Below are 288,358 nucleotides of genomic sequence, written 5' to 3' on the forward strand. Positions count from 1 at the left end.
TTTAGTCCATTCAGTCCCATGTAGTTAATTTTGGTTCACTGTAATTCTGGACCAGCAGCACTATGTAACTGGTTGTTTTCTACACAAGAGTTCTAGAAATCTTAATTCAGTCTAGTAGTATCCACATTCAAACTATAGTAGTCTTTTTTATAAGGCTGAGAGATGGAATTACAAAAGTAATGCAAAGTTAAATAAAATCAATACAAAAATATAACCCAACTGAGGGAGCAGAAGAGCAGTGGGATGCAGACCCCAAATTCTCGTAGAAAGGCCAGACTTAACGGTCAGTCTGGGACTGGAGGGACCCCGGAGGCCATGGACCCCAGACCTTCTGTTACTCGAGGGCAAGAACCATTCCCAAAGCCAACTCTTCAGACAGGGATTGGACTGGACTATGGGATAGAAAATGATACTGGTGAAGAGGGAGCTTCTTGGAGCAAGTGGTCACATAAGACTATGTGGGCATTTCCTGTCTGGAGGGGAGATGAGAGGGCAGAGGGGGCCAGAAGCTACCCGAATGGACACAAGGAGAGAGAGTGGAGAGAAGTACTGTGCTATCTCATCAGAAGGAGAGCAATTAGGGGTGCATAGCAAGGTGTATGTAAATTTTTGTATGAGAGACTGAACTGATTTGTAAACTTTCACTTAAAGCGCAATAAAAATTAATTTAATATATATATATATAACCCAAACATATCTCTAACAATGACTTTCTTTTCAAGTGCTTTTTCACATATAATAGATAGTAATCTTGAGATGCAATAATGTATAGTGAGAATACCACATTTTTGCTAAAATAATGCACACCGTCTACACATTTGTTAACCAACCACGGCCTATCCTAGACCAGCTAGCATCCAGTTAAGCCCGAGCTTGGGGGAAAATCCAGCCTGGATTAGCAGCTGCCTTTCTGACCCACAGCTGATGCAAAGGCATCCAAGGGCCTGCCAGGAATAGAAACCTGTTATGTGGACCCAAAAAGAACAGCTTCTTTTTCTAACTCCCTGAGTTTTTACACAGCCATAGCAACTTAACGATTTTCATATACATAATTTAGTAACTTCAATTACATTAATCATGTCGTTCAACCATCACCAATATCTGCTGTCAAATTTTCCATCACCATAAACAAAAGAAACTCAATGCCTGCCACAAGTCTGAGTTGACTGGAAAGCAACTTTTTTTAGGTAGCATAGGTTGGTAGAGGGGAAAGTCTGGGTGATTCAGGATCTGACAATCACATCAGCATTGGCCAGGGATAAGGGCAGAGCCTGATGACATAATCATCCTGGGCTTTCTACTAGGTGAGTCCCACTAGCACAAAAGCAGCTGCACGTGATTTGGTCTATGAATTTTACACTGTCTTCTTTGAGTTCCTGGTCCCTATATCTCAATCTACTGTGTAAGTCCGGGCTCAACACACTACACAACCCCAGGCCAATTCTGCCCCAACAACTGCATTTATAAATAGCATTTCCTTGGAACATGGCCACGACAATTCAGGGAAATACTGCCTATAGCTGCTTTCAAGATACACTGACAGAGCCAAGGCTTTGCAAAGCTAAATATCTGGGCTGCAAAGTCTAAAGTGTTTACTATGTAGTCCTTTACAAAAGTGTTTGCTGGACCCTGCTCTAAGTCATGGTACAGAACACATTTCACTTTCAAAGTAAACTTTCTTACTAGAAAGGAAATGAACACCCTACCCGTGTATGTAACTTAAAACCTGTCACATCACTTGAAATATGTGAATGTGTACCCAAGCTACACCCATCAAATGACAGGATCAGAGGGAACATGTACCATAAAAACACTTTGTCCAAAATAAGCCGTGCTTTCCCCCGCCCTTCCAGTTCTTCTAGAATCTGCAAGATTCAAAACAGAAATAAGTAGCAGGAGGATCAAGATGGTGGCACAGATACGGCAGAAGTTGGAGGTCAGGCTTCCCAATAGTGGGAGCCATATCATTATATCACAGAGACTACATGGCCTGGCTGTGATTCATCCAAAAGGGAATACTGAGCTCTGAATGATCTAAGGTTTCTGAGATTGGTAACAGTAACTCCAAACACCAGTCTTGGCAAAAAAAAAAAAAAAAAAAAGCTCTTTGGAAAAAGAAAAATTATATCTTCAATTATGTCCTTAGTTGAAATATCTAACATATTGACAACCATTAAGCCTTGATAACAAATATATGAACAACTCTTATTCTTTTAGTATACCTTAAACATGATTCCAAATAATAAAAAAAATCTAAAAAATATGACATCACAGAACCACAAAATTATCAGACACACAGGAAATGAACCAAATAGACAACAGGAATAGATACGAGAAACTAAACATACTCATAAATTCTATACTGAAACACATGATTACAAAATTAGAAGAGGTAGATAGGTTTCATATCATTAGATACACAGCAGGAAGTAGGTTTAGTGAACTTAAAGATTGTTGTTTTTACATGCAATTGCGTCAATTCCGAATCACTGCGATCCCATGTACAACAGAACACTTTTAGGTCCTACGCCATCCTAACAATACTTGCTATGCTTAGGCCAACTGTTAGAACTTCTGTGTAAATCCATCTCTTTGAAGGTCTTCCTCTTTTTTGCTGAACCTCTGCTTTACCGAGCGTGATGTCCTTCTCCAGGGACTCATTCCTCCTGACTACACGACGAAAGTATGTGAGACGCAGTCTTGACATTCTTCCTTCCAAGGAGCATTCTGGTTGCACTTCTTCCAAGACAGATTTGTTCGTTCCTTCGGTAATCCGTGGTATAGTCAATATTCTTCCCCCAGCACCATAATTTGAAGGCCTCAATTCTTCGCTCTTCTTTATTCACTGCTCAGCTTTAAAATGCAAATTAGGCAATTGAAAACAGCCTGGCTTGAGTCAGGTGCACCTAAGTCCTCAGGGTGACATCTTTGCTTTTTAACACTTTAAGGAGATCTCTTGAAGCCCATTTGCCCAAGATAATGTGTCTTTTGATTTCCTCACTACTGCTTTCATAGGTGTTGATTGTGGAACCAAATAAAGTGAACTTAAAGATAGGTACAAAAATCAACAGAATAAAGCAGAGCTATAAAAGTTGGAAAACACTGATGGAATGGAAGGAAAAAGAGGACAAAAAAACTCATGAGAAGGAAAGTAGAGGTGGGTTAAAGTGGGCAAACCTTTCTTCCTGTAATACCCAGAGATCTTGTTTGTGGATATTCTGCTTTTTGTGAAAAAGCCTCTTTTCTCGAGATTCCTTCTGGGTTTTTAAAAATCAATTCAATGCTTTCAATTTAATCTCATACCCTTTGTACCTCTCATTCCAGGAGTGAGGTCAGAATTAGTCTCAATCCCTAGTACCACTTGGGAGTTGATCTTCTTCCACTCTCAAGTAAAATCCCTTGTCCTTTTACTGTCTTTTGTCTATACCAGCTTCTTTCCATCTTCACTGTTCTATGCCCATGTCCCAGTCTTTTAGTGGACTGATCCATGACTTTTGAATCTGGCTCATCCTATTACAAAGATGCCCCCTTGCAGGAACTCAAGTCCTGGATCCATTGCCCACTAGGGATACAGTGTTTCCGTGTTGCTCGTTCTTACTGTTTGCAGCTGGGCAGAGGCCAACATCCCCTGTAAGTTCAGGTAAGGAGTTGTGCAGGGGCAGGGTCCATGCTCTGCATTTCCCTCCCCCACCACCTGATGAAGGGGGCTCACATGTGCGGTGCCTAGGAGGGCAGCCTCCTAGCCTCCCAAACTCAGAGGTGAGAGAAACGTATCAAGACAGAATCCAATAAAGTGGCAGAGGTTCGTAATAACACACGGTTACAACTTTGTAATGCACATCAAAATGTCATTACTGTTATCACTGTACTATCATGTTGAAAATATTGTATTGAAACTACAAGTGTTTTCTTAGACCTTTTTTATGCATAGAAAGGTACCCTGTACAGTATGTTCTAAGGAAAACATCCGACTAAATGACATTACATACAAATAATCGTACCTAAGCGTTCCGGCGTGCAAATTCAACTAAAAAACGCACTTAGGAATGGAACTCCATCATAATCTGCACTGCCTATACTATTATGAATAATCAAAAACAAATATCAGAGTGAAAGAAAATCTATTTCTTTCAGAATGCCAAGTTATAGATATATTTTATTGGATATCGGAACAAAAAATATCATCCGGTAAAGACCACAGTAATAATAATACATAATTATATGCAAATACTAACATAGGTAGGCCAAAGTACAATGAAAACCAGAGTATTTACACAGTCTCAAACTATCACTATATGACAGTTATTAATTATAACAGACAAAACAGTTTACGATAAGAATGGAAGGAATGTTTCAAATATGAAAACAAAACAGTCTGATCCAAATATGAGTGTATTTTATTGTTTGCAAAATAACATCAAGGATATAACATTAAATAATATAAAACCTCATTTGCTCAATGCTATTCCCTGCAGCCTCATTGGTAATAGCAAAGACTTTAACAAAGGTAAAATTTAGCTTAGACTGAGAAAGTAACAAACACTTAAGAGGACAGTCCCAGTTACAATGAAACTGGCATTTCTCCCAAAGGCATAAATTATGTTTGAGGATCCTTTGAGTTAGTATTAATTTCTTACTAAAAGTCTTTGTTCTTTATTTATAAACTTTCAGAAATTTGTTGTTCAAAAGCATAACTGTAAGGATGAAATATCTCACTTTTGATCTAAGAGTAATCAATCAACTCGCTGTGAGTTCTTCTATGTGAAGTGAGGTGCGAGGAACAAATAAAGGCCTTCCCACATTGCTTATATTCATAAGGTTTCTCTCCACTGTGAGTTCTTTTATGCATAGTAAGGGCTGAGCAATAAATAAAAGCTTTTCCACATTCCGTACATTCATAAGGCCTTACTCCATTGTGAGTTTTTTTATGTCTACTGAGAGCTGGGGAACAACTGAAGGTTTTCCCACATTGTGTACATTCATAAGGTTTCTCTCCACTGTGAGTTTTTTATGTGAAGTGAGGGGGGAGGAACGAATAAAGGCTTTGCCACATTCCTTACATTCATGAGGCCTCTCTCCACTGTGAGTTCTTATATGTGAAGTGAGGTGGGAGGAACAAATAAAGGCTTTCCCACATTGTTTACATTCATAAGGTTTCTCTCCACTGTGAGCTCTTTTATGCATAGTAAGGCATGAGGAATATATGAAGGCTTTCCCACATTCTGTACATTCATAAGGCCTCACTCCATTGTGTGTTTTTTTATGCCTAATGAGGGCTGTGGAACAACTAAAGGCTTTCCCACATGGTATACATTCATAAGGTTTCTCTCCACTGTGAGTTCTTTTAGGTGAAGTGAGGTGGGAGAAACGAATAAAGGCTTTCCCACATTCCTTACATTCATGAGGCCTCTCTCCACTGTGAGTTCTTATATGTGAATTGATGTGTGAGGGACAAATAAAGGCTTTCCCACACTGTTTACATTCATAAGGCCTTTCTCCACTGTGAGTCCTTTTATGCACACTGAGGGATGAAGAACTACTAAAGGATTTCCCACACTGATTACATTCAAAAGGTTTCTGTCCACTGTGAGTTCTTTTATGCATACTAAGGGCTGAGGAATAACAAAAGGCTTTCCCACATTCCTCACATTCATAAGGCTTATCTCTGTTAGGACATTTTTTAGGTAAAATGAGGGATAAAGGACTACAGATTTTACAACATTCTTTATATGAATGCTTATGGCCACTCACGTGTGTACAAAGGGATGACAAACTACAAAATCCTTTCCCACATTTGTTGCATTTGCAGCATTTCTCACCAGTGAGTGCTGTCACAGGATTCTTAAGGGTTCACATACAAATCATATCCTTCCCAGACACCTTACATTTATGGCATCTATTTCCATGAAGAACTCTCAAAGGAGTGGTTAGGTGAGAGGAACACCTGCAGGATTCTCCACATTCCTTACCCTGAAAGGCACTGCATCTGGTGGAAGATCTGATATGATGGTTATATGCTGAGTGATCCATGAAGACCTTTCCACAATCAGAGTATTCAAAAGAGTTTACTCCTGGAGGGTTTCTTTTGAGTGCAGTAAGATCTGGAATCCAGCTGAACGTTTTCCAAGACTGAGTGCCCTCATTACTTTCATGGAAGTTCTCTACTGTATGACTGCTGTTAAAAATAGGGAACATGGTGTTGGAAATTAATGTGTTCCCATTTCACCATTACCAAATATTCAGAACATGCTTGCTTTCTTCCTGACTTGTCCCATGTTTCCTAGGTTAAATCCCCTAGTACAGATACGACCATTACTCTCACAGAGTATCCTTAAAATAAGAGGCTTTCTGATAACCGCGTCCAGGTGAAATACGTTTCAAATACTCTGTATCTCACTCATCTATTTTAATATGCTGTAATATACAAATTTCCAAAGCGCATACTTTTCCATATATATTCATATACATAGACGTCTACGTGTGTGTGTTGTGTACACCTTCTCCTCATTTATCAACATGGTTAAGTTCCAAAGACCAGCTCGTTATACAATTTTGGCATTATGTGAAAATGGAGGATGACATTAGATCAGAAAATAAAGGATGACAACATGATTCCATAATCACCAAGTTATATCATTACATAAGTGATAAACCAGTGAGAATCATGGCTCCGCCATGTTGACACAATTTTAACCATCACAGCCGGCATTACTTAGTTTTCATCTCAACATTCATTACCGCCAAATATCCATCATTAACGCTGAAAATAGTCGGATACTAGATTTTTTTTATCATAATCATACATGCAAAATAGATACAGAGACAGTCAAAAGTGAGAACGTATACGTTTGTAGGTATCAAGATTTGAAAATGGTTCGTAATGCTTCAGGAACTGCCTACAGAAACAAAGGCAGCAAATACTTTGCATAGAAACTAAATATTTTGCCCATTCAATTTTGACGTCAGTAGGTAAAAAACAGCTGTGCCCCGCTCAAAGATAGCAGTCAAGTGTGTGTCAATTTGAATGTATGTCGTTCTTCAGGGTCCTGTCAATAATCTACTCTCCCACATGGACACCAAAACTCTCAGGAGCCTGATGCAGGAAACTGGATTACCGGCAGGACTGCAGAGAGTGACACATACTCAAAGTAGCACAAATAGTTGCCATTCTTGAGCAGGGCACCACTGGTTATTTCCTACTTGGGTCCAAACCTGACAGGGAACAGATTTGTTTTCTATGCAATGCATACACTGCCCTCGTTTACCTTGGCAAGTACTAAACATTTACAATACTGGCTGAAAGTGCTTATATACATAGATAAATATATATGGGTGTACATTACTGTCAGGACACTTTTGGTCTTCCTCCTGAGGCACTGTTTTCTTCTTTGAATGACACTCACTTCAAATATTTCCCCTGGGTTTCAGAGTGATCTACATTGCCACGCCATCTGTAGACTTCTCCTAACATGGACAACTGGGGGGTTATTCTTTATGTATTGCAGCATTGTATCTTCACCGGATAACTTTCCTCCATCAATAAGGTTCTGGGAGACTGACCCAAATATTCAAGTTGAGGTTCAAAATACGAAATAAAAAACAGAGGAGTTATTGAGAAAAAGGCTGCTGTGAACAAAGATAGACTTAACCACATTTCATTGAGCACATTCACAATGGTTAAAAAGCAATTTCTACGAAATAATTCCATAAGGACTGAGAGTGATGGTGACATAAATAAGTGTAGTTAGGAGAACGAAGAAGAAAAATACTGGACACGATACACAATATAACATTAAAGAAGAAAAGGCTCTCCTCTCCGTGACCACGGTTTTGACGACACTGCTAAAGTCAGAAAAGTAAGTTCAGGTATCTGTGACGTAGTTTCCACAACCCAAAAGGGAGTTTTTTTAGCTGACTAATTCAAATATAATTCCATTCACACAGGGCTTGCCCTTCCAAAAATTCCTGCTTTCCTGCTGCTTCCTGACACAGGGGTCCTGGATGGGTCCTATCCTCACTGTACTCAGATCTTTCCTTTTTTCTCTGAGAAATCAAATGGGTATAGCTCACATGGTCCTATTGGAGAAATGCACATCATGACAGAAGACGGTGAAGAGCAATGAACATTTTCCTGACAGTGAGCCAATATTTTCCTCTTCAGGATCTCTGACGATAGACAGGTGTGACTTTATATACAGCAAAATAATCATGTTGAACTTGTAATAAATAATGTAAAACTCTCCACAAGGTCCTAAACCACCTACATCTCAATGTCCCATAGTGACCCTGAAGCCAACGCTTACACTTACAACACTTAGAAAGCCTCAGGGCTTTTCATCACAGGAGAAATGAAAACTCACTTTAATATAAGAAGAGCTTTATGCTCATCCAGAATCCAGGATATGTCAGCTCCATGGACCAAGGGAGCACACCTGATTTAGTTAACCATTTATTCCCATTCCTAAGCCCAGATTCTGGAGTAAAGTCAATGAGTCAAATATTTTTGTTTGCTAAAGAAAGAAGTAAAAAAAGAAAAGATGCCCTTCTTACCTACTGAGGTCAGGTTTCTGAAGGTTTCCATCATCACATCTCTGTAGAGTTTCCTCTCAGCAACATCCAGCAATGCCCACTCTTCCTGGCTAAAGACCACAGCCACGTCCTCAATGACCACTGAGTCCTAAAACATTCCATACATGATGAATCAGCAAGGTTCCATGGACTTCAGTGTCTACAAGAAGGAAGGGTAGGGCTCACAGCCCAGGGGAACTAAGAATTCAAAGGGATTTGACACAAAGTTCTGCATTTTACCAAGGTTTACCTTTGGCTAGTCATCAGTCTCTTCCCTTCACTAACTACATTCACTGCCTCATCGATTCCATCCTGTCTCATACACTTTCAACAAGCACAAATAAGCTTTCCACAGTTTGACTGAGACCCACAGAGCAGAAATTAGAGAAATACTCTCATTCAGACTATCACTTCCTTGTTACAAAACAATTCCACTTCCTTCCATAGGACCCACCAGAACACTCAACAGAACAAAAAGCAAAGGGAAAAGGTAGGCTGAGGTATTACCAAGTGGAAAACACTGCAGAAGGACAGTGTTTCCTTTTGCCCCTCACAGCCATGGCAGGACCAAGGTCCTACACAAACTGGCAAACCAGGACCCTGAGCTGATCATATGTTCTCGAACTCGAAGACATCAGAAGGTGACAGATTCACCTGCTGAATTCTTTTGGAGAATTAGGAATTTTTACAAGTCAATCACCTATTCCTCAAAAACTCAGTTCTTCTGTCATCTTCTGCCCTTTTCAGAAACATGCAAAGGGAATACAATTTTAAGAGCTTAGATAAGACAGGAAACAGGAGAATCCAGACTGCCACACAATCCTCACATTTCAAGATGTGATGTAACTGTACATTAATTATTAGTGACTGCTCCCCTCAACAAACATGAATTCATACATCCTCAAATAAAAAGAATCTAATGTTACCCTATGCCAAAGAGCAAAACCTTCGCAGACACAAGAACGGCACACCCTTGCGTTTGCCGAACGAGAAGAGGTTAGGATTTCCATTTCATAATGACGGCACAATGTGAGGAACGTAATCAATGTCATCAAGTCATACACGGTAAACTTTGTTGAATTGGCGAATATTACAGTATATGTAATATCTGCAACAATAGACACCATTTTTTAAGTAACGTGAAGTGCAGTTTATCTGTTAAATTGCCTGTGAGGCCTAGGAAACAGTTACACACCAGCCCTCTAGAGACTCCACTCCAAAATTCCCTCACATTTGCAGCCCCTGGAAGGCACACAACCACGACTATCTGAACCCTGACCACTGGAATCCCTGGGTCTGTAAGAGTGACCTCTGTGAAAGAACACCAATCCATTGGCTTCCTCCTGTCATGAGGAAAGAAAAGGCTCCTAAACCAGTGCAGCTTTACAGTAAAAAGACTCCTCATCTTAGGGAAGGGGTGAAATGAGCAGTCTATGTCATTTCTAATCAATCCTGGTATGACGAGATCACGACAACATATTGGAGTGGCGATACATTCTACATAAAATGCAGGCCAGTAAGGGGATAAGCAGCCAAGTAACAGAAGTATATTTCCCTTTAGTAAATTAGTGAAGGGAGCAAAATGATTATTTCACAAAACATTAACTAGCGAAACTTGGCTTGGCAAGAGAAAAAGGGATAGCACTTTCAGTTCTAAAAAATTAGAAGCAGACTGTAAACATTCTGCAAACACTCATATATGTTTAACATGCTTTTTGATGTCAACAAGTCCCAGAGCAGAGGTACAGGAGCCAAAGGGCTCCACGAAACTTCATGCCCAGTAAAGGAAACATATACTGCTTAAACCCAGGGAAAGAAAAAAGTCATTAGCAGTAGGTCAACCATGTAAAGTTAGGAAATGGGAAAAACAAAAGCAGAATAAAGGAATATTATGAACAAAGTAACAAGAAAATAAAGACCACGATAATGACACAAAACACAAATGAAGGCTTCCAGTTTCTGGTCTGATATAGAAGGAGCTTGAAAGCTGTCACTTCCATCCTCACAAGAAAAAACGAAATATCCTGAACTCAGAAAATTGACGTAACATGGGCAAACGGGTGTCCTAAAACTGGAGGGACACATAAGCAGCTATGGAGAATCATACCAGAGCAAAAACCTCCTCTAGGATCAGTATCAGGGAAGGAAAACTTAAAATACAGTTGATGAATTGCTGGAGAGTGGATGTGGACCAACTTCCAAGTTAAAAATGCAAGGGGGCCAAACTTAGGTGAATCCAGAGTTTTCTGAGTTTTACCTACAGGAACCCGATCAGGTCCTCAGTGAGACCATCAGGGAAAAATCTTATGATTCCTTCTAGTAGGGGGAAGAGGAAAAGAAGCCATTTCAAAAATTTCCCAGAGGGTTTCGTTCTACCTGATAAAGCCTCCCTCAAGGGAACCTATTTTACAGAGTGTAACTGATCTGCAATAGTAAAACATCCAACTGCAGCCTCATCTAGGCTTCCTGTCTCACCAAAGTGGGTGAGGGGGAGCAGAGGAGCACCTGTAGGGTCACTGCCCAGGGCACAGGCTCACTAAGACTGAGAATTAATCACTGGGCTGTCTCAGGCCTCCCTTTTGTCCCTACCTTACAGCCTCATCTATAGGGCTCCTACGTAATAACAGCATTCCAACAGAATTGCAAGCCTCAGGCCTGATATAAGAAGTATCTAGGAAGCCCAGACACAATAGGTAAGAAAAAAACAAGCACATCAGAGCAACTGAGAACTACAGTATACACAGCCTAATGACTAGCCAGGAAAAAATAAATCTCCTAAGAAAGGCCTATTTATTTACCTCATTTCTTTTACTTAATACATAATCCCTGTCTTTCAACAAAAATCTACCAGGCATACTAAAGACAAAACCACAGCTTGAAGAGACAGTGCAAGCATCAAGATCAGCCTGAGGTAGAGCCAACATTTTGTAATCATCAGACCAAAAATTTCGACTAACACACTTTGAGTTATTCTAACACTAAAAATGCTAATAATAAAGGACAGAACATGTAACAACACAAGGTAAAGTTACCAGAGAAGGAAACCGTAACAAGGAAACCAAAGGAAATGGCACAAATCCATTGCTAGTAACAACAATGAAAACCACCTTTAACTAATTCCTCAAATGACAGGAGAAAGCCAAGAAGACATTAGTGAGCTTGAAAATATGTTAATGAACTCAAAACTGATATGAAAAAGATGGAACAGAATATGCAAAATCTCTCAGACAATTACTAGAAGAGGGTTATCCACATATTTAGGATGCCAGAAGGGAAAGAAAATAGAAACAAAAAGAAATATTTCAGGTAATAATGACTGAGAAACTTAGAAAAGCTAAGAGACACACGAAACCAAAGATTTAGGAAGCTCAGAGAATACCAAGGAGAACAAATAGCAAAAAACTATACCTGGTGATGTCACATTCAAAATGCACAAAATCAAAAAGAAAATATGGAAAGAAGCCAGAGGAGAAAAAAAATCAACTTTTTACTGAAAAGAACGGTTAGAATTAGAGTATATTTGTCTTAAGAAATCATGCAAACAAGGAGAATGAAACATTTAGCATTTTGTTGAGAGAGAGAGACAAAAAAAAAGACTACACTAGAATTCTGTACCTAGCAAAACTAGCCTTTAAAGGGAAGGAGGAACATAGAAAATAACAAGCGTTGGCAAGGATGTGGAGAAACTGGAACCATCATCTATTGCTCTTGGGAATGGAAAACGGCACACCTCCTGTGGAAAGCTTGGCAGTTCCTCAAAAAGTTCACCCCACAGCTACGATATGACCCAGTAATCCCACTCCTGTGCAAATAAACAGAAGAATTAAAGACAGAAAATCTGTATGCCAATATTCCTTGCAGGATTATTCACAAGAGCTAAAATACGGAAGCAACCTAAATGCCCATCAACACATGAATGGATGAACAGAATAAGAGTCTATCCACGCAACGGAATACTGATTAGCTACAAAGAGAAATAAGTCCTGATAGATGCTACACTACAGATGAACTTTTAAAATGTTATGTTGAGTGAAATTAATTCAGTCAAAAAAGGACAAATACCATAGGATCTAACATCTAGGAAACAGGCAAATGTAGAGTGAACAAATTTATTAGTCATCAGCAGGGATGGGAAAGAGGGGAAAAGGAGGTTCACTGCAGAGAGGGCACTGAGATTCTACTACTGGTGGTGCAGTAAGGAAGAAAAAGATAGCGGCAAAAGTGGCAAAACAAATGAACTTAAACAACTTTGCTACATTATCGTTGTTCTTAAGTTGTCATCTAGGTGGTCCCAGACAGAGCAGGAGAAAAAAGTAGAACAAATCTCAAATTCAAAAAAAGGGGACAGATTTAGTGGTCTAACAGAGACTGGAAGAACCCCCGAGATGATGGCCCCCAGACACTCTTCTAACTCAGAACTAAAGCCACTCCCAAAGTCCACCTTTCAACCAAAGATTAGACAGGCCTATTAAAAAAAGCAGTAACACACGTGACCAAAGTGCTTCTTAGTTCAATCAAGTATGCGAGACCAAATGGGCAACACCTGCCCAAAAGCAAAGACATGAAGGTAGGAAGGGACAGGACAACTGTATGAACGGATACCGAGAACCCAGGGTGGAAAGCAGAAAGGGCAGAGTGCTGATGCTCTGTGGAGATTGCAACCAATGTCACAAACAATCTGTGTATAAATTTCTGAATGAGAAACTAATTTCCTCTGTAAACTTGCACCTAAAGAGAAATTTAAAAAAATACTTTTCCAGTGTAGAGTTGGAAAGGAACATGGATAATCCAAAAAGGGCCATAGACAAAACATATACACGCAAGGAATATACACACTTAGGTAGTCCACATTTTGATAGTAAAAGCAGATATAAAACTGATACCCATTATTCCACTCCGATTCAACCTCACCCAAAGGGTTATATCTGGTACATGACAACAAAGAAAATTAAAGAAAAAAAGTAAAGAAATAACAATGTCAAATTGGGAGCTCCCCATATTATTTTACAGATTAAATAACAGTACATGTAAAGCTCCAAAAACGGTGTAGACGATTATGGGATTAAAGAGATTTTGCACATTCAGATTACAAAATAAATATCAAAGGTGGAAAGGTTTCATTTACAAACATTAGTACCAATAAGCTGAGCAGTGAACTTTTAAAAGACAACATGCATTTTAGCTAAAATAAACAACACCTAAAAGGAGTATAATTAAGTAGATTAAAGTTCCCAATGAAAAAGTGGTAAAACATTATAAATGGCATCCAAATAGACAGCAGTAAATAAAACGGTACGATGTACCCTGATACTGATTCTCCCCAGATAAATTGTTATTTCCAATGCACTTCCATAAAATTCCAAGCAATGTCATTATTTTTTAGGACTTCACAAAAAACTGCGTTGAAAAAGTATTTCAAAGGGCAAATGCTCAACATTACCCAATACGTTCTAAGGAAAAAGGCACTGGGGTCTGTCCCAACACGTCATATGTAATGTTAAGACTTCTATTCATTTCCTTTATTGATAAAGTTATATTAGATTTATAAATATTTATGTTGTTTTATATTTATAGTAGATTTCAAATGACAGCTTGAGAAGACAAAGTATTATGACATGTGCAAAGACCTGGACTTAAAAAACCAAAAGGGAAGAACATGCTCGACATTTCTGAAGCTGAAAGAACTGAAGAAAAAATTCAAGTCTCAAGTTGCAATACTGAAAGATTCTATGGGCAAAAAATTGAACAATGAAGGAATCATCAAAAGAAGATGGAAGAAACACACACGGTCACTGTACCAAAACAAACTGGTCAACATTCAGTCATTTCAGATGGTACCCGATACTCAAGAACCGATGGTAATAAATGGATAAATAAATTATGGTAAATTCACACAATGGAATACTACACATCAATAAGGAAAAATGATGAATCCGTGAAACATTTCATAACATGGAGGAATCTGGAAGGTATTATGCTGAGTGAACTGACCTGCAAAAGGACAAATATTGTATAATACCACTAGTATAAGAACTCAAGAAATAGTTTAAACAGGGAAGAAAATATTCTTTGATAGTTATGAGGTGGGGAGGGAGGAAGAGAGGGAGGGAGAGAGGTATTTACTAATTAGTCGATAAGAACTATTTTAGGTGAAGGGAAAGACAACACACTACAGGCGAGGTCAGCACAACTGGACTAAACCAGAAGCGAAGAAGTTTCCTGAATAAACAGAACGCTTCAAAGGCCAGCATAGCAGGGGCAGGGATTTGGGGGGACATCTAAGTCAACTGGTATAATAAAATCTATTCAGAAAACATTCTGCACCCCACTTTGGAGAGTGGCATCTGGGGTCTTAAATGCTAGCAAGTGGCCATCTAAGATGCATCAATTGGTCTCAACCCACCTGGGGCAAAGGAGAATGAAGAAAACCAAAGACACAAGGTAATTATGAGCCCAAGAGACAGAAAGGGCCACATAAACCAGAGACTACATCAGCTTGAGACCGGAAGAACTAGATGGTGCCCGGCTACAATCGATGACTGCGCCGACAGGGAACACAACAGAGAGCCCCTGAGGGAGCAGGAGAGCAGTAGGATGCAGACCCCAAATTCTTTTAAAAAGACCAGACTTAATGGTCTGACTGAGACTACAAGTACCCCGGTGGTCATGGTCCCCAGACCTTCCGTTAGCCCAAGGCAGGAACCATTACCAGAGCCAACACTTCAGACACGGATTGCACTGGTCAATGGGATAGAAAATGATACTGGTGAAGAATGAGCTTCTTGGATCAAGTAGACACACAAGACTATGTTGGCATCTCCTGTCTGGAGGGGAGATGAGAGGGCAGAGAGGGTCACAAGCTGGCCGAATGGACACAAAAAGAGAGAATAGAGAGAAGGAGTGTCCTGTCTCACTGGGGGGGGGGGGAATTAGGAGTATATAGCAAAGTATATATAATTTTTTATATGAGAGATTGACTTGATTTGTAAACTTTCACTGAAAGCACTATTAAAAAAAAAAGAACCGATGGTAATGAAGGATGAAGACCAAGCTACACTGAAGACACTGGTGAAAAACAAGGCTCTAGAAATTGACGCAATACCAATTCAGATGTTTCACCAAGCGGATGCGGCACTGCAAGTGCTCACTGTCTATGCCAAGAAATTTGGAAGACAGCTATCTGGCCAACTGACTGAAGAGATCCGTATTTATGACTATTCTAAAGAAAGGTGATCAAACAGAATGTGGAAATCATCAAACAATACCATTAACATCACATGCAAGTAAAATTTTGCTAAGGATCACTCAGAACAGTTGTAGCAGTACGTCAACAAGGATCAGCCAGAAATTTAAGCTGGATTCAGAAGAGGACATGGAATGAGGGATATCACAGCTGATGTCTTAAAACAGAGAACACCACAAAGACCTTTTCCTGTGTTTCACTGACTACGCGATACCTGCGTATACACCAAGAAGTAGTCCTTCAGACAGAACAAGGGGATACTGCACAGCTTAAAGTCAGGGAAGGTGTGTGTCTGGGTTGTATCCTTTCACCAAACCTATTCAATCTGTATGCTCGGCAAATCATCAGAGAAGCTACACTATATGAGAAAGAATTCAGCATCTGGATTGGGGAAAGACTTGTTAACAACCTGCATTATGCAGATGACACAACCTAGCTTACTGAAAGGGAAGAGAACTTGAAGAACTTATTCATGACAATCAAAGACTACAACATTCAGTATGGATTATATGTCACTCAAGAACCCAGAGTAATAACGAAGTTACACTAAGCACAAAAGAGGCAAAGCTAAACAACACAGAGTTGATGGATTAAGACTTGGGTGACAAAGCTATAATATTACCAATAATATTGGTAGTAGTCATAAACTTTTAAATAGAGTTACCAACAATCTCCAGGAAAGAGAAGATGAGAACTTCCTCAAGATTTAAGCAAGCTCCAGAGTAACTTTTAAATAAGTTAAATTAAGCATTCCTCTGTGTCTGAGAAGTTTATATTCAGTTGAAAATTTTTCACTAGAAACACAACTAGGAACTTAGAATTTTCATCTAGCGTAATCTGTAAATCCGAGAACATGAATACGCAACTCTCATAGGATCAGAGAACCCTTTAATTTTAGATCCTGATTTAAAGCTATGGAGAACATCTACAATTACACAGGTTTAAACACTAGCTCTAGGTGGGAGGACAAGGACCGACACTGGGGAGCCATGCTTTCCACACACCTGAAAGCTCGAGGTAAAAAAAAAATTCCCAAATGGAGGAAAAACAGGTCTGTGGAGCCCACACAGGACACAGCTGGATGCACCGTTCCAAGTTTCATAACTTTGTTGACATCAGGAGAGCACTACCATGATCCAGGACCCGGTAAACAGTCAGGGCCTTCCCCTACAAACTATCCACCCCCTTTTCTAACCCATATCACAGTGTGAACAGGGAGCTGTGGTTTTAGAACACCACAAGAAACGCTCCACTGCCTAGGAGTCAAGAACATTGTTCAGAGAGATGGGACAAGGATGGCTCTGGAGGGCGGGGATCAGTCTGCACGTCCAGAGCTGCTCTGTCTCTAGATTCTGCTCAGGAGACTGTTATTCAACACAGAGCACCAAGGCCCACGGTGGGGATGGTAATGCCCCACGGTGCCAGCTCTGAGAGTCACATAAGGAAGGTGAACCCAGGCATCTAAATCCTGACAAGCCACCTGTGTATAGGGGAAGGGCCCAACGACAGTGGGGGAGGGCCTCAGGGTGCCTCCTAGGCCTCAGTCCCTTGGCCTCCTCTGCTACCTTTTTTATTCACTGAGGAACCACATCCCCGCACCACACACTTGTCCCCCAACAATTCAGATCCACCCTCACCCACTTTGCTAAGGACAAGCCAGTTCTCCGTAGAACTCACCATTTCCTTTTCCAACTTCTAGAATTCTAAGGGAATGTCGTCTCTCAGCCTAAGAAGTTCCTTCAGGAAGAGGGATAGGAGTGGAAGCAGAGCACTGGGCAGTCTGGAGGCAGATGAATAATGCTTGGCCCACACACCAGCCAGAGCAGTTGAAATCCTTCCCTGTGATTAACGCATGTGCAAGATGGTCACCCTAGGTCCTCAGCTGCCTGGACTGGACTAGTTCTCTCTGCACCACACCTGAGACCTGAAATGGAAGACGGATAGGGAGGAAACAGTGTGGAGGAAGCAGGGAGTCACAGGCCTTTGGCCTCCTCCCAGGCTCAGGGCAATGCTCCACCCTGAGGGCCTTTACACTGAAGGCAGAACAGGCTCCAGCCCCCACAGCACACACCTGCATTCTTCAGGCAGCTCCATGGGCCTCTCCTTTCTGCAACAAGACCACAGACGGAGGAATTTACCTCTCCCGGAGCATGAGGAGCAACCAGGACTGGCCAGGCTGCAAAACTTGAACCTGATTTCCTCCAGGGAGTTAGGGGTACAATATTGAAGTTGTGGGCTCACCTGTGTAACTCCATCCCTTACAGATCAACACACGCAGTTACCTCGTATCAATGTGAATTGTCAGGAATAAAACCGTTTTCAGCTTTGGCCAATGAACGTATCAAAGTTCAGTCACCATTAACCACGTGTAGCTAAATCTCTGGAGATTTGCTCTTTTTATAAGGAGTGACATACATATGCATCAACAGCGAGGGGAGGATCTTTAGTTTGGTGGTGCGTTCGCAGTCCGCATAATTTTAGTGAGTGGGCTTTTGTGCACGGCTCGAAAAATACTGCACACAGCCCTAAAAAAATGGCCGTGGCGCTCTATTATCACCCCAGGAAGGTCATATACCGGGTCAATTTGAAATCTGTGCACCTGCGCCTCAGCCTCCTGCCACGAGAGGACAAGGAACCTGGGGATTCAACTGAACATGGCGAAGTGCTGTAAAAGTTGTAACAAAAACGCAGCCAGAGTAGACTTTTCTGAAAAACAACTATTATACGATGGTTAATAACCTTAATAACCGTTTCAGGGCTGCCTGCTTCAGTGTCCTCAAAGAAAAAGGTTTAATAGAACTTCAAAGTTCTCACAATAGTTTTCAGATGGTAAATTGTTCCTATCTTCCCATTGGATGTCGCAGAAAATCCAAATCCATTTGACTCGCCCGTAATAATAATAAACACATTGCCGTTGAGTCCATTAGTGACCCTATAGAACAGAGTAGAATTGCCCCATAGAGTTTCCAAGGAGCGCCTGGTACATTTGAACTGTCCACCTTTTGGTTAGTAGATATGGCTCTTAACCAGTACGCCATCAGAGTTTCCATAATAATAATCGCAGATATTACTTACTGAGCACTTATTCTCCCTCAGGGGTTGTGTTAAACATTTTATATGTATAACTTACCTCACTGCCCTTTAGGGAAAGTTACCAAGATGAAGAACACGTATATGTCCCCTTTTCTGTAATCTTGGTCAAAATTATAAAAACAAAACACTCGAGCACACCAAACCCAAGAAGTCATTAATTCCAAATTGGATCGATGGTTCATTTTGCCCAAGAGCATTTTCAACAACACATGTGTACAAGACTAAATGGGCACACCAACACGGAGGCCCGGGACCCTGCATGTCTCCCCGCTCCCTGAGCACCACAGGTCTGCGCGGCTCCCACCACCCCACCTGTCCACGCACCGACACAAGCAGTTCCCACCTCCGCGGCCTCCACGAAGCAGCTGCGGCCGCGGGGCCGGGGGGGCGCAGGAAACTAGCGGACAAGCGGCGGCGGCTCCCCGGCTCCAGGGAGGCCCGAGGCTCTGGGAGCGGAGAGACCAGGAGGCCGCGGGGACATGGCGCGGCGCCCTCAGAGCCGGGACACGACCTGCGCTCTCCGCACAGCGGAGCGATACACACACCGACCACGGCTACCGACCGTGGACGCACACTTCCGCTTCCGGGGATGCTGGTGCCTCAGAGAAGGGCTTCCATACGGGAACCCACAACGATCCAACTCGGGACCGCTGGGTTTAGTAGTTCCCTGCTGTACCAGGGATCTGTCCCGAGTCGTCCTTATTTCCTCTTTATTTTAGCCCGAAAGAGCAGTTTTAGACATTTTTTTCTCCCAAATTACCCATTAAAATTGATACCTCAGACATACTCTGTATCGGTTTTTGTAATCATTGTTTTTCGAAGGCCTCCATTGATTGTAATATCCAGGAAATTTTAAGCTCCTAAACCCTATTTCTGCTGCACCATTTCATTGCATCAGGATAATTATGGCCTTATTTACTCTTCAGTTACACCAGTGGCTCCTAAACTTGATTGCACACACACATCACATGTGAATTTTGCAAAAATGCAGATTCTGATTACGCACGTCTGCGGTAGGACCCTAAAACTATCAAGTAGTGTTCGCGATGCTGAGCCACACTTTGAATCAAGAGACATGGGATAGTGATTATATTTATTCCCGTTATTTTATTTATGGAGGAGATATAACCGAACGAGGGCTGTTGTTGCGTCCTATTAGCCAGCTGAAATAAGATGGACGCCACACCACCAGTTACAAGAGAAACAAAATGGAAATTTAATGTCTGCCCAGACAAGGAGCAAAGCAGGATTCCACAAACATGAGGCCATGTGCTCCCTCTCTGAGGGGGTTGGGGATGCTTTTAATTCCGATGGCCTCTGGGGGTTGGTTTTGGTGCCCAGAACTCTCCGCCCTTAGCTCTCCCATGTCCACATCTGGAGGTCCAGATGTTGAATCATGTCGTGAAGTCCATGTCCAAGGACAAACTGAGGACACAGGTCTTCAGGTCCTGCGCATGCCCAAAGTACCGGCACCAAGTACAAATTGTGCTTAGAGCCGTGCAGTGTGCTCCAGCCAAAACGAAATGATAAGCCCTGGCTTGGCGGCTGCTAGCCGGGAGGGGAACCGCGACGGAATGGGGGGAAATCCCCACGGAGGCCTCAGAGGCATTTTCCTAACGGCACTGGAATACACAGTGCACAAATGTCTTCTTGGTGTGTGATCTGATGTCCACCCCTGACACCAGTTAGTGTGCAAGTATGTGCGTGTGTGTAAGCGACCAGTGGTAGACCAGGCCAAAGGGTCTGGCCCAGATTGGACTGCAAATAAAAAGAGAACAGAGGGGCGTAGGGGGAGCAGACTACAGGTAACCTCATCAGGCCATTGAGGAACAGAGCCCTCACACCACAACACGACTGCCACGTCCGTGGCTGCCCACCCAGAACGCTCACTTCCACTTCCGGTTTCCGGGATGTTCACTGCTCAGGAGGTGCCTTCCCTACCAGAACCTAAAGCACTCTAAGTCGGGGCCTGTGGTTGAGTGGCTCCCCCTGATGTTTGGGATCTAGCCATGGCTGTCCTTTGTTTCCTCTACAGAGAAAAGCCTGGGTTGTCTTAAGTGCGAATGTAACCTGAAATTCGGAATTCAGGAATCAAATGTCCTTAGAGAGGTAAGTTGTCTACCTTTAAGGACATTTCTTAGACATTACATATGACACTTTTAGTTAGAGGTCATTGAAGAGAACTCAGTCACATGGTCCCGTCTGGTAGCAAGGACTACTGGGATATAAAATGGTGGTCCTAGGCGACCAGATTTAGAACGGAAACTCAGGAATTCTATGATGAAAGTCCAAGGTGACAACAAATATTGAGGGAGATGAACATCTGTTACAGAAGTAGACAATACTATGTTTTGGAGGTCCAAGTAGCAGAACTTGAAGACTGATTTCATGGGCAGTGACTGAGGTAACCACAAGTAACACGCCTGATTTCCACCTTTCTGACATAACCAACAGGGTAAATGGTAATGCCTTTCTAGAAATGGAGAAAAGAAAGGAGGGGAAGTTTGAGTAAAAGACGAAGGAATAATTAGTTACTGTGACCTTGTCCACACAGCCCTGAAAAAGGGAAGCAGTTTTTCCATTTTACTGTGCACACATCCAGACATGTTTTATGACCTGAGGCATGTATAAAAGAGGCTGAAAGAGTAGGATCTAAAGTTCTTCAAGGTTAATTAAAGAAAAAAAAAATCTCTCGGCCATAGAATACATGTGGTAATCACCCCCCAAAGGGGGTCTGTGGGTGTTGCACAATGCTCTGTCAAACGCGGAAAGAAAAACACACTAACGTTAAGAAGGCCAGAATTAAGTACTCATAGGAGCCAGAGGATCCTACACCACACTTGGATACAGGGCCACACAGGTGATTACACCCAGGGACAAAGCAACAACATGTTGGAACTGTATGAGAGGGCATTAAGTATGGCAGGTAAGAGGATCTAAGCGTTGGAGTTGACATGTGCTAGGAATTTATTGATCGGTTTAAAAGTTTCTACTGCTTTAGTGTGGGAAAAGCCCAGAACCAGAGAAAAAGTATCAAGCTACAAGTTGTTTACAGCTTACCCAGGAAATGTCAGTGAACCTGGACAAAAAGTAGTAAACCTTTGAAGCCCACTGGCAGTCACTGGTGACAGACAGCAGGGCCACAGGAGCCTGTCCTCGGGACGCCAAGAGGAGCCTGTCCTGAGGGAGCTGAGAGGAGGCCTGTCTCCAGGAAACTACCAATAGAGAGACACTTATGTTGGAATAAGCTGGGACATGAGATGGGCCACAGCATCAGGCTTCTCATCAGGGAACTCTCATGCAGTGGATGTACACTGTAAAACGAAACAGTCACCAAACCCTGCTAGGAATTTTATTGGACTTGGGGAGAGCAGAGTTTCAGCCCCTGGGAATAGGATCCTTGACAAGGGAGCCTCAAACTCCACCTACTGGGATGCTGCTTTGGGTTTCATATCGAAGAACACTAGAAACTAAATATATTAGAAGCAATTTGGAATTTCAGGGCTCACTTTGGGAAAATGAGTTCCCACCTGCAACTTCTTCCACATTGGGAAAATAAGTTCCCATTTGTTTTATCTTTTCTTTCCTCTTTGAGGAATTCGGGTTTTCTCACAGGGTCTGATATCTACCCATCTGATATTAGGACCTGGTTTTCTGTAGAAATGAGTCACTCTTACCAAGGAATTGATGTACACGTTTTAAGGTCCTGGGTTCTTTATTTGCTTTCAATTCTGTTATGTTGTTTAAGAGTATAGGCCTGGCTTTTCACCTGGACTCAACAGACGGGTTAGTTTATGTATTTTTTGTCCCATTTTGTTCTGAGAGCTTGACTCTGATGGAGTATTTGTAACCATAGTGAACTTTTAGTCCATTCGGTCCCATGTAGTTAATTCAATTCTTTGCAATTCAGGATCAGCAGCAGTATGTAAATCAATCATTTTCTATGCATGAGCTCTGGAAATCTTGATTCAGTCTAGCGGTATCCACATTCAAACTATCACCTTTTTTTATACGTCGGATATAGGGAATTACAAAAGTAATGCAAAGTTAAATAAAACCACTATAAAAAAATTATCACAAAATGCCTCTAACAATGATTCACTTTATTTTCAAACTGCTTTGGATATAATAGATAGAAATCTTGATGTATAATAATGCACGCCTTCTACATTTATTTGGCAACCACGACCTCCCCCCACAAGGTATTTTTGTAAGCGTGCTATGCCAACTATTTTTGTACAGCAATGTTTTAAAAATTTCGGATGGTGGCACTTAAAAAATACCTTGTGAGGGGAGGGCACAGTTGGCAAACCAAAGTATAAGGTGTGTATTATCTGGTTAAAAATATGGTATACCAAGAATATACCAAGATTATCAATTATACTCAATATTCATCAACTCAATGTAGTGTCACCTACTGTTCACCAAAGCCTTCCGTACCTCCATACCCCAAGAACGTTGTTTTTAAACTTCTCTTTATTGCCATAAAGGAGATGTTTTAGACGTTTTTGTCCTCTAATCGCCTATGAAAATGAATACCCCAGATATACTATTATCAGTTTATGTATAATAAACTTTAAGGGGCCAAAATTCATTGTAATATTCAGCTTAATTATGGGCCCCCCAACTCTATTCTTACTTTTACCCTTCACTACCTCAAGGTAATTCTGATCCTATTTACTCTTCCATCAGTTAGACCAGTGGTTCTCAAACTTTCTCACAAAAACACATCACCTGTGGGTCTTGTTAAAATGCAGATTCTATTTCTGTAGGCCTGAGGTGGGGCCCCAGAAACTTTGTTTCTGAAAAGCTCCCACATGGGGCTAGTGCTGCTGTTCCATGGACCACACGTGGAACAGTGAGGTATTAGTTGGTGGTTAGAATCATTACCATTCAGTTATTTTCTAATGAAGGAGACATTTTTGTGATAGTGCTGGAATACACAGTACACGAATGTTTTCTTGATGGGTAAGCTCATGTCCACCCCGGACACCAGTAAGCAGAAGCAAGGTGAACCCCCTCACCACTCCATTGTCTCTCACACGTATGTTATCACGGTGAAAATGATGACCTTGGACGAGATTCACCCTTCGCAACAGCTGAGGTAAATAAACCTCCATACGTATACATTTCTTTCTTTTATTGTCCTTTGATTAAACTGCTTTCCATAACATATTTATAAGGGTCTCCAGTCTCGGATTAGCAGACGGCAAGGTGTGCATGGGACAGTTTTTAACCTTTCTTCCAGGATATCAGAATGTTCTGCTGTCAGGGAGGGGTATTCGAAATGCAAATAGATGACAGACATTCATGAATTGGAAGGAGGAGGGGCTTTAAAATCATTGAAGAGACATGACAGTCACGGAGACTGCAAGGTTACCAGCTGGTAATACAAGAAGGATGTTAGGAGGCGGGGCCAAGATGGCTGACTAGGTAGAAGCTACCTCGGATCCCTCTTGCAACAAAGATTCAGAAAAACAAGTGAATCGATCACATACATGACAATCTACGAACCCTGACCATCAAACACAGATCTAAAGAGTTGACCTCAGTGACAGAGACTGAGAACGAACAACCACGGGGAAGCAGAGACTGTTTTCGAAACCTGGAACCAGCGTCCCAGTCAGGAAACCTTGGCGCCGGGCTGTGGACTGGGCTCAGGGGAGCTGAACAGGGCATCCTGTGACGGCACAAACACGGGACGCTGCCCTACCCCCCAGAATTGACCTCGGGGGAAGCCCAGCCAGTGCACACAGACAGCACAGCGACGCGGCTGACAGGTGAAGTCACCAGGGGGCAGCAACTGGTTTTGCAGCCAGGAGTGCGGCGTCCCAGACAGGGAACCTTGGCGCTGGGCTTTGGACTGGGAGCTGAGGAAATAACCGCGGCTTCTGAGACAGTGCAAGCACAGGACAGGGGCCTGACCCTCGGGGGCAATCTCTACCCAGCAAGCGCACAGTCGACATGCCCCTCGGGAATCTCAGACAAAACAGTCATCCCAAGCAAGATAAGTAACTTTGTCTATATTCTGGGGTGCTACTCTCTCCTATTTATCTGAACCCTCCCAACCCCTTCCCAGGCAGCTTCATTAACATTGGAATTTCCTGAGCCAGAGAGAGAACTGGGCTGCGATTTTTTTTTTCTGTCCTTTCCTTTCTTTTTTTCTTTTGGACTTTTCCTAACCCATTCTCCTGGCCTGAGAGAAGTAGCTACAAAAAACCCAGGGACCAAAAATCCTTCCCTAATTGGACTAAAAACACACAACCAGCTCCAGCCAAGCATATGTGATCCACAGTCTTGGGTTTTCATCCCTACAGGGAAGAAGGTGGCTATTATAACGAAAAGACATTTCTGATAGAGATCTGACTATAATTGTTTTAGCTGATTACTGGAAAGACAAGTTTCCAAGGTCTAATATCTCTGCATATTCAACAGAGCCCTCACTGACCCACAACAGGGAACTGAGGGCTGAAGCTCCCTCAGACCTCCTAGCCTCCAGCCTTAGGGGTTGAAGGACGGTGACACTTACCAATCTGTAGAGGTACTTGCATTGGGGGCCTAAGGTACAGCTGCAGAGCCCACCCACCAAAGTGCTTTAGGAATAGAGACACACCTACCTCACTAGCACTTGGGGGAAGCCTGTCAGCATCCTGACCCCCCTGGAGTGTGAACCCCTGCTGTTACTAGAATCTGGTGCACACAACTATCACCACCACTTCTCTAGGTGGATAGTTGACAGTCTGCACCACACACTTGGTGACACAAAATCAGATTCTACTCAAGAATACTGAATGGACTCTTAGGCTTATATATCTGATAACAGCCCAAACCAGCTGGTAAGAGGAAATAAGTGATTCAAGGGCTACAACAATCAAGACAGCGCAATCTAGTAGCCCATCTACGTATATAGAGAGAAAACAAGACTCAGTTAGCAAATATAGAATAAATCACTACAATATCTTAGTGATGGCTCGAAGACAGCAGTCGATATCAAACCACATAAAGAAGCAGACCATGATTGCTTCTACAACTCCCCAAACCAAAGAAACAAAATCTTCCCCAATGAAGATACAATCCTGGAATTGCCAGATGCAGAATATAAAAAACTCATTTACAGCATGCTTCAAGACATCAGGGATGACTTCGGAAATGAAATAAGGCGATCTACAGAAAAAGCCAAGGAACACTGATAATGCAGTGGAAGAAGTCAAAAAGATTATTCAAGAACGTAGTGGAAAAATTAATAAGTTGCAATCCATAGAGAGACTGCACTCAGAAATCCAAAAGATTAACAATAAAATTACAGAATAAGACACTGCAAGAGGAAGTCAGAGGAGTAGACTCGAGCAGTTGGAATGCAGAGTGGGAAATCTGGAGGACCAGGGAATTGACACCAATATAGCTGAAAAAAAATCAGATGTCTATCCAAGATGCTCATCGAACCCCATTTAAAGATTGATCCAAAAAGAAAATCACCAAGACATATTATCATCAAACTTGCCAAAACCAAAAAGAAAGTATTAAAAGCAGCCAGGGATAAAAGAAAGGTCTCTTACAAAGGAGAATCAATAAGAATAAGTTCAGACTACTCAGCAGAAACCATGCAGTCAAGAAGGCAATGGGATGACATATACAGAGCACTGAAGGAGAAAACCTGCCAGCCAAGGATCTTATATCCAGCAAAACTCTCTGTCAAATATGAAGGTGAATTAAAACATTTACAGATAAACACAAGCTTAGAGAATTTGCAAAAACCAAACCAAGCCTACAAGAAATACTAAAGGAAATGGGTCCGAAAACCAATACTATCACCTACCAGCACAATACAAGGTCACAGAGCAGAACATCCTGATATCAATTCAATTAGGGAAATCACAAAAACAAATTAAGATTAATTTTAAAAAGAAAAAAACGCTCAAAACAGGGAATCATTGAAGTCATTACGTAAAAGATTACAACAATCAAAAAGAGAGACTAAATACAGGTGGCATACAACTGCCATATGGAGAGGGTTACAAGGCGATATGGACAATACAAGTTAGATTTTTACTTAGAAAGATAGGGGTAAATACTAAGGTAACCACAAAGAGGTATAACAACTCCATAACTCAAAATAAAAACCAAGAAAAACATAACGACTCAGCAAACATAAATTCAACTACTATGAAAATGAGGAACACACAATTTACAAAGAAAAACGTCTCACCACAAAACAGTCAGTGGAAAAATGAAATTCTCAACAACACACATAAAAAGGCATCAAAATGACAGCACTAAGCACATACTTATCTATAATTACGCTGAATGTAAATGCACTAACCCCACCAATAAAAAGACACAGAGTCTCAGACTGGATAAAGAAACACGATCCGTCTATATGCTGCCTACAAGAGACACAAACAAACTAAAACTCAAAGGATGGAAAAAAATATATCAAGCAAACAATAAGCAAAAAAGAGCAGGAATAACAATATTAATTTCTGACAGAATAGACTTTAAAGTTAAATCGACCAGAAAGGATAAAGAAGGACACTACATAATGATTAAAGGGACAATTGACCAGGAAGATATAACCATATTAAATATTTATGCACCCAATGACAGGGCTGCAAGATACATAAAACAAACTTTAACAGAACGGAAAAGTGAGATAGACACCTCCACAATTATAGTAGGAGACTTCCACACTCCACCTTCAGAGAAGGACAGGACATCCAGTAAGAAGCTCAACAGAGACACGGAAAACCTAATTGCTACAATCAACTACCTTGATCTTATTGACTCATACAGAACACTCTACCCAACAGCTGCAAAGTATACTTTTTTTTCTAGCGCACATGGAACATTCTCTAGAACAGACCACATATTAGGTCATAAAACAAACCTTTCCAGAATCCAAAACATCGAAATATTCCAAAGCATCTTCTCAGACCATAAGGCCATATAAGTGGAAGAACACACCTTGCCCATGGATAGGAAGACTTAACAGTATAAAATGTCTATTCTACCAAAAGCGATCTATACATTTAATGCAATTACAATAAAAATCCCAACAACATTCTTTAATGAGATGGAGAAACAAACCACCAACTTCATATGCAAGGGAAAGAGGCCCCAGATAAATAAGAATGACTGAAAAAGAAGAACAAAGTGGGAGGCCTTACTTTACCTGACTTTAGAATCTACTCTACCGCCACAGTAGTCAAAACAGCCTGGTACTGGTACAACAACAGATACACAGACCAATGGAACACAATTGAGAATCCAGACATAAATCCATCCACATATGAGCAGTTGATATTTGACAAAGGCCCCAAAACAGTTCAATGGGGGAAAGAGTCTTTTTAACAAATGGTGCTGGCATAACTGGATATCCATCTACAAAAAAAAAAAAGAAACAGGACCCATACCTCACTCCATGCACAAAAACTAACTCAAAATGGATCAAAGACCTAAATATCAAATCTAAAACGATAAAGATCATGGAAGAAAAAATAGGGACAATGTTAGGAGCCCTAATACAAGGCATATACAGTATACAAAACATTATTAAGAATTCAGAAGAAAAACGAGATAACTGGGAGCTCCTAAAAATCAAACACCTATGCTCATCCAAAGACTTCACCAAAAGAGTAAAAAGACCACCTACAGACTGGGAAAAAGGTTTTAGCTATGACATTTCTGATCAGCGTCTGATCTCTAAAATCTACATGATACTGCAAAAACTCAACTGCAAAGAGACAAATAACGCTATTAAAAAATGGGCAAGACATATGAATAGACACTTCACTAAAGACATTCAGGTAGCTAACAGATACATGAGGAAATGTTCACCATCATTAGCCATTACAGAAATGCAGATCAAAACTACGATGAGATTTCATCTCACTCCAACAAGGTTGGCATTAACACAAAAAGCACAAAATAATAAATGTTGGAGAGGCCGTGGAGAGATTGGAACACTTATACACTGCTGGTGGGAATGTCAAATGGTACAACCACTTTGGAAATCGTTTTGGCGCTTCCTTAATTTTTGCTTTTTAAAAGCTAGAAATAGAACTACCATACGATCCACCAATCCCACTCCTCGGAATATATCCTAGAGAAATAAGAGCCTTTACAAGAACAGATATATGCACACCCATGTTTACTGCAGCACTGTGTACAATAGCAAAAACATGGAAACAACCGAGGTGTCCATCAACAGATGAATGGATAAATTATGGTATATTCACACAATGGAATGCTAGGCATCGAAAAAGAACAGTGAGGAATCTGTGAAACATTTCATAGCATGGAGGAACCTGGAAGGCATTATGCTGAGTGAAATTAGTCAGTTGCAAAAGGACAAATATTGTATAAGACGACTATTATAAGAACTTGAGAAATAGTTTAAACTGAGAAGAAAACATTCTTTTGTGGTTATGAGAGGAGGGAGGGTGGGAGAGGGTTATTCACTAGTTAGTTGGTAGATAAGAACTACTTTAGGTGAAGGGAAAGACAACACACAGTACAGGGGAGGTTAGCATAACCGGGCTAAACCAAAAGCAGTTTCCTGAATAAACTGAATGCTTCGAAGGACAGTGTAGCAAGGGAAGAGGTTTGGGGACCATGATTTCAGGGGACATCTAAGTCAATGGGCATTAATAAAATCGATTAAGGAAACATTCTGCATCCCACTTTGAAGAGTGGCGTCTGGGGTCTTAAATGCTATTAAGCAGCCATCTAAGATGCATGAATTGGTCTCAACACACCCGCAGCAAAGGAGAATGAAGAACACCAAGGCCACACGATAACTAAGAGCCCAAGAGACAGAAAGGGCCACATGAACCAGAGACTACATCATCCTGAGACCACAAGAACTAGATGGTGCCCGGCCACAACCGATGACTGCCCTGAAAGGGAACACAACAGAGAACCCCTGAGGGAGCAGGAGAGCACTGGGATGTAGACCCCAAATTCTCATAAAAACTCCAGACTTAACGGTCTGATTGAGACTGGAAGGACCTCGGTAGTCATGGCCCCCACAGCTTTTGCTAGCCCAGGACAGGAACCATTCCTGAAGCCAAATCTTCAGACATGGCTTGGACTGGACAATGGGTTAGAGAGGGATGCTGGTGAGGAGTGAGCTTCTTGGATCAGGTGGACGCTTGAGACTATGTTGGCATCTCCTCCCTGGAGCGGAGATGAGAGGGTAGAGGGGGTTAGAAGCTGGCGAAATGGACACAAAAAGAGACAGTGGAGGGAGAGAGTGGGCTGTCTCATTAGGGGGAGAGTAATTGGGAGTGTGTAGCAAGGTGTATATAAGTTTTTATGTGAGAGACTGACTTGATTAGTAAACTTTCACTTAAACCATAATAAAAAAAAACCACTCTGGATGAAATAAAATACATCTTTCTAAAATTTAAAACAAGTAAAATATTGAGAACTTGCTGGGCACATTTTAGATGAATATGGAACGAGAGACAACAGTCAAGCGTTTCAGATGAACTTAACCAACAGGAGGCTGGCTCAGTTAGAAAACTATGGAAATGAGGTTCAGATGTACGGGCAGAAGTTGGAGTTCAGGATTCCCAAAAGTGGGAGCCATATCCATGTATCACAGGGACTACATGGCCTGGCCTGGCCGAGAGTCATTCAAAAGGAACTACTGAGCTCTGAACGTTCTAAGATTTCTGAGATTGGTAATAGTAACTCCAGCCACTAAAAATAAAAATTCCTTCGGAAGAAAAATTACATCTTCAATTGTCTCTTTAATTGAAACATCCAACATATTGACACCTGATGAGACTTTACAACAAATATATAAACAAGTCTTCCTTTTAGTTCCTATATTTTAAACGTGGTTCAAAATAAAAAGAAAACCTAAAGAATATAAAGTCTATCACAGAACAACAAATTATCAGACACACAGGGAATGAACGAGCATAGACAACAGAAACATACAAACAGATATAAAACACCAAACCTAGTCACAAATTCTGTATTTAAACATATAATTGCAAAATTAAAGGGGGTAGATAGGTTTCATATCATTCGATACACACCAGGAGATAGGTTTCATGAACTTAAAGACAGTTGTTGTTACATGCCATCGAGTCGATTCCGACTCATTGCGACCTCATGTACAACAGAACAAAACACTGTCAGGTGCTGCACCATCCTCACAATATCTGCTAAGCTTGAACCGACTACTGCAGCCTCTGTCAATCCATCTCATTGAGGGTCTTCCTCTTTTTCGCTGACCCTCTGCTTTACCAAGCGTGATGCCCTTCTCCAGGGACTGATCGCTCCGGACGACACGTCCAAAGTATGTGAGACACAGTCTCTCCATTCTTCCTTCCAGGGAGCATTCTCGTTGTGCTTCTTCCAAGACAGATTTGTTCGTTCTTTTGGCAGTCCATGGTATGTTCCATACTCTTTGCCAACACCACAATTCAAAGGCCTCAATTCTTCTTCTGTCTTTTTTATTCACCGCCCAGCTTTCAAATGCAAATTAGGCAACTGAAAACACACTGGCTTGGGTCAGGTACCCCTTAGTTCTCAGGGTGACATCTTTGCTTTTTAACACTTTCAAGAGGTCTCTTGCAGGAGATTTACCCAATGCAATGTGTCTTTTGATTTCTTGACTGCTGCTTCCATGGGTGTTGATTGTGGAACCAAATAACATGAACTTAAAGATACATACAAAAATAAACAGAATAAAGCAGAGCTATAAAAGTTGGAAAACACTGATGGAATGGAAAGAAATAGAGGATAAAGAACTCAGGGTAAGGAAAACAGAGATGGGTTAAAGAGCGTAAACCTTTTCCCCTATAATTCCCAGTGATCTTGTTTGTGGACACTATTTTTTTGTGAAAAAGTATCTTTTCTCCAGGTTCCTTCTGGATTTTTAAAAATCAATTCAATGCTTTCAATTTTATCTCACACCCTTTGTACCTCTGATTCCAGGAGTGAAGTCAGCATTAGTCTCAATGCCTAGTACTATTTCGGGGTTGATCTTCTTCCACTCTCATGTAAAATCCCTTGTTTCTTTTACTGTCTTTTATCTATACCAGCTTCTCTCCATCTTTACCTGTTGTATGCCCACCTCCCAGTCATTTACTGGACTGACTCATGACTTTCCAATCTGGCTCATCCTATTAGAAATGAAGATCCTCTCCTGCAGGAACTCAAGTCCTGCTTCCCTTGCCCAGTGGGGATGCGGTGTCACCGTGTTGCTTGTTCTTACTGTTTGGAACTGGGCACAGGCCGAAGTCCCCTGTAAGGTCAGGTAAGGAATCGTGCAGGGGTGGGGTCTATGTTCTGTACATCCCTCCCCCACTACCCTATGGAGGGGAGTCACATGTGCAGTGCCGAGGAGGGCAGCCTCCTAGCCTCCCCAAGTCAGAGGTGAGAGAAGCATATCAAAAGAGAACCCAACGAAGTAGCAGAGGTTCGTAATAACATAGGGTTACAACGTTGTAATGTGCATCAGAACGTCATTACTGTTGTTACTGTACTATCATGTTAACAATGTTTTATTCTAACCAGAAGTGTTTCTTTAAAACTTTTTAAGCACAGAAAGGTACGTCATATGGTATATTCTAAGGAAAACAGTCGACTAAACGATGTTACATATTTACAATTATACCTAACTGTTCCAACATGAAAATTCAACTTAAACACAGTTAGGAAAGGAACTCCTTCATAATCTGTGGACTGCGTATCCTATTACGAACATTTAAAAATATGATAAAATCGGAGAGAAGGAAAAGCTGTTTCCTTCAGAATTCCAATTAATAGATATAGTATTTTGGGACATTGGAACAAAAAACATCATCTGGCAAACACCACAGTAATAATGATATGTAATTATCTTTGAATACTAAAATTAGTAGGCCAAAATACAACGAAAAACAGAGTATCTGAACAGACCCAAAGTACCACTATATGAGTTATTAATTATAATAGATAAAATAGCTTACTTTACAATAGGAAAAAATGGAAAGAACGTTTCAAATATGACAAAACAGTCTGAACCAAATACAAGATGAGCATATTTAAATGCTTCCAAAATAACAGCGACAATAACGTTAAATAATATAAAGCCAACTATTCCCTGAAGCCTCATTTGTAATAGCAACGACTTTCAGAAAGGTGAAGTTTAGCTTGGACTAAGAAAGTAACAAACACCGATGAGGACAGTCCCACAATTACAATGAAACTATCATTTCTCCCAAAGGCATAAATTACTCTTAATGATCCGCTCTTTTCAGTTAGTATTGATTTCTTACTTACCAAGAAACTTTCGTCTTTCATTGCTGACTTTCAGAACTTTATCAAAATCATAACAGTAAGGACAAAACATCCCACTTTTGACATAAGAATAATCAACTCTCTGTGAGTTCTTATATGTAAAGTGGGGTCTGAGGAACAACTAAAGGCTTTCCACATTGTTTATGTTTATAGAGCCTTTCTCCATGGTGAATTCTGACATGCTTAGTGAGGTTCGAGTTCTGAAAAAACGCTTTCCCACACTCCTTACACTCATAAGGCCTCTCTCCACTGTGAGTTCTTATATGCGAGGTGAGGCTGGAGGAGTGAATAAAGGCTTTCCCACATTCCGTACATTCATAAGAGTTCTGTCCACTGTGAGTTCTTTTATGTGAAACAAGCTGGGAGGAACGAATAAAGGCTTTCCCACATTCCTTACATTCATAATGTTTCTCTCCACTGTGAGTTCTTTTATGTTTATTAAGGGATGAGTGTCAAGTAAAGGCTTTCCCACATTCCATACATTCATAAGGTTTCTCTCCACTGTGAGTTCTTTTATGTGAATTGAGTTTGGAGGAAAGAAAGGCTTTCCCACATTCCGTACATGAATAAGGTTACTCTCCACTGTGAGTCCTTTTATGTGAAGTGAGGCAGGAGGAATGAATAAAGGCTTTCCCACATTCCGTACATTCATAAGGCCTCACTCCGTTGTGAGTTCTTTCATGCTTATAGAGGGTTGCATAACAAAGCTTTCCCAAAATGCGTACATTTGTAAGGTTTCTGTCCACTGTGAGTTCTCTTATGTGAAGTGAGGTGGGAGGAATGAACAAAGGCTCTCCCACAATGCGTATATTCGTAAGGTTTCTCTCCACTGTGAGTTCTCTTATGTGAAGTGACATTGGAGCAATGAACAAAGGCTTTCCCACAGTCCTTACATTTGTAACACCTCTCTCCACTGTGAGTTCTTTTATGTACATTGAGGACTGAGGAATAACGAAAGACTTTCCCACATTCCGTACATTCATAAGGCCTCATTCCATGGTGAGTATTTTTATGCCTAGTGAGGGCTGAGGAAAAACGAAAGGCTTTCCCACATTGCGTACATTCATAAGGTTTCTCTCCACTGTGAGTTCTTTTATGTTTAGTGAGGCCAGAGGAACGAATAAAGGCTTTCCCACATTCCTTACATTCATGAGGCCTCTCTCCACTGTGAGCTCTTGTATGTGAAGCGAGCTGGGAGGAAAAAATAAAGGCTTTCCCACATTCCTTACATTCATAAGGTTTCTCTCCACTGTGAGTTCTCTTATGTGAAGTGAGGTGGGAGGAATGAACAAAGGCTCTCCCACAATGCGTACATTCGTAAGGTTTCTCTCCACTGTGAGTTCTCTTATGTGAAGTGAGATTGGAGCAATGAACAAAGGCTTTCCCACAGTCCTTACATTTGTAACGCCTCTCTCCACTGTGAGTTCTTTTATGTACACTGAGGACTGAGGAATAATGAAAGGGTTTCCCACATTCCGTACATTCATAACGCCTCACTCCATGGTGAATATTTTTATGCCTACTGAGGGCTGAGGAAAAACTAAAGGCTTTCCCACATTGTGTACATTCATAAGGTTTCTCTCCACTATGAGTTCTTTTATGTTTAGTGAGGTTGGAGGAACGAATAAAGGCTTTCCCACATTCCTTACATTCATGAGGCCTCTCTCCACTGTGAGCTCTTTTATGTGAAGCGAACTGGGAGGAAAAAATAAAGGCTTTCCCACATTCCTTACATTCATAAGGTTTCTCTCCACTGTGATTTCTCTTATGTAAAGTGAGGCTGGAGGAACGAAGAAAGGCTTTCCCACATTCCTTACATTCATAAGGTTTCTCTCCATTGTGAGCTCTTTTATGTTTACGAAGGGATGGGCGACAAGTAAAGGCTTTCCCACATTCTGTGCATTCATAAGGTTTCTCTCCACTGTGAGTTCTTTTATGCGCAGTGAGGTAGGAGGAACAACTAAAGGCTTTCCCACATTGCGTACATTCATAAGGTTTCTCTCCACTGTGAGTTCTTTTATGTTTAGTGAGGTCGGAGCGATGAATAAAGGCTTTCCCACATTCCTTACATTCATGAGGCCTCTCTCCACTGTGAGCTCTTGTATGTGAAGCGAGCTGGAAGGAAAAAATAAAGGCTTTCCCACATTCCTTACATTCATAAGGTTTCTCTCCACTGTGAGTTCTTTTATGTTTATTAAGGGATGAGCGACGAGTAAAGGCTTTCCCACATTCCGTACATTCATAAGGTTTCTCTCCACTGTGAGTTATTTTATGTGAAGTGAGGCTGGAGGAATGAAGAAAGGCTTTCCCACATTCCTTACATTCATGAGGTTTCTCTCCACGGTGAGCTCTTTTATGTTCACGAAGCGATGAGCGACAAGTAAAGGCTTTCCCACATTCCGTACATTCATAAGGTTTCTCTCCACTCTGAGTTCTTTTATGTTTACTGAGGTTGGAGGAACTACTAAAGGCTTTCCCACATTCCTTACATTCATAAGGTTTCTCTCCACTGTGAGTTCTTTTATGTGAAGTGAGGTCGGAGGAACGAATAAAGGCTTTCCCACATTCCTTACATTCATGAGGCCTCTCTCCACTGTGAGCTCTTGTATATGAAGTGAGATGGGAGCAATGAATAAAGGCTTTCCCACATTCTTCACATTCATAATGCTTATCTCTGTCAGGACATTTTTTAGGTAAAATGAGGGATGAACGACTATAGATTTCACAATATTCTTTACACGCATGTTTATGACCACTCACACATGTCCAAAGTGATGACAAACTACAGAAACCTTTCCCACATTTGTTACATTCACAACATTTCTCACCAGTGAGTGTTGTCACAGGACTCTTAAGGGTTGGCATACAAATTAAGTCCTTCCCAAGTACCTTACATTTCTCGGGTTTCTTTCCATGAGGAACTCTCAAAGGAGTAGTTAGGTGAGAGGAACAGCTGCAGGATTCTCCACATTCCTTACACTGAGAGGCACTGCATCTGGTGGAAGATCTGAAATGATGGTTATATGGTGAGTGATCCATGAAGATCTTAACACACTCAGAGTATTCAAAAGAGTTTACTTCTGGAGGGTTTCTTTGGAGCACAGTAAGATCTGGAATCCAGCTGAAGATTTTCCAAGACTGAGTGCACTCATTACTTTCATGGAGGTTCTCTACTGTATGACTGCTGTTAAAAAATAGGGTGCATGGTGTTGGAAATAAATGTGTTCCCATTTCACCGTTACCAAACATAGTGAAGGTGCTTGGTTTTTGCCTGACTTATCTCAGGTTTCCTAGGTTAAATCATCTAGCAGAGACACGACTATTACTGTCACTGAATTTCTAAAATATGAGGCTTTCTGATAATTGTGTCCAAACGAAATATGTTTCAAATACCCTGTATCTCACTCATCTATTTGAATATGCTATATTATGAAAACTCCCAAAATGCATACTTTCCCATCTATGTTCATATACATAGACACCTGTATGTGTACACCTTCTCCTCATTTATCAACATGACTAAGTTCAAAACACCAGGTTGTTATGCAATTTTGGCATTATGTGAAAATGGAAGATGACGTTAGATGAGAAAATAAAGGATGACAACATCATTATGTAACTGCCAAATTACATCATTACCTAGCTAACAGACCAGTGAGAATCGTGGCCCAGTCACTCTGACACATAATCTTAACCATCACAGCCAGCAATACTTATGCCTTGCATCTCAGCATTCATTACTGCCAAATGTCCATCTTCAATGCTCAAAATAGTCGGATAGTAGACTTCTTTACCATTGTCAAATATGCAAAATGCTGGGTAAAGAGACAGTCAAAACTGAGGAGAATCTGTACATATTAGTACATTTCAAGATTTCAAAATGGTTTGTAACAGTTTAGGAATTGTCTACATAAACAAAGGCAGCATATACTTTGCACAGAAACAAAATCAGTTGCCTGTTCAATTTTCACACGAGTAGGAGAAAAACAGCAGTGCCCCACTCCAAGATGGCAGCCAGGTGTGTCACTCTGAATGTGTATCACGTTCCAATGTCCCGCCAATAATACACTCTCCCACATGGATCCCAAAAGTCTCAGGGGCCTGATGCAGGAAATTGGATTATTGGCAAGACTGTGGAGAGTGACACATATTCAATGTAGCGCAAATAGCCTCCATCCTTAAGCAGGGCACTGCTGATTGTTTCCTACTCCAGTCAAAATCTAACAGGGAATACATCTGGTTTCTACGCAATGCATACGCTGCCCCTCGTTTATGCTGGCAAGTACTGAACATTCACAAACCGGCTGAAAGTGCTAATGCACCTGCGTAAACATCTCTGTCTATACCTTAATGTCAGGACACTTTTGGTCTTTCTCCTGAGGCGCTGTTTTCTCTTGTTTGAATGACACTCACCTCAAATGTCTCCCCTGGTTTTCAGAGTGACCTATATTGCCATGCCACATGCAGATTTCTCCTAACGTGGACATCCGGGGATTATTCTTAATGTATCGCATCATTGTACATTCACTGGATATGGATAACTTTTCTCCACCGATAAGGTTTTGGGAGACTAACCCAAATATTCAAGTTGAGGTTCACAATATGAAAGAAAAAAGAAAGGAGTCAGTGGGGAAAAAGGCTGCCATGAGCAAAGAAAGACTTAGCCACATTTCACTGTTGCAGCATGTTCGCAATGGTTAAAGAACAATTTACTAGGGAATAATTCCATGAGGATTGAGAGTGATGGTGACATAAATAGGTGCAGTTACGAGAGCTGAAAACAAAAATATTGGACACAATGCGCAATGTAACATTAAAGAAGAAAAGTCTCTCTATGACCATAGTTCTGACAGGACTGCTAAGGTCAGAAAAGTAAGTTCGGGTATCTGTGAAGTAGTGTCCACAACTCAAAAGAGAATTTTTCTGGCTGACTAATTGAAATGTAATTCCATTCATATACGGCTGGTCTTTCCAAAAATTCTTGCTTTCCTGGTGCTTCCTGACACACGGGCCCTGGATGGGGCCTATCCTCACTGTACTCAGATCTTTCCTTTTTTCTCTGAGAAATCAAATGGGTATAGCTCACATGGTGCTAATGGAGAAATGCACATCATAAGGGAAGACAGTGAAGAGCAATGAGCATTTCCTCGACACTGAGACAATACTTTCCTCTTCAGGATCTCTGATGATAGACGGGTCTGACTTTATATACAGCAAAATAATCATGTTCAACTTGTAATAAATACTGTAAAACTCTCTACAAGGTCCGAAACCACCTACATCTCAATGTCCCATAGTGACCCTGAAGCCAATGCTTACACTTACAACACTTAGAAAGCCTCAGGGCTTTTAATCACAGGAGAAATGAAAACTCACCTTAGTACATAAAGAGCTTTACAGGGAATTCAGGATATGTCGGGTCCATAGACCAAGGGACCACACTTGATTTAGTTAACAATTTATTCCCATTCCTCAGCCCAAATTCTGGAGTGAAGTCAATGAGTCAAATATTTTTATTTGCTAAAGAAAGAAATAAAAAAAGAAAAGATGCCCTTCTTACCTACTGAGGTCAGGTTTCTGAAGGTTTCCATCATCACATCTCTGTAGAGTTTCCTCTCAGCAACATCCAGCAACGCCCACTCTTCCTGGCTAAAGACCACAGCCACGTCCTCAATGACCACTGAGTCCTAAAACATTCCATACATCATGGATCAGCAAGGTACCATGTACTCCAATGTGTTCAAGAATGAAGGGTACGGCTGACAGCCATGGGGAACTAAGAATTCCAAGGGATTTGACACAAAGCTCTGCGTTGTACCAAGGTTTATCTTTGGGTAGTCAGCAGTCTCTTCCCTTCACTAACTACATTCACTTCCTCACTGATTGCATCCTGTCTCATATACTTTCAAGAAACAGAAATAATCTCTCCACAGTTTCACTGCAGCCCACTGCAGTCTCGTTCCTCTTTATGGTCTAAAACAGAAAACATAGCAGAACTTAGAGAAATACTCTCATGCAGACCATCACTTCCTTGTGATAAAACAATTACACTTCCTTCCATAAGACCCACCAGACATTCAACAAAACATAAAGCAAAGGGTGAAGGCAGGGTTAAAAGTATTAACAAGTGGGAAACAGCGCAGAATGGCGGTTTTTCATTTTGCCCTTCACACCCATGGGACCACTAAGGCCTGAACAAACAAACTGGCAAACCAACACCCTGAGCTGCTCATACGTTCTTGAACTCTAGGAGGTCAGAAGGTGACAGGTTCACCTATAGAAAAAAGAATGATTTTGGAGAATTATGAATTTTTACATGTCAGTCACCTATTTTTCAAAAACTCAGGTGTTCTGTCTGTCATCTGTCCTTTTTAGAAACAGGAAAAGGTAATAGAAGAGATCAAATGAGACAGAAAACAGAAGAATTCAGATCGCCACACAGTTCTCAAATGTTGACACCTGATGTAACTGTACATCAATTATTAGTGACTGCTCCCCTCAACAAATTCATACATTCCAACATAAATAGAGTCTAATGTTATAAGTTGTTGTCAGGGGCCACTGAGTCATTTCCAACTCCTAGCAACCCTACGTACAAAAGGACAAAACGCTGCCTGGTCCTGTGTCATCCCCACAATCATCGTTATGCTTGATCCCATTGTTACAGCAGCTCTGTCATTCCATCTCGTTCAGGGTCTTCCTCTTTTTTGCTCACCCTCTACTTCACCAAGCAGGATGTCCTTCTTCAGAGACTGATTCTATAATTCAAATTTATGCACCAACCACTAAGGTGAAGAAATTGAAGATTTTTATCGATTTCTGTATTCTCAACTTGATCAAACGTGCAGTCAGGATGCATTGATAATTACTGGTTGCCTGGAATGAGAAAGTTGGAAACAAAGAAGAATCGGTAGTTGGAAAATATGGCCTGGGTGACAGAAACAATGCCGGAGGTTGCATGATTGAATTTTGCAAGACACTGTCATTAGCAAAAGAAAAGGCAAATAGATAAATGGAACAGAAGAGAGAGCTCAGAAATAGACACAAATAGAGTCTTCTGATCTTTGAATAAGTACCAAAAGCAATTGAAAGGAGGAAGACTAGCCTTTTCAATAAATGTGCTAGAACACTTGTACATCCTCTAGTAAAACAAGGGAATCCAGATGGAGATCTTACACCTTTTACAAACATCAACTCAAAATGGATCAAAAACCTAAATGCCAATGTAAAACTATAAAACTCCAAGAAGACAACCTAAAACAAAACCTAGGTGATCTCCAGGTTTGGGGACGATTTTTTAGACACAACATAAAGTACTATCCATGATGGAAACACATAAATTGGACTTGGTTAAAATTAAAAAATGTTTTATTACCTACGTATTTACAACAAAATGGTTTTTTGAAAAGGAAAAACTTCTGCTCTACAAAACACAGTGTTAAGAGAATGAAGACACGCCAAAACCTAGCACATAATCTTTCCCAAACACATATATGATAAAGGATTGATATTCAAAAAAGGATCCTGAGTAGGGCAAACAGTTCATGCTCACTTGCTAATGTAAAGGTTTACAGTTCAAACCTACCCACTGGAACCATGATATAAAGTCATGGTGATCTACTCCATGGCAACAGGTTGTTGTCGGTGTATTGGTTTGTTATTCTGTGGTGGCTTGCATGTCGCTGTGATGCTGGACGCTATGTCTCTGGGTATTTCAAATACCAGCAGGGCCACCCATAGTGAATTGCTTTTAGCAGAGCTTCCAGACTATGACAGGCTGGGAAGAAAGGCCTGCAGAGGCATTTTGAAAATTAGCCAATGAAAACCCTATGAATCAGAAAAGAATGTTGACTAACAGGACTCAAACATATCCATAGATAAATCGTGATGACACAAGACCCAGCAAGGTTTCATTGCATTCCAAGTAAGGTCCCCAGGAGTCGGAGACAGCTCAATGGCAACTGACAACAGGTTAATTATTGGTAATAATTTAGAAGAGAAGATATTAGTTTAAAAAAAAAAATCTTTTGCCATCGAGATGATTCCAACTCATAGCAACACTGTAGGACAGAGTAGAACTGCCCCATAGGGTTTCCAAGGAGCAGCTTTGAACTGCTGACCTTTCGGTTAGCAGCCGAACTCTTAACCGTTGTGCCACCAGGGCTCCTAGTTGTCAAAAGGAGGTTGTCATGGATTTGACTGTGTCCCCAAACAATATGTGTCAACTTGGTTAGGCTGTGATTCCCAGTACTGTGTGGTTGTCCACCACTTTGTGATCGTGATTGTGATTTTCCTATATGTCGTAAATCTTAATCTTGCCTGTGGTTAGTCTTGCCTATGGGCAGAGGGGACCTCCTGCCAGCCACTCAATTCCCAGATGCCGGCTCTCCCCTCTAGCTGCAGTGACCTCTCAAGGGACTCCCTCTTGGGCAGCATCACTGCCATCAAACCAAACCAAACCCAACCCACTGCCGTCGAGTTGATTCCGACTCATAGCGACCCTAAGGACAGAGTAGAACTGCCCCCATAGAGTCTCCAAGGCGGATTCGAACTGCCGACCTCTTGGGTAGCAGCCTTAGCACTTAACCACTAGGCCACCAGGGTTTCCTCACTGCCATCCCTCGCGGCCAAAGCCCTCCCCACATCTTGGCCGCCAGAGCACCTGGGACGACACAAAGGTGGCCGCCACGTGGCGCCCAACAACCGGCACAACCTGGACCGACGTGGACCGCAGAGGCCGCCCGGTCGGTCGGCGTCTCAGGGCACGAGCACCCACCCACAGCAGTCGGGGGTGACAGGCTGGTCTAGGACGCCTCTGTCCTGGGCGGGGGACACAGACAGCACTTCTGGAAGGTGCCCCTGATGACCAGGACTCACGTGAGGCTGTGGGGGCGCCCTCCACGGCCCTCCCTGGCCATCACCATCAGTCTCCCCATCTGGAGGAGGACTTAAACGTTTTTGGAAATCAAGGGTGGTTACCAAGCCCCACGGGAGATGGCCCTGCAGGGGCGTCCCTAGCCACTCTGGAGGGAGACCTAGAAACACTTTCAGGAGACACATCAGCTTATGGGGTCCACGTGTGATTGTGGCTAGGACCAGAGCCCCCTCCTGGGCCTCTCGGGATGACTCCCCCCTCAAACCCAAACCCGATTCCGACTATATATAGTCACATGTATGGAAACCTAAGTATCATTTGGGTTGAGAGCCAAGGCTGCTAACCCAAACGTCAGCAGTTCGAATCCACCAGGCGCTCCTTGGAAATCGCATGGGGCAGATCTACTGTGTCCTATAGGGTCGCTAGGAGTAGGAATCAACTCCATGGCAATGAGTTTATACTCACATGTATATATGTGGTTTTATATACATATATACGGCCACATATTGTTGTTGTTAGCTGCGCTCCGGTCCGTTGTGACTCATAGAGACCCTACCTACAACAGAACAAAACACTGCTGTTCCTGAACCATGCCCACAATCATTGTTAAGCTTTTGCCCATTGTTGGAGCTATATATATATATATATGTATACGATAATATATAGAGAGAGTTGGAATCAACTCCTCAACAGGTTTGGTTTTTTTTTTTTTTTAAGTCATTCGGAGAGGCCCGGGGGGGTGCGGGGAATGGTCTGGTCTCAGCCGTGGTCACATGTGGACCCCATTAGCTAATGTGACCCTATACATATATACGGAGCCCTGGTGGCGCAGTGCTTAAGAGTTTGCCTGCTAACCAAAAGGTCAGCAGTTTGAATCCACTAGCCACTCCTTGATAACCCTATGGGATGGTTCTACTCTGTCCTATAGGGTCACTATGAGTCAGAACCAACTCGACAGCACTCAACAACAACAAAATATATATATGATCCTATATAGGGTCATGGAGCCCTGGTGATGTAGTGGTTAAGAACTCGCTATGATCCTATATAAACAAGCAAAAAAACCAAACCCATTGCCATCAAGTTGCTTCCGACTCACAGCAACCCCACAGGACAGAGTAGTATTTCTAAGCAGTGGCTGGGGGATTTGAACTGCTGACCTTGTGGTTAGCAGCCAAATGCTTAACCACTGTGCCACCAGGGCTCCTACTGGTATTTTCCTCTAGAGGGAGACAAAAATTTTGTAAGTGTCACATCCAGAAACTGCGCCCCACGGGGGCAGTGGCAGGACTGGAGAGCCCTCCTAAGGTGTTCTACTCAGCCCAGGCCCGTGGCCTTCTCCAGAGGGGGATTGGAAAACTTTTTCAAGAGGCACGTGTGACAACCGATACAAACTCAGACGCGGCTGTGCCCAGCACCTGACCAGACCCCACCAAGCAGGGGGCTTAGGCACCTTCTCAGGGAGCACCTCCAGACACGGCCCAAAGCAGGACCGTGGCCTCCATGGCTGGCCAGGCTAGGCCTGGCCTTCACAGGGGAACTTAGAAGTGTCTTCCGGAAGTCCGTCCAATGCCCAGGCCCTAAGCGGCTCATTGGGTGCACCTGGGGCATCTTTCCAGGCCTCCCTGGTTGGCCTGGGTCTGCTCCCCCTAAGGTGGGAGGGGGGCTTAGAAAACATTGAGAGCCACATCCTCAATCTGGTCCCACACAGGGCCATGGGCAGGCTAGGGGGTTCCTCCACGATCGTTCCTCTCTGGCTTGGACCAGTCCCAGGCTAGTGAGAAGGACTCAGAAAACTTTTCTGTTAGGAGTCTTAAAATCTGCCACCCAAGCAGGACCAACACCAGGCCTGGTTCCCCCACACCCAGCTTCCCTCCTGGCCTGGTCTGTGTCCCCTCTCAGAGTGAAAGAATACAGTGACCAGGGCCCAAGAGGGAGTTGGCTGAGGACTGCTCACACTCCTCAAGCCACACTGGCCCACCCAGTCTGGTCCACACCACTGGAGGAGATTAGAAACATTTTTGGTGGGTGCCTTCTAAGACCAGACCACCGGCCCTAGGCCTCCCTGGCTGGCTCTGGCCTGTCCATACCAGTGAAGGGGGACTTACAAATACTTTAGGGGCTCCTCCTATGACTAGATCCAGTGAGGGACACGGCCTCCCTGCACCTCCTCCATGGCTACTACGCAGTTCTCCCATCCGGAAGGAGACTTGGAAATATTTTCAAGAGGTGCACCCATCAAATAGGCCCCACATAGCACCAAGGCTAGGCCGGGGCAACCTACTTAGGCTGCCCTGTTCTACTCCGACTGGTCCTGGCCTCTGGACGGGGCTTAGTAAACTTTCGGGGGGAGGCCTTTTAACAACTATGGAATCAAGACCCTGCCTGGTGATGCCCTCCTGGGGCCTCTCTGACCAAGGCTGGCCTCCACTACCAGAAGGTGACTTAGAAATGTTTTGGGAAGATGCTTATTGAGTCTAAGCCCCTTCTGGGGCCATGACCTGGGCAGGACACACTCCCCAGACACCGTTGGCTGGTTCAGGCTGGTTCTCTCCTTTGGATAGAGAGAAAAATTGGCAGGCAGGCACAGTCAGTGACATGGTTTCACCACGGCCAGGCCTTTCTTGCCGGCCAAGGCCTATGCTCCCCGCTGAAACAGTTTTGGGAGGTTCGTCCTACAAGTGGGTCCACAAGGACTGTGGCCGGAACCAGGGCACCTTCTCCTGGGCTCCTCGTCTGGCCTGGGCTGGTCCCAGACTAGGATTTGGACTTGTCAACATTATTCAGGGATACCTGCCATACCCAGGCCCTATGTGGGACCACAGAATGGTGTGGGCAGCCTCCCTGAACCTCCCAGGCTGGCCCATGCTGGTCCCTGCCACGGGATTGAGACTTAGAAACATTTTCAGGAGTGTTTGTTAGGCCATGTTGCATGCTGGACAATGAACAGGCTCACGGCACTGACCTTGAGCCTTCACAGCTGCCTCTGCTGGTCTCGGCCACTACAGAAGGACATAAACTTTTCAGAGGTGTTCCCAATGCCCAGGGCTCACAAGGGATAGCATCTGGGTCCCTGGCACCCTCCACAGGCTTCCTCGTCCAGCCCAGGAAGCTGTCCCCCCATTTGGGGGGGAACTTGAATACCTTGTAAACGGGCACATGTGCAACAACCAGGCCCAAAGTGAGGGTCAAGCATGACTCAGTCCAATCCTGCCACCAGAGGTTCTTAGGAGACAGGACCCCCACACTGCTGTATTCTTTAGCTGGCCTCCTCCCCCACAGTGTTGTATTGAAAAGTCCTTTCCTTTGCACCTCCCCCCACCCCCCCCAGCTTTGCATTTGAATCCTGCTTTTGCTTGGAGGTTGTATGTAAACCCCATTGCACCTGCCTAGTACTAGTACCACTATAAATGTTGCTGACATAATATGTATGTATGAACTCCCTACTTGTAAACCCCTTTAAAAGTAGCCTACCTCTGTCTGGGGTCTTAAACGCTAGCGAGTGGCCATCTAAGATGCAGCAATTGGTGTCAACCCACCTGGACCAAAGGAGAAAGAAAAACATCAAAGACACAAAGTAAGTATGAGCCCAAGAGTCAGAATTGGCTACAGAAATCAAAGACTACTATCAGCCTGAGACCGGAACTAGATGCTGCCCAGCTACAGCCAATGGCTGCCCTGACAGGGAACACAACAGAGAACCCCTGAGGGAGCAGGAGAGCAGTGGGATGCAGACCCCAAATTCTAGTAAAAAGACCAGACTTAATGGTCTGACTGAGACCAGAGGGACCCGGGAGGTCATGGTCCCCAGACCTTCTGTTAAGCCAAGACAAGAACCATTCTCGAAGCCAACTCTTCAGACAGGGATTGGGTTGGACTACAAGACAGAAAATGATACTGCTGAGGAGTGGGCTTCTTGGATCAAGACACAGGAGACTATCTGGGCAGCTTCTATCTGGAGGGGAGATGAGAAGTCCGAGGAGGACAGAAGCTGGCTGAATGGGCACGGAAACACAGGGTGGAGAGACGGAGTGTGCTGTCTCATTAGGGGGAGAGCAATTAGAAGTATATAGCCAGGTGTATACAAGGTTTTGTATGGGAGACTGACTTGATTTATAAACTTTCACTTAAAGTACAATTAAAAAAAAAAAAAGTAGCCTGCCTGCCCGCCCTTGGCCAGTAGCCTTGGCAACAGTAAGCACCATTTCCTTGTAAAAAGAAATAAAGGTGTCTTTTCGTTCTCTCACCTCGGTCTCTCCTTTATTGGCCAATAGGAGTAATGCCAAGTAAGATCCTGAGTTTCCACGTAGTAATCCACGTCAAACAAGGGGTGGTTGACAGGCTGGGGCCTCTTTTGCCCAGACTTCCCTGGTCAGCTCCGGAGGTCAACTCCTCTGCATGGAGACTTTGTAAGGCATTTGGGAGGTGCATCAAGCCACTGGGCTGCGCATGGGACCCGAACTAGGCTGGGGAACCCTCCTTGGGCCTCTGGGCCTCCTGGATGGTCCCTCTCTTTAGAGAGAGACTAGGAAAAAAAAAATTTAAGAGCACATTTGTTAACCAGGCCCCACGAGGGGCTGCAACCAGGCTCAGTGTCCCCACCCCAGGCGTTCCTGGCTGGCCCAGGATCCTGCCTTGATTCCCACTCTGGGAGGGGATTTAGAAACGTTTTCTGCAGGCACATGTGACATTCGGGGCCACGTGGGTGTCGGGCGCCCTGTCTACCCCGCCCCGTTTAGCCCGGCCCAGCCCAAAACGCCGGAATGCAACTTAAAAGCCTCTGCAGGCAGAGCCGCCAACCCGGGCTTCCAACTGGTGCAAACCGGCTCAGTCCTGGCTGACAAAGGGAAACAGGAAGAGACCCAAAGTTTTACCATTTGGCAGATTCGGCTTTGTACGGGGAATGGGAAAAATCACACATCGAAGCCCTGGAATGGGAGACTTGGAAGAGGCGTCGTGAGCCCTTTCAGGAGCCTGATGCGTGAGATTGGGTTACTGGCAGGATTGAGCGACATTCAAAGCAGCACCGTTAGCCGCCATCTTTGAGCGGGGCGCCGCCATCTCTGAGCGGGGCGCCGCCATCTATGAACAGGGCAACATGGCTTGAGACTGTGCTCAAAATCCAGGGCAAGAGATGTGGTTGCTATGCAATGGATGCGCTGCCCTTGTTGTCCAAGAGAGAAGTTAATAAGTTTCTAGAAGGGTTCAGACCTGTAATTTTTCCCGTTCCAGCTATCTTTCCAGTTCACGCTAATTTAAAAAAATTCAAATTTCTTTCAGGGACACTTCCTCGGGCCTGACCGAACCGGGCAAAACCACTTTGAAGCCCTGCGACCAACAACTGGGTCCATAGGGGATCGCGGACGGGAAGGCCGAATCACCCTCCACAGTTATTCCTGGTTGGCCAAGTCCAATCCCCTTCAGTGGTCAAACCCAAACCAAACCCAGGCCCAGGCCGGTGTCTCTTCGCGCCCCGCCTGAGCGCCTCCTAGAGTCCCCAGCCCTCAGCGTGTTGGCGCGCTCCTGGTGGCCCAGAAGTGGTGAGGGTCCCTGGAGCGAGTCTTCTCTGAGGGCACACAGGTGTGAACCTACAGGCTTCAAAATGTGCGTGCACATTCACCCATCAGGTGCTCTTAAGACACGTCTTGAGTGCAAAACAATAGCCAAGTGTGAAAATGAATACAAAACCAAATAATTACCAACCTTGAAAGAATCTCGGGGATGCAAGAATAAACTTGAAATGGTACTAAACCTTCAAAAATAATTTTGGTTTTATTACTGAAAACCTTCATGGAAAAATTGTGACTTTATTTAAAAAACAAAAAAACCAACTAAGCTTGTTGCCATCAAGTCAATACTGACTCATGGTGACCCCATGTGTTAAAAGAGTAGAACTGTTCCATACGGTTTTCTTGGACATTATAGCACAGGAGGAGCCCTTGTGGCACAGTGGTGAAGCACTCGGCTGCTCACCAAAAGATTGGCAGTTCGAATCCACCAGCTGCTCCTTGGAAACCCTATGGGGACAGTTCTACTCTGTCCTGTAGGGTTCCTATGAGTCAGAATCGAATCCACAGCAATGGTTTTTCGTATAATGCAGGAATAATCTTTTCTCCCCCCCCCCCCGCCTTTTTTCATCGTACTTTAGATGAAGCTTTACAGAGCAAACCAGTTTCTGATTAAACAATTAATACACAGATTGTTTTGTGACATTGGTTGCCAACCCCACGGCATATCGTTCCCAATTACCAGCTTTCCTTTTCCCTCCTGCCTTCCACCCCTGCCCCTAGGCTGGTGTGCCCCTTTAGTCTCATTTTGTTTTATGGGCCTTTCCAATCTTTGGCTGAAGGGTGAATCTCAGGAGTGACTTCATTACTGAACTAAAAGGGTGTCTGGGGGCCATACTCTCAGGGTTTCTCCAGTCTCTGTCAGGCCAGTAAGTCTGGTCTTTTTTTGTGAGTTAGGATTTTGTTCTACATTTTTCTCCAGCTCTGTCCACAACTGTGTATTGTGACCCCTGTCAGAGCAGTCGGTCTTGGTAGCCGGGCACCATCTAGTTATACTGGACTCAGATTCGGACTGGTGGAGGCTGTGGTAGTTCTGGTCCATTAGTCCTTTGAACTAATCTTTCCCTTGTATCTTTAGTGTTCTACATTCTTTCCTGCTCCCAAAGGGGGTGAGACCAGTGGATTTTCCTAGATGGCCGCTCACAGGCTTTTAAGACCTCAGACGCTACTCACCAAAGTAGAATGTGGAACATTTTCTTTATAAAGTATGTTATGCCAAGTGAGCCAGATGCTCCCTGAGGAATAATAACTTTTTTAGGAAGAATTATTTGTGCCAAATGTCACAGTTTTTATGGTGAATGGAGGCTCATCTTCAACAGAGGAAGGTAGAGACACAAGAAGCTTATTGCCAGCTTTCTTCTGCTGGTGCTGAATCCCCCATGCCCAGTACACAGTAGGTGCTCAATAAATATTTAAGGAAATAAAGGGATGCACGTGGGACTATGCCCCTTTATCTGGGCACACACCCGTCTGCATACCTGCACACACACATGTAGGCACATTTACACACCCAGACACAGACGCCATGTTGACTCAGCGTGCAATCACTCAGTTCTTCAATATGCCAGGACTCCAGACACAGTCAAGTACCAGAGAGGCTAGCCCTTGCCCTCATGGAATTCCCAGTCAAGATGGGAAGACAGACATTAAGCAAATAGTCGATTGGTTAAAATTGGCTTGGATGTGGCATCGGGTATGAACGGAGCCTGGGGTTTGGAGAAGCCATACTGGAGGAGGAGACACTGTGACCTCAATACTCCCCAGCATGTTTTCTCCTTTTTCAAAATGGGCGACTGAGAGCTTGACATAACTAACACCATGATGACCCTGTAAGTTCTTCTTGCTCGGACTGCCCCCTCCTTCACATACCTGTTAATGACTTTGTTTTGACCTAATGTTGATGACTTTGTTCTTTGTTTGCTCTGATGCAAACAACTTTGTTTTGTTCTGTCCAACTACCTGTGACTTACAAGCCCCCACAGGAAAATCAGATCCCAGGTATCTGATATGTATATCTATAATCTAAAGAGCTTTTTGTCACTATTTTGTAATGAATAACTCCTCCAGCCAGGCCATCCGTGGACTACAAAGACACTTTTAAGCCTTATAAAATTCTATATAAGCCCTAATGTATAATTGCTCTTGAGGACTCCATGGAGACAGTCTGTGTTGCTGCCGGGTCCCCGTTGATGTATACATCTCCTTAATAAACTTTCTCCCTCTTTCTGACTTGGAGTACAGTTCATTGGCTCGAATGATCCAGGGTACGGACCCTAATTGGGTAACAACACTGCAGCTCATGTCTTGATGGAGAAGCAGGACTTTTCCAGCCAGAAAAAGATAATAATGAACAACCACTAACACCTGCAAGGAGCCAGGCACTGTTCTGTTAATGTATGCATATGAACCCAGTCAACTCTCATACCAGCCCTGCAAGGTGGGGCCCACCATCACAACCATTTCACAGATGAGAAAACTAAGGCGCTGAGCATTTCAGAGCACTGCCGAAGGTCACAGAGGCGGTAAGTGGCAGGGCCAGGAACTGCAGCCAGAGCGTCCATTTCCAGAGTTTGCAAAACAGTCTGCAAAGGAGCAGTTGTTAGCAGGAGAAAAATCAAGAGGGTGGCATCTTGGTAGCCAAGTGCATAGTATGTGCAGGAGGAAGTGACCCAGGGTGTTGAAGGCTCCTCAGGGCCCAGGATATGGAGACCTGATGCCGTCAAGTTGATTCTGACTCATAGCGACTCCATAGGACAGTAGAAATGCCCCATAGGGTTTCCAACGAGCCATGGCTGGATTTGAACAGCCATCCTTTTGGTTAGCAGCCAAGCTCTTAACCACTGTGGCACCAGGGCTCCGGATATGGAGGAGGACTGAGAAATGTCTGCTGGAAGGCCCTCAGCAACATGGTTTAGAGTGTTTTTGGTGAAACAGCAGTGCAGGAATTGAGTGGGTAGGTGAGGACGTGGAGGTGGGGTAGGTAGAGGACTCTGAGGATGTGGTTGACAGGAAGGGGGACCATAGATGGGAGAGATGACACAAGGTTCTGTGCTGACAGGCCCCCAGTCGCAGGCCGTTTGCAGAGGTTGCCCCAACAACTCCTGGTATGTAAAATAATGGCCACACCCCCATAGATGTCCTCATTCCCAGAAACTGTGAATACCCAAGGTTCCATGGCAAAACGGAAGTAAACCTGCAGATGGAATTAAATTTGCTAATCAGGTGACTTTAAAACAGGGAGATTATCCTGGATTATCCGGCTGGACCCAATATCCTCACCAAAAACCAAAACCTGTGGCCGTTGAGTTGTTTCTGGCTCACAACAGCTCTATAGGACACAGTAAAACTGTCCCATAGAGCTTCCAAGGAGCGGCTGGTGGATTCCAACTGCCGACCTTTTGGTTAGCAGCTGAGCTCTTAACCACTGTACCACCAGGGCTCCAAAATGTCGTCACAGGTGTCTTAGTCATCTAGCGCTGCTGTAACCGACATACCAGTGGATGGCTTTAACAAAGAGAGGTTTATTCTCTCACAGTAAAGTAGGCTAAAAGTCCAAATTCAGGGTGTCAGCTCCAGGGGAAGGCTTCCTCTCACTGTCAGATCTGAAGGAAGGTCTTTCTCGTCAATCTCCCCCTGGTCGAGGAGCTTCTTAGGCGCAGGGACCCCGGGTCCCAAGGACACGCTCTGCTCCCAGTACTGCTTTCTTGGTGGTTCGAGGTCCCCAACTCTCTGCATGCTTCCCTTTCTTTTTATCTCTTGTAAGAAAGCACACACACACAGACACACACAAAACCCTGTGGGGCACAGTTTTGCTCTGACACACATGGGGTCGCCATGAGTCTCAGACAACAAGGCACAGGTTTTGACCTCATTATTCCACCCCAGCTTCCTACTTGGGCTCGAAAATTAATTTATGCAGCATTGCTGCCACCTACTGGCCATTCATTGAATTTCTGACGGTGGCTTTTTTTTTTTTAAGTGAAAGTTTACAAATCAAGTCAGTCTCTCATATAAAAATTTATATACACCTTGCTCTATACTCCCAGTTGCTCTCCCCCTAACGAGACAGCACGCTTCTTCCTTCTACTCTCTATTTTCATGTCCATTCAGCCAGCTTCTGACCTCCTCTGCCCTCTCATCTCCCCTCCAGACAGGAGCTGCCCACATAGTCTCACGTGTCTACTGGATCCAAGAAGCTCACTCTTCATCAGTATCATTTTCTATCCCATTGTCCAGTCCAAGCCCTGTCTGAAGAGTTGGCTTTGGGAAAGGTTCCTGTCTTGGGCTAACAGAAGGTCTGAGGTCCATGAGCCCCTGGGTCCTTCTACTGCGGCTTCTTTTTCGGGGGAGCTCAGGTGAACGCAAAAAGTTTCAGCTCGAGTACAAACCTAAATGTTAGAGGTTCGAGCCCACCCAGTAGTGCCACAGAAGAAAGGCCTGGCAAACTGGTTCCATTAAGATTACATCCAAGGAAACCCTATGGAGCTGGTCTGGTCTGTCACACGTGGGGTCACCATGACTTGGAATCCGTTGGGTGGCTACGGGTTATTTTGGTTCAGAATCCAGGCCGAAAGAGACTGTTGATTTCCCAAATTACTATACTTGTGCCGGAGCCCTGGTGGCGCAGTGTGCAAGATCCCGGCTCCTACCTAAAAGGTTCAATCTCCCAGGCGCTCCTTGGAAACCCTATGGGGCAGTTCTACTCTGACCTACGAAGTCGCTATGAGTCGGAATCGACTCGATGGCCACCGGTTTTTGTTTTTATACCTGTGGAAGAATGGGATACTGGCTCTCCTTATTCCAACTTTTGTGTACATAATCATGGCAGTGTCAATGGCCAGGTGACTGTTTCCAGAAATAAAGTTGGATGTCTAACTAAATGAATGTGCTAAGAAAAAAATTTTCAGTTTAGTATCTTCTCAGCAAAGTGTTTTGTCTTGCAGTACGCTGGGCAAAGAAACACTGTGGTTCATGAAAATATTACGGTTGACACTTCTTTTCCTTTTATGATACGGGTGGTTGTTTTTACTGCTGTTCACAGTGCATCTCGTTTTATTTGTAATCTTTTTTTTTTTTTAATAACAGTATATTGTGTTTTCAGTGGAGATTTACACGGCAGTTTAGGTTCCCCGTTCAACAGTTTCTACACAAGTTGTTCAGTGATAACGGTTACATTCTTCACAACGTGTGAACCTTCTCACTGTTTTCATTCTGGCTGTTCTGTTTCCATTAGTCTAGTTTCTCTGCCCCCTTACAGTCTCATCATTGTTTTAAAGTCATTGTTGACTGTCTGGTCTCATGTAGATGACTTGATTATATTAAAAAAAAAAAAAAAACCTAAAAAATACAATGTACTTAATAATTCTATTGCTGATAGACATTTTATAACTTTGACTAATACGAGTGATCTGCAGAAAAGAAAAGAGCAGTAGCTAGAAAAGGACATCATGGTTAGTAAAGAGGGGAGCCCTCAACCATGGACTCAGACATGCCAACGATCGTGAAGAGGACTCAGGACTGACCAACATTTTCTTCTGTTGTACATGGGGTTGCCATGAATCAGAGCCAACTCAACTGCAAATAACGATGATAACCCACGCAAACCCAAATTCATCAGCCCAATGCCATCAAATTGATTCCAACACATAGGGACCCTATAGGACAGAGCAGAACTGCCCCACAGGGTTTCCTAGGCTGTACATCTTTACTGGAGCAGACCACCATGTCTTTCTCCTGCACAGTGGCTGGTGGGATCGATCCGCCAACCTTTCAGTTAGTAGTTGAGTGCTTAATCACTGCACCACTAGGGCTCCTTACAATGACAACAGGATACACTCAAAGAATACTGAATATACCATGGACTGACAGAGGAATGAACAAAATCAGTCTTAGGAGAAACACAACCAGAATGCCCCTCAGAAGTAAGGATGGCAAGACTTTGGTTCCCTTACTTTGGACACGTCATCAGGAAAGACCGATCACTAGAAAAGGACATCATGGTTGGTAAAGTGGGGCTCGGTGAAAACGAGGGAGACCACGTGTGAGACGGATTGACACAGTGACCTCGACAATGGACTCTGGCATACCAGCAGTCATGAAGGTGGTGCAGGACCGGGCAGTGTCTCATTCTGTTGTACTTGGTCGCCATGTGTTGGGGCTGATGCGATGACAACTGGTTTTGGGTTTACTGTTGTCTCAGTTACCTAGTGCTGCTATACCAGAAATACCACACATGGATGGCTTCAACAAATGGAAGTTTATTCTCTCACAGTTGAGGAGGCTACAAGTCGAAATTCAGAGCACCACGTCTAAGAGAAGGCTTTCTCTCTGTGTCGGCTCTGGGGGAAGGTCCTTGTCCTCAGTCTTCCTCTAGTCTAAGAGCTTCTCCGCACAGGGACCCCAAGTCCAAAGGACGTGCTTTGTTCACTCCCCGGCTTCACTCCCGTGCTTAGCTTTCTTGGTGGTTTGAGGTCCCTCTCCTCTCTGCTAACTTCTGCCTTTTATATCTCAAAAGAGATTGACTCAAGATACAACCTAATCTTGTAGACCCAGTCCTGCCTCGTGAAAGTAACTGCCTCTAATCCTGCCTCATTAGCATCATAGAGGTTAGGATTTACAACACACAGGAAAATCACCTCAGATAACAAAATGGAAGAGAGCCACACAATACTGGCAATCACAGCCAAGTTGACACACATTTTTTGGGGGGGTACACAATTGATTCCGTAACACTGGTTCGGCCCTATAGGGCTGCTGAAAACTCTTCTCAGCTTCTCAGCCTTTAGTTGCCGCAAGACCAAGTAAGCTGCCAAGTTTCAGGCTCAACTCTTCCGCTTGTCCTTGAGATCTTGACTTTCAAGTTTCTGCCTCCTTGGTGACTCCAGTGCATCACGATATATATACGTATACATTATTTTTTGTCCAGCCTTTTGATTTGTTCTTGGCAACAGAGTCTACAAGAAGCAGTTTAGCCAACTGCAGTAAATAGAAAATCCTCCTTCCGTTGTTGAGATGATTGTGACACTCGTATTTTTAGCGAGTACCACCTCCTGCTGTGATCACGTTTGCAACTTTATAGCCAGTAATGCAAAGTAGTGCTTCCTTTTCATTTTTTTTTTTATATGTATCACTGGGTCCTTTATTTCATTCCACATCCATTGTGGTTTCATATCCCTACATAATTTGGGGTCATTACTTCCTCTCTCAGATTAAGTACTTCCAGACAGAGACTACTGCTTTTCAGCTTCTCTCCGTATTTCAGCCTCTGTCTCCGCTGAGCCAAGAGTCTCCTTCTACAGGATTTTCAAGTTCTCAGTCTCTTCTTTCTAGACGACCCGAACTTCAGGCTGCCTCTCAGGGAGTGAATCCGTGAAGAGCTTATTATCTGGGGGTAAACATAAATGCAGTTTGAGGAAGTCAGATTGTATACAAGCACATCCACGCTGTGCGGGTGACGACCCCATTTATGCTAGTGACGACCCCATTTGTGCAGAGTAGAGCTGTGCTCCATCGAGTTTTCAAAGTGGTGGCCTTTCAGTGGCAGATTGCCAGGCCTTTCTTCTGAGGTCCTCTGGGTGTGTTATGAACCATCAACCTTTCAGCTAGTAGTTGTGCGCTTAACCTTGTGTGCCAGCTAGGGACTCCTACGCACATTCATAGGCCTTCCAAAAATGATTTTAAAGTCTGACTTTGCGCCGTAAAAACACATTGCCGTTGAGCCCGTTCCAACTCATGGTGACCCCACGTGTGGCAGAGTGGAACTGTGCTCCACAGGGTTTTCACTGACTGGGTTTTCAGGAGCAGATCAGCAGGCCTTCCTTCTGAGGCACGTCTGGGTGGACTCGAACCTCCAGCCTTTTGGTTAGCAGCTGGGCATGTTAGCTATTTGTACCACACATAAAACCCACACCAAACCCACTGCCGTCGAGTCGATTCCGACCCATAGCGACCCTATAGGCACCTCTCGGGGAGCTCAAACCACCAACCTTCCCACTAGTGGTCCAGCACTTAACCGTGCGTGCCACCCACGGACTTCTATGCGCATTCATATACCTTCCAGCAGAGGGTCCCAGACAGAGCAGGGGAAAAACGAAGAACAAAATTCAAGTTTACACACAAACCCCAAAAAATAGCAGACTGTCTGGTCTGACAGAGACTGGAGGGGCTCCTGACACGATCGCCCCCGGACGCCCTGCTAACTCAGAACTGAAGCACTCCTGAAGTCCACCTTTCAGGCAAAGACTAGACAGATCTATAAAACAAACAGTAACACCGGGTGGCACGAATGGTTTGCGCTCAGCTACTAACCTAAAGGTTGGCAGTTTGAACCCACCCTGCACTGCCACAGAAGAAGGGCCTGGCAAGCTGCTCCTATAGATTACAGCCAAGAAAAGTGCCCTGTGGAGCAGTTCTCCTCTGTCACAAGGGGTCATGCGTGGGAACTGCCCCCATAGCAGTGGCGTTTGTTTTGCATCCAGCACGGTGGCTAGTTTTCTACCTCCCTCGGCAGAACTAAAGAAGTCTTGGTGGCACAGTGATTAAAGCGCTCCGCTGCTAACCAAAAGGTCGGTGGTTAAACTCCCCCCGCTGCTGCACAGGAGAAAGAAGGTGGCAGTCCATTTCCATTACAGCTTTGGAAACCCCATGGGGCATTTCTCAGGTTGCTGTGACTTAGAATCGAGTTGTTGGCAACGGATTTGGTTTGGTTTGGTTTTAGAACTGCGAAAAGAATCAGTAGGGTTGTTTTCCTGGGGTTTCATTCTCTTGTGAAACCCCCATTGAGGAAGGCTTAGGGGTTTGTTCTTCACATGGCCAGTGGGGAAAGAGAAAGTAGGAAGGGCATTCCTTTTCCCCTTCCCAGTGTCGTGGGGACCCCCAGGACACCTGCTCCTACTTCACTGGGAGAATCAGCCCCATAGCCGTACTTACGACTACGAGGAGGCTGAGAAGTAGACTCAGGTGTGTGCCCAGGAACAGGCAAACACAGGTGTTAGTGAGCCTGTCGCTCTCTGACGTGTTGTTGTTAGCTGCAGCCGAGTGCATTCCGACTCACGGCCGCCCCATGTTTTCCGGACTAGAACTGTGCTCCACGGGGTTTTCTTGGCTGTGATCTTTATGGAAGCAGATTGCCAGGACTTCCTTCCATGGTGCTGCTGGGTGGGTTTGAACCACCAACCTTTAGGGTAGCAGCCGAACGTAAACCATTTGCACAAGACCTACTCAGCATCAGGCTTCCTTTGCATCGTGGAGGCAGAAATCAATCGATGGGGTGTTTTCCATTGAACTGCTTTTATTGGCATGAAGGTTGCGGCCGACCTGACTTTATTTAACCTGCCTTTGCTCTCTTATCTTTGTAACAGGTGATAGGTCGCCCTGAAATGGAGACTTCTGCTGGAGTAGCGCGGCCCCGTTTCACCAGCCTTCCCCCAGTTCTCAGACGTCACAGAGGCTGAAATGCCCTTGGTATATCTCCGTAATGCTACTTAAACACATCTCTCTCCCTCCTTCCTTGTTTTCTCAGCTTGTCTATGCCCGATAAATACCAAGGAAAGCGTTGCATCCTACGTCCTTTCTGACTAGTCTTTCCTCAGAGAGTAGCGTGTTATCACTCATTCACTTCTTACTGTCCACGAGGATAAGGTTACTGGTTGTCCATCCAAAGAGTCCCCGGGTGGTACAAACGGTCAACACGCTTGGCTGCTAGCAAAAAGGCCGGAGATTCAAGTCCACTAGGAGGCACCTCGGAAGAAAGGCCTGGCGACCTACCTCTGAACTATGAGCCACTGGAAACCCTGTGGAGCACAGTTCTACTCTTCACTCCCCTGAGGTCGCCATCAGTCAGGGCTGACTCCAGGGCAGCTCGTTTGGATTTTTTGGTTTTCATCTATTCAAACTTTTTTTTTTCCTTCATATTACCATTGTATTTCATGTTGGTCATCTGGCCGTTTGCTCCTTATTTTAAGAAGTAGAAAGTAAAAAGATATAATGTCAATATGCCATGTTTATCTCACTAAATTGTTTTGTTTTTTTAATCGTGGGTGGGATTTTTCACCAATATCTAGAATCTGTATTTAAGGATGAGGAAGTTTAATTAAAAAAAAAAAAATTCACCCCCGATGAATCTGGGCTTTCATTGCTGCACGTTGTCTGATGACAGACTCTACAGATACCTTTACTCTCAGTGACAACCAGTTAAAACAAAAACAAAACAGTTGCCGCGGCGTTGACACCAACTCATGGTGGCCCCCACGTGTGTCGGGGGGTAGAGCTGGGCTCCACAGGGTTTTCGGTGGCTGATTTCTCAGAAGTAGATAACCAGGCCTTTCTTCAGAGGCACCTCTGGGTGGACTCGAACCTCGGACCTCCCTGTTACCAGCCGAGCACCTTCACTCTTTGTACCACCAAAGCCACTCCTCTAGATGCACGGTAACTTCTGTCTTACGGAGAAGAATCTACCCATTTAACCTCTACTATCAAAGGCTTTCACTGCCTTTTCTGTTTCAGAAGTTGCTGTATGTAGAGCCTCTTTTTCCTTTGAACATCCAAACTGTTCTGGGGAAATGATTTAAATCAGACACCCCCCCAAAAGAAAACTGCGGCCGAGTGGACTCTGCCTCATGGCGCCCCCATGTGTGTCAGAGTAAAAACTACACTCCATAGGGTTTTCAGTGGCTGTTTTCAGAAGCAGATAGCCACCCCTTTCTTCCGAGGCACCTCTGGGCAGAATTAAACCTCTGACCTTTTGGTTAGCATCTGAGCGCACTGACTCTTTGCATCCCCACGGGCTAGCTTTGATAAACTTCCTAAGAACTTTCAGCATCTCATCTTGCATAAGACATGATGTGTGTGGCTCAGGGGAAGCTAGGAGTTGCGCAGCAAAGCTCTTTTGATCTCCCCAGAGAAGACTAGCTAGCGCAGCTGATTAATTTTGGGGAAAAATATCTCTCTGTCTTTTGGGCTGGTGATCCCTGGGTGGTGCAAACAATTAACACACTTAGCTGCTTACTGAAAGGTTGGAGGTTCGAGTCTGCCCAGAGGTGCCTTGGAAGAAAGGCCTGGCAATCTAGTAACTTTGGAGGTTCGAGTCTGCCCAGAGGCACCTTGGAAGAAAAGCCTGGCAGTCTACTTCTACAAGACCACATCTATTAAAAAACCCTACAGGGTGCAGTTCCAGTCTGACACACATGGGGTACCTTGAGTAGGAGTCAACTCCAGGACGACCAGTCCCTGGGTTGGTACTGAAGTCCCTGGAGCCTAATACAGATTACTGATGGAGCGGTTATGCCTTTGGCAGCCAGTGGATAAAGCCGAGAGCAGCCCAGAGGAGGACAACTTGGAACCCTGGCAGGACCCCCGTGTCCAGACCCCAAAGGACCCAGCTCCACAGGACACATTGCAGGTGGTATCCAAACCCCTGTCCCTCCTGATGAAATCTCTTTGCCATCAGCACACCGTGGGGCTGCAAGCATACATGGCACACTAACTCAATTTCAGCCCTGCTTGATTGAAATAAGAGCCACCTGTCTCTCTGGGCTCCCTCTTTCCGTCTGTCTGTGGTCTGTCGGCGTTTGGCTGGGGTGATTGGTCTGCTCTGTCTCCTGCCCACGGATCTGATAATCGTGTAGTGCTTGCCCTAGAAAGCTTCTCTGCAAAGGTTATTTACGTGGAAGCTGACTCACGGCCATTCCTTTTCTGAAATGAAGAGAATCCGAGCTGTGAAACCAAGGGGTGGGGAGGAGGGAGGTGAACGTTTTAATCCAAACCCAGCAGCGCTCAGTGGTCCTGTCTTTAAGAATACAATGAAAGACACCTGCTTCCTGCCCAGTGCTCGTCTGGGAACAGGTGTTCCCGTCTCAGACTTCATTTTATCCTTGGATGCATTCGATGACAGCCATGGCTCATGTCTTCTTTGCTCCCTAACAGGGATCTCCTGAAGCATATTGGTTTCTACGTAATTGTAAATGGAAAATAGTCAAAGGCTGTTGGGGGGAAAGTGGAGTCCCTGGGTGTCACAAACAGTTGAGCACTCGGCTGCTAACTGAAAGGTTGCTCGTTCGAGTCCACCCAGAGGTGCCTTGGAAGATGGGTCTGGCAATCTGCTTCCAAAAACTCAGCCGCTGAAAACCCCCATGGAGCACACAGTTCTGCCCCTGACATGTGGGGTCGCTGAGAGTCGGAGTTGGACTCGACGGGAACTGGTTTTCTGATGGCTCCAGAGAGCTTCTCAGAGAACAGCGTGGCCAGGTTTCAGCTCTCCAAGAGAGTAAAGATTTCCTTAAAGCCTTTTCAACAACTGCAGCTGGTAAGGTGGCGTGGGAGGAGCCCCGGTGGCACAGCGGTTAAGTGCTTGGTTGCTAACCGGAAGGTCATTGCTTCGAACCCTGCCAGCAGCTCTGCAGGACAAAGACCTGGCGATCTGCTCCCGTAAAGATGACAGCTTAGAAAACCCTATGGGGCAGTTCTACTCTGTCACACGGGGTTGCTATGAATTGGAATTGACTTGATGGCACTCAACAACAAAATGACAACATAGTGAACTTGTCTGTGGACAAACTAGCCTTCCATTTGAAGAGGTATCCAAAATGTATACCTTGACATGTATATGCAGGATACAAAAAAAAAAAAAAAAAAACCATTGCCATGGAGTCTATTGAGACTCATAATGACCCTAGAGTGAGCGGCTGATAGATTTAAACTGCCAACCTTTTGGTTAGCAACTGTGGTCTTAACCACTGCACCACCAGGGCTCCATGCACAGAATAACCCACCAGAAATCATGGAATTTATATTCTCAGAGCACAAAGAGGAATCATGGCAGACCTCACATTCACAGATTTGCCCTAGAGTAGATTGGGACCTTGGTTAAGTTGGTTGACTTCCCCCCAGTATCTGTGAGATACACACAAGCTCCCCACCACAGAGAGCTGGGGGGATAGGTCGGAGAGGGGGTCTGGAGGAAACCCTACTTAGGGCCTGATTTGTATGCTCTGCTCCGGTCCCACTGCCGGTCTGTTCTTAGTGGATGACACCAAGAGTGTCGTAGCTCACTGAGGCATTGCCGTATACATGGAATGCTACCCCAACAGGCCTGCTCGTGGCTGGGAAGGCAACCTGCTCTCGTCGTCTGTCCATTTAACCAGGCCCTTGGCCATACTCCTGCCCCTGTATCATGGAACATCCCAAACTAGCATCTCGTTTAACAATCTGTTTCACAAAACCGAAGGCCACTTGGTTTGTCGGATTCTCCTTTTCATCACGACTGGTTCAGTCACCACAGTCTTTTGGGACGAGGACTAACCAGGGCTGCTGTGTGTATCGTCGATTCCAGAATTTTCACCATGAGTGTAACTTAAACCATGGCTCTAAATCCACACTTCTTTATTGTTGATGTTGTTAGGTGCTGTCTAGTCGGTTCCGACTCATAGTGACCCTATGCACAACAGAACAAAACACTGCCCGGTCCTGAGCCATCCTAAAAATCATTGTTATGCTTCAGCTCATTGTTACAGCCACGGTGTCAATCTACCTCATTGAGGGTCTTCCTCTTTTCCACTGACCCTGTACTCTACCAAGCATGATGTCCTTCTCCAGGGACTGATCCCTCCTGACAACATGTCCAAAGTGTGTAAGACGCAGTCTCACCATCCGTGCTTCTAGGGAGCATTCTGGTTGTACTTCTTCTAAGACAGATCTGTTCATCCTTTTGGGAGTCCATGGTATATTCAATAGTCTTCGCCAACACCACAATTCAAAGGCGTCAACTCTTCTTCGGTCTTCCTTATTCATTGTCCAGCTTTCACATGCATATGATGCGATTGAAAATACCATGGCTTGGGTCAGGTCCACCTTAGTCTTCAAGGTGACATCTTTGCTTTTCAACACTTTAACGAGGTCTTTTGCAACCGATTTGCCCAATACCATGAGTCATTTGATTTCTTGACTGCTGCTTCCATGGGTGCTGATTGTGGATCCAAGTAAAATGAAATCCTTGACAACTTCAATCTTTTCTCTGTTTATCATAAGCACAGTGGTTAAGAGCTTGGCTGTTAACCGAAAAGTCAACAGTTCGAATCCACCAGGTGCTCCTTGGAAACCCTATAGGGTAGCTCTACTCTGTCCTGTAGGGTCATTATGAGTTGAAATCGACTTGACGGCAACGGGTTTTTCCATACTTCTTAAAAAAAAAAAAAAAAAAAAAAGGAGAAATGTGATGCTAACCTGAAATAGAGTTTTTTTTTTAAATCTTGCTATTTCCTTAATCAATGGGATGGCTATATTTAGACAGAATGTATGATGGTCTGTGTAGAAGGCAGAATCTTAACTGTGAAAACACCGGAGCAAAAAATAAGTGGAAAAACGAGTGTGTGCCCAGTGGCATTCAAAAAAAACCCCACTGCCTTCGAGTGGATTCCGACTCATAGCAACCCGATAGGACAGAGTAGAACTGCCCCATAGGGTTTCCAAGGACCACCTGGTGGACTCACACTGGTGATCTTTTCGTTAGCAGCCATAGCTCTTAACCACTACTCCACCCGTGAACTGTAATTCACGTAGCTAGTGTCCATCATGGGTTCCTCGATCGGCTGCTAACTGAAAAGTCAGCGGTTCAAACCCACCCAGAGGCTCCGTGGGAGAAAGGCCTAGAAAACCTTATGGGGGCAGTTTTACTTTGTTACATGGGGTTGCTAGTCGGAACTGATTTGACAGCACCTAATGACAGTCCTTTTGTAAGGAGTCCTGGTGGTGCGATGGTTAAGCACTCGGCTGCTAATCGAAAGGTCAGCGGTTTGAACCCACCAGCGACTCTGCAGGAGAAAGACCTGGCGATCTGCTCCCGTAAAGACGACAGCGTAGAACACCCTATGGGGCAATTCTACCACGTCACCTGGGGTCGTCATGAGTCAGAGTGGACTCAACAGCAGAAAACAACTAAGTGTCCAGCACTGACCATCTGGGGAAAGCCTTGTCAATTTTAGTGTCAAACGTGTGTCTGTGTGAGTCTGGTATTACTGCCAATATGTATTTTTCAAAGTCTTTTTCTAATGCTTAGTAAGAAGTTTTTAAAGCAAATGTGTTTATTTTTGTGGACTCTCTTGAATACTAAACAGAAGTAAGGTGTGTGTGTGCTTCAACACCTGCATATATATCATATCTGGAGCCCTGCTGGCATAGTGGTTAAGAGCTCAGCTGCTAACCAAAAGGTCGGCAGTTTAAATCTACCAACCGCTCCTTGGAAACCCTATGGGACAGTTTTACTCTGTCCTGTAGGGTGCTATGACTCAGAATCGACTTGACGGCAATAAGTTTTTATCACTTAAGAATACAGAAGCCTGGCCATTGAAAGAGGAAATTGTTTACCTTATCTTGCTGTCCTGGAAGCCCTGGTGGCATAGTGGTTAAGTGCTATGACTGCTAACCAAAAGGTCAGCAGTTCAAATCCACCAGGCGCTCCTTGGAAACTCAATGGGGCAGTTCTACTCTGTCCTATAGGGTCCCTATGAGTTGGAATCAACTTGACGGCAATGAGTTTGGGGTTTTTTTTGCCATCCAATTCCAAACAGTATAGGTTTAATTTACACGAGGTGAACATTTTCTTCCTTTAACGTAGCTTGATTATTTACCGTGATACAAAATTAAGGTTTTGGTGAGTGGAAATATTAAATCAATTGTGTGTGTGTGTGTCTGTGTGTGCGTGCACAAAATGGTTAATCCCACAGAAATCAGGAGGTGGGTCAGCGGCGGATCACTGGTAGAATTCTCGCCTTCCATGTGGGAGACCCGGGTTTGATTCCCAGCCAGTGCACCTCTTGTGCACCCCCCACCCGTCTGTCAGTGGAGGCTTGCCTGTGGCTGTGATGCTGGACAGGTTTCACTGGAGCTTTCAGACTAAGACTAGGAAGAAAGGCCTGGCACTCTGCTTCCAAAAATGAGCCCATGAAAACCCTACGGATCACAACAGTCTGATCCAAAACTGACTAGGAAGAAAGGCCTGGAGATGTACCGCTGAAATCTACCCAGCGTAAACCCCGTGGAGCACAGTGGTCTGATCCGGGATCCATCATGGGGATGGTACAGGACCAGGCAGTGTTTCGTTCTGTCATGCATGGGGTCGCTGTAAGTTGGAGACTGACTCAGGCAGCTCACATTAGAAATTAAACAGCAATTCTCAGGAAAAATGTGAACATATGTACAATGAATATATTTTGTAAAATTTCAAAGAACGTGCAAAAAGCATCTTACATTAGGTTCAGTATGTATTTGTTCAAGAAAAAGTGCTGCTGGTTGCAGGCTCTCTCTGAGAACTGACTTTCCTTTCTGGCCACCGGCATCTCTAGGGTTGGGGTCACCCCCCCATGGACCTCCTCCCATACCAGGCCATACAGAATCCTTACTCATGTTTTTCATACTGATGTTACTCGTGAACCTTAATTCCCGTATATCACTCCTTGTTTTCCTTTAATTACTACTTCGTTCTCAAAAAAGTTGTTGATTTAGGTTCACAAATACTAATTACCACAGTATCGTAGCTAAAACACCAGAAAATTTGACAAAATCAGCAACTATAAAACATGAGCGACAAAAACAGCGCGTGCCTGTAGCGTGTGCAGACGAAGCGTCATTGTAATTGGGTAAAGTGACAGTTCTGACCGGAGGGCATTAGAAGTTCACCAAAGCACATTAGCAGAGTTTTAGTTTTGTAGGTATATTGATACACGTAAGCTGGGCTTACCAAAAATGTTTTCGTTGTTACAACTAACTGCAGAGATTTTTTTCCAATTGTACTTTAGATGAAGGTTTACAGAACAAAAAAGCTTCTCATTAAACAATTAATAAATATATTGTTTTGTGACATTGGTTGTCAACCCCATAATGTGTAAACGCTCTCCCTTCTCAAAGTTGGGCTCTCTATTACCAGCTTTCCTGTCCCCTCCTGCCTTCTAGTCCTTGCCCCTGGGCTGCTGTGCCCTTTTAGTCTTGTTTTATTACATGGGCCTGGTTAATCTTTGGCTGAAGGGTGAACCTCAGGAGTGACTTCAGTACTGAGCTAAAAGGGTGTCCGGAGGCCATACTCTCGGGGTTTCGCCAGTCTCTGTCAGACACGTAAGTCTGGTCTTTTGTTGCTGTTGTTAGAATTTTGCTTTACATTTTTCTCCAGCTCTGTGCAGGACCCTCTATTTATAAAAAATAATGTCTGCTGCAGCACCGCACAGAAGTTTTAGAGGCAGTCATTTTGGTGTTACCCCCTCTGATGGCGTCACCCGGTGTGGTGCACTCCCCCCACACCCCCCTCCTGACACCACTATTCATGGAATTGATTACTGAGCAGACGGATGCTGTAGACACCTTCCATTCAGGGGTGGACAGTGCCAACACCCCTCTTCTGTCGGCTTCTCTTCTGCAGGTCGACCTGGCCGTTTCTGTCTCCGAGATCTCCATCCGGGAAAAGGTCAGAGAACTGAGTCCGGAGGAAGAGCGGAAGAAATGGGAAGAGGGACGTATTGACTACCTGGGCAGGGATGCCTTCGCTCGAATTCAGGAGGAGTTGGACCGCTTTCTGCAGTGATCTGTGCAGGTGTGTGTTTATGTGTGTGTGTGTGTGCTCAGAGACTATCTTGTTGCCATGGTTCTGTTTTCCTCGGACTTCTCCTGTCCTAAAGGGAAACGCTGTTAAACCACGTGCCTCTACTTATGGTCGACCAACTTGAGTGCCTAGGAAAATCACATCGGAAATAAAAAACCCAGCCCACTGCTGATCCGAGTGACAAACAACCTCCAGGCTTTCCGGAAAGGCCGAGTCTGTCTTTTCACCTTGTGGGCAGAGTGAGCAGGAGTGAGCTTCTAGCAGAGTCCCGGTAGGGTTTCCCTGGGTGGCACAAATGATGAAGTGCTTGACTCCTAACTGAAAGGTTGGAGATTTGAACCGACGCAGAGGTGCCTGGAAGGAAGGCCCAGCAGTCCACTTCTGTAAACCCCATGGAGCACAGTTCTACCTTGACACTCATGGGGGCGCCGTGAGTCAGAGATGACTTCATGGCAACATTTTTTTTTTTTTATGTGTAGTTAAACATTTCCCTGCAAATTTCCTTCTGCCCCTAAGCTACTGACACTTGTCCATGTATTCCGTATGTTGAAACCCGAAAGGAGCAGACGTTTTATTCCCTGCGGTTTTCAACATACGGAATACATGGACAAAAACGTCTGCTCCTTTAGGGCTAAGTTAGCATCCAGACGTCCTCTTTGACTGACGCTCATTTAGTCGCGGTGAAGCATGTCTGAGAACCACCATGGTGGCTGTCCTCTCAGCTCTGAAATCTTTCAGGATTCCCGGTGCCTTTGATGGGAACTCAACTTGGGAAATGCCAGAGAAATCTGGAAGGATGATTTTAACAGGCATGGTGGTGATGTAATCTCGTCTAAATTTACTGACTGGTTTAGAAGCACTCAGGAGCTTACCCTAAATGATTCTGGACAAGAGTCCCTCGGTAGCACAAATGGGTAAACGCTTGGCTGCTCACCAAAAGGTTGGAGGTTCGAGTCAGTCAGAAGTGCCTTCTAAGAAAGGCCTGGCAATCTACTTCTGGGAAATGGCCCATTGAAAACCCTGTGGAGCACAGTTCTACTCTGACACAACATGGGGTCGCCATGAGTCGTAATCGACTCAAACGGCAACTGGTTTTAGTAGGATTACTGTATTTTTATGAAAATAATGCAGCAACATGTAAAACAAAAAAAGGGCATAGCAGTGCCTATGCAACTATCTCAGGGTGGAGGAGGGCACGGCTGGCAAACACACACAGAAGGCGTGGATTATTTTCCTAAATATACAGTACGTGGTCTAGTTTGCCTTGTCGAACTTCATTTTTAATTACACCACCCAGAGACACCTCAGAAGAAAGGCCTGGCAATCTACTTCCAAAAAATCAGCCATCAAAAACCCTGTGGAGCACAGTTCTACTCTGACACACATGGGGTTGATATGAGTCAGAATCCACTCCATGGCAACTGGTTTGGGGTGGCGTTTTTTGTTTGTTTGTTTTTAATTTCAATCAACAGCTCACTCATAGTAACAGGACTTGGAGACATTCTTCATTTAAACATAAGCCAATCTGTGGTCAATTTGATGGCAATTTGGTTGGTCTAGCTTGCTATCAGCCTCACTACCTCAGTCTAAATGACCTTTGGAGCCACTGTGTTCTCCAAGCCGTTCAACCCAGCTCTCTCAGGAGAGTTCTCCGTTTTATAAGGCCGGACACTTTATTCCACGGGGGAGCCTCGTCTTCAGAAATATCCTAGTTTTCTGTGTTGATGATATACTGTGTTGTAACATCTCATCGGGCCTCCAGTTCGCAGCCACAGCCATTATAATCAGAAACGGAAATCAGCATAAGAAAGAGAAGGAAGTGTGATTTGTAAAATTAAGAATGAGTCCCTGGGTGGTGGAAATGGGTAAGCCCTTGGTTGCCAACTTAAACGTTACAGGTTCAAGTCCACCCAGAGGTGCCTTGGGAGAAAGGCCGGGCAATCCACTTCAGAAAAAAACAGCCACTGAAAACCCTGCAGAGCACAGCTCTATTCTGCCACATGGGGTCGCCATGAGTCAACTCGATGGCAACGGTTCTTTGTTTTTCAGTATTAAAAAGCAAAGGATGAATTAGACCCAGGTTTTGAAAAAGCTGGAGGACTATGTCAGATAGTTTGATTAACCGGGTCCTGAAGCAAATTATTTTTGAGCCAACAGGGAATTTGGGTGAAATTTCCCTTGTGTTTCTTTGCTTGTGGCATCCATGTGGGGAAGGCGTGGGTTCTGGAGGGTTCGTTTCCCTCTGGGAGGTGATCTGCCGTCTGGATTAGCAGTGCGTACAAGATGTTTCAGGGGCTGACTTAACAGGGCCATACAGGCAGAGTCTCGGGTGGACTGGGATGCGGCGGGAATCAAAGCCAGTGTACAGGTCAGAGACAGAGCGCAGGTGCCGTGAGCTATGGTGTCGGCTGTGAATAACACAAGTCTCCGCCCGACGAATCCAGAGGGAAGACTGCAGAGAAGAGTGACTCTGTTTTGGCTTCTCTGGAGAAGAGAATGAATGCTTGTTCAGGGCCGCTGGTCAATCGTCTCAAGGTCTAAGTTCCACACGGAATTCTGTATTCTACGTGCATTATCACGTTTGGACTAACGCTAACGCATTTAAATTAAAATTTTTAAACAGCAGTAGTGTCTCTGTCTGGTTTGTGTTTGCATATGTTGCGAGAAATCAGGAACGTTTTGTGTTTGGAAGAAGACGCGTGGTCGCCTTTTTCCTACAGTAGACTTATTAAATGCGTTCTCAGAATTGCTGGAGCACCTGGGTGGTACAGGCCGTGAACGTGCTTGGCTGCTAACTGAAAGGTTGGACGTTTGAGTTTGCCCAGAGGTCCCTCGGAAGAAAGGCCTGGCAACCTAGCTCTGAAAAGGCAGCCATTGAAAACCCTGCGGAGCTCAGGTCTACACTGACACACATGGAGATGCCATGACTTGGCGTCGACTTGACTGCAACTGACTACATATGTATGTATATGCTACATGGAAATCCTGGTGGCGCAGCGGTTAAGAGCTATGGCTGCTAACCTAAAGGTCTGCAGTTCGAATCCACCAGGTGCTCCTTGGAAACCATATGGGGCAGTTCTACTCTGTCCTATAGGGTCACTATGAGTCAGAACTGACTCAAGGGCATCGGGTTTGGTTGATTTTTTATCTGGCTTTTATATGTGTATATGGAAGCCTTAGGTGGTACAAACATTAAACACTTGGCTTCTATCCTAAAGGATGGCAGTCTGAAGTCACGAGCAGCTGTTCGGGAGAAAGACCTAGCGATTTCCTCCCATAAAAATTACAGCCTAGGGCGGAGCCAAGATGGCGGACTAGGCAGACGCTACCTCGGATCCCTCTTACAACAAAGACACGGAAAAACAAGTGAATCGATCACATACATAACAATCTACGAACCCTGAACAACAAACACAGATTTAGAGACGGAGAACGAACTAATACGGGGAGGCAGCGATTATTTCCAGAGCCTGGAGCCAGCGTACCAGTCAGGTACGGTACAAGCACAGAGAGCTGCTCCACCCCCCTGAACTAACCCCGGGAGGGGGACCAGCCGGTTCCACGGCAGCGTGGGACGCAGCCGGTAGGAGAAGTCCCCGGGAGGCAGTGACTGGTCTTGGAGCAGAAAGAGCAACGTCCGAGCGGGGGAACCGTCCTGCAGGGATTTGGACTGGACGCAGGTACGGCATAAACACGGAGAGTTGCTCCACCCCCCTGAACTAACCCCGGGAAGGGGCCCAGCCAGGTCGCGCGGGCGGCGTGGGACGCAGCCGGTAGGAGAAGTCCCCGGGAGGCAGCAACTGGTATTGGAGCGGGGAGAACAGCGTCCCAGCCGGGACACTCGGTCACGGCACGAGCACGGGGAGCTGCTCCACCCATCTGAACTAACCCCGGGAGGAGGCCCAACTGGTTCTCGGAGGCGGCACGGCCACGTGGCTGGAGGGATGAGAAGTCCCCGGGAGGCAGCGACTGATTTTGGAGTCGAGAGTGCACCGTCCCAGTAGGGGAGCCTTGACGCTGGGCGTGGGGCTGGAAGCGGAGGATCTGACCGTGACTCCAGTGGGCCAGACCCCCCGGGGGCAATCTCCACACAGCCAGCACACATAGGCGACGCGCCCACGGGAATCTCAGATATAATAGTCATTACAAGCAAGACAAGCAACTCTGGCTGTATTCTGAGGTGCTACTCTCCTATCTCTCTGTTCCCTCCCCCACCCTCCCCAGGCGGCTTCATTAACATCTGAATAGCCTGAGCCAGAGGGAGAACTCTGATAGGGATCTGACTGCATTTTTTTTTTAGTGGATTTTCTGGAAAAACTAGTTTCCCAGTGATGGCTCGGAGACAACAATCCATATCAAACCACTTAAAGAAGCAGACCATGACAGCTTCTCCAACCCCCCAAACAAAAGAATCAAAATCTTTCCCAAATGAAGATAAAATCTTGGAATTATCAGATACAGAATATAAAAAACTACTTTACAGAATGCTTAATGATATCACAAATGAAATTAGGATAACTGCAGAAAAAGCCAAGGAACACACTGATAAAACTGTTGAAGAACTCAAAAAGATTATTCAAGAACATACTGGAAAAATTAATAAGTTGCAAGAATCCATAGAGAGACTACATGTAGAAATCCAAAAGATTAACAATAAAATAACAGAATTAGACAACGCACTAGGAAGTCAGAGGAGCAGACTCGAGCAATTAGAATGCAGACTGGGACATCTGGAGGACCAGGGAATCAACTCCAACATAGCTGAAAAAAAATCAGATAAAAGAATTAAAAAAAATGAAGAAACCCTAAGAATTATGTGGGACTCTATTAAGAAGGATAACCTGCAGGTGATTGGAGTCCCAGAACAGGGAGCGGGGACAGAAAACACAGAGAAAATAGTTGAAGAACTCCTGACAGAAAACTTCCCTGACATCATGAAAGACGAAAGGATATCTATCCAAGATGCTCATCGAACCCCATTTAAGATTGATCCAAAAAGAAAAGCACCAAGACATATTATCATCAAACTAACCAAAACCAAAGATAAACAGAAAATTTTAAAAGCAGCCAGGGAGAAAAGAAAGGTTTCCTTCAAGGGAGAATCAATAAGAATATGTTCTGACTACTCAGCAGAAACCATGCAGGCAAGAAGGGAATGGGACGACATATACAGAACACTGAAGGAGAAAAACTGCCAGCCAAGGATCATATATCCAGCAAAACTCTCTCTGAAATATGAAGGCGAAATTAAGATATTTACAGACAAACACAAGTTTAGAGAATTTGCAAAAACCAAACCAAAGCAACAAGAAATACTAAAGGATATTGTTTGGTCAGAGAACCAATAATATCAGATATCAGCACAACACAAGGTCACAAAACAGAACGTCCTGATATCAACTCAAATAGGGAAATCACAAAAACAAACAAATTAAGATTAATTAAAAACAAAATACACATAACAGGGAATCATGGAAGTCAATAGGTAAAAGATCACAATAATCAAAAAGAGGGACTAAATACAGGAGGCATTGAACTGCCATATGGAGAGTGATACAAGGCGATATAGAACAATACAAGTTAGGTTTTTACTTAGAAAAATAGGGGTAAATAATAAGCTAACCACAAAAAGGTATAACAACTCTATAACTCAAGATAAAAACCAAGAAAAACGTAACAACTCAACTAACACAAAGTCAAGCACTATGAAAATGAGGATCTCACAATTTACTAAGAAAAACGCCTCAGCACAAAAAAGTATGTGGAAAAATGAAATTGTCAACAACACACATAAAAAGGCATCAAAATGACAGCACTAAAAACTTATTTATCTATAATTACCCTGAATGTAAATGGACTAAATGCACCAATAAAGAGACAGAGAGTCACAGACTGGATAAAGAAACACGATCCATCTATATGCTGCCTACAAGAGACACACCTTAGACTTAGAGACACAAACAAACTGAAACTCAAAGGATGGAAAAAAGTATACCAAGCAAACAATAAGCAAAAAAGAAGAGGAGTAGCAATATTAATTTCTGACAAAATAGACTTTAGACTTAAATCCACCACAAAGGATAAAGAAGGACACTATATAATGATAAAAGGGACAATTGATCAGGAAGACATAACCATATTAAATATTTATGCACCCAATGACAGGGCTGCAAGATACATAAATCAAATTTTAACAGAATTGAAAAGCGAGATAGATACCTCCACAATTATAGTAGGAGACTTCAACACACCACTTTCGGAGAAGGACAGGACATCCAGTAAGAAGCTCAACAGAGACACGGAAGATCTAATTACAACAATCAACCAACTTGACCTCATTGACTTATACAGAACTCTCCACCCAACTGCTGCAAAATATACTTTTTTTTCTAGCGCACATGGAACATTCTCTAGAATAGACCACATATTAGGTCATAAAACAAACCTTTGCAGAGTCCAAAACATCGAAATATTACAAAGCATCTTCTCAGACCACAAGGCAATAAAACTAGAGATCAATAACAGAAAAACTAGGGAAAAGAAATCAAATACTTGGAAAATGAACAATACCCTCCTGAAAAAAGACTGGGTTATAGAAGACATCAAGGAGGGAATAAGGAAATTCATAGAAAGCAACGAGAATGAAAATACTTCCTACCAAAACCTCTGGGACACAGCAAAAGCAGTGCTCAGAGGCCAATTTATATCAATAAATGCACACATACAAAAAGAAGAAAGAGCCAAAAGCAGAGAACTGTCCCTACAACTTGAACAAATAGAAAGTGAGCAACAAAAGAATCCATCAGGCACCAGAAGAAAACAAATAATAAAAATTAGAGCTGAACTAAATGAATTAGAGAACAGAAAAACAATCGAAAGAATTAACAAAGCCAAAAGCTGGTTCTTTGAAAAAATTAACAAAATTGATAAACCATTGGCTAGACTGACTAAAGAAATACAGGAAAGGAAACAAATAACCCGAATAAGAAATGAGAAGGACCACATCACAACAGAACCAAATGAAATTAAAAGAATCATTTCAGATTATTATGAAAAATTGTACTCTAACAAATTTGAAAACCTAGAAGAAATGGATGAATTCCTGGAAAAACACTACCTACCTAAACTAACACATTCAGAAGTAGAACAACTAAATAGACCCATAACAAAAAAAGAGATTGAAACGGTAATCAAAAAACTCCCAACAAAAAAAAGCCCTGGCCCGGACGGCTTCACTGCAGAGTTCTACCAAACTTTCAGAGAAGAGTTAACACCACTACTACTAAAGGTATTTCAAAGCATAGAAAATGACGGAATACTACCCAACTCATTCTATGAAGCCACCATCTCCCTGATACCAAAACCAGGTAAAGACATTACAAAAAAAGAAAATTATAGACCTATATCCCTCATGAACATTGATGCAAAAATCCTCAACAAAATTCTAGCCCATAGAATCCAACAACACATCAAAAAAATAATTCACCCTGATCAAGTGGGATTTATACCAGGTATGCAAGGCTGGTTTAATATAAGAAAAACCATTAATGTAATCCATCACATAAATAAAACAAAAGACAAAAACCACATGATCTTATCAATTGATGCAGAAAAGGCATTTGACAAAGTCCAACACCCATTCATGATAAAAACTCTTACCAAAATAGGAATTGAAGGAAAATTCCTCAACATAATAAAGGGCATCTATGCAAAGCCAACAGCCAATATCACTCTAAATGGAGAGAACCTGAAAGCATTTCCCTTGAGAACAGGAACCAGACAAGGATGCCCTTTATCACTGCTCTTATTCAACATTGTGCTAGAAGTCCTAGCCAGGGCAATTAGGCTAGACAAAGAAATAAAAGGTATCCGGATTGGCAAGGAAGAAGTAAAGTTATCACTATTTGCAGATGACATAATTATATACACAGAAAACCCTGAGGAATCCTCCAGAAAACTACTGAAACTAATAGAAGAGTTTGGCAGAGTCTCAGGTTATAAAATAAACATACAAAAATCACTTGGATTCCTCTACATCAACAAAAAGAACACCGAAGAGGAAATCACCAAATCAATACCATTCACAGTAGCCCCCAAGAAGATAAGATACTTAGGAATAAATCTTACCAAGGATGTAAAAGACCTATACAAAGAAAACTACAAAGCTCTACTACAAGAAATTCAAAAGGACATACTTAAGTGGAAAAACATACCCTGCTCATGGATAGGAAGACTTAACATAGTAAAAATGTCTATTCTACCAAAAGCCATCTATACATTTAATGCACTTCCGATCCAAATTCCAATGTCATATTTTAAGGGGATAGAGAAACAAATCACCAATTTCATATGGAAGGGAAAGAAGCCCCAGATAAGCAAAGCACTACTGAAAAAGAAGAAGAAAGTGGGAGGCCTCACCCTACCTGACTTCAGAACCTACTATACAGCCACAGTAGTCAAAACAGCCTGGTATTGGTACAACAACAGACACATAGACCAATGGAACAGAATTGAGAACCCAGACATAGATCCATCCACGTGTGAGCAGCTGATATTTGACAAAGGACCAGTGTCAATTAACTGGGGAAAAGATAGCCTTTTTAACAAATGGTGCTGGCATAACTGGATATCCATTTGCAAAAAAATGAAACAGGACCCATACCTCACACCATGCACAAAAACTAACTCCAAGTGGATCAAAGACCTAAACATAAAGACTAAAACGATAAAGATCATGGAAGAAAAAATTGGGACAACCCTAGGAGCCCTAATACAAGGTATAAACAATACAAAACATTACCAAAAAGATGAAGAGAAACCAGATAACTGGGAGCTCCTAAAAATCAAACACCTATGCTCATCTAAAGACTTCTCCAAAAGAGTAAAAAGACCACCTACAGACTGGGAAAGAATTTTCAGCTATGACATCTCCGACCAGCGCCTGATCTCTAAAATCTACATGATTCTGTCAAAACTCAACCACAACAAGACAAACAACCCAATCAAGAAGTGGGCAAAGAATATGAACACACATTTCACTAAAGAAGATATTCAGGCAGCCAACAGATACATGAGAAAATGCTCTCGATCATTAGCCATTAGAGAAATGCAAATTAAAACTACGATGAGATTCCATCTCACACCAGCAAGGCTGGCATTAATCCAAAAAACACAAAAGAATAAATGTTGGAGAGGTTGCGGAGAGATTGGAACTCTCATACACTGCTGGTGGGAATGTAAAATGGTACAACCACTTTGGAAATCCATCTGGCGTTATCTTAAGCAGTTAGAAATAGAACTACCATACAACCCAGAAATCCCACTCCTAGGAATATACCCTAGAGATACAAGAGCCTTCATACAAACAGATATATGCACACCCATGTTTATTGCAGCTCAGTTTACAATAGCAAAAAGTTGGAAGCAACCAAGGTGTCCATCTACGGATGAATGGGTAAATAAACTGTGGTATATTCACACAATGGAATACTACGCATCGATAAAGAACAGTGACGAATCTGTGAAACATTTCATAACATGGAGGAACCTGGAAGGCATTATGCTGAGCGAAATTAGTCAGAGGCAAAAGGACAAATATTGTATAAGACCACTATTATAAGATCTTGAGAAATAGTAAACCTGAGAAGAACACATACTTTTGTGGTTACGAGGGGGGGAGGGAGGGAGGGTGGGAGAGGGTTTTTTATTGATTAATCAGTAGATAAGAACTGCTTTAGGTGAAGGGAAAGACAACACTCAATACATGGAAGGTCAGCTCAATTGGACTGGACCAAAAGCAAAGAAGTTTCCGGGATAAAATGAATGCTTCAAAGGTCAGCGGAGCAAGTGCGGGGGTCTGGGGAACATGGTTTTCGGGGACTTCTATGTCAATTGGCAAAATAATTCTATTATGAAATCATTCTGCATCCCACTTTGAAATGTGGCGTTTGGGGTCTTAAATGCTAACAAGCGGCCATCTAAGATCCATCAATTGGTCTCAACCCACCTGGAGCAAAGGAAAATGAAGAACACCAAGGCCACACGACAACTAAGAGCCCAAGAGACAGAAAGGGCCACATGAACCAGAGACCTACATCATCCTGAGACCAGAAGAACTAGTTGGTGCCTGGCCACAATCGATGACTGCCCTGACTGGGAGCACAACAGAGAACCCCTGAGGGAGCAGGAGATCAGTGGGATGCAGACCCCAAATTCTCACAAAAAGACCATACTTAATGGTCTGGCTGAGAGTAGAGGAATCCCGGCGGCCATGCTCCCCAGACCTTCAGTTGACACAGGACAGGAACCATCCCCGAAGACAACTCATCACAAATGAAAGGGACTGGTTAGTGGGTGGGAGAGAGACGCTGATGAAGAGTGAGCTAATGATATCAGGTGGACACTCGAGATTGTGTTGGCAACTCTTGTCTGGAGGGGGGATGGGAGGATAGAGAGAGAGGGAAGCTGGCAAAATTGTCAAGAAAGGAGAGACTGAAAGGGCTGACTCAAGAGGGGGAGAGCAAGTGGGAGTAGGGAGTGAGATGTATGTAAACTTATATGTCACAGACTGATTGGATTTGTAAACGTTCACTTGAAGCTTAATAAAAGTTATTAAAAAAAAATTACAGCCTAGAAAACCCTATGGGGCAGTTCTGCTCTGCCACAAGGGGTCCCTATGAGTTGAAATCTACTCGACAGCGGTGGGTGTGGCACAGACAGTTAACGTGCTCAGCTGCTCACCAAAAGGTTGCCAATTCGAGTCCACCCAGAGGCACCTCGCAAGAAAGGCCTGGAGATCAACTTCCAAAAAACCAGCCATTGAAAACCCTGTGGAGCACAGCTGTACCTGACACACGGGGGTTCCTGTCACAGTCAACTCGATGGCAACTGATTTAGGTGTGTGATGTGTGTGTGCCATGTGAATAGTTAGTGCACTGGGCGGCTAACTCAAAGGCTGGAGGTTTGAGTCCACCCAGATGCACACTGGAAGAAAGTCCTCGCAACCTACTTCCAAAAAACCAGCCATTGAGAACCCTGTGGAGCACCATTACTTTGCACCCATGAGGGCACCATGAGCCAGGGTCCACTCAGCAGCAGCTGGTATAACTTTGGACCGCCCCCGTTGGTCTCTGGCCACTTCCTTGTTTCCTGGGAAAACACAGCTTGCTAGAAACACTGTATGCCTGCTCCTCTCAGACCTGTAATCAGCATTTTTTTTTAAACATCCGATTGTGGTGCTTTTTTGTAAACAGCCCCATCTCATGAATGGAACACAGCCCATTGCTTAAAAAGCCCTCCTCTGAAAAATCCCAATAAAAAATAAGCTTTCCTTCCCTTTTTCCTTATCTGTAAAAAGAGTTTATCATGATGCGTGCTTGCAGGGTTTTGCAGAGAATGAAATAGGATACAGAACACAGCTCAGCGTGACATGTGGTTTTAAGCACTCAGTCTGTAGTTGCTGTTGTCATTGGTAACATTACTGGAATTTCTGGAGACACTGCCAATCATTTGCCTTCTGTAAAACACTAACCCAGTGAACACTACTAAGGCTGAAAAATAAAGTTATCCACGTCGTTAAATCATAGACAAACGCTGAAAACTTTTTGTTGTTGTTGTTAGCTGCTCTCGAGTCACTCCTGCCTCATGGCGATTTAATGTACAACAGAATGAAACATTGCCCGGTCCTGCGCCGTCTTCATGATCGTTGGTACATTTGAGCCCATCGTTGCAGCCACTGTGTCAATCCATCTCATGGAGGGTTTTTTACTGACCCTCCACTTTACCGAATATGATGTCCTTGTCTAGCAGTTGGTCTTTCTTGATAAGATGCCCAAAGGAAGTGAGCTGAAGTCTCACCGTCCTTGTTTCTAAGGTAGGCAGGTAGATAGGTAGGTACCATCTATCTATATATCTATCATCCATCTATCTATATATCTATCATCCATCTATCTACCCATCACCTATCTATATCTATCAATCATCTATTTGTCTGGTGTCCATCTTCTATATATCATCTATCAACCATCTATCTACATATCTACCATCCTCAATGCATCCATCCATCATGTCTGTCTACCATCTATCAATCAATCTGTGCATCCTTCTATCGATCTACCCTCTACCTATCATTTATCTGTCAATCATCTATCTATATATCTATCGTATCATTCATCAATCCATCCACCGACCATGTATCATCCGTCTATCCATCCATCCTCCATCTATCTAGCTATCTGTGTCTATCCGTATCTATATATCTACCTATCTGTCTGCGTATCATCCATTATCTATAGGGGTGATGCTTGCACAGTCTTGTGAATGTACCTTAAGACGGCAAAATTTACATTACATGTATTTTACAATATTAAGTTTAATAGAAAAAAAAATGATGTCTAGTCAGTTCACAGAAAATATAAGAAAGTTCAAAAGATTATGCAGCCATTGCTATAAAACCTTTTTAAAAAAGGATAACGTATTTTGTTGTTTTTAAATAGACCATTTTCAGAGAAGTTTATGTTTACAGAAAAACTGCAATCGTTAAGCTCTTAGTGCTTAAACAGAAAGATTGGCGGTTCAAACCCACCCAGCTCCTCCAAGGGAGAAAGACCTGGTTATCTGCTTCCATAATGATTACAGCCCACAAAACCCTATGGGGCCGTTCTAATCTGTCATAGAGTGTCACTAGAAGTCGGAATGGACTCGATGGCACGCAAAAGGTCAACCTGGTTGGCGGCGGTGGTGATGTCCAGGTCTTCTATGTGCTTGCCGAATTCCATGTCCTAGTGAAGGTTGGTAAGAAAATGGTGTAGAAAACTAAGACAATTATGATGAGCCAAAAATGTTTTGCTACATTCATGACTAAAACGCCATGATTAAAGGACCCGCAAACGCTTGGAAAATGTTGTTTCCTGTTGAAATTGTATCAGAGGCTCCACTCAAAACTGGTAGACGTTAGGGTTACTCAGAAAATGGGTCAGTAGAGCTGGCCCAAATCATGTGCATGTTGTCTCCAAAAACTAAAGAGGCCACTAGGATTGGTGCCTCGTTCCCAGTGGCAGCAGGGAACAGATGCAGCAATGTGTCCTTCACATTCGAAAGGACACGTCACCATGCTGCAGACCCTGGACTCCTAGAAATTTTGCTAAGGTGGCAGACCTACGGATTTTTAGGGGGTCTCTTAGTTATCTAGTGCGACTATAACAGAAATACCACAAGGGGATGGCTTTAACAAGCAGTTTATTCTCTCACAGTCTGGGAGGCTGGAAGTCTGAATCCAGGGCGCCCGCTCCAGGGGAAGACTTTGTCAGCTCCGGGGGAAGGTCTTTGTCCTCAACCTTCCCCTGATCTAGGAGCTTCTCAGCGCATGACCCCCGGGTCCAAAGGATGCGCTCCACTCCTGGCCTTTCTTTCTTGGTGGTATGAGATCCCTCTCCTTTCTGCGAGCTTCTCTCTTTTATATCTTAAAAGAGAGTGACTCAAGTCACAACCTAACCCTGTAGGTGGTGTCCTACCTCATTAACATAACTGCCTCTAATCCGGCTTCATTACCGTCATAGAAGTTAGGATTTATAACACATGCGAAATTACACCAGAAGACAAAAAGGAGGACAACCACGCAATCACGGCCTAGCCAAGTTGACACACATTTATAGGGGACACAATTCAATCCATAACAAGGTCTTTATGTCCTACCCACTGGTCAACATTGGTCTTACCAAGGTGTCTAGAAGTGTTGCTACTTCCTGATCAAACCCATCCAAGTCAGCGTAACACCATCGATGTCATAGTGGACCAGTGTGTTGTCTTGTGAAGTAAAATAGTGATCAATCTCTGCAGAGGAAGCCGTGACAGAGTCCTGGAGAGTTTCTATATCCCTGAGAAGGCAGAGGGAAGGTGTTTTGGTCCTGCCCCCTAAAAGCAAACATCTTCTTTGGGGATTTACTAGGGCAAATAGACAGTAAAAACATTTACCAGGGAAATACCTGCATACCAGGTGCTAAGGACTGTACTGCTTTGTTCCAGCAATGAAAAGACATCTGGGACAGCAGATATATTGGCGTGACTACCTGGTTACGTAAATAACAAGCCACTGTCCTTCACCAAGACCCATTTAGCCTTTGTATACAGAAGTAACTGAGCAATTCATACTTTAATAAAAAAGAAATTGGGATTAAGATTACACCTCTAGTGAGTGCCTGAATAGGATTCGAACCAGTGTGTCCGACTCCAAAGCCTAGGTTCACCTTCACTGCACCATCACACCTTAATAGCTCTGTAAACCCGTCAAGCCACCATCCTCAAGTCTGGACCCGCAGGTTCATTGGTGGCATAGTCTCACTTTTCCTTAAACAATTTTTTAAATTTAAAAAATTCCGCCCTCCCCATATGTCCATTTAGGTATGTACCACGAAAAAGACCCCGTCCTTCCACTGCAATATTTAAAAGATGTCTAGTGGAAGTTCAAATACTCACTCACTCTCTGGATGACAGTTTCCTAATGGAACAATTCCAAACGGATCTTCCAGGGATGGGTGTGGGTGGTCCTGCTGGTGCCTGACCTTGTGGACTGCGAATCCCATCCGGTGTGTGTGTGGCAGCAGGGGCCGGGGGGGGGGTGGTGGCTGCATAGGAAAAGGAGCATTGCAACCCTCACCCTCAGCTTGGGGAACGCAACAAGTAAATGTTTTTCTTTCCCCTTTTTAAAAAATTAAGGTTGTTTAACAATTCCCTTGAGTGATACTACAATCTCTCTGGGTCAATGTGAATATCGGGCTGAACGATTGCCAACCTGGGATTGCTGGGGAAAATGATAAGGAACTGAAATAAGGCTGGAGGCTGGGGCACCGAGATCTGGAAAGAGTGGAGAGATTTGAGACGCAGGAAAAAAAATCAGCCCCATGTCATCACCGTTCATGGACTAAGGAGTCCCTGGGTGGTGCAAGAGGCTAAGCACGTGGGTACTAACCGAAAGGCTAGCAGTTTAATTACACCCAGAGGTGCCTTGGAAAGAAGGCCTGGTCATCTACTTCCAAAAGATTACAACCATGAATTTTAAAAAAGCCAACTAAGGGAAACCCTGGTGGCATAGTGGTTAAGAGCTATGGCTGCTAACCAAAAGGTCAGCAGTTCGAATCCACCAAGCGCTCCTTGGAAACTCAATGGGGCAGTTCTACTCTGTCCTACAGGGTCGATATGAGTCGGAATCAACTCTACGGCAACGGGTGTGTGTGTAACCAACAAAGAGGATGGATAGTAATACCCCCACCAGAGAGGGAGGAGCCCTGGTGGCACTGTGGTTAACAGCTATGGCTGCAAAGCAAACGGCTGGCAGTTTGAATCCACCAGCCACTTTTTGGAAACCGTATGGGGTAGTTCTGTCTTATAGGGTTGCTATGAGTTGGAATCGACAGGAACACGGTTGGTGTACTACAGAGTCAAAGATATTAAGAATCAGAATGCTTCCGTGTCTGCCCAAGTGCAAACACCTAATATGTATTAGATATGAGATACAGATCCAGGTTTGTGTGATTCTGAAAGTCGTGTCTTCAGTATCATATGGGAAGTCTTCTAACATTTCATTTAACAATTCCTCACTTTGGTTGTAATTCGCACTTTATCTTTTGTGAAGAGCCGGCTTATTGCTTTTTGCTCCTTTTCTCCTGGGGTGTTCAGTCTTTAAGGTGTCTTGATACTGTAAAGATAGCACTCCTTTTGTCTTATATGGATAAGTTTATTTTTGCTCTTCTAGGAGTTTTTCTGGGAATGTAAGCAGGATTGGAATGCTGCAGGATTGGAACCTTTCTCTTCATCGCAGACTCTCAGAGACTACCTAACCTTATGTATTTGACTCCATGTCCATTACATTGCTCTCTATTTACTGAGCCGTTTTCAGAATTCTTTAAATCAACGGTAGAAAATGACCACGGCAAAACGAGCCCAAGTTTGCAGGTCCACGCGAGGCTTCCCGACTGGAATATCTAGGCACCATTTCTACAATCTTTAGGGGAAAAACAATCCGTCGTTGTCAGCTTCTGATGTGTCCAATCCTGACCTAATCTGTGTGGCTGGAGGTGGGAAGAGCATGGCACTCACAGAGCCTCGGGAAGCCACGGTGTGCTGGGTGTGTGTGAGCACTATACTCAGCATGAGTGGTCTTCAGAGAAAGGGAACCTGCGCTCATATATCCAAAAAGATGTCTCCTGGAACACAGAAACTCAAATAATAACCAAATGGAAAGAGAGGACCCAACTCAACCTAATTAATAGTACAAGAGGTCCAGTTAGTGGGTGAGGGACAACCTGTGTTCTTGAAGTCTCAGTAGCTGCAAGGCCACCTTGTTCTTCACCACCTCTTATCTCCGTCTTAAACACATTCTCACCACACTGCCTGCCTTCCGGCCTTGAACATCTTAAACAAACCCCTTTCTCGGGGACTTTGCCCTGTCTGCACCCTCTGTGGCACACACTTCCCAGGTATCTTCATGTCTCCTGCACGCTCATCCTTGAGGCCTCTGTTTACACGTTGCCTTGTCTGCTGATCTTGCCTGAACATCCAGCAAAAAATAGCAACCCCTGTTCAATCTCGACTTTTCACCTGCTTTCTTTTCCTCCAGAATACTTGTCAACAATCTGATGTTACAATACTATGTTGTTATTTGATTGCACACCGCCTCCACCATTAGATTGTAAGGACTTCTGCTTTTCAGCACTGTATACCCATTGTCTACACAGTGCCTGGCACATAGTTAGCGCTCAACATATATTCCTCAGATGAATTTATCTTAGAGACCGTAGAACACATGAGTGCTTCGGGCAATGGCTGGGTGGGCGCGCAAGAATTCACTACTCAGAAATGACACTAGGTATTCCCTAGAGAGGAGCAGACCCATAAACAAAATAGAGGATACCATCTACCATCATCCATCTCCCTCAGAATAGAAACTCTTCTATTACTGCTAGGTTCGTAATGTCTGCGTGAAAATCAGTCCTTTTTTTCCTTAAACTTTTCCTCGTACTCAATATGAACGCATGGAGCCAAAATATGATGTGTGAGCTTCCAATTTTCTTCTTTTGGGATTTTCAGAGGAACCAGAATTGCAACCCTTCCTGTCCGGGCCTTCCTGTCCATGTAGGTGGTCACCTTCATGCGGGACCTGACCATCAACCCAGGCATCATCTCAGACTCCCGTCTCCAGCTGCACCTACTGTCCCTCTCCAGGCTGTCCTCTGCGGACATCGGTTACACCTCCACCACCACCTTAAAGAAGCTACTGAACATCCAGACACAGCAGAGTCCTCGGTTATGACGGCTGCCTCAGATGGGCTTTTTATGCTGTTTGTAGGGCTAGACAACTTCCTTCTGTCCACGACGGCTTATGTCTGGTTCTGTCGCCTCAAGAAATGCCGCATGCTCCCTCTCACTCTGGGCTCTCACCTCCATCACGGGAACAGCCTGGGCTGCCTGTTGGACGAAGAGATACCTCATGGAGCAGAGCCCAGTCATCCCATCCAGGGCCATCCTAGATCACCCAGCATCCAGCCAAGCCCAAGTTCGTGAGAGAACCCAGCCTGGAGACGCAGCTGCCTCCTGGACCCTCAGCTAATGTAGGTGCATGTGGGAGCCAACCAAGACCAGAAACCCGTTTTCACCTGCCCACATGTGCCTCAGAAGACCTCGTAAGAAAATGCCTAGAATAAGAACTGCCAGACTGCCCAAAAGACCTAAGATGTCATAGCATAGAAAACCGTAGGGAACACGTTTCTACTCCGACAGACACGGGGTCCCCATAAGTTGGCACTGACTTGATGAGCAACTACTTTTCTTGGCAACTTGCATTGGGTAATAATAAAAACTAGCATGTGCCAGGTCCCAGCCTAGGACTCCGGGGGCCTGAATGTCTCCTCTTACTCTGAGCACCCGATTCTGCCATGTGAATAGCCTAGGCTGCTCCAATTATGCATGGGTGGAGAGTGCTGCCTCCATTTAAATCCTTGCACCACAAGATATTGTGGTAGCCCTAAATGGCTATTACCAGGAATGTTAGTAAGAGAATTAATCCTCAGGCGACTGGAACCCTGAGCACAAAACAACAAATAACAAAGTTACACAGAATGACCCTAACCCCCACCAAAAAATCCAAAAACCAAAAAAATGAAACCCATTGACGTTGAGTTGATTCTGACTCATAGCAACCCCATAGATGAGAATTACCTACGACACAGTAATTCCACTCCACTAGGTATAGTCTCAAAAGAATGGAAAACAGGGACTCAAGCATTCTATGAATATTCATAGAAATATTATTCACAGTAGACAAAAGGTGAAAACCACCCAAGTACCCATCAAAGCAGTAATGAACAAAATGTGATATATACACACAATGGAGTATTATTATTTAACCCTCAAGAGAAAGGAAATTCTGGTACATGCTATGACATGGATGAACCTTGAAGACATTCTGAGTAAAATATGCCAGACACCAAAGTCAAATACCCCAGGCAAATATTGTATGATTTTGTTTATATGAAATGTCAAGAACAGACAAATACAGAGAGACCAAAGTTTATAAGCACTTACCAGGGGTTGGAGAGAGGTAAAATGAGGCATTATTGCTTCATGGGTACAAAGCATATTTGGGTGATGAAAATTTTTTTGACATAGATAAGGGTGACGGTTGCACAACACTGTGAATGTACTTACTGCATTTCCACACTTAAGATGGTTAAGATGGCAAAACATATATTTTATCACGATTTTTTTTAATTCAGTTATATAAAACAAAAATAAGATCAAATGATGTCTAGTCGGTTCACACAAAACAAAACATAAGGGCCTTTGACAGATTATGCACTCTTTCTTATAAAAAAACTTAAAACGAAAATTGGATACCACATTTTTGTTGACTGCTTTCAAACAGACTTCATTTTCAGACAGGTTTATGTTTATAGAAAAATTGTGTATAGAGTCCCCGTGAACCCCACCTACACCCAGTGTTTCTAATATCATTAACATCTTGCATTCCTCTGGTCTGGGACACATGGGTTACAATTAACAAATTAATATTAATACATTATAAAATTAGCTAAAGTCCATAGATTACATCACGGTTCACTCTGTGTTGTAGTCATATGGGTTTTGACAGATGTATGTCATGTGTTCATCACTACAGTACCCTACAGAATACTTACACTGCCCTAAAAATACTCAGTGCTCCTTCTATTCATTCTGCCTCCCTCTCCCTAAGCCCTTTTTGACCACTGATCTATGTACTGCCTCTACAGTTCTGAGTTTTTCAGAATTTCACAGACTTGGAATCCTACACTATGTGGCACTTCTGGAGTGGCTTCTTTTACTTACTTCTTTCCACTTTGCAACATTTTTGACTCCCTAGTCGAAATGTGGAGCCACAATGGTACAGTGGTTAAGAGCACATGGCTGCTAACCAAACGGTCAGCAGTTCAAACGTACCACCCCTCCTCGGGAGAAAGATGTGCCAGTCTGCCTCTGTAAAGATTACAGCCTTGGAAACCCTATGGAGCAGTTCTACTCTGACCTACAGGGTCACTATGAGTTGGAATTAACTGGAAGTCATACACCACAAACAACAAAAATCTATACTACTGACAGAGCAATAAAGATAGAGCCATAGACAAAAAAAAAAAAAAAACAAATCCGCTGCCATCAAGTCGATTTCAACTCATACTCATAGCAATCCCATAGGACAGAGTAGAACTGCTCCATAGGGTTTCCAAGGAGCGGCTGGTAGATTTGAACTGCCGACCATTTGGTTAGTAGCTGAGCTCTTAACCACTATGCCCCTAGGGCTCCCAACCCATAGCCATTAAGTCGATTCTGACTCACTGCAGCCCTATAGGACAGAGCAGGACTACCTCAAAGGCTTCCCAAGGAGTGGCTGGAGGATTCAAACTGCCAGTCTTTTGGTTAGCTGCCATATCTTAGCCATTGCGCTACAAGGGCTCCTTATAAAAAATAGATATATATGCTAAATCTTAATAAATCTTCAAATGACAAAGGAGATGTCCACGTTCAGTAGACTGGACCAAGTCTTCCAGAGATGACACCTTAAAAAGTCTAGATGGAGTAAGACACATCTTCATTAAAGTATTAAACAAGATACTGAGGAACTGCCAGATGAAATTCAGAAAAATATGGAATAAGAGAGAGGGAAGTCAAGCATTTTGGCTGAACTTTATCAAGAGGGGGCTGATATAGTTAGAAAACTATGGAAACGAGGTTCATACGCAGGGGCATAAATAGGCGCCCAAGCATCCCAAAAGTGGGAGCCATAGGAATACAACACAAGGGCTTGGTGGCCTGGTCGTGAGTCACGCAAATGGGAATCTCATGTTCCAAACGTCTGAAGGTCTCTGACGTTAGCAGTAATTCCACACACCTGGCATAGCAAAAATGGGCAGTGCCCACACAGGCAGCCTCTTGGCCTCACCAAGTCAGAGGTGAGGAGGGCGTACCAAGAGGTAATCCAAGGAAGTGGCAAAGGTTCCTAATAACAAACGGGTGCTACTTTGCAAAGTGATCAAAACATTAATACTGTAGTATTATCTTCTTAAAGATGTTTCAGTGTATCAAGCGTCCCTTTAATATTTTACGTACAGAAAAGTCTACTATATATTACATAATAAGGCAAACACTTCACTAACTGATGTTAGATACGAACTGTACCTAAAGGTTCTGACGGACGCACAAATTTGACTTAAGGACAGACTTACGAACAGAACTCGTTCATAATTTGGGGGACTGCCTGTACTGCTATAAACAATTTAAAAGATAAAGGGGAGAGAAGGTAAAGATATTTCTTGCAAATTTCCAATTAATAAACATAGGAGAAATGATTGAAATAGAAAACATTTGGCACATTCATAAGGTTTCTGTCCACTGTGAGTTCATTTATGCATAGTGAGGGCTGAGGAATCACAAAAGGCTTTCCCAAACTCCTTACATTCATAAGGCCTCCATCCACTGTGAATTGTCTTTAATGAGAGATAAGGTATGTCTAAAGACTTTCTCCCAATCTTTATGTTCATAAAGGCTTTCTCTACTGTGAGATCTTATGTGTATAGTGAGGTGTAAGAACGAAAAGCTTTCCCACATTCCTTACCTTCCTAACATGTCAATCCGCTGTGAGTTCTCGTGTGTTTAGTGAGGTGTGAGGCTTGACTAAAGGCTTTCCCACATTCCTAAGATTTCACTCCACTGTCAGTTCTCGTATGTGTGTTGAAGCATGAGGACCACCGAAAGGCATCCCCACATTCCATACATTCATAAGGCCTCCACTCTGAGTTCTTATATGTTTAATGAGGGATGAGGACTGACTAAAGGTGTTCCCACATTACTTACATTTATATGGCTTCTCTCCACTGTGACTTCTTATATGTGTTGTGAGGTGTGAGGCCTGAGTAAAGACGTTCCCACATTCCTTACATTCATAAGGTTTCTCTCCACTGTGAGTTCCTTTATGCGCAGTGAGGCCTGAGGGATAACTAAAGCATTTCCCACATTCCTTCCATTCATAAGGCTTCCCTCCACTGTGAGTTCTTATATGTCTAGTGAGGCCTGAGGGATAACTAAAGCATTTCCCACATTCCTTACATTCATAAGGCTTCTCTCCACTGTGACTTCTTTTATGTACACTAAGAACTGAGGGCCATCTAAAGGCTTTCCCACATTCCTCACATTCACAGGGTCTCTCTCCACTGTGAGTTCTTTTATGTGTAGCAGTGGGCTGAGTAACACCTAAAGGTTTTCCCACATTTCTTACATTCGTAAGGCCTCACATCACTATGAGTTCTTCTATGTTTAATGAGGTATTTTTGCCTGAATATAGGCTTTCCCACATTCCTTACATTCATAAGGCTTCTCTCCACTGTGACTTCTTTTATGTACAGTAAGAACTGAGGGCCATCTAAAGGCTTTCCCACATACCTCACACTCATAAGACCTCACATCACTGTGAGTTTTTCTGTGTTGAGTGAGGTATTTGGCCTGACTAAAGGCTTTCCCACATTCCTTACATTCATAGGATCTGTCTCCACTGTGAGTTCTTTCATGTAGAATGAGGTGTGAGAATCATCTAAAGGCTTTCTCACATTCCTTACATTCATAAGGTTTATCCATATTAAGAAATTTTTTATGTAACGTTTTTTTTAGCGATAAAGGACCATAGGTTTTAAGACATTCTTGACATTCACTCATCTGACCTCTTACATGTGTCCAGAAGGATGAGAAACTACAGGAATCCTTCCCACATTCATTACATTCACAGCATTTCTCACTGGTGAGTCTCATCACAAGATTCCTAAAGGTTGAGATACAAATGAAGTCCTTCTCAAACACCTTACATTTATTGGGTTTCTTTCCATTAACGGTTCTCATAGGAGTGGTTGGCAGAGAGGGAGAACTGCAGGCTTCTCCATATTCCTTACACTGACAGGTTCTGCGTCCATTGTAAGATCTCGTACGATGGTTACGTGGTAAGTGATCCATGAAGGCTGTTGCACAGTTATGGCATTGAAAAGGATTTACTTCGGGAGGATTTCTTTTAAGTCCGGTAAGATCTGGAATCCAACAGAAGGCTTCCCAACATTGACTGCCTTCGTTACTTTCATGGAGGTTCTCTGCTGTATGACTTCTATTAAAAATAGGCAACATGTGTTGGAAATAAATTTTTTCCGTTGCGCTATTACCAAACACAGTGAAAGTACATGGTCTTGGTCCTGATTTGTCACATGTTTCACAGATTAAATCGTCTACGATAAATACTACCATTATGGCACTGTTTTTCTAAAACATGAGACTTCTGATCATTGTATCCAAGTGAAATATATTTCAAATACTCGAAACCTGACTCATTTTTTAAATATGTTGTATTAGGAAAGTTCTCTGAACACACATACAGCTAGATTCATTTATACATACATAGATATATCTACACATGCATACATACACCTTCTACTCACGTATCAACCTTGAGATTCCAAAGATCGGGTCATTGTGCCAAAACGGAGGGTAACCACATCAGATCATAAAATGGAGGATGACTATATCGTTACATAACTGCCAAAGTATATCCTTACATGACTGCCAGACCACTGAGATTCACGGCCTAGCCAAAGTGACACATCATCTTAACCATCATAGCCAGTGTTACTCTGGCCTTGCACCTCAGCGTTGTTTACTTGCAAATGTATGTTGTTGATGTGCAAAATAGTCGGAGAGTAGATTTTTCACTATTGTCTTAAATGTAAAATGTTGGGTACAGAAATAGTCAATAAGTGAGGAGGAGGTGTATTTATTACTATACATCAAGGCTTCAGAACGGTTTGTAAGAGTTCAGGAACTGACAACATAAATGAAGACAGTATACACATTCCATCAACAACCAAGCTTGTTGTCCTGTGATTTTGATCCAAACAGGAAACAAAGAGCAACACTCTGCTCACAAATGGTGGCCTATATGCCACACCGAATGTGTGTTTCTCTTCACAGTCTTGCCAATAATTCCGATCACCCACACAGATCCTCAAACTTTCAGGAGCTTGATGCAAGAGATTGCTTTTCTGGTAGGAATGTGGAGAGCAACACGCATCCAAAGTGGCGCAGTCCACCAGAATCTTTGAGCAGGGCACCACTGATTGTTTGCTAATTGAGTCAAAATCCAAACAGACGAAACCCCAAGTATGGCCTCAGGACACCCATATAGCTCAGTAATGTGGTCACACCTGTGGTTCACCCTTCAACCAAACATTAGACAGGCCCATAAAACAAAAAAGAAACTAAAGGGGCGCAGCAGCCTAGGAGCAACGACAAGAAGGCATGACGGTACAGGAAAGGTGGTAATGGAGAACCCAAGGTTAAGAAGGGGAGACATGTCGTGGGGTTGGCAGCCAATGTCACAAAACAGTATGTGCATTAGTTGTGTAATTAGAAACTAGTCCGCTGAGTAAACCTTCATCTAAAGCACAATAAGAAAAAATGTAGAAAAAAAAAGCAAATGGGCAACATATTTGGTTGCCCTACAATGTATCCGCTGCCCTCGTTACTTTGGCATTAGCTGAATCGTAACAACATGCGTGAAGTCCTAATACACATACATATATACACACATATGTATGTATTTCTATGTCATCACACTTTAGGACTTTCTCCTGAGGCACTGTTTTCTCTTCCTTGAATGACACTCACCTCAAATGTCTGCCCTGGTTTTTATACTGATCTTTATTGCCGTGCAATTCAAAGGTTTCTCCTAACATGGACAACGAGGTATTATTCTTCATGTATCGCACCACTGTACATGCACTGGATAACTTTTCCCCATCATTAAAGTTTTGAGAGACTGACCCCATAATTCAAGTTCAGGTTCACGATATAAAACAAAAAAAGAAAGGAATTGTTAGGGGATAAAAAAGGCTCTGAACAAAGAAACACGCAGCCACGTTTTGCTGTTGCAGCACATTCACGATGGTTAAAAAGCAATTTACTAGGAAATACTTCCGTGAGGATTTACAGTGATGGCGACGTAAAAAAGGTGTAGCTAGGAGAGCCAAATAGAATAGCGTTGGGCATAACACACATGTAACATTAAAAGAGGCCAAAGGTCTCCATGACCACGGTTGTGAGGATTACTAAAGTCAGAAAAGTAAGCTCGGGTGTCTGCAAAGTTGTCTCCTCAACACAGTAGAGACTTTTTCTGACCAATTCAAATCTAATTCCCCCCAGGCAGGGCTGGTCCTTCAAAAAATTCTTGCTTTCCTGGTGCTTCCCCACACACTGGCCCTGGGTGAATCCTCTCTCCACTGTCCTCAGATCTTTTCCCTGTTTCTCTGGGAAAACAAATGCTTACAGCGGACATGGTGTTCACGGAGAAACACACATCACAAAGGAGGACTGTGAAGAGCAACGGACATTTCCTTGACATGGAGCCAACACTTTGCTCTTCGGGCTCTCTGAACATAGGTGTGAGTTTATGTGCACCAAGATAATCATATCAGTCTTGTAACAAACACAATAAAACTCTCTACCAGGTCGCACACCACTTATCTCTCAGTACCCCATAGGGACCCCTGGAGCCAGTATTTACACTTACAATGCTTCAAGACCCTCAGAACTTTTAATCACAAAGGAAATAAAAATTCACTTTAATACACAGAGCTTTATATTCATGGGGACGCCAGGATACGTGAGCTCCATAGACCAAAGGACCACCCCTGTTTTATTTAACAATTTATTGCCATTCCTCAGCCCAAATAAAGAAGCATCGTCAATGAGTAAAATACTTATGTTCACTAAAGAAATAAATAGGGGGGAAAAAAAAGAGTCATGCCATCCTTACCTACTGAGGCCAGGTTTCTGAAAGTTTCCATCATCACATCTCTGTAGAGAGTTCTCTGAGCAAGAGTCAGCAAAGGCCACTCTTCCTGGCTAAAGACCACAGCGACATCCTTGGCGATCACCGAGTCCTAAAACATCCCACACATTCGGATCAGGAGGGTACCATGTATTCCACTGTGTCCAAGGACAAAGGCTGAGGCTGACGGTCCTGGAGAACTGAGAATTGAAGGGGATTTGACACAAAGTTCTGTGCTCTAAGGTCTACTCGAGAGTACAGCCATCAGCCATGTCCCTTCACTAACTATATTCACTTCCTCCTCACTGACTGCGTCCTGTCTTGTGGCCTTCTAACGCACTGAAATAACATCACCACAGTTTGAAAGCTGCCAACTGCAGTCTTATTCGTCTCTCTTCATGGTCTAGGATAGTTAGAAAACATTGCAGAAATTTCAAAAATGCTCTCACTCAGATCACCACGTGTATCTCCTTGCATTAAGACCCACCAGAACATTTAACAAAACACAAAGCACACGGTGAGGATTAACAACTGGATAACACTTCAGAATGGCAGTTTTTCCTTCTGACCTTCACAGCCATGAGAGGAACAAGCGCCCGCACAAATTAGAAACCCAAAGCCCTGGGCTGGTTATATTTTCTTGAACTCTAGCAGATCAAGTGGTGACAGGTTCATCAGCTAAAAAAAAAAAAAAAATTCTTTCAGAGAATTATGGATTTTTATGTGTCAGTCAACTATTTTTCAAAAACTCACTTGTTCTGTCATACTTTCTGTCCCTTCCAGAGGCAGGCAAAGGTAATTAAAATTAAAACGAGTTCAGATGAGACAGGGAACATGAGAATCCAGATCTCCCCACAATTTTCAAATTCCAAGACCCCACCCAACTGGATGTACGCCAATTACATATTAGTGACTGCCCCCTCAACAAACATCAACGCATATGCCCTCACGCGCACACGTTCTCCTGCGATAAGATGACAGACGGCTACCTCTGCAGAAAGGACAACAGCATATACTTGTGTCTGCTGAGAAGTTACAACTTCCATTTTGTAAGGACCACCCAACACGATAAGCATAATCAATGACACCAAGTTACACGTGTAAACACTGTTGAATTTGCAAACGGTTCATTAGTTTTAATTTTTACAACAAAAACATATAATTTTGTAAGTAAGCTGAAATGCAGACGGATTAACTCTAAAATTGCCTGTGAAGCCTAGGAGAGAGGATTACCACCAACCCTCCAGAGGCTCCACTCCAAAATTCTCTAATATTTGCAGTCCCTGGAGGCATACATCCATGACTACCGGAACCCTGACATGTGGAATCCCCTGGTCTGTAAGTGTGACCTCTGTGACATAGCACCGATCCGTCGGCTTCCTCACATAGCGAGAGGGTGCTAAGTCAGAGCGGCTTTAGAGGAAGAAGGCTCCTCTTGTCAGAGAAGTGGTGAAATGTGCTGACTATGTCCTCTCTAATCAGTCCTGGTATGACGGGTCACAACAAATTTTGAGCTAGAAGCAACATCCAATAGTCCCCTCCACTGCAGTGGACCAGGTGCATGTTTTAAAGACATCAAAAACCCTAACGTTCATTATACGATAGAATAATGATAAAATATTCCACATATTGAGCAACTACCGTTTATGAAAAGTTTTTCAAAAGTTTTCAACACACTAGCTCATTTATATCTCATGGCTCTCCTACACGGATATCATTTCAAACAGCTCACAGTTGAATAAAGTTAGAGACAATCGATTAACCACGTGCTCGACGCTGCCAGCCAGAATGCTGACGTGCCAGGCTCAGGAGGCAGGTCCATTTGTCTTTGATGTCTCAATTTCTGACAACCCCGTTTCTGCTCATATGCTACAGTTTTGTTCTTAATCCTGGCTGTTATTCTCCAAAAGTACCATGGATGATCTAGAGCCCTGCTGGATACTAGGGAGACGAGACAAAGGAAACATCCTATTCAATTCACACAACCCGGAGATGCTTCTCCTGGTAAAGCCCTGTATCTCAGACAAGACTTTGTGCCTTCAGGTCCTTAACTGTGCTTATGTTCACTTATTAAAATTGATTTACGTCACATTGACACACAGTCTACTTCATGTTGACAAAGCAGATACAAATTTACAACGAAACAGAAATATATCTGGATAAGCATAAATCGTTAACTTTCAGAGACATTTTCCTGACGGCACTGCAATACACGGTGAGCAAATGTCTTCTTGGTGTATAAACTGATGTCCATCCTGGATACCAGTTAGTGCACGAGTCTGTGCATGTGTGTAAGCGAACAGTGGTGGACGAGGCCGAAGAGTCTGGCCCAGATGGGACTGCAAAAAAAAAAAAAAGAGAGAACAAAGGGGCGCGGGGGCCGCGGAGTGCAGGTGGGGGCAGGACATTTAGGACAGAGACCTCACACCTGGACAGGACTGCCCAGTCCACAGCTGCTCCCCCAGAACGCTCACTTCTGCTTCCGGTTTCCGGGACTCTAGATGCTCAATAGAGGGCTTCCGTGCAGGAACCTAGAGTGCTGTCTATCTGGGGACCTAGGGGCTCTGTGGTTCTCCCTGGTGTGTGGGATCTGGCCATGGCTGCCCTTCACTTCCTCTACAGAGAAACGCCTGGGTTTTCTTAAATGCGTATATGAACTGAAATGCAGAATTCAACAATCTAATATACTGAAGAGGGGTATGTTCTCTACATTTAATGACATTTCTTAGAAATGACATGAGACACTTTTAGCTACAGCTCACTGAGAAAGCTTAGTCAGATGGTACCATCTGGTAGCAAGGAATGCTGGGAAATAAAATGCTATTCCTAGGTGACCACAGTTAGAACCAAAACTCAGGAATTCTATGACTAAAGTCCAAAAGAACAACAAATATTGAAGGAGACCAACATCTGTTACCAAAAGTGGGCAATACTGACATACGTGTTGGGGGTACAAATAGCAGAACTTGAGGACTGATTTAACGGGCAGTGACTGATGAAAGCAGACAGAAAACTCGTAATTTCCACTTTTCTGACCTAACCAACAGGACAAATGGCAGTGCCTTTCTAGAAATGGAGAAATCAAAGGCAGAGAAACTTGAGGCAACACAGGATTCATTAGTTACTATGACGTTGTCCACACAGCCCTGAAGAACACAAGCAATTTTCCCATTTTCCTGTGCACATACTCAAAGATGTTTTATGACCTGAGATGTGTATCTGTAAGAGGCACAAAGACGAGGATCTAACTAAAGTTCTTTAAGGTTAATTTATTTTTACAAAAATACGGTGTGGGCCATTGAATGCATGTGTTAATTTCCCCCCAAACGGGGTCTGTGGGTGTTCTGGAATACTCCGTCAACCGCAGAAAGAAAAGCGCACTCACGTAAGAAGGCCAGATATAAGCACTCATAGGAGCCAGAGGATGCTACAGCACGCTTGGATACATGGCCACACAGGTGATTACACCCAGGGACAAAGCAACAACATGTTGGAACTATAGGAGAGGGCTTAAATTATGGCAAGAGGGTCTAGATCTTGGAGTTGGGATGTGCTAAGAACTTACTGACCAGTTTAAAAGTTTCTACTGCCTTAGTGTGGGAAAAGCCCAGGACCAGACAACAAGTATCAAGCCACAAGTTGTTTACAGCTTACCTAGGAAATGTCAACCAACATGGACAAAAAGTAGCAAACCTTCCAAGCCCACTGGCAGTCACTGGTGACAGACAGCAGGGACACAGGAGCATGTCCTGAGGGGGACAAGAGGAGCCGGTCCTAAGGAGGCCAAGAGAAGCCTCTCCTGAAGGAGCTGAGAGGCGGCCTGTCTTCAGGAGGCTACCAATAGAGATGCCGGTGTTGGGATAAGCTGGGACGTATGATGGGCCACAGCATTAAGCTGCCCATCAGGCACAAAGGGAACTCTTATGCAATGCACATACACTGTAAAACGAAACACTGACCCAAATCCTAAAGCAGACTACCTCCTAGGAATTTTATCTGACTTGCAGAGAGCAAAGTTTCAGCCCTGGGGAATAGGATCCATGACCAGAGAGCCTGGAGCTCTACGTTGGAAAGCACTAAAAGCTGAATATCCTAGAAGCAATTTGTAATTTCAGGGGTCACTTTGGAAAAATGACATCCCTCCTATTTCTCCTTCCACTTTGGGAAAATGAGTTCCCCTTTGCGTTGTCTTTTCTTTCCTCTTTGAGGAATACTTCTTTGGTGTTCAAGTTTTCTCACAGGGTCAGATACCTATACATCTGATATTCTGGCAAGTTAATAAGTTTTCTTTAGGACCTGTTTTTCTGCAGAATTGAGTCAATCTTACCAAGGAATTCATATACATTTTAAGACCCTGGGTTCCCTATTTGCTTTCTATTCTCTTACATTGTTTAAGAGTACAGGCCTGACTTTTCATCTGAACTCAATAGACTGATGAGTTTATGTTGTTTTTCTGTCATATTTTGCTCTGAAAGCTTGACTGTGATGTAGTAATTGTAACCGTAGTAATCTTTTAGTCCATTCAGTCCCATGTAGTTAATTTTGGTTCACTGTAATTCTGGACCAGCAGCACTATGTAACTGGTTGTTTTCTACACAAGAGTTCTAGAAATCTTAATTCAGTCTAGTAGTATCCACATTCAAACTATAGTAGTCTTTTTTATAAGGCTGAGAGATGGAATTACAAAAGTAATGCAAAGTTAAATAAAATCAATACAAAAATATAACCCAACTGAGGGAGCAGAAGAGCAGTGGGATGCAGACCCCAAATTCTCGTAGAAAGGCCAGACTTAACGGTCAGTCTGGGACTGGAGGGACCCCGGAGGCCATGGACCCCAGACCTTCTGTTACTCGAGGGCAAGAACCATTCCCAAAGCCAACTCTTCAGACAGGGATTGGACTGGACTATGGGATAGAAAATGATACTGGTGAAGAGGGAGCTTCTTGGAGCAAGTGGTCACATAAGACTATGTGGGCATTTCCTGTCTGGAGGGGAGATGAGAGGGCAGAGGGGGCCAGAAGCTACCCGAATGGACACAAGGAGAGAGAGTGGAGAGAAGTACTGTGCTATCTCATCAGAAGGAGAGCAATTAGGGGTGCATAGCAAGGTGTATGTAAATTTTTGTATGAGAGACTGAACTGATTTGTAAACTTTCACTTAAAGCGCAATAAAAATTAATTTAATATATATATATATAACCCAAACATATCTCTAACAATGACTTTCTTTTCAAGTGCTTTTTCACATATAATAGATAGTAATCTTGAGATGCAATAATGTATAGTGAGAATACCACATTTTTGCTAAAATAATGCACACCGTCTACACATTTGTTAACCAACCACGGCCTATCCTAGACCAGCTAGCATCCAGTTAAGCCCGAGCTTGGGGGAAAATCCAGCCTGGATTAGCAGCTGCCTTTCTGACCCACAGCTGATGCAAAGGCATCCAAGGGCCTGCCAGGAATAGAAACCTGTTATGTGGACCCAAAAAGAACAGCTTCTTTTTCTAACTCCCTGAGTTTTTACACAGCCATAGCAACTTAACGATTTTCATATACATAATTTAGTAACTTCAATTACATTAATCATGTCGTTCAACCATCACCAATATCTGCTGTCAAATTTTCCATCACCATAAACAAAAGAAACTCAATGCCTGCCACAAGTCTGAGTTGACTGGAAAGCAACTTTTTTTAGGTAGCATAGGTTGGTAGAGGGGAAAGTCTGGGTGATTCAGGATCTGACAATCACATCAGCATTGGCCAGGGATAAGGGCAGAGCCTGATGACATAATCATCCTGGGCTTTCTACTAGGTGAGTCCCACTAGCACAAAAGCAGCTGCACGTGATTTGGTCTATGAATTTTACACTGTCTTCTTTGAGTTCCTGGTCCCTATATCTCAATCTACTGTGTAAGTCCGGGCTCAACACACTACACAACCCCAGGCCAATTCTGCCCCAACAACTGCATTTATAAATAGCATTTCCTTGGAACATGGCCACGACAATTCAGGGAAATACTGCCTATAGCTGCTTTCAAGATACACTGACAGAGCCAAGGCTTTGCAAAGCTAAATATCTGGGCTGCAAAGTCTAAAGTGTTTACTATGTAGTCCTTTACAAAAGTGTTTGCTGGACCCTGCTCTAAGTCATGGTACAGAACACATTTCACTTTCAAAGTAAACTTTCTTACTAGAAAGGAAATGAACACCCTACCCGTGTATGTAACTTAAAACCTGTCACATCACTTGAAATATGTGAATGTGTACCCAAGCTACACCCATCAAATGACAGGATCAGAGGGAACATGTACCATAAAAACACTTTGTCCAAAATAAGCCGTGCTTTCCCCCGCCCTTCCAGTTCTTCTAGAATCTGCAAGATTCAAAACAGAAATAAGTAGCAGGAGGATCAAGATGGTGGCACAGATACGGCAGAAGTTGGAGGTCAGGCTTCCCAATAGTGGGAGCCATATCATTATATCACAGAGACTACATGGCCTGGCTGTGATTCATCCAAAAGGGAATACTGAGCTCTGAATGATCTAAGGTTTCTGAGATTGGTAACAGTAACTCCAAACACCAGTCTTGGCAAAAAAAAAAAAAAAAAAAAGCTCTTTGGAAAAAGAAAAATTATATCTTCAATTATGTCCTTAGTTGAAATATCTAACATATTGACAACCATTAAGCCTTGATAACAAATATATGAACAACTCTTATTCTTTTAGTATACCTTAAACATGATTCCAAATAATAAAAAAAATCTAAAAAATATGACATCACAGAACCACAAAATTATCAGACACACAGGAAATGAACCAAATAGACAACAGGAATAGATACGAGAAACTAAACATACTCATAAATTCTATACTGAAACACATGATTACAAAATTAGAAGAGGTAGATAGGTTTCATATCATTAGATACACAGCAGGAAGTAGGTTTAGTGAACTTAAAGATTGTTGTTTTTACATGCAATTGCGTCAATTCCGAATCACTGCGATCCCATGTACAACAGAACACTTTTAGGTCCTACGCCATCCTAACAATACTTGCTATGCTTAGGCCAACTGTTAGAACTTCTGTGTAAATCCATCTCTTTGAAGGTCTTCCTCTTTTTTGCTGAACCTCTGCTTTACCGAGCGTGATGTCCTTCTCCAGGGACTCATTCCTCCTGACTACACGACGAAAGTATGTGAGACGCAGTCTTGACATTCTTCCTTCCAAGGAGCATTCTGGTTGCACTTCTTCCAAGACAGATTTGTTCGTTCCTTCGGTAATCCGTGGTATAGTCAATATTCTTCCCCCAGCACCATAATTTGAAGGCCTCAATTCTTCGCTCTTCTTTATTCACTGCTCAGCTTTAAAATGCAAATTAGGCAATTGAAAACAGCCTGGCTTGAGTCAGGTGCACCTAAGTCCTCAGGGTGACATCTTTGCTTTTTAACACTTTAAGGAGATCTCTTGAAGCCCATTTGCCCAAGATAATGTGTCTTTTGATTTCCTCACTACTGCTTTCATAGGTGTTGATTGTGGAACCAAATAAAGTGAACTTAAAGATAGGTACAAAAATCAACAGAATAAAGCAGAGCTATAAAAGTTGGAAAACACTGATGGAATGGAAGGAAAAAGAGGACAAAAAAACTCATGAGAAGGAAAGTAGAGGTGGGTTAAAGTGGGCAAACCTTTCTTCCTGTAATACCCAGAGATCTTGTTTGTGGATATTCTGCTTTTTGTGAAAAAGCCTCTTTTCTCGAGATTCCTTCTGGGTTTTTAAAAATCAATTCAATGCTTTCAATTTAATCTCATACCCTTTGTACCTCTCATTCCAGGAGTGAGGTCAGAATTAGTCTCAATCCCTAGTACCACTTGGGAGTTGATCTTCTTCCACTCTCAAGTAAAATCCCTTGTCCTTTTACTGTCTTTTGTCTATACCAGCTTCTTTCCATCTTCACTGTTCTATGCCCATGTCCCAGTCTTTTAGTGGACTGATCCATGACTTTTGAATCTGGCTCATCCTATTACAAAGATGCCCCCTTGCAGGAACTCAAGTCCTGGATCCATTGCCCACTAGGGATACAGTGTTTCCGTGTTGCTCGTTCTTACTGTTTGCAGCTGGGCAGAGGCCAACATCCCCTGTAAGTTCAGGTAAGGAGTTGTGCAGGGGCAGGGTCCATGCTCTGCATTTCCCTCCCCCACCACCTGATGAAGGGGGCTCACATGTGCGGTGCCTAGGAGGGCAGCCTCCTAGCCTCCCAAACTCAGAGGTGAGAGAAACGTATCAAGACAGAATCCAATAAAGTGGCAGAGGTTCGTAATAACACACGGTTACAACTTTGTAATGCACATCAAAATGTCATTACTGTTATCACTGTACTATCATGTTGAAAATATTGTATTGAAACTACAAGTGTTTTCTTAGACCTTTTTTATGCATAGAAAGGTACCCTGTACAGTATATTCTAAGGAAAACATCCGACTAAATGACATTACATACAAATAATCGTACCTAAGCGTTCCGGCGTGCAAATTCAACTAAAAAACGCACTTAGGAATGGAACTCCATCATAATCTGCACTGCCTATACTATTATGAATAATCAAAAACAAATATCAGAGTGAAAGAAAATCTATTTCTTTCAGAATGCCAAGTTATAGATATATTTTATTGGATATCGGAACAAAAAATATCATCCGGTAAAGACCACAGTAATAATAATACATAATTATATGCAAATACTAACATAGGTAGGCCAAAGTACAATGAAAACCAGAGTATTTACACAGTCTCAAACTATCACTATATGACAGTTATTAATTATAACAGACAAAACAGTTTACGATAAGAATGGAAGGAATGTTTCAAATATGAAAACAAAACAGTCTGATCCAAATATGAGTGTATTTTATTGTTTCCAAAATAACATCAAGGATATAACATTAAATAATATAAAACCTCATTTGCTCAATGCTATTCCCTGCAGCCTCATTGGTAATAGCAAAGACTTTAACAAAGGTAAAATTTAGCTTAGACTGAGAAAGTAACAAACACTTATGAGGACAGTCCCAGTTACAATGAAACTGGCATTTCTCCCAAAGGCATAAATTATGTTTGAGGATCCTTTGAGTTAGTATTAATTTCTTACTAAAAGTCTTTGTTCTTTATTTATAAACTTTCAGAAATTTGTTGTTCAAAAGCATAACTGTAAGGATGAAATATCTCACTTTTGATCTAAGAGTAATCAATCAACTCGCTGTGAGTTCTTCTATGTGAAGTGAGGTGCGAGGAACAAATAAAGGCCTTCCCACATTGCTTATATTCATAAGGTTTCTCTCCACTGTGAGTTCTTTTATGCATAGTAAGGGCTGAGCAATAAATAAAAGCTTTTCCACATTCCGTACATTCATAAGGCCTTACTCCATTGTGAGTTTTTTTATGTCTACTGAGAGCTGGGGAACAACTGAAGGTTTTCCCACATTGTGTACATTCATAAGGTTTCTCTCCACTGTGAGTTTTTTATGTGAAGTGAGGGGGGAGGAACGAATAAAGGCTTTGCCACATTCCTTACATTCATGAGGCCTCTCTCCACTGTGAGTTCTTATATGTGAAGTGAGGTGGGAGGAACAAATAAAGGCTTTCCCACATTGTTTACATTCATAAGGTTTCTCTCCACTGTGAGCTCTTTTATGCATAGTAAGGCATGAGGAATATATGAAGGCTTTCCCACATTCTGTACATTCATAAGGCCTCACTCCATTGTGTGTTTTTTTATGCCTAATGAGGGCTGTGGAACAACTAAAGGCTTTCCCACATGGTATACATTCATAAGGTTTCTCTCCACTGTGAGTTCTTTTAGGTGAAGTGAGGTGGGAGAAACGAATAAAGGCTTTCCCACATTCCTTACATTCATGAGGCCTCTCTCCACTGTGAGTTCTTATATGTGAATTGATGTGTGAGGGACAAATAAAGGCTTTCCCACACTGTTTACATTCATAAGGCCTTTCTCCACTGTGAGTCCTTTTATGCACACTGAGGGATGAAGAACTACTAAAGGATTTCCCACACTGATTACATTCAAAAGGTTTCTGTCCACTGTGAGTTCTTTTATGCATACTAAGGGCTGAGGAATAACAAAAGGCTTTCCCACATTCCTCACATTCATAAGGCTTATCTCTGTTAGGACATTTTTTAGGTAAAATGAGGGATAAAGGACTACAGATTTTACAACATTCTTTATATGAATGCTTATGGCCACTCACGTGTGTACAAAGGGATGACAAACTACAAAATCCTTTCCCACATTTGTTGCATTTGCAGCATTTCTCACCAGTGAGTGCTGTCACAGGATTCTTAAGGGTTCACATACAAATCATATCCTTCCCAGACACCTTACATTTATGGCATCTATTTCCATGAAGAACTCTCAAAGGAGTGGTTAGGTGAGAGGAACACCTGCAGGATTCTCCACATTCCTTACCCTGAAAGGCACTGCATCTGGTGGAAGATCTGATATGATGGTTATATGCTGAGTGATCCATGAAGACCTTTCCACAATCAGAGTATTCAAAAGAGTTTACTCCTGGAGGGTTTCTTTTGAGTGCAGTAAGATCTGGAATCCAGCTGAACGTTTTCCAAGACTGAGTGCCCTCATTACTTTCATGGAAGTTCTCTACTGTATGACTGCTGTTAAAAATAGGGAACATGGTGTTGGAAATTAATGTGTTCCCATTTCACCATTACCAAATATTCAGAACATGCTTGCTTTCTTCCTGACTTGTCCCATGTTTCCTAGGTTAAATCCCCTAGTACAGATACGACCATTACTCTCACAGAGTATCCTTAAAATAAGAGGCTTTCTGATAACCGCGTCCAGGTGAAATACGTTTCAAATACTCTGTATCTCACTCATCTATTTTAATATGCTGTAATATACAAATTTCCAAAGCGCATACTTTTCCATATATATTCATATACATAGACGTCTACGTGTGTGTGTTGTGTACACCTTCTCCTCATTTATCAACATGGTTAAGTTCCAAAGACCAGCTCGTTATACAATTTTGGCATTATGTGAAAATGGAGGATGACATTAGATCAGAAAATAAAGGATGACAACATGATTCCATAATCACCAAGTTATATCATTACATAAGTGATAAACCAGTGAGAATCATGGCTCCGCCATGTTGACACAATTTTAACCATCACAGCCGGCATTACTTAGTTTTCATCTCAACATTCATTACCGCCAAATATCCATCATTAACGCTGAAAATAGTCGGATACTAGATTTTTTTTATCATAATCATACATGCAAAATAGATACAGAGACAGTCAAAAGTGAGAACGTATACGTTTGTAGGTATCAAGATTTGAAAATGGTTCGTAATGCTTCAGGAACTGCCTACAGAAACAAAGGCAGCAAATACTTTGCATAGAAACTAAATATTTTGCCCATTCAATTTTGACGTCAGTAGGTAAAAAACAGCTGTGCCCCGCTCAAAGATAGCAGTCAAGTGTGTGTCAATTTGAATGTATGTCGTTCTTCAGGGTCCTGTCAATAATCTACTCTCCCACATGGACACCAAAACTCTCAGGAGCCTGATGCAGGAAACTGGATTACCGGCAGGACTGCAGAGAGTGACACATACTCAAAGTAGCACAAATAGTTGCCATTCTTGAGCAGGGCACCACTGGTTATTTCCTACTTGGGTCCAAACCTGACAGGGAACAGATTTGTTTTCTATGCAATGCATACACTGCCCTCGTTTACCTTGGCAAGTACTAAACATTTACAATACTGGCTGAAAGTGCTTATATACATAGATAAATATATATGGGTGTACATTACTGTCAGGACACTTTTGGTCTTCCTCCTGAGGCACTGTTTTCTTCTTTGAATGACACTCACTTCAAATATTTCCCCTGGGTTCCAGAGTGATCTACATTGCCACGCCATCTGTAGACTTCTCCTAACATGGACAACTGGGGGGTTATTCTTTATGTATTGCAGCATTGTATCTTCACCGGATAACTTTCCTCCATCAATAAGGTTCTGGGAGACTGACCCAAATATTCAAGTTGAGGTTCAAAATACGAAATAAAAAACAGAGGAGTTATTGAGAAAAAGGCTGCTGTGAACAAAGATAGACTTAACCACATTTCATTGAGCACATTCACAATGGTTAAAAAGCAATTTCTACGAAATAATTCCATAAGGACTGAGAGTGATGGTGACATAAATAAGTGTAGTTAGGAGAACGAAGAAGAAAAATACTGGACACGATACACAATATAACATTAAAGAAGAAAAGGCTCTCCTCTCCGTGACCACGGTTTTGACGACACTGCTAAAGTCAGAAAAGTAAGTTCAGGTATCTGTGACGTAGTTTCCACAACCCAAAAGGGAGTTTTTTTAGCTGACTAATTCAAATATAATTCCATTCACACAGGGCTTGCCCTTCCAAAAATTCCTGCTTTCCTGCTGCTTCCTGACACAGGGGTCCTGGATGGGTCCTATCCTCACTGTACTCAGATCTTTCCTTTTTTCTCTGAGAAATCAAATGGGTATAGCTCACATGGTCCTATTGGAGAAATGCACATCATGACAGAAGACGGTGAAGAGCAATGAACATTTTCCTGACAGTGAGCCAATATTTTCCTCTTCAGGATCTCTGACGATAGACAGGTGTGACTTTATATACAGCAAAATAATCATGTTGAACTTGTAATAAATAATGTAAAACTCTCCACAAGGTCCTAAACCACCTACATCTCAATGTCCCATAGTGACCCTGAAGCCAACGCTTACACTTACAACACTTAGAAAGCCTCAGGGCTTTTCATCACAGGAGAAATGAAAACTCACTTTAATATAAGAAGAGCTTTATGCTCATCCAGAATCCAGGATATGTCAGCTCCATGGACCAAGGGAGCACACCTGATTTAGTTAACCATTTATTCCCATTCCTAAGCCCAGATTCTGGAGTAAAGTCAATGAGTCAAATATTTTTGTTTGCTAAAGAAAGAAGTAAAAAAAGAAAAGATGCCCTTCTTACCTACTGAGGTCAGGTTTCTGAAGGTTTCCATCATCACATCTCTGTAGAGTTTCCTCTCAGCAACATCCAGCAATGCCCACTCTTCCTGGCTAAAGACCACAGCCACGTCCTCAATGACCACTGAGTCCTAAAACATTCCATACATGATGAATCAGCAAGGTTCCATGGACTTCAGTGTCTACAAGAAGGAAGGGTAGGGCTCACAGCCCAGGGGAACTAAGAATTCAAAGGGATTTGACACAAAGTTCTGCATTTTACCAAGGTTTACCTTTGGCTAGTCATCAGTCTCTTCCCTTCACTAACTACATTCACTGCCTCATCGATTCCATCCTGTCTCATACACTTTCAACAAGCACAAATAAGCTTTCCACAGTTTGACTGAGACCCACAGAGCAGAAATTAGAGAAATACTCTCATTCAGACTATCACTTCCTTGTTACAAAACAATTCCACTTCCTTCCATAGGACCCACCAGAACACTCAACAGAACAAAAAGCAAAGGGAAAAGGTAGGCTGAGGTATTACCAAGTGGAAAACACTGCAGAAGGACAGTGTTTCCTTTTGCCCCTCACAGCCATGGCAGGACCAAGGTCCTACACAAACTGGCAAACCAGGACCCTGAGCTGATCATATGTTCTCGAACTCGAAGACATCAGAAGGTGACAGATTCACCTGCTGAATTCTTTTGGAGAATTAGGAATTTTTACAAGTCAATCACCTATTCCTCAAAAACTCAGTTCTTCTGTCATCTTCTGCCCTTTTCAGAAACATGCAAAGGGAATACAATTTTAAGAGCTTAGATAAGACAGGAAACAGGAGAATCCAGACTGCCACACAATCCTCACATTTCAAGATGTGATGTAACTGTACATTAATTATTAGTGACTGCTCCCCTCAACAAACATGAATTCATACATCCTCAAATAAAAAGAATCTAATGTTACCCTATGCCAAAGAGCAAAACCTTCGCAGACACAAGAACGGCACACCCTTGCGTTTGCCGAACGAGAAGAGGTTAGGATTTCCATTTCATAATGACGGCACAATGTGAGGAACGTAATCAATGTCATCAAGTCATACACGGTAAACTTTGTTGAATTGGCGAATATTACAGTATATGTAATATCTGCAACAATAGACACCATTTTTTAAGTAACGTGAAGTGCAGTTTATCTGTTAAATTGCCTGTGAGGCCTAGGAAACAGTTACACACCAGCCCTCTAGAGACTCCACTCCAAAATTCCCTCACATTTGCAGCCCCTGGAAGGCACACAACCACGACTATCTGAACCCTGACCACTGGAATCCCTGGGTCTGTAAGAGTGACCTCTGTGAAAGAACACCAATCCATTGGCTTCCTCCTGTCATGAGGAAAGAAAAGGCTCCTAAACCAGTGCAGCTTTACAGTAAAAAGACTCCTCATCTTAGGGAAGGGGTGAAATGAGCAGTCTATGTCATTTCTAATCAATCCTGGTATGACGAGATCACGACAACATATTGGAGTGGCGATACATTCTACATAAAATGCAGGCCAGTAAGGGGATAAGCAGCCAAGTAACAGAAGTATATTTCCCTTTAGTAAATTAGTGAAGGGAGCAAAATGATTATTTCACAAAACATTAACTAGCGAAACTTGGCTTGGCAAGAGAAAAAGGGATAGCACTTTCAGTTCTAAAAAATTAGAAGCAGACTGTAAACATTCTGCAAACACTCATATATGTTTAACATGCTTTTTGATGTCAACAAGTCCCAGAGCAGAGGTACAGGAGCCAAAGGGCTCCACGAAACTTCATGCCCAGTAAAGGAAACATATACTGCTTAAACCCAGGGAAAGAAAAAAGTCATTAGCAGTAGGTCAACCATGTAAAGTTAGGAAATGGGAAAAACAAAAGCAGAATAAAGGAATATTATGAACAAAGTAACAAGAAAATAAAGACCACGATAATGACACAAAACACAAATGAAGGCTTCCAGTTTCTGGTCTGATATAGAAGGAGCTTGAAAGCTGTCACTTCCATCCTCACAAGAAAAAACGAAATATCCTGAACTCAGAAAATTGACGTAACATGGGCAAACGGGTGTCCTAAAACTGGAGGGACACATAAGCAGCTATGGAGAATCATACCAGAGCAAAAACCTCCTCTAGGATCAGTATCAGGGAAGGAAAACTTAAAATACAGTTGATGAATTGCTGGAGAGTGGATGTGGACCAACTTCCAAGTTAAAAATGCAAGGGGGCCAAACTTAGGTGAATCCAGAGTTTTCTGAGTTTTACCTACAGGAACCCGATCAGGTCCTCAGTGAGACCATCAGGGAAAAATCTTATGATTCCTTCTAGTAGGGGGAAGAGGAAAAGAAGCCATTTCAAAAATTTCCCAGAGGGTTTCGTTCTACCTGATAAAGCCTCCCTCAAGGGAACCTATTTTACAGAGTGTAACTGATCTGCAATAGTAAAACATCCAACTGCAGCCTCATCTAGGCTTCCTGTCTCACCAAAGTGGGTGAGGGGGAGCAGAGGAGCACCTGTAGGGTCACTGCCCAGGGCACAGGCTCACTAAGACTGAGAATTAATCACTGGGCTGTCTCAGGCCTCCCTTTTGTCCCTACCTTACAGCCTCATCTATAGGGCTCCTACGTAATAACAGCATTCCAACAGAATTGCAAGCCTCAGGCCTGATATAAGAAGTATCTAGGAAGCCCAGACACAATAGGTAAGAAAAAAACAAGCACATCAGAGCAACTGAGAACTACAGTATACACAGCCTAATGACTAGCCAGGAAAAAATAAATCTCCTAAGAAAGGCCTATTTATTTACCTCCTTTCTTTTACTTAATACATAATCCCTGTCTTTCAACAAAAATCTACCAGGCATACTAAAGACAAAACCACAGCTTGAAGAGACAGTGCAAGCATCAAGATCAGCCTGAGGTAGAGCCAACATTTTGTAATCATCAGACCAAAAATTTCGACTAACACACTTTGAGTTATTCTAACACTAAAAATGCTAATAATAAAGGACAGAACATGTAACAACACAAGGTAAAGTTACCAGAGAAGGAAACCGTAACAAGGAAACCAAAGGAAATGGCACAAATCCATTGCTAGTAACAACAATGAAAACCACCTTTAACTAATTCCTCAAATGACAGGAGAAAGCCAAGAAGACATTAGTGAGCTTGAAAATATGTTAATGAACTCAAAACTGATATGAAAAAGATGGAACAGAATATGCAAAAACTCTCAGACAATTACTAGAAGAGGGTTATCCACATATTTAGGATGCCAGAAGGGAAAGAAAATAGAAACAAAAAGAAATATTTCAGGTAATAATGACTGAGAAACTTAGAAAAGCTAAGAGACACACGAAACCAAAGATTTAGGAAGCTCAGAGAATACCAAGGAGAACAAATAGCAAAAAACTGTACCTGGTGATGTCACATTCAAAATGCACAAAATCAAAAAGAAAATATGGAAAGAAGCCAGAGGAGAAAAAAAATCAACTTTTTACTGAAAAGAACGGTTAGAATTAGAGTATATTTGTCTTAAGAAATCATGCAAACAAGGAGAATGAAACATTTAGCATTTTGTTGAGAGAGAGAGACAAAAAAAAAGACTACACTAGAATTCTGTACCTAGCAAAACTAGCCTTTAAAGGGAAGGAGGAACATAGAAAATAACAAGCGTTGGCAAGGATGTGGAGAAACTGGAACCATCATCTATTGCTCTTGGGAATGGAAAACGGCACACCTCCTGTGGAAAGCTTGGCAGTTCCTCAAAAAGTTCACCCCACAGCTACGATATGACCCAGTAATCCCACTCCTGTGCAAATAAACAGAAGAATTAAAGACAGAAAATCTGTATGCCAATATTCCTTGCAGGATTATTCACAAGAGCTAAAATACGGAAGCAACCTAAATGCCCATCAACACATGAATGGATGAACAGAATAAGAGTCTATCCACGCAACGGAATACTGATTAGCTACAAAGAGAAATAAGTCCTGATAGATGCTACACTACAGATGAACTTTTAAAATGTTATGTTGAGTGAAATTAATTCAGTCAAAAAAGGACAAATACCATAGGATCTAACATCTAGGAAACAGGCAAATGTAGAGTGAACAAATTTATTAGTCATCAGCAGGGATGGGAAAGAGGGGAAAAGGAGGTTCACTGCAGAGAGGGCACTGAGATTCTACTACTGGTGGTGCAGTAAGGAAGAAAAAGATAGCGGCAAAAGTGGCAAAACAAATGAACTTAAACAACTTTGCTACATTATCGTTGTTCTTAAGTTGTCATCTAGGTGGTCCCAGACAGAGCAGGAGAAAAAAGTAGAACAAATCTCAAATTCAAAAAAAGGGGACAGATTTAGTGGTCTAACAGAGACTGGAAGAACCCCCGAGATGATGGCCCCCAGACACTCTTCTAACTCAGAACTAAAGCCACTCCCAAAGTCCACCTTTCAACCAAAGATTAGACAGGCCTATTAAAAAAAGCAGTAACACACGTGACCAAAGTGCTTCTTAGTTCAATCAAGTATGCGAGACCAAATGGGCAACACCTGCCCAAAAGCAAAGACATGAAGGTAGGAAGGGACAGGACAACTGTATGAACGGATACCGAGAACCCAGGGTGGAAAGCAGAAAGGGCAGAGTGCTGATGCTCTGTGGAGATTGCAACCAATGTCACAAACAATCTGTGTATAAATTTCTGAATGAGAAACTAATTTCCTCTGTAAACTTGCACCTAAAGAGAAATTTTAAAAAATACTTTTCCAGTGTAGAGTTGGAAAGGAACATGGATAATCCAAAAAGGGCCATAGACAAAACATATACACGCAAGGAATATACACACTTAGGTAGTCCACATTTTGATAGTAAAAGCAGATATAAAACTGATACCCATTATTCCACTCCGATTCAACCTCACCCAAAGGGTTATATCTGGTACATGACAACAAAGAAAATTAAAGAAAAAAAGTAAAGAAATAACAATGTCAAATTGGGAGCTCCCCATATTATTTTACAGATTAAATAACAGTACATGTAAAGCTCCAAAAACGGTGTAGACGATTATGGGATTAAAGAGATTTTGCACATTCAGATTACAAAATAAATATCAAAGGTGGAAAGGTTTCATTTACAAACATTAGTACCAATAAGCTGAGCAGTGAACTTTTAAAAGACAACATGCATTTTAGCTAAAATAAACAACACCTAAAAGGAGTATAATTAAGTAGATTAAAGTTCCCAATGAAAAAGTGGTAAAACATTATAAATGGCATCCAAATAGACAGCAGTAAATAAAACGGTACGATGTACCCTGATACTGATTCTCCCCAGATAAATTGTTATTTCCAATGCACTTCCATAAAATTCCAAGCAATGTCATTATTTTTTAGGACTTCACAAAAAACTGCGTTGAAAAAGTATTTCAAAGGGCAAATGCTCAACATTACCCAATACGTTCTAAGGAAAAAGGCACTGGGGTCTGTCCCAACACGTCATATGTAATGTTAAGACTTCTATTCATTTCCTTTATTGATAAAGTTATATTAGATTTATAAATATTTATGTTGTTTTATATTTATAGTAGATTTCAAATGACAGCTTGAGAAGACAAAGTATTATGACATGTGCAAAGACCTGGACTTAAAAAACCAAAAGGGAAGAACATGCTCGACATTTCTGAAGCTGAAAGAACTGAAGAAAAAATTCAAGTCTCAAGTTGCAATACTGAAAGATTCTATGGGCAAAAAATTGAACAATGAAGGAATCATCAAAAGAAGATGGAAGAAACACACACGGTCACTGTACCAAAACAAACTGGTCAACATTCAGTCATTTCAGATGGTACCCGATACTCAAGAACCGATGGTAATAAATGGATAAATAAATTATGGTAAATTCACACAATGGAATACTACACATCAATAAGGAAAAATGATGAATCCGTGAAACATTTCATAACATGGAGGAATCTGGAAGGTATTATGCTGAGTGAACTGACCTGCAAAAGGACAAATATTGTATAATACCACTAGTATAAGAACTCAAGAAATAGTTTAAACAGGGAAGAAAATATTCTTTGATAGTTATGAGGTGGGGAGGGAGGAAGAGAGGGAGGGAGAGAGGTATTTACTAATTAGTCGATAAGAACTATTTTAGGTGAAGGGAAAGACAACACACTACAGGCGAGGTCAGCACAACTGGACTAAACCAGAAGCGAAGAAGTTTCCTGAATAAACAGAACGCTTCAAAGGCCAGCATAGCAGGGGCAGGGATTTGGGGGGACATCTAAGTCAACTGGTATAATAAAATCTATTCAGAAAACATTCTGCACCCCACTTTGGAGAGTGGCATCTGGGGTCTTAAATGCTAGCAAGTGGCCATCTAAGATGCATCAATTGGTCTCAACCCACCTGGGGCAAAGGAGAATGAAGAAAACCAAAGACACAAGGTAATTATGAGCCCAAGAGACAGAAAGGGCCACATAAACCAGAGACTACATCAGCTTGAGACCGGAAGAACTAGATGGTGCCCGGCTACAATCGATGACTGCGCCGACAGGGAACACAACAGAGAGCCCCTGAGGGAGCAGGAGAGCAGTAGGATGCAGACCCCAAATTCTTTTAAAAAGACCAGACTTAATGGTCTGACTGAGACTACAAGTACCCCGGTGGTCATGGTCCCCAGACCTTCCGTTAGCCCAAGGCAGGAACCATTACCAGAGCCAACACTTCAGACACGGATTGCACTGGTCAATGGGATAGAAAATGATACTGGTGAAGAATGAGCTTCTTGGATCAAGTAGACACACAAGACTATGTTGGCATCTCCTGTCTGGAGGGGAGATGAGAGGGCAGAGAGGGTCACAAGCTGGCCGAATGGACACAAAAAGAGAGAATAGAGAGAAGGAGTGTCCTGTCTCACTGGGGGGGGGGGGAATTAGGAGTATATAGCAAAGTATATATAATTTTTTATATGAGAGATTGACTTGATTTGTAAACTTTCACTGAAAGCACTATTAAAAAAAAAAGAACCGATGGTAATGAAGGATGAAGACCAAGCTACACTGAAGACACTGGTGAAAAACAAGGCTCTAGAAATTGACGCAATACCAATTCAGATGTTTCACCAAGCGGATGCGGCACTGCAAGTGCTCACTGTCTATGCCAAGAAATTTGGAAGACAGCTATCTGGCCAACTGACTGAAGAGATCCGTATTTATGACTATTCTAAAGAAAGGTGATCAAACAGAATGTGGAAATCATCAAACAATACCATTAACATCACATGCAAGTAAAATTTTGCTAAGGATCACTCAGAACAGTTGTAGCAGTACGTCAACAAGGATCAGCCAGAAATTTAAGCTGGATTCAGAAGAGGACATGGAATGAGGGATATCACAGCTGATGTCTTAAAACAGAGAACACCACAAAGACCTTTTCCTGTGTTTCACTGACTACGCGATACCTGCGTATACACCAAGAAGTAGTCCTTCAGACAGAACAAGGGGATACTGCACAGCTTAAAGTCAGGGAAGGTGTGTGTCTGGGTTGTATCCTTTCACCAAACCTATTCAATCTGTATGCTCGGCAAATCATCAGAGAAGCTACACTATATGAGAAAGAATTCAGCATCTGGATTGGGGAAAGACTTGTTAACAACCTGCATTATGCAGATGACACAACCTAGCTTACTGAAAGGGAAGAGAACTTGAAGAACTTATTCATGACAATCAAAGACTACAACATTCAGTATGGATTATATGTCACTCAAGAACCCAGAGTAATAACGAAGTTACACTAAGCACAAAAGAGGCAAAGCTAAACAACACAGAGTTTATGGATTAAGACTTGGGTGACAAAGCTATAATATTACCAATAATATTGGTAGTAGTCATAAACTTTTAAATAGAGTTACCAACAATCTCCAGGAAAGAGAAGATGAGAACTTCCTCAAGATTTAAGCAAGCTCCAGAGTAACTTTTAAATAAGTTAAATTAAGCATTCCTCTGTGTCTGAGAAGTTTATATTCAGTTGAAAATTTTTCACTAGAAACACAACTAGGAACTTAGAATTTTCATCTAGCGTAATCTGTAAATCCGAGAACATGAATACGCAACTCTCATAGGATCAGAGAACCCTTTAATTTTAGATCCTGATTTAAAGCTATGGAGAACATCTACAATTACACAGGTTTAAACACTAGCTCTAGGTGGGAGGACAAGGACCGACACTGGGGAGCCATGCTTTCCACACACCTGAAAGCTCGAGGTAAAAAAAAAATTCCCAAATGGAGGAAAAACAGGTCTGTGGAGCCCACACAGGACACAGCTGGATGCACCGTTCCAAGTTTCATAACTTTGTTGACATCAGGAGAGCACTACCATGATCCAGGACCCGGTAAACAGTCAGGGCCTTCCCCTACAAACTATCCACCCCCTTTTCTAACCCATATCACAGTGTGAACAGGGAGCTGTGGTTTTAGAACACCACAAGAAACGCTCCACTGCCTAGGAGTCAAGAACATTGTTCAGAGAGATGGGACAAGGATGGCTCTGGAGGGCGGGGATCAGTCTGCACGTCCAGAGCTGCTCTGTCTCTAGATTCTGCTCAGGAGACTGTTATTCAACACAGAGCACCAAGGCCCACGGTGGGGATGGTAATGCCCCACGGTGCCAGCTCTGAGAGTCACATAAGGAAGGTGAACCCAGGCATCTAAATCCTGACAAGCCACCTGTGTATAGGGGAAGGGCCCAACGACAGTGGGGGAGGGCCTCAGGGTGCCTCCTAGGCCTCAGTCCCTTGGCCTCCTCTGCTACCTTTTTTATTCACTGAGGAACCACATCCCCGCACCACACACTTGTCCCCCAACAATTCAGATCCAGCCTCACCCACTTTGCTAAGGACAAGCCAGTTCTCCGTAGAACTCACCATTTCCTTTTCCAACTTCTAGAATTCTAAGGGAATGTCGTCTCTCAGCCTAAGAAGTTCCTTCAGGAAGAGGGATAGGAGTGGAAGCAGAGCACTGGGCAGTCTGGAGGCAGATGAATAATGCTTGGCCCACACACCAGCCAGAGCAGTTGAAATCCTTCCCTGTGATTAACGCATGTGCAAGATGGTCACCCTAGGTCCTCAGCTGCCTGGACTGGACTAGTTCTCTCTGCACCACACCTGAGACCTGAAATGGAAGACGGATAGGGAGGAAACAGTGTGGAGGAAGCAGGGAGTCACAGGCCTTTGGCCTCCTCCCAGGCTCAGGGCAATGCTCCACCCTGAGGGCCTTTACACTGAAGGCAGAACAGGCTCCAGCCCCCACAGCACACACCTGCATTCTTCAGGCAGCTCCATGGGCCTCTCCTTTCTGCAACAAGACCACAGACGGAGGAATTTACCTCTCCCGGAGCATGAGGAGCAACCAGGACTGGCCAGGCTGCAAAACTTGAACCTGATTTCCTCCAGGGAGTTAGGGGTACAATATTGAAGTTGTGGGCTCACCTGTGTAACTCCATCCCTTACAGATCAACACACGCAGTTACCTCGTATCAATGTGAATTGTCAGGAATAAAACAGTTTTCAGCTTTGGCCAATGAACGTATCAAAGTTCAGTCACCATTAACCACGTGTAGCTAAATCTCTGGAGATTTGCTCTTTTTATAAGGAGTGACATACATATGCATCAACAGCGAGGGGAGGATCTTTAGTTTGGTGGTGCGTTCGCAGTCCGCATAATTTTAGTGAGTGGGCTTTTGTGCACGGCTCGAAAAATACTGCACACAGCCCTAAAAAAATGGCCGTGGCGCTCTATTATCACCCCAGGAAGGTCATATACCGGGTCAATTTGAAATCTGTGCACCTGCGCCTCAGCCTCCTGCCACGAGAGGACAAGGAACCTGGGGATTCAACTGAACATGGCGAAGTGCTGTAAAAGTTGTAACAAAAACGCAGCCAGAGTAGACTTTTCTGAAAAACAACTATTATACGATGGTTAATAACCTTAATAACCGTTTCAGGGCTGCCTGCTTCAGTGTCCTCAAAGAAAAAGGTTTAATAGAACTTCAAAGTTCTCACAATAGTTTTCAGATGGTAAATTGTTCCTATCTTCCCATTGGATGTCGCAGAAAATCCAAATCCATTTGACTCGCCCGTAATAATAATAAACACATTGCCGTTGAGTCCATTAGTGACCCTATAGAACAGAGTAGAATTGCCCCATAGAGTTTCCAAGGAGCGCCTGGTACATTTGAACTGTCCACCTTTTGGTTAGTAGATATGGCTCTTAACCAGTACGCCATCAGAGTTTCCATAATAATAATCGCAGATATTACTTACTGAGCACTTATTCTCCCTCAGGGGTTGTGTTAAACATTTTATATGTATAACTTACCTCACTGCCCTTTAGGGAAAGTTACCAAGATGAAGAACACGTATATGTCCCCTTTTCTGTAATCTTGGTCAAAATTATAAAAACAAAACACTCGAGCACACCAAACCCAAGAAGTCATTAATTCCAAATTGGATCGATGGTTCATTTTGCCCAAGAGCATTTTCAACAACACATGTGTACAAGACTAAATGGGCACACCAACACGGAGGCCCGGGACCCTGCATGTCTCCCCGCTCCCTGAGCACCACAGGTCTGCGCGGCTCCCACCACCCCACCTGTCCACGCACCGACACAAGCAGTTCCCACCTCCGCGGCCTCCACGAAGCAGCTGCGGCCGCGGGGCCGGGGGGGCGCAGGAAACTAGCGGACAAGCGGCGGCGGCTCCCCGGCTCCAGGGAGGCCCGAGGCTCTGGGAGCGGAGAGACCAGGAGGCCGCGGGGACATGGCGCGGCGCCCTCAGAGCCGGGACACGACCTGCGCTCTCCGCACAGCGGAGCGATACACACACCGACCACGGCTACCGACCGTGGACGCACACTTCCGCTTCCGGGGATGCTGGTGCCGCAGAGAAGGGCTTCCATACGGGAACCCACAACGATCCAACTCGGGACCGCTGGGTTTAGTAGTTCCCTGCTGTACCAGGGATCTGTCCCGAGTCGTCCTTATTTCCTCTTTATTTTAGCCCGAAAGAGCAGTTTTAGACATTTTTTTCTCCCAAATTACCCATTAAAATTGATACCTCAGACATACTCTGTATCGGTTTTTGTAATCATTGTTTTTCGAAGGCCTCCATTGATTGTAATATCCAGGAAATTTTAAGCTCCTAAACCCTATTTCTGCTGCACCATTTCATTGCATCAGGATAATTATGGCCTTATTTACTCTTCAGTTACACCAGTGGCTCCTAAACTTGATTGCACACACACATCACATGTGAATTTTGCAAAAATGCAGATTCTGATTACGCACGTCTGCGGTAGGACCCTAAAACTATCAAGTAGTGTTCGCGATGCTGAGCCACACTTTGAATCAAGAGACATGGGATAGTGATTATATTTATTCCCGTTATTTTATTTATGGAGGAGATATAACCGAACGAGGGCTGTTGTTGCGTCCTATTAGCCAGCTGAAATAAGATGGACGCCACACCACCAGTTACAAGAGAAACAAAATGGAAATTTAATGTCTGCCCAGACAAGGAGCAAAGCAGGATTCCACAAACATGAGGCCATGTGCTCCCTCTCTGAGGGGGTTGGGGATGCTTTTAATTCCGATGGCCTCTGGGGGTTGGTTTTGGTGCCCAGAACTCTCCGCCCTTAGCTCTCCCATGTCCACATCTGGAGGTCCAGATGTTGAATCATGTCGTGAAGTCCATGTCCAAGGACAAACTGAGGACACAGGTCTTCAGGTCCTGCGCATGCCCAAAGTACCGGCACCAAGTACAAATTGTGCTTAGAGCCGTGCAGTGTGCTCCAGCCAAAACGAAATGATAAGCCCTGGCTTGGCGGCTGCTAGCCGGGAGGGGAACCGCGACGGAATGGGGGGAAATCCCCACGGAGGCCTCAGAGGCATTTTCCTAACGGCACTGGAATACACGGTGCACAAATGTCTTCTTGGTGTGTGATCTGATGTCCACCCCTGACACCAGTTAGTGTGCAAGTATGTGCGTGTGTGTAAGCGACCAGTGGTAGACCAGGCCAAAGGGTCTGGCCCAGATTGGACTGCAAATAAAAAGAGAACAGAGGGGCGTAGGGGGAGCAGACTACAGGTAACCTCATCAGGCCATTGAGGAACAGAGCCCTCACACCACAACACGACTGCCACGTCCGTGGCTGCCCACCCAGAACGCTCACTTCCACTTCCGGTTTCCGGGATGTTCACTGCTCAGGAGGTGCCTTCCCTACCAGAACCTAAAGCACTCTAAGTCGGGGCCTGTGGTTGAGTGGCTCCCCCTGATGTTTGGGATCTAGCCATGGCTGTCCTTTGTTTCCTCTACAGAGAAAAGCCTGGGTTGTCTTAAGTGCGAATGTAACCTGAAATTCGGAATTCAGGAATCAAATGTCCTTAGAGAGGTAAGTTGTCTACCTTTAAGGACATTTCTTAGACATTACATATGACACTTTTAGTTAGAGGTCATTGAAGAGAACTCAGTCACATGGTCCCGTCTGGTAGCAAGGACTACTGGGATATAAAATGGTGGTCCTAGGCGACCAGATTTAGAACGGAAACTCAGGAATTCTATGATGAAAGTCCAAGGTGACAACAAATATTGAGGGAGATGAACATCTGTTACAGAAGTAGACAATACTATGTTTTGGAGGTCCAAGTAGCAGAACTTGAAGACTGATTTCATGGGCAGTGACTGAGGTAACCACAAGTAACACGCCTGATTTCCACCTTTCTGACATAACCAACAGGGTAAATGGTAATGCCTTTCTAGAAATGGAGAAAAGAAAGGAGGGGAAGTTTGAGTAAAAGACGAAGGAATAATTAGTTACTGTGACCTTGTCCACACAGCCCTGAAAAAGGGAAGCAGTTTTTCCATTTTACTGTGCACACATCCAGACATGTTTTATGACCTGAGGCATGTATAAAAGAGGCTGAAAGAGTAGGATCTAAAGTTCTTCAAGGTTAATTAAAGAAAAAAAAAATCTCTCGGCCATAGAATACATGTGGTAATCACCCCCCAAAGGGGGTCTGTGGGTGTTGCACAATGCTCTGTCAAACGCGGAAAGAAAAACACACTAACGTTAAGAAGGCCAGAATTAAGTACTCATAGGAGCCAGAGGATCCTACACCACACTTGGATACAGGGCCACACAGGTGATTACACCCAGGGACAAAGCAACAACATGTTGGAACTGTATGAGAGGGCATTAAGTATGGCAGGTAAGAGGATCTAAGCGTTGGAGTTGACATGTGCTAGGAATTTATTGATCGGTTTAAAAGTTTCTACTGCTTTAGTGTGGGAAAAGCCCAGAACCAGAGAAAAAGTATCAAGCTACAAGTTGTTTACAGCTTACCCAGGAAATGTCAGTGAACCTGGACAAAAAGTAGTAAACCTTTGAAGCCCACTGGCAGTCACTGGTGACAGACAGCAGGGCCACAGGAGCCTGTCCTCGGGACGCCAAGAGGAGCCTGTCCTGAGGGAGCTGAGAGGAGGCCTGTCTCCAGGAAACTACCAATAGAGAGACACTTATGTTGGAATAAGCTGGGACATGAGATGGGCCACAGCATCAGGCTTCTCATCAGGGAACTCTCATGCAGTGGATGTACACTGTAAAACGAAACAGTCACCAAACCCTGCTAGGAATTTTATTGGACTTGGGGAGAGCAGAGTTTCAGCCCCTGGGAATAGGATCCTTGACAAGGGAGCCTCAAACTCCACCTACTGGGATGCTGCTTTGGGTTTCATATCGAAGAACACTAGAAACTAAATATATTAGAAGCAATTTGGAATTTCAGGGCTCACTTTGGGAAAATGAGTTCCCACCTGCAACTTCTTCCACATTGGGAAAATAAGTTCCCATTTGTTTTATCTTTTCTTTCCTCTTTGAGGAATTCGGGTTTTCTCACAGGGTCTGATATCTACCCATCTGATATTAGGACCTGGTTTTCTGTAGAAATGAGTCACTCTTACCAAGGAATTGATGTACACGTTTTAAGGTCCTGGGTTCTTTATTTGCTTTCAATTCTGTTATGTTGTTTAAGAGTATAGGCCTGGCTTTTCACCTGGACTCAACAGACGGGTTAGTTTATGTATTTTTTGTCCCATTTTGTTCTGAGAGCTTGACTCTGATGGAGTATTTGTAACCATAGTGAACTTTTAGTCCATTCGGTCCCATGTAGTTAATTCAATTCTTTGCAATTCAGGATCAGCAGCAGTATGTAAATCAATCATTTTCTATGCATGAGCTCTGGAAATCTTGATTCAGTCTAGCGGTATCCACATTCAAACTATCACCTTTTTTTATACGTCGGATATAGGGAATTACAAAAGTAATGCAAAGTTAAATAAAACCACTATAAAAAAATTATCACAAAATGCCTCTAACAATGATTCACTTTATTTTCAAACTGCTTTGGATATAATAGATAGAAATCTTGATGTATAATAATGCACGCCTTCTACATTTATTTGGCAACCACGACCTCCCCCCACAAGGTATTTTTGTAAGCGTGCTATGCCAACTATTTTTGTACAGCAATGTTTTAAAAATTTCGGATGGTGGCACTTAAAAAATACCTTGTGAGGGGAGGGCACAGTTGGCAAACCAAAGTATAAGGTGTGTATTATCTGGTTAAAAATATGGTATACCAAGAATATACCAAGATTATCAATTATACTCAATATTCATCAACTCAATGTAGTGTCACCTACTGTTCACCAAAGCCTTCCGTACCTCCATACCCCAAGAACGTTGTTTTTAAACTTCTCTTTATTGCCATAAAGGAGATGTTTTAGACGTTTTTGTCCTCTAATCGCCTATGAAAATGAATACCCCAGATATACTATTATCAGTTTATGTATAATAAACTTTAAGGGGCCAAAATTCATTGTAATATTCAGCTTAATTATGGGCCCCCCAACTCTATTCTTACTTTTACCCTTCACTACCTCAAGGTAATTCTGATCCTATTTACTCTTCCATCAGTTAGACCAGTGGTTCTCAAACTTTCTCACAAAAACACATCACCTGTGGGTCTTGTTAAAATGCAGATTCTATTTCTGTAGGCCTGAGGTGGGGCCCCAGAAACTTTGTTTCTGAAAAGCTCCCACATGGGGCTAGTGCTGCTGTTCCATGGACCACACGTGGAACAGTGAGGTATTAGTTGGTGGTTAGAATCATTACCATTCAGTTATTTTCTAATGAAGGAGACATTTTTGTGATAGTGCTGGAATACACAGTACACGAATGTTTTCTTGATGGGTAAGCTCATGTCCACCCCGGACACCAGTAAGCAGAAGCAAGGTGAACCCCCTCACCACTCCATTGTCTCTCACACGTATGTTATCACGGTGAAAATGATGACCTTGGACGAGATTCACCCTTCGCAACAGCTGAGGTAAATAAACCTCCATACGTATACATTTCTTTCTTTTATTGTCCTTTGATTAAACTGCTTTCCATAACATATTTATAAGGGTCTCCAGTCTCGGATTAGCAGACGGCAAGGTGTGCATGGGACAGTTTTTAACCTTTCTTCCAGGATATCAGAATGTTCTGCTGTCAGGGAGGGGTATTCGAAATGCAAATAGATGACAGACATTCATGAATTGGAAGGAGGAGGGGCTTTAAAATCATTGAAGAGACATGACAGTCACGGAGACTGCAAGGTTACCAGCTGGTAATACAAGAAGGATGTTAGGAGGCGGGGCCAAGATGGCTGACTAGGTAGAAGCTACCTCGGATCCCTCTTGCAACAAAGATTCAGAAAAACAAGTGAATCGATCACATACATGACAATCTACGAACCCTGACCATCAAACACAGATCTAAAGAGTTGACCTCAGTGACAGAGACTGAGAACGAACAACCACGGGGAAGCAGAGACTGTTTTCGAAACCTGGAACCAGCGTCCCAGTCAGGAAACCTTGGCGCCGGGCTGTGGACTGGGCTCAGGGGAGCTGAACAGGGCATCCTGTGACGGCACAAACACGGGACGCTGCCCTACCCCCCAGAATTGACCTCGGGGGAAGCCCAGCCAGTGCACACAGACAGCACAGCGACGCGGCTGACAGGTGAAGTCACCAGGGGGCAGCAACTGGTTTTGCAGCCAGGAGTGCGGCGTCCCAGACAGGGAACCTTGGCGCTGGGCTTTGGACTGGGAGCTGAGGAAATAACCGCGGCTTCTGAGACAGTGCAAGCACAGGACAGGGGCCTGACCCTCGGGGGCAATCTCTACCCAGCAAGCGCACAGTCGACATGCCCCTCGGGAATCTCAGACAAAACAGTCATCCCAAGCAAGATAAGTAACTTTGTCTATATTCTGGGGTGCTACTCTCTCCTATTTATCTGAACCCTCCCAACCCCTTCCCAGGCAGCTTCATTAACATTGGAATTTCCTGAGCCAGAGAGAGAACTGGGCTGCGATTTTTTTTTTCTGTCCTTTCCTTTCTTTTTTTCTTTTGGACTTTTCCTAACCCATTCTCCTGGCCTGAGAGAAGTAGCTACAAAAAACCCAGGGACCAAAAATCCTTCCCTAATTGGACTAAAAACACACAACCAGCTCCAGCCAAGCATATGTGATCCACAGTCTTGGGTTTTCATCCCTACAGGGAAGAAGGTGGCTATTATAACGAAAAGACATTTCTGATAGAGATCTGACTATAATTGTTTTAGCTGATTACTGGAAAGACAAGTTTCCAAGGTCTAATATCTCTGCATATTCAACAGAGCCCTCACTGACCCACAACAGGGAACTGAGGGCTGAAGCTCCCTCAGACCTCCTAGCCTCCAGCCTTAGGGGTTGAAGGACGGTGACACTTACCAATCTGTAGAGGTACTTGCATTGGGGGCCTAAGGTACAGCTGCAGAGCCCACCCACCAAAGTGCTTTAGGAATAGAGACACACCTACCTCACTAGCACTTGGGGGAAGCCTGTCAGCATCCTGACCCCCCTGGAGTGTGAACCCCTGCTGTTACTAGAATCTGGTGCACACAACTATCACCACCACTTCTCTAGGTGGATAGTTGACAGTCTGCACCACACACTTGGTGACACAAAATCAGATTCTACTCAAGAATACTGAATGGACTCTTAGGCTTATATATCTGATAACAGCCCAAACCAGCTGGTAAGAGGAAATAAGTGATTCAAGGGCTACAACAATCAAGACAGCGCAATCTAGTAGCCCATCTACGTATATAGAGAGAAAACAAGACTCAGTTAGCAAATATAGAATAAATCACTACAATATCTTAGTGATGGCTCGAAGACAGCAGTCGATATCAAACCACATAAAGAAGCAGACCATGATTGCTTCTACAACTCCCCAAACCAAAGAAACAAAATCTTCCCCAATGAAGATACAATCCTGGAATTGCCAGATGCAGAATATAAAAAACTCATTTACAGCATGCTTCAAGACATCAGGGATGACTTCGGAAATGAAATAAGGCGATCTACAGAAAAAGCCAAGGAACACTGATAATGCAGTGGAAGAAGTCAAAAAGATTATTCAAGAACGTAGTGGAAAAATTAATAAGTTGCAATCCATAGAGAGACTGCACTCAGAAATCCAAAAGATTAACAATAAAATTACAGAATAAGACACTGCAAGAGGAAGTCAGAGGAGTAGACTCGAGCAGTTGGAATGCAGAGTGGGAAATCTGGAGGACCAGGGAATTGACACCAATATAGCTGAAAAAAAATCAGATGTCTATCCAAGATGCTCATCGAACCCCATTTAAAGATTGATCCAAAAAGAAAATCACCAAGACATATTATCATCAAACTTGCCAAAACCAAAAAGAAAGTATTAAAAGCAGCCAGGGATAAAAGAAAGGTCTCTTACAAAGGAGAATCAATAAGAATAAGTTCAGACTACTCAGCAGAAACCATGCAGTCAAGAAGGCAATGGGATGACATATACAGAGCACTGAAGGAGAAAACCTGCCAGCCAAGGATCTTATATCCAGCAAAACTCTCTGTCAAATATGAAGGTGAATTAAAACATTTACAGATAAACACAAGCTTAGAGAATTTGCAAAAACCAAACCAAGCCTACAAGAAATACTAAAGGAAATGGGTCCGAAAACCAATACTATCACCTACCAGCACAATACAAGGTCACAGAGCAGAACATCCTGATATCAATTCAATTAGGGAAATCACAAAAACAAATTAAGATTAATTTTAAAAAGAAAAAAACGCTCAAAACAGGGAATCATTGAAGTCATTACGTAAAAGATTACAACAATCAAAAAGAGAGACTAAATACAGGTGGCATACAACTGCCATATGGAGAGGGTTACAAGGCGATATGGACAATACAAGTTAGATTTTTACTTAGAAAGATAGGGGTAAATACTAAGGTAACCACAAAGAGGTATAACAACTCCATAACTCAAAATAAAAACCAAGAAAAACATAACGACTCAGCAAACATAAATTCAACTACTATGAAAATGAGGAACACACAATTTACAAAGAAAAACGTCTCACCACAAAACAGTCAGTGGAAAAATGAAATTCTCAACAACACACATAAAAAGGCATCAAAATGACAGCACTAAGCACATACTTATCTATAATTACGCTGAATGTAAATGCACTAACCCCACCAATAAAAAGACACAGAGTCTCAGACTGGATAAAGAAACACGATCCGTCTATATGCTGCCTACAAGAGACACAAACAAACTAAAACTCAAAGGATGGAAAAAAATATATCAAGCAAACAATAAGCAAAAAAGAGCAGGAATAACAATATTAATTTCTGACAGAATAGACTTTAAAGTTAAATCGACCAGAAAGGATAAAGAAGGACACTACATAATGATTAAAGGGACAATTGACCAGGAAGATATAACCATATTAAATATTTATGCACCCAATGACAGGGCTGCAAGATACATAAAACAAACTTTAACAGAACGGAAAAGTGAGATAGACACCTCCACAATTATAGTAGGAGACTTCCACACTCCACCTTCAGAGAAGGACAGGACATCCAGTAAGAAGCTCAACAGAGACACGGAAAACCTAATTGCTACAATCAACTACCTTGATCTTATTGACTCATACAGAACACTCTACCCAACAGCTGCAAAGTATACTTTTTTTTCTAGCGCACATGGAACATTCTCTAGAACAGACCACATATTAGGTCATAAAACAAACCTTTCCAGAATCCAAAACATCGAAATATTCCAAAGCATCTTCTCAGACCATAAGGCCATATAAGTGGAAGAACACACCTTGCCCATGGATAGGAAGACTTAACAGTATAAAATGTCTATTCTACCAAAAGCGATCTATACATTTAATGCAATTACAATAAAAATCCCAACAACATTCTTTAATGAGATGGAGAAACAAACCACCAACTTCATATGCAAGGGAAAGAGGCCCCAGATAAATAAGAATGACTGAAAAAGAAGAACAAAGTGGGAGGCCTTACTTTACCTGACTTTAGAATCTACTCTACCGCCACAGTAGTCAAAACAGCCTGGTACTGGTACAACAACAGATACACAGACCAATGGAACACAATTGAGAATCCAGACATAAATCCATCCACATATGAGCAGTTGATATTTGACAAAGGCCCCAAAACAGTTCAATGGGGGAAAGAGTCTTTTTAACAAATGGTGCTGGCATAACTGGATATCCATCTACAAAAAAAAAAAAGAAACAGGACCCATACCTCACTCCATGCACAAAAACTAACTCAAAATGGATCAAAGACCTAAATATCAAATCTAAAACGATAAAGATCATGGAAGAAAAAATAGGGACAATGTTAGGAGCCCTAATACAAGGCATATACAGTATACAAAACATTATTAAGAATTCAGAAGAAAAACGAGATAACTGGGAGCTCCTAAAAATCAAACACCTATGCTCATCCAAAGACTTCACCAAAAGAGTAAAAAGACCACCTACAGACTGGGAAAAAGGTTTTAGCTATGACATTTCTGATCAGCGTCTGATCTCTAAAATCTACATGATACTGCAAAAACTCAACTGCAAAGAGACAAATAACGCTATTAAAAAATGGGCAAGACATATGAATAGACACTTCACTAAAGACATTCAGGTAGCTAACAGATACATGAGGAAATGTTCACCATCATTAGCCATTACAGAAATGCAGATCAAAACTACGATGAGATTTCATCTCACTCCAACAAGGTTGGCATTAACACAAAAAGCACAAAATAATAAATGTTGGAGAGGCCGTGGAGAGATTGGAACACTTATACACTGCTGGTGGGAATGTCAAATGGTACAACCACTTTGGAAATCGTTTTGGCGCTTCCTTAATTTTTGCTTTTTAAAAGCTAGAAATAGAACTACCATACGATCCACCAATCCCACTCCTCGGAATATATCCTAGAGAAATAAGAGCCTTTACAAGAACAGATATATGCACACCCATGTTTACTGCAGCACTGTGTACAATAGCAAAAACATGGAAACAACCGAGGTGTCCATCAACAGATGAATGGATAAATTATGGTATATTCACACAATGGAATGCTAGGCATCGAAAAAGAACAGTGAGGAATCTGTGAAACATTTCATAGCATGGAGGAACCTGGAAGGCATTATGCTGAGTGAAATTAGTCAGTTGCAAAAGGACAAATATTGTATAAGACGACTATTATAAGAACTTGAGAAATAGTTTAAACTGAGAAGAAAACATTCTTTTGTGGTTATGAGAGGAGGGAGGGTGGGAGAGGGTTATTCACTAGTTAGTTGGTAGATAAGAACTACTTTAGGTGAAGGGAAAGACAACACACAGTACAGGGGAGGTTAGCATAACCGGGCTAAACCAAAAGCAGTTTCCTGAATAAACTGAATGCTTCGAAGGACAGTGTAGCAAGGGAAGAGGTTTGGGGACCATGATTTCAGGGGACATCTAAGTCAATGGGCATTAATAAAATCGATTAAGGAAACATTCTGCATCCCACTTTGAAGAGTGGCGTCTGGGGTCTTAAATGCTATTAAGCAGCCATCTAAGATGCATGAATTGGTCTCAACACACCCGCAGCAAAGGAGAATGAAGAACACCAAGGCCACACGATAACTAAGAGCCCAAGAGACAGAAAGGGCCACATGAACCAGAGACTACATCATCCTGAGACCACAAGAACTAGATGGTGCCCGGCCACAACCGATGACTGCCCTGAAAGGGAACACAACAGAGAACCCCTGAGGGAGCAGGAGAGCACTGGGATGTAGACCCCAAATTCTCATAAAAACTCCAGACTTAACGGTCTGATTGAGACTGGAAGGACCTCGGTAGTCATGGCCCCCACAGCTTTTGCTAGCCCAGGACAGGAACCATTCCTGAAGCCAAATCTTCAGACATGGCTTGGACTGGACAATGGGTTAGAGAGGGATGCTGGTGAGGAGTGAGCTTCTTGGATCAGGTGGACGCTTGAGACTATGTTGGCATCTCCTCCCTGGAGCGGAGATGAGAGGGTAGAGGGGGTTAGAAGCTGGCGAAATGGACACAAAAAGAGACAGTGGAGGGAGAGAGTGGGCTGTCTCATTAGGGGGAGAGTAATTGGGAGTGTGTAGCAAGGTGTATATAAGTTTTTATGTGAGAGACTGACTTGATTAGTAAACTTTCACTTAAACCATAATAAAAAAAAACCACTCTGGATGAAATAAAATACATCTTTCTAAAATTTAAAACAAGTAAAATATTGAGAACTTGCTGGGCACATTTTAGATGAATATGGAACGAGAGACAACAGTCAAGCGTTTCAGATGAACTTAACCAACAGGAGGCTGGCTCAGTTAGAAAACTATGGAAATGAGGTTCAGATGTACGGGCAGAAGTTGGAGTTCAGGATTCCCAAAAGTGGGAGCCATATCCATGTATCACAGGGACTACATGGCCTGGCCTGGCCGAGAGTCATTCAAAAGGAACTACTGAGCTCTGAACGTTCTAAGATTTCTGAGATTGGTAATAGTAACTCCAGCCACTAAAAATAAAAATTCCTTCGGAAGAAAAATTACATCTTCAATTGTCTCTTTAATTGAAACATCCAACATATTGACACCTGATGAGACTTTACAACAAATATATAAACAAGTCTTCCTTTTAGTTCCTATATTTTAAACGTGGTTCAAAATAAAAAGAAAACCTAAAGAATATAAAGTCTATCACAGAACAACAAATTATCAGACACACAGGGAATGAACGAGCATAGACAACAGAAACATACAAACAGATATAAAACACCAAACCTAGTCACAAATTCTGTATTTAAACATATAATTGCAAAATTAAAGGGGGTAGATAGGTTTCATATCATTCGATACACACCAGGAGATAGGTTTCATGAACTTAAAGACAGTTGTTGTTACATGCCATCGAGTCGATTCCGACTCATTGCGACCTCATGTACAACAGAACAAAACACTGTCAGGTGCTGCACCATCCTCACAATATCTGCTAAGCTTGAACCGACTACTGCAGCCTCTGTCAATCCATCTCATTGAGGGTCTTCCTCTTTTTCGCTGACCCTCTGCTTTACCAAGCGTGATGCCCTTCTCCAGGGACTGATCGCTCCGGACGACACGTCCAAAGTATGTGAGACACAGTCTCTCCATTCTTCCTTCCAGGGAGCATTCTCGTTGTGCTTCTTCCAAGACAGATTTGTTCGTTCTTTTGGCAGTCCATGGTATGTTCCATACTCTTTGCCAACACCACAATTCAAAGGCCTCAATTCTTCTTCTGTCTTTTTTATTCACCGCCCAGCTTTCAAATGCAAATTAGGCAACTGAAAACACACTGGCTTGGGTCAGGTACCCCTTAGTTCTCAGGGTGACATCTTTGCTTTTTAACACTTTCAAGAGGTCTCTTGCAGGAGATTTACCCAATGCAATGTGTCTTTTGATTTCTTGACTGCTGCTTCCATGGGTGTTGATTGTGGAACCAAATAACATGAACTTAAAGATACATACAAAAATAAACAGAATAAAGCAGAGCTATAAAAGTTGGAAAACACTGATGGAATGGAAAGAAATAGAGGATAAAGAACTCAGGGTAAGGAAAACAGAGATGGGTTAAAGAGCGTAAACCTTTTCCCCTATAATTCCCAGTGATCTTGTTTGTGGACACTATTTTTTTGTGAAAAAGTATCTTTTCTCCAGGTTCCTTCTGGATTTTTAAAAATCAATTCAATGCTTTCAATTTTATCTCACACCCTTTGTACCTCTGATTCCAGGAGTGAAGTCAGCATTAGTCTCAATGCCTAGTACTATTTCGGGGTTGATCTTCTTCCACTCTCATGTAAAATCCCTTGTTTCTTTTACTGTCTTTTATCTATACCAGCTTCTCTCCATCTTTACCTGTTGTATGCCCACCTCCCAGTCATTTACTGGACTGACTCATGACTTTCCAATCTGGCTCATCCTATTAGAAATGAAGATCCTCTCCTGCAGGAACTCAAGTCCTGCTTCCCTTGCCCAGTGGGGATGCGGTGTCACCGTGTTGCTTGTTCTTACTGTTTGGAACTGGGCACAGGCCGAAGTCCCCTGTAAGGTCAGGTAAGGAATCGTGCAGGGGTGGGGTCTATGTTCTGTACATCCCTCCCCCACTACCCTATGGAGGGGAGTCACATGTGCAGTGCCGAGGAGGGCAGCCTCCTAGCCTCCCCAAGTCAGAGGTGAGAGAAGCATATCAAAAGAGAACCCAACGAAGTAGCAGAGGTTCGTAATAACATAGGGTTACAACGTTGTAATGTGCATCAGAACGTCATTACTGTTGTTACTGTACTATCATGTTAACAATGTTTTATTCTAACCAGAAGTGTTTCTTTAAAACTTTTTAAGCACAGAAAGGTACGTCATATGGTATATTCTAAGGAAAACAGTCGACTAAACGATGTTACATATTTACAATTATACCTAACTGTTCCAACATGAAAATTCAACTTAAACACAGTTAGGAAAGGAACTCCTTCATAATCTGTGGACTGCGTATCCTATTACGAACATTTAAAAATATGATAAAATCGGAGAGAAGGAAAAGCTGTTTCCTTCAGAATTCCAATTAATAGATATAGTATTTTGGGACATTGGAACAAAAAACATCATCTGGCAAACACCACAGTAATAATGATATGTAATTATCTTTGAATACTAAAATTAGTAGGCCAAAATACAACGAAAAACAGAGTATCTGAACAGACCCAAAGTACCACTATATGAGTTATTAATTATAATAGATAAAATAGCTTACTTTACAATAGGAAAAAATGGAAAGAACGTTTCAAATATGACAAAACAGTCTGAACCAAATACAAGATGAGCATATTTAAATGCTTCCAAAATAACAGCGACAATAACGTTAAATAATATAAAGCCAACTATTCCCTGAAGCCTCATTTGTAATAGCAACGACTTTCAGAAAGGTGAAGTTTAGCTTGGACTAAGAAAGTAACAAACACCGATGAGGACAGTCCCACAATTACAATGAAACTATCATTTCTCCCAAAGGCATAAATTACTCTTAATGATCCGCTCTTTTCAGTTAGTATTGATTTCTTACTTACCAAGAAACTTTCGTCTTTCATTGCTGACTTTCAGAACTTTATCAAAATCATAACAGTAAGGACAAAACATCCCACTTTTGACATAAGAATAATCAACTCTCTGTGAGTTCTTATATGTAAAGTGGGGTCTGAGGAACAACTAAAGGCTTTCCACATTGTTTATGTTTATAGAGCCTTTCTCCATGGTGAATTCTGACATGCTTAGTGAGGTTCGAGTTCTGAAAAAACGCTTTCCCACACTCCTTACACTCATAAGGCCTCTCTCCACTGTGAGTTCTTATATGCGAGGTGAGGCTGGAGGAGTGAATAAAGGCTTTCCCACATTCCGTACATTCATAAGAGTTCTGTCCACTGTGAGTTCTTTTATGTGAAACAAGCTGGGAGGAACGAATAAAGGCTTTCCCACATTCCTTACATTCATAATGTTTCTCTCCACTGTGAGTTCTTTTATGTTTATTAAGGGATGAGTGTCAAGTAAAGGCTTTCCCACATTCCATACATTCATAAGGTTTCTCTCCACTGTGAGTTCTTTTATGTGAATTGAGTTTGGAGGAAAGAAAGGCTTTCCCACATTCCGTACATGAATAAGGTTACTCTCCACTGTGAGTCCTTTTATGTGAAGTGAGGCAGGAGGAATGAATAAAGGCTTTCCCACATTCCGTACATTCATAAGGCCTCACTCCGTTGTGAGTTCTTTCATGCTTATAGAGGGTTGCATAACAAAGCTTTCCCAAAATGCGTACATTTGTAAGGTTTCTGTCCACTGTGAGTTCTCTTATGTGAAGTGAGGTGGGAGGAATGAACAAAGGCTCTCCCACAATGCGTATATTCGTAAGGTTTCTCTCCACTGTGAGTTCTCTTATGTGAAGTGACATTGGAGCAATGAACAAAGGCTTTCCCACAGTCCTTACATTTGTAACACCTCTCTCCACTGTGAGTTCTTTTATGTACATTGAGGACTGAGGAATAACGAAAGACTTTCCCACATTCCGTACATTCATAAGGCCTCATTCCATGGTGAGTATTTTTATGCCTAGTGAGGGCTGAGGAAAAACGAAAGGCTTTCCCACATTGCGTACATTCATAAGGTTTCTCTCCACTGTGAGTTCTTTTATGTTTAGTGAGGCCAGAGGAACGAATAAAGGCTTTCCCACATTCCTTACATTCATGAGGCCTCTCTCCACTGTGAGCTCTTGTATGTGAAGCGAGCTGGGAGGAAAAAATAAAGGCTTTCCCACATTCCTTACATTCATAAGGTTTCTCTCCACTGTGAGTTCTCTTATGTGAAGTGAGGTGGGAGGAATGAACAAAGGCTCTCCCACAATGCGTACATTCGTAAGGTTTCTCTCCACTGTGAGTTCTCTTATGTGAAGTGAGATTGGAGCAATGAACAAAGGCTTTCCCACAGTCCTTACATTTGTAACGCCTCTCTCCACTGTGAGTTCTTTTATGTACACTGAGGACTGAGGAATAATGAAAGGCTTTCCCACATTCCGTACATTCATAACGCCTCACTCCATGGTGAATATTTTTATGCCTACTGAGGGCTGAGGAAAAACTAAAGGCTTTCCCACATTGTGTACATTCATAAGGTTTCTCTCCACTATGAGTTCTTTTATGTTTAGTGAGGTTGGAGGAACGAATAAAGGCTTTCCCACATTCCTTACATTCATGAGGCCTCTCTCCACTGTGAGCTCTTTTATGTGAAGCGAACTGGGAGGAAAAAATAAAGGCTTTCCCACATTCCTTACATTCATAAGGTTTCTCTCCACTGTGATTTCTCTTATGTAAAGTGAGGCTGGAGGAACGAAGAAAGGCTTTCCCACATTCCTTACATTCATAAGGTTTCTCTCCATTGTGAGCTCTTTTATGTTTACGAAGGGATGGGCGACAAGTAAAGGCTTTCCCACATTCTGTGCATTCATAAGGTTTCTCTCCACTGTGAGTTCTTTTATGCGCAGTGAGGTAGGAGGAACAACTAAAGGCTTTCCCACATTGCGTACATTCATAAGGTTTCTCTCCACTGTGAGTTCTTTTATGTTTAGTGAGGTCGGAGCGATGAATAAAGGCTTTCCCACATTCCTTACATTCATGAGGCCTCTCTCCACTGTGAGCTCTTGTATGTGAAGCGAGCTGGAAGGAAAAAATAAAGGCTTTCCCACATTCCTTACATTCATAAGGTTTCTCTCCACTGTGAGTTCTTTTATGTTTATTAAGGGATGAGCGACGAGTAAAGGCTTTCCCACATTCCGTACATTCATAAGGTTTCTCTCCACTGTGAGTTATTTTATGTGAAGTGAGGCTGGAGGAATGAAGAAAGGCTTTCCCACATTCCTTACATTCATGAGGTTTCTCTCCACGGTGAGCTCTTTTATGTTCACGAAGCGATGAGCGACAAGTAAAGGCTTTCCCACATTCCGTACATTCATAAGGTTTCTCTCCACTCTGAGTTCTTTTATGTTTACTGAGGTTGGAGGAACTACTAAAGGCTTTCCCACATTCCTTACATTCATAAGGTTTCTCTCCACTGTGAGTTCTTTTATGTGAAGTGAGGTCGGAGGAACGAATAAAGGCTTTCCCACATTCCTTACATTCATGAGGCCTCTCTCCACTGTGAGCTCTTGTATATGAAGTGAGATGGGAGCAATGAATAAAGGCTTTCCCACATTCTTCACATTCATAATGCTTATCTCTGTCAGGACATTTTTTAGGTAAAATGAGGGATGAACGACTATAGATTTCACAATATTCTTTACACGCATGTTTATGACCACTCACACATGTCCAAAGTGATGACAAACTACAGAAACCTTTCCCACATTTGTTACATTCACAACATTTCTCACCAGTGAGTGTTGTCACAGGACTCTTAAGGGTTGGCATACAAATTAAGTCCTTCCCAAGTACCTTACATTTCTCGGGTTTCTTTCCATGAGGAACTCTCAAAGGAGTAGTTAGGTGAGAGGAACAGCTGCAGGATTCTCCACATTCCTTACACTGAGAGGCACTGCATCTGGTGGAAGATCTGAAATGATGGTTATATGGTGAGTGATCCATGAAGATCTTAACACACTCAGAGTATTCAAAAGAGTTTACTTCTGGAGGGTTTCTTTGGAGCACAGTAAGATCTGGAATCCAGCTGAAGATTTTCCAAGACTGAGTGCACTCATTACTTTCATGGAGGTTCTCTACTGTATGACTGCTGTTAAAAAATAGGGTGCATGGTGTTGGAAATAAATGTGTTCCCATTTCACCGTTACCAAACATAGTGAAGGTGCTTGGTTTTTGCCTGACTTATCTCAGGTTTCCTAGGTTAAATCATCTAGCAGAGACACGACTATTACTGTCACTGAATTTCTAAAATATGAGGCTTTCTGATAATTGTGTCCAAACGAAATATGTTTCAAATACCCTGTATCTCACTCATCTATTTGAATATGCTATATTATGAAAACTCCCAAAATGCATACTTTCCCATCTATGTTCATATACATAGACACCTGTATGTGTACACCTTCTCCTCATTTATCAACATGACTAAGTTCAAAACACCAGGTTGTTATGCAATTTTGGCATTATGTGAAAATGGAAGATGACGTTAGATGAGAAAATAAAGGATGACAACATCATTATGTAACTGCCAAATTACATCATTACCTAGCTAACAGACCAGTGAGAATCGTGGCCCAGTCACTCTGACACATAATCTTAACCATCACAGCCAGCAATACTTATGCCTTGCATCTCAGCATTCATTACTGCCAAATGTCCATCTTCAATGCTCAAAATAGTCGGATAGTAGACTTCTTTACCATTGTCAAATATGCAAAATGCTGGGTAAAGAGACAGTCAAAACTGAGGAGAATCTGTACATATTAGTACATTTCAAGATTTCAAAATGGTTTGTAACAGTTTAGGAATTGTCTACATAAACAAAGGCAGCATATACTTTGCACAGAAACAAAATCAGTTGCCTGTTCAATTTTCACACGAGTAGGAGAAAAACAGCAGTGCCCCACTCCAAGATGGCAGCCAGGTGTGTCACTCTGAATGTGTATCACGTTCCAATGTCCCGCCAATAATACACTCTCCCACATGGATCCCAAAAGTCTCAGGGGCCTGATGCAGGAAATTGGATTATTGGCAAGACTGTGGAGAGTGACACATATTCAATGTAGCGCAAATAGCCTCCATCCTTAAGCAGGGCACTGCTGATTGTTTCCTACTCCAGTCAAAATCTAACAGGGAATACATCTGGTTTCTACGCAATGCATACGCTGCCCCTCGTTTATGCTGGCAAGTACTGAACATTCACAAACCGGCTGAAAGTGCTAATGCACCTGCGTAAACATCTCTGTCTATACCTTAATGTCAGGACACTTTTGGTCTTTCTCCTGAGGCGCTGTTTTCTCTTGTTTGAATGACACTCACCTCAAATGTCTCCCCTGGTTTTCAGAGTGACCTATATTGCCATGCCACATGCAGATTTCTCCTAACGTGGACATCCGGGGATTATTCTTAATGTATCGCATCATTGTACATTCACTGGATATGGATAACTTTTCTCCACCGATAAGGTTTTGGGAGACTAACCCAAATATTCAAGTTGAGGTTCACAATATGAAAGAAAAAAGAAAGGAGTCAGTGGGGAAAAAGGCTGCCATGAGCAAAGAAAGACTTAGCCACATTTCACTGTTGCAGCATGTTCGCAATGGTTAAAGAACAATTTACTAGGGAATAATTCCATGAGGATTGAGAGTGATGGTGACATAAATAGGTGCAGTTACGAGAGCTGAAAACAAAAATATTGGACACAATGCGCAATGTAACATTAAAGAAGAAAAGTCTCTCTATGACCATAGTTCTGACAGGACTGCTAAGGTCAGAAAAGTAAGTTCGGGTATCTGTGAAGTAGTGTCCACAACTCAAAAGAGAATTTTTCTGGCTGACTAATTGAAATGTAATTCCATTCATATACGGCTGGTCTTTCCAAAAATTCTTGCTTTCCTGGTGCTTCCTGACACACGGGCCCTGGATGGGGCCTATCCTCACTGTACTCAGATCTTTCCTTTTTTCTCTGAGAAATCAAATGGGTATAGCTCACATGGTGCTAATGGAGAAATGCACATCATAAGGGAAGACAGTGAAGAGCAATGAGCATTTCCTCGACACTGAGACAATACTTTCCTCTTCAGGATCTCTGATGATAGACGGGTCTGACTTTATATACAGCAAAATAATCATGTTCAACTTGTAATAAATACTGTAAAACTCTCTACAAGGTCCGAAACCACCTACATCTCAATGTCCCATAGTGACCCTGAAGCCAATGCTTACACTTACAACACTTAGAAAGCCTCAGGGCTTTTAATCACAGGAGAAATGAAAACTCACCTTAGTACATAAAGAGCTTTACAGGGAATTCAGGATATGTCGGGTCCATAGACCAAGGGACCACACTTGATTTAGTTAACAATTTATTCCCATTCCTCAGCCCAAATTCTGGAGTGAAGTCAATGAGTCAAATATTTTTATTTGCTAAAGAAAGAAATAAAAAAAGAAAAGATGCCCTTCTTACCTACTGAGGTCAGGTTTCTGAAGGTTTCCATCATCACATCTCTGTAGAGTTTCCTCTCAGCAACATCCAGCAACGCCCACTCTTCCTGGCTAAAGACCACAGCCACGTCCTCAATGACCACTGAGTCCTAAAACATTCCATACATCATGGATCAGCAAGGTACCATGTACTCCAATGTGTTCAAGAATGAAGGGTACGGCTGACAGCCATGGGGAACTAAGAATTCCAAGGGATTTGACACAAAGCTCTGCGTTGTACCAAGGTTTATCTTTGGGTAGTCAGCATTCTCTTCCCTTCACTAACTACATTCACTTCCTCACTGATTGCATCCTGTCTCATATACTTTCAAGAAACAGAAATAATCTCTCCACAGTTTCACTGCAGCCCACTGCAGTCTCGTTCCTCTTTATGGTCTAAAACAGAAAACATAGCAGAACTTAGAGAAATACTCTCATGCAGACCATCACTTCCTTGTGATAAAACAATTACACTTCCTTCCATAAGACCCACCAGACATTCAACAAAACATAAAGCAAAGGGTGAAGGCAGGGTTAAAAGTATTAACAAGTGGGAAACAGCGCAGAATGGCGGTTTTTCATTTTGCCCTTCACACCCATGGGACCACTAAGGCCTGAACAAACAAACTGGCAAACCAACACCCTGAGCTGCTCATACGTTCTTGAACTCTAGGAGGTCAGAAGGTGACAGGTTCACCTATAGAAAAAAGAATGATTTTGGAGAATTATGAATTTTTACATGTCAGTCACCTATTTTTCAAAAACTCAGGTGTTCTGTCTGTCATCTGTCCTTTTTAGAAACAGGAAAAGGTAATAGAAGAGATCAAATGAGACAGAAAACAGAAGAATTCAGATCGCCACACAGTTCTCAAATGTTGACACCTGATGTAACTGTACATCAATTATTAGTGACTGCTCCCCTCAACAAATTCATACATTCCAACATAAATAGAGTCTAATGTTATAAGTTGTTGTCAGGGGCCACTGAGTCATTTCCAACTCCTAGCAACCCTACGTACAAAAGGACAAAACGCTGCCTGGTCCTGTGTCATCCCCACAATCATCGTTATGCTTGATCCCATTGTTACAGCAGCTCTGTCATTCCATCTCGTTCAGGGTCTTCCTCTTTTTTGCTCACCCTCTACTTCACCAAGCAGGATGTCCTTCTTCAGAGACTGATTCTATAATTCAAATTTATGCACCAACCACTAAGGTGAAGAAATTGAAGATTTTTATCGATTTCTGTATTCTCAACTTGATCAAACGTGCAGTCAGGATGCATTGATAATTACTGGTTGCCTGGAATGAGAAAGTTGGAAACAAAGAAGAATCGGTAGTTGGAAAATATGGCCTGGGTGACAGAAACAATGCCGGAGGTTGCATGATTGAATTTTGCAAGACACTGTCATTAGCAAAAGAAAAGGCAAATAGATAAATGGAACAGAAGAGAGAGCTCAGAAATAGACACAAATAGAGTCTTCTGATCTTTGAATAAGTACCAAAAGCAATTGAAAGGAGGAAGACTAGCCTTTTCAATAAATGTGCTAGAACACTTGTACATCCTCTAGTAAAACAAGGGAATCCAGATGGAGATCTTACACCTTTTACAAACATCAACTCAAAATGGATCAAAAACCTAAATGCCAATGTAAAACTATAAAACTCCAAGAAGACAACCTAAAACAAAACCTAGGTGATCTCCAGGTTTGGGGACGATTTTTTAGACACAACATAAAGTACTATCCATGATGGAAACACATAAATTGGACTTGGTTAAAATTAAAAAATGTTTTATTACCTACGTATTTACAACAAAATGGTTTTTTGAAAAGGAAAAACTTCTGCTCTACAAAACACAGTGTTAAGAGAATGAAGACACGCCAAAACCTAGCACATAATCTTTCCCAAACACATATATGATAAAGGATTGATATTCAAAAAAGGATCCTGAGTAGGGCAAACAGTTCATGCTCACTTGCTAATGTAAAGGTTTACAGTTCAAACCTACCCACTGGAACCATGATATAAAGTCATGGTGATCTACTCCATGGCAACAGGTTGTTGTCGGTGTATTGGTTTGTTATTCTGTGGTGGCTTGCATGTCGCTGTGATGCTGGACGCTATGTCTCTGGGTATTTCAAATACCAGCAGGGCCACCCATAGTGAATTGCTTTTAGCAGAGCTTCCAGACTATGACAGGCTGGGAAGAAAGGCCTGCAGAGGCATTTTGAAAATTAGCCAATGAAAACCCTATGAATCAGAAAAGAATGTTGACTAACAGGACTCAAACATATCCATAGATAAATCGTGATGACACAAGACCCAGCAAGGTTTCATTGCATTCCAAGTAAGGTCCCCAGGAGTCGGAGACAGCTCAATGGCAACTGACAACAGGTTAATTATTGGTAATAATTTAGAAGAGAAGATATTAGTTTAAAAAAAAAAATCTTTTGCCATCGAGATGATTCCAACTCATAGCAACACTGTAGGACAGAGTAGAACTGCCCCATAGGGTTTCCAAGGAGCAGCTTTGAACTGCTGACCTTTCGGTTAGCAGCCGAACTCTTAACCGTTGTGCCACCAGGGCTCCTAGTTGTCAAAAGGAGGTTGTCATGGATTTGACTGTGTCCCCAAACAATATGTGTCAACTTGGTTAGGCTGTGATTCCCAGTACTGTGTGGTTGTCCACCACTTTGTGATCGTGATTGTGATTTTCCTATATGTCGTAAATCTTAATCTTGCCTGTGGTTAGTCTTGCCTATGGGCAGAGGGGACCTCCTGCCAGCCACTCAATTCCCAGATGCCGGCTCTCCCCTCTAGCTGCAGTGACCTCTCAAGGGACTCCCTCTTGGGCAGCATCACTGCCATCAAACCAAACCAAACCCAACCCACTGCCGTCGAGTTGATTCCGACTCATAGCGACCCTAAGGACAGAGTAGAACTGCCCCCATAGAGTCTCCAAGGCGGATTCGAACTGCCGACCTCTTGGGTAGCAGCCTTAGCACTTAACCACTAGGCCACCAGGGTTTCCTCACTGCCATCCCTCGCGGCCAAAGCCCTCCCCACATCTTGGCCGCCAGAGCACCTGGGACGACACAAAGGTGGCCGCCACGTGGCGCCCAACAACCGGCACAACCTGGACCGACGTGGACCGCAGAGGCCGCCCGGTCGGTCGGCGTCTCAGGGCACGAGCACCCACCCACAGCAGTCGGGGGTGACAGGCTGGTCTAGGACGCCTCTGTCCTGGGCGGGGGACACAGACAGCACTTCTGGAAGGTGCCCCTGATGACCAGGACTCACGTGAGGCTGTGGGGGCGCCCTCCACGGCCCTCCCTGGCCATCACCATCAGTCTCCCCATCTGGAGGAGGACTTAAACGTTTTTGGAAATCAAGGGTGGTTACCAAGCCCCACGGGAGATGGCCCTGCAGGGGCGTCCCTAGCCACTCTGGAGGGAGACCTAGAAACACTTTCAGGAGACACATCAGCTTATGGGGTCCACGTGTGATTGTGGCTAGGACCAGAGCCCCCTCCTGGGCCTCTCGGGATGACTCCCCCCTCAAACCCAAACCCGATTCCGACTATATATAGTCACATGTATGGAAACCTAAGTATCATTTGGGTTGAGAGCCAAGGCTGCTAACCCAAACGTCAGCAGTTCGAATCCACCAGGCGCTCCTTGGAAATCGCATGGGGCAGATCTACTGTGTCCTATAGGGTCGCTAGGAGTAGGAATCGACTCCATGGCAATGAGTTTATACTCACATGTATATATGTGGTTTTATATACATATATACGGCCACATATTGTTGTTGTTAGCTGCGCTCCGGTCCGTTGTGACTCATAGAGACCCTACCTACAACAGAACAAAACACTGCTGTTCCTGAACCATGCCCACAATCATTGTTAAGCTTTTGCCCATTGTTGGAGCTATATATATATATATATGTATACGATAATATATAGAGAGAGTTGGAATCAACTCCTCAACAGGTTTGGTTTTTTTTTTTTTTTAAGTCATTCGGAGAGGCCCGGGGGGGTGCGGGGAATGGTCTGGTCTCAGCCGTGGTCACATGTGGACCCCATTAGCTAATGTGACCCTATACATATATACGGAGCCCTGGTGGCGCAGTGCTTAAGAGTTTGCCTGCTAACCAAAAGGTCAGCAGTTTGAATCCACTAGCCACTCCTTGATAACCCTATGGGATGGTTCTACTCTGTCCTATAGGGTCACTATGAGTCAGAACCAACTCGACAGCACTCAACAACAACAAAATATATATATGATCCTATATAGGGTCATGGAGCCCTGGTGATGTAGTGGTTAAGAACTCGCTATGATCCTATATAAACAAGCAAAAAAACCAAACCCATTGCCATCAAGTTGCTTCCGACTCACAGCAACCCCACAGGACAGAGTAGTATTTCTAAGCAGTGGCTGGGGGATTTGAACTGCTGACCTTGTGGTTAGCAGCCAAATGCTTAACCACTGTGCCACCAGGGCTCCTACTGGTATTTTCCTCTAGAGGGAGACAAAAATTTTGTAAGTGTCACATCCAGAAACTGCGCCCCACGGGGGCAGTGGCAGGACTGGAGAGCCCTCCTAAGGTGTTCTACTCAGCCCAGGCCCGTGGCCTTCTCCAGAGGGGGATTGGAAAACTTTTTCAAGAGGCACGTGTGACAACCGATACAAACTCAGACGCGGCTGTGCCCAGCACCTGACCAGACCCCACCAAGCAGGGGGCTTAGGCACCTTCTCAGGGAGCACCTCCAGACACGGCCCAAAGCAGGACCGTGGCCTCCATGGCTGGCCAGGCTAGGCCTGGCCTTCACAGGGGAACTTAGAAGTGTCTTCCGGAAGTCCGTCCAATGCCCAGGCCCTAAGCGGCTCATTGGGTGCACCTGGGGCATCTTTCCAGGCCTCCCTGGTTGGCCTGGGTCTGCTCCCCCTAAGGTGGGAGGGGGGCTTAGAAAACATTGAGAGCCACATCCTCAATCTGGTCCCACACAGGGCCATGGGCAGGCTAGGGGGTTCCTCCACGATCATTCCTCTCTGGCTTGGACCAGTCCCAGGCTAGTGAGAAGGACTCAGAAAACTTTTCTGTTAGGAGTCTTAAAATCTGCCACCCAAGCAGGACCAACACCAGGCCTGGTTCCCCCACACCCAGCTTCCCTCCTGGCCTGGTCTGTGTCCCCTCTCAGAGTGAAAGAATACAGTGACCAGGGCCCAAGAGGGAGTTGGCTGAGGACTGCTCACACTCCTCAAGCCACACTGGCCCACCCAGTCTGGTCCACACCACTGGAGGAGATTAGAAACATTTTTGGTGGGTGCCTTCTAAGACCAGACCACCGGCCCTAGGCCTCCCTGGCTGGCTCTGGCCTGTCCATACCAGTGAAGGGGGACTTACAAATACTTTAGGGGCTCCTCCTATGACTAGATCCAGTGAGGGACACGGCCTCCCTGCACCTCCTCCATGGCTACTACGCAGTTCTCCCATCCGGAAGGAGACTTGGAAATATTTTCAAGAGGTGCACCCATCAAATAGGCCCCACATAGCACCAAGGCTAGGCCGGGGCAACCTACTTAGGCTGCCCTGTTCTACTCCGACTGGTCCTGGCCTCTGGACGGGGCTTAGTAAACTTTCGGGGGGAGGCCTTTTAACAACTATGGAATCAAGACCCTGCCTGGTGATGCCCTCCTGGGGCCTCTCTGACCAAGGCTGGCCTCCACTACCAGAAGGTGACTTAGAAATGTTTTGGGAAGATGCTTATTGAGTCTAAGCCCCTTCTGGGGCCATGACCTGGGCAGGACACACTCCCCAGACACCGTTGGCTGGTTCAGGCTGGTTCTCTCCTTTGGATAGAGAGAAAAATTGGCAGGCAGGCACAGTCAGTGACATGGTTTCACCACGGCCAGGCCTTTCTTGCCGGCCAAGGCCTATGCTCCCCGCTGAAACAGTTTTGGGAGGTTCGTCCTACAAGTGGGTCCACAAGGACTGTGGCCGGAACCAGGGCACCTTCTCCTGGGCTCCTCGTCTGGCCTGGGCTGGTCCCAGACTAGGATTTGGACTTGTCAACATTATTCAGGGATACCTGCCATACCCAGGCCCTATGTGGGACCACAGAATGGTGTGGGCAGCCTCCCTGAACCTCCCAGGCTGGCCCATGCTGGTCCCTGCCACGGGATTGAGACTTAGAAACATTTTCAGGAGTGTTTGTTAGGCCATGTTGCATGCTGGACAATGAACAGGCTCACGGCACTGACCTTGAGCCTTCACAGCTGCCTCTGCTGGTCTCGGCCACTACAGAAGGACATAAACTTTTCAGAGGTGTTCCCAATGCCCAGGGCTCACAAGGGATAGCATCTGGGTCCCTGGCACCCTCCACAGGCTTCCTCGTCCAGCCCAGGAAGCTGTCCCCCCATTTGGGGGGGAACTTGAATACCTTGTAAACGGGCACATGTGCAACAACCAGGCCCAAAGTGAGGGTCAAGCATGACTCAGTCCAATCCTGCCACCAGAGGTTCTTAGGAGACAGGACCCCCACACTGCTGTATTCTTTAGCTGGCCTCCTCCCCCACAGTGTTGTATTGAAAAGTCCTTTCCTTTGCACCTCCCCCCACCCCCCCCAGCTTTGCATTTGAATCCTGCTTTTGCTTGGAGGTTGTATGTAAACCCCATTGCACCTGCCTAGTACTAGTACCACTATAAATGTTGCTGACATAATATGTATGTATGAACTCCCTACTTGTAAACCCCTTTAAAAGTAGCCTACCTCTGTCTGGGGTCTTAAACGCTAGCGAGTGGCCATCTAAGATGCAGCAATTGGTGTCAACCCACCTGGACCAAAGGAGAAAGAAAAACATCAAAGACACAAAGTAAGTATGAGCCCAAGAGTCAGAATTGGCTACAGAAATCAAAGACTACTATCAGCCTGAGACCGGAACTAGATGCTGCCCAGCTACAGCCAATGGCTGCCCTGACAGGGAACACAACAGAGAACCCCTGAGGGAGCAGGAGAGCAGTGGGATGCAGACCCCAAATTCTAGTAAAAAGACCAGACTTAATGGTCTGACTGAGACCAGAGGGACCCGGGAGGTCATGGTCCCCAGACCTTCTGTTAAGCCAAGACAAGAACCATTCTCGAAGCCAACTCTTCAGACAGGGATTGGGTTGGACTACAAGACAGAAAATGATACTGCTGAGGAGTGGGCTTCTTGGATCAAGACACAGGAGACTATCTGGGCAGCTTCTATCTGGAGGGGAGATGAGAAGTCCGAGGAGGACAGAAGCTGGCTGAATGGGCACGGAAACACAGGGTGGAGAGACGGAGTGTGCTGTCTCATTAGGGGGAGAGCAATTAGAAGTATATAGCCAGGTGTATACAAGGTTTTGTATGGGAGACTGACTTGATTTATAAACTTTCACTTAAAGTACAATTAAAAAAAAAAAAAGTAGCCTGCCTGCCCGCCCTTGGCCAGTAGCCTTGGCAACAGTAAGCACCATTTCCTTGTAAAAAGAAATAAAGGTGTCTTTTCGTTCTCTCACCTCGGTCTCTCCTTTATTGGCCAATAGGAGTAATGCCAAGTAAGATCCTGAGTTTCCACGTAGTAATCCACGTCAAACAAGGGGTGGTTGACAGGCTGGGGCCTCTTTTGCCCAGACTTCCCTGGTCAGCTCCGGAGGTCAACTCCTCTGCATGGAGACTTTGTAAGGCATTTGGGAGGTGCATCAAGCCACTGGGCTGCGCATGGGACCCGAACTAGGCTGGGGAACCCTCCTTGGGCCTCTGGGCCTCCTGGATGGTCCCTCTCTTTAGAGAGAGACTAGGAAAAAAAAAATTTAAGAGCACATTTGTTAACCAGGCCCCACGAGGGGCTGCAACCAGGCTCAGTGTCCCCACCCCAGGCGTTCCTGGCTGGCCCAGGATCCTGCCTTGATTCCCACTCTGGGAGGGGATTTAGAAACGTTTTCTGCAGGCACATGTGACATTCGGGGCCACGTGGGTGTCGGGCGCCCTGTCTACCCCGCCCCGTTTAGCCCGGCCCAGCCCAAAACGCCGGAATGCAACTTAAAAGCCTCTGCAGGCAGAGCCGCCAACCCGGGCTTCCAACTGGTTCAAACCGGCTCAGTCCTGGCTGACAAAGGGAAACAGGAAGAGACCCAAAGTTTTACCATTTGGCAGATTCGGCTTTGTACGGGGAATGGGAAAAATCACACATCGAAGCCCTGGAATGGGAGACTTGGAAGAGGCGTCGTGAGCCCTTTCAGGAGCCTGATGCGTGAGATTGGGTTACTGGCAGGATTGAGCGACATTCAAAGCAGCACCGTTAGCCGCCATCTTTGAGCGGGGCGCCGCCATCTCTGAGCGGGGCGCCGCCATCTATGAACAGGGCAACATGGCTTGAGACTGTGCTCAAAATCCAGGGCAAGAGATGTGGTTGCTATGCAATGGATGCGCTGCCCTTGTTGTCCAAGAGAGAAGTTAATAAGTTTCTAGAAGGGTTCAGACCTGTAATTTTTCCCGTTCCCGCTATCTTTCCAGTTCACGCTAATTTAAAAAAATTCAAATTTCTTTCAGGGACACTTCCTCGGGCCTGACCGAACCGGGCAAAACCACTTTGAAGCCCTGCGACCAACAACTGGGTCCATAGGGGATCGCGGACGGGAAGGCCGAATCACCCTCCACAGTTATTCCTGGTTGGCCAAGTCCAATCCCCTTCAGTGGTCAAACCCAAACCAAACCCAGGCCCAGGCCGGTGTCTCTTCGCGCCCCGCCTGAGCGCCTCCTAGAGTCCCCAGCCCTCAGCGTGTTGGCGCGCTCCTGGTGGCCCGGAAGTGGTGAGGGTCCCTGGAGCGAGTCTTCTCTGAGGGCACACAGGTGTGAACCTACAGGCTTCAAAATGTGCGTGCACATTCACCCATCAGGTGCTCTTAAGACACGTCTTGAGTGCAAAACAATAGCCAAGTGTGAAAATGAATACAAAACCAAATAATTACCAACCTTGAAAGAATCTCGGGGATGCAAGAATAAACTTGAAATGGTACTAAACCTTCAAAAATAATTTTGGTTTTATTACTGAAAACCTTCATGGAAAAATTGTGACTTTATTTAAAAAACAAAAAAACCAACTAAGCTTGTTGCCATCAAGTCAATACTGACTCATGGTGACCCCATGTGTTAAAAGAGTAGAACTGTTCCATACGGTTTTCTTGGACATTATAGCACAGGAGGAGCCCTTGTGGCACAGTGGTGAAGCACTCGGCTGCTCACCAAAAGATTGGCAGTTCGAATCCACCAGCTGCTCCTTGGAAACCCTATGGGGACAGTTCTACTCTGTCCTGTAGGGTTCCTATGAGTCAGAATCGAATCCACAGCAATGGTTTTTCGTATAATGCAGGAATAATCTTTTCTCCCCCCCCCCCGCCTTTTTTAATCGTACTTTAGATGAAGCTTTACAGAGCAAACCAGTTTCTGATTAAACAATTAATACACAGATTGTTTTGTGACATTGGTTGCCAACCCCACGGCATATCGTTCCCAATTACCAGCTTTCCTTTTCCCTCCTGCCTTCCACCCCTGCCCCTAGGCTGGTGTGCCCCTTTAGTCTCATTTTGTTTTATGGGCCTTTCCAATCTTTGGCTGAAGGGTGAATCTCAGGAGTGACTTCATTACTGAACTAAAAGGGTGTCTGGGGGCCATACTCTCAGGGTTTCTCCAGTCTCTGTCAGGCCAGTAAGTCTGGTCTTTTTTTGTGAGTTAGGATTTTGTTCTACATTTTTCTCCAGCTCTGTCCACAACTGTGTATTGTGACCCCTGTCAGAGCAGTCGGTCTTGGTAGCCGGGCACCATCTAGTTATACTGGACTCAGATTCGGACTGGTGGAGGCTGTGGTAGTTCTGGTCCATTAGTCCTTTGAACTAATCTTTCCCTTGTATCTTTAGTGTTCTACATTCTTTCCTGCTCCCAAAGGGGGTGAGACCAGTGGATTTTCCTAGATGGCCGCTCACAGGCTTTTAAGACCTCAGACGCTACTCACCAAAGTAGAATGTGGAACATTTTCTTTATAAAGTATGTTATGCCAAGTGAGCCAGATGCTCCCTGAGGAATAATAACTTTTTTAGGAAGAATTATTTGTGCCAAATGTCACAGTTTTTATGGTGAATGGAGGCTCATCTTCAACAGAGGAAGGTAGAGACACAAGAAGCTTATTGCCAGCTTTCTTCTGCTGGTGCTGAATCCCCCATGCCCAGTACACAGTAGGTGCTCAATAAATATTTAAGGAAATAAAGGGATGCACGTGGGACTATGCCCCTTTATCTGGGCACACACCCGTCTGCATACCTGCACACACACATGTAGGCACATTTACACACCCAGACACAGACGCCATGTTGACTCAGCGTGCAATCACTCAGTTCTTCAATATGCCAGGACTCCAGACACAGTCAAGTACCAGAGAGGCTAGCCCTTGCCCTCATGGAATTCCCAGTCAAGATGGGAAGACAGACATTAAGCAAATAGTCGATTGGTTAAAATTGGCTTGGATGTGGCATCGGGTATGAACGGAGCCTGGGGTTTGGAGAAGCCATACTGGAGGAGGAGACACTGTGACCTCAATACTCCCCAGCATGTTTTCTCCTTTTTCAAAATGGGCGACTGAGAGCTTGACATAACTAACACCATGATGACCCTGTAAGTTCTTCTTGCTCGGACTGCCCCCTCCTTCACATACCTGTTAATGACTTTGTTTTGACCTAATGTTGATGACTTTGTTCTTTGTTTGCTCTGATGCAAACAACTTTGTTTTGTTCTGTCCAACTACCTGTGACTTACAAGCCCCCACAGGAAAATCAGATCCCAGGTATCTGATATGTATATCTATAATCTAAAGAGCTTTTTGTCACTATTTTGTAATGAATAACTCCTCCAGCCAGGCCATCCGTGGACTACAAAGACACTTTTAAGCCTTATAAAATTCTATATAAGCCCTAATGTATAATTGCTCTTGAGGACTCCATGGAGACAGTCTGTGTTGCTGCCGGGTCCCCGTTGATGTATACATCTCCTTAATAAACTTTCTCCCTCTTTCTGACTTGGAGTACAGTTCATTGGCTCGAATGATCCAGGGTACGGACCCTAATTGGGTAACAACACTGCAGCTCATGTCTTGATGGAGAAGCAGGACTTTTCCAGCCAGAAAAAGATAATAATGAACAACCACTAACACCTGCAAGGAGCCAGGCACTGTTCTGTTAATGTATGCATATGAACCCAGTCAACTCTCATACCAGCCCTGCAAGGTGGGGCCCACCATCACAACCATTTCACAGATGAGAAAACTAAGGCGCTGAGCATTTCAGAGCACTGCCGAAGGTCACAGAGGCGGTAAGTGGCAGGGCCAGGAACTGCAGCCAGAGCGTCCATTTCCAGAGTTTGCAAAACAGTCTGCAAAGGAGCAGTTGTTAGCAGGAGAAAAATCAAGAGGGTGGCATCTTGGTAGCCAAGTGCATAGTATGTGCAGGAGGAAGTGACCCAGGGTGTTGAAGGCTCCTCAGGGCCCAGGATATGGAGACCTGATGCCGTCAAGTTGATTCTGACTCATAGCGACTCCATAGGACAGTAGAAATGCCCCATAGGGTTTCCAACGAGCCATGGCTGGATTTGAACAGCCATCCTTTTGGTTAGCAGCCAAGCTCTTAACCACTGTGGCACCAGGGCTCCGGATATGGAGGAGGACTGAGAAATGTCTGCTGGAAGGCCCTCAGCAACATGGTTTAGAGTGTTTTTGGTGAAACAGCAGTGCAGGAATTGAGTGGGTAGGTGAGGACGTGGAGGTGGGGTAGGTAGAGGACTCTGAGGATGTGGTTGACAGGAAGGGGGACCATAGATGGGAGAGATGACACAAGGTTCTGTGCTGACAGGCCCCCAGTCGCAGGCCGTTTGCAGAGGTTGCCCCAACAACTCCTGGTATGTAAAATAATGGCCACACCCCCATAGATGTCCTCATTCCCAGAAACTGTGAATACCCAAGGTTCCATGGCAAAACGGAAGTAAACCTGCAGATGGAATTAAATTTGCTAATCAGGTGACTTTAAAACAGGGAGATTATCCTGGATTATCCGGCTGGACCCAATATCCTCACCAAAAACCAAAACCTGTGGCCGTTGAGTTGTTTCTGGCTCACAACAGCTCTATAGGACACAGTAAAACTGTCCCATAGAGCTTCCAAGGAGCGGCTGGTGGATTCCAACTGCCGACCTTTTGGTTAGCAGCTGAGCTCTTAACCACTGTACCACCAGGGCTCCAAAATGTCGTCACAGGTGTCTTAGTCATCTAGCGCTGCTGTAACCGACATACCAGTGGATGGCTTTAACAAAGAGAGGTTTATTCTCTCACAGTAAAGTAGGCTAAAAGTCCAAATTCAGGGTGTCAGCTCCAGGGGAAGGCTTCCTCTCACTGTCAGATCTGAAGGAAGGTCTTTCTCGTCAATCTCCCCCTGGTCGAGGAGCTTCTTAGGCGCAGGGACCCCGGGTCCCAAGGACACGCTCTGCTCCCAGTACTGCTTTCTTGGTGGTTCGAGGTCCCCAACTCTCTGCATGCTTCCCTTTCTTTTTATCTCTTGTAAGAAAGCACACACACACAGACACACACAAAACCCTGTGGGGCACAGTTTTGCTCTGACACACATGGGGTCGCCATGAGTCTCAGACAACAAGGCACAGGTTTTGACCTCATTATTCCACCCCAGCTTCCTACTTGGGCTCGAAAATTAATTTATGCAGCATTGCTGCCACCTACTGGCCATTCATTGAATTTCTGACGGTGGCTTTTTTTTTTTTAAGTGAAAGTTTACAAATCAAGTCAGTCTCTCATATAAAAATTTATATACACCTTGCTCTATACTCCCAGTTGCTCTCCCCCTAACGAGACAGCACGCTTCTTCCTTCTACTCTCTATTTTCATGTCCATTCAGCCAGCTTCTGACCTCCTCTGCCCTCTCATCTCCCCTCCAGACAGGAGCTGCCCACATAGTCTCACGTGTCTACTGGATCCAAGAAGCTCACTCTTCATCAGTATCATTTTCTATCCCATTGTCCAGTCCAAGCCCTGTCTGAAGAGTTGGCTTTGGGAAAGGTTCCTGTCTTGGGCTAACAGAAGGTCTGAGGTCCATGAGCCCCTGGGTCCTTCTACTGCGGCTTCTTTTTCGGGGGCGCTCAGGTGAACGCAAAAAGTTTCAGCTCGAGTACAAACCTAAATGTTAGAGGTTCGAGCCCACCCAGTAGTGCCACAGAAGAAAGGCCTGGCAAACTGGTTCCATTAAGATTACATCCAAGGAAACCCTATGGAGCTGGTCTGGTCTGTCACACGTGGGGTCACCATGACTTGGAATCCGTTGGGTGGCTACGGGTTATTTTGGTTCAGAATCCAGGCCGAAAGAGACTGTTGATTTCCCAAATTACTATACTTGTGCCGGAGCCCTGGTGGCGCAGTGTGCAAGATCCCGGCTCCTACCTAAAAGGTTCAATCTCCCAGGCGCTCCTTGGAAACCCTATGGGGCAGTTCTACTCTGACCTACGAAGTCGCTATGAGTCGGAATCGACTCGATGGCCACCGGTTTTTGTTTTTATACCTGTGGAAGAATGGGATACTGGCTCTCCTTATTCCAACTTTTGTGTACATAATCATGGCAGTGTCAATGGCCAGGTGACTGTTTCCAGAAATAAAGTTGGATGTCTAACTAAATGAATGTGCTAAGAAAAAAATTTTCAGTTTAGTATCTTCTCAGCAAAGTGTTTTGTCTTGCAGTACGCTGGGCAAAGAAACACTGTGGTTCATGAAAATATTACGGTTGACACTTCTTTTCCTTTTATGATACGGGTGGTTGTTTTTACTGCTGTTCACAGTGCATCTCGTTTTATTTGTAATCTTTTTTTTTTTTTTAATAACAGTATATTGTGTTTTCAGTGGAGATTTACACGGGAGTTTAGGTTCCCCGTTCAACAGTTTCTACACAAGTTGTTCAGTGATAACGGTTACATTCTTCACAACGTGTGAACCTTCTCACTGTTTTCATTCTGGCTGTTCTGTTTCCATTAGTCTAGTTTCTCTGCCCCCTTACAGTCTCATCATTGTTTTAAAGTCATTGTTGACTGTCTGGTCTCATGTAGATGACTTGATTACATTAAAAAAAAAAAAAACCTAAAAAATACAATGTACTTAATAATTCTATTGCTGATAGACATTTTATAACTTTGACTAATACGAGTGATCTGCAGAAAAGAAAAGAGCAGTAGCTAGAAAAGGACATCATGGTTAGTAAAGAGGGGACCCCTCAACCATGGACTCAGACATGCCAACGATCGTGAAGAGGACTCAGGACTGACCAACATTTTCTTCTGTTGTACATGGGGTTGCCATGAATCAGAGCCAACTCAACTGCAAATAACGATGATAACCCACGCAAACCCAAATTCATCAGCCCAATGCCATCAAATTGATTCCAACACATAGGGACCCTATAGGACAGAGCAGAACTGCCCCACAGGGTTTCCTAGGCTGTACATCTTTACTGGAGCAGACCACCATGTCTTTCTCCTGCACAGTGGCTGGTGGGATCGATCCGCCAACCTTTCAGTTAGTAGTTGAGTGCTTAATCACTGCACCACTAGGGCTCCTTACAATGACAACAGGATACACTCAAAGAATACTGAATATACCATGGACTGACAGAGGAATGAACAAAATCAGTCTTAGGAGAAACACAACCAGAATGCCCCTCAGAAGTAAGGATGGCAAGACTTTGGTTCCCTTACTTTGGACACGTCATCAGGAAAGACCGATCACTAGAAAAGGACATCATGGTTGGTAAAGTGGGGCTCGGTGAAAACGAGGGAGACCACGTGTGAGACGGATTGACACAGTGACCTCGACAATGGACTCTGGCATACCAGCAGTCATGAAGGTGGTGCAGGACCGGGCAGTGTCTCATTCTGTTGTACTTGGTCGCCATGTGTTGGGGCTGATGCGATGACAACTGGTTTTGGGTTTACTGTTGTCTCAGTTACCTAGTGCTGCTATACCAGAAATACCACACATGGATGGCTTCAACAAATGGAAGTTTATTCTCTCACAGTTGAGGAGGCTACAAGTCGAAATTCAGAGCACCACGTCTAAGAGAAGGCTTTCTCTCTGTGTCGGCTCTGGGGGAAGGTCCTTGTCCTCAGTCTTCCTCTAGTCTAAGAGCTTCTCCGCACAGGGACCCCAAGTCCAAAGGACGTGCTTTGTTCACTCCCCGGCTTCACTCCCGTGCTTAGCTTTCTTGGTGGTTTGAGGTCCCTCTCCTCTCTGCTAACTTCTGCCTTTTATATCTCAAAAGAGATTGACTCAAGATACAACCTAATCTTGTAGACCCAGTCCTGCCTCGTGAAAGTAACTGCCTCTAATCCTGCCTCATTAGCATCATAGAGGTTAGGATTTACAACACACAGGAAAATCACCTCAGATAACAAAATGGAAGAGAGCCACACAATACTGGCAATCACAGCCAAGTTGACACACATTTTTTGGGGGGGTACACAATTGATTCCGTAACACTGGTTCGGCCCTATAGGGCTGCTGAAAACTCTTCTCAGCTTCTCAGCCTTTAGTTGCCGCAAGACCAAGTAAGCTGCCAAGTTTCAGGCTCAACTCTTCCGCTTGTCCTTGAGATCTTGACTTTCAAGTTTCTGCCTCCTTGGTGACTCCAGTGCATCACGATATATATACGTATACATTATTTTTTGTCCAGCCTTTTGATTTGTTCTTGGCAACAGAGTCTACAAGAAGCAGTTTAGCCAACTGCAGTAAATAGAAAATCCTCCTTCCGTTGTTGAGATGATTGTGACACTCGTATTTTTAGCGAGTACCACCTCCTGCTGTGATCACGTTTGCAACTTTATAGCCAGTAATGCAAAGTAGTGCTTCCTTTTCATTTTTTTTTTTATATGTATCACTGGGTCCTTTATTTCATTCCACATCCATTGTGGTTTCATATCCCTACATAATTTGGGGTCATTACTTCCTCTCTCAGATTAAGTACTTCCAGACAGAGACTACTGCTTTTCAGCTTCTCTCCGTATTTCAGCCTCTGTCTCCGCTGAGCCAAGAGTCTCCTTCTACAGGATTTTCAAGTTCTCAGTCTCTTCTTTCTAGACGACCCGAACTTCAGGCTGCCTCTCAGGGAGTGAATCCGTGAAGAGCTTATTATCTGGGGGTAAACATAAATGCAGTTTGAGGAAGTCAGATTGTATACAAGCACATCCACGCTGTGCGGGTGACGACCCCATTTATGCTAGTGACGACCCCATTTGTGCAGAGTAGAGCTGTGCTCCATCGAGTTTTCAAAGTGGTGGCCTTTCAGTGGCAGATTGCCAGGCCTTTCTTCTGAGGTCCTCTGGGTGTGTTATGAACCATCAACCTTTCAGCTAGTAGTTGTGCGCTTAACCTTGTGTGCCAGCTAGGGACTCCTACGCACATTCATAGGCCTTCCAAAAATGATTTTAAAGTCTGACTTTGCGCCGTAAAAACACATTGCCGTTGAGCCCGTTCCAACTCATGGTGACCCCACGTGTGGCAGAGTGGAACTGTGCTCCACAGGGTTTTCACTGACTGGGTTTTCAGGAGCAGATCAGCAGGCCTTCCTTCTGAGGCACGTCTGGGTGGACTCGAACCTCCAGCCTTTTGGTTAGCAGCTGGGCATGTTAGCTATTTGTACCACACATAAAACCCACACCAAACCCACTGCCGTCGAGTCGATTCCGACCCATAGCGACCCTATAGGCACCTCTAGGGGAGCTCAAACCACCAACCTTCCCACTAGTAGTCAAGCACTTAACTGTGCGTGCCACCCACGGACTTCTATGCGCATTCATATACCTTCCAGCAGAGGGTCCCAGACAGAGCAGGGGAAAAACGAAGAACAAAATTCAAGTTTACACACAAACCCCAAAAAATAGCAGACTGTCTGGTCTGACAGAGACTGGAGGGGCTCCTGACACGATGGCCCCCGGACGCCCTGCTAACTCAGAACTGAAGCACTCCTGAAGTCCACCTTTCAGGCAAAGACTAGACAGATCTATAAAACAAACAGTAACACCGGGTGGCACGAATGGTTTGCGCTCAGCTACTAACCTGAAGGTTGGCAGTTTGAACCCACTCTGCACTGCCACAGAAGAAGGGCCTGGCAAGCTGCTCCTATAGATTACAGCCAAGAAAAGTGCCCTGTGGAGCAGTTCTCCTCTGTCACAAGGGGTCATGCGTGGGAACTGCCTCCATAGCAGTGGCGTTTGTTTTGCATCCAGCACGGTGGCTACTTTTCTACCTCCCTCGGGAGAACTGAAGGAGTCTTGGTGGCACAATGGTTAAAGCGCTCCGCTGCTAACCAAAAGGTCGGTGGTTCAACTCCCCCCGCTGCTGCACAGGAGAAAGACGGTGGCAGTCCACTTCCATTACAGCCTTGGAAACCCCATGGGGCAGTTCTCAGGTTGCTGTGACTTAGAATCGAGTTGTTGGCAACGGATTTGGTTTGGTTTGGTTTCAGAACTGAGAAAAGAATCAGTAGGGTTGTTTTCCTGGGGTTTCATTCTCTTGTGAAACCCCCATTGAGGAAGGCTTGGGGGTTTGTTCTTCACATGGCCAGTGGGGAAAGAGAAAGTAGGAAGGGCATTCCTTTCCCCCTTCCCAGTGTCGTGGTGACCCCCAGGACACCTGCTCCTGTTCCACTGGGAGAATCAGCCTCATAGCCGTACTTACGACTACAAGGAGGCTGAGAAGTAGACTCAGGTGTGTGCCCAGGAACGGGCAAACACAGGTGTTAGTGAGCCTTTCGCTCTCTGACGTGTTGTTGTTGTTAGTTGCAGCCGAGTGCATTCCGACTCACGGCCGCCCCATGTTTTCCGGACTAGAACTGTGCTCCACAGGGTTTTCTTGGCTGTGATCTTTATGGAAGCAGATTGCCAGGACTTCCTTCCATGGTGCTGCTGGGTGGGTTTGAACCACCGACCTTTAGGGTAGCAGCCGAACGTAAACCGTTTCCACAAGACCTACTCAGCATCAGGCTTCCTTTGCATCATGGAGGCAGAAACCAATAGATGGGGTGTTTTCCGTTGAACTGCTTTTATTGGCATGAAGGTTGCGGCTGACCTGACTTTATTTAACCTGCCTTTGCTCTCTTATCTTTGAAACAGGTGATAGGTCGCCCTGAAATGGAGACTTCTGCTGGAGTAGCGCGGCCCCGTTTCACCAGCCTTCCCCCAGTTCTCAGACTTCACAGAGGCTGAAATGCCCTTGGTATATCTCCGTGATGCTACTTAAACACATCTCTGTCCCTCCTTCCTTGTTTTCTCAGCTTGTCTATGCCCGATAAATACCAAGGAAAGCGTTGCATCCTACGTCCTTTCTGACTAGTCTTTCCTCAGAGAGTAGCGTGTTATCACTCATTCACTTCTTACTGTCCACGAGGATAAGGTTACTGGTTGTCCATCCAAAGAGTCCCCGGGTGGTACAAACGGTCAACACGCTTGGCTGCTAGCAAAAAGGCCGGAGATTCAAGTCCACTAGGAGGCACCTCGGAAGAAAGGCCTGGCGACCTACCTCTGAACTATGAGCCACTGGAAACCCTGTGGAGCACAGTTCTACTCTTGACTCCCGTGAGGTTGCCATCAGTCAGGGCTGACTCCAGGGCAGGTCGTTTGGATTTTTTGGTTTTCATCTATTCAAACTTTTTTTTTTCCTTCATATTACCATTGTATTTCATGTTGGTCATCTGGCCGTTTGCTCCTTATTTTAAGAAGTAGAAAGTAAAAAGATATAATGTCAATATGCCATGTTTATCTCACTAAATTGTTTTGTTTTTTTAATCGTGGGTGGGATTTTTCACCAATATCTAGAATCTGTATTTAAGGATGAGGAAGTTTAATTAAAAAAAAAAAAATTCACCCCCAATGAATCTGGGCTTTCATTGCTGCACGTTGTCTGATGACAGACTCTACAGATACCTTTACTCTCAGTGACAACCAGTTAAAACAAAAACAAAACAGTTGCCGCGGCGTTGACACCAACTCATGGTGGCCCCCACGTGTGTCGGGGGGTAGAGCTGGGCTCCACAGGGTTTTTGGTGGCTGATTTCTCAGAAGTAGATAACCAGGCCTTTCTTCAGAGGCACCTCTGGGTGGACTCGAACCTCTGACCTCTGTTACCAGCCGAGCACCTTCACTGTTTGTACCACCAAAGCCACTCCTCTAGATGCACGGTAACTTCTGTCTTACGGAGAAGAATCTACCCATTTAACCTCTACTATCAAAGGCTTTCACTGCCTTTTCTGTTTCAGAAGTTGCTGTATGTAGAGCCTCTTTTTCCTTTGAACATCCAAACTGTTCTGGGGAAATGATTTATATCAGACACCCCCCCACAAAAAAAAAACCTGCGGCCAAGTGGACTCTGCCTCATGGCGCCCCCATGTGTGTCAGAGTAAAAACTACACTCCATAGGGTTTTCAGTGGCTGTTTTCAGAAGCAGATAGCCACCCCTTTCTTCCGAGGCACCTCTGGGCAGAATTAAACCTCTGACCTTTTGGTTAGCATCTGAGCACACTGACTGTTTGCATCCCCACGGGCTAGCTTTGATAAACTTCCTAAGAACTTTCAGCATCTCATCTTGCATAAGACATGGTGTGTGTGGCTCAGGGGAAGCTAGGAGTTGCGCAGCAAAGCTCTTTTGATCTCCCCAGAGAAGACTAGCTAGCGCAGCTGATTAATTTTGGAGAAAAATATCTCTCTGTCTTTTGGGCTGGTGATCCCTGGATGGTGCAAACAATTAACGCACTTAGCTGCTTACTGAAAGGTTGGAGGTTCGAGTCTGCCCAGAGGTGCCTTGGAAGAAAGGCCTGGCAATCTAGTAACTTTGGAGGTTCGAGTCTGCCCAGAGGCGCCTTGGAAGAAAAGCCTGGCAGTCTACTTCTACAAGAGCACATCTATTAAAAAACCCTACAGGGTGCAGTTCCAGTCTGACACACATGGGGTACCTTGAGTAGGAGTCAACTCCAGGACGACCAGTCCCTGGGTTGGTACTGAAGTCCCTGGAGCCTAATGCAGATTACTGATGGAGCGGTTATGTCTTTGGCAGCCAGTGGATAAAGCTGAGAGCAGCCCAGAGGAGGACAACTTGGAACCCTGGCAGGACCCCCGTGTCCAGACCCCAAAGGACCCAGCTCCGCAGGACACATTGCAGGTGGTATCCAAACCCCTGTCCCTCCTGATGAAATCTCTTTGCCATCAGCACACCGTGGGGCTGCAAGCATACATGGCACACTAACTCAATTTCAGCCCTGCTTGATGGAAATAAGAGCCGCCTGTATCTCTGGCCTCCCTCTTTCCGTCTGTCTGTGGTCTGTCGGCGTTTGGCTGGAATGATTGGTCTGCTCTGTCTCCTGCCCACGGCTCTGATAATCCTGCAGTGCTCACCCTAGAAAGCTTCTCTGCAAAGGTTATTTACGTGGAAGCTGACTCACGGCCATTCCTTTTCTGAAATGAAGAGAATCCGAGCTGTGAAACCAAGGGGTGGGGAGGAGGGAGGTGAACATTTCGATCCAAACCCAGGAGCACTCAGTGGTCCTGTCTTTAAGAATACAATGAAAGACACCTGCTTCCTGCCCAGTGCTCCTCTGGGAACAGGTGTTCCCGTCTCAGACTTCATTTTGTCCTTGGATGCATTCGATGACAGCCATGGCTCATGTCTTCTTTGCCCCCTAACAGGGATCTCCTGAGGCATATTGGTTTCTACGTAATCGTAAATGGAAAATAGTCAAAGGCTATTGGTGGGAAAGTGGAGTCCCTGGGTGTCACAAACAGTTCAGCACTCGGCTGCTAACTGAAAGGTTGCTCGCTCGAGTCCACCCAGAGGTGCCTCGGAAGATGGGTCTGGCAATATGCTTCCAAAAACTCAGCTGCAGAAAACCCCCATGGAGCACACAGTTCTGCCCCTGACATGTGGGGTTGCTGAGAGTCAGAGTTGGACTCGACGGGAACTGGTTTTCTGATGGCTCCAGAGAGCTTCTCAGAGAACAGCGTGGCCAGGTTTCAGCTCTCCAAGAGAGTAAAGAATTCCTTAAAGCCTTTTCAACAACTGCAGCTGGTAAGGTGGTGTGGGAGGAGCCCCGGTGGAACAGCGGTTAAGTGCTTGGCTGCTAACCGAAAGGTCATTGCTTCGAACCCTGCCAGCAGCTCTGCAGGAGAAAGACCTGGCGATCTGCTCCCGTAAAGATGACAGCTTAGAAAACCCTATGGGGCAGTTCTACTCTGTCACACGGGGTTGCTATGAATTGGAATTGACTTGATGGCACTCAACAACAAAATGACAACAACATAGTGAACTCGTCTGTCGACAAACTAGCCTTCCATTTGAAGAGGTATCCAAAATGTGTACCTTGACATGTATATGCAGGATACAAAAAAAAAAAACAAAACCATTGCCCTGGAGTCCATTGAGACTCATAATGACCCTAGAGTGAGCGGCTGATAGATTTAAACTGCCAACCTTTTGGTTAGCAACTGTGGTCTTAACCACTGCACCACCAGGGCTCCGTGCACAGAATAACCCACCAGAAATCATGGAATTTATATTCTCAGAGCACAAAGAGGAATCATGGCAGACCTCACATTCACAGATTTGCCCTATAGTAGATTGGGACCTTGGTTAAGTTGGTTGACTTCCCCCCAGTATCTCTGAGATACAGACAAGCTCCCCACCACAGAGAGCTGGGGGGATAGGTCGGATAGGGGGTCTCGAGGAAACCCTACTTAGGGCCTGATTTGTACGCTCGGCTACGGTCCCACTGCCGGTCTGTTCTTAGTGGATGACACCAAGAGTGTCGTAGCTCACTGAGGCATTGCCATATACATGGAATCCTACCCCAACCGGCCTGCTCGTGGCTGGGAAGGCAACCTGCTCTCGTCGTCTGTCCATTTAACCAGGCCCTTGGCCATACTCCTACCCCTGTATCATGGAACATCCCAAACTAGCATCTCGTTTAACAATCTGTTTCACAAAACCAAAGGCCACTTGGTTTGTCGGATTCTCCTTTTCATCACGACTGGTTCAGTCACCACAGTGTTTTGGGACGAGGACTAAGCAGGGCTGCTGTGTGTATCGTCGATTCCAGAATTTTCACCATGAGCCTAACTTAAACCATGGCTCTAAATCCACACTTCTTTATTGTTGATGTTGTTAGGTGCTGTCTAGTCGGTTCCGACTCATAGTGACCCTATGCACAACAGAACGAAACACTGCCCGGTCCTGAGCCATCCTAACAATCATTGTTATACTTCAGCTCATTGTTACAGCCACGATGTCAATCTACCTCATTGAGGGTCTTCCTCTTTTCCACTGACCCTGTACTCTACCAAACATGATGTCCTTCTCCAGGGACTGATCCCTCCTGACAACATGTCCAAAGTGTGTAAGACGCAGTCTCACCATCCGTGCTTCTAGGGAGCATTCTGGTTGTACTTCTTCTAAGACAGATCTATTCATCCTTTTGGGAGTCCATGGTATATTCAATAGTCTTCGCCAACACCACAATTCAAAGGCGTCAACTCTTCTTCGGTCTTCCTTGTTCATTGTCCAGCTTTCACATGCATATGATGCGATTGAAAATACCATGGCTTGGGTCAGGTCCACCTTAGTCTTCAAGGTGACATCTTTGCTTTTCAACACTTTAACGAGGTCTTTTGCAACCGATTTGCCCAATGCCATGTGTCATTTGATTTCTTGACTGCTGCTTCCATGGGTGCTGACTGTGGATCCAAGTAAAATGAAATCCTTGACAACTTCAATCTTTTCTCTGTTTATCATAAGCACAGTGGTTAAGAGCTTGGCTGTTAACCAAAAAGTCAACAGTTCGAATCCACCAGATGCTCCTTGGAAACCCTGTAGGGTAGCTCTACTCTGTCCTGTAGGGTCATTATGAGTTGAAATCGACTTGACGGCAACGGGTTTTTCCATACTTCTTGGGGGGGAGAAATGTGATGCTAACCTGAAACAGAATTTTTTCTTTTGTTTTGTTTTTTAACCCTTGCTATTTCCTTAATCAATGGGATGGCTATATTTAGATAGAATGTATGATGGTCTGTGTAGAAGGCAGAATCTTAACTGTGAAAACAGCGGAGCAAAAAATAAGTGGAAAAACGAGTGTGTGCCCAGTGGTATCCCCCAAAAAATCCACTGCCTTCGAGTGGATTCCGACTCATAGCAACCCGAGAGGACAGAGTAGAACTGCCCCATAGGGTTTCCAAGGAGCACCTGGTGGACTCACACTGGTGATCTTTTGGTTAGCAGCCATAGCTCTTAACCACTACTCCACCCGTGAACTGTAATTCACGTAGCTAGTGTCCATCATGGGTTACTCGATCGGCTGCTAACTGAAAAGTCAGTGGTTCAAACCCACCCAGAGGCTCCGTGGGAGAAAGGCCTAGAAAACCCCATGGGGGCAGTTTTACTTTGTCACATGGGGTTGCTAGTCGGAACTGATTTGACAGCACCTAACGACAGGCCTTTTGTAAGGAGTCCTGGTGGTGCGATGGTTAAGCACTCGGCTGCTAATCGAAAGGTCAGCGGTTTGAACCCACCAGCGACTCTGCAGAAAAAAGACCTGGCGATCTGCTCCCGTAAAGACGACAGCGTAGAACACCCTATGGGGCAATTCTACCACGTCACCTGGGGTCGTCATGAGTCAGAGTGGACTCAACAGCAGAAAACAACTAAGTGTCCAGCACTGACCATCTGGGGAAAGCCTTGTCAATTTTAGTGTCAAACGTGTGTCTGTGTGAGTCTGTTATTACTGCCAATATGTATTTTTGAAAGTCTTTTTCTAATGTGTAGTAAGAAGTTTTTAAAGCAAATGTGTTTATTTTTGTGGACTCTCTTGAATACTAAACAGAAGTAAGGTGTGTGTGTGCTTCAACACCTGCATATTTATATATCATATGTGGAGCCCTGCTGGCATAGTGGTTAAGAGCTCGGCTGCTAACCAAAAGGTCGGCAGTTCAAATCCACCAACCGCTCCTTGGAAACCCTATGGGACAGTTTTACTCTGTCCTGTAGGGTGCTATGAGTCAGAATCGACTTGACGGCAATAAGTTTTTATCACTTAAGAATACAGAAGCCTGGCCATTGAAAGAGGAAATTGTTTAGCTTATCTTGCTGTCCCGGAAGCCCTGGCGGCAGAGAGGTTAAGTGCTATGACTGCTAACCAAAAGGTCAGCAGTTCAAATCCACCAGGCGCTCCTTGGAAACTCAATGGGGCAGTTCTACTCTGTCCTATAGGGTCCCTATCAGTTGGAATCAACTTGACAGCAATGAGTTTGGGTTTTTTTTTGCCATCCAATTCCAAACAGTATAGGTTTAATTTACATGAGGTGAACATTTTCTTCCTTTAACACAGCTTGATTATTTACCGTGATACAAAATTAAGGTTTTGGTGAGTGGAAATATTAAATCAATTGTGCGTGTGTGTGTGTGTGTGTGCGTGTGTGCACAAAATGGTTAATCCCACAGAAATCAGGAGGTGGGTCAGCGGCGGATCACTGGTAGAATTCTCGCCTTCCATGTGGGAGACCCGGGTTTGATTCCCAGCCAGTGCACCTCGTGTGCAGCCCCCACCCGTCTGTCAGTGGAGGCTTGCCTGTTGCTGTGATGCTGGACAGGTTTCACTGGAGCTTTCAGACTAAGACTAGGAAGAAAGGCCTGGCACTCTGCTTCCAAAAATGAGCCCATGAAAACCCTACAAATCACAACAGTCTGATAAAATACTGACTAGGAAGAAAGGCCTGGAGATGTACTGCTGAAATCTACCCAGCGTAAACCCTGTGGAGCACAGTGGTCTGATCCAGGATCCATCATGGGGATGATACAGGACCAGGCAGTGTTTCGTTCTGTTATGCATGGGGTCGCTGTAAGTTGGAGACTGACTCAGGCAGCTCACATTAGAAATTAAACAGCAATTCTCAGGAAAAATGTGAACATATCTACAATGAATATATTTTATAAAATTTCAAAGAACGTGCGCAAAAAGCATCTTACATTAGGTTCAGTATGTATTTTGTTGAAGAAAAAGTGCTGCTGGTTGCAGGCTCTCTCTGAGAACTGACCGTCCTTTATGGCCACCGGCATCTCTAGGGTTGGGGTCACCCCCCCCATGGACCTCCTCCCATACCAGGCTATACAGAATCCTTACTCATGTTTTTCGTACTGATGTTACTCGTGAATCTTAATTCCCGTATATCACTCCTTGTTTTCCTTTAATTACTACTTCGTTCTCAAAAAAGTTGTTGATTTAGGTTCACAAATACTAATTACCACAGTATCGTAGCTAAAACACCAGAAAATTTGACAAAATCAGCGACTATAAAACATGAGCGACAAAAACAGCGCGTGCCTGTAGCGTGTGCAGATGAAACCACTGGATTCGAGGCGTCATTGTAATTGAGTAATAGTGACAGTTCTGACCGGAGGGCATTAGAAGTTCACCAAAGTACATTAGCATAGAGTTTTAGTTTTGTAGGTATATTGATACATGTAAGCTGGGCTTACCAAAAATGTTTTTGTTGTTACAACTAACTGCAGAGATTTGTTTCCAATTGTTCTTTAGATGAAGGTTTACACAACAAACAAGCTTCTCATTAAACAATTAATACATATATTGTTTTGTGACATTGGTTGTCAAACCCATAATGTGTAAACGCTCTCCCTTCTCAACCGTGGGCTCCCTATTACCAGCTTTCCTGTCCCCTCCTGCCTTCTAGTCCTTGCCCCTGGGCTGGTGTGCCCCTTTAGTCTCATTTTTGTTTTATGGGCCTGTTCAATCTTTGGCTGAAGGGTGAACCTTAGGACTGACTTCAGTACTGAGCTAAAAGGGTGTCTTGGGGCCATATTCTCAGGGTTTCTCCAGTCTCTGTCAGGGCAGCAAGTCTGGTCACTTTTTTTAAGTTAGAATTTTGTCCTACATTTTACTCCAGCTTTGTCCAGGATGGTCTATTGTGATCTCTGTCATAGCAGTCAGTGGTGGTAGCCAGGCACCATCTAGTTGTGCTGGACTCAGTCTGGTGGAGGCCGTGGTAGTTGTGGTCCACTTATTTTACTTTAGATGAAGGTTTACAGAGCACATTAGTTCTTAATAAACAATTAATACACATAGTGCTTTGTGACGTTACTTGCCAACCCCACAATGTGTCAACATTCTCCCTTTCTTGACCTTGGGGTCCCTATTACCATCTTTCCTGCCCCTCCTGGCTTCTAGTCCTTGCCCCTGGGCTGCTGTGCCCCTTTAGTCTTGTTTTATTACATGGGCCTGTTTAATCTTTGGCTGAAGGGTGAACCTCAGGAGTGACTTCAGTACTGAGCTAAAAGGGTGTCTAGAGGCCATACTCTCGGGGTTTCTCCAGTCTCTGTCAGACACGTAAGTCTGGTCTTTTGTTGCTGTTGTTAGAATTTTGTTTTACATTTTTCTCCAGCTCTGTGCAGGACCCTCTATTTATAAAAAATGTCTGCTGCAACACCGCACAAAAGTTTTAGAGGCAGTCATTTTGGTGTTACCCCCTCTGATGGCGTCACCAGGTGTGGTGCACTCCCCCCACACCCCCCTTGTGAAACCACTGTTCATGGAATCGATTACTGAGCAGACGGATGCTGTAGACACATTCCATTCAGGGGTGGACAGTGCCAACACCCCTCTTCTGTCGGCTTCTCTTCCGCAGGTCGACCTGGCCGTTTCTGTCTCCGAGATCTCCATCCGGGAAAAGGTCAGAGAACTGAGTCCGGAGGAAGAGCGGAAGAAATGGGAAGAGGGACGTATTGACTACCTGGGCAGGGATGCCTTCGCTCGAATTCAGGAGAAGTTGGACCGCTTTCTGCAGTGATCTGTGCAGCTCTGTGTGTGTGTGGGTGTGGATGCCTTCGCTTGAATTCAGGAGAAGTTGGACCGCTTTCTGCAGTGATCTGTGCAGGTGTGTGTGTATGTGTGTGTGTGTGTGTGGTCAGAGACTATCTCGTTGCCATGGTTCTGTTACTCGGACATCTCCTGTCCTAAAGGGAAACGCTGTTAAACCACGTGCCTCTACTTATGGTCGACCAACTTGAGTGCCTAGGAAAATCACATCGGAAATAAAAAAACCCAGCCCACTGCTGATCCGAGTGACAAACAACCTCCAGGCTTTCCGGAAAGGCCGAGTCTGTCTTTTCACCTGTGGGCAGAGTGAGCAGGAGTGAGCTTCTAGCAGAGTCCCGGCAGGGCTTCCCTGGGTGGCACAAATGATGAAGTGCTTGACTCCTAACTGAAAGGTTGGAGATTTGAACCGACGCAGAAGTGCCTGGAAGAAAGGCCCGGCAGTCCACTTCTGTAAACCCCATGGAGCACAGTTCTACCTTGACACTCATGGGGGCGCCGTGAGTCAGAGATGACTTCATGGCAACATTTTTTTTTTATGTGTAGTTAAACATTTCCCTGCAAATTTCCTTCTGCCCCTAAGCTACTGACACTTGTCCATGTATTCCGTATGTTGAAAACCGCAGGGAATAAAACGTCTGCTCCTTTAGGGCTAAGTTAGCATCCAGACGTCCTCTTTGACTGACGCTCATTTAGTCGCGGTGAAGCATGTCTGAGAACCACCATGGTGGCTGTCCTCTCAGCTCTGAAATCCTTCAGGATTCCCGGTGCCTTTGATGGGAACTCAACTTGGGAAATGCCAGAGAAATCTGGAAGGATGATTTTAACAGGCATGGTGGTGATGTAATCTCGTCTCAATTTACTGACTGGTTTAGAAGCACTCAGGGGCTTACCCTAAATGATTCTGGACAAGAGTCCCTCGGTAGCACAAATGGGTAAACGCTTGGCTGCTCACCAAAAGGTTGGAGGTTCGAGTCACCCAGAAGTGCCTTCTAAGAAAGGCCTGGCAATCTACTTCTGGGAAATGGCCCACTGAAAACCCTGTGGAGCACATTTCTACTCTGACACAACATGGGGTCACCATGAGTCGGAATCGACTCAAACGGCAACTGGTTTTAGTAGGATTACTGTATTTTTATGAAAATAATGCCGCAACCTGTAAAAAAAAAAAAAAGGGCATAGCAGCGCCTATGAAACTGTGTCAGGGTGGAGGAGGGCACGGCTGGCAAACACAGAAGGCACGCATTATTTTGATAAAAATACAGTACGTGGTCTAGTTTGCCTTGTCGGAACTTCATTTTTAATTACACCACCCAGAGGCACCTCGGAAGAAAGGCCTGGCAATCTACTTCCAAAAAATCTGCCATCGAAACCCTATGGAGCACAGTTCTACTCTGACATACATGCGGTCGATATGAGTCAGAATCCACTCCACGGCAAGTGGTTTGGTGTGGCTTTTTTTGTTTGTTTTTAATTTCAATCAACAGCTCACTCATAGTAACAGGACTTGGAGACGTTCTTCATTTAAAGATAAGCCAATCTGTGGTCAATTTGATGGCAATTTGGTTGGTCTAGCTTGCTATCTCTCAGCCTCACTACCTCAGTCTAAATGACCTTTGGAGCCACTGTGTTCTCCAAGCCGTTCAACCCAGCTCTCACAGGAGAATTCTCCGTTTTATAAGGCAGGACACTTTATTCCACAGGGGAGCCTCGTCTTCAGAAATATCCTATTTTTCTGTGTTGATGACATACTGTGTTGTAACATCTCATTGGGCCTCCAGTTCGCAGCCACAGCCATTATAATCGAAAACGGAAATCAGCATAACAAAGAGAAGGAAGTGTGATTTGCAAAATTAAGTATGAGTCCTTGGGTGGTGGAAATGGGTAAGCCCTTGGTTGCCAACCTAAACGTTACAGGTTCAAGTCCACCCAGAAGTGCCTTGGGAGAAAGGCCTGGCAATCTACTTCGGAAAAAACCAGCCATTGAAAACCCTGTGGAGCACAGCTCTACTCTGACACACGTGGGGGTGCCATGAGTCGGAGTCGACTTGATGGCAACTCGTTTTCAGAATCCCTGAGTGGTGCAAACGTTGAACGCACTCAGCTGCCCACCGAAGGGCTGGAGGCTCGAGTTTACCCAGAGGTGCCTCAGAAGAAAGGCCTGGTGACCTGCTTCCAAGAAAACAGACACTGAAAACCCTGCGGAGTACAGTTCTGTTCTGCCACATGGGGTCGCCATGAGTCAACTCGATGGCAACAGATCTTTTTTTGTTTGTTTTTCAGTATTAAAAAGCAAAGGATGAATTAGACCCAGGTTTTGAAAAAGCTGGAGGACTATGTCAGATAGTTTGATTAACCGGGTGTCTTCAGTCCTGAAGCAAATTATTTTGGAGCCAACAGGGAATTTGGGTGAAATTTCCCTTGTGTTTCTTTGCTTGTGGCATTCATGTGCGGAAGGCATGTGTTCTGGAGGGTTCGTTTCCCTCTGGGAGGTGATTTGCGGTCTGGATTAGCAGTGCGTACGAGATGTTTCAGGGGCTGACTTAACAGGGCCATAGAGGCAGAGTCTCGGGTGGACTGGGATGCGGCGGGAATCAAAGCCAGTGTACAGGTCAGAGACAGAGCGCAGGTGCCGTGAGCTATGGTGTCGGCTGTGAATAACACAAGTCTCCGCCTGACGAATCCAGAGGGAAGACTGCAGAGAAGAGTGACTCTGTTTTGGTTTCTCTGGAGAAGAGAATGAATGCTTGTTCAGGGCCGCTGGTCAATCGTCTCAAGGTCTAAGTTCCACACGGAATTCTGTATTCTACGTGCATTATCACGTTTGGACTAACGCTAACACATTTAAATTAAAATTTTGAAACAGCAGTAGTGTCTCTGTCTGGTTTGTGTTTGCATATGTTGCGAGAAATCAGGAACGTTTTCTGCTTGGAAGAAGACGCGTGGTCGCCTTTTTCCTACAGTAGACTTATTAAATGCATTCTCAGAATTGCTGGAGCACCCGGGTGGTACAGACCGTGAACGTGCTTGGCTGCTAACTGAAAGGTTGGACGTTTGAGTTTGCCCAGAGGTCCCTCGGAAGAAAGGCCTGGCAACCTAGCTCTGAAAAGGCAGCCATTGAAAACCCTGTGGAGCTCAGGTCTACACTGACACACATGGAGGTGCCATGACTTGGCGTGGACTTGACTACAACTGACTACATATGTATGTATATGCTACATGGAAGTCCTGGTGGCGCAGCGGTTAAGAGCTACGGCTGCTAACCTAAAGGTCGGCAGTTCGAATCCACCAGGTGCTCCTTGGAAACCATAAGGGGGAGTTCTACTCTGTCCTATACGGTCACTATGAGTCAGAACTGACTCAAGGGCATCGGGTTTGGTTGATTTTTTATCTGGTTTTTATATGTGTATATGGAAGCCTTAGGTGGTACAAACATTAAACACTTGGCTTCTAACCTAAAGGATGGCAGTCTGAAGTCATGAGCAGCTGTTCGGGAGAAAGACCTAGCGATTTCCTCCCATAAAAATTACAGCCTAGAAAACCCTATGGGGCAGTTCTGCTCTGCCACAAGGGGTCCCTATGAGTTGAAATCTACTCGACAGCAGTGGGTGTGGCACAGACAGTTAACGTGCTCAGCTGCTCACCAAAAGGTTGCCAATTGGCGTCCACCCAGAGGCACCTCGCAAGAAAGGCCTGGAGATCAACTTTCAAAAAACCAGCCATTGAAAACCCTGTGGGGCACAGCTGTACCTGACACACGGGGGTTGCTGTCACAGTCAACTCAATGGCAACTGGTTTAGGTGTGTGATGTGTGTGTGCCATGTAAATAGTTAGTGCACTGGGCTGCTAACTCAAAGGCTGGAGGTTTGAGTCCACCCAGATGCACACTGGAAGAAAGTCCTGGCAACCTATTTCCAAAAAATCAGCCCTTGAAAACACTGTGGAGCAGAGTTCTACCCCGACACATCCAGGGCCATCGTGAGTCAGAATCTGCTAGATGGCACTTGGTTTTGGAGTCCCCGGGTGATGCAAATGGTGAACACACTCTGCTGCTGACTCAAAGTTTGCAGGTTCGAGTCCACCCAGATGCACCTCAGAAGAAAGTCCTCACAACCTACTTCCAAAAAACCAGTCATTGAGAACCCTGTGGAGCACCATTACTTTGCACCCATGAGGGCACCATGAGCCAGGGTCCACTCAGCAGCAGCTGGTATAACTTTGGACCACCCCCATTGGTCTCTGGCCACTTCCTTGTTTTCTGGGAAAACACAGCTTGCTAGAAACACTGTATGCCTGCTCCTCTCAGACCTGTAATCAGCATTTTTTTTTAAACATCCGATTGTGGTGCTTTTTTGTAAACAGCCCCATCTCATGAATGGAACACAGCCCATTGCTTAAAAAGCCCTCCTCTGAAGCATCCCAATAAAAAATAAACTTTCCTTCCCTTTTTCCTTATCTACAAAAAGAATTTATCATGATGCGTGCTTGCAGGGTTTTTCAGAGAATGAAATAGGATACAGAACACAGCTCAGCGTGACATGTGCTTTTAAGCACTCAGTCTGTAGTTGCTGTTGTCATTGGTAACATTACTGGAATTTCTGGAGATACTGCCAATCATTTGCCTTCTGTAAAACACTAACCCAGTGAACACTACTAAGGCTGAAAAAAAAAAGTTATCCACGTCGTTAAATCATAGACAAACGTTGAAAACTTTTTGTTCTTGTTGTTAGCTGCTCTCGAGTCACTCCTGCCTCATGGCGATTTAATGTACAACAGAATGAAACATTGCCCAGTCCTGCGCCGTCCTCATGATCGTTGGTGCATTTGAGCCCATCGTTGCAGCCACTGTGTCAATCCATCTCATGGAGGGTTTTTTACTGACCCTCCACTTTACCGAATATGATGTCCTTGTCTAGCGGTTGGTCTTTCTTGATAAGATGCCCAAAGGAAGTGAGCTGAAGTCTCACCGTCCTTGTTTCTAAGGTAGGCAGGTAGATAGGTAGGTACCATCTATCTATATATCTATCATCCATCTATCTATATATCTATCATCCATCTATCTACCCATCACCTATCTATATCTATCAATCATCTATTTGTCTGGTGTCCATCTTCTATATATCATCTATCAACCATCTATCTACATATCTACCATCCTCAATGCATCCATCCATCATGTCTGTCTACCATCTATCAATCTGTGCATCCTTCTATCGATCTACCCTCTACCTATCATTTATCTGTCAATCATCTATCTATATATCTATCGTATCATTCATCAATCCATCCACCGACCATCTATCATCCATCTATCCATCCATCCATCCATCCATCATCCGTCTATCTAGCTATCTGTGTCTATCTGTATCTATATATCTACCTATCTGCGTATCATCCATTATCTGTAGGGGTGATGCTTGCACAGTCTTGTGAATGTACCTTAAGACGGCAAAATTTACATTACATGTATTTTACAATATTAAGTTTAATGGAAAAAAAAACAAATGATGTCTAGTCAGTTCACAGAAAATATAAGAAAGTTCAAAAGATTATGCAGCCATTGCTATAAAACCTTTTTAAAAAAAGGGTAACGTATTTTGTTGTTTTTAAATAGACTATTTTTAGAGAAGTTTATGTTTACAGAAAAACTGCAATCGTTAAGCTCTTAGTGCTTAAACAGAAAGATTGGCGGTTCAAACCCACCCAGCTCCTCCAAGGGAGAAAGACCTGGTTATCTGCTTCCATAAGGATTACAGCCCACAAAACCCTATGGGGCAGTTCTAATCTGTCATAGAGTGTCACTAGAAGTCGGAATGGACTCGATGGCACGCAAAAGGTCAACATGGTTGGCGGCGATGGTGATGTCCAGGTCTTCTATGTGCTTGCTGAATTCCATGTCCTAGTGAAGGTTGGTAAGAAAATGGTGTAGAAAACTAAGACAATTAGGATGAGCCAAAAATGTTTTGATACATTCATGATTAAAACGCCATGATTGAAGGACCTGCAAACGCTTGGAAAATGTTGTTTCCTGTTGAAATTGTATCAGAGGCTCCACTCAAAACTGGTAGACGTTAGGGTTACTCAGAAAATGGGTCAGTAGAGCTGGCCCAAATCATGTGCATGTTGTCTCCAAAAACTAAAGAGGCCACTAGGATTGGTGCCTTGTTCCCAGTGGCAGCAGGGAACAGATGCAGCAATGTGTCCTTCACATTGGAAAGGACACGTCACCATGCTGCAGACCCTGGACTCCCAGAAATTTCACTAAGGTGGCAGATCTATGGATTTTTAGGGGGTGTCTTAGTTATCTAGTGCGACTATAACAGAAATACCACAAGGGGATGGCTTTAACAAGCAGTTTATTCTCTCACAGTCTGGGAGGCTGGAAGTCTGAATCCAGGGCGCCCGCTCCAGGAGAAGACTTTGTCAGCTCCGGGGGAACGTCTTTGTCCTCAACCTTCCCCTGATCTAGGAGCTTCTCAGCGCATGACCCCCGGGTCCAAAGGATGCACTCCACTCCTGGCCTTTCTTTCTTGGTGGTATGAGATCCCTCTCCTTTCTGCGAGCTTCTCTCTTTTATATCTTAAAAGAGAGTGACTCAAGTCACAACCTAACCCTGTAGGTGGTGTCCTGCCTCATTAACATAACTGCCTCTAATCCGGCTTCATTACCATCATAGAAGTTAAGATTTACAACACATGCGAAATTACAACAGAAGACAAAAAGGAGGACAACCACGCAATACAGGGAATCACGGCCTAGCCAAGTTGACACATATTTATAGGGGACACAATTCAATCCATAACAAGGTCTTTATGTCCTACCCACTGGTCAATATTTGTCTTACCAAGGTGTCTAGAAGTGTTGCTACTTCCTGATCAAACCCATCCAAGTCAGCGTAACACCATCGATGTCATAGTGGACCAGTGTGTTGTCTTGTGAAGTAAAATAGTGATCAATCTCTGCAGAGGGAGCCGTGACAGAGTCCTGGAGAGTTTCTATATCCCTGAGAAGGCAGAGGGAAGGTGTTTTGGTCCTGTCCCCTAAAAGCAAACATCTTCTTTGGGGATTTACTAGGGCAAATAGACAGTAAAAACATTTACCAGGGAAATACCTGCATACCAGGTGCTAAGGACTGTACTGCTTTGTTCCAGCAATGAAAAGACATCTGGGACAGCAGATATATTGGCGTGACTACCTGGTTACGTAAATAACAAGCCACTGTCCTTCACCAAGATCCATTTAGCCTTTGTATACAGAAGTAACTGAGCAATTCATACTTTAATAAAAAAGAAACTGGGGTTAAGATTACACCTCTAGTGAGTGCCTGAATAGGATTCGAACCAGTGTGTCTGACTCCAAAGCCTAGGTTCACCTTCACTGCACCATCACACCTTAACAGCTCTGTAAACCCGTCAAGCCACCATCCTCAAGTCTGGACCCGCAGGTTCATTGGTGGCATAGTCTCACTTTTCCTTAAACAATTTTTAAAAATTTTAAAATTTCCGCCCTCCCCATATGTCCATTTAGGTATGTACCACAAAAAAGACCCCGCCCTTCCACTGCAATATTTAAAAGATGTCTAGTGGAAGTTCAAATACTCACTCACTCTCTGGATGACAGTTTCCTAATGGAACAATCCCAAATGGATCTTCCAGGGATGGGCGTGGGTGGTCCTGCTGGTGCCTGACCTTGTGGACTGCGAATCCCATCCGGTGTGTGTGTGGCGGCAGGGGGCGGGGGGGGGTGGCTGCATAGGAAAAGGAGCATTGCAACCCTCACCCTCAGCTTGGGGAACGCAACAAGTAAATGTTTTTCTTTCCCCTTTTTAAAAAATTAAGCTTGTTTAACAATTCCCTTGAGTGATCCTACAATGTCTCTGGGTCAATGTGAATATCGGGCTGAACGATTGCCAACCTGGGATTGCTGGGGAAAATGATAAAGAACTGAAATAAGGCTGGAGGCTGGGGCACCGAGATCTGGAAAGAGTGGAGAGATTTGAGACGCAGGAAAAACAATCAGCCCCATGTCATCACCGTTCATGGACTAAGGAGTCCCTGGGTGGTGCAAGAGGCTAAGCACGTGGGTACTAACCGAAAGGCTAGCAGTTTAATTACACCCAGAGGTGCCTTGGAAGGAAGGCCTGGTCATCTACTTCCAAAAGATTACAATCATGAATTTTAAAAAAACCAACTAAGGGAAACCCTGGTAACATAGTGATTAAAAGCTATGACTGCTAACCAAAAGGTCAACAGTTTGAATCCACCAAGCGCTCCTTGGAAACCCTATGGGGCAGTTCTACTCTGTCCTACAGGGTCGATATGAGTCAGAATCAACTCTACGGCAACGGGTGTGTGTGTAACCAACAGAGGATGGATAGTAATACCCCCACCAGAGAGGGAGGAGCCCTGGTGGCATTGTGGTTAACAGCTATGGCTGCGAAGCAAAAGGCTGGCAGTTTGAATCCACTGGCCACTTTTTGGAAACCGTATGGGGTAGTTCTGTCTTATACGGTTGCTACGAGTTGGAATCGACAGGAACACGGTTGGTGTACTACAGAGTCAAAGATATTAAGAATCAGAATGCTTCTGTGTCTGCCCAAGTGCAAACACCTAACATGTATTAGATATGAGATACAGATCCAGGTTTGTGTGATTCCGAAAGTCGTGTCTTTAGTATCATACGGGAAGTCTTCTAACATTTCATTTAACAATTCCTCACTTTGGTTGTACTTCACACTTTATCTTTTGGAAAAGCCGGCTTACTGCTTTTTGCTCCTTTTCTCCTGGGGTGTTCAGTCTTTAAGGTGTCTTGATACTGTAAAGATAGCACTCCTTTTGTCTTATATGGATAAGTTTATTTTTGCTCTTCTAGTAGTTTTTCTGGGAATGTAAGCAGGATTTGAATGCTGCAGGATTGGAACCTTCCTCTTCATCGCAGACTCTCAGAGACTACCTAAACTTATGTATTTGACTCCATGTCCATTACATTGCTCTCTGTTTACTGAGCCGTTTTTAGAATTCTTTAAATCAAGGGTAGAAAATGACCACGGCAAAACGAGCCCAAGTTTGCAGGTCCATGCGAGGCTTCCCGACTGGACTATCTGGATACCATTTCTACAATCTTTAGGGGAAAGATAATCTGATATTGTCAATCTGTGATGAGTCCAATCCTGACCTAATCTGTGTGGCTGGAGGTGGGAAGAGCATGGCACTCACAGAGCCTCGGGAAGCCACGGTGTGCTGGGTGTGTATGAGCACTATACTCAGCATGAGCGGCCTTCAGAGAAAGGGAACCTGCGCTCATATATCCAAAAAGATGTCTCCTGGAACACAGAAACTCAAATAATAACCAAATGGAAAGAGAGGACCCAACTCAACCTAATTAATAGTACAAGAGGTCCAGTTAGTAGGTGAGGGACAACCTGTGTTCTTGAAGTCTCAGTAGCTGCAAGGCCACCTTGTTCTTCACCATCTCGTATCTCTGTCTTAAACACATTCTCACCACACTGCCTGCCTTCCGGCCTTGAACATCTTAAACAAACCCCTTTCTCGGGGACTTTGCTCTGTCTGCACCCTCTGCGGCACACACTTCCCAAGTATCTTCATGTCTCCTGCACGCTCATCCTTGAGGCCTCTGTTTACACGCTGCCTTGTCTACTGATCTTGCCTGAACATCCAGCAAAAAATAGCAACCCCTGTTCAATCTCGGCTTTTCACCTGCTTTCTTTTCCTCCAGAATACTTGTCAACAATCTGATGTTACAATACTATGTTGTTATTTGATTGCGCACCGACTCCACCATTGGATTGTAAGGACTTCTGCTTTTCAGCACTGTATACCCATTGTCTAGACAGTGCCTGGCACATAGTTAGCGCTCAACATATATTCCTCAGATGAATTTCTCTTAGAGACCATAGAACACATGAGTGCTTCGGGCAATGGCTGGGTGGGCACGCAAGAATTCGCTACTCAGAAATGACACTAGGTATTCCCTAGAGAGGAGCAGACCCATAAACAAAATAGAGGATACCATCTACAATCATCCATCTACCTCAGAATAGAAACTCTTCTATTACTCCTAGGTTCGTAATGTCTGCATGAAAATCAGTCCTTTTTTTCCTTAAACTTTTCCTCGTACTCAATATGAACGCATGGAGCCAAAATATGATGTGTGAACTTCCAGTTTTCTTCTTTTGGGATTTTCAGAGGAACCAGAATTGCATCCCTTCCTGTCCGGGCCTTCCTGTCCATGTAGGTGGTCACCTTCATGCGGGACCTGACCATCAACCCAGGCATCATCTCAGACTCCCATCTCCAACTGCACGTACTGTCCCTCTCCAGGCTGTCCTCTGCGGACATCGGTTACACCTCCACCACCACCTTAAAGATGCTACTGAACATCCAGACACAGCACAGTCCTCGGTTATGACGGCTGCCTCAGATGGGCTTTTTATGCTGTTTGTAGGGCTAGACAACTTCCTTCTATCCACGACGGCTTCTGTCTGCTTCTGTCGCCTCAAGAAATGCCGCATGCTCCCTCTCACTCTGGGCTCCCACCTCATCACGGGAAAAGCCTGGGCTGCCTGTTGGAGGAAGAGACATCTCATGGAGCGGAGCCCAGTCATCCCATCCAGGGCCATCTTAGATCACCCAGCATCCAGCCAAGCCCAAGTTCGTGAGAGAACCCAGCCTGGAGACGCAGCTGCCTCCTGGACCCTCAGCTAATGCAGGTGCATGTGGGAGCCAACCAAGACCAGAAACCCGTTTTCACCTGCCCACATGTGCCTCAGAAGGCCTCGTAAGAAAATGCCTAGAATAAGAACTGCCAGACTGCCCAAAAGACCTAAGATGTCATAGCATAGAAAACCGTATGGAACACATTTCTACTCTGACAGACACGGGGTCCCCATAAGTTGGCACTGACTTGATGAGCGACTACTTTTCTTGGCAACTTACTTTGGGTAATAATAAAAACTAGCATGTGCCAGGTCCCAGCCTAGGACTCCAGGGGCCTGAATGTCTCCTCTTACTCTGAGCACCCGATTCTGCCATGTGAATAGCCTAGGCTGCTCCAATTATGCATGGGTGGAGAGTGCCGCCGCCATTTAAATCTTTGCACCACAAGATATTGTGGTAGCCCTAAATGGCTATTACCAGGAATGTTAGTAAGAGAATTAATCCTCAGGCGACTGGAACCCTGAGCACAAAACAACAAATAACAAAGTTACACAGAATGACCCCAACCCCCACCAAAAAATCCAAAACACAAAAAAATGAAACCCATTGACGTTGAGTTGATTCTGACCCATAGCAACCCATAGATGAGAATTACCTACGACACAGTAATTCCACTCCACTAGGTATAGACCCAAAAGAATGGAAAACAGGGACTCAAACATTCTATGAATATTCATAGAAATATTATTCACGGTAGACAAAAGGTGAAAACGACCCAAGTACCCATCAAACCAGTAATGAACAAAATGTGATATATACATACAATGGAGTATTATTATTCAACCCTCAAGAGAAAGGAAATTCTGGTACATGCTATGACACGGATGAACCTTGAAGACATTCTGAGTAAAATATGCCAGACACCAAAGTAAAATACCCCAGGCAAACATTGTATGATTTTGTTTATATGAAATGTCAAGAACAGACAAATACAGAGAGACCAAAGTTTATAAACAGTTACCAGGGGTTGGAGGGAGGTGAAATGAGGAGTTATTGCTACATGGGTACAAAGCATGTTTGGGTGATGAAAATTTTTTTTGACATAGATAAGGGTGACGGCTGCACAACACTGTGAATGTACTTACTGCATTTCCATAATTAAGATGGTTACGATGGCAAAGTTTACATTACATATATTTTATCACAATTTTTTTAATTCAGTTATAAAAAACAAAAATTAGACCAAATGATGTCTAGTCAGTTCACACAAAAGGGCCTTTGACAGATTATGCACTCTTTCTTATACAAAAACTTAAAACGAAAATTGGATACCACATTTTTGTTGACTGCTTTCAAACAGACTTCATTTTCAGACAGGTTTATGTTTATAGAAAAATTGTGTATAGAGTCCCCGTGCACCCCACCGACACCCAGCGTTTCTAATGTCATTACCATCTTGCATTCCTCTGGTGTGGGACACATGGGTTACAATGAACAAATTAATATTAATACATTATAAAATTAGCTAAAGTCCATAGATTACATCACGGTTCACTCTTTGTGTTATACAGTCATATGGGTTTTGACAGATGTATGTCATGTGTTCATCATTACAGTACCCTACAGAATACTTACACTGCCCTAAAAATGCCTAGTGTTCCCTCTATTCATTCTGCCTCCCTCTCCCTAAGCCCTTTTTGACCACTGATCTTTGTACTGACTCTACAGTTTTGAGTTTTCCAGAATTTCACAGACTTGGAATCATACACTATGTGGCACTTCTGGAGTGGCTTCTTTTACTTACTTCTTTCCACTTTGCAACATTTTTAACTCCCTAGTCGAAATGTGGAGCCACAATGGTACAGTGGTTAAGAGCACATGGCTGCTAACCAAACGGTCAGCAGTTCAAACGTACCACCCCTCCTCGGGAGAAAGATGTGCCACTCTGCCTCTGTAAAGATTACAGCCTTGGAAACCCTATGGAGCAGTTCTACTCTGACCTATAGGGTCACTATGAGTTGGAATTAACTGGAAGTCACACACCACAAACAACAAAATCTATACTACTGACAGAGCAATAAAGATAGAGCCATAGGCAAAAAAAAAAAAACCCGCTGCCATCAAGTCGATTTCAACTCATAATCATAGCAATGCCATAGGACAGAGTACAACTGCTCCATAGGGTTTCCAAGGAGCGGCTGGTAGATTTGAACTGCCGACCATTTGGTTAGTAGCTGAGCTCTTAACCACTATGTCCCCAGGGCTCCCAACCCATAGCCATTGAGTCGATTCTGACTCACTGCAGCCCTATAGGACAGAGCAGGACTACCTCAAAGGCTTCCCAAGGAGTGGCTGGAGGATTCAAACTGCCAATCTTTTGGTTAGCTGCCATATCTTAGCCATTGCGCTACAAGGGCTCCTTATAAGTATAGGTATATATGCTAAATCTTAATAAATGTTCAAATGACAAAGGAGATGTCCACTTTCAGTAGACTGGACCAAGTCTTCCAGAGATGACACCTTAAAAAGTCTGGATGGAGTAAGACACATCTTCATTAAAGTATTAAACAAGATACTGAGGAACTGCCAGACGAAATTCAGAAAAATATGGAATAAGAGAGAGGGCAGTCAAGCATTTTGGCTGAACTTTATCAAGACGGGGCTGACTCACTTAGAAAACTATGGAAACGAGGTTCATATGCAGGGGCATAAATAGGCGCCCAAGCATCCCAAAAGTGGGAGCCATAGGAATACAACACAAGGGCTTGGTGGCCTGGTCGTGAGTCACCCAAATGGGAATCTCACGTTCCAAACGTCTGAAGGTCTCTGACGTTAGCAGCAAGTCCACACACCTGGCATAGCAAAAATGGGCAGTGCCCACACAGGCGGCCTCTTGGCCTCACCAAGTCAGAGGTGAGGAGGGCGTACCAAGAGGAAATCCAAGGAAGTGGCAAAGGTTCGAAATAAGAAACGGGTGCTACTTTGCAAAGTGATCAAAACGTTAATACTGTAGTATTATCTTCTTAAAGATGTTTCAGTGTATCAAGCGTCCCTTTAATGTTTTACGTATAGAAAAGTCTACTATTATTACATAATAAGGCAAACACTTCACTAACTGATGTTAGATACGAACTGTACCTAAAGGTTCTGACGGACGCACAAATTTGACTTAAGGACAGACTTACGAACAGAACTCGTTCATAATTTGGGGGACTGCCTGTACTGCTATAAACAATTTAAAAGATAAAGGGGAGAGAAGGTAAAGATATTTCTTGCAAATTTCCATTAATAAACATAGGAGAAATGATTGAAATAGAAAACATTTGGCACATTCATAAGGTTTTTCTCCACTGTGAGTTCATTTATGCATAGTGAGGGCTGAGGAATCACAAGAGGCTTTCCCAAACTCCTTACATTCATAAGGACTCCCTCCACTGTGAATTCTCTTTAATGAGGGATAAGGTATGTCTAAAGACTTTCTCCCAATCTTTATGTTCATAAAGGCTTTCTCTACTGTGAGATCTTATGTGTACAGTCAGGTGTAAGAACGAAAAGCTTTCCCACATTCCTTACCTTCCTAACATGTCAATCCGCTGTGAGTTCTCGTGTGTTTACTGAGGTGTGAGGCTTGACTAAAGGCTTTCCCACATTCCTAAGATTTCACTCCACTGTGAGTTCTCATATGTCTGTTGAAGCATGAGGACCACCGAAAGGCTTCGCCACATTCCATACATTCATAAGGCCTCCACTCTGAGTTCTTATATGTTTAATGAGGGATGACGGCTGACTAAAGGTGTTCCCACATTACTTACATTTACATGGCTTCTCTCCACTGTGAGTTCTTATATGTGTTGTGAGGTGTGAGGCCTGAGTAAAGACGTTCCGACATTCCTTACATTCATAAGGTTTCTCTCCACTGTGAGTCCTTTTATGCGCAGTGAGGCCTGAGGGATAACTAAAGCATTTCCCACATTCCTTACATTCATAAGGCTTCTCTCCACTGTGAGTTCTTATATGTCTAGTGAGGCCTGAGGGATAACTAAAGCATTTCCCACATTCCTTACATTCATAAGGCTTCTCTCCACTGTGACTTCTTTTATGTACAGTAAGAACTGAGGGCCCTCTAAAGGCTTTCCCACATTCCTCACATTCACAGGGTCTCTCTCCACTGTGAGTTCTTTTATGTGTAGCAGTGGGCTGAGTAACACCTAAAGGTTTTCCCACATTTCTTACATTCATAAGGCCTCACATCATTGTGAGTTCTTCTGTGTTTAATGAGGCATTTTGCCTGAATATAGGCTTTCTCACATTCCTTACATTCATAAGGCTTCTCTCCACTGTGACTTCTTTTATGTACAGTAAGAACTGAGGGCCATCTAAAGGCTTTCCCACGTTCCTCACATGCATAAGCCCTCACATCACTGTGAGTTTTTCTGTGTAGAGTGAGGTATTTGGCCTGACTAAAGGCTTTCCCACATTCCTTACATTCATAGGATCTGTCTCCACTGTGAGTTCTTTCATGTAGAATGAGGTGTGAGAATCATCTAAAGGCTTTCTCACATTCCTTACATTCATAAGGTTTTTCCATATTAAGAAAATTTTTATGTAACATTAGGGATAAAGGACTATAGGTTTTAAGACATTCTTGACATTCACTCATCTGACCTCTTACATGTGTCCAGAAGGATAAGAAACTACAGGAATCCTGCCCACATTCATTACATTCACAGCATTTCTCACTGGTGAGTCTCATCACAAGATTCCTAAAGGTTGAGATACAAATGAAGTCCTTCTCAAACACCTTACATTTATTGGGTTTCTTTCCATTAACAGTTCTCATAGGAGTGGTTGGCAGAGAGGGAGAACTGCAGGCTTCTCCATATTCCTTACACTGACAGGTACTGCGTCCGTTGTAAGATCTGGTATGATGGTTATGTGGTAAGTGATCCATGAAGGCTGTTGCACAGTTATGGCATTGAAAAGGATTTACTTCGGGAGGATTTCTTTTAAGTCCGGTAAGATCTGGAATCCAACAGAAGGCTTCCCAACATTGATTGCCTTCGTTACTTTCATGGAGGTTCTCTGCTGTATGACTTCTATTAAAAATAGCCAACATGCGTTGGAAGTGAATTTTTTCCGTTGCGCTATTACCAAACACAGTGAAAGTACATGGTTTTGGTCCTGATTTGTCTCATGTTTCACAGATTAAATCGTCTATGATAAATACTACCATTATGTCACTGTTTTTCTGAAACATGAAACTTCTGATCATTGTATCCAAGTGAAATATGTTTCAAATACTCGAAACCTGACTCATTTTTTAAATATGTTGTGTTATGAAAGTTCTCTGAACACACATACAGCTAGATTCATTTATACATACATAGATATATCTACACATGCATACATACACCTTCTACTCACGTATCAACCTTGAGATTCCAAAGATCGGGTCATTGTGCCAAAACGGAGGGTAACCACATCAGATCATAAAATGGAGGATGACTATATCGTTACATAACTGCCAAAGTATATCCTTACATGACTGCCAGACCACTGAGATTCACGGCCTAGCCAAAGTGACACATAATCTTAACCATCATAGCCAGTGTTACTCTTGCCTTGCACCTCAGCGTTGTTTACTTGCAAATGTATGTTGTTGATGTGGAAAATAGTCGGAGAGTAGATTTTTCACTATTGTCTTAAATGTAAAATGTTGGGTACAGAAATAGTCAATAAGTGAGGAGGAGGTGTATTTATTACTATACATCAAGGCTTCAGAACGGTTTGTAACAGTTCAGGAACTGACAACATAAATGAAGACAGTATACACATTCCATCAACAACCAAGCTTGTTGTCCTGTGATTTTGATCCAAACAGGAAACAAAGACCAACACTCTGCTCACAAATGGTGGCCTGTATGCCACACCGAATGTGTGTTTCTCTTCAGAGTCTTGCCAATAATTCCGATCACCCACACAGATCCTGAAACTTTCAGGAGCTTGATGCAAGAGATTGCTTTTCTGGTAGGAATGTGGAGAGCAACACGCATCCAAAGTGGCGCAGTCCACCAGAATCTTTGAGCAGGGCACCACTGATTGTTTGCTAATTGAGTCAAAATCCAAACACACGAAACCCCAAGTATGGCCTCAGGACACCCATATAGCTCAGTAATGTGGTCACTCCTGTGGTTCACCCTTCAACCAAAGATTAGACAGGCCCATAAACCAAAAAAGAAACTAAAGGGGCGCAGCAGCCTAGGAGCAATGACAAGAAGGCATGACGGTACAGGAAAGGTGGTAATGGAGAACCCAAGGTTAAGAAGGGGAGACATGTCGTGGGGTTGGCAGAAAATGTCACAAAACAGTATGTGCATTAGTTGTGTAATTAGAAACTAGTCTGTTGTGTAAACCTTCATCTAAAGTACAAAAAGAAAAAATGCAGAAAAAAAAAGCAAAGGGGCAACATATTTGGTTGCCCTACAATGTATCCGCTGCCCTCGTTACTTTGGCATTAGCTGAATCGTAACAACATGCGTGAAGTCCTAATACACATACATATATACACACATACGTATGTATTTCCGTGTCATCACACTTTAGGACTTTCTCCTGAGGCACTGTTTTCTCTTGTTTGAATGACACTCACCTCAAATGTCTGCCCTGGTTTTTATACTGATCTTTATTGCCGTGCAATTCAAAGGTTTCTCCTAACATGGACAACGAGGTATTATTCTTCATGTATCCCACCACTGTACACTCACTGGATAACTTTTCCCCATCATTAAAGTTTTGAGAGACTGACCCCATAATTCAAGTTCAGGTTCACGACATAAAACAAAAAAAGAAAGGAATTGTTAGGGGATAAAAAAGGCTCTGAACAAAGAAACACGCAGCCACGTTTTGCTGTTCCACCACATTCACGATGGTTAAAAAGCAATTTACTAGGAAATACTTCCGTGAGATTTTACAGTGACGGCGACGTAAAAAAGGTGTAGCTAGGAGAGCTAAATAGAAAAGCGCTGGGCATAACACACATGTAACATTTAAAGAGGCAAAAGGTCTCCATGACCACGGTTGTGAGGATTACTAAAGTCAGAAAAGTAAGCTCGGGTGTCTGCAAAGTTGTCTCCTCAACACAGTAGAGACTTTTTCTGACCGATTCAAATGTAATTCCCTCCAGGCAGGGCTAGTCCTTCAAAAAATTCTTGCTTTCCTGGTGCTTCCCCACACACTGGCCCTGGGTGAATCCTCTCTCCACTGTCCTCAGATCTTTTCCCTGTTTCTCTGGGAAAACAAATGCTTACAGCGGACATGGTGTTCACGGAGAAACACACATCACAAAGGAGGACTGTGAAGAGCAACGGACATTTCCTTGACATGCAGCCAACACTTTGCTCTTCGGGCTCTCTGAACATAGGTGTGAGTTTATGTGCACCAAGATAATCATATCAGTCTTGTAACAAACACAATAAAACTCTCTACCAGGTCCCACACCACTTATCTCTCAGTACCCCAAAGGGACCCCTGGAGCCAGTATTTACACTTACAATGCTGCAAGAGCCTCAGGACTTTTAATCACAAAGGACATAAAAACTCACTTTAATACACAGAGCTTTATATTCATGGGGACGCCAGGATACGTGAGCTCCATAGACCAAAGGACCACCCCTGTTTTATTTAACAATTTACTGCCATTCCTCAGCCCAAATACAGAAGCATCGTCAATGAGTAAAATATTTATGTTCACTAAAGAAATAAATAGGGGGAAAAAAAAAAGAGTCATGCCATCCTTACCTACTGAGGCCAGGTTTCTGAAAGTTTCCATCATCACATCTCTGTAGAGAGTTCTCTGAGCAAGTCAGCAAAGGCCACTCTTCCTGGCTAAAGACCACAGCGACATCCTCGGCGATCACCGAGTCCTAAAACATCCCATACATTCGGATCAGGAGGGTACCATGTATTCCACTGTGTCCAAGGACAAAGGCTGAGGCTGACGGTCATGGAGAACTGAGAATTGAAGGGGATTTGACACAGAGTTCTGTGCTCTAAGGTCTACTTGAGAGTACAGGCATCAGCCACGTCCCTTCACTAACTATATTCACTTCCTCCTCACTGACTGCGTCCTGTCTTGTGGCCTTCTAACGCACTGAAATAACATCACCACAGTTTGAAAGCTGCCAACTGCAGTCTTATTCTTCTCTCTTCATGGTCTAGGATAGTTAGAAAACATTGCAGAAATTTCAAAAATGCTCTCACTTAGATCACCACGTGTATCTCCTTGCATTAAGACCCACCAGAACATTCAACAAAACCCAAAGCACACGGTGAGGATTAACAACTGGATAACACTTCAGAATGGCAGTTTTTCCTTCTGACCTTCACAACCATGAGAGGAACAAGCGCCCGCACAAATTAGAAACCCAAAGCCCTGGGCTGATTATATTTTCTTGAACTCTAGCAGATCAAGTGGTGACAAGTTCATCAGCTAAAAAAAAAAAAAATTCTCTCAGAGAATTATGGATTTTTATGTCTCAGTCAACTATTTTTCAAAAACTCACTTGTTCTGTCATACTTTCTGTCCCTTCCAGAGGCAGGCAAAGATAATAAAAATTAAAACGAGCTCAGATGAGACAGGGAACATGAGAACCCAGATCTCCCCACAATTTTCAAACTCCAAGACCCCACGCAACTGGATGCACGCCAGTTACATATTAGTGACTGCCCCCTCAACAAACATCAACGCATATGCCCTCACGCGCACACGCTCTCCTGCGATAAGATGACAGACGGCTACCTCTGCAGAAAGGACAACAGCATATACTTGTGTCTGCTGAGAAGTTACAACTTCCATTTTGTAAGGACCACCCAACACGACAAGCATAATCAATGACACCAAGTTACACGTGTAAACACTGTTGAATTTGCAAATGGTTCATTAGTTTTAATTTTTACAACAAAAACATATAATTTTGTAAGTAAGCTGAAATGCAGACGGATTAACTCTAAAATTGCCTGTGAAGCCTAGGAGAGAGGATTACCACCAACCCTCCAGAGGCTCCACTCCAAAATTCTCTAATATTTGCAGCCCCTGGAGGCATACATCCATGACTACCGGAACCCTGACATGTGGAATCCCCCGGTCTGTAAGTGTGACCTCTGTGACATAGCACCGATCCGTCGGCTTCTTCACATAGCGAGAGGGTGCTAAGTCAGAGCGGCTTTAGAGGAAGAAGGCTCCTCTTGTCAGAGAAGTGGTGAAATGTGCTGACTATGTCCTCTCTAATCAGTCCTGGTATGACGGGTCACAACAAATTTTGAGCTAGCAGCAACATCCAATAGTCCCCTCCACTGCAGTGGACCAGGTGCATGTTTTAAAGACATCAAAAACCCTAACCTTCATTGTACGATAGAATAATGATAAAATATTCCCCATATAGAGCAACTACCGTTTATGAAAAGTTTTTCAAAAGTTTTCAACACACTAGCTCATTTATATCTCATGGCTCCCCTACACGGATATCATTTCAAACAGCTCACAGTTGAGTAAAGTTAGAGACAATCGATTATCCACGTGCTCGACGCTGCCAGCCAGAATGCTGACGTGCCAGGCTCAGGAGGCAGGTCCATTTGTCTTTGATGTCTCAATTTCTGACAACCCCGTTTCTGCTCATATGCTAAAGTTTTGTTCTTAATCCTGGCTGTTATTCTCCAAAAGTACCATGGATGATCTAGAGCCCTGCTGGATACTAGGGAGACGAGACAAAGGAAACATCCTATTCAATTCACACAACCCGGAGATGCTTCTCCTGGTAAAGCCCTGTATCTCAGACAAGACTTTGTGCCTTCAGGTCCTTAACTGTGCTTATGTTCACTTATTAAAATTGATTTACGTCACATTGACACACAGTCTACTTCATGTTGACAAAGCAGATACAGCTTTACAACAAAACAGAAATATATCTGGATAAGCATAAATCGTTAACTTTCAGAGACATTTTCCTGACGGCACTGCAATACACGGTGAGCAAATGTCTTCTTGGTGTATAAACTGATGTCCATCCTGGATACCAGTTAGTGCACGAGTCTGTGCATGTGTGTAAGCGAACAGTGGTGGACGAGGCCGAAGAGTCTGGCCCAGATGGGACTGCAAAAAAAAAAAAAAGAGAGAACAAAGGGGCGCGGGGGCCGCGGAGTGCAGGTGGGGGCAGGACATTTAGGACAGAGACCTCACACCTGGACAGGACTGCCCAGTCCACAGCTGCTCCCCCAGAACGCTCACTTCTGCTTCCGGTTTCCGGGACTCTAGATGCTCAATAGAGGGCTTCCGTGCAGGAACCTAGAGTGCTCTCTATCTGGGGACCTAGGGGCTCTGTGGTTCTCCCTGGTGTGTGGGATCTGGCCATGGCTGCCCTTCACTTCCTCTACAGAGAAACGCCTGGGTTTTCTTGAATGCGTATATGAACTGAAATGCAGAATTCAACAATCTAATATACTGAAGAGGGGTATGTTCTCTACATTTAATGACATTTCTTAGAAATGACATGAGACACTTTTAGCTACAGCTCACTGAGAAAGCTTAGTCACATGGTACCATCTGGAAGCAAGGACTGCTGGGAAATAAAATGCTATTCCTAGGTGACCACAGTTAGAACTGAAACTCAGGAATTCTATGACTAAAGTCCAAAAGAACAACAAATATTGAAGGAGACCAACATCTGTTACCAAAAGTGGGCAATACTGACATACGTGTTGGGGGTACAAATAGCAGAACTTGAGGACTGATTTAACGGGCAGTGACTGATGAAAGCAGACAGAAAACTCGTAATTTCCACTTTTCTGACCTAACCAACAGGACAAATGGCAGTGCCTTTCTAGAAATGGAGAAATCAAAGGCAGAGAAACTTGAGGCAACACAGGATTCATTAGTTACTATGACCTTGTCCACACAGCCCTGAAGAACAGAAGCAATTTTCCCATTTTCCTGTGCACATACTCAAAGATGTTTTATGACCTGAGATGTGTATCTGTAAGAGGCACAAAGACGAGGATCTAACTAAAGTTCTTTAAGGTTAATTTATTTTTACAAAAATACGGTGTGGGCCATTGAATGCATGTGTTAATTTCCCCCCAAACGGGGTCTGCGGGTGTTCTGGAATACTCTGTCAACCGCAGAAAGAAAAGCGCACTCACGTAAGAAGGCCAGATACAAGCACTCATAGGAGCCAGAGGATGCTACAGCACGCTTGGATACATGGCCACACAGGTGATTACACCCAGGGACAAAGCAACAACATGTTGGAACTATAGGAGAGGGTTTAAATATGGCAAGAGGGTCTAGATCTTGGAGTTGGGATGTGCTAAGAACTTACTGACCAGTTTAAAAGTTTCTACTGCCTTAGTGTGGGAAAAGCCCAGGACCAGAGAACAAGTATCAAGCCACAAGTTGTTTACAGCTTACCTAGGAAATGTCAACCAACATGGACAAAAAGTAGGAAACCTTCCAAGCCCACTGGCAGTCACTGGTGACAGACAGCAGGGACACAGGAGCATGTCCTGAGGGGGACAAGAGGAGCCGGTCCTAAGGAGGCCAAGAGAAGCCTCTCCTGAAGGAGCTGAGAGGCGGCCTGTCTTCAGGAGGCTACCAATAGAGATGCTGGTGTTGGGATAAGCTGGGACGTATGATGGGCCACAGCATTAAGCTGCCCATCAGGCACAAAGGGAACTCTTATGCAATGCACATACACTGTAAAACGAAACACTGACCCAAATCCTAAAGCAGACTACCTCCTAGGAATTTTATCTGACTTGCAGAGAGCAAAGTTTCCGCCCTGGGGAATACGATCCATGACCAGAGAGCCTGGAGCTCTACGTTGGAAACCACTAAACGCTGAATATCCTAGAAGCAATTTGTAATTTCAGGGGTCACTTTGGAAAAATGAGATCCCTCCTATTTCTCCTTCCACTTTGGGAAAATGAGTTCCCATTTGCGTTGTCTTTTCTTTCCTCTTTGAGGAATACTTATTGGGTGTTCAAGTTTTCTCACAGGGTCTGATATCTATACATCTGATATTCTGGCAAGTTAATAAGTTTTCTTTAGGACCTGTTTTTCTGCAGAATTGAGTCAACCTTACCAAGGAATTCATATACATTTTAAGACCCTGGGTTCCCTATTTGCTTTCTATTCTGTTACATTGTTTAAGAGTACAGGCCTGACTTTTCACCTGAACTCAATAGACTGATGAGTTTATGTTGTTTCTCTGTCACATTTTGCTCTGAAAGCTTGACTGTGATGTAGTAATTGTAACCGTAGTAATCTTTTAGTCCATTCAGTCCCATGTAGTTAATTTTGGTTCACTGTAATTCTGGACCAGCAGCACTATGTAACTGGTTGTTTTCCACACAAGAGTTCTAGAAATCTTAATTCAGTCTAGTAGTATCCACATTCAAACTATAGTAGTCTTTTTTATAAGGCTGAGAGATGGAATTACAAAAGTAATGCAAAGTTAAATAAAATCAATACAAAAATATAACCCAACTGAGGGAGCAGAAGAGCAGTGGGATGCAGACCCCAAATTCTCGTAGAAAGGCCAGACTTAACCGTCAGTCTGGGACTGGAGGGACCCCGGAGGCCATGGACCCCAGACCTTCTGTTACCCCAGGGCAAGAACCATTCCCAAAGCCAACTCTTCAGACAGGGATTGGACTGGACTATGGGATAGAAAATGATACTGGTGAAGAGGGAGCTTCTTGGAGCAAGTGGTCACATAAGACTATGTGGGCATTTCCTGTCTGGAGGGGAGATGAGAAGGCAGAGGGGGCCAGAAGCTACCCGAATGGACACAAGGAGAGAGAGTCGAGAGAAGTACTGTGCTATCTCATCAGAAGGAGAGCAATTAGGGGTGCATAGCAAGGTGTATGTAAATTTTTGTATGAGAGACTGAACTGATTTGTAAACTTTCACTTAAAGTACAATAAAAATTAATTTAAAATATATATATATAACCCAAACATATCTCTAACAATGACTTTCTTTTCAAGTGCTTTTTCACATATAATAGATAGTAATCTTGAGATGCAATAATGTATAGTGAGAATACCACATTTTTGCTGAAATAAGGCACACCTTCTACACATTTGTTAACCAACCACGGCCTATCCTAGACCAGCTAACATCCAGTTAAGCCCGAGCTTGGGGGAAAATCCAGCCTGGATTAGCAGCTGCCTTTCTGACCCACAGCTGATGCAAAGGCATCCAAGGGCCTGCCAGGAATAGAAACCTGTTATGTGGACCCAAAAATAACAGCTTCTTTTTCTAACTCCCTGAGTTTTTACACAGTCATAGCAACTTAACGATTTTCATATACATAATTTAGTAACTTCAATTACATTAATCATGTTGTGCAACCATCACCAGTATTTGCTGTCAAACTTTCCATCACTATAAACAAAAGAAACTCAATGCCTGCCACAAGTCTGAGTTGACTGGAAAGCAACTTTTTTTAGGTAGCATAGGTTGGTAGAGGGGAAAGTCTGGGTGATTCAGGATCTGACAATCACATCAGCATTGGCCAGGGATAAGGGCAGAGCCTGATGACATAATCATCCTGGCCTTTCTACTAGGTGAGTCCAACTAGCACAGAAGCAGCTGCACGTGATTTGTTCTATGAATTTTACACTGTCTTCTTTGATTTCCCTGGTCCCTATATCTCAACCTACTGTGTATGTCCGGGCTCAACACACTACACAACCCCAGGCCAATTCTGCCCCAACAACTGCATTTCTAAATAGCATTTCCTTGGAACATGGCCAAGACAATTCAGGGAAATACTGCCTATAGCTGCTTTCAAGATACACTGACAGAGCCAAGGCTTTGCAAAGCTAAATATCTGGGCTGCAAAGTCTAAAGTGTTTACTATGTAGTCCTTTACAAAAGTGTTTGCTGCACCCTGCTCTAAGTCATGGTACAGAATACATTTCACTTTCAAAGTAAACTTTCTTACTACAAAGGAAATGAACACCCTACCCGTGTATGTAACTTAAAACCTGTCACATCACTTGAAATATGTGAATGTGTACCCCAGCTACACCCATCAAATGACGGGATCAGAGGGAACATGTACCATAAAAACACTTTGTCAAAAATAAGCCGTGCTTTCCCCCGCCCTTCCAGTTCTTCTAGAATCTGCAAGATTCAAAACAGAAATAAGTAGCAGGAGGATCAAGATGGTGGCACAGATACGGCAGAAGTTGGAGGTCAGGCTTCCCAATAGTGGGAGCCATATCATTATATCACAGAGACTACATGGCCTGGCTGTGATTTATCCAAAAGGGAATACTGAGCTCTGAATGATCTAAGGTTTCTGAGATTGGTAATAGTAACTCCAAACACCTGTCTTGGCAAAAAAAAAAAAAAAAAGCTCTTTGGAAAAAGAAAAATTATATCTTCAATTATGTCCTTAGTTGAAATATCTAACATATTGACAACCATTAAGCCTTGATAACAAATATATGAACAACTCTTATTCTTTTAGTATACCTTAAACATGATTCCAAATAATAAAAAAAATCTAAAAAATATGACATCACAGAACCACAAAATTATCAGACACACAGGAAATGAACCAAATAGACAACAGGAATAGATACGAGAAACTAAACACAGTCATAAATTCTATACTGAAACACATGATTACAAAATTAGAAGCGGTAGATAGGTTTCATATCATTAGATACACAGCACGAAGTAGGTTTCGTGAACTTAAAGATTGTTGTTGTTACATGCAATTGCGTCAATTCCGAATCACTGCGATCCCATGTACAACAGAACACTTTTAGGTCCTACGCCATCCTAACAATACTTGCTATGCTTGGGCCAACTGTTAGAACTTCTGTGTAAATCCATCTCTTTGAAGGTCTTCCTCTTTTTTGCTGAACCTCTGCTTTACCAAGCGTGATGTCCTTCTCCAGGGACTGATTCCTCCTGACTACACGACCAAAGTATGTGAGACGCAGTCTTGCCCTTCTTGCTTCCAAGGAGCATTCTGGTTGCACTTCTTCCAAGACAGATTTGTTCGTTCCTTCGGTAATCCGTGGTATAGTCAATATTCTTCCCCCAGCACCATAATTTGAAGGCCTCAATTCTTCGCTCTTCTTTATTCACTGCTCAGCTTTAAAATGCAAATTAGGCAATTCAAAACAGCCTGGCTTGAGTCAGGTGCACCTAAGTCCTCAGGGTGACATCTTTGCTTTTTAACACTTTAAGGAGATCTCTTGAAGCCCATTTGCCCAAGATAATGTGTCTTTTGATTTCCTCACTACTGCTTTCATAGGTGTTGATTGTGGAACCAAATAAAGTGAACTTAAAGATAGGTACAAAAATAAACAGAATAAAGCAGAGCTATAAAAGTTGGAAAACACTGATGGAATGGAAGGAAAAAGAGGACAAAAAAACTCATGAGAAGGAAAGTAGAGGTGGGTGAAAGTGGGCAAACCTTTCTTCCTGTAATACCCAGAGATCTTGTTTGTGGATATTCTGCTTTTTGTGAAAAAGCCTCTTTTCTCGAGATTTCTTCTGGGTTTTTAAAAATCAATTCAATGCTTTCAATTTTATCTCACACCCTTTGTACCTCTGATTCCAGGAGTGAGGTCAGAATTAGTCTCAATCCCTAGTACCACTTGGGAGTTGATCTTCTTCCACTCTCATGTAAAATCCCTTGTCCTTTTACTGTCTTTTGTCTATACCAGCTTCTTTCCATCTTCACTGTTGTATGCCCATGTCCCAGTCATTTAGTGGACTGATCCATGACTTTTGAATCTGGCTCATCCTATTACAAAGATCCCCTCTTGCAGGAACTCCAGTCCTGGATCCCTTGCCCACTAGTGATACAGTGTTTCCGTGTTGCTCGTTCTTACTGTTTGCAGCTGGGCAGAGGCCAACATCTCCTGTAAGTTCAGGTAAGGGGTTGTGCAGGGGCAGGGTCCATGCTCTGCATTTCCCTCTCCCACCACCTGATGAAGGGGGCTCACATGTGCGGTGCCTAGGAGGGCAGCCTCCTAGCCTCCCAAACTCAGAGGTGAGAGAAATGTATCAAGACAGAATCCAATAAAGTGGCAGAGGTTCATAATAACACCTGGTTACAACTTTGTAATGCACATCAAAATGTCATTACTGTTATCACTGTACTATCATGTTCAAAATATTTTATTGAAACTACAAGTGTTTTCTTAGACCTTTTTTATGCATAGAAAGGTACTCTGTACAGTATATTCTAAGGAAAACATCCGAATAAATGACATTACATACAAATAATCGTACCTAAGCGTTCCGGTGTGCAAATTCAACTAAAAAACGCACTTAGGAATGGAACTCCATCATAATCTGCACACTGCCTATACTATTATGAATAATCAAAAACAAATATCAGAGTGAAAGAAAATCTATTTCTTTCAGAATGCCAATTTATAGATATATTTTATTGGATATTGGAACAAAAAATATTATCCGGTAAAGACCACAGTAATAATAATACATAATTATATGCAAATACTAACATAGGTAGGCCAAAGTACAATGAAAACCAGAGTATTTACACAGTCTCAAACTATCACTATATGACAGTTATTAATTATAACAGACAAAACAGTTTACGATAAGAATGGAAGGAATGTTTCAAATATGAAAACAAAACAGCCTGATCCAAATATAAGATGAGTGTATTTTATTCTTTGCAAAATAACATCAAGGATATAACATTAAATAATATAAAACCTCATTTGCTCAATGCTATTCCCTGCAGCCTCATTGGTAATAGCAAAGACTTTAACAAAGGTAAAATTTAGCTTAGACTGAGAAAGTAACAAACACTTATGAGGACAGTCCCAGTTACAATGAAACTGGCATTTCTCCCAAAGGCATAAATTATGTTTGAGGATCCTTTGAGTTAGTATTAATTTCTCACTAAAAGTCTTTGTTCTTTATTTATAAACTTTCAGAAATTTGCTGTTCAAAAGCATAACTGTAAGGATGAAATATCTCACTTTTGATCTAAGAGTAATCAATCAACTCGCTGTGAGTTCTATGTGAAGTGAGGTGCGAGGAACAAATAAAGGCCTTCCCACATTGCTTACATTGATAAGATTTCTCTCCACTGTGAGTTCTTTTATGAATAGTAAGGGCTGAGGAATAAATAAAAGCTTTTCCACATTCCGTACATTCATCAGGCCTTACTCCATTGTGAGTTTTTTTATGTCTACTGAGGGCTGGGGAACAACTGAAGGTTTTCCCACATTGTGTACATTCATAAGGTTTCTCTCCACTGTGAGTTTTTTTATGTGAAGTGAGGGGGGAGGAACGAATAAAGGCTTTGCCACATTCCTTACATTCATGAGGCCTCTCTCCACTGTGAGTTCTTATATGTGAAGTGAGGTGGGAGGAACAAATAAAGCCTTTCCCACATTGTTTACATTCATAAGGTTTCTCTCCACTGTGAGCTCTTTTATGCATAGTAAGGCATGAGGAATATATGAAGGCTTTCCCACATTCTGTACATTCATAAGGCCTCACTCCATTGTGTGTTTTTTTATGCCTAGTGAGGGCTGTGGAACAACTAAAGGCTTTCCCACATGGTATACATTCATAAGGTTTCTCTCCACTGTGAGTTCTTTTATGTGAAGTGAGGTGGGAGAAACGAATAAAGGCTTTCCCACATTCCTTACATTCATGAGGCCTCTCTCCACTCTGAGTTCTTATATGTGAATTGAGGCGCCTCTCTCCACTCTGAGTTCTTATATGTGAATTGAGGCGAGAGGGACAAATAAAGGCTTTCCCACACTGTTTACATTCATAAGGCCTTTCTCCAGTGTGAGTCCTTTTATGCACACTGAGGGATGAAGAACTACTAAAGGATTTCCCACACTGATTACATTCAAAAGGTTTCTCTCCACTGTGAGTTCTTTTATGCATACTAAGGGGCTGAGGAATAACAAAAGGCTTTCCCACATTCCGCACATTCATAAGGCTTATCTCTGTTAGGACATTTTTTAGGTAAAATGAGGGATAAAGGACTACAGATTTTACAACATTCTTTACATGCATGCTTATGGCCACTCACGTGTGTACAAAGGGATGACAAACTACAAAATCCTTTCCCACATTTGTTGCATTTGCAGCATTTCTCACCAGTGAGTGCTGTCACAGGATTCTTAAGGGTTCACATACAAATCATATCCTTCCCAGACACCTTACATTTATGGCGTCTATTTCCATGAAGAACTCTCAAAGGAGTGGTTAGGTGAGAGGAACAGCTGCAGGATTCTCCACATTCCTTACCCTGAAAGGCACTGCATCTGGTGGAAGATCTGATATGATGGTTATATGCTGAGTGATCCATGAAGACCTTTCCACAATCAGAGTATTCAAAAGAGTTTACTCCTGGAGGGTTTCTTTTGAGTGCAGTAAGATCTGGAATCCAGCTGAACGTTTTCCAAGACTGAGTGCCCTCATTACTTTCATGGAAGTTCTCTACTGTATGACTGCTGTTAAAAATAGGGAACATGGTGTTGGAAATTAATGTGTTCCCATTTCACCATTACCAAATATTCAGAACATGCTTGCTTTTTTCCTGACTTGTCCCATGTTTCCTAGGTTAAATCCCCTAGTACAGATACGACCATTACTCTCACAGAGTATCCTTAAAATAAGAGGCTTTCCGATAACCGCGTCCAGGTGAAATACGTTTCAAATACTCTGTATCTCACTCATCTATTTGAATATGCTGTAATATACAAATTTCCAAAACGCATACTTTTCCATCTATGTTCATATACATAGACGTCTGTGTGTGTTGTGTACACCTTCTCCTCATTTATCAACATGGTTAAGTTCCAAAGACCAGCTCGTTATGCAATTTTGGCATTATGTGAAAATGGAGGATGACATTAGATCAGAAAATAAAGGATGACAACATGATTCCATAATCACCAAGTTATATCATTACATAAGTGATAAACCAGTGAGAATCGTGGCTCCGCAATGTTGACACAATTTTAAGCATCACAGCCGGCATTACTTAGTTTTCATCTCAACATTCATTACCGCCAAATATCCATCATTAACGCTGAAAATAGTCGGATACTAGATTTTTTTTATCATAATCATACATGCAAAATAGATACAGAGACAGTCAAAAGTGAGAACGTATGCGTTTGTAGGTATCAAGATTTCAAAATGTTTCGTAATGCTTCAGGAACTGCCTACAGAAACAAAGGCAGCAAATACTTTGCATAGAAACTAAATATTTTGTCCATTCAATTTTGATGTCAGTAGGTAAAAAACAGCTGTGCCCCGCTCAAAGATAGCAGTCAAGTGTGTGTCAATTTGAATGTGTGTCATTCTGTCAATTTGAATGTATGTCGTTCTTCAGGGTCCTGTCAATAATCTACTCTCCCACATGGACACCAAAAGTCTCAGGAGCCTGATGCAGGAAACTGGATTACCGGCAGGACTGCAGAGAGTGACACATACTCAAAGTAGCACAAATAGTTGCCATTCTTGAGCAGGGCACCACTGGCTATTTCCTACTTGGGTCCAAACCTGACAGGGAACAGATTTGTTTTCTATGCAATGCATACACTGCCCTCGTTTACCTTGGCAAGTACTAAACATTTACAATACTGGCTGAAAGTGCTGATATACATAGATAAATATATATGGGTGTACATTACTGTCAGGACACTTTTGGTCTTCCTCCTGAGGCACTGTTTTCTTCTTTGAATGACACTCACTTCAAATATTTCCCCTGGGTTTCAGAGTGATCTACATTGCCATGCCATCTGTAGACTTCTCCTAACATGGACAACTGGGGGTTATTCTTTATGTATTGCAGCATTGTATCTTCACCGGATAACTTTCCTCCATCAATAAGGTTCTGGGAGACTGACCCAAATATTCAAGTTGAGGTTCAAAATACGAAATAAAAAACAGAGGAGTTATTGAGAAAAAGGCTGCTGTGAACAAAGAAAGACTTAACCACATTTCATTGAGCACATTCACAATGGTTAAAAAGCAATTTCTACGAAATAATTCCATAAGGACTGAGAGTGATGGTGACATAAATAAGTGTAGTTAGGAGAACGAAGAAGAAAAATACTGGACACGATACACAATATAACATTAAAGAAGAAAAGGCTCTCCTCTCCGTGACCACGGTTTTGACGACACTGCTAAAGTCAGAAAAGTAAGTTCAGGTATCTGTGACGTAGTTTCCACAACCCAAAAGGGAGTTTTTTTAGCTGACTAATTCAAATATAATTCCATTCACACAGGGCTTGCCCTTCCAAAAATTCCTGCTTTCCTGCTGCTTCCTGACACAGGGGTCCTGGATGGGTCCTATCCTCACTGTACTCAGATCTTTCCTTTTTTCTCTGAGAAATCAAATGGGTATAGCTCACATGCTCCTATTGGAGAAATGCACATCATGACAGAAGACGGTGAAGAGCAATGAACATTTTCCTGACAGTGAGCCAATATTTTCCTCTTCAGGATCTCTGACGATAGACAGGTGTGACTTTATATACAGCAAAATAATCATGTTGAACTTGTAATAAATAATGTAAAACTCTCCACAAGGTCCCAAACCACCTACATCTCAATGTCCCATAGTGACCCTGAAGCCAACGCTTACACTTACAACACTTAGAAAGCCTCAGGGCTTTTCATCACAGGAGAAATGAAAACTCACTTTAATATAAGAAGAGCTTTATGCTCATCCAGAATCCAGGATATGTCAGCTCCATGGACCAAGGGAGCACACCTGATTTAGTTAACCATTTATTCCCATTCCTAAGCCCAGATTCTGGAGTAAAGTCAATGAGTCAAATATTTTTGTTTGCTAAAGAAAGAAGTAAAAAAAGAAAAGATGCCCTTCTTACCTACTGAGGTCAGGTTTCTGAAGGTTTCCATCATCACATCTCTGTAGAGTTTCCTCTCAGCAACATCCAGCAATGCCCACTCTTCCTGGCTAAAGACCACAGCCACGTCCTCAATGACCACTGAGTCCTAAAACATTCCATACATGATGAATCAGCAAGGTTCCATGGACTTCAGTGTCTACAAGAAGGAAGGGTAGGGCTCACAGCCCAGGGGAACTAAGAATTCAAAGGGATTTGACACAAAGTTCTGCATTTTACCAAGGTTTACCTTTGGCTAGTCATCAGTCTCTTCCCTTCACTAACTACATTCACTGCCTCATCGATTCCATCCTGTCTCATACACTTTCAACAAGCACAAATAAGCTTTCCACAGTTTGACTGAGACCCACAGAGCAGAAATTAGAGAAATACTCTCATTCAGACTATCACTTCCTTGTTACAAAACAATTCCACTTCCTTCCATAGGACCCACCAGAACACTCAACAGAACAAAAAGCAAAGGGAAAAGGTAGGCTGAGGTATTACCAAGTGGAAAACACTGCAGAAGGACAGTGTTTCCTTTTGCCCCTCACAGCCATGGCAGGACCAAGGTCCTACACAAACTGGCAAACCAGGACCCTGAGCTGATCATATGTTCTCGAACTCGAAGACATCAGAAGGTGACAGATTCACCTGCTGAATTCTTTTGGAGAATTAGGAATTTTTACAAGTCAATCACCTATTCCTCAAAAACTCAGTTCTTCTGTCATCTTCTGCCCTTTTCAGAAACATGCAAAGGGAACACAATTTTAAGAGCTTAGATAAGACAGGAAACAGGAGAATCCAGACTGCCACACAATCCTCACATTTCAAGATGTGATGTAACTGTACATTAATTATTAGTGACTGCTCCCCTCAACAAACATGAATTCATACATCCTCAAATAAAAAGAATCTAATGTTACCCTATGCCAAAGAGCAAAACCTTCGCAGACACAAGAACGGCACACCCTTGCGTTTGCCGAACGAGAAGAGGTTAGGATTTCCATTTCATAATGACGGCACAATGTGAGGAACGTAATCAATGTCATCAAGTCATACACGGTAAACTTTGTTGAATTGGCGAATATTACAGTATATGTAATATCTGCAACAATAGACACCATTTTTTAAGTAACGTGAAGTGCAGTTTATCTGTTAAATTGCCTGTGAGGCCTAGGAAACAGTTACACACCAGCCCTCTAGAGACTCCACTCCAAAATTCCCTCACATTTGCAGCCCCTGGAAGGCACACAACCACGACTATCTGAACCCTGACCACTGGAATCCCTGGGTCTGTAAGAGTGACCTCTGTGAAAGAACACCAATCCATTGGCTTCCTCCTGTCATGAGGAAAGAAAAGGCTCCTAAACCAGTGCAGCTTTACAGTAAAAAGACTCCTCATCTTAGGGAAGGGGTGAAATGAGCAGTCTATGTCATTTCTAATCAATCCTGGTATGACGAGATCACGACAACATATTGGAGTGGCGATACATTCTACATAAAATGCAGGCCAGTAAGGGGATAAGCAGCCAAGTAACAGAAGTATATTTCCCTTTAGTAAATTAGTGAAGGGAGCAAAATGATTATTTCACAAAACATTAACTAGCGAAACTTGGCTTGGCAAGAGAAAAAGGGATAGCACTTTCAGTTCTAAAAAATTAGAAGCAGACTGTAAACATTCTGCAAACACTCATATATGTTTAACATGCTTTTTGATGTCAACAAGTCCCAGAGCAGAGGTACAGGAGCCAAAGGGCTCCACGAAACTTCATGCCCAGTAAAGGAAACATATACTGCTTAAACCCAGGGAAAGAAAAAAGTCATTACCAGTAGGTCAACCATGTAAAGTTAGGAAATGGGAAAAACAAAAGCAGAATAAAGGAATATTATGAACAAAGTAACAAGAAAATAAAGACCACGATAATGACACAAAACACAAATGAAGGCTTCCAGTTTCTGGTCTGATATAGAAGGAGCTTGAAAGCTGTCACTTCCATCCTCACAAGAAAAAACGAAATATCCTGAACTCAGAAAATTGACGTAACATGGGCAAACGGGTGTCCTAAAACTGGAGGGACACATAAGCAGCTATGGAGAATCATACCAGAGCAAAAACCTCCTCTAGGATCAGTATCAGGGAAGGAAAACTTAAAATACAGTTGATGAATTGCTGGAGAGTGGATGTGGACCAACTTCCAAGTTAAAAATGCAAGGGGGCCAAACTTAGGTGAATCCAGAGTTTTCTGAGTTTTACCTACAGGAACCCGATCAGGTCCTCAGTGAGACCATCAGGGAAAAATCTTATGATTCCTTCTAGTAGGGGGAAGAGGAAAAGAAGCCATTTCAAAAATTTCCCAGAGGATTTCGTTCTACCTGATAAAGCCTCCCTCAAGGGAACCTATTTTACAGAGTGTAACTGATCTGCAATAGTAAAACATCCAACTGCAGCCTCATCTAGGCTTCCTGTCTCACCAAAGTGGGTGAGGGGGAGCAGAGGAGCACCTGTAGGGTCATTGCCCAGGGCACAGGCTCACTAAGACTGAGAATTAATCACTGGGCTGTCTCAGGCCTCCCTTTTGTCCCTACCTTACAGCCTCATCTATAGGGCTCCTACGTAATAACAGCATTCCAACAGAATTGCAAGCCTCAGGCCTGATATAAGAAGTATCTAGGAAGCCCAGACACAATAGGTAAGAAAAAAACAAGCACATCAGAGCAACTGAGAACTACAGTATACACAGCCTAATGACTAGCCAGGAAAAAATAAATCTCCTAAGAAAGGCCTATTTATTTACCTCCTTTCTTTTACTTAATACATAATCCCTGTCTTTCAACAAAAATCTACCAGGCATACTAAAGACAAAACCACAGCTTGAAGAGACAGTGCAAGCATCAAGATCAGCCTGAGGTAGAGCCAACATTTTGTAATCACCAGACCAAAAATTTCGACTAACACACTTTGAGTTATTCTAACACTAAAAATGCTAATAATAAAGGACAGAACATGTAACAACACAAGGTAAAGTTACCAGAGAAGGAAACCGTAACAAGGAAACCAAAGGAAATGGCACAAATCCATTGCTAGTAACAACAATGAAAACCACCTTTAACTAATTCCTCAAATGACAGGAGAAAGCCAAGAAGACATTAGTGAGCTTGAAAATATGTTAATGAACTCAAAACTGATATGAAAAAGATGGAACAGAATATGCAAAAACTCTCAGACAATTACTAGAAGAGGGTTATCCACATATTTAGGATGCCAGAAGGGAAAGAAAATAGAAACAAAAACAAATATTTCAGGTAATAATGACTGAGAAACTTAGAAAAGCTAAGAGACACACGAAACCAAAGATTTAGGAAGCTCAGAGAATACCAAGGAGAAGAAATAGCAAAAAACTATACCTGGTGATGTCACATTCAAAATGCACAAAATCAAAAAGAAAATATGGAAAGAAGCCAGAGGAGAAAAAAAATCAACTTTTTACTGAAAAGAACGGTTAGAATTAGAGTATATTTGTCTTAAGAAATCATGCAAACAAGGAGAATGAAACATTTAGCATTTTGTTGAGAGAGAGAGACAAAAAAAAAGACTACACTAGAATTCTGTACCTAGCAAAACTAGCCTTTAAAGGGAAGGAGGAACATAGAAAATAACAAGCGTTGGCAAGGATGTGGAGAAACTGGAACCATCATCTATTGCTCTTGGGAATGGAAAACGGCACACCTCCTGTGGAAAGCTTGGCAGTTCCTCAAAAAGTTCACCCCACAGCTACGATATGACCCAGTAATCCCACTCCTGTGCAAATAAACAGAAGAATTAAAGACAGAAAATCTGTATGCCAATATTCCTTGCAGGAGTATTCACAAGAGCTAAAATACGGAAGCAACCTAAATGCCCATCAACACATGAATGGATGAACAGAATAAGAGTCTATCCACGCAACGGAATACTGATTAGCTACAAAGAGAAATAAGTCCTGATAGATGCTACACTACAGATGAACTTTTAAAATGTTATGTTGAGTGAAATTAATTCAGTCAAAAAAGGACAAATACCATAGGATCTAACATCTAGGAAACAGGCAAATGTAGAGTGAACAAATTTATTAGTCATCAGCAGGGATGGGAAAGAGGGGAAAAGGAGGTTCACTGCAGAGAGGGCACTGAGATTCTACTACTGGTGGTGCAGTAAGGAAGAAAAAGATAGCGGCAAAAGTGGCAAAACAAATGAACTTAAACAACTTTGCTACATTATCGTTGTTCTTAAGTTGTCATCTAGGTGGTCCCAGACAGAGCAGGAGAAAAACGTAGAACAAAACTCAAATTCAAAAAAAGGGGACAGATTTAGTGGTCTAACAGAGACTGGAAGAATCCCTGAGATGATGGCACCCAGACACTCTTCTAACTCAGAACTAAAGCCACTCCCAAAGTCCACCTTTCAACCAAACATTAGACAGGCCTATTAAAAAAAGCAGTAACACACGTGACCAAAGTGCTTCTTAGTTCAATCAAGTATGCGAGACCAAATGGGCAACACCTGCCCAAAAGCAAAGACATGAAGGTAGGAAGGGACAGGACAACTGTATGAACGGATACCGAGAACCCAGGGTGGAAAGCAGAAAGGGCAGAGTGCTGATGCTCTGTGGAGATTGCAACCAATGTCACAAACAATCTGTGTATAAATTTCTGAATGAGAAACTAATTTCCTCTGTAAACTTGCACCTAAAGAGAAATTTTAAAAAATACTTTTCCAGTGTAGAGTTGGAAAGGAACATGGATAATCCAAAAAGGGCCATAGACAAAACATATACACCCAAACAATATACACACTTAGGTAGTCCACATTTTGATAGTAAAAGCAGATATAAAACTGATACCCATTATTCCACTCCGATTCAACATCACCCAAAGGGTTATATCTGGTACATGACAACAAAGAAAATTAAAGAAAAAAAGTAAAGAAATAACAATGTCAAATTGGGAGCTCCCCATATTATTTTACAGATTAAATAACAGTACATGTAAAGCTCCAAAAACGGTGTAGACGATTATGGGATTAAAGAGATTTTGCACATTCAGATTACAAAATAAATATCAAAGGTGGAAAGGTTTCATTTACAAACATTAGTACCAATAAGCTGAGCAGTGAACTTTTAAAAGACAACATGCATTTTAGCTAAAATAAACAACACCTAAAAGGAGTATAATTAAGTAGATTAAAGTTCCCAATGAAAAAGTGGTAAAACATTATAAATGGCATCCAAATAGACAGCAGTAAATAAAACGGTACGATGTACCCTGATCATGATTCTCCCCAGATAAATTGTTATTTCCAATGCACTTCCATAAAATTCCAAGCAATGTCATTATTTTTTAGGACTTCACAAAAAACTGCGTTGAAAAAGTATTTCAAAGGGCAAATGCTCAACATTACCCAATACGTTCTAAGGAAAAAGGCACTGGGGTCTGTCCCAACACGTCATATGTAATGTTAAGACTTCTATTCATTTCCTTTATTGATAAAGTTATATTAGATTTATAAATATTTATGTTGTTTTATATTTATAGTAGATTTCAAATGACAGCTTGAGAAGACAAAGTATTATGACACGTGCAAAGACCTGGAGTTAAAAAACCAAAAGGGAAGAACATGCTCGACATTTCTGAAGCTGAAAGAACTGAAGAAAAAATTCAAGTCTCAAGTTGCAATACTGAAAGATTCTATGGGCAAAAAATTGAACAATGAAGGAATCATCAAAAGAAGATGGAAGAAACACACACGGTCACTGTACCAAAACAAACTGGTCAACATTCAGTCATTTCAGATGGTACCCGATACTCAAGAACCGATGGTAATAAATGGATAAATAAATTATGGTATATTCACACAATGGAATACGACACATCAATAAGGAAAAATGATGAATCCGTGAAACATTTCATAACATGGAGGAATCTGGAAGGTATTATGCTGAGTGAACTGACCTGCAAAAGGACAAATATTGTATAATACCACTAGTATAAGAACTCAAGAAATAGTTTAAACAGGGAAGAAAATATTCTTTGATAGTTATGAGGTCGGGAGGGAGGAAGAGAGGGAGGGAGAGAGGTATTTACTAATTAGTCGGTAAGAACTATTTTAGGTGAAGGGAAAGACAACACACTACAGGCGAGGTCAGCACAACTGGACTAAACCAGAAGCGAAGAAGTTTCCTGAATAAACAGAACGCTTCAAAGGCCAGCATAGCAGGGGCAGGGATTTGGGGGGACATCTAAGTCAACTGGCATAATAAAATCTATTCAGAAAACATTCTGCACCCCACTTTGGAGAGTGGCGTCTGGGGTCTTAAATGCTAGCAAGTGGCCATCTAAGATGCATCAATTGGTCTCAACCCACCTGGGGCAAAGGAGAATGAAGAAAACCAAAGACACAAGGTAATTATGAGCCCAAGAGACAGAAAGGGCCACATAAACCAGAGACTACATCAGCTTGAGACCGGAAGAACTAGATGGTGCCCGGCTACAACCGATGACTGCGCCGACAGGGAACACAACAGAGAGCCCCTGAGGGAGCAGGAGAGCAGTAGGATGCAGACCCCAAATTCTTTTAAAAAGACCAGACTTAATGGTCTGACTGAGACTACAAGTACCCCGGTGGTCATGGTCCCCAGACCTTCCGTTAGCCCAAGGCAGGAACCATTACCAGAGCCAACACTTCAGACACGGATTGCACTGGTCAATGGGATAGAAAATGATACTGGTGAAGAATGAGCTTCTTGGATCAAGTAGACACACAAGACTATGTTGGCATCTCCTGTCTGGAGGGGAGATGAGAGGGCAGAGAGGGTCACAAGCTGGCCGAATGGACACAAAAAGAGAGAATAGAGAGAAGGAGTGTCCTGTCTCACTGGGGGGGCGGGGGGTGGGGGGAATTAGGAGTATATAGCAAAGTATATATAATTTTTTATATGAGAGATTGACTTGATTTGTAAACTTTCACTGAAAGCACAATTAAAAAAAAAACCGATGGTAATGAAGGATGAAGACCAAGCTACACTGAAGACACTGGTGAAAAACAAGGCTCTAGAAATTGACGCAATACCAATTCAGATGTTTCACCAAGCGGATGCAGCACTACAAGTGCTCACTGTCGATGCCAAGAAATTTGGAAGACAGCTATCTGGCCAACTGACTGAAGAGATCCGTGTTTATGACTATTCTAAAGAAAGGTGATCAAACAGAATGTGGAGATCATCAAACAATATCATTAACATCACATGCAAGTAAAATTTTGCTAAGGATCACTCAGAACAGTTGTAGCAGTACGTCAACAAGGATCAGCCAGAAATTTAAGCTGGATTCAGAAGAGGACATGGAATGAGGGATATCACAGCTGATGTCTTAAAACAGAGAACACCACAAAGACCTTTTCCTGTGTTTCACTGACTATGCGATACCTGCGTATACACCAAGAAGTAGTCCTTCAGACAGAACAAGGGGATACTGCACAGCTTAAAGTCAGGGAAGGTGTGTGTCTGGGTTGTATCCTTTCACCAAACCTATTCCATCTGTATGCTCGGCAAATCATCAGAGAAGCTACACTATATGAGAAAGAATTCAGCATCTGGATTGGGGAAAGACTTGTTAACAACCTGCATTATGCAGATGACACAACCTAGCTTACTGAAAGGGAAGAGAACTTGAAGAACTTATTCATGACAATCAAAGACTACAACATTCAGTATGGATTATAAGTCACTCAAGAACCCAGAGTAATAATGAAGTTACACTAAGCACAAAAGAGGTAAAGCTAAACAACACAGAGTTTATGGATTAAGACTTGTGTGACAAAGCTATAATATTACCAATAATATTGGTAGTAGTCATAAACTTTTAAATACAGTTACCAACAATCTCCAGGAAAGAGAAGATGAGAACTTCCTCAAGATTTAAGGAAGCTCCAGAGTAACTTTTAAATAAGTGAAATTAAGCATTCCTCTGTGTCTGAGAAGTTTATATTCAGTTGAAAATTTTTCACTAGAAACACAACTAGGAACTTAGAATTTTCATCTAGCGTAATCTGTAAATCCGAGAACGTGAATATACAAATCTCATAGGATCAGAGAACCCTTTAATTTTAGATCCTGATTTAAAGCTATGGAGAACATCTACAATTACACAGTTTTAAACACTAGCTCTAGGTGGGAGGACAAGGACCGACACTGGGGAGCCATGCTTTCCACACACCTGAAAGCTCGAGGTAAAAAAAAAATTCCCAAATGGAGGAAAAACAGGTCTGTGGAGCCCACACAGGACACAGCTGGATGCACCGTTCCAAGTTTCATAAGTTTGTTGACATCAGGAGAGCACTACCATGATCCAGGACCCGGTAAACAGTCAGGGCCTTCCCCGACAAACTATCCACCCCCTTTTCTAACCCATATCACAGTGTGAACAGGGAGCTGTGGTTTTAGAACAGCACAAGATATGCTCCACTGCCTAGGAGTCAAGAACATTGTTCAGAGAGATGGGACAAGGATGGCTCTGGACGGCGGGAATCAGTCTGCACGTCCAGAGCTCCTCTGTCTCTAGATTCTGCTCAGGAGACTGTTATTCAACACAGAGCACCAAGGCCCACGGTGGGGATGGTAATGCCCCACGGTGCCAGCTCTGAGAGTCACATAAGGAAGGGGAACCCAGGCATCTAAATCCTGACAAGCCACCTGTGTATAGGGGAAGGGCCCAGTGACAGTGGGGGAGGGCCTCAGGGTGCCTCCTAGGCCTCAGTCCCTTGGCCTCCTCTGCTACCTTTTTTCTTCACTGAGGAACCACATCCCCGCAGCACACAGTTGCTCCCCCAACAATTCAGATCCAGCCTCACCCACTTTGCTAAGGACAAGCCAGTTCTCCGTAGAACTCACCATTTCCTTTTCCAACTTGTAGAATTCTAAGGGAATGTCGTCTCTCAGCCTAAGAAGTTCCTTCAGGAAGATGGATAAGAGTGGAAGCAGAGCACTGGGCAGTCTGGAGGCAGATGAATAATGCTTGGCCCACACACCAGCCAGAGCAGTTGAAATCCTTCCCTGTGATTAACGCATGTGCAAGATGGTCACCCTAGGTCCTCAGCTGCCTGGACTGGACTAGTTCTCTCTGCACCACACCTGAGACCTGAAATGGAAGACGGATAGGGAGGAAACAGTGTGGAGGAAGCAGGGAGTCACAGGCCTTTGGCCTCCTCCCATGCTCAGGGCAATGCTCCACCCTGAGGGCCTTTACACTAAAGGCAGAACAGGCTCCAGCCCCCACAGCACACACCTGCATTCTTCAGACAGCTCCATGGGCCTCTCCTTTCTGCAACAACACCACAGATGGAGGAATTTACCTCTCCCGGAGCATGAGGAGCAACCAGGCCTGGCCAGGCTGCAAAACTTGAACCTGATTTCCTCCAGGGAGTTAGGGGTACAATATTGAAGTTGTGGGCTCACCTGTGTAACTCCATCCCTTACAGATCAACACACGCAGTTACCGCGTATCAATGTGAATTGTCAGGAAGAAAACAGTTTTCAGCTTTGGCCAATGAACGTATCAAAGTTCAGTCAGCATTAACCATGTGTAGCTAAATCTCTGGAGATTTGCTCTTTTTATAAGGAGTGACATACATATGCATCAACAGCGAGGGGAGGATCTTTAGTTTGGTGGTGCGTGCGCAGTCCGCATAATTTTAGTGAGTGGGCTGTTGTGCACGGCTTGAAAAATACTGCACACAGCCCTAAAAAAATGGCCGTGGCGCTCTATTATCACCCCAGGAAGGTCATATAGCGAGTCAATTTGAAATCTGTGCACCTGCGCCTCAGCCTCCTGCCACGAGAGGAGAAGGAACCTGGGGATTCAACCGAACATGGTGAAGTGCTGTAAAAGTTGTAACAAAAACGCAGCCAGAGTAGACTTTTCTGAAAAACAACTATTATACGATGGTTAATAACCCTTAATAACCGTTTCAGGACTGCCTGCTTCAGTGTCCTCAAAGAAAAAGGTTTAATAGAACTTCAAAGTTCTCACAATGGTTTTCAGATGGTAAATTGTTCCTATCTTCCCATTGGATGTCGCAGCAAATCCAAATCCATTTGACTCGCCCGTAATAATAATAAACACATTGCCGTTGAGTCGATTAGTGACCCTATAGGACAGAGTAGAACTGCCCCATAGAGTTTCCAAAGAGCGCCTGGTAGATTTGAACTGTCCACCTTCTGGTTAGTAGATGTGGCTCTTAACCACTACGCCGTCAGAGTTTCCATAATAATAATCACAGATATTACTTACTGAGCACTTATTCTCCCTCAGGGGTTGTGTAAAACATTTTATACGTATAACTTGCCTCACTGCCCTTTAGGGAAAGTTACCAAGATGAAGAACACGTAATATGTCCCCTTTTCTGTAATCTTGGTCAAAATTATAAAAACAAAACACTCGAGCACACCAAACCCAAGAAGTCATTACTTCCAAATTGGATCGATGGTTCATTTTGCCCAACAGCATTTTCAACAACACATGTGTACAAGACTAAATGGGCACACCAACACGGAGGCCCAGGACCCTGCATGTCTCCCCGCTCCCTGAGCACCACAGGTCTGCGCGGCTCCCATCACCACACCTGTCCATGCACGGACACACACAGGGAGCGACCCCGGCGCCCGGGAGACCCAGGACCCTGCATGTCTCCCGCTCCCTGAGCACCACAGGTCTGCGCGGCTCCCACCAACTCACCTGTCCACGCACCGACAGACGCAGGTCCCACCTCCACGGCCTCCACGAAGCAGCTGCGGCCGCAGGGCCGGGGGCGCGCAGGAAACAAGCGGACAAGCGGCGGCGGCTCCCCGGCTCCAGGGAGGCCCGAGGCTCTGGGAGCGGAGAGACCAGGAGGCCGCGGGGACGTGGCGCGGCGCCCTCAGAGCCGGGACACGACCTGCGCTCGCCGGGCAGCGGAGCAATACACACACCGACCAAGGCTACCGACCGTGGACGCACACTTCCGCTTCCGGGGATGCTGGTGCCGCAGAGAAGGGCTTCCATACGGGAACCTACAACGATCCAACTCAGGACCGCTGGGTTTAGTAGTTCCCTGTTGTACCAGGGATCTGTCCCGAGTCGTCCTTATTTCCTCTTTATTTTAGCCCGAAAGAGCAGTTTTAGACATTTTTTTCTCCCAAATTACCCATTAAAATTGATACCTCAGACATACTCTGTATCAGTTTTTGTAATCATTGTTTTTCGAAGGCCTCAATTGATTGTAATATCCAGGAAATTTTAAGCTCCTAAACCCTATTTCTGCTGCACCATTTCATTGCGTCAGGATAATTATGGCCTTATTTACTCTTCAGTTACACCAGTGGCTCCTAAACTTGATTGCACACACACATCACATGTGAATTTTGCAAAAATGCAGATTCTGATTACGCACGTCTGCGGTAGGACCCTAAAACTATCAAGTAGTGTTCGCGATGCTGAGCCACACTTTGAATCAAGAGACATTGGATGGTGATTATATTTATTCCCGTTATTTTATTTATGGAGGAGATATAACCGAACGAGGGCTGTTGTTGCGTCCTATTAGCCAGCTGAAATAAGATGGACGCCACACCACCAGTTACAAGAGAAACAAAATGGAAATTTAATGTCTGCCCAGACAAGGAGCAAAGCAGGATTCCACAAACATGAGGCCATGTGCTCCCTCTCTGAGGGGGTTGGGGATGCTTTTAATTCCGATGGCCTCTGGGGGTTGGTTTTGGTGCCCAGAACTCTCCGCCCTTAGCTCTCCCATGTCCACATCTGGAGGTCCAGATGTTGAATCATGTCGTGAAGTCCATGTCCAAGGACAAACTGAGGACACAGGTCTTCAGGTCCTGCGCATGCCCAAAGTACCGGCACCAAGTACAAATTGTGCTTAGAGCCGTGCAGTGTGCTCCAGCCAAAACGAAATGATAAGCCCTGGCTTGGCGGCTGCTAGCCGGGAGGGGAACCGCGACGGAATGGGGGGAAATCCCCACGGAGGCCTCAGAGGCATTTTCCTAACGGCACTGGAATACACGGTGCACAAATGTCTTCTTGGTGTGTGATCTGATGTCCACCCCGACACCAGTTAGTGTGCGAGCCTGTGCGTGTGTGTAAGCGACCAGTGGTAGACCAGGCCAAAGGGTCTGGCCCAGATTGGACTGCATATAAAAAGAGAACAGAGGGGCGTAGGGGGAGCAGACTACAGGTAACCTCATCAGGCCATTGAGGAACAGAGCCCTCACACCACAACACGACTGCCACGTCCGTGGCTGCCCACCCAGAACGCTCACTTCCACTTCCGGTTTCCGGGATGTTCACTGCTCAGGAGGTGCCTTCCCTACCAGAACCTAAAGCACTCTAAGTTGGGGCCTGTGGTTGAGTGGCTCCCCCTGATGTTTGGGATCTAGCCATGGCTGTCCTTTATTTCCTCTACAGAGAAAAGCCTGGGTTGTCTTAAGTGCGAATGTAACCTGAAATGCGGAATTCAGGAATCAAATGTACTTAGAGAGGTAAGTTGTCTACCTTGAAGGACATTTCTTAGACATTACATATGACACTTTTAGTTAGAGCTCATTGAAGAGAACTCAGTCACACGGTCCCATCTGGTAGCAAGGACTACTGGGATATAAAATGGTGGTCCTAGGCGACCAGATTTAGAACGGAAACTCAGGAATTCTATGATGAAAGTCCAAGGTGACAACAAATATTGAGGGAGATGAACATCTGTTACAGAAGTAGACAATACTATGTTTTGGAGGTCCAAGTAGCAGAACTTGAAGACTGATTTCATGGGCAGTGACTGAGGTAACCACAAGTAACACGCCTGATTTCCACCTTTCTGACATAACCAACAGGGTAAATGGTAATGCCTTTCTAGAAATGGAGAAAAGAAAGGAGGGGAAGTTTGAGTAAAAGACGAAGGAATAATTAGTTACTGTGACCTTGTCCACACAGCCCTGAAAAAGGGAAGCAGTTTTTCCATTTTACTGTGCACACATCCAGACATGTTTTATGACCTGAGGCATGTATAAAAGAGGCTGAAAGAGTAGGATCTAAAGTTCTTCAAGGTTAATTAAAGAAAAAAAAAATCTCTCGGCCATAGAATACATGTGGTAATCACCCCCCAAAGGGGGTCTGTGGGTGTTGCACAATGCTCTGTCAAACGCGGAAAGAAAAACACACTAACGTTAAGAAGGCCAGAATTAAGTACTCATAGGAGCCAGAGGATCCTACAGCACACTTGGATACAGGGCCACACAGGTGATTACACCCAGGGACAAAGCAACAACATGTTGGAACTGTATGAGAGGGCATTAAGTATGGCAGGTAAGAGGATCTAAGCGTTGGAGTTGACATGTGCTAGGAATTTATTGATCGGTTTAAAAGTTTCTACTGCTTTAGTGTGGGAAAAGCCCAGAACCAGAGAAAAAGTATCAAGCTACAAGTTGTTTACAGCTTACCCAGGAAATGTCAGTGAACCTGGACAAAAAGTAGCAAACCTTTGAAGCCCACTGCCAGTCACTGGTGACAGACAGCAGGGCCACAGGAGCCTGTCCTCGGGACGCCAAGAGGAGCCTGTCCTGAGGGAGCTGAGAGGAGGCCTGTCTCCAGGAAACTACCAATAGAGAGACACTTATGTTGGAATAAGCTGGGACATGAGATGGGCCACAGCATCAGGTTTCTCATCAGGGAACTCTCATGCAGTGGATGTACACTGTAAAACGAAACAGTCACCAAACCCTGCTAGGAATTTTATTGGACTTGGGGAGAGCAGAGTTTCAGCCCCTGGGAATAGGATCCTTGACAAGGGAGCCTCAAACTCCACCTACTGGGATGCTGCTTTGGGTTTCATATCAAAGAACACTAGAAACTAAATATATTAGAAGCAATTTGGAATTTCAGGGCTCACTTTGGGAAAATGAGTTCCCACCTGCAACTTCTTCCACATTGGGAAAATAAGTTCCCATTTGTTTTATCTTTTCTTTCCTCTTTGAGGAATTCGGGTTTTCTCACAGGGTCTGATATCTACCCATCTGATATTAGGACCTGGTTTTCTGTAGAAATGAGTCACTCTTACCAAGGAATTGATGTACACGTTTTAAGGCCCTGGGTTCTTTATTTGCTTTCAATTCTGTTATGTTGTTTAAGAGTATAGGCCTGGCTTTTCACCTGGACTCAACAGACGGGTTAGTTTATGTAGTTTTTGTCCCATTTTGTTCTGAGAGCTTGACTCTGATGGAGTATTTGTAACCATAGTGAACTTTTAGTCCATTCGGTCCCATGTAGTTAATTCAATTCTTTGCAATTCAGGATAAGCAGCAGTATGTAAATCAATCATTTTCTATGCATGAGCTCTGGCAATCTTGATTCAGTCTAGCGGTATCCACATTCAAACTATCACCTTTTTTTATACGTCGGATATAGGGAATTACAAAAGTAATGCAAAGTTAAATAAAACCACTATAAAAAAATTATCACAAAATGCCTCTAACAATGATTCACTTTATTTTCAAAGTGCTTTGGATATAATAGATAGAAATCTTGATGTATAATAATGCACGCCTTCTACATTTATTTGGCAACCACGACCTCCCCCCACAAGGTATTTTTGTAAGCGTGCTATACCAACTATTTTTGTACAGCAATATTTTAAAAATTTGGGATGGTGGCACTTAAAAAATACCTTGTGAGGGGAGGGCACAGTTGGCAAACCAAAGTATAAGCTGTGTATTATCTGGTTAAAAATATGGTATACCAAGAATATACCAAGATTATCAATTATACTCAATATTCATCAACTCAATGTAGTGTCACTTACTGTTCACCAAAGCCTTCCGTACCTCCATACCCCAAGAACGTTGTTTTTAAACTTCTCTTTATTGCCATAAAGGAGATGTTTTAGACGTTTTTGTCCTCTAATCGCCTATGAAAATGAATACCCCAGATATACTATTACCAGTTTATGTATAATAAACTTTAAGGGGCCAAAATTCATTGTAATATTCAGCTTAATTATGGGCCCCCCAACTCTATTCTTACTTTTACCCTTCACTACCTCAAGGTAATTCTGATCCTATTTACTCTTCCATCAGTTAGACCAGTGGTTCTCAAACTTTCTCACAAAAACACATCACCTGTGGGTCTTGTTAAAATGCAGATTCTATTTCTGTAGGCCTGAGGTGGGGCCCCAGAAACTTTGTTTCTGAAAAGCTCCCACATGGGGCTAGTGCTGCTGTTCCATGGACCACACGTGGAACAGTGAGGTATTAGTTGGTGGTTAGAATCATTACCATTCAGTTATTTTCTAATGAAGGAGACATTTTAGTGATAGTGCTGGAATACACAGTACACGAATGTTTTCTTGATGGGTAAGCTCATGTCCACCCCGGACACCAGTAAGCAGAAGCAAGGTGAACCCCCTCACCACTCCATTGTCTCTCACACGTATGTTATCACTGTGAAAATGATGACCTTGGATGAGACTCACCCTTCGCAACAGCTGAGGTAAATAAACCTCCATACGTATACATTTCTTTCTTTTATTGTCCTTTGATTAAACTGCTTTCCATAACATATTTATAAGGGTCTCCAGTCTCGGATTAGCAGACGGCAAGGTGTGCATGGGACAGTTTTTAACCTTTCTTCCAGGATATCAGAATGTTCTGCTGTCAGGGAGGGGTATTCGAAATGCAAATAGATGACAGACATTCATGAATTGGAAGGAGGAGGGGCTTTAAAATCATTGAAGAGACATGACAGTCACGGAGACTGCAAGGTTACCAGCTGGTAATACAAGAAGGATGTTAGGAGGCGGGGCCAAGATGGCTGACTAGGTAGAAGCTACCTCGGATCCCTCTTGCAACAAAGATTCAGAAAAACAAGTGAATCGATCACATACATGACAATCTACGAACCCTGACCATCAAACACAGATCTAAAGAGTTGACCTCAGTGACAGAGACTGAGAACGAACAACCACGGGGAAGCAGAGACTGTTTTCGAAACCTGGAACCAGCGTCCCAGTCAGGAAACCTTGGCGCCGGGCTGTGGACTGGGCTCAGGGCAGCTGAACAGGGCATCCTGTGATGGCACAAACACGGGACGCTGCCCTACCCCGCAGAATTGACCTCAGGGGAAGCCCAGCCAGTGCACACAGACAGCACAGCGACGCGGCTGACAGGTGGAGAAGTCACCAGGGGGCAGCAACTGGTTTTGCAGCCAGGAGTGCGGCGTCCCAGACAGGGAACCTTGGCGCTGGGCTTTGGACTGGGAGCTGAGGAAATAACCTCGGCTTCTGAGACAGTGCAAGCACAGGACAGGGGCCTGACCCTCGGGGGCAATCTCTACCCAGCCAGCGCACAGTCTACATGCCCCTCGGGAATCTCAGATAAAACAGTCATCCCAAGCAAGATAAGTAACTTTGTCTATATTCTGGGGTGCTACTCTCTCCTATTTATCTGAACCCTCCCAACCCCTTCCCAGGCAGCTTCATTAACATTGGAATTTCCTGAGCCAGAGACAGAACTGGGCTGCGATTTTTTTTTTCTTTCCTTTCCTTTTTTTTTTTTCTTTTGCTCTTTTCCTAACCCATTCTCCTGGCCTGACAGAAGTAGCTACAAAAAACCCAGAGACCAAAAATCCTTCCCTAATTGGACTAAAAACACACATCCAGATCCAGCCAAGCATATGTGATCCACAGTCTTGGGTTTTCATCCCTACAGGGAAGAAGGTGGCTATTATAACGAAAAGACATTTCTGATAGAGATCTGACTATAATTGTTTTAGCTGATTACTGGAAAGACAAGTTTCCAAGGTCTAATATCTCTGCGTATTCAACAGAGCCCTCACTGACCCACAACAGGGAACTGAGGGCTGAAGCTCCCTCAGACCTCCTAGCCTCCAGCCTTAGGGGTTGAAGGACAGTGACACTTACCAATCTGTAGAGGTACTTGCATTGGGGGCCTAAGGTACAGCTGCAGAGCCCACCCACCAAAGTGCTTTAGGAATAGAGACACACCTACCTCACTAGCACTTGGGGGAAGCCTGTCAGCATCTTGACCCCCCTGGAGTGTGAACCCCTGCTGTTACTAGAATCTGGTGCACACAACTATCACCACTACTTCTCTAGGTGGATAGGTGACAGTCTGCACCACACACTTGGTGACACAAAATCAGATTCTACTCAAGAATACTGAATGGACTCTTAGGCTTATATATCTGATAACAGCCCAAACCAGCTGGTAAGAGGACATAAGTGATTCAAGGGCTACAACAATCAAGACAGCGCAATCTAGTAGCCCATCTACGTATATAGAAAGAAAACAAGACTCAGTTAGCAAATATAGAATAAATCACTACAATATCTTAGTGATGGCTCGAAGATGGCAGTCGATATCAAACCACATAAAGAAGCAGACCATGATTGCTTCTACAACTCCCCAAACCAAAGAAACAAAATCTTCCCCAATGAAGATACAATCCTGGAATTGCCAGATGCAGAATATAAAAAACTCATTTACAGCATGCTTCAAGACATCACGGATGACTTCAGAAATGAAATAAGGCAATCTACAGAAAAAGCCAAGGAACACTGATAATGCAGTGGAAGAAGTCAAAAAGATTATTCAAGAACGTAGTGGAAAAATTAATAAGTTGCAATCCATAGAGAGACTGCACTCAGAAATCCAAAAGATTAACAATAAAATTACAGAATAAGACAACGCAAGAGGAAGTCAGAGGAGTAGACTCGAGCAGTTGGAATGCAGGGTGGGAAATCTGGAGGACCAGGGAATTGACACCAATATAGCTGAAAAAAAATCAGATGTCTATCCAAGATGCTCATCGAACCCCATTTAAAGATTGATCCAAAAAGAAAATCACCAAGACATATTATCATCAAACTTGCCAAAACCAAAAAGAAAGTATTAAAAGCAGCCAGGGATAAAAGAAAGGTCTCTTACAAAGGAGAATCAATAAGAATAAGTTCAGACTACTCAGCAGAAACCATGCAGTCAAGAAGGCAATGGGATGACATATACAGAGCACTGAAGGAGAAAACCTGCCAGCCAAGGATCTTATATCCAGCAAAACTCTCTGTCAAATATGAAGGTGAATTAAAACATTTACAGATAAACACAAGCTTAGAGAATTTGCAAAAACCAAACCAAGCCTACAAGAAATACTAAAGGAAATGGGTCAGAAAACCAATAATATCACCTACCAGCACAATACAAGGTCACAGAGCAGAACATCCTGATATCAACTCGAATAGGGAAATCACAAAAACAAATTAAGATTAATTTTAAAAAGAAAAAAATGCTCAAAACAGGGAATCACTGAAGTCATTACGTAAAAGATTACAATAATCAAAAAGAGGGACTAAATACAGGTGGCATAGAGCTGCCATATGGAGAGGGATACAAGGCGATATAGGACAACAGAAGTTAGGTTTTTACTTAGAAAAATACTAAGGTAACCACAAAGAGGTATAACAATTCCATAACTCAAAATAAAAACCAAGAAAAACATAACGACTCAGCAAACATAAATTCAACTACTATGAAAATGAGGAACACACAATTTACAAAGAAAAACGTCTCACCACAAAAAAGTCAGTGGAAAAATGAAATTCTCAACAACACACATAAAAAGGCATCAAAATGACAGCACTAAACACATACTTATCTATAATTACGCTGAATGTAAATACGCTAACCCCACCAATAAAAAGACAGAGAGTCTCGGACTGGATAAAGAAACACGATCCGTCTATATGCTGCCTACAAGAGACACAAACAAACTAAAACTCAAAGGATGGAAAAATATATATCAAGCAAACAATAAGCAAAAAAGAGCAGGAATAACAATATTAATTTCTGACAGAATAGACTTTAAAGTTAAATCGACCACAAAGGATAAAGAAGGACACTACATAATGATTAAACGGACAATTGACCAGGAAGATATAACCATATTAAATATTTATGCACCCAATGACAGGGCTGCAAGATACATAAAACAAACTTTAACAGAACGGAAAAGTGAGATACACACCTCTACAATTATAGTAGGAGACTTCCACACTCCCCCTTCAGAGAAGGACAGGACATCCAGTCAGAAGCTCAACAGAGACACGGAAAACCTAATTGCTACAATCAACTACCTTGATCTTATTGACTCATACAGAACACTCTACCCAACAGCTGCAAAGTATACTTTTTTTTCTAGCGCACATGGAACATTCTCTAGAACAGACCACATATTAGGTCATAAAACAAACCTTTGCAGAATCCAAAACATCGAAATATTCCAAAGCATCTTCTCAGACCATAAGGCCATATAAGTGGAAGAACACACCTTGCCCATGGATAGGAAGACTTAACATTATAAAATGTCTATTCTACCAAAAGCGATCTATACATTTAATGCAATTCCAATAAAAATCCCAACAACATTCTTTAATGAGATGGAGAAACAAACCACCAACTTCATATGCAAGGGAAAGAGGCCCCAGATAAATAAGAATGACTGAAAAAGAAGAACAAAGTGGGAGGCCTTACTTTACCTGATTTTAGAATCTACTCTACCGCCACAGTAGTCAAAACAGCCTGGTACTGGTACAACAACAGATACACAGACCAATGGAACAGAATTGAGAATCCAGACATAAATCCATCCACATATGAGCAGTTGATATTTGACAAAGGCCCCAAAACAGTTCAATGGGGGAAAGAGTCTTTTTAACAAATGGTGCTGGCATAACTGGATATCCATCTACAAAAAAAAAAAAGAAACAGGACCCATACCTCACTCCATGCACAAAAACTAACTCAAAATGGATCAAAGACCTAAATATCAAATCTAAAACGATAAAGATCATGGAAGAAAAAATAGGGACAATGTTAGGAGCCCTAATACAAGGCATATACAGTATACAAAACATTATTAAGAATTCAGAAGAAAAACGAGATAACTGGGAGCTCCTAAAAATCACACACCTATGCTCATCCAAAGACTTCACCAAAAGAGTAAAAAGACTACCTACAGACTGGGAAAAAGGTTTTAGCTATGACATTTCTGATCAGCGTCTGATCTCTAAAATCTACATGATACTGCAAAAACTCAACTGCAAAGAGACAAATAACGCTATTAAAAAATGGGCAAGACATATGAATAGACACTTCACTAAAGACATTCAGGTAGCTAACAGATACATGAGGAAATGTTCACCATCATTAGCCATTACAGAAATGCAGATCAAAACTACGATGAGATTTAATCTCACTCCAACAAGGTTGGCATCAATACAAAAAACACAAAATAATAAATGTTGGAGAGGCCGTGGAGAGATTGGAACACTTATACACTGCTGGTGGGAATGTCAAATGGTACAACCACTTTGGAAATCGTTTTGGCGCTTCCTTAATTTTTGCTTTTTAAAAGCTAGAAATAGAACTACCATACGATCCACCAATCCCACTCCTTGGAATATATCCTAGAGAAATAAGAGCCTTTACAAGAACAGAAATATGCACACCCATGTTTACTGCAGCACTGTGTACAATAGCAAAAACATGGAAACAACCGAGGTGTCCATCAACAGATGAATGGATAAATTATGGTATATTCACACAGTGGAATGCTAGGCATCGAAAAAGAACAGTGAGGAATCTGTGAAACATTTCATACCATGGAGGAATCTGGAAGGCATTATGCTGAGTGAAATTAGTCAGTTGCAAAAGGACAAATATTGTATAAGACGACTATTATAAGAACTTGAGAAATAGTTTAAACTGAGAAGAAAACATTCTTTTGTGGTTATGAGAGGAGGGAGGGTGGGAGAGGGTTATTCACTAGTTAGTTCGTAGATAAGAACTACTTTAGGTGAAGGGAAAGACAACACACAGTACAGGGGAGGTTAGCATAACCGGGCTAAACCAAAAGCAGTTTCCTGAATAAACTGAATGCTTCGAAGGACAGTGTAGCAAGGGAAGAGGTTTGGGGACCATGATTTCAGGGGACATCTAAGTCAATGGGCATTAATAAAATCGATTAAGGAAACATTCTGCATCCCACTTTGAAGAGTGGCGTCTGGGGTCTTAAATGCTATTAAGCAGCCATCTAAGATGCATGAATTGGTCTCAACCCACCCGCAGCAAAGGAGAATGAAGAACACCAAGGCCACACGATAACTAAGAGCCCAAGAGACAGAAAGGGCCACATGAACCAGAGACTACATCATCCTGAGACCACAAGAACTAGATGGTGCCCGGCCACAACCGATGACTTCCCTGAAAGGGAACACAACAGAGAACCCCTGAGGGAGCAGGAGAGCACTGGGATGTAGACCCCAAATTCTCATAAAAACTCCAGACTTAATGGTCTGATTGAGACTGGAAGGACCTCGGTAGTCATGGCCCCCACAGCTTTTGTTAGCCCAGGACAGAAACCATTCCTGAAGCCAAATCTTCAGACATGGCTTGGACTGGACAATGTGTTAGAGAGGGATGCTGGTGAGGAGTGAGCTTCTTGGATCAGGTGGACGCTTGAGACTATGTTGGCATCTCCTCCCTGGAGCGGAGATGAGAGGGTAGAGGGGGTTAGAAGCTGGCGAAATGGACACAAAAAGAGACAGTGGAGGGAGAGAGTGGGCTGTCTCATTAGGGGGAGAGTAATTGGGAGTGTGTAGCAAGGTGTATATAAGTTTTTATGTGAGAGACTGACTTGATTAGTAAACTTTCACTTAAACCATAATAAAAAAAACCCACTCTGGATGAAATAAAATACATCTTTCTAAAATTTAAAACAAGTAAAATATTGAGAACTTGCTGGGCACATTTTAGATGAATATGGAACGAGAGACAACAGTCAAGCGTTTCAGATGAACTTAACCAACAGGAGGCTGGCTCAGTTAGAAAACTATGGAAATGAGGTTCAGATGTACGGGCAGAAGTTGGAGTTCAGGATTCCCAAAAGTGGGAGCCATATCCGTGTATCACAGGGACTACATGGCCTGGCCTGGCCAAGAGTCATTCAAAAGGAACTACTGAGCTCTGAACGTTCTAAGATTTCTGAGATTGGTAATAGTAACTCCAGCCACTAAAAAAAAAAAATTCCTTCGGAAGAAAAATTATATCTTCAATTGTCTCTTTAATTGAAACATCCAACATATTGACACCTGATGAGACTTTACAACAAATATATAAACCAGTCTTCCTTTTATTTCCTATATTTTAAACGTGGTTCAAAATAAAAAGAAAACCTAAAGAATACAAAGTCTATCACAGAACAACAAATTATCAGACACACAGGGAATGAACGAGCATAGACAACAGAAACATACAAACAGATATAAAACACCAAACCTAGTCACAAATTCTGTATTTAAACATATAATTGCAAAATTAAAGGGGGTAGATAGGTTTCATATCATTCGATACACACCAGGAGATAGGTTTCATGAACTTAAAGACAGTTGTTGTTACATGCCATCGAGTCGATTCCGACTCATTGCGACCTCATGTACAACAGAACAAAACACTGTCAGGTGCTGCACCATCCTCACAATATCTGCTAAGCTTGAACCGACTACTGCAGCCTCTGTCAATCCATCTCATTGAGGGTCTTCCTCTTTTTCGCTGACCCTCTGCTTTACCAAGCGTGATGCCCTTCTCCAGGGACTGATCGCTCCGGACGACACGTCCAAAGTATGTGAGACACAGTCTCTCCACTCTTCCTTTCAGGGAGCATTCTCGTTGTGCTTCTTCCAAGACAGATTTGTTCGTTCTTTTGGCAGTCCATGGTATGTTCCATACTCTTTCCCAACACCACAATTCAAAGACCTCAATTCTTCTTCTGTCTTTTTTATTCACCGCCCAGCTTTCAAATGCAAATTAGGCAACTGAAAACACACTGGCTTGGGTCAGGTGCCCCTTAGTTCTCAGGGTGACATCTTTGCTTTTTAACACTTTCAAGAGGTCTCTTGCAGGAGATTCACCCAATGCAATGTGTCTTTTGATTTCTTGACTGCTGCTTCCATGGGTGTTGATTGTGGAACCAAATAACATGAACTTAAAGATACATACAAAAATAAACAGAATAAAGCAGAGCTATGAAAGTTGGAAAAGACTGATGGAATGGAAAGAAATAGAGGATAAAGAACTCAGGGTAAGGAAAACAGAGATGGGTTAAAGAGGGTAAACCTTTTCCCCTATAATTCCCAGTGATCTTGTTTGTGGACACTATTTTTTTGTGAAAAAGTATCTTTTCTCCAGGTTCCTTCTGGATTTTTAAAAATCAATTCAATGCTTTCAATTTTATCTCACACCCTTTGTACCTCTGATTCCAGGAGTGAAGTCAGCATTAGTCTCAATGCCTAGTACTATTTCGGGGTTGATCTTCTTCCACTCTCATGTAAAATCCCTTGTTTCTTTTACTGTCTTTTATCTATACCAGCTTCTCTCCATCTTTACCTGTTGTATGCCCACCTCCCAGTCATTTACTGGACTGACTCATGACTTTCCAATCTGGCTCATCCTATTAGAAATGAAGATCCTCTCCTGCAGGAACTCAAGTCCTGCTTCCCTTGCCCAGTGGGGATGCGGTGTCACCGTGTTGCTTGTTCTTACTGTTTGGAACTGGGCACAGGCCGAAGTCCCCTGTAAGGTCAGGTAAGGAATCGTGCAGGGGTGGGGTCTATGTTCTGTACATCCCTCCCCCACTACCCTATGGAGGGGAGTCACATGTGCAGTGCCGAGGAGGGCATCCTCCTACCCTCCCCAAGTCAGAGGTGAGAGAAGCATATCAAAAGAGAACCCAACGAAGTAGCAGAGGTTCGTAATAACATAGGGTTACAACGTTGTAATGTGCATCAGAACGTCATTACTGTTGTTACTGTACTATTATGTTAACAATGTTTTATTCTAACCAGAAGTGTTTCTTTAAAACTTTTTAAGCACAGAAAGGTACGTCATATGGTATATTCTAAGGAAAACAGTCGACTAAACGATGTTACATATTTACAATTATACCTAACTGTTCCAACATGAAAATTCAACTTAAACACAGTTAGGAAAGGAACTCCTTCATAATCTGTGGACTGCGTATCCTATTACGAACATTTAAAAATATGATAAAATCGGAGAGAAGGAAAAGCTGTTTCCTTCAGAATTCCAATTAATAGATATAGTATTTTGGGACATTGGAACAAAAAACATCATCTGGCAAACACCACAGTAATAATGATATGTAATTATCTTTGAATACTAAAATTAGTAGGCCAAAATACAACGAAAAACAGAGTATCTGAACAGACCCAAAGGACCACTATATGAGTTATTAATTATAATAGATAAAATAGCTTACTTTACAATAGGAAAAAATGGAAAGAACATTTCAAATATGACAAAACAGTCTGAACCAAATACAAGATGAGCATATTTAATTGCTTGCAAAATAACAGCGACAATAACGTTAAATAATATAAAGCCAATTATTTTCTGCAGACTCATTTGTAATAGCAACGACTTTCAGAAAGGTGAAGTTTAGCTTGGACTAAGAAAGTAACAAACACCGATGAGGACAGTCCCACAATTACAATGAAACTATCATTTCTCCCAAAGGCATAAATTACTCTTAATGATCCGTTCTTTTAAGTTAGTATTGATTTCTTACTTACCAAGAAACTTTCGTCTTTAATTGCTGACTTTCAGAACTTTATCAAAATCATAACAGTAAGGACAAAACATCCCACTTTTGACATAAGAATAATCAACTCTCTGTGAGTTCTTATATGTAAAGTGGGGTCTGAGGAACAACTAAAGGCTTTCCACATTGTTTATGTTTATAGAGCCTTTCTCCATGGTGAATTCTGACATGCTTAGTGAGGTTCGAGTTCTGAAAAAACGCTTTCCCACACTCCTTACACTCGTAAGGCCTCTCTCCACTGTGAGTTCTTATATGGGAGGTGAGGCTGGAGGAGTGAATAAAGGCTTTCCCACATTCCGTACATTCATAAGAGTTCTGTCCACTGTGAGTTCTTTTATGTGAAACGAGCTGGGAGGAACGAATAAAGGCTTTCCTACATTCCTTACATTCATAATGTTTCTCTCCACTGTGAGTTCTTTTATGTTTATTAAGGGATGAGTGTCAAGTAAAGGCTTTCCCACATTCCATACATTCATAAGGTTTCTCTCCACTGTGAGTTCTTTTATGTGAATTGAGTTTGGAGGAAAAAAAGGCTTTCCCACATTCTGTACATGAATAAGGTTTCTCTCCACTGTGAGTCCTTTTATGTGAAGTGAGGCAGGAGGAATGAATAAAGGCTTTCCCACATTCCGTACATTCATAAGGCCCCACTCCGTTGTGAGTTCTTTTATGCTTATAGAGGGTTGCATAACAAAGCTTTCCCAAAATGCGTACATTTGTAAGGTTTCTGTCCACTGTGAGTTCTCTTATGTGAAGTGAGGTGGGAGGAATGAACAAAGGCTCTCCCACAATGCGTATATTCGTAAGGTTTCTCTCCACTGTGAGTTCTCTTATGTGAAGTGAGATTGGAGCAATGAACAAAGGCTTTCCCACAGTCCTTACATTTGTAACACCTCTCTCCACTGTGAGTTCTTTTATGTACATTGAGGACTGAGGAATAACGACTTTCCCACATTACGTACATTCATAAGGCCTCATTCCATGGTGACTATTTTTATGCCTCGTGAGGGCTGAGGAAAAACGAAAGGCTTTCCCACATTGCGTACATTCATAAGGTTTCTCTCCACTGTGAGTTCTTTTATGTTTAGTGAGGCCAGAGGAACGAATAAAGGCTTTCCCACATTCCTTACATTCATGAGGCCTCTCTCCACTGTGAGCTCTTGTATGTGAAGCGAGCTGGGAGGAAAAAATAAAGGCTTTCCCGCATTCCTTACATTCATAAGGTTTCTCTCCACTGTGAGTTCTTTTATGTTTATTAAGGAATGAGCGACAAGTAAAGGCTTTCCCACATTCTGTACATTCATAAGGTTTCTCTCCACTGTGAGTTCTCTTATGTGAAGTGAGGCTGGAGGAACGAAGAAAGGCTTTCCCACATTCCTTACATTCATAAGGTTTCTCTCCACTGTGAGCTCTTTTATGTTTACGAAGGGATGGGCGACAACTAAAGGCTTTCCCACATTCCGTACATTCATAAGGTTTCTCTCCACTGTGAGTTCTTTTATGCGCAGTGAGGTAGGAGGAACAACTAAAGGCTTTCCCACATTGTGTACATTCATAAGGTTTCTCTCCACTGTGAGTTCTTTTATGTTTAGTGAGGTCGGAGGGATGAATAAAGGCTTTCCCACATTCCTTACATTCATGAGGCCTCTCTCCACTGTGAGCTCTTGTATGTGAAGCGAGCCGGAAGGAAAAAATAAAGGCTTTCCCACATTCCTTACATTCATAAGGTTTCTCTCCACTGTGAGTTCTTTTATGTTTATTAAGGACTGAGCGACGAGTAAAGGCTTTCCCACATTCCGTACATTCATAAGGTTTCTCTCCACTGTGATTTCTCTTATGTAAAGTGAGGCTGGAGGAACGAAGAAAGGCTTTCCCACATTCCTTACATTCATAAGGTTTCTCTCCACTGTGAGCTCTTTTATGTTTACGAAGGGATGGGCGACAACTAAAGGCTTTCCCACATTCCGTACATTCATAAGGTTTCTCTCCACTGTGAGTTCTTTTATGCGCAGTGAGGTAGGAGGAACAACTAAAGGCTTTCCCACATTGCGTACATTCATAAGGTTTCTCTCCACTGTGAGTTCTTTTATGTTTAGTGAGGTCAGAGGGATAAATAAAGGCTTTCCCACATTCCTTACATTCATGAGGCCTCTCTCCACTGTGAGCTCTTGTATGTGAAGCGAGCCGGAAGGAAAAAATAAAGGCTTTCCCACATTCCTTACATTCATAAGGTTTCTCTCCACTGTGAGTTCTTTTATGTTTATTAAGGGATGAGCGACGAGTAAAGGCTTTCCCACATTCCGTACATTCATAAGGTTTCTCTCCACTGTGAGTTATTTTATGTGAAGTGAGGCTGGAGGAACGAAGAAAGGCTTTCCCACATTCCTTACATTCATGAGGTTTCTCTCCACTGTGAGCTCTTTTATGTTCACGAAGCGATAAGCGACAAGTAAAGGCTTTCCCACATTCCGTACATTCATAAGGTTTCTCTCCACTCTGAGTTCTTTTATGTTTACTGAGGTTGGAGGAACTACTAAAGGCTTTCCCACATTCCTTACATTCATAAGGTTTCTCTCCACTGTGAGTTCTTTTATGTGAAGTGAGGTCGGAGGAACGAATAAAGGCTTTCCCACATTCCTTACATTCATGAGGCCTCTCTCCACTGTGAGCTCTTGTATGTGAAGTGAGATGGGAGCAATGAATAAGGGCTTTCCCACATTCTTCACATTCATAAGGCTTATCTCTGTCAGGACATTTTTTAGGTAAAATGAGGGATGAAGGACTATAGATTTCACAATATTCTTTACATGCATGTTTATGACCACTCACACATGTCCAAAGTGATGACAAACTACAGAAACCTTTCCCACATTTGTTACATTCACAACATTTCTCACCAGTGAGTGTTGTCACAGGACTCTTAAGGGTTGGCATACAAATTAAGTCCTTCCCAAGTACCTTACATTTATCGGGTTTCTTTCCATGAGGAACTCTCAAAGGAGTAGTTAGGTGAGAGGAACAGCTGCAGGATTCTCCACATTCCTTACACTGAGAGGCACTGCATCTGGTGGAAGATCTGAAATGATGGTTATATGGTGAGTGATCCATGAAGATCTTAACACACTCAGAGTATTCAAAAGAGTTTACTTCTGGAGGGTTTCTTTGGAGCACAGTAAGATCTGGAATCCAGCTGAAGATTTTCCAAGACTGAGTGCCCTCATTACTTTCATGGAGGTTCTCTACTGTATGACTGCTGTTAAAAAATAGGGCGCATGGTGTTGGAAATAAATGTGTTCCCATTTCACCGTTACCAAACATAGTGAAGGTGCTTGGTTTTTGCCTGACTTATCTCAGGTTTCCTAGGTTAAATCATCTAGCAGAGACACGACCATTACTGTCACTGAATTTCTAAAATATGAGGCTTTCTGATAATTGTGTCCAAACAAAATATGTTTCAAATACCCTGTATCTCACTCATCTATTTGAATATGCTATATTATGAAAACTCCCAAAATGCATACTTTCCCATTTATGTTCATATACATAGACACCTGTATGTGTATACCTTCTCCTCATTTATCAACATGACTAGGTTCAAAACACCAGGTTGTTATGCAATTTTGGCATTATGTGAAAATGGAAGATGACGTTAGATGAGAAAATAAAGGATGACAACATCATTATGTAATTGCCAAATTACATCATTACCTAGCTAACAGACCAGTGAGAATCGTGGCCCAGTCACTCTGACACATAATCTTAACCATCACAGCCAGCAATACTTATGCCTTGCATCTCAGCATTCATTACTGCCAAATGTCCATCTTCAATGCTCAAAATATTCGGATAGTAGACTTTTTACCATTGTCAAATATGCAAAATGCTGGGTAAAGAGACAGTCAAAACTGAGGAGAATCTGTACATATTAGTACATTTCAAGATTTCAAAATGGTTTGTAACAGTTTAGGAATTGTCTACATAAACAAAGGCAGCATATACTTTGCACAGAAACAAAATCAGTTGCCTGTTCAATTTTCACACGAGTAGGAGAAAAACAGCAGTGCCCCACTCCAAGATGGCAGCCAGGTGTGTCACTCTGAATGTGTATCACGTTCCAATGTCCCGCCAATAATACACTCTCCCACATGGATCCCAAAAGTCTCAGGGGCCTGATGCAGGAAATTGGATTATTGGCAAGACTGTGGAGAGTGACACATATTCAAAGTAGCGCAAATAGCCTCCATCCTTAAGCAGGGCACTGCTGATTGTTTCCTACTCCAGTCAAAATCTAACAGGGAATACATCTGGTTTCTATGCAATGCATACGCTGCCCCTCGTTTATGCTGGCAAGTACTGAACATTCACAAACTGGCTGAAAGTGCTAATGCACCTGCGTAAACATCTATGTCTATACCTTAATGTCAGGACACTTTTGGTCTTTCTCCTGAGGCACTGTTTTCTCTTGTTTGAATGACACTCACCTCAAATGTCTCCCCTGGTTTTCAGAGTGACCTATATTGCCATGCCACATGCAGATTTCTCCTAACGTGGACATCCGGGGATTATTCTTAATGTATCGCATCATTGTACATTCACTGGATATGGATAACTTTTCTCCACCGATAAGGTTTTGGGAGACTAACCCAAATATTCAAGTTGAGGTTCACAATATGAAAGAAAAAAGAAAGGAGTCAGTGGGGAAAAAGGCTGCCATGAGCAAAGAAAGACTTAGCCACATTTCACTGTTGGAGCATGTTCGCAATGGTTAAAGAACAATTTACTAGGGAATAATTCCATGAGGATTGAGAGTGATGGTGACATAAATAGGTGCAGTTACGAGAGCTGAAAACAAAAATATTGGACACAATGCGCAATGTAACATTAAAGAAGAAAAGTCTCTCTATGACCATAGTTCTGACAGGACTGCTAAAGTCAGAAAAGTAAGTTCGGGTATCTGTGAAGTAGTGTCCACAACCCAAAAGAGAATTTTTCTGGCTGACTAATTGAAATGTAATTCCATTCATACAGGGCTAGTCTTTCCAAAAATTCTTGCTTTCCTGGTGCTTCCTTACACACGGGCCCTGGATGGGGCCTATCCTCACTGTACTCAGATGTTTCCTTTTTTCTCTGAGAAATCAAATGGGTATAGCTCAGATGGTGCTAATGGAGAAATGCACATCATAAGGGAAGACAGTGAAGAGCAATGAGCATTTCCTCGACACTGAGACAATACTTTCCTCTTCAGGATCTCTGATGATAGACGGGTCTGACTTTATATACAGCAAAATAATCATGTTCAACTTGTAATAAATACTGTAAAACTCTCTACAAGGTCCGAAACCACCTACATCTCAATGTCCCATAGTGACCCTGAAGCCAATGCTTACACTTACAACACTTAGAAAGCCTCAGGGCTTTTCATCACAGGAGAAATGAAAACTCACCTTAGTACATAAAGAGCTTTACAGGGAATTCAGGATATGTCGGGTCCATAGACCAAGGGACCACACTTGATTTAGTTAACAATTTATTCCCATTCCTCAGCCCAAATTCTAGAGTGAAGTCAATGAGTCAAATATTTTTATTTGCTAAAGAAAGAAATAAAAAAAGAAAAGATACCCTTCTTACCTACTGAGGTCAGGTTTCTGAAGGTTTCCATCATCACATCTCTGTAGAGTTTCCTCTCAGCAACATCCAGCAACGCCCACTCTTCGTGGCTAAAGACCACAGCCACGTCCTCAATGACCACTGAGTCCTAAAACATTCCATACGTCATGGATCAGCAAGGTTCCATGTACTCCAATGTGTTCAAGAATGAAGGGTACGGCTGACAGCCATGGGGAACTAAGAATTCAAAGGGATTTGACACAAAGCTCTGCATTGTACCAAGGTTTATCTTTGGGTAGTCATCAGTCTCTTCCCTTCACTAACTACATTCACTTCCTCACTGATTGCATCCTGTCTCATATACTTTCAAGAAACAGAAATAATCTCTCCACAGTTTCACTGCAGCCCACTGCAGTCTCGTTCCTCTTTATGGTCTAAAACAGAAAACATAGCAGAACTTAGAGAAATACTCTCATGCAGACCATCACTTCCTTGTGATAAAACAATTACACTTCCTTCCATAAGACCCACCAGAACATTCAACAAAACATAAAGCAAAGGGTGAAGGCAGGGTTAAAAGTATTAACAAGTGGGAAACAGCGCAGAATGGCGGTTTTTCATTTTGCCCTTCACACCCATGGGACCACTAAGGCCTGAACAAACAAACTGGCAAACCAAGACCCTCAGCTGCTCATATGTTCTTGAACTCTAGGAGATCAGGTGACAGGTTCACCTATAGAAAAAAGAATGATTTTGGAAAATTATGAATTTTTACATGTCAGTCACCTATTTTTCAAAAACTCAGGTGTTCTGTCTGTCATCTGTCCTTTTTAGAAACAGGAAAAGGTAATAGAAGAGATCAAATGAGACAGAAAACAGAAGAATTCAGATCGCCACACAATTCTCAAATGTTGACACCTGATGTAACTGTACATCAATTATTAGTGACTGCTCCCCTCAACAAATTCATACATTCCAACATAAATAGAGTCTAATGTTATAAGTTGTTGTCAGGGGCCACTGAGTCATTTCCAACTCCTAGCAACCCTACGTACAAAAGGACAAAACGCTGCCTGGTCCTGTGTCATCCCCACAATCATCGTTATGCTTGATCGCATTGTTACAGCAGCTCTGTCAATCCATCTCGTTCAGGGTCTTCCTCTTTTTTGCTCACCCTCTACTTCACCAAGCAGGATGTTCTTCTTCAGAGACTGATTCTATAATTCAAATTTATGCACCAACCACTAAGGTGAAGAAATTGAAGATTTTTATCGATTTCTGTATTCTCAACTTGATCAAACGTGCAGTCAGGATGCATTGATAATTACTGGTTGACTGGAATGAGAAAGTTGGAAACAAAGAAGAATCCGTAGTTGGAAAATATGGCCTGGGTGACAGAAACAATGCCGGAGGTTGCATGATTGAATTTTGCAAGACACTGTGTCATTAGCAAAAGAAAAGGCAAATAGATAAATGGAACAGAAGAGAGAGCTCAGAAATAGACACAAATAGAGTCTTCTGATCTTTGAATAAGTACCAAAAGCAATTGAAAGGAGGAAGACTAGCCTTTTCAATAAATGTGCTAGAACACTTGTACATCCTCTTAGTAAAACAAGGGAATCCAGATGGAGATCTTACACCTTTTACAAACATCAACTCAAAATGGATCAAAAACCTAAATGCCAATGTAAAACTATAAAACTCCAAGAAGACAACCTAAAACAAAACCTAGGTGATCTCCAGGTTTGGGGACGATTTTTTAGACACAACATAAAGTACTATCCATGATGGAAACACATAAATTGGACTTGGTTAAAATTAAAAAATGTTTTATTACCTACGTATTTACAACAAAATGGTTTTTTGAAAAGGAAAAACTTCTGCTCTACAAAACACAGTGTTAAGAGAATGAAGACACGCCAAAACCTAGCACATAATCTTTCCCAAACACATAGATGATAAAGGATTGATATTCAAAAAAGGATCCTGAGTAGGGCAAACAGTTCATGCTCAGTTGCTAATGTAAAGGTTTACAGTTCAAACCTACCCACCGGAACCATGATATAAAGTCATGGTGATGTACTTCTCTAAAAATTACAGGCAAGAAAGTCCTGCCCTGTAATCCACAAAGTGGACATTACTTGGAATTGATTCAATGGCAAAGGGTTTGGTTTTCCTTTTTTTTTTTAATTCAAAATATATAAAGAACTCTTAAAACTTAAGAACCACCCCCAAAAAGAAAACAAATTAGAAAATGAGCAAAAGATCTGAACAAATAGCTGACAAACAGGTGTATGAAAAGATGTTCAACATCATGTATCAGTAACAAACTGCAACCTACAACAAAAAAATACCACTACATATTGATTAGAATGGCTAAACTCCCCATCAGTGACAACACGAGGATGGGGGGCAACAGGAACTCTAAGTCACTGCTGGTTCGAATGCAAAACGGTACACCCAGTTTGGCAGTTTCTTACAAAATTGAATATCCCCTTACCACATGATCCAGCAATTTCACTCCTTCATACTTATCCAAAGGAGCTGAAAACTTTGGCCAGAGAAAAATCTGCAACGAATATTTCTAACAGTTTCATTCATACTTGCCAAAAGCTGGAGGCAATCAAGAGGCCCTTCAGTGGGTGAATAAATAGATAAGCAAAGTGTGGTGCAACTACACCTCAGAATATTACTCAGCAAGAAAATGAAGTGAGCTATCAAAACTCATGTAAAGATTTGGTGAGCAGCGTTTAGCATCTTAAAGGCTTTTCGGTGGCAATCTAAAAAATACAACTATCGGTCTCTTCCAGTCAGCAGCAAAGGAGAGGGGAAAAAACAAAAGACCCAAGGGAACAATAAGTCCAAAGGGCTAATGGACCTCATGAACCACAGACCACATGCCTCGGAGACCAGAGAGCTAGATGGTGCCGGGCTACTCCTACGGACAGTTCTGACTGGGATTACAACAGAGTGGGAGAAAAATGTAGAACAAATGGTCAAATTCACAAAAAAGACCTGACTTACTGGTCCAACAGAGACTGGAGGAACCTGAGACTATGGCCCCCAAACACCCTTTTCACTCACACTTGAAGCCATTCTCAAAGTTTACCTTGCAGCCAAAGATCAGGCAGGCTTATAAGATGAACAATAACACACATGAGGAACATGCTTCTTAAATCCATCAAACATATGAGATCAGATAGACAACCCCTGCCCAGAAACAAAGACAAGAAGGTGGGAGGGGACAGGAAAGCTGGAAGAATGGACACGGTGACCCTGGTGTGGAAAAGGAAAGGGAGAGAATGCTGACACAATGTGGGATTGCAGCCAACACCATGAAAAAAATCTGTGTATACATTTTTGAATAAGAAACTAATTTGGTCTGTAAACTTTCAGCTAAATCACAAGAAAAAAAAAATCCTGTAAAGACACAGCAGAACCTTAAACGAATATTGCTCAGTAAAAGAGACTACTCTGAAAAAACTACATACTGTAACATTCCAACTCTGTAAGATTTTAGAAAAGGGAAAAGGATACAGACAGTAAAAAGACAAGCAGCTGCCAGGTTAAAGGGTAGAGGGGAAGAGATGCATAAAAGTGGAGCATAAGGGACTTTTAAGGAAGAGAAAATATTCCACATGATATCAGAACGGTGGATCCATTGATATTACGCATTTGTCAAATCCTATATAGCGTACAATACAAAGAGGGTACCCTAATGTAAACTATGTTTTTTGCTGATTATACGGTACCCATGTTGCTTCAGCAATTGTAACAAATTTCGCATACTAATACTAGATGCTGTAATACGGAAAACTGAAGTGGAGGGACAGGAGGAAGTAGAGGTACATGGGAACTTTGTATTTTCCACTCGATTCTTCTGTTAATCTAAATCGGCTCTAAAAAAGAAAATCTATTTATTAGAAAACAAAAATGAGTAACAGAAAATTAGATAAGCTAAAATTTGTCAGACGTTCTTCTCTGTAATTGGGATATATAACTGAAAAACTCAAGACCTCCCTATTCTAACGGTTAGAGACTCAGCCATCAACAATAGGACGTTACATCACACGAACATGTAAAGGTGATTAGTCCAGTGGAAAAATGAAAGGTAGAGCAGGATCCAGAGTACCGGCAGCGCTGACAATGCAAGCAGCGGCACTAAGGAGGCGGTTCAGACTGGGCTTCACTGAAAAGAAACACCTGAGCTAAGACTCAAGGGATAGGAAGCAACGATCCAAGAAATCTGAGAAGACATTGTTCCAGAAAGAAAGAACAGCCAGAGCACAGGCCAGAAGGTGGGAAGGTATCTGAATGTTTTAAGACCGAAACGCCACCAAGTTTGGAGCAGAATGAGAGTAATGTTAGAGGAAACGGGACAACGGACTGAGGTCAAGGGACCTATCACATTCTAGGGAACCTGTTGGCAACTGAAAAGACTAGGGCTTTTTAATCTGATGGAAATGCAGAGTGATTTAACAATCCTGAGTGGAAGAGGAAACCAATAGAATGGCTTATAAAGAACTGGTGTGTAGGGGACTAATATAATAAAAAGATATGCTATAATGTTACGGGCATGAACAGATAAGAAATGATGATGCCTGAGACTGGAGCTGTGGCTGGAAAAATGGCAAGTGCGAGGGATGGCCCTAGACTTCCAACGTAGACGTAAGAGAATTTCCTGACGCACTGAACATTGAAGTGTAGAAGAAATAGAGGACAAAGATGAGTCCAAGATTTTTTCCTTTGAAAACCAGAAGGATGGTGTCATGGACTGAACTGTGTCCCTCCCTGACCCCCAAGAAAAATATACGCATCGCTCAGCCTAACCCTATACCTATATGGTAAAGCTCAACACTGTCAGTCAGAACAAGGCCAGGAGCCGACTATGGAACAGATCAACAACTGCTCATATGCAAGCCAAGATGTAGCTGAAAAATATCAGGACGACTCCACGAGAGCCAAAGTATGACCTTGAGTAAATCCCACCCCAATTTAGAGACCATCTCAAGAATATAGTCAATGCACTGAGCATTAAAGACCACAGACCAGACGAGCTGTGAATGACATCAAGAACATCATACACGAAGAAAGCAAGAGATCATTGAAAAGATAGAAAAGACCAAAACGGATGTCAGAAGAGACTCTGAAACTTACTCTTGAACAAACAATAGTTAAAGCAAATGGAAGAAATGATGAAAGAAAAGAGCGCAACAGAAGATTTCAGTGGGCAGCTCCAGAAGACAAAGTATTACAACGAATGTTCAAAGACCTGGAGTTAGAAAACAAAAAGGGAAGGGCATTCTTGACAGTTCTCAAGCTGAAAGAACTGAAGAAAAAATTCAAGCCTCGAGCTGCAATACTGAAGGACCCTACAGGGAAAATATCGAATCATGCAGGAAGCATCAAAAGAAGACAAAAGGAATACACAGTAAGTGTACCAAAAAGAACTGGTCAACATTCAATCATTTCAGGAGGTAGCATAGGATCAAGAACCAATGGTACCGAAGGAAGAAGTCCAAGCTGCACCGAAAGAACTGGCGAAATAGAGCCATCCAGGAATTGATGGAATACCCATTGAGATGTTTCAACCAACAGATGCAGCCCTGGAAGCGCTCACTCGTCTATGCCAAGAAGTTTGGAAGATCGTTACCTGACCAAGCAACTGGAAGAGATCCCTATTCAAGCCTATTCCAAAGACAGGTGATAAAACAGAATGTGGAAATTATCGAACAACATCCTTCATACCACATGCAAGAAAATTTTCCTGAAGATCATTCAAAAGCAGTTGCAGCAGTACTTCAACAGGGAACTGCCAGAAATGTAAGCCAGATTCAGAAGACCACATGGAACAAGAGATATCACAGCTGCTGTCTGAAAGCGGAGAATACCAGAAAGATGTTTACCTGCGTTTCACTGACTATGCAAAAGCATTCGACTATATGGATCATAAAAATGATGGATAACATTACAAAGAATGGGAATTCCAGAACACTTAACTGTGCTCCCGTAGAAACCGCACACAGACCAAGAGGCAGTCGTTCAAACAGAACAAGGGAATACCGCATGTTTTAAAGTCAGGAAAGGTGTGTGTCACGTGTGTTCTATCTTTTCACCATACTTACCCAAACTGTACGCTGAGCAAATAACCAGAGAATCTGGACGATATGAAACAGAACACAGCATCAGGATTAGAGGAAGACTGAAAAACCACCTGGGCAATGCAGATAACACAATCTTGCTTACTGAAACTGAGAAGAGAAGTTGAAGCATTTTCTGATGAAGATCAGACTATAACCTTCAGAACAGATTACAAGTCACTGAAGAACCCAGACACAGTAATAACAGAAAGCTCAAAAGAGGCAAAACTAAACAACACAGAGTTTACGGATTCAGACCTGGGTGGTAAAGCTATAATACTGGGAATAATATCAGTAATGGTCATAAACTTAGGAAAAGAGAACTTTCTCAAGATTTAAGTAAGCTTTAGAGAAACTTTTACGTAAGTTAAAAATATGCATTCCTCTGTGTTTCAGAAGTTGACATCCATTAAATTGAAAAATTCTCAGTAGAAACACAACTAGTGATCTAGAAATTTTCATCCATTGGAAATTGTAAATCCAAGAATTTAAACACATACATCTCTTCTGTTTAGAGACTGCTTTATTTTAGATTCTAATTTAAGACTAGGCAGAACATCAACAATCATAGGGATTACACACAGCTCTCGTCACAGGTGGGAGGATGAGGACCAAGACTGCGGAGTCATGCTTTCCACATACCTGAAAGCCTCAAGGCAAAAGCCTTCACCAGTGGGGGTAAAAATGGGCTTGGAGAACGCAGACAGGATCCAGCTGGACTCATTGTCCCCAGCTTCATGCCTTTTTGTGACATCAGGAGAGCACCACCAACACCCAGGACCCCATAAACAGTCAAGGCCTTCCCTACGAACTCTCCTCTCCTTTTCTAACCCATAAAACAGTGTCACAGCTGCAGGTGTAGTTTCAGAACGGCACTGAAAATGTTCCAGTGCCTGGGGGGAGTCAAGAACATTGGTCAGAGAGACAGGACAAGGATGGCTCTGGATGGCGGGGCCCAGCCTCCACAGCTAGAGATGCTCCGTCTTCAGGCTCTGGTCCGGAGACTTTGTCATTCAACACAGAGCACAAACTCCCGGGGTGAAGATGTTAACACTCCAGGGTGGCAGCTCTGAGAGTCATATAAGGAAGGTGACTGCAGGCATCTAAATCCTGAAAAGCCACATGTGTATAGGGGAAGGGCCCAGTGACAGAGAAGCAGGGCCTCAGGGTGCTTCCTGGGCCTCAGTCCCTCAGCCTCCTTTGCTACCTTTTTTCTTCATTGAGGAACCACAGCCCCGCAGCACACAGCTGCTCCCCCAACAATTCAGATCCAGCCTCACCCACTTATGCTAAGGATAACCCAGTTCTCCACAGAACTCACCATTTCCTTCTCCAGTTTCTGCAAGTCTAAGGGAATGTCGTCTCTGAGCCCAAGAAGCCACTTCCAGGAAGAGGGACAGGACTGGAAGCAGAGGCCTGGGCAATTTGGAGGCAGATGAATAATGCTTGGTCCACACACCAGTCTGAGCACTTGAAATCCTTCCCTGTGATTGAGGAATGTGCAAGATAGTCACCTGAGGTCCCCAGCTGCCTGGACTGGACTAGTTCTCCCTGCACCACACCTGAGGCCTGAAATGGAAGAAGGATAGGGAGGAAACAGTGTGGAGGAAGCAGGGAGTCACAGGCCTTTGGCCTCCTCCCAGGCTCAGGGCAATGCTCCACCCTGAGGGCCTTTACACTGAAGGCAGAACAGGCTCCAGCCCCCACAGCACACACCTGCATTCTTCAGGCAGCTCCATGGGCCTCTCCTTTCTGCAACAAGACCACAGATGGAGGAATTTACCTCTCCCGGAGCATGAGGAGCAACCAGGCCTGGCCAGGCTGCAAAACTTGAACCTGATTTCCTCCAGGGAGTTAGGGCTCCAATGTTGAAGTTGTGAGGTCACCTATGTACCTCTGTCTCTTACAGATCAACACAGGCACCGTCATTTCGTATCAATGTGGGTGAACTGTCAGGATGAAGTTTTCAGCTGTGGTCAATGAACTTATCTAAGTTCATTCATCATTAATTATGTGCAGTTAACACTCTTTTATTATGCTTTGAAATCTTTTTTTCGTTTACAGCACTCTAACATGTAATAGGTAGTTTTCCCGTTGCTTTGCAATGAACATTTCTTTCTTCCCCTTGAGTTTTTTCCCCCCTCTCCTTCATTCTCAAACCATGACACCACCAGTCCCTAAACACCTGAGAAATCAGGGAAGGTTGCTAAATATTTGTCTTTCAACCTTATACTAAATCAATCAGCAAATCAGAAAATCACTGAGTTTTCTCTATGGAGCCCTCCCCTGTCTCTGTTCCCATTGCTTTCCACCTTGCTCCCCGCCCAGCTGACTGCTATTCTTTCGTTTCTTGGTCTCAGAGTCAACGTTCTCTCTCTCACATGATCTTTATGCCAGTGTCTCCCCTTTAAGCATGATCCTTACTTTTATTATTTCCTCTAACAGCACTAATTTTAATTCACATCCTTATTCATAGCCTTATACCCAGCACAGACTATAAGATTGTTGAGTTTCTAGACTCTTGCATCCCACACCAGAACTGCTGAATCAAAATCCACATTTTAGCAACATCCCCAGAGTTACCCACACTGTTTTAATTATCTAGTGCTCCTATAACAGAAACACTACAAGCGGATGCCTGTAACAAACAAATTGATTTTCTCACAGTCTAGAAGGCTAGGAGACCAAATTCACAGCACCACCTTCAGGGGAAGGCTTTCTCTCTATCAGTACGGGGAACGTTCTTATCATCCATCTTCCCCTACTCTACGAGCTTCTCAGTGCGGGGACCCCAGATCCAAAGGACATGCTGTGCTCCTGATGCTTCTTTCTTGGTGGTATGAGGTCTCTCTGTCTCTCTGCTGGCTTCTTTTACATCCCTAGAGAGACTGACTCAAGATATAACCTAACCTTGTAGATTGAGTTCTGCCTAGTTAACATAACTGCCTCTGAACAAAAAAACAAACCCAGTGCCCTCAAGTCGATTCCAACCATATAGGGCAGAGTAGAACTGCCCCGTAGAGTTTCCAAGGAGTGCCTGGCGGATTCGAACTGCCAACCCTTTGATTAGCAGCCGTAGCAGTTAACCACTAAGCCACCAGGGTTTCCTAATTGCCTCTAATTCTCCTTTATTAACATAAAAAAGGTAAGACTTACAACACATAGGAAAACCACTTCAGATGACAAAATGGTGGCCAATCACACAATACTGGGAATCAGAGCTTAGACAAGTTGATTTCTGGGGGCCACAATTCAATCCATAACACACATAGACATTCAAGTCACTAACTGATCTATAGCCTGTAAGTCAAGGATGAGCAGTCCAACATCGGACACCCTGTGAACCATCTACATCTACATTACATCACCACACTATCTTCCTGATGGAAACCCTGGTGTCACAGTAGTTAAGAGCTATCACTGCTAACCAGAAGGTGGGCAGTTTGAACCCACCAGGCATACCTTGGAAACCCTGTGGGCAGTTATAACCTGTCTTACAGGGTCACTAGGAGTCGAAATGGACTTGACAGCAATGGTTTTTTTTTTTTATCATCTTCCTGATCCACAACCCATCTTCATGTCTAGGCCTCCTCTGTCTTCCCTAACTTGTTCATAACAAGCTCCTCCTGAGTCACTCAATCATGGTTGTCACTTCAAATCCTACTTGTAGCACAGGAACTGCTGAGTGCCAGTCAGTGGCTGCGCCTTTGCCTACAAAGAGCCCAAAGTAGTCAGCTGGCTTCAAAACAGCCTGCTGTCACTTCGTTTACTCCCATGTCCAACCACCTTGTTTTCTCTGCTTCAATCATCTCCGACTTTCATCAACGAATGGATACTGGGTTCTCTGTTGCCTCAGGAATTTCAACACTCATTTTTCCCAGCTGAAATACTCTTTCCACCCCCACCCGTAAAACATGCTATAAGCCCTACACAATCATGCATGTAAGCAAATAAAACTAATTTTTTTTAATCTTCACTCCAATAATTTTCCTTTTCATGCTGTCCAATCTCTCAGTTTAGGTCCTTTTAGTACAAGTACCGTATGTCCCTGGTTTTTCACTACCTATTTGGAAACCCTGGTGGCACAGTGGTTAAGTGTTACGACTGCTAACCAAAAGAGTGACAGTTCAAATCCACCAGGTGCTCCTTGGAAACTCTGTTGGACAGTTGTACCCTGTTCCATAGGGTTGCTACGAGTTGGAATTGACTTGACAGCAATGGCTTTTTTCTCTTTTTCTTTTTATGGCTTATCACACTGACACACAGAAATTATCACCTGTTGTATATACTTATGAGCAACACTATCCAGGAGAACTTGCTGTGAAGACAGCCATCTTCTCTTTCTGCACACTCTAACATGGTAGCCTCCAGCCCACGTGCCTACTTAGCACTGAACATATGACTAATACGATTAAGGAACTGAACATCTTCTTTTAGTTGTAATTTGTTTTAATTGAAATAGCAACCTCTGGCTACCAACCACAGCTCTCGTGGACTCACCTCATTTCCACAGCCACACCAATTCCTTCCCCCTCTTCCTCCCCTGCCCCTGAAACCCTTGCCTTTTTCTCAGAAACTGCATCAATAAAGAAAGGCCACTTGACATAACCTGGTACATAAAAGCAATAACCTCCCTGACTCAAAGGAGTCAGTCCTTTGGAGACACTTAGTCTCCCAGCTGACTCCTTTCACTTGACTCAGGCAAAAGAAATCTTGCTGAAGGTAAAGTTTGTCTTTAAAGTGTATTCTTACTCGAGGAAAAAACAAGAACCTTTTGTGTGAAATTGACAACTGGTACCAACAAGGCACGTGTAGGGAAGCTTCCCGCGTTCTTAGGACGACCTACTCAGAACAAAAATGCTATTAAAAGACCGGAAAAGAACCGAAGGGCTGCACAACAAAACTGAGGCCAAACACTGAGAAGCCCGAGGTCGGGTACCCGCATCCGGCTCAGACATCTGCCCCCGTCCCGCTGTTCCTGTGCACAGGATTCCCCACAAACTTCCTGAATACCTATAACTTCCTTATTCCGTCACCCCATAAACATGCAGCGCACCCCTCAAGAAGGGAGCCTCACCTGAGGAAATGTTTCCCGGGTCCCCGCCTGCGGACTCCCAATAAACGTTGCCTTAGATTTCCCAAACGCCAGAGTCTTGCTCAACCGGCTTTCCCTGCCCCCGTCACGGCCCCCATTCTGCCCGCTCACAGGACGTCATATCTGGCCGCAGCTGGACCGTAAAGACACACAAAAGAGAACCGGAGGGCGGCGGTGGGGGTGGGGCACGGAGACGCAGGGAGCGACCCAGGCGCCCGGGAGCCCCGGGACCCTGCATGTCTCCCCGCTGCCTGAGCATCACATGTCTGAGCGGCTCCCTCCACCTCACCTGTCCAAGCACGGAAACAATCAGGGAGGGAACACCTCCACCCGGGAAGCCTGGGATCCTGCTTGTCTCCCCTTCCCCTCCCCCTTTGTCGTGATAACACTAAGCTTGTTTTGAGCAGGAAGTCGCAGCAGGTAGTGGCTGGGTCCACTGACTAGCCCTAGTTACACCTTGAAGCACACTCAGATCGAAATCACATCCTTCACCTGACCCTCCCCCCACCCCATTATAGGCAGGGGAGGGCTAAAGGCAGCAGATTCTAGGTACCAAACCCAACCCCTGAGGCCACAGGAAACAAAAAGCTGCCCAGCTTCCCTAGTCAGCCAGCACCTGGCCATAAGGTCCCTAGGCCCCAGGCACTACTTGTATGTGCAGACAATAAACCTGCCACTTTCTGTTTCCCGTGCAATCAGTGTCCATCTTCTTTCAGTCGGCTAATAAGACAGGACAAGAACCTGAGTGGTTAGGTTACACTTCAATTCCCAGTACCCAATCGACCACAGACTACACACCCAGGGTGTGTGATATCTATAAATCATTCGTCGCCTTCATTAAGACTGTTCAGCAACGTCACGTTTTATATTGGACCAACTAGGCCTGGCTGTACGGTTTCTCACACAATCGTGATGAAAATTTCTGCCTTAATGCCCAAGAAATTCCTCGAAAGGTGCCTGTATTAAATGTTTTCCTCCTGAAACTGGCACAAACGTGCTCCTAAAGATACGTACTATTTCCAAGTCATGTTTGTTGAGTGTTCATCAGTCCTAAATACATATACCCATCAAAGGAGGAGGTTATATTCCTCACCACAATCTTCATTTCCCCAGGACCGCTAATACTCAACAAAAGTCCTGCCTGATGGAGCACAGAAAAGAAAGAGGAGCCGTTTCGGGCAGGGAGACTGTGATCACTATGCCCCTTGAAGTAAGAACAGATTTGCATTTGAATTCAGACACTGCCACTTAGCAGATATTTGTCTACGGGCAAGGTATTAAATTTCTCCGAGATTATTCGACTTCTGTAAAACGTTACAAATCGTCGCTCCCTGGCAGTGGTGTTTGGAGGCTCAAAGGAGGGGCCTTAGACAAAGTTCTTCACCCCGTGCCCAGCCCTCCGGATACACCTCAGTAAACGGTAAATACACAGACGGGCCGGCGGTGACTGAGGGCTGAGGAGCTGCTCGAGGTGACCCCGCACCTGTGTCTGCACCCCACGTAGAGACACGCCATTCAGACGCCCGGAGCGACCTGAGCACCCTGTCTCCCCGCCCCCTGAGCAGCACAGGTGTGCGCGGCTCCCACCACCTCACCTGTCCACGCACCGACACACGCAGCTCCCACCTCCGCGGCCTCCAGGAACCAGCTGCTGCCACACACACCTCACACCGGAGAGCGAGGGTCATCACCTTGGCCGCCCTCTTCCGCTTCCGGTTTTCGGGACTGTCGGTGTGTACGTGAGTGCTTCCGTGCGGGAACCCAGAGCGCTCCAAATAGGGACCGTGGGGTTCAGTGGTTCCCCTTGGTATTTGGGATGTGACCAGGGTTGTCCTTATTTCCTCTACGGAGAAAAGGCTGGGTTTTCTTAAATGTGTACTTGAGCTGTAACGTGGATTTCAGTAATCAGAGATACCCTTGGGGGAACAGAAGATGTTAGTATTTGCATATTTGGCCATTTGAAAAAGTCTTCCCATATTCTGTATGAGACACGGAAGAAAAAGGGCCTGTGCCCCTAGGCAAGGTACCCTGCAACACCTGCAACTTGCAAGCTACTTACGAAAATTATGTGCTTGGCTAATGACGCAAAACCCCCATCCTGGAATGTGCGATAAGGAAAGAAGGAGCAATATACTTCCTTGTAAGATGTTTTTCAGAAGCACTGACCGGATCAGGTCCCTGGAGCACGCATAGACATCCACAAGGTGACCGACGGATGACTTCTGCCTGATGCAAGTACTCGCGACAGGAATCGAACCAGCACCATGGGAGGGACTGTGCAGGTGCGACACCCCATAATAAGTCCTGCCACCCAGTCCCAGGATGGTTCCATCTTAGATTCCAGATGGGCATGAAGTCTAATTTAGAATGCACCGCCATTCTGAGAAGTACCCGCCCCTTGAAAGAAACCTGCTAAATAAATATTCGTCACTCTATTATCCTTGCCAAACCTATATACGCCCCAGAAAAAATCCTTTGTTCGGGGGAACAGAGGCTACTGTTGCCCAGTCCCTCTCTGTCCCCTGCTCTTGAGCTTTTGTTCCTGTGGAACCTCTGAGCCTCTCCTGGTCATCCTTGGTGAGTTTTAGGCAAGAACTGAGGCAGGGCGTAGTCCCAAGCTAGGAGCCTTGACCTGCAACACGTAGAGAATTACTTCCATTGCTCCTCATAAATGTTTCCCAATCTTTAGGATTGGTGAAGTCTCTAGTTTGGCTTCTATTTCATGGTTTGTTGTCTCTTGCATATCCAGTATCTTTCCTTAGGAGCAGCATACAGACTGTGCACACCCAGTCTGACCTCTCTAAGTGCTGAGGAACATGGGGGGAGGAGTTTTCCAGGGTAAGAGGCAGGGAGGTACCAGTCATAGGTAAAAGGTGAAGTATCTTTGAAAATGACAATTACAAACTGTATACTTTTGTCTCATATACACACATAATAAACTGCACGATGTATATTAATCTTAGTGTATGTCTTAGTTATCTAATTCTGCTGTAACAGAAATACCACAGTGGATAGTGTCTCAGTCACCTAGTGCTGCTATAACAGAAGTACCACAGTGGATGGTGTCTCAGTCACCTAGTGCTGCTGTAACAGAAATACCACAGTGGATCGTGTCTCAGTCACCTAGTGCTGCTGTAACAGAAATACCACAGTGGAGGCTGTCTTAGTCACCTAGTGCTGCTGTAACAGAAATACCACAGTGGATGGTGTCTCAGTCACCTAGTGCTGCTGTAACAGAAATACCACAGTGGATGGTGTCTCAGTCACCTAGTGCTGCTGTAACAGAAATGCCACAGTGGATGGTGTCTCAGTCACCTAGTGCTGCCAAAACAGAAATACCACAGTGGATGGTGTCTCAGTCACCTAGTGCTGCTGTAACAGAAATACCACAGTGGATGGTGTCTCAGTCACCTAGTGCTGCTGTAACAGAAATACCACAGTGGATGGTGTCTTAGTCACCTAGTGCTGCCATAACAGAAATACCACAGTGGATGGTGTCTCAGTCACCTAGTGCTGCCAAAACAGAAATACCACAGTGGATGGTGTCTCAGTCACCTAGTGCTGCTGTAACAGAAATACCACAGTGGATGGTGTCTCAGTCACCTAGTGCTGCTGTAACAGAAATGCCACAGTGGATGGTGTCTCAGTCACCTAGTGCTGCCAAAACAGAAATACCACAGTGGATGGTGTCTCAGTCACCTAGTGCTGCTGTAACAGAAATACCACAGTGGATGGTGTCTCAGTCACCTAGTGCTGCTGTAACAGAAATACCACAGTGGATGGTGTCTCAGTCACCTAGTGCTGCTGTAACAGAAATACCACAGTGGATGGTGTCTGAGTCACCTAGTGCTGCTGTAACAGAAATACCACAGTGGATGGTGTCTCAGTCACCTAGTGCTGCTGTAACAGAAATACCACAGAGGATGGTGTCTCAGTCACCTAGTGCTGCTGTAACAGAAATACCACAGTGGATGGTGTCTCAGTCACCTAGTGCTGCTGTAACAGAAATACCACAGTGGATGGTGTCTCAGTCACCTAGTGCTACTGTAACAGAAATGCCACAGCGGATGGTGTCTTAGTCACCTAGTGCTGCTGTAACAGAAATACCACAGTGCATGGTGTCTTAGTCACCTACTGCTGCCATAACAGAAATACCACAGTGGATGGTGTCTCAGTCACCTAGTGCTGCCATAACAGAAATACCACAGTGGATGGTGTCTCAGTCACCTAGTGCTGCCGTAACAGAAATACCACAGTGCATGGTGTCTTAGTCACCTACTGCTGCCATAACAGAAATACCACAGTGGATGGTGTCTCAGTCACCTAGTGCTGCTATAACAGAAATACCACAGTGGATGGTGTCTCAGTCACCTAGTGCTGCCGTAACAGAAATACCACAGTGGATGGTGTCTCAGTCACCTGGTGCTGCTGTAACAGAAATACCACAGTGGATGGTGTCTCAGTCACCTAGTGCTGCTGTAACAGAAATACCACAGTGGATGGTGTCTCAGTCACCTAGTGCTGCTGTAACAGAAATACCACAGTGGATGGTGTCTGAGTCACCTAGTGCTGCTGTAACAGAAATACCACAGTGGGTGGTGTCTCAGTCACCTAGTGCTGCTGTAACAGAAATACCACAGAGGATGGTGTCTCAGTCACCTAGTGCTGCTGTAACAGAAATACCACAGTGGATGGTGTCTCAGTCACCTAGTGCTGCTGTAACAGAAATACCACAGTGGATGGTGTCTCAGTCACCTAGTGCTGCTGTAACAGAAATGCCACAGCGGATGGTGTCTTAGTCACCTAGTGCTGCTGTAACAGAAATACCACAGTGCATGGTGTCTTAGTCACCTACTGCTGCCATAACAGAAATACCACAGTGGATGGTGTCTCAGTCCCCTAGTGCTGCCATAACAGAAATACCACAGTGGATGGTGTCTCAGTCACCTAGTGCTGCCGTAACAGAAATACCACAGTGCATGGTGTCTTAGTCACCTACTGCTGCCATAACAGAAATACCACAGTGGATGGTGTCTCAGTCACCTAGTGCTGCTATAACAGAAATACCACAGTGGATGGTGTCTCAGTCACCTAGTGCTGCTGTAACAGAAATACCACAGTGGATGGTGTCTCACTCACCTAGTGCTGCTGTAACAGAAATACCACAAGTGGATGGTGTCTCAGTCACCTAGTGCTGCTGTAACAGAAATACCACAGTGGATGGTGTCTCACTCACCTAGTGCTGCCGTAACAGAAATACCACAGTGGATGGTGTCTTAGTCACCTAGTGCTGCTGTAACAGAAATACCACAGTGGACGGTGTCTCACTCACCTAGTGCTGCTATAACAGAAATACCACAGTGGATGGTGTCTCACTCACCTAGTGCTGCTGTAACAGAAATACCACAGTGGATGCTGTCTCACTCACCTAGTGCTGCTGTAACAGAAATACCACAGTGGATGGCTTTAACAAACAGAAGTTTATTCTCTCATAGTCTGGAAGGCTAAAAGTCCGAATTAAGGGCACCAGCTCCAGGCGAAGGCTTTTACTCCCTGTCAGCTCTGCAGGAAAGTCCTTGTCATCAGTCTTCTCTTAGTCTGGGAGCATCTCAGCACGGAAACCTCAGGTCCAAAAGACATGCTCTGCTCCTGGCACTGCTTTCTTGGTGGTATGAGGTCCCCAACTCTCTGCCTGCTTCCCTTTCATCTCTTGAGGGATAAAAAGTGGTGCAGGCCACACCCCAGGGAAACTCCCTTTACATCAGATCAGGGAGGTGACCTGAGTAAGAGTGGTGTTACAACCCACACTAATCCTCTTTAACATAAAACTACAATCACAAAATGGGGGACAACCACAGAACACTGGGAATCATGGCCTAACCAAGTGGACACATATTTTAGGGAGGGAAATTCAATCCATGACAGTGTACAATGCGATGGATTTTACATGGGGATATACACTGGTATAACCTCCTCTGAGGTGGAGGTAGGGAAATTTTCCAACACAGAAGATTTCCGCCTGCCCTCTTCCCTGTTGATATTCACCCTAGAAGTAACCAAATGGGCGGCTCATGTCTGGAGGCACAATGAGAAGGCAGGAAGGGACAGTAGTTGGTTGTATGGACACAGGAAATCCGTTGTGGAAAGGACCCCAGATGCTACTCACCAAAGTGCAATGTTCTGTGTTTATTCAAGAAGCTGAATGGCTGGATATAACATGATATATATTCCTATTTTTCTTCCTATCCCTTCTACTCATCATACTTTATTCAATTGATTTGAACACCAAAAACAATAACTTTCTGTAACTTCAGCTCTCCATTTAAAAATATCTGCATTGGCCTTTCTACCAACTCATTGGAAAGACAAATCACATTGTCTACAAATGACACAAATTATCTATTGCTGTGGCTTTTTTCTTTCCTGAGAGTCATTCGTGAACAACCTGGTGTTGAAGCCGTCAACTCATAGGTTCTTGTCAAGCAGACTAGTGAACTGAAGCCAGCCAGACACAGGGTTGTTGTGGCGTTGGTGAAGAATACTGAATATACCATGGACTGCCAAGAGAATGAACAAATCTGTCTTAGAAGAAGTACAACCAGAGTGGTCTTTAGAAGCAAGGATGGCGAGACTGTGTCTTACATACTTTGTACATGTTGTCAGGAGGGATCAGTCCCTGGAGAAGGACATCATGCTTGGCAGAGTACAGGGTCAGCGGAAAAGAAGAAGACCCTCAACGAGGTGGATTGACGCAGTGGCTGCAACAATGAGCTCAAGCATAACAAGGATTGCAAGGATGGCTCAGGACTGGGCAGTGTTTTGTTGTTTTCCACAGGGTTGCTATGAGTCGGAACCGACTCGATGGCACCTAACAACAACAAGACACAAGATTGGAAGAACAGAAAGGTTTATTCACAGTTTGCAAACTGGGAGACTGGCAGGGTCTCGTGACCTAATGCTGCCAGCTCCCTGGTCCAGGGCAGACTTGCTGGTTTTATAGGGAGTGACATACATATGCAAGAACAGCAAGGGGAAGATCTTTAGTTTTGTGATGTGTGCACAGTCCCCATAATTTTACTGAGTGAGTTTTTGTGCACGGCTCTAAAAATACTGCACACAGCCCTAAAAAAAATGGCCTTGGCACGCTACTATCACCCCAGTAAGGTCATATAGCGGGTCAATTTGAAATCTCTGCACCTGCGCCTCAGCTTCCTGCCACGAGAGGACAAGGAACCTGGGGATTCAACCGATCATGGTGAAGTACTGTAAAAGTTGTAAGAAAAATGTAGCAAGAGTAGACTTTTCTGAAAAACAACTATTATAGCATGGTTAATAACCCTTAATAACATTTTCAGGACTGTCTGCTTCAGTGTCCTCAAAGAAAAAGTTTTAACAAAACTCCAAGGTTCTCACAATGGTTTTCAGATGGTAAATTGTTCCTACCTTCGCATTAGATGTCGCAGCAAATCCAAATCCATTTGACTCGCCCATAATAATAATAAACCCATTGCCGTTGAGTCGATTAGTGACCCTACAGGACAGAGTAGAACTGCCCCATAGAGTTTCCAAGGAGCGCCTGGTAGATTTGAACTGCCCACCTTTTGGTTAGCAGATGTTGCTCTTAACCACTATGCCATCAGGGTTTCCATAAAAATAATAGTAGATACTACTTACTGAGCACTTATTCTCCCTCAGGTGTTGTGTTAAACATTTTAGATGCATAAGTTGCCTCACTGCCCTTTAAGGAAAGCTATCAAGATGACAAATACATAATATGTCCCCTTTTCTGTAATCTTGGTCAAAATTATAAAAACAAAACCCTCAAGCACACCAAACCCAAAAAGTGATAATTTCCCAATTGAATCAATGGTCCATTTTGCCCAACAACATTTTCAACAAGTGTATATGAGACTAAATGGGCGCACCAGCCCAGGGGCAAGGACAAGAAGGCGGGAAGAGACAGGAAAGCTGGACAAACAGAAATGGGAAACCCAAAATGGAGAAGGGAACAGTGTTGACATGTCGCTGGGTTGGCAAACAATTTCACAAAACAATATGTGTGTTAATTGTTTAATAAGAAACTAATTTGTTCTGTAAACCTTCATCTAAAGCACAATAAATACACATATACAGTCTGCCGACCTCTTGGTTAGCAGCCATAGGGTTTCCATATATATATATATATATATATATACATACACACACGTACTCCCATACCCATTGTCGTCGAGTCAGTTCGGACTCATAGTGACCCTATGGAACAGAGGAGAGCTGCCCAATAGGGTTTCCAAGGAGTGTTTAGTGGATTCCAACTGCCAGCCTTTTGGTTAGCAGCCAAATTCTTAACAACTATGTCACCAGGCTTTCCATATATATATATATATATATATGTATAGTGGACCATGGGATGCATGTCTTAATTTCGACTGAAAGGTGGTTTCTTGCTGTCGGGGATAGTCTGACAAGTGCGACAGAAGAAAAGTGAGACTCATAGGAGAAAGCCAGAAAACAAATAGAGTTTAGTACTCACAGGTACCAGACAGGAAACTACCACATGCTTGGACACAAGGCCACAGAGGGGATTTCACCTAGGAACAAAGCAACGACACTTTGGGACTGTAGGAGAGCTTTTACGTATGGAATAGCAAGAGGGTGTAGGTCTTGGAGTTAGCATGCACAGAGGACTTACTGGTCAGTTAAAAGGTTTCTAGGGCTTTAGTGTGAGCAATGCTCAGAACCAGAAAAAAAAGTATCAAACCACAAGTTGTTTACAGCTTACCCAGAAAATGTCCATCAATCTGGACAAAATGAAAAATGCTGGGGGGCCCAGTGGCAGATTACTGGTCACAGAAGGCAGTGCCAACAAGAGCCTGTCTTCAGAGGGCCCAGGGGAGTATGTCCTCAGGGGGCCCAGGGGAGCCTGTCCTGAGGGAGCCGAGGATAGCTTGTCCAGAAGGGGATTGGGAGCGGAGGATAGCTTGCCCTGAAGGGGATTAGGGGAGCCTGCCTGAGGGGACTGAGGGGAGCTTGTCCTCAGGGGACCCAGGGGAGCCTGTCCTCAGGGGGCCTAGGGGAGCCTGTCCTGCCAGGGCTGAGGGGAGCCTGTACTGCCAGGGCCGAGGGGAGCCTCTCCTCAGGGAGCTAAGGGGAGTCTATCCTTGAAGTAGAGAAAATACATTTTCTCCAGTGTTTTAATATTAAAGTAGAGAGAATATATTTTCTAGTTTGTTTTAGTATAGCTGTATAAGCTGTGATTAATCTCTAGTCTTTAGAAAATGGCACAGGCTCTGTTCAAGATATGGCCGAGCAGCCTGTTCCACTCTTAATCATAACAGACACCCTAATACCTTACAACGTGTTTTCTCCTCTTCAAAATGGGTGATTGAGAGCTTGAGGTGACTAACGCAGTAATGATGCTCTAAGTAACCGCTAAACACTTTTATATTGCACCAGTGCACGGATCTCTTCCAAAGGGGTGCGGAGCTCTCTCAGTGCCTGTGGCCTTGGTCTCTCTTCTCTTCTTTGTTCTCTTGAGAAATGGCCTTTAGCCTGCAAAAGGGCAGAAAGGCTGCCTGGCATTTTTAATCTACAACTTTCTTTCTTGCTCACTATCTCAGCCAAGTGGACTTAGCAGAACAGTTCCAGTAGCTGAGAGATTCTTATGCGAGTTTTTTTCCAGCCTGTTACAAACATATTGATTAGAGTCCAGATGTCTGATATGCATATCTTTAGTTTAATAAAGGGTTTCTTATAGTTGTTTTGTGATGTATAAGGCCATCTGTGGGCTCTGTGCTTAAAAACTATAGGTAACCCTGACCTTCCCCCTACAAAACCCTCTGGCTAGCTCTTTAGAATTAGAATTCCGGAGAAATTTAACCCCCTCTGTCCCTTGAATACCAGTGTTCAGTAAAGCCCTCTTGCCTTTTACCTCCTCCTGTCTCAGTCCTGGCTTTGTGGCAGGCGGCTGGAATCCGAGATTTGTGGTAACATCCCCAGGGGGCTGAGGGGAGCCTGTCCTCGGGGGGCCGAGGGGAGCCTGCTCTGAGGGGCTGAGGGGAGACTGTCCTAAGAGGGCTGAGGGGAGTCTGTCCTTAGGGGGCTGAGGGGAGCCTGTCCTGAGGGGTTCCAGGGGAGCCTGTCCTCAGGGGCCTGAGGGGAGCCTGTCCTCAGAGGTCCGAGGGGAGCCTATCCTCATCCTCATCGGGTTGAGAGGAGCCTGTGCTGTGGGGGCTGAGGGGACCCTGGTCTGAGGGGAACAAGGGGAGCCTGTTCTGATGGGATGGAGGGTAGCCTGTCCTGAGGGGGCTGAGGGGAGTCTGTTCTCAGGGGGCCAAGGGGAGCCTGTTCTGATGGCAAGGAGGCGAGCCCTCCTGAGGGGACACAGGGGAGCCTGTCCTTAAGGATCAAGGGGACCCTGCCCTGAGGGGATGAGTGGAACCCGTTCTGAGGGAGCTGAGAGGAGCCCATCCTGAGGGGGCTGCAGGGACTGTGTCCTGAGAGGGGCCAAGGAGAGCCTGTCCTGAAGGGCCAAAGGGAGCCTGTCCTCAGGTGGCTGAGAGGAGCTGTGCATGGCTGAGAGAAGCTGAGAGAGCTGCCATGCACTGAAGAACAGAGATTTCGCCTACATATTTCCCATACTGCTCCTGAGTTACTTCCTGTTACTTCCTTAATAAGCCACTTAAGTGTATGCACAGCTTGTGAGGTCTGTGAGCTTTTTTTTTTAAGAGTAAGCACAGCTTGTGAGGTCTGTGAGGCTTTGCATCCCATTGCCAAACCTAAACAGGGGGAGGGAACAGTACTGAGGGGAGGCAGAGCACCTCTGTCAGGGATGGAGTGGTACAGCAGCTTGGAGAATATGGCAATCTGCAATGTATTTGACCTCTACCTCACATAAATTGGCTTGGTGCTCATTATGGACACTGAAATTATTTTTACAATATTAAAATATTATTTTTACTCTTTTCAATATTCATTCATAATCTTATTAAGTTTATATCTTGAATAGTACCACGAGGCTGAAAGTGCACCAGTAATTCTACTATAGTCAGGAATTTTGTAATGAAAAAACTCACTGGGATTTAAAGCTGGCACTCATCGTAAGGCTGTGGGACCTGCTTTTAATGACGGACATGAACACAAAAGCACAAGCAGCAATAGACAAAATAGATAAATAGGACCTTGTAAAAATTATTTTGTTCTTCAGATGACTTTATCAACTAAATGAAAAGACAACCTGAAGATTGGGAGAGAAATTTTCAAGGACCATATATCTCACAGGAGACCTGGTGGCACAGTGGTTAAAAGTTACACCTACTAACCAAAAGGTGAGCAGTTCAAATCCACCAGCTGCTCCTTGGAAACCCTATGGGGCAGTTCTACTCTGTCCTACAGGGTCACTGAGTCCGAACTAACTCCATGGCAACAGGTTGTTGTCGGTGTATTGGTTTGTTATTCTGTGGTGGCTTGCATGTCGCTGTGATGCTGGAAGCTATGTCTCTGGGTATTTCAAATACCAGCAGGGCCACCCATAGTGAATTGGTTTTAGCAGAGCTTCCAGACTATGACAGGCTGGGAAGAAAGGCCTGCAGAGGCATTTTGAAAATTAGCCAATGAAAACCCTATGAATCAGAAAAGAATGTTGACTAACAAGACTCAAACATATCCATAGATAAATCGTGATGACACAAGACCCAGCAAGGTTTCATTGCATTACAAGTAAGGTCCCCAGGAGTCGGAGACAGCTCAATGGCAACTGACAACAGGTTAATTATTGGTAATAATTTAGAAGAGAAGATATTAGTTTAAAAAAAAAAATCTTTTGGCATCAAGATGATTCCAACTCATAGCAACACTGTAGGACAGAGTAGAACTGCCCCATAGGGTTTCCAAGGAGCAGCTTTGAACTGCTGACCTTTCGGTTAGCAGCCAAACTCTTAACCGTTGTGCCACCAGGGCTCCTAGTTGTCAAAAGGAGGTTGTCATGGATTTGACTGTGTCCCCAAACAATATGTGTCAACTTGGTTAGGCTGTGATTCCCAGTACTGTGTGGTTGTCTACCACTTTGTGATCGTGATTGTGACTTTCCTATATGTCGTAAATCTTAATCTTGCCTGTGGTTAATCTTGCCTATGGGCAGAGGGGACCTCCTGCCAGCCACTCGATTCCCAGATGCCAGCTCTCCCCTCTAGCTGCAGTGACCTCTCAAGGGACTCCCTTTTGGGCAGCATCACTGCCATCAAACCAAACCAAACCCAACCCACTGTAGTCGAGTTGATTCCGACTCATAGCGACCCTAAGGACAGAGTAGAACTGCCCCCACAGAGTTTCCAAGGCGGATTCGAACTGCCGACCTCTTGGGTAGCAGCCTTAGCACTTAACCACTAGGCCACCAGGGTTTCCTCACTGCCATCCCTGGCGGCCAAAGCCCACCCCACATGTTGGCCGCCAGGGCGCCTGGGACAACACAAAGGTGGCCGCCACGTGGCGCCCGACAACCGGCACAACCTGGACCGACGTGGACCGCAGAGGCTGCACGGTCGGTCGGCGTCTCAGGGCACCAGCACCCGCCCACAGCAGTCAGGGGTGACAGGCTGGTCTAGGACGCCTCTGTCCTGGGCGGGGGACACAGACAGCACTTCTGGAAGGTGCCCCTGATGACCAGGACCCACGTGAGGCTGTGGGGGCGCCCTCCACGGCCCTCCCTGGCCATCCCCATCAGTCTCCCCATCTGGAGGAGGACTTAAACGTTTTTGGAAATCAAGGGTGGTTACCACGCCCCACGGGAGATGGCCCTGCAGGGGCGTCCCTAGCCACTCTGGAGGGAGACCTAGAAACACTTTCAGGAGACACATCAGCTAATGGGGTCCACGTGTGATTGTGGCTAGGACCAGAGCCCCCTCCTGGGCCTCTCGGGATGACTCCCCCCTCAAACCCAAACCCGATTCCGACTGTATATACTCACATGTATGGAAACCTAGGTAGCATTTGGGTTGAGAGCTAAGGCTGCTAATCCAAAGGTCAGCAGTTCGAATCCACCAGGCGCTCCTTGAAAATCGCATGGGGCAGTTCTACTGTGTCCTATAGGGTCGCTATGAGTAGAAATCGACTCCATGGCAATGGGTTTATAGTCACATGTATATATGTGGTTTTATATATATATATATATATATACACGGCCACATGTTGTTGTTGTTAGCTGCCCTCCAGTCCGTTGTGACTCATAGAGACCCTACCTACAACAGAACAAAACATTGCTGTTCCTGAACCATGCCCACAATCATTGTTAAGCTTTTGCCCATTGTTGGAGCCATATATATATATATATATGTATACGATAAAATATAGAGAGAGTTGGAATCAACTCCTCAACAGGTTTGGGTTGTTTTTTTTTTTAAGTCATTCGGAGAGGCCCGGGGGGGTGCGGGGAATGGTCTGGTCTCAGCCGTGGTCACATGCGGACCCCATTAGCTAATGTGACCCTATACATATATACGGAGCCCTGGTGGCGCAGTGCTTAAGAGTTTGCCTGCTAACCAAAAGGTCAGCAGTTTGAATCCACTAGCCACTCCTTGATAACCCTATGGGATGGTTCTACTCTGTCCTATAGGGTCACTATGAGTCAGAACCAACTCGACAGCACTCAACAACAACAAAATATATATATGATCCTATATAGCGTCATGGAGCCCTGGTGATGTAGTGGTTAAGAACTCGCTATGATCCTATATAAACAAGCAAAAAAACCAAACCCATTGCCATCAAGTTGCTTCCGACTCACAGCAACCCCACAGGACAGAGTAGTATTTCTAAGCAGTAGCTGGGGGATTTGAACTGCTGACCTTGTGGTTAGCAGCCAAATGCTTAACCACTGTGCCACCAGGGCTCCTATTGGTATTTTCCTCTAGAGGGAGACAAAAATTTTGTAAGTGTCACATCCAGAAACTGGGCCCCACAGGGGCAGTGGCAGGACTGGAGAGCCCTCCTAAGGTGTTCTACTCAGCCCAGGCCCGTGGCCTTCTCCAGAGGGGGACTGGAAAACTTTTTCAAGAGGCACGTGTGACAACCGATACAAACTCAGACGCGGCTGTGCCCAGCACCTGACCAGACCCCACCAAGCAGGGGGCTTAGGCACCTTCTCAGGGAGCACCTCCAGACACAGGGCCCAAAGCAGGACCGTGGCCTCCATGGCTGGCCAGGCTAGGCCTGGCCTTCACAGGGGAACTTAGAAGTGTCTTCCGGAAGTCCGTCCAATGCCCAGGCCCTAAGCGGCTCATTGGGTGCACCTGGGGCATCTTTCCAGGCCTCCCTGGTTGGCCCGGGTCTGCTCCCCCTAAGGTGGGAGGGGGGCTTAGAAAACATTGAGAGCCACATCCTCAATCTGGTCCCACACAGGGCCATGGGCAGGCTAGGGGGTTCCTCCACGATCATTCCTCTCTGGCTTGGACCAGTCCCAGGCTAGTGAGAAGGACTCAGAAATCTTTTCTGTTAGGAGTCTTAAAAACTGCCACCCAAGCAGGACCAACACCAGGCCTGGTTCCCCCACACCCAGCTTCCCTCCTGGCCTGGTCTGTGTCCCCTCTCAGAGTGAAAGAATACAGTGACCAGGGCCCAAGAGGGAGTTGGCTGAGGACTGCTCACACTCCTCAAGCCACACTGGCCCACCCAGTCTGGTCCACACCACTGGAGGAGATTAGAAACATTTTTGGTGGGTGCCTTCTAAGACCAGACCACCTGCCCTAGGCCTCCCTGGCTGGCTCTGGCCTGTCCATACCAGTGAAGGGGGACTTACAAATACTTTAGGGGCTCCTCCTATGACTAGATCCAGTGAGGGACACGGCCTCCCTGCACTTCCTCCATGGCTACTACGCAGTTCTCCCATCCGGAAGGAGACTTGGAAATATTTTCAAGAGGTGCACCCATCAAACACGCCCCACATAGCACCAAGGCTAGGCCGGGGCAACCTACTTAGGCTGCCCTGTTCTACTCCGACTGGTCCTGGCCTCTGGACAGGGCTTAGCAAACTTTCGGGGGGAGGCCTTTTAACAACTATGGAATCAAGACCCTGCCTGGTGATGCCCTCCTGGGGCCTCTCTGACCAAGGCTGGCCTCCACTACCAGAAGGTGACTTAGAAATGTTTTGGGAAGATGCTTATTGAGTCTAAGCCCCTTCTGGGGCCATGACCTGGGCAGGACACACTCCCCAGACACCGTTGGCTGGTTCAGGCTGGTTCTCTCCTTTGGATAGAGAGAAAAATTGGCAGGCAGGCACAGTCAGTGACATGGTTTCACCACGGCCAGGCCTTTCTTGCCGGCCAAGGCCTATGCTCCCCGCTGAAACAGTTTTGGGAGGTTCGTCCTACAAGTGGGTCCACATGGACTGTGGCCGGAACCAGGGCACCTTCTCCTGGGCTCCTCGTCTGGCCTGGGCTGGTCCCAGACTAGGATTTGGACTTGTCAACATTATTCAGGGATACCTGCCATACCCAGGCCCTATGTGGGACCACAGAATGGTGTGGGCAGCCTCCCTGAACCTCCCAGGCTGGCCCATGCTGGTCCCTGCCACGGGAGTGAGACTTAGAAACATTTTCAGGAGTGTTTGTTGGGCCAGGCTGCATGCTGGACAATGAACAGGCTCACGGCACTGACCTTGAGCCTTCACAGCTGCCTCTGCTGGTCTCGGCCACTACAGAAGGACATAAACTTTTCAGAGGTGTTCCCAATGCCCAGGGCTCACAAGGGATAGCATCTGGGTCCCTGGCACCCTCCACAGGCTTCCTCGTCCAGCCCAGGAAGCTGTCCCCCCATTTGGGGGGGAACTTGAATACCTTGTAAACGGGCACATGTGCAACAACCAGGCCCAAAGTGAAGGTCAATCATGACTCAGTCCAATCCTGCCACCAGAGGTTCTTAGGAGACAGGACCCCCACACTGCTGTATTCTTTAGCTGGCCTCCTCCCCCACAGTGTTGTATTGAAAAGTCCTTTCCTTTGCACCTCCCCCCACCCCCCCCCAGCTTTGCATTTGAATCCTGCTTTTGCTTGGAGGTTCTATGTAAACCCCATTGCACCTGCCTAGTACTAGTACCACTATAAATGTTGCTGACATAATATGTATGTATGAACTCCCTACTTGTAAACCCCTTTAAAAGTAGCCTACCTCTGTCTGGGGTCTTAAACGCTAGCAAGTGGCCATCTAAGATGCAGCAATGGGTGTCAACCCACCTGGACCAAAGGAGAAAGAAAAACACCAAAGACACAAAGTAAGTATGAGCCCAAGAGTCAGAATTGGCTACAGAAATCAAAGACTACTATCAGCCTGAGACCCGAACTAGATGCTGCCCAGCTACAGCCAATGGCTGCCCTGACAGGGAACACAACAGAGAACCCCTGAGGGAGCAGGAGAGCAGTGGGATGCAGACCCCAAATTCTAGTAAAAAGACCAGACTTAATGGTCTGACTGAGACCAGAGGGACCCGGGAGGTCATGGTCCCCAGACCTTCTGTTAAGCCAAGACAAGAACCATTCTCGAAGCCAACTCTTCAGACAGGGATTGGGTTGGACTACAAGACAGAAAATGATACTGGTGAGGAGTGGGCTTCTTGGATCAAGACACAGGAGACTATCTGGGCAGCTTCTATCTGGAGGGGAGATGAGAAGTCCGAGGAGGACAGAAGCTGGCTGAATGGGCACGGAAACACAGGGTGGAGAGACGGAGTGTGCTGTCTCATTAGGGGGAGAGCAATTAGAAGTATATAGCCAGGTGTATACAAGGTTTTGTATGGGAGACTGACTTGATTTATAAACTTTCACTTAAAGTACAATTAAAAAAAAAAAAAGTAGCCTGCCTGCCCGCCCTTGGCCAGTAGCCTTGGCAACAGTAAGCACCATTTCCTTGTAAAAAGAAATAAAGGTGTCTTTTCGTTCTCTCACCTCGGTCTCTCCTTTATTGGCCAATAGGAGTCATGCCAAGTAAGAACCTGAGTTTCCAGCTAGTAATCCGTGTCAAACAAGGGGCGGTTGACAGGCTGGGGCCTCTTTTGCCCAGACTTCCCTGGTCAGCTCCGGAGGTCAACTCCTCTGCATGGAGACTTTGTAAGGCATTTGGGAGGTGCATCAAGCCACTGGGCTGCACATGGGACCCGGACTAGGCTGGGGAACCCTCCTTGGGCCTCTGGGCCTCCCGGATGGTCCCTCTCTTTAGAGAGAGACTAGGAAAAAAAAAAATTTAAGAGCACATTTGTTAACCAGGCCCCACGAGGGGCTGCAACCAGGCTCAGGGTCCCCACCCCAGGCGTTCCTGGCTGGCCCAGGATCCTGCCTTGATTCCCACTCTGGGAGGGGATTTAGAAACGTTTTCTGCAGGCACATGTGACATTCGGGGCCACGTGGGTGTCGGGCGCCCTGTCTACCCCGCCCCGTTTAGCCCGGCCCAGCCCAAAACGCCGGAATGCAACTTAAAAGCCTCTGCAGGCAGAGCCGACAACCCGGGCTTCCAACTGGTTTAAACCGGCTCAGTCCTGGCTGACAAAGGAAAACAGGAAGAGACCCAAAGTTTTACCATTTGGCAGATTCGGCATGGTACGGGGAATGGGAAAAATCACAGATCGAAGCCCTGGAATGGGAGACTTGGAAGAGGCGTCGTGAGCCCTTTCAGGAGCCTGATGCGTGAGATTGGGTTATTGGCAGGATTGAGCGACATTCAAAGCAGCACTGTTAGCCGCCATCTTTGAGCGGGACGCCGCTATCTTTGAGCGGGGCGCCGCCATCTTTGAGCGGGGCGCCGCCATCTTTGAGCGGGGCGCCGCCATCTTTGAGCGGGGCGCCGCCATCTTTGAGCGGGGCGCCGCCATCTTTGAGCGGGGCGCCGCCATCTTTGAGCGGGGCGCCGCCATCTTTGAGCGGGGCGCCGCCATCTATGAACAGGGCAACAGGGCTTGAGACTGTGCTCAAAATCCAGGGCAAGAGATGTGGTTGCTGTGCAATGGATGCGCTGCCCTTGTTGTCCAAGAGAGAAGTTAATAAGTTTCTAGAAGGGTTTTGACCTGTAATTTTTCCCATTCCAGCTATCTTTCCAGTTCACGCTAATTTAAAAAAATTCAGATTTCTTTCAGGGACACTTCCTCGGGCCTGACCGAACCGGGCAAAACCGCTTTGAAGCCCTGCGACCAACAACTGGGTCCATAGGGGATCGTGGACGGGAAGGCCGAATCACCCTCCACCGTTATTCCTGGTTGGCCAAGTCCAATCCCCTTCAGTGGTCAAACCCAAACCAAACCCAGGCCCAGGCCTGTGTCTCTTCGTCCCCCGCCTCAGCGCCTCCTAGAGTCCCCAGCCCTCAGCGTGTTGGCGCGCTCCTGGTGGCCCGGAAGTGGTGAGGGTCCCTGGAGCGAGTCTTCTCTGAGGGCACACACGTGTGAACCTACAGGCTTGAACACGTGCGTGCACATTCACCCATCAGGTGCTCTTAAGACACGTCTTGAGTGCAAAACAATAGCCAAGTGTGAAAATGAATACAAAACCAAATAATTACCAACCTTGAAAGAATCTCGGGGATGCAAGAATAAACTTGAAATGGTACTAAACCTTCAAAAATAATTTTGGTTTTATTACTGAAAACCTTCGTGGAAAAATTGTGACTTTATTTAAAAAACAAAAAAACCAACTAAGCTTGTTGCCATCAAGTCAATACTGACTCATGGTGACCCCATGTGTTAAAAGAGTAGAACTGTTCCATACGGTTTTCTTGGACATTATAGCACAGGAGGAGCCCTTGTGGCACAGTGGTGAAGCACTCGGCTGCTCACCAAAAGATTGGCAGTTCGAATCCACCAGCTGCTCCTTGGAAACCCTATGGGGACAGTTCTACTCTGTCCTGTAGGGTTCCTATGAGTCAGAATCGAATCCACAGCAATGGTTTTTCGTATAATGCAGGAATAATCTTTTCTCCCCTCCGCCCCTTTTTTAATCGTACTTTAGATGAAGCTTTACAGAGCAAACCAGTTTCTGATTAAACAATTAATACACAGATTGTTTTGTGACATTGGTTGCCAACCCCACGGCATATCGTTCCCAATTACCAGCTTTCCTTTTCCCTCCTGCCTTCCACCCCTGCCCCTAGGCTGGTGTGCCCCTTTAGTCTCATTTTGTTTTATGGGCCTTTCCAATCTTTGGCTGAAGGGTGAATCTCAGGAGTGACTTCATTAGTGAACTAAAAGGGTGTCTGGGGGCCATACTCTCAGGGTTTCTCCAGTCTCTGTCAGGCCAGTAAGTCTGGTCTTTTTTTGTGAGTTAGGATTTTGTTCTACATTTTTCTCCAGCTCTGTCCACGACCGTGTATTGTGACCCCTGTCAGAGCAGTCGGTCGTGGTAGCCGGGCACCATCTAGTTGTACTGGACTCAGACTCGGACTGGTGGAGGCTGTGGTAGTTCTGGTCCATTAGTCCTTTGAACTAATCTTTCCCTTGTATCTTTAGTGTTCTACATTCTTTCCTGCTCCCGAAGGGGGTGAGACCAGTGGATTTTCCTAGATGGCCGCTCACAGGCTTTTAAGACCTCAGACGCTACTCACCAAAGTAGAATGTGGAACATTTTCTTTATAAAGTATGTTATGCCAATTGAGGCAGATGCTCCCTGAGGAATAATAACTTTTTTAGGAAGAATTATTTGTGCCAAATGTCACAGTTTTTATGGTGAATGGAGGCTCATCTTCAACAGAGGAAGGTAGAGACACAAGAAGCTTATTGCCAGCTTTCTTCTGCTGGTGCTGAATCCCCCGTGCCCAGTACACAGTAGGTGCTCAATAAATATTTAAGGAAATAAAGGGATGCACGTGGGACTATGCCCCTTTATCTGGGCACACACCCGTCTGCATACCTGCACACACACATGTAGGCACATTTACACACCCAGACACAGACGCCATGTTGACTCAGCGTGCAATCACTCAGTTCTTCCATATGCCAGGACTGCAGACACAGTCAAGTACCAGAGAGGCTAGCCCTTGCCCTCATGGAATTCCCAGTCAAGATGGGAAGACAGACATTAAGCAAATAGTCGATTGGTTAAAATTGGCTTGGGTGTGGCATCGGGTATGAACGGAGCCTGGGGTTTGGAGAAGCCGTACTGGAGGAGGAGACACTGTGACCTCAATACTCCCCGGCATGTTTTCTCCTTTTTCAAAATGGGCGACTGAGAGCTTGACATAACTAACACCATGATGACCCTGTAAGTTCTTCTTGCTCGGACTGCCCCCTCCTTCACATACCTGTTAATGACTTTGTTTTGACCTAATGTTGATGACTTTGTTCTTTGTTTGCTCTGATGCAAACAACTTTGTTTTGTTCTGTCCAACCACCTGTGACTTACAAGCCCCCACAGGAAAATCAGATCCCAGGTACCTGATATGTATATCTTTAGTCTGATAAAGAGCCTTTTGTCACTATCCTGTAATGAATAACTCCTCCAGCCAGGCCATCCGTGGACTACAAAGACACTTCTAAGCCTTATAAGATTCTATATAAGCCCTAATGTAAAATTGCTCTTGGGGACTCCATGGAGACAGTCTGTGTTGCTGCCGGGTCCCCGTTGATGTATACATCTCCTTAATAAACTTTCTCACTCTTTCTGACTTGGAGTACAGTTCATTGGCTTGAATGATCCAGGGTACGGACCCTAATTGGGTAACAACACTGCAGCTCATGTCTTGATGGAGAAGCAGGACTTTTCCAGCCAGAAAAAGGTAATAATGAACAACCACTAACACATGCAAGGAGCCAGACAATGTTCTGCTAATGTATGCATATGAACCCAGTCAACTCTCCTACCAGCCCTGCAAGGTGGGGACCACCATCACAACCATTTCACAGATGAGAAAACTAAGGCGCTGAGCATTTCAGAGCAACGTCGAAGGTCACAGAGGCGGTCAGTGGCAGGGCCAGGAACTGCAGCCAGAGCGTCCATTTCCAGAGTTTGCAAAACAGTCTGCAAAGGAGCAGTTGTTAGCAGGAGAAAAATCAAGAGGGTGGCATCTTGGTAGCCAAATGCATAATATGTGCAGGAGGAAGTGACCCAGGGTGTTGAAGGCTCCTCAGGGCCTAGGATATGGAGACCTGATGCCGTCAAGTTGATTCTGACTCATAGCGACTCCATGGGACAGTAGAAATGCCCCATAGGGTTTCCAACGAGCCATGGTTGGATTCGAACAGCCAACCTTTTGGTTAGCAGCCAAGCTCTTAACCACTGTGGCACCAGGGCTCCGGATATGGAGGAGGACTGAGAAATGTCTGCTGGAAGGCCCTCACAACATGGTTTAGAGTGTTTTTGGTGAAACAGCAGTGCAGGAACTGAGTGGGTAGGTGAGGACGTGGAGGTGGGGTAGGTAGAGGACTCTGAGGATGTGGTTGAAAGGAAGGGGGACCATAGATGGGAGAGATGACACAAGGTTCTGTGCTGACAGGCCCCCAGTTGCAGGCCGTTTGCAGAGGTTGCCCCAACAACTCCTGGTATGTAAAATAATGGCCACAGCCCCATAGATGTCCTCATTCCCAGAAACTGTGAATACCCAAGGTTCCATGGCAAAACGGAAGTAAACCTGGAGATGCAATTAAATTTGCTAATCAGCTGACTTTAAAACAGGGAGATTATCCTGGACTATCCGGCTGGACGCAATATCATCACCAAAACCAAAACCTGTGGCCGTTGAGTTGTTTCTGGCTCACAACAGCCCTATAGGACAGAGTAAAACTGTCCCATAGAGCTTCCAAGGAGCGGCTGGTGGATTCCAACTGCCGACCTTCTGGTTAGCAGCTGAGCTCTTAACCACTGTACCACCAGGGCTCCAAAATGTCGTCACAGGTGTCTTAGTCATCTAGCGCTGCTGTAACCGACATACAAGTGGACGGCTTTAACAAAGGTTTATTCTCTCACAGTAAAGTAGGCTAAAAGTCCAAATTCAGGGTGTCAGCTCCAGGGGAAGGCTTCCTCTCACTGTCAGATCTGAAGGAAGGTCTTTCTCGTCAATCTCCCCCTGGTCGAGGAGCTTCTTAGGCGCAGGGACCCCGGGTCCCAAGGACACGCTCTGCTCCCAGTACTGCTTTCTTGGTGGTTCGAGGTCCCCAACTCTCTGCATGCTTCCCTTTCCTTTTATCTCTTGTAAGAAAGCACACACACACAGATACAAGCAAAACCCTGTGGGGCACAGTTTTGCTCTGGCACACATGGGGTCGCCATGAGTCTCAGACAACAAGGCACAAGTTTTGACCTCATTATTCCACGCCAGCTTCCTACTTGGGCTCGAAAATTAATTTATGCGGCATTGCTGCCACCTACTGGCCATTCATTGAATTTCTGAAGGTGGCTTTTTTTGTGTGTGTCTGTTTCAAGTGAAAGTTTACAAATCAAGTCAGTCTCTCATATAAACATTTATATACACCTTGGTCTATACTCCCAGTTGCTCTCCCCCTAACGAGACAGCACGCTTCTTCCTTCTACTCTCTATTTTCGTGTCCATTCAGCCAGCTTCTGACCTCCTCTGCCCTCTCATCTCCCCTCCAGACAGGAGCTGCCCACATAGTCTCATGTGTCTACTTGATCCAAGAAGCTCACTCTTCATCAGTATCATTTTCTATCCCGTTGTCCAGTCCAAGCCCTGTCTGAAGAGTTGGCTTTGGGAAAGGTTCCTGTCTTGGGCTAACAGAAGGTCTGAGGACCATGAGCCCCGGGTCCTTCTACTGCGGCTTCTTTTTCGGGGGCGCTCAGGTGAACGCAAAAAGTTTCAGCTCGACTACAAACCTAAATGTTAGAGGTCCAAGCCCACCCAGTAGTGCCACAGAAGAAAGGCCTGGCAAACTGGTTCCATTAAGATTACATCCAAGAAAACCCTACGGAGCCGCTCTGGTCTGTCACACATGGGGTCGCCATTAGTCGGAATCCGTTGGGTGGCTACGGGTTATTTTGGTTCAGAATCCAGGCCGAAAGAGACTGTTGATTTCCCAAATTACTATACTTGTGGCGGAGCCCTGGTGGCGCAGTGTGCAAGATCCCGGCTCCTACCTAAAAGGTTCAATCTCCCAGGCGCTCCTTGGAAACCCTATGGGGCAGTTCTACTCTGACCTGCGGAGGCACCATGAGTCGGAATCGACTCGATGGCCACCGGTTTTTGTTTTTATACCTGTGGAAGAATGGGATACTGGGTCTCCTTATTCCAACTTTTGTGTACATAATCATGGCAGTGCCAATGGCCAGGGGACTGTTTCCAGAAATAAAGTTGGATGTCTAACTAAATGAATGTGCTAAGAAAAAAATTTTCAGTTTAGTATCTTCTCAGCCAAGTGTTTTGTCTTGCAGTACGCTGGGCAAAGAAACACTGTGGTTCATGAAAATATTAAGGTTGACACTTCTTTTCCTTTTATGATACGGGTGGTTGTTTTTACTGCTGATCACAGGGCATCTCGTTTTATTTGTAATCTTTTTTTTTTTTTTTAATAAGTCGTTCAGTGATAACGGTTACATTCTTCACAACGTGTGAACCTTCTCACTGTTTTCATTCTGGCTGTTCTGTTTCCATTAGTCTAGTTTCTCTGCCCCCTTACAGTCTCATCATTGTTTTAAAGTCATTGTTGACTGTCTGGTCTCATGTAGATGACTTGATTGTATTTAAAAAAAAAAAAAAAACCCTAAATAATACAAAGTACTTAATAATTCTATTGTTGATAGACATTCTATAACTTTGACTAATACGAGTAATCTGCAGAAAAGAAAAGAGCAGTTGCTAGAAAAGGACATCATGGTTAGTAAAGAGGGGAACCCTCAACCATGGACTCAGACACGCCAACGATCGTGAAGAGGACTCAGGACTGACCAATATTTTCTTCTGTTGTACATGGGGTTGCCATGAATCAGAGCCAACTCAACTGCAAATAATGATGATAACCCACCCAAACCCAAATTCATCAGCCCAATGCCATCAAACTGATTCCAACTCATAGGGACCCTATAGGACAGAGCAGAACTGCCCCACAGGGTTTCCTAGGCTGTACATCTTTACTGGAGCAGACCACCATGTCTTTCTCCCGCACAGTGGCTGGTGGGATCGATCCGCCAACCTTTCAGTTAGCAGTTGAGTGCTTAATCACTGCACCACTAGGGCTCCTTACAATGACAACAGGATACACTCAAAGAATACTGAATATACCGTGGACTGACAGAGGAATGAACAAATCAGTCTTAGGAGAAATACAACCAGAATGCCCCTCACAAGTAAGGATGGCAAGACTTTGGTTCCCTTACTTTGGACACGTCATCAGGAAAGACCGATCACTAGAAAAGGACATCATGGTTGGTAAAGTACGGGCTCGGTGAAAACGAGGGAGACCACGTGTGAGACGGATTGACACAGTGACCTCGACAATGGACTCTGGCATACCAATGGCCATGAAGGTGGTGCAGGACCGGGCAGTGTCTCATTCTGTTGTACTTGGTCGCCAGGTGTTGTGGCTGATGCGATGACAACTGGTTTTGGGTTTACTGTTGTGTCAGTTACCTAGTGCTGCTATAACAGAAATACCACACGCGGATGGCTTCAACAAATGGAAGTTTATTCTCTCACAGTTGAGGAGGCTACAAGTCCAAATTCACGGCACCAGCTCTAAGAGAAGGTTTTCTCTCTCTGTCACCTCTGGGGGAAGGTCCTTGTCCTCAGTCTTCCTCTAGTCTAAGAGCTTCTCTGCACAGGGACCCCAAGTCCAAAGGACGTGCTTTGTTCACTCCCCGGCTTCACTCCCGTGCTTAGCTTTCTTGGTGGTTTGAGGTCCCTCTCCTCTCTGCTAACTTCTCCCTTTTAAATCTCAAAAGAGATTGACTCAAGATACAACCTAATCCTGTAGACCGAGTCCTGCCTCATGAACATAACTGCCTCTAATCCTGCCTCATTAGCATCATAGAGGTTAGGATTTACAACACACAGGAAAATCACCTCAGATAACAAAATGGAGGAGAGCCACACAATACTGGCAATCATAGCCAAGTTGACACACATTTTTGGGGGGGGTACACAGTCGATTCCGTAACACTGGTTCGGCCCTATAGGGCTGTTGAAAACTCTTCTCAGCTTCTCAGCCTTTAGTTGCCGCAAGACCAAGTAAGCTGCCAAGTTTCAGGCTCAGCTCTTCCGCTTGTCCTTGAGATCTTGACTTTCACGTTTCTGCCTCCTTGGTGACTCCAGTGCATCACGATATATATACGTATACATTATTTTTTGTCCAGCCTCTTGAATTGTTCTTGGCAACAGAGTCTACAAGAAGCAGTTTAGCCAACTGCAGTAAATGGAAAATCCTTCTTCCCTTGTTGAGATGATTGTGACACTGGTATTTTTAGCAAGTACCACCTCCTGCTGTGATCACGTTTGCAACTTTATAGCCAGTAATGCAAAGTAGTGCTTCCTTTTCATTTTTTTTTTTAATATGTATCACTGGGTCCTTTATTTCATTCCACATCCATTGTGGTTTCATATCCCTACATAATTTGGGGTCATTACGTCTTCTCTCAGATTACGTACTTCCAGACAGAGACTACTGCTTTTCAGCTTCTCTCCGTATTTCAGCCTCTGTCTCCGCTGAGCCAAGAGTCTCCTTCTACAGGATTTTCAAGTTCTCAGTCTCTTCTTTCTAGACGACCCGAACTTCAGGCTGCCTCTCAGGGAGTGAATCCGTGAAGAGCTTATTATCTGGGGGTAAACATAAATGCAGTTTGAGGAAGTCAGATTGTATACAAGCACATCCACGCTGTGCGGGTGACGACCCCATTTATGCTAGTGACGACCCCATTTGTGCAGAGTAGAGCTGTGCTCCATCGAGTTTTCAAAGTGGTGGCCTTTCAGTGGCAGATTGCCAGGCCTTTCTTCTGAGGTCCTCTGGGTGTGTTATGAACCATCAACCTTTCAGCTAGTAGTTGTGCGCTTAACCTTGTGTGCCAGCTAGGGACTCCTACGCACATTCATAGGCCTTCCAAAAATGATTTTAAAGTCTGACTTTGCGCCGTAAAAACACATTGCCGTTGAGCCCGTTCCAACTCATGGTGACCCCACGTGTGGCAGAGTGGAACTGTGCTCCACAGGGTTTTCACTGACTGGGTTTTCAGGAGCAGATCAGCAGGCCTTCCTTCTGAGGCACGTCTGGGTGGACTCGAACCTCCAGCCTTTTGGTTAGCAGCTGGGCATGTTAGCTATTTGTACCACACATAAAACCCACACCAAACCCACTGCCGTCGAGTCGATTCCGACCCATAGCGACCCTATAGGCACCTCTTGGGGAGCTCAAACCACCAACCTTCCCACTAGTGGTCCAGCACTTAACCGTGCGTGCCACCCACGGACTTCTATGCGCATTCATATACCTTCCAGCAGAGGGTCCCAGACAGAGCAGGGGAAAAACGAAGAACAAAATTCAAATTTACACACAAACCCCAAAAAAGAGCAGACTGGCTGGTCTGACAGAGACTTGAGGGGCTCCTGACACGATGGCCCCCGGACGCCCTGCTAACTCAGAACTGAAGCACTCCTGAAGTCCACCTTTCAGGCAAAGACTAGACAGATCTATAAAACAAACAGTAACACCGGGTGGCACGAATGGTTTGCGCTCAGCTACTAACCTAAAGGTTGGCAGTTTGAACCCACCCTGCACTGCCACAGAAGAAGGGCCTGGCAAGCTGCTCCTATAGATTACAGCCAAGAAAAGTGCCCTGTGGAGCAGTTCTCCTCTGTCACAAGGGGTCATGCGTGGGAACTGCCCCCATAGCAGTGGCGTTTGTTTTGCATCCAGCACGGTGGCTAGTTTTCTACCTCCCTCGGGAGAACTAAAGAAGTCTTGGTGGCACAGTGATTAAAGCGCTCCGCTGCTAACCAAAAGGTCGGTGGTTAAACTCCCCCCGCTGCTGCACAGGAGAAAGAAGGTGGCAGTCCATTTCCATTACAGCCTTGGAAACCCCATGGGGCATTTCTCAGGTTGCTGTGACTTAGAATCGAGTTGTTGGCAACGGATTTGGTTTGGTTTGGTTTTAGAACTGCGAAAAGAATCAGTAGGGTTGTTTTCCTGGGGTTTCATTCTCTTGTGAAACCCCCATTGAGGAAGGCTTAGGGGTTTGTTCTTCACATGGCCAGTGGGGAAAGAGAAAGTAGGAAGGGCATTCCTTTCCCCCTTCCCAGTGTCGTGGGGACCCCCAGGACACCTGCTCCTACTTCACTGGGAGAATCAGCCCCATAGCCGTACTTACGACTACGAGGAGGCTGAGAAGTAGACTCAGGTGTGTGCCCAGGAAGGGGCAAACACAGGTGTTAGTGAGCCTGTCGCTCTCTGACGTGTTGTTGTTAGCTGCAGCCGAGTGCATTCCGACTCACGGCCGCCCCATGTTTTCCGGACTAGAACTGTGCTCCACGGGGTTTTCTTGGCTGTGATCTTTATGGAAGCAGATTGCCAGGACTTCCTTCCATGGTGCTGCTGGGTGGGTTTGAACCACCAACCTTTAGGGTAGCAGCCGAACGTAAACCATTTGCACAAGACCTACTCAGCATCAGGCTTCCTTTGCATCGTGGAGGCAGAAATCAATCGATGGGGTGTTTTCCGTTGAACTGCTTTTATTGGCATGAAGGTTGCGGCCGACCTGACTTTATTTAACCTGCCTTTGCTCTCTTATCTTTGTAACAGGTGATAGGTCGCCCTGAAATGGAGACTTCTGCTGGAGTAGCGCGGCCCCGTTTCACCAGCCTTCCCCCAGTTCTCAGACGTCACAGAGGCTGAAATGCCCTTGGTATATCTCCGTAATGCTACTTAAACACATCTCTCTCCCTCCTTCCTTGTTTTCTCAGCTTGTCTATGCCCGATAAATACCAAGGAAAGCGTTGCATCCTACGTCCTTTCTGACTAGTCTTTCCTCAGAGAGTAGCGTGTTATCACTCATTCACTTCTTACTGTCCACGAGGATAAGGTTACTGGTTGTCCATCCAAAGAGTCCCCGGGTGGTACAAACGGTCAACACGCTTGGCTGCTAGCAAAAAGGCCGGAGATTCAAGTCCACTAGGAGGCACCTCGGAAGAAAGGCCTGGCGACCTACCTCTGAACTATGAGCCACTGGAAACCCTGTGGAGCACAGTTCTACTCTTCACTCCCCTGAGGTCGCCATCAGTCAGGGCTGACTCCAGGGCAGCTCGTTTGGATTTTTTGGTTTTCATCTATTCAAACTTTTTTTTTTCCTTCATATTACCATTGTATTTCATGTTGGTCATCTGGCCGTTTGCTCCTTATTTTAAGAAGTAGAAAGTAAAAAGATATAATGTCAATATGCCATGTTTATCTCACTAAATTGTTTTGTTTTTTTAATCGTGGGTGGGATTTTTCACCAATATCTAGAATCTGTATTTAAGGATGAGGAAGTTTAATTAAAAAAAAAAAAAATTCACCCCCAATGAATCTGGGCTTTCATTGCTGCACGTTGTCTGATGACAGACTCTACAGATACCTTTACTCTCAGTGACAACCAGTTAAAACAAAAACAAAACAGTTGCCGCGGCGTTGACACCAACTCATGGTGGCCCCCACGTGTGTCGGGGGGTAGAGCTGGGCTCCACAGGGTTTTCGGTGGCTGATTTCTCAGAAGTAGATAACCAGGCCTTTCTTCAGAGGCACCTCTGGGTGGACTCGAACCTCGGACCTCCCTGTTACCAGCCGAGCACCTTCACTGTTTGTACCACCAAAGCCACTCCTCTAGATGCACGGTAACTTCTGTCTTACGGAGAAGAATCTACCCATTTAACCTCTACTATCAAAGGCTTTCACTGCCTTTTCTGTTTCAGAAGTTGCTGTATGTAGAGCCTCTTTTTCCTTTGAACATCCAAACTGTTCTGGGGAAATGATTTAAATCAGACACCCCCCCAAAAGAAAACTGCGGCCGAGTGGACTCTGCCTCATGGCGCCCCCATGTGTGTCAGAGTAAAAACTACACTCCATAGGGTTTTCAGTGGCTGTTTTCAGAAGCAGATAGCCACCCCTTTCTTCCGAGGCACCTCTGGGCAGAATTAAACCTCTGACCTTTTGGTTAGCATCTGAGCGCACTGACTCTTTGCATCCCCACGGGCTAGCTTTGATAAACTTCCTAAGAACTTTCAGCATCTCATCTTGCATAAGACATGATGTGTGTGGCTCAGGGGAAGCTAGGAGTTGCGCAGCAAAGCTCTTTTGATCTCCCCAGAGAAGACTAGCTAGCGCAGCTGATTAATTTTGGGGAAAAATATCTCTCTGTCTTTTGGGCTGGTGATCCCTGGGTGGTGCAAACAATTAACACACTTAGCTGCTTACTGAAAGGTTGGAGGTTCGAGTCTGCCCAGAGGTGCCTTGGAAGAAAGGCCTGGCAATCTAGTAACTTTGGAGGTTCGAGTCTGCCCAGAGGCGCCTTGGAAGAAAAGCCTGGCAGTCTACTTCTACAAGACCACATCTATTAAAAAACCCTACAGGGTGCAGTTCCAGTCTGACACACATGGGGTACCTTGAGTAGGAGTCAACTCCAGGACGACCAGTCCCTGGGTTGGTACTGAAGTCCCTGGAGCCTAATACAGATTACTGATGGAGCGGTTATGCCTTTGGCAGCCAGTGGATAAAGCCGAGAGCAGCCCAGAGGAGGACAACTTGGAACCCTGGCAGGACCCCCGTGTCCAGACCCCAAAGGACCCAGCTCCACAGGACACATTGCAGGTGGTATCCAAACCCCTGTCCCTCCTGATGAAATCTCTTTGCCATCAGCACACCGTGGGGCTGCAAGCATACATGGCACACTAACTCAATTTCAGCCCTGCTTGATTGAAATAAGAGCCACCTGTCTCTCTGGGCTCCCTCTTTCCGTCTGTCTGTGGTCTGTCGGCGTTTGGCTGGGGTGATTGGTCTGCTCTGTCTCCTGCCCACGGATCTGATAATCGTGTAGTGCTTGCCCTAGAAAGCTTCTCTGCAAAGGTTATTTACGTGGAAGCTGACTCACGGCCATTCCTTTTCTGAAATGAAGAGAATCCGAGCTGTGAAACCAAGGGGTGGGGAGGAGGGAGGTGAACGTTTTAATCCAAACCCAGCAGCGCTCAGTGGTCCTGTCTTTAAGAATACAATGAAAGACACCTGCTTCCTGCCCAGTGCTCGTCTGGGAACAGGTGTTCCCGTCTCAGACTTCATTTTATCCTTGGATGCATTCGATGACAGCCATGGCTCATGTCTTCTTTGCTCCCTAACAGGGATCTCCTGAAGCATATTGGTTTCTACGTAATTGTAAATGGAAAATAGTCAAAGGCTGTTGGGGGGAAAGTGGAGTCCCTGGGTGTCACAAACAGTTGAGCACTCGGCTGCTAACTGAAAGGTTGCTCGTTCAAGTCCACCCAGAGGTGCCTTGGAAGATGGGTCTGGCAATCTGCTTCCAAAAACTCAGCCGCTGAAAACCCCCATGGAGCACACAGTTCTGCCCCTGACATGTGGGGTCGCTGAGAGTCGGAGTTGGACTCGACGGGAACTGGTTTTCTGATGGCTCCAGAGAGCTTCTCAGAGAACAGCGTGGCCAGGTTTCAGCTCTCCAAGAGAGTAAAGATTTCCTTAAAGCCTTTTCAACAACTGTAGCTGGTAAGGTGGCGTGGGAGGAGCCCCGGTGGCACAGCGGTTAAGTGCTTGGTTGCTAACCGGAAGGTCATTGCTTCGAACCCTGCCAGCAGCTCTGCAGGACAAAGACCTGGCGATCTGCTCCCGTAAAGATGACAGCTTAGAAAACCCTATGGGGCAGTTCTACTCTGTCACACGGGGTTGCTATGAATTGGAATTGACTTGATGGCACTCAACAACAAAATGACAACATAGTGAACTTGTCTGTGGACAAACTAGCCTTCCATTTGAAGAGGTATCCAAAATGTATACCTTGACATGTATATGCAGGATACAAAAAAAAAAAAAACCATTGCCATGGAGTCTATTGAGACTCATAATGACCCTAGAGTGAGCGGCTGATAGATTTAAACTGCCAACCTTTTGGTTAGCAACTGTGGTCTTAACCACTGCACCACCAGGGCTCCATGCACAGAATAACCCACCAGAAATCATGGAATTTATATTCTCAGAGCACAAAGAGGAATCATGGCAGACCTCACATTCACAGATTTGCCCTAGAGTAGATTGGGACCTTGGTTAAGTTGGTTGACTTCCCCCCAGTATCTGTGAGATACACACAAGCTCCCCACCACAGAGAGCTGGGGGGATAGGTCGGAGAGGGGGTCTGGAGGAAACCCTACTTAGGGCCTGATTTGTATGCTCTGCTCCGGTCCCACTGCCGGTCTGTTCTTAGTGGATGACACCAAGAGTGTCGTAGCTCACTGAGGCATTGCCGTATACATGGAATGCTACCCCAACAGGCCTGCTCGTGGCTGGGAAGGCAACCTGCTCTCGTCGTCTGTCCATTTAACCAGGCCCTTGGCCATACTCCTGCCCCTGTATCATGGAACATCCCAAACTAGCATCTCGTTTAACAATCTGTTTCACAAAACCGAAGGCCACTTGGTTTGTCGGATTCTCCTTTTCATCACGACTGGTTCAGTCACCACAGTCTTTTGGGACGAGGACTAACCAGGGCTGCTGTGTGTATCGTCGATTCCAGAATTTTCACCATGAGTGTAACTTAAACCATGGCTCTAAATCCACACTTCTTTATTGTTGATGTTGTTAGGTGCTGTCTAGTCGGTTCCGACTCATAGTGACCCTATGCACAACAGAACAAAACACTGCCCGGTCCTGAGCCATCCTAAAAATCATTGTTATGCTTCAGCTCATTGTTACAGCCACGGTGTCAATCTACCTCATTGAGGGTCTTCCTCTTTTCCACTGACCCTGTACTCTACCAAGCATGATGTCCTTCTCCAGGGACTGATCCCTCCTGACAACATGTCCAAAGTGTGTAAGACGCAGTCTCACCATCCGTGCTTCTAGGGAGCATTCTGGTTGTACTTCTTCTAAGACAGATCTGTTCATCCTTTTGGGAGTCCATGGTATATTCAATAGTCTTCGCCAACACCACAATTCAAAGGCGTCAACTCTTCTTCGGTCTTCCTTATTCATTGTCCAGCTTTCACATGCATATGATGCGATTGAAAATACCATGGCTTGGGTCAGGTCCACCTTAGTCTTCAAGGTGACATCTTTGCTTTTCAACACTTTAACGAGGTCTTTTGCAACCGATTTGCCCAATACCATGAGTCATTTGATTTCTTGACTGCTGCTTCCATGGGTGCTGATTGTGGATCCAAGTAAAATGAAATCCTTGACAACTTCAATCTTTTCTCTGTTTATCATAAGCACAGTGGTTAAGAGCTTGGCTGTTAACCAAAAAGTCAACAGTTCGAATCCACCAGGTGCTCCTTGGAAACCCTATAGGGTAGCTCTACTCTGTCCTGTAGGGTCATTATGAGTTGAAATCGACTTGACGGCAACGGGTTTTTCCATACTTCTTAAAAAAAAAAAAAAAGGAGAAATGTGATGCTAACCTGAAATAGAGTTTTTTTTTTTAAATCTTGCTATTTCCTTAATCAATGGGATGGCTATATTTAGACAGAATGTATGATGGTCTGTGTAGAAGGCAGAATCTTAACTGTGAAAACACCGGAGCAAAAAATAAGTGGAAAAACGAGTGTGTGCCCAGTGGCATTCAAAAAAAACCCCACTGCCTTCGAGTGGATTCCGACTCATAGCAACCCGATAGGACAGAGTAGAACTGCCCCATAGGGTTTCCAAGGACCACCTGGTGGACTCACACTGGTGATCTTTTCGTTAGCAGCCATAGCTCTTAACCACTACTCCACCCGTGAACTGTAATTCACGTAGCTAGTGTCCATCATGGGTTCCTCGATCGGCTGCTAACTGAAAAGTCAGCGGTTCAAACCCACCCAGAGGCTCCGTGGGAGAAAGGCCTAGAAAACCTTATGGGGGCAGTTTTACTTTGTTACATGGGGTTGCTAGTCGGAACTGATTTGACAGCACCTAATGACAGTCCTTTTGTAAGGAGTCCTGGTGGTGCGATGGTTAAGCACTCGGCTGCTAATCGAAAGGTCAGCGGTTTGAACCCACCAGCGACTCTGCAGGAGAAAGACCTGGCGATCTGCTCCCGTAAAGACGACAGCGTAGAACACCCTATGGGGCAATTCTACCACGTCACCTGGGGTCGTCATGAGTCAGAGTGGACTCAACAGCAGAAAACAACTAAGTGTCCAGCACTGACCATCTGGGGAAAGCCTTGTCAATTTTAGTGTCAAACGTGTGTCTGTGTGAGTCTGGTATTACTGCCAATATGTATTTTTCAAAGTCTTTTTCTAATGCTTAGTAAGAAGTTTTTAAAGCAAATGTGTTTATTTTTGTGGACTCTCTTGAATACTAAACAGAAGTAAGGTGTGTGTGTGCTTCAACACCTGCATATATATCATATCTGGAGCCCTGCTGGCATAGTGGTTAAGAGCTCAGCTGCTAACCAAAAGGTCGGCAGTTTAAATCTACCAACCGCTCCTTGGAAACCCTATGGGACAGTTTTACTCTGTCCTGTAGGGTGCTATGACTCAGAATCGACTTGACGGCAATAAGTTTTTATCACTTAAGAATACAGAAGCCTGGCCATTGAAAGAGGAAATTGTTTACCTTATCTTGCTGTCCTGGAAGCCCTGGTGGCATAGTGGTTAAGTGCTATGACTGCTAACCAAAAGGTCAGCAGTTCAAATCCACCAGGCGCTCCTTGGAAACTCAATGGGGCAGTTCTACTCTGTCCTATAGGGTCCCTATGAGTTGGAATCAACTTGACGGCAATGAGTTTGGGGTTTTTTTTGCCATCCAATTCCAAACAGTATAGGTTTAATTTACACGAGGTGAACATTTTCTTCCTTTAACGTAGCTTGATTATTTACCTTGATACAAAATTAAGGTTTTGGTGAGTGGAAATATTAAATCAATTGTGTGTGTGTGTGTCTGTGTGTGCGTGCACAAAATGGTTAATCCCACAGAAATCAGGAGGTGGGTCAGCGGCGGATCACTGGTAGAATTCTCGCCTTCCATGTGGGAGACCCGGGTTTGATTCCCAGCCAGTGCACCTCTTGTGCACCCCCCACCCGTCTGTCAGTGGAGGCTTGCCTGTGGCTGTGATGCTGGACAGGTTTCACTGGAGCTTTCAGACTAAGACTAGGAAGAAAGGCCTGGCACTCTGCTTCCAAAAATGAGCCCATGAAAACCCTACGGATCACAACAGTCTGATCCAAAACTGACTAGGAAGAAAGGCCTGGAGATGTACCGCTGAAATCTACCCAGCGTAAACCCCGTGGAGCACAGTGGTCTGATCCGGGATCCATCATGGGGATGGTACAGGACCAGGCAGTGTTTCGTTCTGTCATGCATGGGGTCGCTGTAAGTTGGAGACTGACTCAGGCAGCTCACATTAGAAATTAAACAGCAATTCTCAGGAAAAATGTGAACATATGTACAATGAATATATTTTGTAAAATTTCAAAGAACGTGCAAAAAGCATCTTACATTAGGTTCAGTATGTATTTGTTCAAGAAAAAGTGCTGCTGGTTGTAGGCTCTCTCTGAGAACTGACTTTCCTTTCTGGCCACCGGCATCTCTAGGGTTGGGGTCACCCCCCCATGGACCTCCTCCCATACCAGGCCATACAGAATCCTTACTCATGTTTTTCATACTGATGTTACTCGTGAACCTTAATTCCCGTATATCACTCCTTGTTTTCCTTTAATTACTACTTCGTTCTCAAAAAAGTTGTTGATTTAGGTTCACAAATACTAATTACCACAGTATCGTAGCTAAAACACCAGAAAATTTGACAAAATCAGCAACTATAAAACATGAGCGACAAAAACAGCGCGTGCCTGTAGCGTGTGCAGACGAAGCGTCATTGTAATTGGGTAAAGTGACAGTTCTGACCGGAGGGCATTAGAAGTTCACCAAAGCACATTAGCAGAGTTTTAGTTTTGTAGGTATATTGATACACGTAAGCTGGGCTTACCAAAAATGTTTTCGTTGTTACAACTAACTGCAGAGATTTTTTTCCAATTGTACTTTAGATGAAGGTTTACAGAACAAAAAAGCTTCTCATTAAACAATTAATAAATATATTGTTTTGTGACATTGGTTGTCAACCCCATAATGTGTAAACGCTCTCCCTTCTCAAAGTTGGGCTCTCTATTACCAGCTTTCCTGTCCCCTCCTGCCTTCTAGTCCTTGCCCCTGGGCTGCTGTGCCCTTTTAGTCTTGTTTTATTACATGGGCCTGGTTAATCTTTGGCTGAAGGGTGAACCTCAGGAGTGACTTCAGTACTGAGCTAAAAGGGTGTCCGGAGGCCATACTCTCGGGGTTTCGCCAGTCTCTGTCAGACACGTAAGTCTGGTCTTTTGTTGCTGTTGTTAGAATTTTGCTTTACATTTTTCTCCAGCTCTGTGCAGGACCCTCTATTTATAAAAAATAATGTCTGCTGCAGCACCGCACAGAAGTTTTAGAGGCAGTCATTTTGGTGTTACCCCCTCTGATGGCGTCACCCGGTGTGGTGCACTCCCCCCACACCCCCCTCCTGACACCACTATTCATGGAATTGATTACTGAGCAGACGGATGCTGTAGACACCTTCCATTCAGGGGTGGACAGTGCCAACACCCCTCTTCTGTCGGCTTCTCTTCTGCAGGTCGACCTGGCCGTTTCTGTCTCCGAGATCTCCATCCGGGAAAAGGTCAGAGAACTGAGTCCGGAGGAAGAGCGGAAGAAATGGGAAGAGGGACGTATTGACTACCTGGGCAGGGATGCCTTCGCTCGAATTCAGGAGGAGTTGGACCGCTTTCTGCAGTGATCTGTGCAGGTGTGTGTTTATGTGTGTGTGTGTGTGCTCAGAGACTATCTTGTTGCCATGGTTCTGTTTTCCTCGGACTTCTCCTGTCCTAAAGGGAAACGCTGTTAAACCACGTGCCTCTACTTATGGTCGACCAACTTGAGTGCCTAGGAAAATCACATCGGAAATAAAAAACCCAGCCCACTGCTGATCCGAGTGACAAACAACCTCCAGGCTTTCCGGAAAGGCCGAGTCTGTCTTTTCACCTTGTGGGCAGAGTGAGCAGGAGTGAGCTTCTAGCAGAGTCCCGGTAGGGTTTCCCTGGGTGGCACAAATGATGAAGTGCTTGACTCCTAACTGAAAGGTTGGAGATTTGAACCGACGCAGAGGTGCCTGGAAGGAAGGCCCGGCAGTCCACTTCTGTAAAACCCATGGAGCACAGTTCTACCTTGACACTCATGGGGGCGCCGTGAGTCAGAGATGACTTCATGGCAACATTTTTTTTTTTTTATGTGTAGTTAAACATTTCCCTGCAAATTTCCTTCTGCCCCTAAGCTACTGACACTTGTCCATGTATTCCGTATGTTGAAACCCGAAAGGAGCAGACGTTTTATTCCCTGCGGTTTTCAACATACGGAATACATGGACAAAAACGTCTGCTCCTTTAGGGCTAAGTTAGCATCCAGACGTCCTCTTTGACTGACGCTCATTTAGTCGCGGTGAAGCATGTCTGAGAACCACCATGGTGGCTGTCCTCTCAGCTCTGAAATCTTTCAGGATTCCCGGTGCCTTTGATGGGAACTCAACTTGGGAAATGCCAGAGAAATCTGGAAGGATGATTTTAACAGGCATGGTGGTGATGTAATCTCGTCTAAATTTACTGACTGGTTTAGAAGCACTCAGGAGCTTACCCTAAATGATTCTGGACAAGAGTCCCTCGGTAGCACAAATGGGTAAACGCTTGGCTGCTCACCAAAAGGTTGGAGGTTCGAGTCAGTCAGAAGTGCCTTCTAAGAAAGGCCTGGCAATCTACTTCTGGGAAATGGCCCATTGAAAACCCTGTGGAGCACAGTTCTACTCTGACACAACATGGGGTCGCCATGAGTCGTAATCGACTCAAACGGCAACTGGTTTTAGTAGGATTACTGTATTTTTATGAAAATAATGCAGCAACATGTAAAACAAAAAAAGGGCATAGCAGTGCCTATGCAACTATCTCAGGGTGGAGGAGGGCACGGCTGGCAAACACACACAGAAGGCGTGGATTATTTTCCTAAATATACAGTACGTGGTCTAGTTTGCCTTGTCGAACTTCATTTTTAATTACACCACCCAGAGACACCTCAGAAGAAAGGCCTGGCAATCTACTTCCAAAAAATCAGCCATCAAAAACCCTGTGGAGCACAGTTCTACTCTGACACACATGGGGTTGATATGAGTCAGAATCCACTCCATGGCAACTGGTTTGGGGTGGCGTTTTTTGTTTGTTTGTTTTTAATTTCAATCAACAGCTCACTCAAAGTAACAGGACTTGGAGACATTCTTCATTTAAACATAAGCCAATCTGTGGTCAATTTGATGGCAATTTGGTTGGTCTAGCTTGCTATCAGCCTCACTACCTCAGTCTAAATGACCTTTGGAGCCACTGTGTTCTCCAAGCCGTTCAACCCAGCTCTCTCAGGAGAGTTCTCCGTTTTATAAGGCCGGACACTTTATTCCACGGGGGAGCCTCGTCTTCAGAAATATCCTAGTTTTCTGTGTTGATGATATACTGTGTTGTAACATCTCATCGGGCCTCCAGTTCGCAGCCACAGCCATTATAATCAGAAACGGAAATCAGCATAAGAAAGAGAAGGAAGTGTGATTTGTAAAATTAAGAATGAGTCCCTGGGTGGTGGAAATGGGTAAGCCCTTGGTTGCCAACTTAAACGTTACAGGTTCAAGTCCACCCAGAGGTGCCTTGGGAGAAAGGCCGGGCAATCCACTTCAGAAAAAAACAGCCACTGAAAACCCTGCAGAGCACAGCTCTATTCTGCCACATGGGGTCGCCATGAGTCAGCTCGATGGCAACGGTTCTTTGTTTTTCAGTATTAAAAAGCAAAGGATGAATTAGACCCAGGTTTTGAAAAAGCTGGAGGACTATGTCAGATAGTTTGATTAACCGGGTCCTGAAGCAAATTATTTTTGAGCCAACAGGGAATCTGGGTGAAATTTCCCTTGTGTTTCTTTGCTTGTGGCATCCATGTGGGGAAGGCGTGGGTTCTGGAGGGTTCGTTTCCCTCTGGGAGGTGATCTGCCGTCTGGATTAGCAGTGCATACAAGATGTTTCAGGGGCTGACTTAACAGGGCCATACAGGCAGAGTCTCGGGTGGACTGGGATGCGGCGGGAATCAAAGCCAGTGTACAGGTCAGAGACAGAGCGCAGGTGCCGTGAGCTATGGTGTCGGCTGTGAATAACACAAGTCTCCGCCCGACGAATCCAGAGGGAAGACTGCAGAGAAGAGTGACTCTGTTTTGGCTTCTCTGGAGAAGAGAATGAATGCTTGTTCAGGGCCGCTGGTCAATCGTCTCAAGGTCTAAGTTCCACACGGAATTCTGTATTCTACGTGCATTATCACGTTTGGACTAACGCTAACGCATTTAAATTAAAATTTTTAAACAGCAGTAGTGTCTCTGTCTGGTTTGTGTTTGCATATGTTGCGAGAAATCAGGAACGTTTTGTGTTTGGAAGAAGACGCGTGGTCGCCTTTTTCCTACAGTAGACTTATTAAATGCGTTCTCAGAATTGCTGGAGCACCTGGGTGGTACAGGCCGTGAACGTGCTTGGCTGCTAACTGAAAGGTTGGACGTTTGAGTTTGCCCAGAGGTCCCTCGGAAGAAAGGCCTGGCAACCTAGCTCTGAAAAGGCAGCCATTGAAAACCCTGCGGAGCTCAGGTCTACACTGACACACATGGAGATGCCATGACTTGGCGTCGACTTGACTGCAACTGACTACATATGTATGTATATGCTACATGGAAATCCTGGTGGCGCAGCGGTTAAGAGCTATGGCTGCTAACCTAAAGGTCTGCAGTTCGAATCCACCAGGTGCTCCTTGGAAACCATATGGGGCAGTTCTACTCTGTCCTATAGGGTCACTATGAGTCAGAACTGACTCAAGGGCATCGGGTTTGGTTGATTTTTTATCTGGTTTTTATATGTGTATATGGAAGCCTTAGGTGGTACAAACATTAAACACTTGGCTTCTATCCTAAAGGATGGCAGTCTGAAGTCACGAGCAGCTGTTCGGGAGAAAGACCTAGCGATTTCCTCCCATAAAAATTACAGCCTAGGGCGGAGCCAAGATGGCGGACTAGGCAGACGCTACCTCGGATCCCTCTTACAACAAAGACACGGAAAAACAAGTGAATCGATCACATACATAACAATCTACGAACCCTGAACAACAAACACAGATTTAGAGACGGAGAACGAACTAATACGGGGAGGCAGCGATTATTTCCAGAGCCTGGAGCCAGCGTACCAGTCAGGTACGGTACAAGCACAGAGAGCTGCTCCACCCCCCTGAACTAACCCCGGGAGGGGGACCAGCCGGTTCCACGGCAGCGTGGGACGCAGCCGGTAGGAGAAGTCCCCGGGAGGCAGTGACTGGTCTTGGAGCAGAAAGAGCAACGTCCGAGCGGGGGAACCGTCCTGCAGGGATTTGGACTGGACGCAGGTACGGCATAAACACGGAGAGTTGCTCCACCCCCCTGAACTAACCCCGGGAAGGGGCCCAGCCAGGTCGCGCGGGCGGCGTGGGACGCAGCCGGTAGGAGAAGTCCCCGGGAGGCAGCAACTGGTATTGGAGCGGGGAGAACAGCGTCCCAGCCGGGACACTCGGTCACGGCACGAGCACGGGGAGCTGCTCCACCCATCTGAACTAACCCCGGGAGGAGGCCCAACTGGTTCTCGGAGGCGGCACGGCCACGTGGCTGGAGGGATGAGAAGTCCCCGGGAGGCAGCGACTGATTTTGGAGTCGAGAGTGCACCGTCCCAGTAGGGGAGCCTTGACGCTGGGCGTTGGGCTGGAAGCGGAGGATCTGACCGTGACTCCAGTGGGCCAGACCCCCCGGGGGCAATCTCCACACAGCCAGCACACATAGGCGACGCGCCCACGGGAATCTCAGATATAATAGTCATTACAAGCAAGACAAGCAACTCTGGCTGTATTCTGAGGTGCTACTCTCCTATCTCTCTGTTCCCTCCCCCACCCTCCCCAGGCGGCTTCATTAACATCTGAATAGCCTGAGCCAGAGGGAGAACTCTGATAGGGATCTGACTGCATTTTTTTTTTAGTGGATTTTCTGGAAAAACTAGTTTCCCAGTGATGGCTCGGAGACAACAATCCATATCAAACCACTTAAAGAAGCAGACCATGACAGCTTCTCCAACCCCCCAAACAAAAGAATCAAAATCTTTCCCAAATGAAGATAAAATCTTGGAATTATCAGATACAGAATATAAAAAACTACTTTACAGAATGCTTAATGATATCACAAATGAAATTAGGATAACTGCAGAAAAAGCCAAGGAACACACTGATAAAACTGTTGAAGAACTCAAAAAGATTATTCAAGAACATACTGGAAAAATTAATAAGTTGCAAGAATCCATAGAGAGACTACATGTAGAAATCCAAAAGATTAACAATAAAATAACAGAATTAGACAACGCACTAGGAAGTCAGAGGAGCAGACTCGAGCAATTAGAATGCAGACTGGGACATCTGGAGGACCAGGGAATCAACTCCAACATAGCTGAAAAAAAATCAGATAAAAGAATTAAAAAAAATGAAGAAACCCTAAGAATTATGTGGGACTCTATTAAGAAGGATAACCTGCAGGTGACTGGAGTCCCAGAACAGGGAGCGGGGACAGAAAACACAGAGAAAATAGTTGAAGAACTCCTGACAGAAAACTTCCCTGACATCATGAAAGACGAAAGGATATCTATCCAAGATGCTCATCGAACCCCATTTAAGATTGATCCAAAAAGAAAAGCACCAAGACATATTATCATCAAACTAACCAAAACCAAAGATAAACAGAAAATTTTAAAAGCAGCCAGGGAGAAAAGAAAGGTTTCCTTCAAGGGAGAATCAATAAGAATATGTTCTGACTACTCAGCAGAAACCATGCAGGCAAGAAGGGAATGGGACGACATATACAGAACACTGAAGGAGAAAAACTGCCAGCCAAGGATCATATATCCAGCAAAACTCTCTCTGAAATATGAAGGCGAAATTAAGATATTTACAGACAAACACAAGTTTAGAGAATTTGCAAAAACCAAACCAAAGCAACAAGAAATACTAAAGGATATTGTTTGGTCAGAGAACCAATAATATCAGATATCAGCACAACACAAGGTCACAAAACAGAACGTCCTGATATCAACTCAAATAGGGAAATCACAAAAACAAACAAATTAAGATTAATTAAAAACAAAATACACATAACAGGGAATCATGGAAGTCAATAGGTAAAAGATCACAATAATCAAAAAGAGGGACTAAATACAGGAGGCATTGAACTGCCATATGGAGAGTGATACAAGGCGATATAGAACAATACAAGTTAGGTTTTTACTTAGAAAAATAGGGGTAAATAATAAGCTAACCACAAAAAGGTATAACAACTCTATAACTCAAGATAAAAACCAAGAAAAACGTAACAACTCAACTAACACAAAGTCAAGCACTATGAAAATGAGGATCTCACAATTTACTAAGAAAAACGCCTCAGCACAAAAAAGTATGTGGAAAAATGAAATTGTCAACAACACACATAAAAAGGCATCAAAATGACAGCACTAAAAACTTATTTATCTATAATTACCCTGAATGTAAATGGACTAAATGCACCAATAAAGAGACAGAGAGTCACAGACTGGATAAAGAAACACGATCCATCTATATGCTGCCTACAAGAGACACACCTTAGACTTAGAGACACAAACAAACTGAAACTCAAAGGATGGAAAAAAGTATACCAAGCAAACAATAAGCAAAAAAGAAGAGGAGTAGCAATATTAATTTCTGACAAAATAGACTTTAGACTTAAATCCACCACAAAGGATAAAGAAGGACACTATATAATGATAAAAGGGACAATTGATCAGGAAGACATAACCATATTAAATATTTATGCACCCAATGACAGGGCTGCAAGATACATAAATCAAATTTTAACAGAATTGAAAAGCGAGATAGATACCTCCACAATTATAGTAGGAGACTTCAACACACCACTTTCGGAGAAGGACAGGACATCCAGTAAGAAGCTCAACAGAGACACGGAAGATCTAATTACAACAATCAACCAACTTGACCTCATTGACTTATACAGAACTCTCCACCCAACTGCTGCAAAATATACTTTTTTTTCTAGCGCACATGGAACATTCTCTAGAATAGACCACATATTAGGTCATAAAACAAACCTTTGCAGAGTCCAAAACATCGAAATATTACAAAGCATCTTCTCAGACCACAAGGCAATAAAACTAGAGATCAATAACAGAAAAACTAGGGAAAAGAAATCAAATACTTGGAAAATGAACAATACCCTCCTGAAAAAAGACTGGGTTATAGAAGACATCAAGGAGGGAATAAGGAAATTCATAGAAAGCAACGAGAATGAAAATACTTCCTATCAAAACCTCTGGGACACAGCAAAAGCAGTGCTCAGAGGCCAATTTATATCAATAAATGCACACATACAAAAAGAAGAAAGAGCCAAAAGCAGAGAACTGTCCCTACAACTTGAACAAATAGAAAGTGAGCAACAAAAGAATCCATCAGGCACCAGAAGAAAACAAATAATAAAAATTAGAGCTGAACTAAATGAATTAGAGAACAGAAAAACAATCGAAAGAATTAACAAAGCCAAAAGCTGGTTCTTTGAAAAAATTAACAAAATTGATAAACCATTGGCTAGACTGACTAAAGAAATACAGGAAAGGAAACAAATAACCCGAATAAGAAATGAGAAGGACCACATCACAACAGAACCAAATGAAATTAAAAGAATCATTTCAGATTATTATGAAAAATTGTACTCTAACAAATTTGAAAACCTAGAAGAAATGGATGAATTCCTGGAAAAACACTACCTACCTAAACTAACACATTCAGAAGTAGAACAACTAAATAGACCCATAACAAAAAAAGAGATTGAAACGGTAATCAAAAAACTCCCAACAAAAAAAAGCCCTGGCCCGGACGGCTTCACTGCAGAGTTCTACCAAACTTTCAGAGAAGAGTTAACACCACTACTACTAAAGGTATTTCAAAGCATAGAAAATGACGGAATACTACCCAACTCATTCTATGAAGCCACCATCTCCCTGATACCAAAACCAGGTAAAGACATTACAAAAAAAGAAAATTATAGACCTATATCCCTCATGAACATTGATGCAAAAATCCTCAACAAAATTCTAGCCCATAGAATCCAACAACACATCAAAAAAATAATTCACCCTGATCAAGTGGGATTTATACCAGGTATGCAAGGCTGGTTTAATATAAGAAAAACCATTAATGTAATCCATCACATAAATAAAACAAAAGACAAAAACCACATGATCTTATCAATTGATGCAGAAAAGGCATTTGACAAAGTCCAACACCCATTCATGATAAAAACTCTTACCAAAATAGGAATTGAAGGAAAATTCCTCAACATAATAAAGGGCATCTATGCAAAGCCAACAGCCAATATCACTCTAAATGGAGAGAACCTGAAAGCATTTCCCTTGAGAACAGGAACCAGACAAGGATGCCCTTTATCACTGCTCTTATTCAACATTGTGCTAGAAGTCCTAGCCAGGGCAATTAGGCTAGACAAAGAAATAAAAGGTATCCAGATTGGCAAGGAAGAAGTAAAGTTATCACTATTTGCAGATGACATAATTATATACACAGAAAACCCTGAGGAATCCTCCAGAAAACTACTGAAACTAATAGAAGAGTTTGGCAGAGTCTCAGGTTATAAAATAAACATACAAAAATCACTTGGATTCCTCTACATCAACAAAAAGAACACCGAAGAGGAAATCACCAAATCAATACCATTCACAGTAGCCCCCAAGAAGATAAGATACTTAGGAATAAATCTTACCAAGGATGTAAAAGACCTATACAAAGAAAACTACAAAGCTCTACTACAAGAAATTCAAAAGGACATACTTAAGTGGAAAAACATACCCTGCTCATGGATAGGAAGACTTAACATAGTAAAAATGTCTATTCTACCAAAAGCCATCTATACATTTAATGCACTTCCGATCCAAATTCCAATGTCATATTTTAAGGGGATAGAGAAACAAATCACCAATTTCATATGGAAGGGAAAGAAGCCCCAGATAAGCAAAGCACTACTGAAAAAGAAGAAGAAAGTGGGAGGCCTCACCCTACCTGACTTCAGAACCTACTATACAGCCACAGTAGTCAAAACAGCCTGGTATTGGTACAACAACAGACACATAGACCAATGGAACAGAATTGAGAACCCAGACATAGATCCATCCACGTGTGAGCAGCTGATATTTGACAAAGGACCAGTGTCAATTAACTGGGGAAAAGATAGCCTTTTTAACAAATGGTGCTGGCATAACTGGATATCCATTTGCAAAAAAATGAAACAGGACCCATACCTCACACCATGCACAAAAACTAACTCCAAGTGGATCAAAGACCTAAACATAAAGACTAAAACGATAAAGATCATGGAAGAAAAAATTGGGACAACCCTAGGAGCCCTAATACAAGGTATAAACAATACAAAACATTACCAAAAAGATGAAGAGAAACCAGATAACTGGGAGCTCCTAAAAATCAAACACCTATGCTCATCTAAAGACTTCTCCAAAAGAGTAAAAAGACCACCTACAGACTGGGAAAGAATTTTCAGCTATGACATCTCCGACCAGCGCCTGATCTCTAAAATCTACATGATTCTGTCAAAACTCAACCACAACAAGACAAACAACCCAATCAAGAAGTGGGCAAAGAATATGAACACACATTTCACTAAAGAAGATATTCAGGCAGCCAACAGATACATGAGAAAATGCTCTCGATCATTAGCCATTAGAGAAATGCAAATTAAAACTACGATGAGATTCCATCTCACACCAGCAAGGCTGGCATTAATCCAAAAAACACAAAAGAATAAATGTTGGAGAGGTTGCGGAGAGATTGGAACTCTCATACACTGCTGGTGGGAATGTAAAATGGTACAACCACTTTGGAAATCCATCTGGCGTTATCTTAAGCAGTTAGAAATAGAACTACCATACAACCCAGAAATCCCACTCCTAGGAATATACCCTAGAGATACAAGAGCCTTCATACAAACAGATATATGCACACCCATGTTTATTGCAGCTCAGTTTACAATAGCAAAAAGTTGGAAGCAACCAAGGTGTCCATCTACGGATGAATGGGTAAATAAACTGTGGTATATTCACACAATGGAATACTACGCATCGATAAAGAACAGTGACGAATCTGTGAAACATTTCATAACATGGAGGAACCTGGAAGGCATTATGCTGAGCGAAATTAGTCAGAGGCAAAAGGACAAATATTGTATAAGACCACTATTATAAGATCTTGAGAAATAGTAAACCTGAGAAGAACACATACTTTTGTGGTTACGAGGGGGGGAGGGAGGGAGGGTGGGAGAGGGTTTTTTATTGATTAATCAGTAGATAAGAACTGCTTTAGGTGAAGGGAAAGACAACACTCAATACATGGAAGGTCAGCTCAATTGGACTGGACCAAAAGCAAAGAAGTTTCCGGGATAAAATGAATGCTTCAAAGGTCAGCGGAGCAAGTGCGGGGGTCTGGGGAACATGGTTTTCGGGGACTTCTATGTCAATTGGCAAAATAATTCTATTATGAAATCATTCTGCATCCCACTTTGAAATGTGGCGTTTGGGGTCTTAAATGCTAACAAGCGGCCATCTAAGATCCATCAATTGGTCTCAACCCACCTGGAGCAAAGGAAAATGAAGAACACCAAGGCCACACGACAACTAAGAGCCCAAGAGACAGAAAGGGCCACATGAACCAGAGACCTACATCATCCTGAGACCAGAAGAACTAGTTGGTGCCTGGCCACAATCGATGACTGCCCTGACTGGGAGCACAACAGAGAACCCCTGAGGGAGCAGGAGATCAGTGGGATGCAGACCCCAAATTCTCACAAAAAGACCATACTTAATGGTCTGGCTGAGAGTAGAGGAATCCCGGCGGCCATGCTCCCCAGACCTTCAGTTGACACAGGACAGGAACCATCCCCGAAGACAACTCATCACAAATGAAAGGGACTGGTTAGTGGGTGGGAGAGAGACGCTGATGAAGAGTGAGCTAATGATATCAGGTGGACACTCGAGATTGTGTTGGCAACTCTTGTCTGGAGGGGGGATGGGAGGATAGAGAGAGAGGGAAGCTGGCAAAATTGTCAAGAAAGGAGAGACTGAAAGGGCTGACTCAAGAGGGGGAGAGCAAGTGGGAGTAGGGAGTGAGATGTATGTAAACTTATATGTCACAGACTGATTGGATTTGTAAACGTTCACTTGAAGCTTAATAAAAGTTATTAAAAAAAATTACAGCCTAGAAAACCCTATGGGGCAGTTCTGCTCTGCCACAAGGGGTCCCTATGAGTTGAAATCTACTCGACAGCGGTGGGTGTGGCACAGACAGTTAACGTGCTCAGCTGCTCACCAAAAGGTTGCCAATTCGAGTCCACCCAGAGGCACCTCGCAAGAAAGGCCTGGAGATCAACTTCCAAAAAACCAGCCATTGAAAACCCTGTGGAGCACAGCTGTACCTGACACACGGGGGTTCCTGTCACAGTCAACTCGATGGCAACTGATTTAGGTGTGTGATGTGTGTGTGCCATGTGAATAGTTAGTGCACTGGGCGGCTAACTCAAAGGCTGGAGGTTTGAGTCCACCCAGATGCACACTGGAAGAAAGTCCTCGCAACCTACTTCCAAAAAACCAGCCATTGAGAACCCTGTGGAGCACCATTACTTTGCACCCATGAGGGCACCATGAGCCAGGGTCCACTCAGCAGCAGCTGGTATAACTTTGGACCGCCCCCGTTGGTCTCTGGCCACTTCCTTGTTTCCTGGGAAAACACAGCTTGCTAGAAACACTGTATGCCTGCTCCTCTCAGACCTGTAATCAGCATTTTTTTTTAAACATCCGATTGTGGTGCTTTTTTGTAAACAGCCCCATCTCATGAATGGAACACAGCCCATTGCTTAAAAAGCCCTCCTCTGAAAAATCCCAATAAAAAATAAGCTTTCCTTCCCTTTTTCCTTATCTGTAAAAAGAGTTTATCACGATGCGTGCTTGCAGGGTTTTGCAGAGAATGAAATAGGATACAGAACACAGCTCAGCGTGACATGTGGTTTTAAGCACTCAGTCTGTAGTTGCTGTTGTCATTGGTAACATTACTGGAATTTCTGGAGATACTGCCAATCATTTGCCTTCTGTAAAACACTAACCCAGTGAACACTACTAAGGCTGAAAAATAAAGTTATCCACGTCGTTAAATCATAGACAAACGCTGAAAACTTTTTGTTGTTGTTGTTAGCTGCTCTCGAGTCACTCCTGCCTCATGGCGATTTAATGTACAACAGAATGAAACATTGCCCGGTCCTGCGCCGTCTTCATGATCGTTGGTACATTTGAGCCCATCGTTGCAGCCACTGTGTCAATCCATCTCATGGAGGGTTTTTTACTGACCCTCCACTTTACCGAATATGATGTCCTTGTCTAGCAGTTGGTCTTTCTTGATAAGATGCCCAAAGGAAGTGAGCTGAAGTCTCACCGTCCTTGTTTCTAAGGTAGGCAGGTAGATAGGTAGGTACCATCTATCTATATATCTATCATCCATCTATCTATATATCTATCATCCATCTATCTACCCATCACCTATCTATATCTATCAATCATCTATTTGTCTGGTGTCCATCTTCTATATATCATCTATCAACCATCTATCTACATATCTACCATCCTCAATGCATCCATCCATCATGTCTGTCTACCATCTATCAATCAATCTGTGCATCCTTCTATCGATCTACCCTCTACCTATCATTTATCTGTCAATCATCTATCTATATATCTATCGTATCATTCATCAATCCATCCACCGACCATGTATCATCCGTCTATCCATCCATCCTCCATCTATCTAGCTATCTGTGTCTATCCGTATCTATATATCTACCTATCTGTCTGCGTATCATCCATTATCTATAGGGGTGATGCTTGCACAGTCTTGTGAATGTACCTTAAGACGGCAAAATTTACATTACATGTATTTTACAATATTAAGTTTAATAGAAAAAAAAATGATGTCTAGTCAGTTCACAGAAAATATAAGAAAGTTCAAAAGATTATGCAGCCATTGCTATAAAACCTTTTTAAAAAAGGATAACGTATTTTGTTGTTTTTAAATAGACCATTTTCAGAGAAGTTTATGTTTACAGAAAAACTGCAATCGTTAAGCTCTTAGTGCTTAAACAGAAAGATTGGCGGTTCAAACCCACCCAGCTCCTCCAAGGGAGAAAGACCTGGTTATCTGCTTCCATAATGATTACAGCCCACAAAACCCTATGGGGCCGTTCTAATCTGTCATAGAGTGTCACTAGAAGTCGGAATGGACTCGATGGCACGCAAAAGGTCAACCTGGTTGGCGGCGGTGGTGATGTCCAGGTCTTCTATGTGCTTGCTGAATTCCATGTCCTAGTGAAGGTTGGTAAGAAAATGGTGTAGAAAACTAAGACAATTATGATGAGCCAAAAATGTTTTGCTACATTCATGACTAAAACGCCATGATTAAAGGACCCGCAAACGCTTGGAAAATGTTGTTTCCTGTTGAAATTGTATCAGAGGCTCCACTCAAAACTGGTAGACGTTAGGGTTACTCAGAAAATGGGTCAGTAGAGCTGGCCCAAATCATGTGCATGTTGTCTCCAAAAACTAAAGAGGCCACTAGGATTGGTGCCTCGTTCCCAGTGGCAGCAGGGAACAGATGCAGCAATGTGTCCTTCACATTCGAAAGGACACGTCACCATGCTGCAGACCCTGGACTCCTAGAAATTTTGCTAAGGTGGCAGACCTACGGATTTTTAGGGGGTCTCTTAGTTATCTAGTGCGACTATAACAGAAATACCACAAGGGGATGGCTTTAACAAGCAGTTTATTCTCTCACAGTCTGGGAGGCTGGAAGTCTGAATCCAGGGCGCCCGCTCCAGGGGAAGACTTTGTCAGCTCCGGGGGAAGGTCTTTGTCCTCAACCTTCCCCTGATCTAGGAGCTTCTCAGCGCATGACCCCCAGGTCCAAAGGATGCGCTCCACTCCTGGCCTTTCTTTCTTGGTGGTATGAGATCCCTCTCCTTTCTGCGAGCTTCTCTCTTTTATATCTTAAAAGAGAGTGACTCAAGTCACAACCTAACCCTGTAGGTGGTGTCCTACCTCATTAACATAACTGCCTCTAATCCGGCTTCATTACCGTCATAGAAGTTAGGATTTATAACACATGCGAAATTACACCAGAAGACAAAAAGGAGGACAACCACGCAATCACGGCCTAGCCAAGTTGACACACATTTATAGGGGACACAATTCAATCCATAACAAGGTCTTTATGTCCTACCCACTGGTCAACATTGGTCTTACCAAGGTGTCTAGAAGTGTTGCTACTTCCTGATCAAACCCATCCAAGTCAGCGTTAACACCATCGATGTCATAGTGGACCAGTGTGTTGTCTTGTGAAGTAAAATAGTGATCAATCTCTGCAGAGGAAGCCGTGACAGAGTCCTGGAGAGTTTCTATATCCCTGAGAAGGCAGAGGGAAGGTGTTTTGGTCCTGCCCCCTAAAAGCAAACATCTTCTTTGGGGATTTACTAGGGCAAATAGACAGTAAAAACATTTACCAGGGAAATACCTGCATACCAGGTGCTAAGGACTGTACTGCTTTGTTCCAGCAATGAAAAGACATCTGGGACAGCAGATATATTGGCGTGACTACCTGGTTACGTAAATAACAAGCCACTGTCCTTCACCAAGACCCATTTAGCCTTTGTATACAGAAGTAACTGAGCAATTCATACTTTAATAAAAAAGAAATTGGGATTAAGATTACACCTCTAGTGAGTGCCTGAATAGGATTCGAACCAGTGTGTCCGACTCCAAAGCCTAGGTTCACCTTCACTGCACCATCACACCTTAATAGCTCTGTAAACCCGTCAAGCCACCATCCTCAAGTCTGGACCCGCAGGTTCATTGGTGGCATAGTCTCACTTTTCCTTAAACAATTTTTTAAATTTAAAAAATTCCGCCCTCCCCATATGTCCATTTAGGTATGTACCACGAAAAAGACCCCGTCCTTCCACTGCAATATTTAAAAGATGTCTAGTGGAAGTTCAAATACTCACTCACTCTCTGGATGACAGTTTCCTAATGGAACAATTCCAAACGGATCTTCCAGGGATGGGTGTGGGTGGTCCTGCTGGTGCCTGACCTTGTGGACTGCGAATCCCATCCGGTGTGTGTGTGGCAGCAGGGGCCGGGGGGGGGTGGTGGCTGCATAGGAAAAGGAGCATTGCAACCCTCACCCTCAGCTTGGGGAACGCAACAAGTAAATGTTTTTCTTTCCCCTTTTTAAAAAATTAAGGTTGTTTAACAATTCCCTTGAGTGATACTACAATCTCTCTGGGTCAATGTGAATATCGGGCTGAACGATTGCCAACCTGGGATTGCTGGGGAAAATGATAAGGAACTGAAATAAGGCTGGAGGCTGGGGCACCGAGATCTGGAAAGAGTGGAGAGATTTGAGACGCAGGAAAAAAAATCAGCCCCATGTCATCACCGTTCATGGACTAAGGAGTCCCTGGGTGGTGCAAGAGGCTAAGCACGTGGGTACTAACCGAAAGGCTAGCAGTTTAATTACACCCAGAGGTGCCTTGGAAAGAAGGCCTGGTCATCTACTTCCAAAAGATTACAACCATGAATTTTAAAAAAGCCAACTAAGGGAAACCCTGGTGGCATAGTGGTTAAGAGCTATGGCTGCTAACCAAAAGGTCAGCAGTTCGAATCCACCAAGCGCTCCTTGGAAACTCAATGGGGCAGTTCTACTCTGTCCTACAGGGTCGATATGAGTCGGAATCAACTCTACGGCAACGGGTGTGTGTGTAACCAACAAAGAGGATGGATAGTAATACCCCCACCAGAGAGGGAGGAGCCCTGGTGGCACTGTGGTTAACAGCTATGGCTGCAAAGCAAACGGCTGGCAGTTTGAATCCACCAGCCACTTTTTGGAAACCGTATGGGGTAGTTCTGTCTTATAGGGTTGCTATGAGTTGGAATCGACAGGAACACGGTTGGTGTACTACAGAGTCAAAGATATTAAGAATCAGAATGCTTCCGTGTCTGCCCAAGTGCAAACACCTAATATGTATTAGATATGAGATACAGATCCAGGTTTGTGTGATTCTGAAAGTCGTGTCTTCAGTATCATATGGGAAGTCTTCTAACATTTCATTTAACAATTCCTCACTTTGGTTGTAATTCGCACTTTATCTTTTGTGAAGAGCCGGCTTATTGCTTTTTGCTCCTTTTCTCCTGGGGTGTTCAGTCTTTAAGGTGTCTTGATACTGTAAAGATAGCACTCCTTTTGTCTTATATGGATAAGTTTATTTTTGCTCTTCTAGGAGTTTTTCTGGGAATGTAAGCAGGATTGGAATGCTGCAGGATTGGAACCTTTCTCTTCATCGCAGACTCTCAGAGACTACCTAACCTTATGTATTTGACTCCATGTCCATTACATTGCTCTCTATTTACTGAGCCGTTTTCAGAATTCTTTAAATCAACGGTAGAAAATGACCACGGCAAAACGAGCCCAAGTTTGCAGGTCCACGCGAGGCTTCCCGACTGGAATATCTAGGCACCATTTCTACAATCTTTAGGGGAAAAACAATCCGTCGTTGTCAGCTTCTGATGTGTCCAATCCTGACCTAATCTGTGTGGCTGGAGGTGGGAAGAGCATGGCACTCACAGAGCCTCGGGAAGCCACGGTGTGCTGGGTGTGTGTGAGCACTATACTCAGCATGAGTGGTCTTCAGAGAAAGGGAACCTGCGCTCATATATCCAAAAAGATGTCTCCTGGAACACAGAAACTCAAATAATAACCAAATGGAAAGAGAGGACCCAACTCAACCTAATTAATAGTACAAGAGGTCCAGTTAGTGGGTAAGGGACAACCTGTGTTCTTGAAGTCTCAGTAGCTGCAAGGCCACCTTGTTCTTCACCACCTCGTATCTCCGTCTTAAACACATTCTCACCACACTGCCTGCCTTCCGGCCTTGAACATCTTAAACAAACCCCTTTCTCGGGGACTTTGCCCTGTCTGCACCCTCTGTGGCACACACTTCCCAGGTATCTTCATGTCTCCTGCACGCTCATCCTTGAGGCCTCTGTTTACACGTTGCCTTGTCTGCTGATCTTGCCTGAACATCCAGCAAAAAATAGCAACCCCTGTTCAATCTCGACTTTTCACCTGCTTTCTTTTCCTCCAGAATACTTGTCAACAATCTGATGTTACAATACTATGTTGTTATTTGATTGCACACCGCCTCCACCATTAGATTGTAAGGACTTCTGCTTTTCAGCACTGTATACCCATTGTCTACACAGTGCCTGGCACATAGTTAGCGCTCAACATATATTCCTCAGATGAATTTATCTTAGAGACCGTAGAACACATGAGTGCTTCGGGCAATGGCTGGGTGGGCGCGCAAGAATTCACTACTCAGAAATGACACTAGGTATTCCCTAGAGAGGAGCAGACCCATAAACAAAATAGAGGATACCATCTACCATCATCCATCTCCCTCAGAATAGAAACTCTTCTATTACTGCTAGGTTCGTAATGTCTGCGTGAAAATCAGTCCTTTTTTTCCTTAAACTTTTCCTCGTACTCAATATGAACGCATGGAGCCAAAATATGATGTGTGAACTTCCAATTTTCTTCTTTTGGGATTTTCAGAGGAACCAGAATTGCAACCCTTCCTGTCCGGGCCTTCCTGTCCATGTAGGTGGTCACCTTCATGCGGGACCTGACCATCAACCCAGGCATCATCTCAGACTCCCGTCTCCAGCTGCACCTACTGTCCCTCTCCAGGCTGTCCTCTGCGGACATCGGTTACACCTCCACCACCACCTTAAAGATGCTACTGAACATCCAGACACAGCAGAGTCCTCGGTTATGACGGCTGCCTCAGATGGGCTTTTTATGCTGTTTGTAGGGCTAGACAACTTCCTTCTGTCCACGACGGCTTATGTCTGGTTCTGTCGCCTCAAGAAATGCCGCATGCTCCCTCTCACTCTGGGCTCTCACCTCCATCACGGGAACAGCCTGGGCTGCCTGTTGGACGAAGAGATACCTCATGGAGCAGAGCCCAGTCATCCCATCCAGGGCCATCCTAGATCACCCAGCATCCAGCCAAGCCCAAGTTCGTGAGAGAACCCAGCCTGGAGACGCAGCTGCCTCCTGGACCCTCAGCTAATGTAGGTGCATGTGGGAGCCAACCAAGACCAGAAACCCGTTTTCACCTGCCCACATGTGCCTCAGAAGACCTCGTAAGAAAATGCCTAGAATAAGAACTGCCAGACTGCCCAAAAGACCTAAGATGTCATAGCATAGAAAACCGTAGGGAACACGTTTCTACTCCGACAGACACGGGGTCCCCATAAGTTGGCACTGACTTGATGAGCAACTACTTTTCTTGGCAACTTGCATTGGGTAATAATAAAAACTAGCATGTGCCAGGTCCCAGCCTAGGACTCCGGGGGCCTGAATGTCTCCTCTTACTCTGAGCACCCGATTCTGCCATGTGAATAGCCTAGGCTGCTCCAATTATGCATGGGTGGAGAGTGCTGCCTCCATTTAAATCCTTGCACCACAAGATATTGTGGTAGCCCTAAACGGCTATTACCAGGAATGTTAGTAAGAGAATTAATCCTCAGGCGACTGGAACCCTGAGCACAAAACAACAAATAACAAAGTTACACAGAATGACCCTAACCCCCACCAAAAAATCCAAAAAACAAAAAAATGAAACCCATTGACGTTGAGTTGATTCTGACTCATAGCAACCCCATAGATGAGAATTACCTACGACACAGTAATTCCACTCCACTAGGTATAGTCTCAAAAGAATGGAAAACAGGGACTCAAGCATTCTATGAATATTCATAGAAATATTATTCACAGTAGACAAAAGGTGAAAACCACCCAAGTACCCATCAAAGCAGTA

General features: G+C 43.9%; 4 protein-coding genes across 4 annotated transcripts; 1 reads left to right on the forward strand and 3 right to left on the reverse strand.

Annotated features, from left to right (window-relative positions):
- Positions 1-33,212: 33,212 nt before the first annotated feature.
- On the reverse strand, positions 33,213-179,383 carry LOC126068551 (zinc finger protein 91-like). Its single transcript, XM_049871212.1, is given in 4 exon segments — positions 33,213-33,901; positions 33,903-34,944; positions 35,365-37,571; positions 178,155-179,383. Coding segments are annotated over 3 exon segments (2,736 nt in total). The 5' UTR covers positions 36,452-37,571; positions 178,155-179,383; the 3' UTR covers positions 33,213-33,294.
- On the reverse strand, positions 89,662-235,810 carry LOC126068559 (zinc finger protein 124-like). Its single transcript, XM_049871225.1, has 3 exons — positions 235,697-235,810; positions 133,881-134,007; positions 89,662-90,806 (listed from the first exon to the last, which is right to left on the reverse strand). The coding sequence occupies exons 1-3, from the start codon at positions 235,787-235,789 to the stop codon at positions 90,742-90,744; spliced, it is 285 nt and encodes a 94-aa protein (XP_049727182.1). The 5' UTR covers positions 235,790-235,810; the 3' UTR covers positions 89,662-90,741.
- On the forward strand, positions 154,021-160,850 carry LOC126068557 (glycogenin-2-like). Its single transcript, XM_049871224.1, has 2 exons — positions 154,021-154,163; positions 160,685-160,850. Exons 1-2 carry the CDS (start codon positions 154,035-154,037, stop codon positions 160,844-160,846), a joined length of 291 nt encoding a protein of 96 aa, XP_049727181.1. The 5' UTR covers positions 154,021-154,034; the 3' UTR covers positions 160,847-160,850.
- LOC126068550 (zinc finger protein 709-like) lies at positions 190,890-234,056 on the reverse strand. The gene is given in 9 exon segments (XM_049871211.1): positions 190,890-192,606; positions 201,425-201,671; positions 201,819-201,946; positions 217,231-217,950; positions 217,952-218,204; positions 218,207-220,335; positions 221,741-221,897; positions 222,888-223,014; positions 230,328-234,056. Coding segments are annotated over 6 exon segments (3,279 nt in total). The 5' UTR covers positions 230,331-234,056; the 3' UTR covers positions 190,890-192,606; positions 201,425-201,671; positions 201,819-201,946; positions 217,231-217,340.
- Positions 235,811-288,358: the final 52,548 nt, after the last annotated feature.

Source organism: Elephas maximus, chromosome X, assembly GCF_024166365.1.
Source record: "Elephas maximus indicus isolate mEleMax1 chromosome X, mEleMax1 primary haplotype, whole genome shotgun sequence".
NCBI classification, from domain to species: Eukaryota; Metazoa; Chordata; class Mammalia; order Proboscidea; family Elephantidae; genus Elephas; species Elephas maximus.

Excerpts from the sequence above, each read along its gene's own strand:
- LOC126068557 (XM_049871224.1), top strand. The coding sequence starts at position 154,035 with ATGGAGCGGTTATGTCTTTGGCAGCCAGTGGATAAAGCTGAGAGCAGC. Across the intron at positions 154,164-160,684 it reads CTCCGCAGGACACATTGCAG|GTCGACCTGGCCGTTTCTGT; the intron begins GTGGTATCCAAA and ends TCTCTTCCGCAG.
- LOC126068559 (XM_049871225.1), bottom strand. The coding sequence starts at position 235,789 with ATGACCCTCGCTCTCCGGTGTGAGGTGTGTGTGGCAGCAGCTGGTTCC. Across the intron at positions 134,008-235,696 it reads GTGTGTCGGTGCGTGGACAG|GACTCAGTGGTCATTGAGGA; the intron begins GTGAGGTGGTGG and ends GGAATGTTTTAG. Across the intron at positions 90,807-133,880 it reads CAGAAACCTGACCTCAGTAG|TTCTCCAGGACCGTCAGCCT; the intron begins GTAAGAAGGGCA and ends TTCAATTCTCAG.